General features: G+C 35.8%; 2 protein-coding genes across 2 annotated transcripts; one reads left to right on the top strand and one right to left on the bottom strand.

Annotated features, from left to right (window-relative positions):
* Positions 1–119708: 119708 nt before the first annotated feature.
* LOC131073076 (aspartic proteinase nepenthesin-2) lies at positions 119709–121343 on the bottom strand. Its single transcript, XM_058009435.2, has one exon. The coding sequence runs from the start codon at positions 121299–121301 to the stop codon at positions 120012–120014; it is 1290 nt and encodes a 429-aa protein (XP_057865418.2). The 5' UTR covers positions 121302–121343; the 3' UTR covers positions 119709–120011.
* A 137166-nt stretch (positions 121344–258509) lies between these two features.
* LOC131073065 (aspartic proteinase nepenthesin-1-like) lies at positions 258510–259908 on the top strand. The gene has a single exon (XM_058009427.2). The coding sequence runs from the start codon at positions 258521–258523 to the stop codon at positions 259814–259816; it is 1296 nt and encodes a 431-aa protein (XP_057865410.1). The 5' UTR covers positions 258510–258520; the 3' UTR covers positions 259817–259908.
* Positions 259909–288358: the final 28450 nt, after the last annotated feature.

The following is a 288358-nucleotide window of genomic DNA, read 5'->3' as shown; positions in this document are numbered from 1 at the left end:
GGAAGAATTTGAGAGGTGTTTCAAAGAGAAATATGGTGATAAAATGAATGTGAGCTTCATGCTAAATAAGTTCAATAACATTAAGAAGTCATTAAATGAGGATGTTGTTGATTTTAATAACACGTTTCAAAAGGCCATGCATAAGTTGTTTCAGGTTTTAAGGTTGGATGATAATGTTTGTCTGACAACATATATGAATGCATTTGATACAAAAATGGCATAAATCCTTAGAGATAAAGATCATAAAACTCTTAGAGATTATTTTATGATAACTATTAATGTTGAAGGGAATAGAAGAGCTTCAGGTAGGCTTGGAAGGAGAGAGGATCCTATATTTTCTAAGAGTGCCAAAGACAATGTTGAAAAGTCTTTAGGGTCAAAACCTAAAGAGGAAGACAAATGGGATAAGGTACTTAATACCTTGAAGGATATAAAATTAATTATGGCAAAGAGTGATAAGGGTCCTATACCATAAAAGCCACAGTTTAATAAATTTAATAGACCACCAAGATTGCAGGATTATCCTTACATCACAAATTGGAAGGATGGAAAACCTTTTTAGTAGCAAAAGGGCAAATAGGAACAACAAACTCCTGACCCATTGCAGAAACACATAATGAATATGGTTGAGGATACACCTTGGTGTGTTTCTTGTCAATCACCCCATTCACTTGAATATTGTGCTATAGCATAATTTATTTCTACTAGGGATGAGCTACATGAAGAAAAGGAAGAACCTTTTGAAGGTGACAATGTTGATTGTCTCATGATTACTTCTTATCTTGGAGAAGCATAATATTCTTCTCACATTGAAACTGAGGACTTGGATATAGATCATCAAAGGAAAATAAATGAATCATATCATCAACAAGTTTTTTCTGATGAAGAGTTATGTATTGATGATCGAATGTGTAATGTTGAACAAGGTGAGAGTTCTATATCCTTGAGAAGACTCTCAAATGAAGAAATTCCCAAAATAATAGCTGCTATGATAGCTTAGGTTAAAAGTAAATATTAATTGAGAAACAAAACTATTGGTGAAGACTAGGGAAAGCCTTCTAGTTTATTTGTCAAATAATTAAAAAATAAAGGCAAGGAGGTCAAGGAGGATAAGTTAGGGAAGGATGCAATCAAAATTAAGGAGGTCGAGAGAAAGGAGTGGGATAAGAAAGTTGAGGTTGTAAAACCTAATGAGAAAACTGTTTCACCTAAGGTGAAGACAAAAATGGTTGAAAATTTACTCCACCTGTTGAAGAAGATGTGAAGAACACACAAAATATTGGAGGCAACAAACCAAAGAAACATGAAGAACAATTAGGTATGTCTCTTGAAATTCCAAATTACACACCTGCTGATATGCTTCAGTTGCTTTCTTAGATTATAGTTAAAGTTCCTTTACAAGAAATGTTAAGAATTGAAGAGTATGGAGAGAAATCCATGGTCTGGGTCAAGGGCGTTTCTCATTCTATTGAGATTGAACATTAGAATGTTTGTCATAATGTAAAGGAATTAATGAATAAAAATGAGACAAAGGATAAAGAGTTAGAGGGAATAGTTTCTCAGATTCTCCAAATTTATCTTGAAGATATAGTAGGTGAGAGCCCTGATAATGTGGATCCTTTCTTTCCAAGTGTTATTATAAATGGAGGAGTTCTAAAGAATTGTATGATCAATTCTAGGGCTTCAAACAATGTCATGCTAGGAAGGATAATGCAATCCATGGGATTAAAAGTAGATACTCCTAAGGGGAGATGTTGTTCTATGGATTCAAGAGAAGTGCCTTTGATAGGTACTATAAAGGCACTACCTTATAATCTTGTTGCCTTCTCTTAGAAGTAGTTAACCATGAGTGTCCTAGTTGTGGATATCCCACTACATTATGGGATGTTTTTGTCAAGAAAGTGGAGTGCCTCTATGGGTGGAAGTTTGTAGTGTGACTTATCTATTGCTACCTTTGGTATTGATGGTAGAAATGTAAAGGTTAAAAGATAATCCAAGGTACCATATATAATGGTGCATATAAAAAATTTGATGAGGACATGACTTGTTTTGTAGACACAAAAATCAATGCATTCAGAGTTGAGGATTCTCCACAAAGGAAAAAATAACAACCTACACTATTGGATGAGGAGGTAGAAAAATCATCAAGTGATGATAATTTATGGACTAGATGTATTTTGATGAAGCTAGTGTTGGTATTTTGGTATGGTTTTGTCATTGATGTCAATGTTAGGATTCCCACAGATACTGAGAGGGGGGGTGAATCAGTATCTAACTAGTGATAATAATTTCTTAAGTTAAAACATGTAGAACATAAAATAGCAGTATACCGGTATGCAAGATTTATGCAATAAATAGAATCAGAAACATCCACATGAAAAGAAAACCATAACACAAGATGTTTAACGAGGAAACCCAGTGTGGGAAAAACCTCAGTGGGATTTATGACCCACAATATTCACTCACTAGCCAATAAGAGAATATTACTTACAATAGGGGCTTGCACATGCAAGAAGGCCAACTGCCTAGAGCTCACTGCTCAAAGAGAAGTCACACTGACTTACAATGAGGATTATACTAATCCAATGACTTGTACTTATTTACAATAGCATCTCCAATGCTAGATTCAGTACCAGTTCTAACTTTGTTCTTTACATATACCCTTGACCTATAATTCGCACATTAGCTCTGCCTAATAATTTTCTTTATGCTCGCTACATTACCTCTCTAAATGTCTACAATGATCTCCTTTATATACAAGAGTCATTTTACAATTTGCCAAGTCGGCTTACAATAATAAACAAAATATTACATATCAAAAGTCCTGTTGGCCTATATGTCGGTATACATCTTTTCTTCTTTGTCGGTGTCGGTGTCGGTGTAGCGTGATCTTGTTGATGCCGGTGCACTATCTTGCCTATGTAATGCTTTGCTGGTATGATGTCTTGCCGGTGCCATAGGATTGCAAGGTTGCCATCAATGACAAAACCTTCAATCACATATAATGTCTCATTGGAGTGTCCATATGCCAACAGTCAACACCTACTAAAACAGTAGAACTTTGGAGATCTAGTAGCATTCACCGGCAAGCAAGTAACTATTGCATAATTACCAATATCTAGTACACCGAAAAGATATAAAGATCACTGACACTTGGTAATGTTGAAGACATCGTGTGGAAACTTTGTCCTAGAGTTTTGTTCATTGGTATATTTATAATTGCATATTTGTTGTTACTGGTAAATAGGTCTAGGGTTACACCAGCAAGTTTATCTTTTCCAGATCAGCATGATACACTATGGAGATGATTAATTATTGTTGTAAATGAATTAAGCCAACATATTCAATTGGTTATTGCATCAGATATTATATTGTTTGTAAAATGTTTTATTGTAATATCTTGTAGAGCCGACCTACTAAAATTGGTCTTAGGTTATGGTATACATGTAAGATCTTATTTGTAAGATCAGACAGGGAATGTGAAAAAGGATTTTGTGAAGGTATATGCAAGAATAAGTAGAGCTATACACGTAGACATCGTTTGAAGGTGAAGCTAGGTTTTTGTGAAAGCATATCAGCATTACATCGATACTGAATCTAGCATATGAAGATGCTTTTTTTTAGCAGTACATTATTATTGGATTGAACCATCCAATTGTAGTCAGTGTGACTCCCATTTGTGTTTGAGCAGTGAGCTCTAGGCGGTTGGCCTTTCTGCATGTGTAGACCCCATTTATGTACACTTACTATCTGCAGTAGTATCCTCTGATTGTGGGTAAGGTTTCCCACCGTGGTTTTTCCCCTTACATGGTTTCTATGTACAAACATTGGTGTTATGTTTTGTGGATGACTTTGTGTTTATGTTTCATGCACTAATCTTTACCGGTACAACAATTAACTATTAAAACTATCTATAGGCATATTAATCTGTTTTACCGGTATTAAGCATTAAGTTGGTTAAGTTGTTTTTGGTTTGAATTTTTTTGACAACTGATTCAACCCCCCCTCTCAGTTGTCTTTGGGACCTAACAATTGGTATCAGAGCTTAGTCCTCTTTTGCAAAAGTTTAACAACTTGAGGACATCTAATGTCTACTAACTATTTCAGGAAGGACAATTCTAAACTTGATGGAACCAACTATGGCATATGGAAGATCGGAATGGAGACACATCTAAATTGCATTGGAAAGGACATCTGGGATGTTACAAAGAATGGTTATACTATTGTTGTACAAGGTCATCCTAGTCCAGCTAACTTGACAAAAGATGAAGAAAATGATTGCAAAGCAAGAGAAGCACTTTTGAGCACATTATCAGATTAACAAATCATGGGACTATCAGATAGGTCTACTACTAAAGCTATTTGGGATCATTTGGAAACACTAAAAGAATGAGATTCCATAGTCAAAAAATTAAAACTTGAAAGCTTCCGGGTCAGGTATGAACATCTGAAAAATGGAAGAAGATGAAAGGATTTCTGCTTTTATGGAAAGAGTAAATGAAATTGTTTTAGGTATTAAATGTTATGGAGGAACCTTAAGTGAGGATGAAATTGTTTCAAAAGTTATAAGAGGATTTCCACTGGCATAAAAAATGAAAGTCACTGCTATAAATGAGTTAAGAACAATGCCTAATACTTTAGTTACTAGGGATACATTGATTGGGAAACTTTCAGCTTTTGAAATTGAAGAATTTGGTCCTGTTGCTACTATAAAGATAGATTTGGCCTTTAAAGCATCAACATCATCTACTCCATCATTTGACAAATCTGATTGGAAAGCCTTTTATGCAAGAGAACTTGAAGAAAGCAGGAAAGAAAATGAAGATCTTGAAGAAATTGAAGCACTATTTGCAAGGAAAATGCCTAAAAGTCCAGTTGGAATTAAGTATGAAGGTAAAGCACCCTTTAAATGTTTTAACTGCAATAAGATTGGTCATATGGCTTCGAGATGCCCTAATAGACATGCTAGACTAAGAGAAGAAGCTAGAAGAACATACAATCCTAACCCTGAATATCAGAGATACATATTTAAGAAGAATAAAGACAAATCTTGTTACATTGCTGATGAAGGTGTGACTGATGATTCTGATGAGGATCCAATAGACAATGGATGGATTTTTGTTGCTATAACAGAAGATCAACTGGCACCTACTACTCAACCAGTAGTACACGCCCTGGTAGCTAAAGTTGAAGTAAAGGATGAATGGATCATTGACTCAAGATGCTCACATCATATGATAGGAGACAAAGGTAAATTCTTGAACTTTCAAGAATACAATGGAGGCTTAGTGAGATTTGGAGATGCAAAAGCTTGTTCAATCAAAGGTAAGGGTACAATATCTCTTGATGGTAAGCATAACATTGATAATGCTTACTATGTTGAAGGATTAAAGCATAATCTTTTGAGTGTTGGTCGATTAGTTGAGAAAGGATTTCAGTTACAATTCAAAAATGGAAAATGCAAAATCATGAATATAACTGGTTTGGAAATTGCAATCAGTAATCAGACTAGAGGTAATATCTTTCATTTGAATAATTGTAAAAAGACATGCTTGATTGCACATATAAATGAAATTTGGTTATGGCATAAGAGACTTTGTCATGTAAACTTTGATTGCATGGTAAAGATCAGTACTACTAAGGTAGATAGAGATTTACCTAAAATTGCCAAACCTCAGAATACAGTATGTAAGGATTGCCAATTTGGAAAACAAGTTAGAGCTAGTTTCAAAAGTATTCCAGAAAAATCAAATAATGCTCTTGATTTGATTCGCACTAATTTATGTGGTCCAGCTAGAACTAAAAGCTTACAAGGTGATAGATATTTCATGCTAATCTTTGATGACTATTCTAGAATGTGTTGGGTTACTTTTCTTAGAGAAAAATCAGAAGCACTTGGAAAGTTCAAACTGTTCAAAGCAATGGTAGAAAATGAAACCGGTAAGAAAATCAAATGTTTAAGATTAGATCAAGGAGGAGAATTTACATCTAAGGAATTTAATACATTCTATGAAGTTAATGGAATCAGAAGATAGCTATCAGCACTTCGGACACCATAGGAGAATAGAGTTGTTGAAAGGAAAAATAGAACTATCTTGGATGTAGCAAGAAGTATGTTATCAAAAGAAAACCTACCACATGTATATTGGAGAGAAGCAGTCAGTACAATGGTCTATACATTCAACAAAGTTCACATCAAAGGTGAAACCGGTAAGACCCCTCATGAACTATGGTTTGGTAATACTCCTACTCTTAAGTATTTCAGAATTTTTGGAAGTAAATGTTATATCAGAAGAGATGAGTATATTGAAAAATTTGATCCTAGAAGTGATGAAGGAATATTTCTTGGTTATTCATCTAAGACCAAGGCATATAGATGTTTTAACAAAAGATTGCAAAAAATTGTTGAAAGTACAAATGTAAAAATTGATGAACAATTTAGAGGAACTTCAAGATATATAGACTCTGAACTGGCAACATAAATTTTGATAAATGAACCTACTCTAAATCCACCGGTACAGAATGAAGATCCAGTTACCCCAATATCATCTGAGGATTCCATAGTAATTCAGGAACAACAACAAACAAAGACACCCCGGTATGTAAGATTGAATCATTCTGAAGATCAAATAATTGGAAATAAGTTTAAAGGAGTTATGACAAGAGGACGAATGGAAAATGAAGAGGTATGTCTTATTTCTCAAATTGAACCATCATCTGTTAATGAGGCATGTGAAGATAAATTTTGGATTAAAGCTATGGAAGAAGAATTAGAACAAATTAAGAAAAATAACACTTGGACATTAGTTCCCCGGCCTAAAGATAAAAATATAATTGGAACCAAATGGGTATTCAGAAACAAACTTAATGAAGATGGTAAGGTTGTCAGAAATAAAGCAAGACTAGTGTGTAAAGGATATTCTCAAAAAGAAGGAGTTGATTACAATGAAACCTTTGCACCGGTAGCTAGAATTGAGGTAGTCAAATTATTTTTGGCTTTTACAACACACAAGAACTACAAAGTTTATCAAATGGATATTAAATGTGCATTTTTGAATGGAGATCTTGAAGAAGAAGTCTATATTGAACAACCCAGTGGATTTTCTTTGACAGATGACAATGATATGGTTTGCAGGTTAAGAAAAGCTATGTATGGACTAAAGCAAGCTCCAAGAGTTTGGTATGCAAGATTGGATAATTATCTTTTAAAGATTGGTTTTATTAAAGGGAATGCAGACAATGATTTATATTACAAAATAACTAATGATGACATCTTGATTATATAATTATTTGTTGATGATATAATCTTTGGAGGAGAAGATGGATTATGTAAAGGATTTTCTATTAAAATGCAACAAGAATTTGAAATGTCTATGATTGGAGAAATAAAATTCTTTTTAGGATTGCAGATTTCATAGACTGATAAAGGTATATTCTTGAGTCAATCCAAGTACTTAAAAGAGTTACTAAAGAAATTTGGGATGGAGAACTCTAAACCGGTAAGCACACCTATGACAACAAATGCCAAATTATCACAAAGGGATGAGTCTACACCTATTAATCTGACTAGATACAAATCTATGATAGGAGGTTTATTGTATTTGACACAAACCAGACCTGATATTATGAATGCAATATGTATTGTTTCAAGATTTCAAAGTAATCTTAGAGAAAATCATAAATCAGCAATAAAAAGGATTTTTCGGTACTTACAAGGTACTATAAATCTGGGATTATGGTACCCTAGAGATGAAAACTTTGAACTATGTGCATACACAGATGCAAATTGGGCAGGAGATGTGGATGATAGAAAAAGAACCACCAGCAAAGCATTCTTTCTTGGAAAAAGATTAGTTTCTTGGTTGAGTAAGAAGCAAAGTTGTACATCTTTATCAACAACAAAATCAGAATATGTTGTAGCAGCAACTAACTGTACATAGGTACTATGGCTTAAGCAAATGTTGAAAGACATAAAGGTAAAATGCAAGGAACCTATTACTATCTATTGTGATAACAATGTAGCAATTGATATATTTAAAAATCTGGTAATACATTCTAAAACCAAACATGTTTCTATCAAACTGAATTTTCTAAGGGAAAATGTTGAAGCAAAGGAGATAAAAATGGTTTATGTGAATACTAAAGAGCAAATTGTAGATATTTTCACTAAACCTCTACCTAAGGAGACTTTTGAATATCTCAGAGATCAGCTCAGAGTCATACCACCATCGGTAGAGACTTAGATAGTTGATAATTGTCATCAACCGGCAGAATTAACAGACAAATCTTTTATTTCGGTCATTGATGGGAAGCTACTTCTCAGGGGGAGTAGTTGGTATATTGATTTAATTGGTATTTTGTATATGAACTTGGTTTTGTTGGAACTTTGGCATTTGATGTCAAAGGGGGAGAGATTGGTATGGAAAAACTTTGAAAACATAAGGAAAACACATGTTGCTCCCAGGGGGAGAGATTGTTGTTTAGGAGAAATTATTACTCTCTGTATGTATTTTGATTTCTGGTTATGATCTTTTTTGGAGATTCTTGGTTTTTGGTATTTGGCATTTCTATTTTGGCACTTTGATGGTTTTTCCATCTTGTGTTGCCATCAATGCTAAAGGGGGAGATTGTTGGTATTTTGGTATGGTTTTGTCATTGATGTCAACACCTACTAAAACACTAGTACTTTGGAGATCCAGTAGCATTCACCGACAAGCAAGTAACTATTGCATAATTACCAATATTTGGTACACTGGCAAGATATAAAGATCACCAGCACTTGGAATAATATGGAAAACACTTGGTAATATCGAAGACATCATGTGGACACTTTATCTTGGAGTTTTGTTCATTGGTATATTCATAATTGCATATTTGTTGTTACCAGCAAATAGGTCTAGGGTTACACCGGCAAGTTTATCTTTTCCAAATCAGCACGACACGCCATGGAGATGATTAATTATTGTTGTAAATGAATTATGCCGACATGTTCAATTGGTTATTGCATTAGATATTATATTGTTTGTAAAATGTTTTATTGCAATATCTTGTAGAGCCAACCTACTAAAATTAGTCTTAGGTTATGGTATAAATGTAAGATCTTATTTGTAAGATCAAAAGGGGAATGCAAAAAAGGACTTTGTGAAGGTATATGCAAGAATAAGCAGACCTATACATGCAGACATCATTTGAAGGTGAAGCTAGGTTTTTATGAAAGCATATCAGCATTACACTAGTACTGAATCCAGCATATGAAGATGCTATTTTTGGGTAGTACATTCTTATTGGATTTAACCATCCAATTGTAGTCAGTGTGACTCCCATTTGTGTTTGAGCAATGAGCTCTAGGCAGTTGGCTTTTCTGCATGTGCAGACCCCATTTATGTAGACTTACTATCTACAGTAGTATCATCTGATTGTGGGTAAGGTTTCCCACCATGGTTTTTCCCCTTATAGGGTTTCCACGTGCAAACATTGGTGTTATGTGTTGTGGATTACTTTTTGTTTATGTTTCATGCACTAATCTTTACCGATATAGCAATTAAGTGTTAAAATTGTCTACTGGCATATTAATCTGGTTTACCAGTATTAAGCATTAAGTTGGTTAAGTTGTTTTTGGTTTGAATTTATTTGACAACTGATTCACCCCCCCCCTCTCAATTATCTCTGGGACCTAACAACTAGTTCTAAGGAGGGATCAGGTGCAAGTGTATTATTCATATCACCCCATGGGGAAACTTTTAGATTTTATTTTACTCTAGCCTTTGCATGCACAAATAATGTGGCAGTGTATGAAGCATTGCTACTAGGGTTGAGATTGGCTGAAAAACATGGGATAAAGAGTCTCAAAGTCATTGGAGATTCTAAATTAGTCATATCCCAAATCAGATCTAAGTATGATCAAAAAATAAAAGGTTGAAGAAGTATAGAAATGTTGTATGGGATCAAACTGAGAATTTTGATGCATTTGGTATTGAATGGAAGGAAAGAAGCCATAACAAAATGGTAGATTTGTTGGCAAATATATCTCAAAAGCTAGAGGATATCACTTTTGTTGGAATCTCGAAAGTTGAGGTTCAAACGAGGCCTTCAATCCCTAACAACATTGAAAGATGGTAGGTTTTCAGTGATGATGATGATATTTTAAGGTTTTTACATTGTGTAGATGAATGTGAGAATCATGAGATTGATTCCAGTGGCTTTGTACAAATAGTGGATGATAAAGAAAAAATCTTTGGGAAGGAGGTGATTCAATTGAAGACAAACAAAATTCCCAAAGGTCTCGCTGTCCTAGAAAGGGTGTTTGATAGTCAGGACAAGGCCAAGGTTGTTACTACTACCCCACACCCTGAGGATTTAGAAGTTAACCTTGGGACAGAAGGAGCCCCAAGGAAGGTGTATACTAAAAAAAAGATGTCACCTAGGGTTAGGAAAATGCTGATTGATTTGTTGGGAAAATATAAACATGTTTTTGCTTGGTCATATAATGACTTAAAGGCTTATAGGGAAGATTTATTTCAACATGAAATTCCTTTAAAGGAAAATGCTAAGCCTTTCAGATAGAAGCAAAGGCATATTAATCCAACCTTAGAACCTAAAATGCAGAAGATCTTGTCAAGTTAAGAGATTTTGAGATTATAAAACCTATCAGACATTCATCATGGGTGTCTAACTTAGTACCTGCAAGGAAAAAAATGGAGATATTAGATTGTGTGTTGATTTTAGGAATCTGAATATATCCTCATTAAAACACAATTATCCATTGCCCAATATGGAAGAAATGCTACAAAGGGTAATAGGATGTGAGCTCTTGTCTATGATGGATGGATTTTTAGGCTACAACCAAGTAATGGTCAAAGAATCAAAATAGTACAAAACAACATTCACTACATCTTAGGGAACCTATATTTATGTAAGAATGCATTTTGGTTTAACAAATGCAGGAGCAACATTTCAAAGAGCCATGGATGCCACATTTTTTGACATTATAAATGTGTTCTTAGTGGCATATCAGGATTGTTTAACAACTTATTCCAAGAAGGAAAGTGATCACTATGGTCACCTTCAAAAAATCTTTGATAGGGCTGTTGAATATGGGATATCTTTAAACCCAAAGAAATGTGATTTTAGGGTGACTGTAGGTAAGTTGTTTGGTCACATTGTTTCAAAAGATGGTATAAGGATTGACCTAGAGAGGGTAGTAGCAATTGACAAGGTCCCTCGGCCCAAAACAATGAAAGGTATCCAATCATTCTTCGGGCAGATTAATTTTCTAAGAAGGTTTGTCACAAATTTTGCTGAAATTAGTAGACCTATATCCAAGATGTTGAAGAAAGGTGCAAAGATAGAATGGGATGAGGAGCTAGTCAAGGAATTCAAGGAGATCAAGAAGGCTATTAAGAATGAACCTATTCTGAAGACACCTGATTATGGAAAACCTATGCAAATCTTCTTGTTTGCATCTTTTCATATTGTTGTTGTTGTTTTGCTGCAAAAGAACTTAGAGGGTTTTGAACAACCTATAGCATTCTTTAGTAAATCCTTACAAGCTGTAGATCTGAAGTATGATTTAAATGAGAAGCAGGACTATGCACTAGTGAAGATGGGTAAATATTTTAGGAGTTATCTGATGGGAGCAACAGTGGTTGCATATGTGCCTAGTGCTACAATCAAAGACATTTTCACACAACAAGAAGTGTCTGGAAGAAGATGCTGATGGATCAATGAGATCCAAAAGTTTAATATTGATATCCAAATCACTAAGTTAGTGAGAGGACAAGGATTGACAAAATTAATGGCCTAGAGTAATTTGGATGCCAATCAAATAAATATTATGGGAGAAGAACACAAATCTTATATATGTGACATGGATGGTTGTAAATGGTATGATGACATCATATACTATTTGCAGAGGATGAAATGTCCTAGAGACATGAGCAATAATAAAAGGAGGAGATTAAAATTACATGCTATTAAATATGCCATAGTTAATGGGAAACTTTGGTGGAGGAACAATGATGGTGTCATGATAAAATGTGTTGACCAGGATCAAGCTCACAAGTTATTATCTGAATTACATAGTGGACTTTGTGGAGGGCATTATATGGCTAAGATAAGTGCACATGAGATATTAAGGGTTGGGTTTTGTTGTCCAACAATTTTCAAGGATGCACATCAATTAGTCAAAAAATGTGATCCATGCCAAAAATTTTTAGGAAAATTCAAAATTTTCAGGGAATCTGCCATTAAGATCTGTAAATGTGCTGGCCCTATTCTAGCAATGGGGTATAGAGTTTATTGGAGAGATAGCATGTAAATCTAGTAGTGGTCATTCTTGGAATTTGGTGGCCACTAATTATTTCACTAAGTGGGTTGAAGCCTTACCAACTAGAAAAGCAACAAGTAGGTGGTAATTGATTTTCCCACGGATAATATATTGACTAGATTAGGATGTCCGAAGAGGATAGTCTCTGATAATGTCATGAGTTTTAGGTCAGAGGAATATGAAAACTTCTACAACAAATATGGCAGCCAAATCTCATATTCATCACCTTACCACCCACAAGGAAATGGGAAAGTTGAATCAAGCAATAAGAGCTTGATGAAGATTATCAAAAGAATCCTAGAGAAAAACAAGAAGGCCTGGGATTCAAAGCTAAGATTAGCTATTTGGGCAGACAAGGTAACAATTAAGAAATAAATTGGATGTGAACCTTTTGATTTGGTATATGCTATGCATGCAAGGTTAGCCCAAAACAACCTGATGAAAATATATAAGTTTGTCCAAACTTATGACAATGATATAGATGATGATATGCAGTTGAGGATTGAGGCTTTAATGGAACTAGATGAAACTAGAAGAGAAGCTAGTACCAGGAATACAAAATTATAGATGCAGGTTAAAAACTTGTATGACAAAAGAGAAATTGCAAGAACTTTTCAAATTAATGATTTGGTTCTGATGTGGAATGCCAAATTAGAAGACAAGGGAAAACATGGCAAGTTTGATGCCATTTGGCTAGGCCCATATCTGATCCAAAGCAAGTGGAGAGAACATTTGTATATTCTCCAAGATATAAATGGTGACAGTCTTGAATTGTCTATTCATGGACAATTCTTGAAGCTCTACTTTTCTTAAAGTAGTTATTATCCATGAGCATTAGTTAAGTTTTTTACATATTAGTGTAGTTTTTTTTTTGTTGAAGTTGCCCTGTCCAAGTAGCTTCTTTTTGGTCTACTCTGAAAATGGTCTACTTCACCAAAGATTTTGGAATTATTGTTTAATTCCTGTGAAATGAATGTCCCCAACTAGAGCCACTGATAGGACCTAAATTTATGTTTTGCAAAATATAATTTTAGGTCATTGGGTAAATTTTGGTTTTTCTGGATTTATCTTGCCTTCTATCAAAGTTTCAAGGTTTAGGGCTTTAGGGGTTGTGATTATTGATTAAGTCTTGCTATAGAAAAGCCTTGAGCCTATTATGTTCTGTCATTACCTTTTCCACTTAAGCCAAGGGTCGGTTACCATTGGCGGGGCCATTTTATTTCCTAAGTGGTAAGTTGTGTTCAACCAGTCCATCTAATGATTTTTCCTAAGTCGCATGAAATTTTTCCTTGTGGTTGGTCCCATTTTAATATTTGTGCCTGCGCCCATCAAATTTTCCTAAGTAATATTTTCAATTCTTCGGCCGATTGATAAAGGTATTATAGATCTAATGGTTTGCACTTCCCCATGGTCAAAGGTTCAAGGAAGATAAAGACCGTGACATCATGAGATGATGCCACATGTCCTCGATGGAGAAGGGTGAGCTAATGGTTGACCTTTCAAAATTTTAATATTATCATTTCCCAGCAAGTAAAACCCAAGTTACTAAGGATGTATGTTTCTGCATGTGCTTATATTGAACGGTGATGTTTTAATTCATGTCCAAGAAGTGCTCGGGAGTTAGAGGCCATAGTTAAATGATCGGTGCAGTTGGAAAGTAAACATAAAGAATATCCAATGGTTTTTTGTAACCTCATGATTGAGAGATGCAAGGAGATTATGGACTGCAGTATCACGAGATGATGCCACATGTCCAAGGCGGGCCAAAGAAAGCCAATGATGGGGTCACTAAAAGTGGTGAAATAGGTGATGATTTGGATATGCCACATCTTGCTAAGGGTGGACCCGCTTGCCACATGGGAGGGCCAATGTCAGTTTGACTGGTTTGGTTCATGAGATTTGCTAGTGTGAAAGATGATCAACAGTTGGGTTTTAAACTTTTCAAATGCAAGTTAGAGGAATTATTTCTCTTGCTAGAGTAATAATGGTGGATGAGACAATGAAGTTTCATTCCAGGCAGTAATAAAAGAACTCTTAAAGGTATTTTTGATTCATACATAAATTTGTAGTGATTCAGAAGACATTCCTATGGCTGAAGAAGTTTGAGACTATTTCTTGCAATACAGAATCGCTATCCCTCTAGTGTAATCAAAATAGTAACTTCGTGTGGGCTTTTCCATATATTTTGAAGCAATTAATGTTGTAAATTGTGCATAAAATTGTAGGAAAAGAGTTTCAATTGTTATAGGTTTAGAAGCTAAAGAGAGAAAGGTGAAATTTTCTTGAATTACTATTGTAATTTAAATTTTGTGTTAGCCCTAGTCTTTTCCTTCTCAATTTGAGGTTGTAGTAGAAAATCCTAGTTCAAAAGATGGCTCCATTATGGAAACATTTACGATAGACTGAATACCTGAAGAGGAATCTCTATGATGATTTCTTGGACCAATTTAAGCCCTTGACAAATGATAGATAGCAGGGGTAGAAATTTGTTAGAGGAAAAACCCTAGGAGAAGGGTTAATTGATAAAGCATATCACTTGGCGAATGCTAGGATACCAATGACCGGGCTAGAGATGTTCAAATTATGTTATGGATAGAGAAACTTACACTCCCTACTCTCAAGTCCTTGAGAGTATGATTCGGGTAAATAAGTGGTGTCGAGTGTGTTCATGGATGTCAACCTTCTCAAGGTTGTTGCAAATAGATTTGACCCTATCTCGAGGGTTATAAGGGGAAATGAAGGAGAAACTTCACTAACAATTAGAAGAGAAGAGAAGAGAGAAACTTCTGAACCATCTGCTAACCTAGTGCAAGTAGACCTGAATGAGTTAAAAGAAGAGTATTATAAAATGAAGGATTTAATTAGAAGTAATTTTCTTCCAATGTATTTGGCTAGAGTAGGAAATACAACTTATTACATTGGCCCTAGTTCAGAAGAGCCATTCCCTATTGGTTGTTTTTCTCCCTATTTTTAGGCTACCTTTTTCTCTCCATGTTAGATATTGGGTTTCAATCCAATTATAGTTATGCCACATGATTTCATGTATATGGCCATGCAAATTCAATGTGTAGATTATACAATGGTTTTTGACTTCGCCCCATACCTTGAAGATAAGATTCATGAGGGGTTACTAGACATTAAAAATGAAGTGGCTAGTGCTAAATTCTACTAGTATTCCTTGCTCAAGCACATGTTCCTATATAGGAACAAAGATAACTTTGAAGGTACCATGAACCTCAAAAGGACAATTGACAATAAGGAGATTCGAGTGCAGCTTTGGAGCATGGATATATCTTGGGACAAACAAGAGGCTAGTTTTGTAAGATTTTACAATAACTTTGCTTCTAAGTTGAGGCAAAGGTTGACACTAAATTCACAAAGGATCCCCAAGGAGCTACATGATTTTGTACAGCCTAAAGAGAGATTTCTACTTGTGAGGATTGAGCAGAATTGGGGGGATTTCATCCCTTATCTTGTAAGAATTGTTATTAGAATCAATGGTTTCTCTAGTCAGCCACATGCATTGCTTTTTAATGTTCCTTTGAAAATAGGTTTTGCTAATGTAATGTGGCAAATAGGGTACATTCATGATAAGGAATTAAAGGGAGAATTTAAAGGAACAACCTTCCTTGATTATACTATCATCCCATATTTTTTGATTATAAAAGGAGGATATGAGCATTTTGACAAATTATTTGCACCATATCATTTAGGGGTGAGCATAGATAGACATAGTGACCTGAAGGGGTTTTACAATATCTTCAAGAGAAAAATAAAAGGAGGTCTATTGCCTCATGAGAATAAATTTCCTATAGATATAAATAGAAATGAATTTTATTCCATGTCTGAGGAGTAGAGGAAAGGGAAGTGGTTAGTTTTCAGGAAGTTATGGGCTACAATTCAGAAGATGGATCCAAGATATGATCCAACAAAGGATGTTACTCCATTTTGTGCTAAACTTGATTTTTTTATGAACAATTTTGATGAATTGAAGATTATATTGAAGGAGAAGAAGGACAAACTTGAAGAATTTTATTACCTTAAAGAGTAGATGGCATGGTAGAAAAGATATTTGTTCATGAATCTTCTCAAAAGAGAGAAAGAGAAGAAACAAGTGATGAAGAGGAGTGCAGCAGGGATAGTGGAAGGTTAGTAAGGAGAAAAGGTAAAAGGATAATGAAGACAAAGCCTTCCTCGAGGATGCAAATCAAGCCTTTTAAAAGAGTCAAGATGATTGATTTGAAGACTCAGATAGAAGTCCTTTGCCATAACCAGTGCCCTTTTCACCCATAAGGCAAGATGAAGAACAAATGGAGGAACATATGTTTGTAGCAACAAGTGCAGAAAGGTAAATTGGTATTCCTCTTTTTCCCTCTAATTTGGACTTGGACCTCACTCCTTTAGATGTTCAAGGTAAAGCTTTCAGGGATGCAAGAAAAGAAGCATCCAGTAAGTTTCTTGAAGATGATACTTTTGTGAGAGGTCCATTTTTTTTGCAACTAGTATGGAAGATGAAGATCAAAGAATACAAAAGGAGAAGTATTGAGAAAAAGACCCAAAGGCCAGTAAGGCTTGATCAAGAAAATCAAGAAGAGGTCAAGAATGAAATGATGGAAGAGTTCAAGAGAGTCACTATAGATGAGGGCAAGATGATGATAAGTCAGACTAGAGTTTTGATTTTACTAGAATGGGACATAGCAGATGAAGTGGCTTTTGATGCAATTAGGAAATCAAAAGGACAACAATCCAATTCAGAGGAGGAAGCAAGATTTGCATTACAAGGATAAGATTTTGTAGATGATTATGTAACCTTTACAATATGGGTACTAGAGGAAGGACCTAGAAAGCCTAACATTAATGAATTAAATCCTTGCTTAAGGGGAGGCCTTATTTTAAAGAGAGCATCTTATACATGAAGTGTACAAGCTACAAAATTGAATGTTGATGTTGCTAAATTGGCACATGAGACTTCAAAAAGAGAAGCCTTGGAAAATGTAGAGTTAATGAGAAAGTTTGATATACTTTTCAATGATTATAATGTAGCTCAACAAAGGTGTGTGGAGTTGCAAATGAGAGTGCAACTCCTTGAGCAGGGACATATAAAGGTTTCCTCTTTTGCACTTGCAGGGACATTTGCAACACCAACATCTAGGTCATCACCTATTATCCAAGAAGAAGAAGTAGTTCACCCTGAGATAAATCTTTGCAGCCCCAGTATATCATTAGTCCCATATGATGATGATGAACCTGAAGCCACTAGATCAACTAAACCAACTCAATCTCATATTTTGGAGAAGATTGTTAGATTAGAAAATAAGCTTAAATAATCAAAAGATCGATCAGTCGAGAAGAAAAAATAAATATTTAGCTCAGTGCTAACTCATTTAAATGAAAAAGTTTATAGTAGCCTCAATAGCATCCATGCCTTGTATTCTTGAATTTCTATTGTAATTTAAATTTTATGTTAGCCCTAGTCTTCTTGTTCTCAATTTGTAGCTTTCGTAGAAAACCCTAGTTCAAAAGATGGCTCCCTCATGAAAACATTCAGGACAGACTGAAAAACTGAAGAGGAATCTTAATGATGATTTCTTGGACCAATTGAAGCCATCGAAAAATGATAGATACCAAGGGAAGAAATATGTTAATGTAAAAACCCTAGGAGAAGGGTTAACTGATAAAGAATACTGCTTGTCGGATGCTAGGATACCAATGACTGGGTTATAGATGTTCAAATTATGGTATGGATAGAGAAACTCATTCCCCACTCTCAAGTCCCTAGCAATATGATTTGGGTAAATTAGTGGTGCTGGGTGTGTTCATGGATGTTGAACTTCTCAAGGTTGTTGCAAACAGATATGACCCTGTCTCGAGGGTTATAAGGGGAAATGAAGGAGAAACTCTGCTGAGAATCAGAAGAGAAGAGTCTAGGAGATTTTTGACCTATACGAACCATCTGCTAACCTAGTCCAAGTAGACCTGAATGAGTTAAAAGAAGAGTATTATAAAATGAAGGATTTCATTAGAAGTAATTTTCTTCCAATGCATTTGGCTAGAGAAGGAAATACAACTTATTACATTGGCCCTAGTTCAGAGGAGCCATTCCCTATTGGTGCTTTTGCTCCATATTTTCAGGCTACCTTTTTCTCTCTGTGTCAGATATTGGGTTTCAATCCAATTATACTTATACCACCTGATTTCTTGTATATGGCCATGCAAATTCAACATCCAGATTATATAGTGGTTTTTGACTTCGCCCCATACCTTGAAGATAACATTCATGAGGGGTTATAGGATATTAAAAATGAAGTGGCTAGTGCTAAATTCTACTGGTATTCCTTGCTCATGCACATATTCCTGTATAGGAATGCAGATTAATTTGAAGGTACCATGAACCTCAAAAGGAAAATTGACAATAAGGAGATTCCGGTGTAGCTTTGGAGCACGGATATGTCTTGGGATAGACAAGAGGCTAGTTTTGTAATATTTGACAATAACTTTGCTTCTAAGTTGAGGAAAAGGTTGATAGTAAACCCACCACAGATCCCCAAGGAGCTACATGATTGTGTATGGCCTAAAGATAGATTTATAATTTTGAGGATTGAGCACAATTGGGGGCGTTTGATCCCTTATTCTATAAGCACTATTATTAGAATCTATGGTTTCTTTGGTTAGCCACATGCATTGCCTTTTACTGTTCCTTTGAGAATGGGTTTTGCTAAGGTAATGCGGTAGATAGGGTGCATTCATGATACGTAATTAAAGGGAAAATGTAAAGGAACAAACTTCCCTGATTATACTATCATCGCATATTTTTTGATTTTGAAAGGAGGATATGAGCATTTTGACAAATTCTTTGCACCATATCATTTAGGGGTGAGAATAGCTAGACATAGTGACATGGAGGGGTTTTACAATATTTAAAAGACAAGAATAAAAGGAGGTCTATCACCTCATGAGCATAAATTTCCCGAGGATATAATTAGAAATGAATTTGATTCCATGACTTTGGAGTGGAGGAAAGAGAAGTGGATGATTTTTAGGAAGTTATGGGCTGTAATTCAGAAAATGGATCCAAGCTATTATCCAACAAAGGATTTTACTCCATTTTGTGCTAAAGTCAATTTTGTTATGAAATTTTTTGATGAATTGAAGCTAATATTGAAGGAGAAGAAGGTCAAACTTGAAGAAATTCATGGCTAACAAGTTGAAACAAGGGATGTACATCATCCAACACCCATCACTATGGAGGGGTCAATTTTGATACATCAAAAGGGGATGCAACATTCAAGCTCATGACCTCCTTTACCTCAAATAGTAGATGGCATGTTAGAAAAGAGAATTGTTCATGAATTTTCTCAAAAGAGAGCAAGAGAAGAAACAAGTGATGAATAGGAGAGCAACAATGACAGTGGAAGGCAATGACAATATGATGAAAGAATAAGGATCTGGTCAACTACTGAGAGGGGGCAGTGAGTCAATAGATAGAAAAATTGATAATAAACTCTCACCAATCTCAAAATCAACCTCTCAAAGTAAACTTAGAACTGACAAGTAAAACCACTTAACTATAAATGCAATATTTCTATCACAATAAATTGGTTGATTGTTGCATTAGATTAATAGTAAACAACTTGAAACTCATAAACATCCAAATACTTTTACTGACATAAGTAAAACATCATTTAATATTGCTGCCAGTTATCATGACTTATCAAAGTGGATTAAGTAGTTAAGAAATTCAACCATAGAAAACATAACCACAAAAACATTCACCACTTGACACAATATTTTGACATGGAAACCCAAATGGGAAAAACCAAGGTGAGATGAGACTCACAAGATAACTATCTAAACTCTTCTGAAGTTCACCCTGTTAGAAGCCAAGCCTATTAAAACTTTACAAAAAGTCATGCTAAGAATAAATCATGTTAGGGGCCACCTGGTTAAGGGATTGACTATAATGCCTTGTTGAAAGCAATACCCTATGAGGAGTAACCTTGGTAGATGATCTGAAATCCAAGCTAATGGACCACCTGGTTAGAGGATTTAAATAACACCAAGCTTGTTAGAGCTTACCTGGTTAGGGGATTTCAAAAACTATTGTAATTGTCAGAGAACAACAAGAGTTTGCTGATCTATTTGAATAACACTACACTTGCTTGTTCAGATTGTGTTTTTTTTGCTCCTATTCACCTTTACACAAATTGTAGATATATCATCTGGTTCAGCAACCACACACTCAACTGAAACTTTGCTAACTCTGAAACAAAATAACTCATCGACCTTATAAACAAATCAATTAGGTTGGTAATACAACAAAAACCTAATTCTCTCACAGAGATTACAAACAAGTCGGTTCAAGTATGACCATTAGATTACATAACAATCTCTGCACATCATTCAAGAAATCCTCGACCACTCCTTGATCACCACTTCATCAAACTCAGTAACTCATCACATGCTTTGCATTACATACAATATACTTGCTCATTCCCTAGACAAAAACCATTATCTCAATGCTCCAAAAACACTTTGAAACTCTCTTTAGAAAATAAGCATACATGTCATAATCTTTACTGCTAGGGATTCAAGTAGATCCGAAGCAAATATGAACTAACAATTATATGCAGATTTAAATACAAAAGATAAAGAAATAAAACAGGACACAGATAACACAGAGATTTAATGTGGTTCACCCAGAATGGGTTACGTCCACCATACATAGCCGTCCAATCTTTCTTATTATCTAGCAAAAATAGTACATCAACCTTACAATGCCTTAAGCATCCCAGCTTCTTATAAAATGCACTTTTAGGGCAACAAAAAAAGTCATCCTTTTTAGGGTTTTATTACAATGTCAGTTTTCATCAACGAAGAAATGGCGAAAAAAAAAATTTCTCTAGGGCTGCCGCCCCCGAACCCCTGCCTAGGGCCCAGCTCGGTCCTGGACCCCGGTGAGGATATGTGCTAAGTGTATAGTGCTTTATTGATCAATCGCCACATTTCAACAATCTCCCACTTGGAGACTGATCAGGCTCCACACCGAACAATCTCCCACTTGGAGACTGATACTACATGACACCATTGTACATGCAACATCCGCTGGATAAAACACTAGGACTCGACTGGTATAAATTCCATAATTATCAATCAAGAAGACCAATAGAAATTGATGAAGAAATCAGCTTCTCTTGTGGAACTACCTTTGTGAACATATCGGCAGGATTCTCACTTGTGTGAATCTTCTCAAGCTGTAACTGACCCTCCTCCAAAACAGTCTGGATGAAGTGGTACTTGAGCTGAATGTGCTTTGTCCTTGAATGAAAAGTAGAGTTCTTCATAATATGAATGACACTCTGGCTATCAGTATATAATGGGCGATCCTCCTATGTCTGACCCAATTCCTCGAGAAAACATTGTAAGCAAATCATCTCCTTGCTGGCTTCTGTAGCAGCAACATACTCAGCGTCAGTGGTTGAAAGTGCAACAACCTTTTGGAGCCTAGAAACCCAACTGACTGCAATTCCCCCTATAGTAAAAACATACCTTGTAGTACTCCTCCATGAATCAATATCACTCGCCAGATCAGAGTCAACAAATCCACTTAGAGAAGCATTAGATCCTTTGAAACTTAATGCCTTTGTAGTAGTTCCTTTCAAATACCGAAGAATCCATTTCACAACATTCCAATGCTCCATACTCGGATTACTCGTAAACCTACTCACAACTCCCACTGCATGTGCAATATCTGGCCTTATGCATACCATTGCATACATCAGACTACCAACAGCTGATGAATACGAGATGTTAGACATTTTATTAACCTCTTTCCTGTGCCTTTGGGCACATCTCCTTAGTCAATTTGAAATGACTAGCCAAAGGTGTACTAACTGCTTTTGCATCTTGCATGTTAAATCTTTTCAACACCTTCTTTATATACTCACTTTGGGACAAATTCAAGGTTCTATTTTTCCTATCTCGTGTAATCCTCATACCGAGAATTTGCTTAGCTGCACCCAAATCCTTCATAGCAAATGACCTGGCTAATTTCTATTTAAGATCATTTATATGTTGCATGTTAGACCCAATAACAAGCATGTCATCAATGAAAAATGGCAATAGGATAATATAGCTATCATTATCAAATCTCTTAAAATATACACAATTATTAGAATGACATCTATGATAACCGTGTTCAGCCATGAAACTATCAAATTTTAAATACCATTGTCGGGGTGCTTACTTTAGGCCATACAAACTTTTCTTCAACCTGCACACCAAGTTCTCCTTACCTTTGACCTCATATTCCTGTGGTTGCAACATGTAAATTTCCACCATCCAAAGGGGTTGAAGTTCCTCTATTTATCAAATAGACAGCAGTATGTACAGCATCTGCCCAAAAATGTAAGGGCAATCCAGCATGCAATCTCATGCTCCTCGCACATTCCATGATAGTCCTATTCATTCTCTCTGACACACCATTTCTCTGTGGAGTTCCTGGAACTATCTTCTACTTTTGAATCCCATTTAAGGAACAGTAATCTTCAAATGCTTTGCTACAATACTCACTTCCATTATCCGATCTGAGACACTTCAACTTTTTTCCTGTCTCATTCTCAACCAAAGCTTTCCATTTCTTAAAAGTTTCAAAAACATCTAATTTTTGTTTTAGGAAATATACCCATGTTTTTTCTAGTTGAGTCATCAATAAAAATAACATAATAACAAGAGCCACCAAGAGATGATACCTGAGTCGGTCCCCATACATCTGAATGTACAAGCTCTAACTTCTCACTCTTCTTCTCTTTCCCAACCTTGAGAAATCTGACTCTTTTCTATTTACCATAAACACAGTTTTCATGGAACTCTAAATCAATCTTCTTTAGTCTTGGCAATAGATTTTTGGAGTGAAGGATTTTCATCCCTTTCTCACTCATGTGCCCAAGCCTATGGTCCCACATTATCGAATCTTTTCTTGCAACATTTATTGTTGTTGTCCCTGTAGCAACTTTATCTGTAGCAGCTAAGGTAGAGTAAATGTTACTAGTACATAGATATAATGTGCCTACCTTCGCACCTTTAGCTACTACTAATGATCCTTTAGTGACCTTCCACATACTATCTGAGAAGGTAACTATGCAACCTTCACTACCTAGTTGCCCTGCAGAAATTAAATTTCTTCTTAAATTAGGAACATGTCTTACCTCCTGCAGAAACTAGTCATTACCATTCTGCAACTTCATCTTTATCTTTCCTTTTCCAACAATTTGACAGATCTCATCATCACCCAAATATACCTATCCAAAATCACCTTGAATATAATCTAGAAAATATTTTCTATGGGGTGTAGCATGAAATGAAGCCCCAGAATCTATTACCCAAGAATCATTAACATTATCCAAACATAAGATTAAAGCATCTTGTAAAGTATTACTTGCAATATTAGCTTCCTTACTGTCATTTTCTTTTTTGTCTCCTTCTTTGTTTTTCCGAGACAAACAGTCTTTCTTTAGATGACCAAGCTTTACGTAGTACCAGCAATCTTTCTTTCCTCTAGATTAAGAGCGTCCTTTCTTTGACTTCCCTCGTGACTTCTCATTCCTAGGGCCTTTTCCTCTTTCCTTTGATCTTCCTCTATTCTCCACATTCAAAACACTACCCGATGATGTTGGAGTCTCACCTATGCTTTTCCTTTGCATTTCCTTGCTTAGGATAACACCAACAATATCATCAAATACCAAAGTATTTTTACCAGAGACAGAGTTACTTATAGCCATAACCAAGCTATTCCAGCTTTCTGGCAAAGAACATAAAATCAAGAGAGCCCTAACCTCTTCTGCAAAGGTAATTTTTACTGAAGACAATTGACTGGTAATTGTATTAAATTCATTTAAGTGCCCCGCTATAGATCCTCCCTCACTCATTTTCAAATTAAACAAACACTTCATAAGAAATACCTTATTCAAAGCCAAGGGTTTCTCATACAACTTAGCTAATGTTGCCATCAAATCTACAGTCATTTTTTCTTCTGTTATATTGAATGATACAGATGATGCAAGGCACAATCAAATGGATCCCAGTGCCTTTCTATCTAAAATGTCCCACTCTTCATCTGATATTGTGGTCATTTTCTTTGCCTTTCCTTCCAATGGCCACCACAAATCCTTTTGATACAGGTAATCCTCCATCTGCATTTTCCATAACTCATAATTCTGGTCGTTAAACTTTTTGACCTTGAATTTGGAATCCTTCATTGCTCCCACTCAAATCTAAAAGTCCTACCAATTTACAGAAAACCTCGCACTGATACTAATTGTTAGGGATTCAAGCAGATCTGAAGCAAATATGAACTAACAATTATATGCAAATTTAAATACAAAAGATAAACAAATAAAACAAGACACAAATAACATAGAGATTTAACGTGCTTCACCCAGAATGGGTTACGTCCACCATACACAGCTATCCAATATTTCTTATTATCCAACAAAAATAGTAAATCAACCTTACAATACCTTAAGCATCCCAGCCACTTATAATGTGCATTTTTAGGGCAACAAACAAAGTCAGCCTTTTTAGGGTTTTATTATAGTGTCAGTTTTCATCAAAAAAATTTCTCAGTGGCTGCCGCCCCTGAACCCCTGCCCGGGGCCCAACCTAGCCCTGGACCTTGGCGAGGATATGTGCTGAGTGTACAGTACTTTGTTGATCAGTCATCACATTTCAACAATCTCCCACTTGGAGACTGATCAGGCTCCACACTGAACATTTACTGCTCATCATTAGATCATAAACCAATACAACCAATTGACCAAACTTAATCGGTTAGGGTGTGTTCAAATCAATAGGTAGGGTTTACCAGTTCAACTCTCCAATACTTAGCAATACCAATTTACTCTACAAAATTACCTATTGGTTATAGTTCCCTTCACTAGCTCTTCCTATCGGTTACAAAAAAACACTATAATAATATCATTACTAGTTAATTCACATCAATGACAACAAAATGTTTCATTAATGCAATCTTCATGCAAATGCCAACAATCTCCCCCTTTGGCATTGATGGAAATACAATTATCAATACCATTGATTGTTGTGATTGTGAATAGGAATCTTGGTTTACATTTTACCATGTACTCTCCTTGTCATCAGTTTGTCTTCAGCTACAAGCTGGCTATAAATCTTCTCTCTGTCAATCATACAATATCATAACAATATCATTACTAGTTAATTGACATCAATGACAATATAACATTTCATTAATGCAATCTTCATGCAAATGCCAACAATCTCCCCCTTTGGAATTGATGGCAATACAATTATTAATACCATTGATTGTGAATGGGAATCCTGGTTTACATTTTACCATATACTCTCCTTGTCATCAACTTGTCTTTAGTTTATCATCAGCTAAGAGATGTATGTAGATCTTCTCTCTATTAATCATATAATTCTTCTCCCACATAATCACATAGTTTTTCTCCCCCTTTAACAACAATGCCAAATTGAAAGTAAAACATGCAATGTCACACTTCACTGTTCACCATCAACAACCTACAACTTGATGCTCCCCCTATGGAATAACTCCACTCTACATCAATCCTACTATTAAATTTTGCAAGTAGCTCCAAGACTGATGTACTCTACATCATGCTCAATTCACCTCATGAAGGGGTACAACCCCTAGTTGACTTCTAAGATACTCAAAAGTAGTCTTCGGTAGAGGTTTAGTAAAGATATTTGCAAGCTGCTCCTTGGTGGAAACATGCTCCAAGATCACATCTATACTCTGCACTTTTTCCCTCAAGAAATGATACTTCAATTTAATATGCTTGGTTTGTGTATGTAAAACAAGGTTCTTGTAAATATTAATGGCATTGGTATTGTCACATAAGATCTTTACAGGTTCTGTAAACTTCATCTTGAAACCTTTCAAAATGTGCCTCATCCAAATAGCCTAGGTACAATTCATATAATCTACAACATACTCACCTTTAGTAGTAGACTATGATATACAACTCTACTTCTTGCTACTCCATGAAACAAGTCTTCCTCCAAGAAAGAATGCTCCACCAGTTGTTCTTTTCCTATCATCGACATTACCTGCCCAATCTGCATCTATGTACACCTTCAAGTCAAAGTTACCTTCATATGGATACCATAATCCATTGTCAATAGTGCCTTTCAAATATCTGAATATCCTCCTGGTTGCTATCAAATGTGTTTCCTTTGTGTTCTTCTGAAATCTAGCAACTAGACCAACTGCATGAGCTATATCCGGTCTCCTGTGAACAACATAGTGCAATTTTCCAATCATCGACCTATACTCCTTTTCATCAATAGATGTGGCCTCATCTTCCTTAGACAACTTACAACTTGTAACCATTGGTGTCTCAATTGGTTTATAGGCACTCATACCAAATGTCTCTAATATGTCTTTCACATACTTAGATTGTGTGATGAAAATACCACTCTTCATTTTTTGTATTTGCGAACATATAAATTTTTTTATTTCTCCAACTGGAGACATTTAAAACTCACTTTTCATTTCATTTACAAAGTCATTTCTCATGTCATCATTACCTCTAAATATGATATCATCTACAAACACTCCACTAACCAATATCTTATCTCCTTCATATTTGAGATATATGTTGCTATCTTCATCAGGTGTGAATGAAGCCTTTCATACTATGCTCTCAGTGCTTGCTTTAATTCATATAGTGCTTTGTGCAACTTACATACAATGTCTCTTTCATTAGTCAAACCATAACCATCTGACTACTCAATGTATACTTTATCTTCTAGTATTCAATTTAAAAATATTGACTTTACATCCATCTGATATATTTTGAATCCCTTATGTGCTGCAAATGCAAGTAAAGTTCTAACACCTTCCAGTCTAGACACTGGTGCAAAAGTCTTGCCATAATATTCTCCTTCTTCTTGTACATAATCTTTGCAAACCAATCTAGCTTTGTTGCGAACTACTACACCATCTTCATTCAGCTTGTTTGTGAATACCCACTTAGTACCTATCACATTTTTATTTACCAGTCAAGGTACTAAGTTCCATGTATTTTTCTTCTCAATTTGTTCAAGCTCTTCCTCCATAGATTTGACCCAATGATCACCTCCAAATTTTTCCTTAGCAGTTCTAGCCTCAAAAGTGGAGATCATGCAATAATTTTCTCTAATTCTTCTTTTGGTTAGCACTCCAACATCCTTATCTCCAATAATCTGGTCAGGATTGTGATTGAGTTTCACATACCTCAAAATAACATGATCATTATCTTTAGGTTCTTCTTCTTCATTATCATCATACTCTTTTGAATCTACTTTCTTTGGTTGAACTAGTACAACAATATTCTCTTTACCAGTTTCAGATTTCATAGGTTCTGGTTCCAAAAACAAATGGAAAGGATCTTCATCCTTTTTCTCCACACTAGTTTCACCTGAAACTTTAGGATACTCATCCACTCGAACATCAACACTCTCAATGATTCTCTGTGTCCATTTGTTATAACATTTGTAGGCCTTACTCTTGGTTGAATAACCAAGAAATATACCTTCATCACTTTTAGCCTCAAACTTGCTAACATAGTCACCTCTCTTAATAAAACATTTTTTGCCAAATATCTTGAAATAACTAGCATTAGGAGATCTACCATACTAGTATTCATAGTGAGTCTTATCCTTACCTCTTTTTACCAAAATCTGGTTCATCGTCTAGATAGTTGTGCTGACAACTTCTCTCTAGAAATTTTTCACTACACCTCCTTGTATCAACATCATTCTAGAAGCTTCAACGACTGACCAGTTGTTCCTCTCTGCAATACAATTCTTTTGTGATGTCCTTGGTGCAGAAAGATGTCATTTCTTACTATTTTCTTCACAATATCTAGTGAATTCCTAAGTAAATTCACTGCCTTGATCAATCTTCAGACACTTTATCTTCTTACCACTCTCCTTTTCAGATAAGGCCCTAAATGGCTTGAACTTACTAAATGCTTTTGTTTTATCATTCAATAATGTAACCCACATCATTATTGAGCAATCGTTAGTGAAGATCATAAAGTATCTATCACCTTGAATACTTTTAGTCCTTATTGGTCCATAGAGGTCTGTATGAACCAAATCTAGCATATGTTCCGCTAAAAAAAATTTTCTCTTGAAAGTTGAGGATGTCATCTTTCCCAATTGACATTCCTTACATAGAGCATTAACCGATTTGTCCAATTGAGGAAAACCTCTCATTGTCTTGGTTACTTACTTTGATAATGTTATCAAAATTTATATGACAGAATCTTCTATGCCAAAGCCAACTATCATCTACTTTAGCAATTAAATAGTGGTTGACTTTAGGATTCAGGTGAAACAGGTTACCTTTAGTCTACTTGCCAGTTGCAATCAGTTCACCTTTGCTCCCATAGATTTTGCACATACCATCCTTAAATTCCAATGCATATCCTCTATCATTGAGTTGAGCAACACTCAAAAGATTGTGCTTTAGACCTTCAACCCAGTAGACATCATCTACACTTCTCTTTCCATTAAGAGAAATAGTTCCCTTACCTTTAACCATACAGGGTGAGTCATTACCAAATATTACAACTCCACCATCAAATTCCTTCAAAGAAATAAATTTTCTTCAGTCACTGGTCATGTGATGTGAACAACCACTATCAATGATCCAATCATCAGATTTATCCATGTAAGAAACTAAAGTCTTCTGATCAGATGTTTCCTCTTTAATGGCTACAAACACAATTTCTTCATTAGCATCACCATTAGATTCCTCATCAGTGATACCACCATCAACTGCAATAAGACAATATCTTTTTCCTTTTCCCTTGTACTTCTTAAACTTCTCTCACTTGTGCTCATTATCACCATTAGGATAGTTAGCTGCAATGTGTCCAATCTTGTTGCATGAAAAACATTTCAAAGGTAATTTACCTCTATATTTACCAGTTCCTCTGGGCAACCACTTGGCCAACAATGCTTAAAACTCAACCAAACTATTTTCATCATCAAATTCTCTATTGGATCTAGATTCATAACTATGACTGACATCTCTAGTTTTTCTCATGGATGGGTTAGAAATTGAAGCTCTAAATGCAGACTAAGATTTCTGAACACTACCATCATAAAAATTTAATTCAAAAGCAGTAAGTTTACCAATGATGGAGTCAAGGGTTACCTTAGTTTTGTCAATAGATTTTAGCTCTTGAATGGCTGCAACTTGGATAGCGTAGACCCGTATCTGGGTTCTCAACACCTTACTAACTATTGTGGCATCTTCCACTTTAACACCAACACTCTTGATCTCACCAACTATCTCTTTTATCCTCTGACCATATTGTTGGATATCCTCCCCTTCAGCCATCTGCATGTCATCAAAATTTCCTCTTAGCCTCTCTTCCTTGGCAATCTTCACATGTTAATCACCCCTATAAATCTCTTCAAGTTTATTCCATACCTCATATGAAGTCTGTTGCCATTTGTGCAGAATATGTTGACATGATGATACTATGTTGTCATTGATGTCAATATGCTGAAAGAGAACCGGTAATATGATAATGTTGTGAACTGACATATGTGAAAAAGTGAACCGGTATGCTTTTCCAAGTGAACCAGTATGATGTTGTGAACGGGAACTGCTATTTCAGAATGAGAACTAACATAAGGAATGTTTTGTATCTAGGGTTCATATGGCATAACTACCGGCTAGTAGTCTCAGCTTCAGGGTTTCTGGTTGAAGTGTTTCGAGCCTATGTGTTTCAACCGATGGCATTGTGTGATGAGTTAGCATTGTAGTAGAGATTAGATCATCTTGCCATGTCAGCCTTGTGCACATGAAGGATCTTCCATGAAGGAGATTGATCCTATCTACCTCGGGAATGTGTGAAGTCTCTGCAAATGGTGGAAAACACATGATGAGCTATCACCTCCAAGGAGCGGTGAAGAAAAAATGATGGAGAATGTCTTGAGATTTCTTCAAGACCATTGTATTCAAATGAATAGTGTTCAATGGTCGGGATTGAACCGACTAAATTTCTCAACCTAAGTGTTTAGGGTTTAGGGTTTATGCTACTGACCTATCTATTTCCTATAAGGTCAATATGATGTCTCATGTTGATGTTGTCAGCAAATGTTATGTGTGTATCTATGTGTAGAGATATGTGATTCTTCCCAGACCAGTTGAGAGGATTGATACCTGCATAGTGTGTGTGCAGAAGGAAGGAACTAAAGTAGATCTACTTTGGCATTGAGTGCTATTGCCAGATCATTGTCATACCTGTGGATCTCTAATCACTTCAATAGTTGGAAAATCCCTTAATAGGGTAGCTTTAACCAGCTTGTTGTAAACCCTTTAATAGGGTGACTCAAATCCATTGAGTTCATAAAATCCTTTAACAAGGTAAACTCTAATAGGGTTTAACCCTTAATCGAGCATTCTAGCCATCCCTTAACCAGGTGATCCCTAACAGGATCGGTTCCTAATAGAACTTGTTGTAATAGTCTTTAACCAGACTAGGCTCCTAACAGAGCGGACTTCTAAAGAGTTCAAAATAGCTTGTGGGTATTCATCCCCACCATGGTTTTTCCCAGTTGGGTTTCCACGTGAAAAATATGTGTGTCATGTGTGATGTCCTTTTCATGGGATGCTTTATTGTTTTTTGTCAAGCGGTGAATCATGTTGATCTAGCTAGTTATTGTATCTTTGATGATAGATTATATGTTTATGCATAAGGACAAAGTGGAAATGAGGGAGTAGGTTGTATGAAGAGTTAAGAAGATTGACCAGTTCATGTCTTTCATAGTTGCATTGTGTTTAACGGGTAGTAATCTAGTTTGGACTGATGTTAGAGATTGCCAGTAGTTTTTAGTCTGCAATCAAACTGGTTCAAGAAAATTTTTTGTGCCTATACTGATTCACCCCCCTCTCAGTACTAGTTTGGTACTCACTTTTCATCATTGAGTTATCAATTGGTATCAAAGCCTCCTCTAGGTCCTCTATGTTGCAAGCTTAACCGCTTGAGGGAAAGATCCTATTGTAATGATGAAGAGGGAAGGTCCAAAGTTCAATAGAGATAACTTTAAAATATGGAAGGACATAATGAACATATACATCAGAATCATTGGTGCTCAACATTGGAGCTATGTTGAGAATGTCTATGTTATCCCTACCGGTACAATCACCGATGACCAAAAGAGAGAGATTCAGGAGAATGGGCAAGTCATGGATGCCCTAATCAGTAGCTTATCTGACATTGAGTTTATTGATGTCTAGGATAAAGACAATCCCAAAGAAGTATGGGATACTCTTGAGAATATCTATGGCAATGATGAGCATGTAAAACAAGCTAAGGAAGAAAGCCTTAGAGGGAAGTTTGAAGACATGCGGATGGTTGAAGGTGAGACCATTCAACAATATGGAATATGAATCAAACTATTGTTGGAGATATCAAGAGTGCAGGTGGTAAAATGGAAGATTCCACTATTGTTAGCAAAGTTTTGAGATCCTTATTACCAGTCTATGCAATAAGGGCTGCCGCTATTTAGGAGTTGAGATCAATAGACAAGACTAAGGTATCTCTAGAATCCATCATTGCAAAGTTGACAACCTATGAGCTAAATAGTTTTGATGACAGTGTTCAAAAGAATGAATCAACTTTTAGAGCATCTGCTACACCATATAGAAAAGGAAAAGAAGCAAGCACCAGTGGTGAACCAGGATAGAGCTGAGAAATGGATGATGAGGAGATTCTGATGGAATTTGAAGCTCTTCTTGCCAAGAGACTTCCTAAGGGAACTGGCAAATACAAAGGTAAGCTTCCTTTGAAATGCTTCTCTTGTAACTGGATAGGACACATTGCTATAAATTGTCCTAATGGTGATAGCAAGGACAAACCAGAAAGGTTCAAGAATTTCAAAGGAGGAAACTAGAGAAACTATTTTGTAGTAGTTGATGAAGGTGTCACAAATGTGGAATTAGAAGATGAAGAAAATGAAGATATTGTGTTTGTTGCAGTCAAAGAGGATGTGTCAGACAAAAAGGCTCTTGTCTCCTACTTTGATAATTCCAATTAGTAGATTATCAACAGTGGTTGTTCTCACCATATGACTGGTGACTGGAGCAAGTTTATATCTCTAGAAGAGTATGATGGTGGGGTGGTTCATTTTGGTAATGATGCACCATGTATGGTCAAAGCCAGAGGGTCCATCTCTCTAAATGGAAAGAACAATGTTGACAATGTGTATTAGGTGGATGGTCTCAGACACAATCTATTGAGTGTCTCCTAGCTGAATGACAGTGGACTCACTCTAGAATTAAAAAATGAAGTCTACAAAATCAAAGGAAAGAATGGTGAACCGATGGCCATCGGTATGCAGACCAAAGGTAACTTATTTCAGCTAAATGCAAATATAAGTACATGTCTTATGGCTAAGTTTGATGATAGATGGATATGGCATAGGAGACTCTACCATGTAAACTTTGATAACATAGTAAAGGCCAATAAGATCAATGTAGTTAGAGGACTTCTGATGCTGAGAAAAATGGAAAATCCTTTGTGCAGAGAATGTCAATTGGGGAAAATGTCTTCCTCAACCTTCCAAAGTAAATCTTTCACTACTAACAACTTACTTGATCTTTTGCATACTAATTTCTATGGTCCTATGAAAATGAGGAGTGTGCAAGGGGATAGGTATTTTATGATTCTTACAGATGATTTCTCAAGAATGATGTGGGTCACATTCTTGAAGGACAAGTTTGAAGCCTTTGGAAAGTTCAAAGCTTTCAGAGTACTGGTAGAAAAGGAAAGTGGTAGAAGAATCAAATGCCTTAGAAATGACCAAGGAGGGGAATTCACTTCCGGTGAATTCAACAAATATTGTGAAGAGAATGGCATCATGAGGCAACTATCTGCCCCCCGGACTCCACAACAGAATGGACTAGTAGAGAGAAACAACCGGACTGTGGTTGAAGTAGCTAGAACTATGTTGATCCAAGGAAAGGTTGCTCACACCTTTTGGAGAGAAGCAGTGAGCACTACAGTCTACACAATGAACTAGGTACTCATCAAGAAAGGAAAGGATAAGACTCCTTATGAGTACTAGACCAGTAAGACACCGATGGTAAGCTACTTTAGAGTGTTTGGTAGTAAATGTTATATCAAGAGGAGTGAACATCAGAACAAGTTTGATGCTAAATATGATGAGGGAATATTCCTAGGGTATTCCACTAAGAGCAAAGCTCTCAAATATTTCAACAATAGGACTCAGAGAATTGTTGAAAGCATCAATGTTAGGGTTGATGAAAACTCTGAGAAATCAGAGGAAACTGACAGAGAGCATGTAGGAGATGAACTAGTAGTAACCTTCTGGGAATCAATTTCTAATCAGACCAGTACCAGTAATTGTGCTCCTACACCAGTAGATGTTGATGCTGATGAAGATGAGGATGATGAAGAAAAGCAAGAGGAAGATGTTAAGAACATACCTAGGTATGTCAAACTCAATCATGATCCAAAGCAAATCATAGGAGACAAAGATGCAGGAATTATTACAAGAAGAAAGGTCAGAGAAAGCTCATGTATGATCTCTGAAAGAGGCACATAAAGATGAAGACTAGATCAAGGCAATGGAGGAGGAACTTGACCAGACAGAAAAGAATGGTACATGGTCTTTGGTACCCAGATTGGAGCATAAAAATGTCATTGGAACCAAATGGGTTTTCAGAAATAAGCTAAATGAGGATGGCACAGTGGTAAGGAACAAAGCTAGACTAGTATGTAAAGGATATGCCCAAGAAGAAGGAGAAGACTATGGTGAAACCTTTTCTCTAGTAGCAAGATTGGAAGGAGTTCGTATGCTTCTTGCATATGCAACTTTTAAAGGATTCAAGGTATACCAAATGGATGTAAAATCTGCATTTTTAAATGAAATACTTGAAGAGGAAGTGTATATAGAGCAACCAGATGGGTTTGCCCTATCAGAAGATAGTGACATGGTGTGTAGGCTACATAAAGCCTCATATGGATTGAAGCAGGCACCAAGAGCATGGTATGAATGCTTGCATTCTCATCTTGTGAAGATGGGATTTGAAAGATCAAGTGAAGATAGCAATATCTACTTGAAATCAGAAGGAGATCAAATTCTGATCTGTGAAGTATTTGTTGATGACATAATCTTTGGTGGAGATGAAAAGATGAGTCATGACTTTGCAGATGAGATGAAAAAGGAGTTTGAAATGTCACTCATAGGGGAAATTAAGTTCTTCATTGGATTGCAGATTTAGTAAATGAAAAATGGAATCTTTATTACTCAGTCCAAGTATGTTAAAGAGGTTTCAAAGACCTTTGGCATGGAAGATAGTAAACTGGTTGGTACACCAAAGGTGACTGGTTGTAAACTATCAAAAGAGGATGACTCAGCATTGGTAAATGAGAAGGAGTACTGATCAATGATTGGTAAGTTGCATTATGTAGTGCATAGTAGGTCAGACATTGCACATGAAGTGGGTATTACCGCTTGGTTTTAGCAAAGACCAAGAGAATCCCACTTGGTAGCAGTCAAGTGGATTCTTAGATATCTGAAGGGAACTATTGACTATGGGTTATGGTATCCATACAATAATGATTTCAACTTGAAAGTGTTCATAGATGCTGATTGGGCTGGTAATGTAGATGACTAGAAGTGCACAACCGGTGGTGCATTCTTTCTTGATGGAAGACTGGTCTCATGGATGAGTAAAAAATAGAGTTGTATCTCTCAGTCTACAACAAAAGCAGAGTATGTTGCAGCTTTTATAAAAATCACCCAGACTATTTGGATGAAGAATGTATTGAATGGCTTCAAAGTTCCTATATCTAAATCGGTAAGTATATTCTATGACAATAAAAGTGTAATTAACATATCCAAGAATCTAGTTTTACATGTTTTCGGTAAGGAGCAGTTAGCAGACATATTCACCAAGCCTCTACCAAAGGCTACTTTTACCTATCTAAGAGGTGAGTTAGGGGTGCTGCCCCTTCAAGAGGTAATCCAAAGGTTTGTGCTCCACATCAGTCAAATCTTACTTTTCTATATCTTTTTAGGATTGATGTGTTGAAGGATGCTACTCCAAAGGGGGAGCAACATAGTGGAATAGGGAAGCTTGTGCCTCCACTTTGGCATTGTTGTCAAAGGGGGAGAAGATGTGAAGTGGAAAAGATATCTGTAGTATTAAGGAGAAGATGTGATGTAGAAAGAGATATCTTTGTATATTGCCATCAATGCCAAAGGTGATATTGTTGGCATATGTGCAGAATATGTTGACATGATGATACTGTGTTGTCTTTGATGTCAACATGCTGAAAGAGAATCGGTAATATGCTGATGTTATGAATCGACATATGTGAAAAAGTGAACTGGTATGATGTTGTGAACCGGTATGATGTTGTGAACAGAAACTGGTATGTCAAAATGACAATCGGCATAAGGAATGTTTTGTATCTTGGGTTCATATGGCATAACTACCGGCCGGTAGTCTTAGCTTTAGGGTTTCGAGCCTGTGTTTAAACCGATGGCATTGTGTGATGACTTATCATTGTAATAGAGATCAGATCATGTTGCCACGTCAGTCTCATGCACGTGAAGGATCTTGCATGAAGGAGATTGAACCTATCTACCATAGGAATGTGCGAAATCTCTGCAAACAGTGGAGAACGCGTGATGGGTTATCACCTCCAAGGAGTGGCAAAGAACAAACAATGGAGAATGTCTTGAGATTTGTTCAAGACCATTGTATTCAAATGAATAGTATTCAATGGTCAAGATTGAACTAACTAAATTTCTCAACCTAAGTGTTTAGGGTTTAGGGTTTATGCTACCGACCTATCTGTTTCCTTTAAGGTCAATGTGATGTTTCATGCTAAGGTTGTTGGCAAATGTTATGTGTGTATCTATGTGTAAAGATACGTGATTCTTGCCAGACCAGTTGAGAGGATTGGTACCTACATAGTGTGTGTGTAGAAGGAAGGAACTAAAGTGGATCTACTTTGGCATTGAGTGTTATTACCAGATCATTGTAATACATGTTGATCTCTAATCACTTCAACAGTTGGAAAATCCCTTAACAGGGTAGCTTTAACCAGCTTGCTATAAATCCTTTAATAGGCTGACTCAAAGCCATTGAGTCCATAAAATCCTTTAACAAGGTAACCTCTAACAGGGTTTAACCCTTAACCGGGTATTCTAGCCATCCCTTAACCGGGTGATCCCTAATAGGATCGGTTCCTAACAGAACCTGTTGTAACAATCTTTAACTAGACTAGGCTCCTAACAGAGCAGACTTCTAAAGAGTTCAAAATAACTTGTGGGTATTCATCCCCACCATGGTTTTTCCTAGTTGGGTTTCCATGTGAAAAATATGTGTGTCATGTGTGATGTCCTTTTCATGTGATGCTTTGTTATTTTTTGTCAAGTAGTGAATCATGTTGATCTAGCTAGTTATTGTATCTCTGATGATAGATTATTTGTTTATGAATAAGGACAAAGTGGAAATGAGGGAGTAGGTTGTATGAAGAGTTAAGAAGATTGACCAATTCGTGTCTTTCACAGTTACACTATGTTTAACTAGTAGTAATCAGGTTTGGATCGGTGTTAGGGATTGCCAATAGTTTTTAGTCTGCAATCAAATCGGTTCAAGAAAAGTTTTTGTGCCTATACTAATTCAAACCTGTCTCAGTACTAATTTGGTACTCACTTTTCATCATTGAGTTATCAAAGTGTCTAGACCATGGATGTCAACATATTCTACATGAGATAAAGAAATAATAATAGTCTCGAGTGCTTGATTATTTTCTTGTTTCTCTTTCTTCTGATCATTAGTCATAATCCCACTAGGTGCAACATATTGAGTACCAACATGTTCCCAGTATTGATTTACAAGACTCTTGATATAAATTTTTATTTTGTCACTCCATATTCTATAGTTCTCTATATTAAACTTCAAACCTTCCTTCTTTATCATGTTCTACAAGATATTTACCTCAAGTTGTTAGGCTTAGACCTTAGAGGACCTGAGGTGCTCTAATACCAATTGATGGTATGATGAAAGAATAAGGATCCGGTCAACTACGAAGAGGGCTAGTGAATGAGTAGATATAAAAATTGATAATAAACTCTCACCAATCTCAAAATCAACCTCTCAAAGTAAACTTAGAACTAAAAAGTTAAACCACTAAACTATAAATGCAATATCACTGTCAGAATAAACCGGTTGACTGTTACAACAAATTTATAGTAAACAACTTGAAACTCATAAATATCCAAATACTTTTACTGACATAAGTAAAACTTCATTTCGTATTGCTTCTAGTTATCATGACTTATCAAAGTGGATTAAGTAGTTAAGCAAATCAACCATAGAAAACATAACCACAAAAACATTCACCACTTGACACAATATTTTGATGTGGAAACCAAAATTGGAAAAACCACGGTGAGGTGAGACTCACAAGATAACTATCTAAACTCTTCTAAAGTTCGTGTTGTTAGGAGCCAAGCCTATTAAAGCTTTACAAAAAGTCTCGTTAAGAACAGATCCTGCTATAGATCACCTAGATAAGGAATTGACTATAATACCTTGTTCGAAGAAATACCCTATGAGGAGAAACCTCGGTAGAGGATTTGAAATCCAAGCTAGTGGACCACCTGGTTAGAGTATTTAAATAGCACCAAGCTTGTTAGAGCTTACCTGGCTAGGGGATTTCAAAAACTGTTGTAATTGTTAGAGAACAATAGGAGTTTTCTGATATGTTTGAATAGCACTACACTTGCTTGTTCAGATCCTTTTTTTTTGCTCCTATCTGCCTTTACACAAACTATAGATACATCATCCGGTTTGGCAACTGCACACTCAACTGAAACATTGTAAACTCTGAAACAAAACAACTCATCGACCTTATAAACAAATCAATTAGGTTGGTAACACAATAAAAACCTAATTCTCTCATAGAGATTACAAATAAGATGGTTCAAGTATGGCCATTGGATTACATAACAATCTTTGCACATCATTTAAGAAATCCTCCATCACTCCTTGATCACTGCTTCATCAAACTCAGTAACTCATCATGCACTTTGCATTACATGCAATATACTTGCTCATTCCCTAGACAAAAACCATTATCTCAACAAGCGAAAAACAATTTGAAACTCTCTTCATACAATAAGCATATGTGTCATAATCATTCTCGCTCATCATCATATCATAAACCAATACAACCAATTCACCAAATTTAATCGGTTAGGGTTTATCAAATCAATAGGTAGGGTTTCCTAGTTCAACTCTCCAATACTTAACAATACCGGTTCACTGAGTAAACTTACCTATCGGTTAAAGTTCTCTTCAATAGCTCTTCCTATAGGTTACAAAACAACATTATAATAATATCATTACTGGTTAATTGACATCAATGAAAACATAAAATTTCATTAATGAAATCTTCATGCAAATGCCAACAGGTTAGTAAAGAGAAAATGTAAAGGGATAATGCAGACAAAGCCTTCCCCGAAGATGCAAATCAAGCCTTTTAAAGGAGTCAAGATAATTGACCTTGAAGAATCAGATAGAAGTCCTTTGCCATCACCCATGCCCTTTTCACCCATAAGGAAAGTTGAAGAAAAAATGGAGGAAGATATCTTTGTAGCAACAAGTGTAGAAATGCAAATTGGTATTCCTCTTTTGCCCCCTAATTCGGAGTTGGACCTCACTGCTTTAGATATTCAAGTTAAATCTTTCAGGGATGCAAGAAGAGAAGCATGTGATAAGTTTCTTGAAGATGATGCTTTTGTGAGAAGACCAACCTTTTTGCAATTAGTATGGAAGATGAAGATTGAAGAATACAAAAGGATAAGTACTGAGAAAAAGGCCCAAAGGCCAGATTGGTCCGATCAAGAAAATTAGGAAGAGGTCAAGAATGAAATGATGGAAGATTTTAAGAGAATCATTGTAGATGAGGGCAGGGTGATTATAAGTTAGGTTGGAGTTGTGATTTTATGAGAATGGGACATTGTAGATGCAGTGGCTTTTGATGCAATTAAGAAATCAAAAGGCCAACAATTCAGTTCAGAGGAGGAAGCAAGGTTGGCATTAAAAGGATAAGATTTTATAGATGATTATGCAACCTTGGAAATATGGGCACTAGAGGAAGGACCCAAAAAGCCTGAGGTTAATGAATAAAATCCTAGCTTAAGGGGAGGCCTTATTGTAAAGAGAGCATCTGACACATCAAGTGTAGAGGCTACAAAATTGAATGTTGATGTTGCTAAATTGGCACATGAGACTTCAAAACGAGAACCCTTGGAAAATGTGGAGTTAATGAGAAAGTTTGATAAGCTTTTCAATTGTTATAATGTAGCTCAACAAAGGTGTGTGGAGTTGCAAATGAGATTGCAACTTCTTGAGTAGGGACAGATAAAGGTTTCATCTTCTACACTTACAGGGACATATGCACCATCAACATTTAGGTCATCACCTATTATCCAAGAAGAAGAAGCAGTTCAACCTCACATTAATGTTTGCATCCCCAGTATATCATTAGTCCCATATGATGATGATGAGCCTGAAACTACTAGATCAACTGAACCAACTCAATCTTAGCTTTTGGAGAAAATTGTTGAATTAGAAAATAAGTTGAAAGAATGAGAAGATCAATCAACCGAGAAACAAAAAGAAATAGTTAGCTCAGTGCTAACACATTTAAATGAAAAATTTGATAGTATACTCAATAGTATTCATGCCTTGTATTCTTTATTATTTAATGCTATTCAAAAATTTGATGATGATAAAGAAGTGGCAATCCCTTTTTTCACAAAATGGTTGAAAAGGGGAAATAAGCTTAGAATAATGTCTATGGCTTCTAAGTATCATGCTGAGAGACCACATGCACTCCAACCAACATATTTGTTTGTAAACTCAATGCAAGAAGCCCAAATTTTTCCAGAAAAAATAGAAAAAAAGGTAAGGGAACTGATGAAAAATTTCATTGAGTTGAATGAAACTCTTTTGCCAGATATTGAGGATGAAGATGGGGTAATCAAGCCTCTGCAATTTTGGAAGGAGGAGGCAGAAAGAGTCATCAGTACCCAGGTAATGCTAATATGTGAAGGGATAAACATGGATATGATGGAGGATAGCATGGACAAAATAATTACCGTGAGGTCATTTTTTGAATCTTTTGAAAGAGAGGAAAATCAAGTAGCTATTAAATACACTCCATATAGGGCTAAAGCTGATAAAGTCATGAGTTTTGAATGGCCATCTGATGAAGAGAATAATGGATGGCATAGGATGTATCTGAATGATGAATAAATGTTGCAAATAGTTTGATATAACTATTTTTTGTCTTCTAGTGGCAGATATATTTTGAAATGGTATAACAACAATGGCAGTAAAATTCATCATGAGTTTTACAAAAGCAACTGCAGATTTTGATCCTATATGAATGAAATCAAGGATGGAATATTTTTTTAACAAAATGCAGTTGTATGTGATCATTTTGAGATGACAGGTGTCTCCTCTAGCCTGAAGTTTGTTAGCTCCCTTGTTTTTTATAAAAGGGAATTTAGGGCTATGAGACACGGTTCCGATTTTGGTCCCTTGAGTGTTCTGCATTTTTGGTTCCAATAGCAAAGTCTAGGTGAAACGAGTAAATTGTAAAGTCATTCACTAATACATTTGGACTAGATTTTTGACTGAGGTTTCCAACGGAGAAGGTATATTGTGGCAAAATTTGAATTTTTTTGAAAAAATGCCTACATTCATTGTAATTCCAACGGAAATTACCCATTTGGTTTCGATGAAGAAGGCATTAGCAATGAGAATTTTCTTTTTTTCAAAAAAGTGCTCGAGTTTGTCGTAATTCTGATGACAATGGCCATTACAAAATGAAAAAAGAGGCAAGGAATTGATTTGTGAATTGCAATCCTACGTAGGCATCCATGGTGACCCCAACCCCCAAGAACATCAAACCCGTGTCGAAGGCAATCCCATGTAGGAGGTAGATTCAAATTGCCCTAGTTTTTAATTTCATGTTGCAAAAAATATACATGTGGTGGTTAATTGTCCTAGTTTAATCTCATAAAACCATAGAACTATGATTGAGGAGTGAGCATTCAATTTTGTATCAGCAATCCCTTCCTCCCGTATACGTGCATGTTGATTGCTCGCATGAGATCACATCTCTTTGCGGCATCGTATCAAAAAATTCATGAACCTTGTCCATGTTTCCACATTTTGCATTCATGTCAACCAGGGCATTTGCAAGTACAACACCTAACAAAATTCCTCTATCCATTATGCTTTGATGGATGTCCATACCCTATTCCAAAGCTCCCATTTTTGCACAGGCATGGAGGATGCTAGCAAAGGTTGTGGAATTTGGCTTTATGCCTTCCAACTTAATTTGCTTGAAAGTGTCTAAAGCCTTTTCGACAAATCCATTTTGTGCATATCCAACAATTGTTGTAGTCCACGAGACAACATTTCTTTCAGGCATTCTATCAAATAGTTCATGTGCCTTGTCTATGCTTCCACATTTTGCATACATGTCTACCAAGGCAGTTACAACTACAACATCTGACAAAATTTCTCTATCCTTTATGCTTCGATGAATGTCCATACCCTATTCCAAATCTCCCATTTTGGCACAGGCAGGGAGGATAGTAGCAATGGTCGTGGAATTTGGCTTTACACCTTCTGATTGCATTTGCTTGAAAGTTTCTAAAGCCTTCTCAATAAATCCATTTTGTGTAGTTGCAACTACATCTGACAAAATTCCTCTATCTTTTATGCTTTGATGGATGTCCATACCTTGTTCCAAAGCTCCCATTTTGGCACAAGCAAGGAGTAGGCTGGCAAACATAACTAAAGAAATGCAATGATTAGCTCCAAAGACATCAAACCACTACTAACAAAACCGATAGTCTAAAATATGATAGGGAATAGTATGAGTTGTCCTAAAATAAAATATTTTATTTTCAATTTCAACTAAAACATAATTACTCATCCATTTAATGTTATTAATAAGTGTTTAATTTATGAAAGAGATAAATGGTTGGCCACAAGTACGAGTTACTAAATGCACACAAATAAGTGAATTTTATATTCAAAACTATCTACAATGAATTCAATTCTTGTCCATTAGTCATTTATGTTTGCAATAAGCATCTTTCTTTGTTTTTCTTAATCTTTATTCATAGTTATGTGCATATTTCACATTCTATAATTAGGATATCAATTGCTATGGCTGAACACTAGCATGATGTTTGTGTTGTCGTATAGATGCATGGAAACATAATTATGGGATTGTTATATTATAGAGATCATAAATCTAGATATCGCATATTAGTTCTATCTCTTCTTGGATTGAGTCTAAAGTTGACATACAGTCATAAAGCCATTATTAGCAGATCTATCCATTTCTAGTAAAGACAATTTAGAAAGTCATTTTGATATTGAGAGTTTCTTATCTGTTTACCTATTGATCATTATTAAGCCATAATATTTGGGTCTATTTATCTCTCTTGCAAAACCTCTGTAAGTGTCTTAGATTGTCCCTACTACTCACTCTTGAATTCAGAAAAATGGAGTTCTAAAGATTTGTTGCATGAGATGGTGTTGAATGTATCAACAAGGCTAGCATGGAAGGCATGTTCAAGCTTCCACTGTACAACTTACAACAAATGATTTGTTGATAGAAGAAATTCTTGAAATAGGGATACAATCAAAAGACAAGTAAGTACATACAAACCTCCTTAGTTGAAAGTAAAATCTGTGTGTAAAAAGAGTACATTGAATCCCAATCCATAAACACAATAGAGATATCAATGCAGACTTAATTGGATGTAGCATGTCACACAAAAGTTGTTAGAGTATGCTAAGCTAGTACATAATGTTTTGTAAAGCCACATTAGTATTTTACCCAGATCATTATCTACCAAAACAAACTATAGTAATCCTTTTGAGGATTAATTTCATGGTGCTAGATCTTCATTTAGTTCGACTTCTTGTTGGAGAAAAGAACAGTTATTTCTTGAGGTAGATGAATATCCCATCAACAAAGGACAAGACCCTTTCTAGAATATAACAAATTCTACTCCAACAAAAGATCATGGGGGTTTCACTAGAGATATTGAATAAGAGATAGACTTCTACTGCTGCATTAAAAGCATTGGCATGTTCTTCATTTATTGATGTAAACTCTCTATGACACCACCACAACCAACAAAGGTGTAAAAAGTTGTTTGCAATCCATGGATTTTTAGAATTGTCCTTTGAGAAAACATAATTAAAGTATGGAAGCAAGATCTGCCAGCTCTTGAGGGAAAGACCATGTCAGACAATAATTTCTATTTTCTTGCTTGTGAAGAAAGACCATGTCAGACAATATCAATGAACAACAAAACAAGGAGATAATTGATAGATTGTGGTCTAACTTGAAAAGAAAAGGTGATGGAAAATGTTATTGTCCGTGCAAAATTTGTAAGGGGTTAAAGACTAGAAGACTTCTAATCAAAACAGTGAAGAAACATTGTAGGCTGCATGGTCACATTGAAGGTGGACATGATTATCATCTATTGGTAAGTTTTTCATTATATCATTTTGACAATTTATATACATAATAAATCATGTGATGATGAGATCATGATCACGGATTATTTATGTATATCATTTTTATATAGGCCGAGCACCCCGAAGCACATGGTATGGATCAACACAACCCTAAGAATATGGTTTTTGAAGTGGATGAACATGGAGGTATGAATATCGAAGCTAAAGATAATGATCCCATGGAAGATGATGATCATGAGCCAAAAAACACAATTGAAGTTGATGGTACAAATACATTGATCCATGACTCATTTAGTACTCATGTAGCTGATCATGATGATGAAGATGACCTTGATGTTGTTCATGGTGTCCCTCTACTTGAGAAGGCATCTGAGGCCTTTTATGAAGGCTCGCAAACAACTCTTCTCTCCGTTGTATTGTTGTTGGTGAAATTGAAGGTTATGAATTGTTTATCTAACATAACAATGTCACGTATATTAAGGCATATCATATATGTCATAATAAACTATGAATCATGTTGTACCATTAATATTCTTTATTATAATAAATTATATTTAGTTGCTATAGATTGATAGGTGAGTTTTTGTTACCACCATCAAATATTCTACCTCGCTCATACCAAGAATTATCTACTATTATGAAAGATATTGGAATGGAGTATCAAGCAATAGATGCTTGTCCTAATGATCATATTATATATCACAAACAACATGAATTTTGAACTAAATGCCCTGAATGTCATATCGGTAGATATCGAATAGATCAAATAACAAAAAGGGTTCCTCGCAAGGTTCTTCGCTATATTCCCATTATTCCACATATGCAATGATTATTCAAGTGCATTAGCTTGGCACAATTTATGGATTACCATGCATGTAATAGAAGTCGAGATGAGATTATTCGAATGCCTACGGATGGTTCAACATTTATGGACATAGAAGAAAAGTGGCCACACTTTAAAGAAGAACCTCGTAATCTCAGGCTTTCATTGGCAGCAGACGGTGTCAATCCATTTGGAGAGATGAGATCTGTTTACTCAGTGTGGCCTATTTTTGTTATCAATAATAACATTCCTCCATGGATGTCAATAAAGAGGGAGCACATAATGTTGGCAATGATTGTTCCAGGTATTTTATCATTTAAATATAGTCGTCTAAATTTAATTATAAATATTGTAGTAAAATGGTCATAATAATTATGTAATATTTTTGTTCATTCGATTAGGTAAGTACCAAGTTAAAGATATGAATGTATATATCAAGCCTCTTATCGATGAGTTCCTAGAGTTATGGAATGGTGTCACTATGTATGACGTCTCTATACCAATAGGACAAAGACAATTTCAATTCCATGCGATGCTTCTATGGACAATACACGATGCCCCGGGCCTAACACATTTTTGTGGTATGTTATAGTGTTTAAGTTGTGCATGAACATTATAATTCAAAAAATTATCATATTTAATCCAATTATACATTATCTTGTAAGTCTTCAAACAAAGGGAAAATTTGCATGTCCTGTTTGTGCTCCAAAGATTAAATCTTGTCATTCAAAAAGTTTAGGAAAGCAGGTGTTTGATGAGTATAGGCACTTTCTCCACAAAAATCATGTATCGAAATACTGAAAAACATCTTTTCAATGGGAAAGAAGAGAATATATCAAAGCCACGAAGAATGACACCTCACCTGTGGAAGTTGGAATATAATAAAATTAATCATCAAGGTAATGCTATTCCATCTATTGGTTTGTCATAAAATATCTTTTCTATTTTGTTTTGTTTAATGATGATGTGATTGATGATCATGAAGGTCGTGAAGGCATAAATGACCACCTTCCTAAGGGAATAAAAATTTATCCCCGACAATTTAGTAGGTTTCCCTACTACGAGTAGTTACAAATTATTCATTTGTTTGATAGTATGCATATTGGAAAGAATATAACACAGACATTATGGAAAATATTGGATGGAAGGCGTGACAAAGAAAAAATTGTCAAAATATGTAGTGACATTCAGGATTCCAATCATGCAATGATAAATGTCATTCAATCAAATAGCCATGGAGACCATATTAATATAAGTGAGCTTCCTTGGTTATTAACAAACCGAAAAAGCAATGCTATAAAAGAAGTCATATGAAAAATTCGATTTCCCACACGGTTTGCTGCGAACATAAAAAATATCATATCAAAGAAAAGTGAATTTGGGCCAAGGATGAAAATGCATGATTGGCATACCTTCATAAGGTAATTCATGTTCTTGTGTTTTTAGTATGTATTTAAGTACTACATGTACGTGTACTTTTCATTATGTTACAAAAAAATGAAAAGATAATTTAATAATTATTGCAGTACATTCAACCTCTATCTCTCCCAAACAACTTTGACAATAATATCAAGCAAGTCATATATGATCTTGGAAAATACATGAGGTAAGTAGTGATATTTGTTTAGTTCATTGTATAGATATTATATTTGTGATTTTTTTTACTTCTTATGTAATATATTTTTTTGCGTCTTGAATACCTTGTAGGTGGTTGTCATGTAAAAAAATCCATAAAGATGATATAAAATATTGGAAGAGAAAAATTCCTCATTTAATGTGTGAAATGCAAAAGTGTCTACCTCAAGCTTTTTTCAATGCATAAGAACACTACCTCATACACCAAGTCGAGGAGATTGAATTGTGTGGACCTATACACACTAGGTCAATGTGGATGGTTGAGAGGCACTTGAAAATTTTGAAGGCTTTGGTTTGACAAAGAGCATATCCTGAGGGTTCTATGGTGGAGGGATATATGGTATACCAGACTATGGTGTACATTTCTAAATATCTTCCTAAGTTTGCAGAAAAGATCCACGTGGAATGCATTTGGGATCCCAACACCATTAAAAAATTTGAAGGGGAGTACTTGATGGGGAAAGGTAGATTGAGGAAAGTGAGAGGTAATTATAAGATGTTATTGTGGTTAATTAATTCTTAATCTTCAAAATAAATCAATTCTAAGACGTCTATTTATTTTTTGTACAGTTGGTCGAGAGTGGGATGCACTACATTTATATATTGCAAACAATCTTGATTGGATGATGGTATGGATTGAACGTTGTCAACATTCTGGATGCATGTTAACATGGGAAGGTGTGGCTTCATTGGTTAAAGAAGCACATCGTAATGGAGATTCCAATGTTATGCAAAGGGAAATTGATTTAGCATATGGTTTAAGAGATAAATAGGTACGTATAAATTTATTAATCACCCATATGTTTATCAACTCACAATGCAATAAATTTTACATGTTTGACATATCATAGGTCAAACACCACAACGCTATGTGCTACAATGGTCATAAATTTCGCATAAAAAAGTTGGATGGCACAAAGAAAACTTGTGATTTTGGCATCACTGCAATATTTGAGGTGACAAATATTTCATCGAGAAATGACATTCATCCTCAATAGTCTCAAAATTGATACTATGGCATTTTGGATGATATACTTGAGTGTGATTTTAATTCCTTCAAATTTGTTTTGTTCGTCGTCAAATGGTACAGGCTACGATTGAATAAAAATAATCTTGATAGAACTGTTATTGAACATGATAATGGTTTTATAATGCTAAATACAAGGTCACTTGAACCAGTTGGGGATGAGCCCTATGTTCTTCCAAGCCAATCTAAGCAATTATTTTACTCAGAGGTTCCACATAAACCTGATTGGTCATTTGCTGTGAGACATAATCCAAGAGGAAGGCCGATAAAGTATAATGTGATGGAAGAAGAAGATACTGAAGAAGTAGAAGATGAAGTGGATGATTATCATAATCAACAGTTTCACAATGATGATGATGAAGAACAAGAAGAAGAAGAAGATGGTGATGATGATGATGATTGTCGTGCCCAAACTTTAGGGCACAAAAACGGAACAACAAAAATTTTTTTGACGTCATGAACTCGCTATAAATCCTAATACATAATGACTGTATTTAAAGTTTTGTCTTATCTAGGATGTAATTAACTTACTTACTAAGGTTAAGTTAAATAACCAACTCGAGCAAGTGACTTGATTGGTGAAGATTAATTTGCATTGCCGATTAGTTAGCTAGCTCAATTACCTAAGACAAGTTGTCGCTAATTAAACCAAGGGATAATTGGCTATCTTAACGTATTAAATCATCCCAGGTCATATAATGATATTGCTAATGATTATTTGATGCTTATATAAAATTTATTATACGCATCGACCCGATGAGGGTTTCAATTTACTACAATGTCATTTGCCCACTAAAACCGACAATAAGCTAAGGCCAATTCTGATTTTCCCTAAACCCCTTGATTTTGTCAATTAATTTTCAATCCGACCAAAAATCGATCTCAAGGGCTTAAGGTTCCTAAAATAAATTTTCCTAACATCCATTGATATGGGGGGGTAAGTCCATTGATTAATTAAATATATTGCTGGGTTAAACGTATAGTTTATCCAACTATAGTAATCCTTTATTATTAACCCCCTTGAATTAATTAAAATTAAATTTCTAAAAAATGAGGACATATAATAATTCAAATATTAAATTAACCCCTATTATCAAAAGTCTAAAATCCCATAATAATCCAATTATTGAATTGACCCCAAATATATATGTATATTAAAAATCAAGGTTTAAAATCCCAACTTAAACTCCTCATCTATATATATAGATTCTTAAATACTAACCCTCATTATAATTTAAAAAAAAAACCAATTTAAATGCCCCCAAATCTAAATCTCCTATATGTATATAAATATATATGTATATATAAATATACATATATATATATATCAATATATTCATTTATATATATATACATATATATATATATGCATATATATATATATATATATATATATATATATATATATATATATATATATATTCTAATAATGCTAACCCTAACCCGAAATGGGGTTAGGGTTGCATTTTTACATATTACACTTGTCTTATGTTATTTTTACCCCTTTTTTTTTTTTCATATTATACCCTAACCCGAAATGGGTTAGGGTTTTATATTAACCCTTTTTCTTTGTTTTGTTTTCTTTCTTTTTTTTTTGTTTTGGAATGTGACTGCAGGTACGGAGGTGGAGGGTTTCATGCGGGGAGAAGCGGTGGAGGAGGAAGGGTTTCGGGCGCCGCTGTGCATACGCACAGTGGCGGCAGCGCCGCCCACTGTGTGTATACACAGTGGCGGACGGCATAGCCGCCGCCCACTGTGTATACACACAGTGGCGGGCGCCGTTCACTGTGCGTAGCACAGTGGCGGCTGCGACCGCCCACTGTGTTACACACAGTGCGGTGCCCTTCGGCGCCGCCCACTGTGTGTAACACAGTGGCTCGGCCGTGGCCGTCCACTGTGTTACGCACAGTGACCCGCGTGTCTCCTCTCTCTTTTTTAAAAAAAAAAAAAAAACATTATTAAAATGCATAGTTCGTGGGGGTGAATAATATGTGCTGTGTTTTTTTTTGAAATATCAAATGTATATTATATATATATATATATATATACATATATATATATATATAATATGCACCATATCATTTATGAATATGAAGATACTTTCTTCTACAGGCATTCATAGAGCATATTTTTTTGATGCAGAATATATATATATATATAAGATTAAAGGGTTTATTCTGCATTATATTTTATATGATTTGAACAGAGATGCACCGGATTCAAAATACATGTTTTTTTTTTGTGTTTTTTTGTTTTTTTTTAATTTCGTTGTTACAGGGGTATACATATACAGGAAATCTTATATATATATATTTTCTATATATATAGGCATATATTTTCAATATATATACTTATATACATATAGAAATATATATATGACTAAATGTTGAAGTTAATAGGGTTAAAATCCCTTATATCGTTTTGAGATTTTAAACATCTACATTCTGTTTCTTATTTTTTTTGTTTTCTAACAGCATTTAGATTAGATCTATTTTCTTCTTCTTCCTTTTATTTAAAATTTTCTACAGAAATAAAACAAATTCTGTTTACCCCCTTTTTTTTTTCAGTCATAAAATAACAGAAATCTAAATTGTGCAAATTAATAGTGAGAAATAAAAACAATACTAGTTCACTCTTTTTTTTTTTTAAAACAGTCATAAAATTAACAGAATTTAAGCTATGCAAGTAAATAATAACCCTACTGCATTTCTTTTTCTTTTCCTTACTAATGCAGTAAATAAACATGTTACAGACCAGATTTAAATGTAGACTACAACAAACACAATAGACATAAAAATATAATAAAAAGAATTACATTTACATTGTTTTTCCAGAATGATAGTTACAATAGCCCAAATAAGAAAATGGGTAGGAAATCTAAACAGTCATCTTTCTCTAATTTTTTTTACACAGAAAATAAAAATTACATTTATTTAAATAGAACAGAATCATTTTAAGCCCTATATTTACATATGCACTTTCCCTTCTTTTTTCTTTTTGCTACAAATCATAAGGTTACATTTCTTTCTTCTTTTCTGCATTTAAATAAAAATCAAAAATTTGAAATAGAAGTCTGCAACACAAAATCTGCAACTCCTAGTCTTTTTTCCCCAAGCCACCTGCAAGTAAAGTTTTAGGACTGTGACCATGGGATGCTCACCTCCCAGCCTAGGCTTACCAGAAGCCACCCCCGAGCTAGGAGAATCAAGACCTAGACGGGTTACAATCAGGCAATACAACACAACAATAGGGCAAACACACAACACATACACTTTCCCATCCCAAGCTACACTATCACCACCATTTGTGGAGATCAATCTATGGGTGGAAGTGGACCAAGTACCATTGGGGAGACTGCAGCCAAAAATATAACACAAGCCACCTCATGGCAACTCAAAATACTCAACAGAATTCATCCCAACCACCTTATGCCCCCCCAAAGGCTCAAAGCCATTTCTCTCCCCTTATGACCCCCAAATGCATACACAAGGCTATGCAGCAAGGGTCACAAAGGACACCCTTGAGATCACTCTCCTTAAGGAGAGCCTCTCACCCAAGGCTGTCATGCTTCTTCCACCCCAAGATCATCCTACTCTCCCAAGAGTAGAAGATCTTGGACACTCCCAAAACAAAAACACAAAAACAGAAAAACATAGAAATGAAACTACACATTATTTTCTTCAACAACAATTTACATACACACTTTCTTTACAAGCATTTCTTTCCTTCAACAAAACAACATAACTAACATAGACAACAAAACCAAGAGGAGATAACAACCAACCTTATTCTACCAATAGGTATGCTAAACTTAGTTGGAGATGAGCTGCCCAATCCACACAACTTTCTGCAATCCTTGGCCACCAAAATTCCTCTAAATTTCTAAAACTGGTTTTTTTTTCTTTCCAAATTTTTCCAAAAATCTCCAAAAGTGGAGAGTGGGTGATTAGCTCACTAATCTTCCATTCTTAGCCTAAGAAGGCCTCTCTCACTCCTTCCAACCTCTTGGATAGAGTGAGTGATCTCCCATTGGGTTGGTCTTCCCTAGGTCTTACACACTCCCTAACCTAGGTGCCTAGAGAAGGGAAATGGAATGGGGAAGAGGGATTACTATCTCCAAGAAGGTTCTCCTTCCAAGGATGGCACTCCTATAGATGGAATTCGTCCATCTTGGGAAAACCACTTTTTTGGGTGGTTAAACAAGTCCTAAGGGAAAGACACATGGCCAATTTTGGCCTTCACCCATAGGTACCCCATGAGGCCTAATAGAAAAGCTCTAAAATTGACTCTAGGAGTTGATTTGACCTTCAGAAAGTCCACCTGAAGTTAACCTACGGGTCAACTCTGAGTTGACCTTCCTTGTGGCTCTCTAACCTAGATTTCTTGGTTCCTTCAAGGATAATTTAGGGGATATATCTATTAACAAAAATAAAAATTTCAAAAAGGTGACATGACAAATTGCCAACACAACATACTACATAGGTGTCAAGTGACACTACAACATAATTCCACATCACAATAAACACATGGCAATTGTCCCTTAAACAAATTAAATAATCCAATAAATACAAATTACACTCATGCAACATTTTACATTTACGAATAAAATACAGTACATACGGGGTGTTGTCTCTCCAAATAGACAACCCCTGGTTTTACTAACGCACATTGGCCTAGGCTTGATTCTCCCTAATATTTCCATGGTCACATGGATATTTTCCTGCACATCTCAATTTAAACATTAGTACTTCCCAAATAGCCTCATATAATATATAAAATCACAAAATCAGAATACAATACATTCATTCTACAAAGACTTGACATTATGAAATATAATTTGTCACAATTCAAAGCAATTTCCTCATAATCCTCAAAATTTGATCCATCTACAATATATGCAAACATTTTCCAAACATTATATCAAATCCTGAAATTCAGATAATAACCTGCATCATCACAATATTACCCTAATCTAGAATCATATAATATTCTATAATCCACAAGGCATAGAAATGAAGCATCCTCATATATCAATGTTACCAAAATCGCGGAATCATGAAAAGTTCTATATCCATAGTGTGTCAAAACTAGCATCCAAAATAGTTCCAAAATGAAAATAACTGCAAGGATAGGATGGGTCGGTGTAGGGCCTCACACCCTCCCCCTCTAGGCATGAACATCCTCCTGGAGTTCATCAAAAAGATGAGGGTACTGTGATCTCATACGTGTTGCATCCTCCCATGAAGCTGTAACCTCATCATAGCAATCCCACTGGACCCTAACCTGGTCCAGCTCTCGACCTCAAAGGGCCAACGTCCGGCGAGCCAAAATGCGAATGGGCTCCAAGGCTAACTGCCCGTCCGACTCCACCTGCAAGGCATCCCAATCTAAAATATGAGACTCATCATAAATATATTTTCTCAAAACTGACACATGAAACACATCGTGGATGCGTGACAGGCTAGGTGGCAAAGCTAGGCGATAAGCAACTGGTCCTATCCTCTCAAGGATCTCAAAGGGTCCGACAAAGCGAGGTGCAAGCTTAGAACCCTTTCCATAGCGGATTGGACTCTTATGCGGTCACACTCTCAGGAAAACTCTGTCCCCAACCATGTAACTCCGGTCTATCCTCTTTGCATCTGCATATTTCTTCTGCCTATCCTGTGCCTCTCTAAGGCGCTGTCTAATCAAAGTTACCTGTTGCTCCATATCACGGACCAACTCAGGGCCTATGGCCACTCTGTCCTCAATACGATCCCAACTCAAAGGTGTCCTGCATGGTCTGCCGTACAAAGCCTGAAAGGGTGGCATCCCCAAAGAAGTGTGATGCCCATTATTATAGGCAAATTCTACTAAATGCAGGTACTCCTCCCATCGGGTCTGATGATCCATGACGTACATGCGGAGCATATCCTCTAACACCTGGTTAACCCGCTCTGTCTGGCCATCTGTCTCTGGATGATAGGCTGTGCTAAAGTTGAGCTTGGTGCCCAACGCTGCCTGTAATGCCTTCCAAAAGGAAGATGTAAAGAGAGAATCCCTATCAGAGATAATCTTGCATGGGACACCATGAAGCCTAACAATGTCTCGTAAGAACACCTGTGCCACTGCTGGAGCTGTGAAGGTAGTCCGAACTGGTGAGAAGTGGGCTACTTTGGTCAATTTGTCAACTGTCACCAAGATAGCATCATGGCGACGCGATGACATAGGAAGACCAATAATGAAGTCCATGGATATAGTATCCCACTTCCACTCTGGTATAGCATGGGACTGGAGTAACCCACCTGGATGGCGGTGCTCTGCCTTGACTCTCTGACACTCAAGGCATCGGGCTACTAACTCTGCGATAAGCTGCCGCATTCCTGGCCAATGATATAACTGTCTCAAGTCAGCATGCATCTTCTTAACCCCGGGATGTGCTGCATAAGGAGCTCTATGAGCCTCCATGATAATGAAATCTCGCAAACCCCCAGGAGAGGGTACATAAATGTGCCCTCTATGGCGTAATAAACCATCGGACTCCAAAGAGTAGTCCACAAAATTCCCTTCCAGGGTCTCCTGATTACGGATCCTCTGACAAACCTCTAGATACCAATCATCCTCTGGCAATCGTTGCAAAATACGGTCTCTCAAATCAGTGCTCATGGATATGGTGTAAACCTCATGTCGTCTCCTACTTAGGGCATCTGCGACCACATTCTCCTTTCCTTTGATGTAATGAACTTCAAAATCATACTCACAAAGGAACTCCATCCATCTCCTCTGACGTGCATTAAGGTTAGGCTGGGTGAAGATATACTGCAAACTCTGATGGTCTGAATGAAGCTCGAAGTGATGACCTAAAAGGAAGTGTCTCCACCTCACAAGTGCATGTACAACTGCTGCAAGCTCTAGGTCGTGCGTAGGGTAGTTAAGCTCATTAGTCTTAAGTTTCCTAGACTCGTATGCTATAACCCTACCCTCCTGCATAAGAACTTCTCCCAATCCATCTAAGGAAGCATCCGTGCATACCATGAAGTCGGCCGTGGGGTCTGGCACAATAAGAATAGGTTCACTAGTAAGGGCCCTTTTTAGATCCTGAAAAGCCCTCTCACACTTCTCTGTCCACTCAAATTTCTTCCCTTTTCGCTGGAGGGATGTGATGGGGTGTGCAACTCTGGAAAATCCCTCCACAAAACGTCTATAGTATCCTGCTAAACCCATGAAGCTCCTGACCTCTGTCACACTGGTAGGTGCCGGCCAATCCATGATGGCTCTAATCTTTGATGGGTCAACTGAGATCCCATCACCGGATATAACATGCCCTAGGTACTTGACCTCTGATCTAAAGAAAGCACACTTCGACAAACTGCCGAACAACTGGTTGTCCCTCAAACACTGTAAAACCTGTCTCAAATGCTCCTCATGCTCCTGCTCATTTTGGGAATAGATCAATATGTCATCGAGGAACACTATCACAAATCGATCAAGGAAGGTGCAGAATACCCCATTCATGAGACTCATGAATACAGCTGGAGCATTCGTAAGACCGAATGGGACCACAGTGAACTCATAGTGGCCATATCTGGTGCGAAACGCAGTCTTGTGGATATCACTTTCCACAATTCTCAACTGGTGATATCCTGACTTCAAGTCTATTTTGGAAAACACTTTGGCACCCTGAAGCTGATCAAACAAATCATCGATTCTCGGTAAGGGATAGCGGTTCTTGATGGTTACTTTATTCAGTTGCCTGTAATCCATGCATAACCGAAGGGATCCATCTTTCTTCTTCACGAAGATGATTGGTGCGCCCCAAGGAGAGACGCTAGGACGGATGTGACCCTTCTCTAAGAGTTCCTCTAGCTGCATCTTGAGCTCATTAAGCTCATGAGTGGTCATCCTATAAGGTGCTCTCGAAACTGGCTCGGCTCCTGGTACCAAATCTATGTGGAAGTCAATCTCCCTGCTGGGCGGCATACCAGGTAGCTCATCAGGAAACACATCTGCAAATGCCTCAAGGATGGGGTGATCATCTATGGACGGCTCCTTCTCATTTTCTTCCTCTCGGTCACTGATTGTGATGGCAAACAACTGGCATCCCTTCCGCATGCTCCGCTTAAGCTACATTGCGGATATCATACGAAGAGACACGGGTCTCTGAATCCCAGTGATTACTATGGGAGCACCATGATCATCCTCACACTCGACCCTTTTCAAGCGACAATCCATCTTGGCTCTGTGGGCGTAAAGCCAATCCATGCCAAGTACGATGCCATAAGATCCGAGTGGTGTAACTCTAAGGTCTACTAAGGTGGTGGTATTACCAATCTGGAGCGGACATCCCCTAACCTCTGAATCCACTGACACTCTAGCCCCTGAAGCTAACTCCACTTCCTAGCTGACACTTTGCCTTACTGCCACTAGCCCGCAACACTCCACAACCAATGGAGATATAAAGGAGTCAGTCGCTCCTGAGTCAAATAATATAGAAATACTACTACCTCTGACCTTACCTGCAGCCTCGATGACTATGGCTTGGTGCTCTGCCTGGCGGTTGTCAACCGCTGCGAAGACTCTATGGGCCTTGCCCATGTCCCCAACTGTAGGCTCTGATGTTGCCATCCTCTGATTCCCTGTCATCTGTCCCTGTGGACACTCTCTCGCCATGTGCCCCATGGCTCCACACGTGAAGCAAGCACCGCGTGCCTGAAACTGTGCACCCTGAGGTCTAGTAAAAGGATGCCCACCTGTCCGGCTAGAACCACTGTACCCACCCCTGGAGGACTGTTGAGCCCGTGCCGAGGGTGTGTATGTACCCTGTACTCTCTAGTCACGCCTAGGACCCTGTGACTGCCACTGTTTGGGCCTGGAGCCCTGCTGTCCCTGAGGTGGTCTATGTCTCTGACTCTGCTATGACTGCTGTGGAGGAGGGGGTTTATGGGACCCCGAAACATTTCTGTGGTTGCCTTTCCAATGGGGTTTCTAAAACCCGAAAGGCTGGGGAGCTGGGTTTCGGTTCTGGAACCAATCCCTCGTCTCCTGTGGCCTGATCTGAATCTCCTCGGCTATAAGGGCCTTCTCTACGGCAACCCGAAGGCTCCCTGGAGCGGCCATCCTCACTGGTCCTGCTATCCCAGCATTAAGCCCCCTAACAAATCGGTTGACGAGTAGCTTCTCGTCCTTCAGGTAATCTACATAAGGTAGGAGCTCAATAAACTTACTCTCGTACTGGGTCACTGTGAGACCCTTCTGCTGGAGGTCATGGAACTCATCGAGCCTACGCTGCCGGAAGTCCTCTGACAAGTACCTCTCTCTGAACCTCTCTGTGAAGATTTCCCATGTGATGGTATCTGCAGTGAGTCCGCACTTGAATTCCTCTTGCTTCCACCATGTGGAGGCTGTCGATCTCAGAAGGTGGACTGCAACGCGTGCCTTCAGATTGCTTTCATAAGATCGCAATGCGAAGCACCGATCTAGGCTTAAAAGCCATGCCTCAGCCTCTACTCCGTCAGTAGTGCCTCCAAAAGATGGCGGCTGGAGGTGTAAAACCTCTCTAATCAGGTCTCCTGGTTCCTGACGTGCTCTCTCAAAGTACATAGGTGCTGCTACTGGAGGGGGTTCGGGCAGGTGAACGGACTCCGGTTCATGCTCTGCCTCACCCTCTACGGAATTAGGAGGTGGACTCCTACTCCGTTCCCTATCCACTGATCTATGACTCCCTGAGTTCAGATTATCTGCATGACGATCCACTGCTGGAAGCCTATCCTGCACGATCCCGATCAAGTTCTGAAGAGCTAGCAAGATGTCTCGGTTAGGGTCAACCGGTGGTTCGGGAGGTGCTTCCGGGTTCCCTTCTGGAACCGGTTCCTCCCTAGCAACATCCTCGCGTGCCATACGTGTACGCCTAGGACCCCTTCCGCGCTTGCGAGCTTGTCGCGTAGTCGGAGGCATCCTATGAGGAAACAAGAAATAAAATAAATAAACAATTAATTAAATAATTTAATTTTCATATATTTATATTTTTTTTTTATTTTTTTTATTTTTTTTTTTTTTCCGTTTAAGAAAATATTTAATTAATTTAGATAATTAAAGCGAAACGTAATGGAGAAAGGTTCCTAGTGTTGGAAACCTTGCTCTGATACCAAAATGTCGTGCCCAAACTTTAGGGCACAAAAACGGAACAACAAAAATTTTTTTGACGTCATGAACTCGCTATAAATCCTAATACATAACGACTGTATTTAAAGTTTTGTCTTATCTAGGATGTAATTAACTTACTTACTAAGGTTAAGTTAAATAACCAACTCGAGCGAGTGACTTGATTGGTGAAGATTAATTTGCATTGCCGATTAGTTAGCTAGCTCAATTACCTAAGACAAGTTGTCGCTAATTAAACCAAGGGATAATTGGCTATCTTAACGTATTAAATCATCCCAGGTCATATAATGATATTGCTAATGATTATTTGATGCTTATATAAAATTTATTATACGCATCCACCCGATGAGGGTTTCAATTTACTACAATGTCATTTGCCCACTAAAACCGACAATAAGCTAAGGCCAATTCTGATTTTCCCTAAACCCCTTGATTTTGTCAATTAATTTTCAATCCAACCAAAAATCGATCTCAAGGGCTTAAGGTTCCTAAAATAAATTTTCCTAACGTCCATTGATATGGGGGGGTAAGTCCATTGATTAATTAAATATATTGTTGGGTTAAACGTATAGTTTATCCAACTATAGTAATCCTTTATTATTAACCCCCTTGAATTAATTAAAATTAAATTTCTAAAGAATGAGGACATATAATAATTCAAATATTAAATTAACCCCTATTATCAAAAGTCTAAAATCCCATAATAATCCAATTATTGAATTGACCCCAAATATATATGTATATTAAAAATCAAGGTTTAAAATCCCAACTTAAACTCCTCATCTATATATATAGATTCTTAAATACTAACCCTCATTATAATTTTAAAAAAAAACCAATTTAAATGCCCCCAAATCTAAATCTCCTATATGTATATAAATATATATGTATATATAAATATACATATATATATATATCAATATATTCATTTATATATATATATATATATATATATATATATATATATATATATTCTAATAATGCTAACCCTAACCCGAAATGGGGTTAGGGTTGCATTTTTACATATTACACTTGTCTTATGTTATTTTTACCCCTTTTTTTTTTTTCATATTATACCCTAACCCGAAATGGGTTAGGGTTTTATATTAACCCTTTTTCTTTGTTTTGTTTTCTTTCTCTTTTTTTTTGTTTTGGAATGTGACTGCAGGTACGGAGGCGGAGGGTTTCATGCGGGGAGAAGCGGTGGAGGAGGAAGGGTTTCGGGCGCCGCTGTGCATACGCACAGTGGCGGCAGCGCCGCCCACTGTGTGTACACACAGTGGCGGATGGCATAGCCGCCGCCCACTGTGTATACACACAGTGGCGGGCGCCGTTCACTGTGCGTAGCACAGTGGTGGCTGCGACCGCCCACTGTGTTACACACAGTGCGGTGCCCTTCGGCGCCGCCCACTGTGTGTAACATAGTAGCTCGGCCGTGGCCGTCCACTGTGTTACGCACAGTGACCCGCGTGTCTCCTCTCTCTTTTTTTTTTTTTAAAAAAAAAACATTATTAAAATGCATAGTTCGTGGGGGTGAATAATATGTGCTGTGTTTTTTTTTGAAATATCAAATGTATATTATATATATATATATATATATACATATATATATATATATAATATGCACCATATCATTTATGAATATGAAGATACTTTCTTCTACAGGCATTCACAGAGCATATTTTTTTGATGCAGAATATATATATATATATATATATATATATATATATATATATATATAAGATTAAAGGGTTTATTCTGCATTATATTTTATATGATTTGAACAGAGATGCACCGGATTCAAAATACATGTTTTTTTTTGTGTTTTTTTGTTTTTTTTTAATTTCGTTGTTACAGGGGTATACATATACAGGAAATCTTATATATATATATTTTCTATATATATAGGCATATATTTTCAATATATATACTTATATACATATAGAAATATATATATGACTAAATGTTGAAGTTAATAGGGTTAAAAACCCTTATATCGTTTTGAGATTTTAAACATCTACATTCTGTTTCTTATTTTTTTTGTTTTCTAACAGCATTTAGATTAGATCTATTTTCTTCTTCTTCCTTTTATTTAAAATTTTCTACAGAAATAAAACAAATTCTGTTTACCCCCTTTTTTTTTTCAGTCATAAAATAACAGAAATCTAAATTGTGCAAATTAATAGTGAGAAATAAAAACAATACTAGTTCACTCTTTTTTTTTTTTAAAACAGTCATAAAATTAACAGAATTTAAGCTATGCAAGTAAATAATAACCCTACTGCATTTCTTTTTCTTTTCCTTACTAATGCAGTAAATAAACATGTTACAAACTAGATTTAAATGTAGACTACAGCAAACACAATAGACATAAAAATATAATAAAAAGAATTACATTTACATCGTTTTTCCAGAATGATAGTTACAATAGCCCAAATAAGAAAATGGGTAGGAAATCTAAACAGTCATCTTTCTCTAATTTTTTTTACATAGAAAATAAAAATTACATTTATTTAAATAAAACAGAATCATTTTAAGCCCTATATTTACATATGCACTTTCCCTTCTTTTTTCTTTTTGCTACAAATCATAAGGTTACATTTCTTTCTTCTTTTCTGCATTTAAATAAAAATCAGAAATCTGAAATAGAAGTCTGCAACACAAAATCTGCAACTCCTAGTCTTTTTTCCCCAAGCCACCTGCAAGTAAAGTTTTAGGACTGTGACCATGGGATGCTCACCTCCCAGCCTAGGCTTACCAGAAGCCACCCCCGAGCTAGGAGAATCAAGACCTAGACGGGTTACAATCAGGCAATACAACACAACAATAGGGCAAACACACAACACATACACTTTCCCATCCCAAGCTACACTATCACCACCATTTGTGGAGATCAATCTATGGGTGGAAGTGGACCAAGTACCATTGGGGAGACTGCAGCCAAAAATATAACACAAGCCACCTCATGGCAACTCAAAATACTCAACAGAATTCATCCCAACCACCTTATGCCCCCCCAAAGGCTCAAAGCCATTTCTCTCCCCTTATGACCCCCAAATGCATACACAAGGCTATGCAGCAAAGGTCACAAAGGACACCCTTGAGATCACTCTCCTTAAGGAGAGCCTCTCACCCAAGGCTGTCATGCTTCTTCCACCCCAAGATCATCCTACTCTCCCAAGAGTAGAAGATCTTGGACACTCCCAAAACAAAAACACAAAACAGAAAAACATAGAAATGAAACTACACATTATTTTCTTCAACAACAATTTACATACACACTTTCTTTACAAGCATTTCTTTCCTTCAACAAAACAACATAACTAACATAGACAACAAAACCAAGAGGAGATAACAACCAACCTTATTCTGCCAATAGGTATGCTAAACTTAGTTGGAGATGAGCTGCCCAATCCACACAACTTTCTGCAATCCTTGGCCACCAAAATTCCTCTAAATTTCTAAAACTGGTTTTTTTTTCTTTCCAAATTTTTCCAAAAATCTCCAAAAGTGGAGAGTGGGTGATTAGCTCACTAAGCTTCCATTCTTAGCCTAAGAAGGCCTCTCTCACTCCTTCCAACCTCTTGGATAGAGTGAGTGATCTCCCATTGGGTTGGTCTTCCCTAGGTCTTACACACTCCCTAACCTAGGTGCCTAGAGAAGGGAAATGGAATGGGGAAGAGGGATTACTATCTCCAAGAAGGTTCTCCTTCCAAGGATGGCACTCCTATAGATGGAATTCGTCCATCTTGGGAAAACCACTTTTTTGGGTGGTTAAACAAGTCCTAAGGGAAAGACACATGGCCAATTTTGGCCTTCACCCATAGGTACCCCATGAGGCCTAATAGAAAAGCTCTAAAATTGACTCTAGGAGTTGATTTGACCTTCAGAAAGTCCACCTGAAGTTAACCTACGGGTCAACTCTGAGTTGACCTTCCTTGTGGCTCTCTAACCTAGATTTCTTGGTTCCTTCAAGGATAATTTAGGGGATATATCTATTAACAAAAATAAAAATTTCAAAAAGGTGACATGACAAATTGCCAACACAACATACTACATAGGTGTCAAGTGACACTACAACATAATTCCACATCACAATAAACACATGGCAATTGTCCCTTAAACAAATTAAATAATCCAATAAATACAAATTACACTCATGCAACATTTTACATTTACGAATAAAATACAGTACATACGGGGTGTTGTCTCTCCAAATAGACAACCCCTGGTTTTACTAACGCACATTGGCCTAGGCTTGATTCTCCCTAATATTTCCATGGTCACATGGATATTTTCCTGCACATCTCAATTTAAACATTAGTACTTCCCAAATAGCCTCATATAATATATAAAATCACAAAATCAGAATACAATACATTCATTCTACAAAGACTTGACATTATGAAATATAATTTGTCACAATTCAAAGCAATTTCCTCATAATCCTCAAAATTTGATCCATCTACAATATATGCAAACATTTTCCAAACATTATATCAAATCCTGAAATTCAGATAATAACCTGCATCATCACAATATTACCCTAATCTAGAATCATATAATATTCTATAATCCACAAGGCATAGAAATGAAGCATCCTCATATATCAATGTTACCAAAATCGCGGAATCATGAAAAGTTCTATATCCATAGTGTGTCAAAACTAGCATCCAAAATAGTTCCAAAATGAAAATAACTGCAAGGATAGGATGGGTCGGGGTAGGGCCTCACAATGATGATGATGATGATGATGATGATGATGATGATGATGACGGTGATGGTGATGATGATGATGATGATGATGGCGAAGAAGTTGATGATGATGATGATGACGACGACGACGATAATGATGATGACGATGAGGATGATGATGATGATGATGATGATGATGTTGATGATGATGATGACGACGACGACGATGATGATGATGATGATGATGATGATGATGATGATGATGATGATGATGGTGATGGTGATGATGATGATAATGATGGCGAAGACATTGATGATGATGATGATGACGATGACAACGACGATGATGACGATGAAAACGACGACGACGACGACGACGATGATGATGATGATGATGATGATGATGATGATGATGATGATGATGATGATGATGATGATGATGATGATGATGATGATGGCAATGATGACCTTGATGTTCATGATGATGAAGAATGAAATGTATGAGGAATGCGATTAGTATATTATCTATTTAATATTGACTTCTTGATAGAATTTTTTTTACATAATTAATTCATTCTATTTTGAATTCTAATGCCATTACATAATTAATTCATGATGCACCTTTTAATATGGAGATGAAGATAGGGAGTTTGACTATTTATGTGATAATTTTTAAACTGTGTTTATTTATGGAAATTGGATTGTTTATTAGCTATGTGACTATTTATGTGACCATTTAGTTGAGGATCCTGCATAGTCTACATAAATTAAAGGTAAGGAATTAAAAAATTTACAATGATTTTGATGACAACATCTTTTTAATATTTAATACTCTTTTTGTCTACAAAGTTCATGTTGTTCATGTTGTATATGATGTAATTTCGCTAATGTTTTTTATATTTTTTCTTTGTCATAGGCCAACATGGATCCATCACATATCGCAGACAGAGATGTACCTTGCGACACTTCTACTGAGCAGGTAAACCTCATTATAATTGTACAAATTAGGTAGAAGCAAACTGTTACATTATTATGTTCTTTTTTTTAGTGATTTATACTAATTTTATAATTGTTAATGATATTCTTGACACAGATGGATGCTCGGGGAAAGGGAAAGGGAGTTGCAATACCTGAGCACCTTTCTATGGATGTGGAATCATTAGGGTTAAGCAAGGATGACCCTGAAGATCCCACAGACCTTGTGAAATTCTTTAAAATGCCTCTTATAAAAATTAGAAAAGAGATTGTTGCTTTGGCAGCCGTGCATCCTACCACTGATGAGATACGACAGAGGGTGGAATTATTGTATAAGACAACATAAAACTTGCAAGTAGTAATGAAATCTTTAATTATAACAAAATTTCAATAATGGTTTATATTTTATTCTCTTTTTATGTCATTAACTAAAATATGTACATATTGTTTTTACAACAATTTATCCACCCTCATGAAAGTCATTCCTACGATCAGGGTGTTGCAGGATCAAGTGATGATGATTTTCTTGTATTATCACTTGCTTGGCTTATCACTCTGAGTACCCAAAACACATCATAATTGATACTGTCGATTTTCAAAATAAAGGTTCATCCTTGTTTACAATTCTTGCACTTTTCATATATTTAATGTTTGATATATTTAATGTATTATTCTTTAGGTGTTGTCAATGTTACTGTGCAAATGTCGATGCCGCCTCATTAGAGGTCACCCTCACCAATATTGCCAACTACAATGTCGGCAACACGTAGCATGCAGACATCCTCTAGTGCATGTCATATTAGCCCGCCCACTGTTGGTAGATCCCTCTTTTGCTCTATCTTTTGTCATGTGTTTATTTCCCTTCAAGCGTTCTTTCTTGAATTCTAATGCCATTTCATAGTGGATTCATTTTTTGCAGGAGGATATGCACATGAGGATGTGCCACAGGTGACTACTACTGATAACATAGCATCATTTCCTAGATCTTCTCGTATTGCTAGTATGGGAACATTACAGGCCACATTCATGGTGAGCGACGAAGAAATGCTTCCCTTAAAGATACAAAAGGTTTCGAGTACTTTAAAATTATTATTATATATACTCTAATTGTAATTTACTTTATGATCACTCGTTTTGGACTAATGATCCCATGAATTTTTTATAGGCAATGATATTTTCTATAAACATCTTAGTGACATTGCATTGTAGATATTTGGGCCCACCATACGTAAAATGTGGTACATCATATGTGAACTAACCCTTATCCACTTTTGATTTCATATCATTGCTAGAATAGTTTTCCTTTGATCCATTTCTTGAAGTGTAATAAATGTAGCTTCAATTCATTTCTGAATCTAACAGGTTTGTTTTTACTTTAAAAGGTGGAATGACCAAGAAAAAAGGTTAAAAGATGAATTGACAAACCAAATGGTTGAGTGGTTTGGAAATGACACCTTTGACAAAACCAAGCTCCTTGAAAAAGCTGGCACATATCTAAAGTATGTGAGGGACCAATACAGGACCCATTTGGAGAGGAACCTAAAGTACGAGCATCCCCCCTTGATTCCAAAGAGGGAGTGGAAGGACCTGATTTTGGATGCCAAGGAGAGAATTGAAAGGAAAAAAGGAAATACACTAGTAGATGCTAGAAGAAGGTATGAGATACTATTAAGAATGTAATTATGTACTAATTAATTACTCTTTATATTTATATAATCTAACATATTTCAAACTTTTTATAGATTGAGTGACATGTCAAAGGCAACCAAGGCAAGGCAAGAAAAGCACGGGCAACACAAACTACGCTCTAGTGGTTACATGAAACTTGTTGCACGAATTGTAAGTATCTCATGTAAACTCCCATATTGTCTCAAAATATTAATAAATTGCAAACAATTTTTTTTATCAAACAATGCAAGCAAAATTCACGGTACCAAGCAAAAATGCAGGGCTCTGAATTCAATAGAGAACCAATAGAAGATGAGAAGAGAATTGCCTACCAGCAAGGCTATTCAGTCGTGGTTGATCGGCTATGATAATTGAGTAGGCATACACAACATTCGAGTGCATCCGTGACACAAGTAAATATGATAAATGGAAGTTGTTTCAAATTGAATACTTTATCAATAATCTAATTGATGTTGAGTTCCAACATAAAGTGACTATATTTGTTTTAAATAGGCAAGCAATGATAACAATGTGCATGTCATTGGAATGCAACCTGCTAATTGTGAAACACCACTTGCACATGAAGTTTTGGATGTGCATCCCAGTAGTGAAGGTATTCATTTTCTATTCAAATTTATTTCTTTAGCTATTAATACAATTAAACATCTTAATTTGTAATTAGAGTAGTAATTAATTTTACCTTTCTTGTTAATATTTTAGAGCATGTAGTCGGTGATGAGTAAGTGGAGCATGATCTGGGTACACAACCTCAAGAACATGATGTTCCCCACCTAGGTAAAGAGGACCATTGTTATTGCTTTAAACAAATATAATTGCAATTGGTGTTCAACATGTTGAGGTTGAGGCTACACAAAATGATGTGGCCCCATCAGGTAAAGAGCACAACAATTATGTTCTCTAAATTAATGAAATACTTGTAATAATAATAATTTTTTTTTTTGAATTTAACACATTTCTTTGTTATTGCTGAGGACCCCCCTTCACTTCAGTGTCCTCATCCTCAGTATAGGACTAGGCATACATTGAGATCATGAGAAGTTGGCGGAACATTTGCAGAGGAGGGAAATGATGAAGACACCGATGTTCCACTTAGTATTTTCATAGCTTCAAAGAAAAAACAAAGAAAGAAATCATTGTAATCTAACTTATTTGATAATGACTGATTTTTATGTGTTAGTGAATGTAATTATGTACTAATTAATGGTTATGGATGATATGTGTTAATTAATATTGATGAATGTTGCGTGTTAATTAATGTTAATCAATGTTGTGTGATATTAATGAATGAATGCTATATTTTATTAATGGTAGAAAGAATTAATGAATGAATGTTATAAGATGTTAACAAGGAATTTAGAGTGATGTTAGGGGGGGGGAGGGGCCAAATGAGTTTCCACCTTCACGTGGTTGGCCCTGTTAAGTAGAGAATATTAAACTATTCTCATAACCAAGCAAAGCTCAACAAGGTAACACACTTTTCAATATTTCATTATGTTGCACAGTTAATCTTATTGAATAATGTATATTGAATCATAATTGCAGGGTCCAACAAAGCCAACATGAACAACAACACCATGAGTTGTTGGGTATAATGAACTCCCATATTGTCTTGTCTGTACACGAATAATATGAGTTGCTTCTAGTGTTGATATCCAAGGTGGGACTGCAAAAGTTATGAATATGCCTCATCCTTGTAAGTTCTTTTATTACAACTCCTAATGCTTCAGACTAAAATTTTTGTTCTTGTTATTTTTCACTAGTTGTCATAAGCTCTGACTTTGATGCTTGTGCCTTAATAGAACTAGATGTTTCTTGTATGCATACTTGGTCAAGGACTGCATTAATACTCATGTTTCAATGTTGACCTACAAGACATGTAAAAGGACAACTACAATTGATACCAGTGCCTTATCTAGGCCACAGAGTCATCTAAGTTTAAACAGTACTCCCACAATCAAATATCTCCACACATCCCATCACCTTGGCTTCTATAAAACCCCACATATGCCTGACATACATAAGAATTTACCCTTATCAAACTAGACTGCATTCATCAAATTCAAAATCTCCCACAAGGAATTTACTGATAGAAATGCTTCATGCATATTTAATTTCCCTCCTAGAAAGAAAAGCTAAGAAATGCCTCTATTTGAGATTGCCTTACAATCCATACTCAAATGAATAACCCTAGGTTAATCATATCGAAAAAAGTAAATATTTGCAAGTAGACCAGAAGACAACACAAAATTTAGGCTCTAAAGTTGATAGTCTATATATTGATATTAATTTTGAGAAAATATTACAAAACTCAGAGTATTCTCCATAAGACTAGAAAAAAGCTCAAATAAATTTCTGCAGTGTTTTCTTACAATTACTTGCGATCATTTTTTTAGGAGTCCTAGTATCCATTTATAATAGTATGGATGCATACAAGCTTTGGACCCTTCAAAAGAAAGTTTGTTACAAACAACCAGTCATTTTCAAGAAGCAGTTATAAGTCCTTTTCAGCATCTGTGGCTTCCTCTAGTTGTTGTTCTATTGCAACCTCCTATAACTACTCTCGAGCATCTTCTTTCTATCCCATATACTTATCTTTCCACTCCTAATACACATCATCACTAGGCCAAGTAAAACTAGCAATCTTCTGTTTCATATCTTCTAGCTGCTTCCAAGTCACTCATACATGCCCAATCTCTATTTCTATGAAACCATAATGAGATTTCACTTTTTCAATTTCCTCAATTTTTTGGACAAATAAGGATGCGTCATTAGTACTAATAATCTAATTGATCCTTAGGGACAAATTATGGTCTACCTCCTTTAACCAAGTCTTCTCTTCCTTTAGCTAGACAGGACCAATGAAACCTCCTGGAAACATTTCAAATTTATGATTTGAATATTCTTTCCTATAAAGCTGGGCTTTTCTTTTTATACCTTCTCCTTCCACTGAAAGAATATTCATCTTTTATAAACTCACATGTGGACCTTAGATTGTCATTCTCTTCTGCATCTGCATGGGAAGAACACATGAGCTCTAACTCTTTACCTCTAGGCACCCACTTATTCAAGATTGGTTCCAAAGTGACTTCTTCTTCTCTGAATTTGATCAAAATCTCTAGAATCCTCTTCATATTTATGTATACATTGGAGGTTTTGACTAAGTCAGCAAAATTCAAGATGGTGGCTTTCACCTTCTCCTCATATTTGTTTGCATACAATGTCTGAGCTTGTTTCAATTTTTCCAACTCATGTTGGACATTTTCAAGTAATTGGGAACTAGAAGGCATAGGAGAAGGGGGATATTCAATGATGGGACTAGTAGGAGGGGGAGAGGAGGCTATCATGAGTGTACAAGATTCATTGGGATGATATTGACATACTAGTTGACTCTGGAGTCTAGCAATTATGTTGTCTCTATTGGCTATTCCTTCTTTAGCATCATTGTAAGCTTTTAAAATAGTCTCTAACTTCAATTGGAGATTAGCCTTTTCTTGTATCTCTTTCTCTACCACCACAACACTGAATTTTGCAGTCTCTAGGACTATGCTTGCAACTTTCACTACCCCTATGTCTTGGACTCTTTTAACTATCATACCTCCTAAGAGGCTAGAACCTGATGCATCCTTCCTTCTTTTGTTTTCATCCTTCTTTAAAGACCACATGAAAAGAGCATCATTATCCTTGTTGAATGTCACTCCTTCCATAGGCTTTGTTTCTTTCCTCACTGCATCAAGCACTAAGGCATCAGCTATATCCCATTCAGGGAGAATCAACACACCAACCTTTTCTACCATTTCTCTTCCTTTCTCAGGGGTGATTTCTTTGAACTCCTCCATCATTTCTTGCTTAACCTCTTCTTCTACCTGAGTTGTATTTTTAAGAGGTTGTTCACTTTTCCTCTGTTCACATCTAGTCTTGAATTGATCAATATTTTGCTTCCATAGAAACTGTATAAAAGCTCCTGATGTGACAAAATTACTGTCAGCTAGGAATTCTTCACTAGCTTGCTTAACAGTAAGGTCCATTTCTTGGCCCTTTAACTCACCATCCATCAAATCCATTTCATTATTAGGTGGCTCTTCGGGCATCCCCTCTTGGGTCTCCTCATGGGTATAGGCAATCTCACCAAGACTCCTTAACTACAATAATTGTTCAGCCACAGCTTGTTCATCTCCAATATGGATAGGAGACTGAGATGGAGAATATTGAGGCTCATCAGTTTCAATTTCCTTTCCCACTCTTTGCTTCTTAGGGGAATCTTGGATGTCAATGACATCTTCAATTTTCCTCTTCCCTTTTGAAGTGGAAGGCTCACTTGTCACTGGCATTATCATAGTATACTTCGACCTTTTGTGCATTACATAGTCACCAGGTGGGATATCTTTGGCAAAGGCAGGCTTAGCCAATACCATCTTAGCCTTATCAGGCTCATTTTGCATTATGGCCTCCCTCTTTTCTTTTAAGGTTTGCATGAGATCTTCAAAATAAAGAATTGGGAATTTTATTTTCTCCTCAAATGGATTGAAGCTAGAAAGGGGGTCATAGCCAGTGTCAAATTGATGGATAAAATAAAGGACTTTCTTATATGCTACCCACTTCTCCTTCCTTAGTTCTTGCTCATCTAAGTTGAATTAATTTCTAATCAAATCTTCTGGGAACTGAAATTGATGTGGCCTACCTCTGCACACTGCTCTTTTTCTGAACATGCCATTGAAAAAATCCTTGGGGTCTGCACATCTTGACACTGTAGTAGACAACCTATATGGCTTAAAGAATTCTTCAAAAAATCTCCATCCACCCTTAGTGATCACAAAATGGTGAGCCATGGTAATAGTTGGGAAAATAGTCCCTTTACCTCTATTGGTTAGCTCTGCTTCTTGTACTCCCCCAACTTGTCTCAGGACTTCTGCAATCCCTATCTTCAATGGGACCTGATAGGGTAGCAAAAAGGTGGTGCCTCTAAATCCAAACACTCTAAAAACAGTAAACACAGGGTACAAATATATGTGTCCCCAATTGTGAACAATCTTGATATCCTCTACAAACTCCTTTGGTCTGAGAAACTCCAAAAGAGCCTTAGGAATTCTAGGGTTTTCTTTGCATAGAAGAATCCTAATTTTAGATGCAAAGCACCTATCAAACTTTAAATAACTTGCATCTTATCTATCCCAAGATAGAACAGTACTCCACAATTGCACTGGCATGTCTTCTTTATCCTTGACCTTAATCAGGTCCATCTCCTTTCCAAAATAATCAGCCCCTTTGAACATAAACATATGCATTAACATGGAGTACCATCCAAATGGCCTATCCACCTTACCATTTTTGATTCCTAGTAGCCCTTTATGAATTACATCAGCAAGGTATGAGGCATAATCAAATGTTATTGCTAGGGAGGGGTTTAGAATTTGTGCAATCATTAGCATATAATGAGTTGGCATATTCTTTTCAGCATCCTCTCCAAAAATCTAGCATAATGCCCAATACATACCCTTACCTCTCAGAGTGAATAGGTTGAGAGAGAATGGTTGCATTGTGCTAGGGCCTACAACTGTTAACCCCCCTATCTTTACAAAGAATTCTTTCAATGGGCCACTTCTAAGATGATCCCTTTGTGTGTTGTAAACCTGGGCTAATGACTCAAAGTCAATAGGTTCTAACAAATTGGAGGAGTCACTAAGTTTAAACACCTTCCTGAATTCATCTTCATTTATCTCAATCAAGACTGATCCCTTTATGTTCCTGATGCATCTTGCCATAGAGTCATAATTCTGTGCAATCAGGGCTAATAGATCTACATCCATAAAAACACTTGGGACCACAAGCTTTCCTACATCCTACTCCCATATGCCATTCAAAGGAGTTGGGGAATTCCTCTACCCAAAACCAACTTTGAAGAGTCCTAAGCCTGACAATCCTATTTCAGGGTCCCTCAACCAATTACCCTTATCATAAAGGCCATCTCAAATTTTTAGATGAGGGTTCTTAGGTACTAGCTCTTTGGCCTTAGCCCCAGCATTGGTGGAAATGGTTAATTGCTCTAAAAAATCATCACAAATATTTTGGTACTAGTAGTTCACCTTCCCTATCAATTCTCTTCTGGGTGCCATTCTAGTCAAACAATTATACCACTAGCAACTAGCACAGACCTCTAATGAAGTAATTCACATAGCAATATTTTAGAACAAACCAAAAGTTATCAAGAAAAGAATAAGAAACTTGATTATTCGCCTGAAAAAAATCGCTCTGCAACAATTTGCCTTGCAACAAACTTTGATAAAACAATACTTAGCAATCAAGTTGATGCGGACTCAAAAAGGATAAGTTGGCATTTAAGTTTTAGAAATTAACTTTGCATGCTTCAGCTTTCTTTTCAGAATTGAATTTGCCAAATCGAATTCAAAATTGGCTCCAATGGGTCATAATTCCTCTAAGTCTTTCCTCTATTTCACTCTTTTGCTATTTCGCAGGACATAAAACCCATGCTCTTTTCTTTCGCAAAACAACGCCGGTCGTTGGATCATGAGAACTTGCATCACCTTTATCTCCGTTTGATCTCTTTGCTTTAGTGCTTAGCCCTACCTCCTTTTCACCACTTCACAGACTTTAATAGTCATTCACTTTTCCTTCGCGAGGCCGCACCAAGCGTTAGATAAAACTCAAATCACCTGGCCTTTAACTCCAACTAGGACCATCAATCCTTTTAATTAACCGTGCCTCATCTTGATGGCTAACAGTTTTCGCCATTTCACTGAGGTTAAGCTATAGGCATCTTAGGGCCACAAAATAATGAGAAACGTTGGAACAATCTTTAGATGAATGCCTTTTAAGTGGTCTCTTCACTTGGGATTTACTTACCCCACTTGTTCTTTGGTTAATAAATGCCACATGGCAGTCGGCCATTAGCCCTAGAAACTCCTTTTGTTTCCACCCTTAATCTGCCACGTGTTTCCTTTTACTATTCCCACATAACTGCTAGTTACACCTTAGGTAGGCTGTCAACCACTTTTAGAGCCACATGGCATTTGACACATCACTATCAAGCTCTACAAAAAGGTAGCTGTTATGCCACGTCACACCTCCATGTGAATTCCACCTATCTTTCATGACTTCACGAACATTATACTTCATTTGGCTTGTGGTAGCGAATCAATGCGAGCCATTGATCTTTTTCCAACCTGATCATTTTTTAACCAAAGAAGACCACTTATCTCTGAGACCCGCCAAACCCTTTCGCCACTTCGCGAAGGTTAAAACACATTCAGCTTGATCTCATGAAACCACGCTGTCCGTCCGATCAAATGAAACTTTATCGATGTTTAGCTTTGGTCCAAACCTATATGTCAGGTCCACCTTCGCCTTTCGCTACATCGTGGAAACTAAGTTTTGAGCACTTTTTGGTCATGAATCAATGTGGGCCGTCAGATCAATAGAAACTCGCATGATACTTATAAGGCCCAATGGACATTAGAAAAAGAAGATTAAAAGCGAACAAGAATAAAATATTTAAAGGGATAGCCTAGGTAAATGACAAGGGGAGAACACTTTTATGATAAATGGACCCATCACTTAAGTGAATAAAAAAACACCAAATTAGAAACCAAAAGGGCTTTTCTCTGGTATTGAAGCAACTTAAAACCTAAACCCTAAACCCCTTAGGATTTAAAACAAATTGAAAGAACATAGGCATACCAGACACAAAATTTTCAAAAAACCTAGCCATTTATGGACTGAGAACATCCATTTTTAAAACAGTGATAACATGACCATCCCTTTCGGTGAGTCTTTTTGCACCAATAGTGTTATATCCTCGAAGACCTTTTCTTGTCAATGAGAACCATCTCCACTTTCCTTGATATCTTTTATCGATGGAGTTACTGTCTTCGATGAGTCCTTTCTGAAGTTCATCAATGTTTGCTTTCTTCAATGCCCTTTTTATATCCATGAGACATCTCTGGGGCTCATCAATACTATTTGAATCTTAGATACTTTGATAGAATGCTTTTAGACTTGTTCGATAACTTATGGGTTATTACAGTATCAATGAAAATGATGATTTCTTCCAAAGAGAGATGGCTTCTATCGATGAAACCATGTGTATCAGAGACATGCCTTTTAGTCTCCTTGAAACTCATTCTCATTGAAATCTTTTTGTTGTCCATCGGGTTGCATGTCGAAGAAACTATTATCACTATATGAGAAATGGGTTTTCTTTTCCCATAATTGGCTAAGTTTTTGAAATTTTGAGTCAGACACACTATCAACTGCTTCAAGTCTATGTTAGGTCTTAAGGGTTTAGGGTTTCAATTTTAAAATTGCTCAATGTTTGATCAAAAAGCCTCTGGTTTCTATTCTTGCATTACTTTATCCACTTAAATAATGGGTCTTGGGGTCATGTGAAGTGTCCCCCCCTTTGTCATTTGCCTAGGCGGTCATTCAATAATTGTTAAAAATCTATGCCTTATGATTTTTTCTTTCTAATGTTGTCAGGCCCAGTAAGTGTCATGCAGCTCTTAGATGGATATATGGCTTTCACCATTTTGTTAGGCGAAGTTGTGAGTTCTTTAAGACTTGTGAAATAGCGAAAGGAAAAAGCATGTTCAAATGGTGCGCATTTGGTTTAGTTTAACGAGACTCCATCTCGCTCAAGATCTAATGGCTGGCATTGATTCGCAGTCAAAACTAGCAAGTGAAATACCTTTCATGAAATGGCGAAAAGGCTTGGTAGGACCTGAAAGTGCAGACTTTTCAAATGGTTAAAAGGTGATCATGTTCAAGAGAGATCGACGGTTCACGTTGTTTCGTGGCTGATAGATGCTCATGTGTTATGCCCTACGAAGCAATGAAAGGTTTTTGGCCTGGGCAAAAGAGGTTTATAAAGAGCATAATAGATGCATAGGTTCTCAAAGATCTGATGGCTAGTGTAGCTTCACAGAGGGGAGATGCTTGAAAGATAGCTTTCACAAAACAACAAAATGACATGGCATTCTAGGCAAGCAATCTAGTTGGTTGAGATGGCGAGTAGGATGATGGCAGGTGGCAGAAAGTCAAAGTAGTCAGCAAGTCAGATCTAAGGATTAAAAGGTGGGTCCAAGAGGATGAATCATGTCGCGGGGTGTGAAGTGACTTGGTAGATCCACATGGCAAGGATGGAGTGGAATCTGGTGTTTTCTCTCAGTGAATAAAAGGTTGACATGTCAGTTTGGGAATGAATAGACACCAGGTGGATAAAGTTGAGTCAGAGGGCCCACATCTACCAAATCTTAGTAGGTTGTTAAGAATCAAGCAAGTCAGTTCTAATCTAGCAATCCGCGTGAGCTCACAAAGGTAAAGTTCTCATGCTTTAAAACTCACAAAATAGCGAAACATTTTGGGGCCCAAAGAATAGGTAAAGCATGAAGGTAAAAGCGGATCAACTTGTATTTGATCCAAGGGCTCGCGTTGTTTCATGGCTGCGAATTAACCGAGGGATATGCTTCATGAAATGGTGAAAGAGAAAAGAAGGTTCTTCCCAGCTTAATGCTAGATGGTGATGTGTCTATTGACAGGTGGTTTAAAAGGGATTAAGGGCCTGCCAAAGTGTAACTAGTGGTTATAAGGGAAATATGACACATGGCTGACTCTAAACTAAACTCGAAGAGTTTTCCAAGGCTAATGGCTGAGTGCCACATGGTATTTGGTAACCAGTGAAAGAGTGGGGTAAGTGAAGAAAGCATAGAGGTCTTTCTTAATGGATGGTCATCTCAGGATTGATCCAATGCTTTGCGTTGTTTCGTGACCCAAATTTGAAAGTTGGTTAAGCTATGCGAAATAGCAAAAAATCATTAACCATCAGAATGAGGTGCAGTTAGTGGAAAAGTTGATGGTCCTAGTAAGGGTTAAAGGCTAGGTGGTTAGTCCCATCTAACACCTGGCATAGCTTCATGAAAAAAAAGTGCTCACGAGATAAGGCTTACGAAGTGGCAAAAAGAGGTAGGGCCCGATGTAAAGGCAAAGGCATTAAGTTAGTGTAAAGACCAATCAAGTTTCATTCAATCTGATGGCTGGCATGATTTCATTAAGCAAAATTGCTAAGATGTTATGCTCTGCGAAATGGAGAAAGAGTGAAAAGGAAAATGCACAGGCATGTTGTGACCCGTCGGAGTGAAAGTTTTGAATTCTTCTATGAATTCAATTATGAAGGAATGGTCAAAGCATGTGGTATCAATGTCGCAGTTAAGAGCCCGACTACCGTATATGATCTCATATAAATTGAATGAAGGTATCATTCTGAAGAATAGTTGCAGAGGAGCGGTTGCAAAGCTAATTTCTTCAGTTGCAAAGCAAGTTTCTTTGAGCAAAAAATAGGTTCTCTTATACTCTTGTTTGGCAATCACTTAATAGTGTGTTTAAATTAAGATCTTGATTTGTCACCAAATATTTGGGCGTAATAGTTAAATTGTTTGCATAATTTTAAAGATGGCACCTAAGAGGGAATTCTTAGGAAAGGTTAATTACCAGGAGAGGGCTATCTGTGATGACTTCCTTGAATAGTTGACATTATCAACTAATGTGGCTGCAAAGGTAAAAGAACTTGTGCCAAGAGCTCCTCGCCTAAAAATAGGAGAGGGATTATATGATAAGGGTAACTGGCTAAGAGACCCTCGAATTGGGTTGTCTGGGTTGGGATTTTTTAAAGTTGGATTTGGCATGAGAAACTCCTCAGCCTCACAGAATAGTATCTGGGAGTTGGATCTAGGAGAATTGGTAGTCCCTAGAGTATTCATGGATGTAGATCTCCTAACCCAGATTGCACACAACTATGACCCAATTACAAGAAGTGTCAAGGATATCAGTGGGAAAACCATCATTGAAATAAATAATGAGGAATTCAGAAGTGATTTTGGGCTTAGTGAATTCACCAATTTTCTAGAGCCTATTAATTTTAAATCACTAGCTCAGGTATATAGTGTGCAGAGGAACCACCTTAGAAATGGGCCTCTCAAAGAATTCTTTGTGAAGATAGGTGGGTTGATAGTTATAGGACCCAATAATAAAGAGCCCTTCTCATTAAATTTGTTCACCCTTAGGGCCAAGGGATTATATTGGTCACTCTGCCAAATTCTAGGAGAAGATGCTGAGGCAAATATGCCCACCCATTACATATTTATGGTTGCTCAGATTTTGAATCCTTCTCTTGCAGTAACCTTTGATTATGCTTCCTTTATCACTGATGCTATCCATGAAGGATTAATAGGAATAAAGAATGGGAAGGTAGATAGGCCTTTTGGATGGTATTCCCTCCTTATGCATTTATTTTTACTCAAGGGTGGTGATTATTTTGCAAGTGGAATGGATCTTGTAAAAGAGAAGAATGGAGAAAAGATGTCAGTGCAGTTATGGAGTACAGTGCTGTCATGGGACAGAGAAGATGCAAGCTTATTAAAGTTTGATAAGTGTTTTGCATCTAAGATTAGGACTCTCCTTTGTTCAGAGAATCCAAGAGTCCCCAAGTTTCTTTTGGAATTCATTAGGCCAAAAGAGTTTGCAGAGAATATAAAAGTTGTCCACAATTGGGGTGATATTTACTTATACCCTGTCTCCACAGTTTTCAAAGTATATGGTTTCATAGGCACTCCATTTTTTTTACCCTATCAGGTCCCTCTTAAAGTGGGAATTGCAGAGATCCTCAAGCAGATTGGTGGTGTGCAGGAGGTAGAGTTAACAGGCATAGGTAAAGGGACCATTTTCCCTACAGTTACCATAGCACACCAATTTGTGATAATTAAAGGAGGTTGGAAGTATTTTGAAAATTTCCTCCAACCGTATCATTTGTCAACTGCAGTATCGAGGTGTGCTGACCTTGAAGATTTCTTCAATGACATGTTTAGAAAAAGGGCAATATGCAAAGGTAAACCCCACCAATTCTAGTTTCTTGAAGACCTCATTAGGAATGAGTTTGATCTAGATGAGCAAGAGCTAAGGAAGGACAAGTGGGTGGCTTATAAAAAAGCCTTAGACTTTGTACACCAATTTGATACCAGCTATGACCCATTGTCTAGCTTCCACCCTTTTGAGGAGAAGATAAAGTTCTCGATTCTTTGTTTTGAGGATGTGATGCAGACTTTGAAAGAAAAGAGGGAGGTTGTAATTAAAAACAACCCTAAGAAAGAAAGACTAGTTCAAACTAGGTTTGCATCCACTAGAGCAATCCCTCCTGGTGACTACATGTTGCATAAGAAGTCCAATTACAGTGTGTTGATGCCTACAATAGAGGAGCCCTCTACTTCAAAGGGGAAGAGGAAGATACAGGATGTCATTGACATTCAAGATAGCCCAAAGAAATAAAGTGTGGGAAAAGAAATACAATCTGATGAACCTTTATACTCTCCATCTCAATCCCCTATTCATATAGGAGATGAACAACCAGTAGCTGAGCAAATGTTACAGTTAGGCAGCCTTGGAGAGATAGCATATACATATGATGAAGTGGAAGAAGGAATGCCAGAAGAGCCCCCTACTATTGAAATGAACATCACTGCTAATGAGTTCAAAGGCCAGGAATGGGACCCTGAGATCAAACAAGCCAGTGAAGATTTCTTGGTTGATGATAACTTTGTCACATTAGGAGCATTCATGCAATTTGTGTGGAAGCAAAACATTGACAAATATAATGCCAGGTGTGAAAAGAGAAAAGGTGAGCAGTCCCACAAAGATCGAGCTGTGGTTGAGGAGGAAATAAAGAAAGAAATGATTGATGAGTTTAAGACCATCACTCCTGAGAAAGGAAGAGACATGGTGGCATAGGTTGGGGTACTCATTCTCCTCGAGTGGGACATAACAGATGCCTTGGTATTAGAGGTAGTAAGAAAAGAGACCAAACCTATGGAGGGAGTCACTTTAAGCAAAGACAATGTTGTACTGGTCATGTGGTCTCTTAAAAGAGATGAGAATAAGAGAAATAAGGACACCTCAGGGTTGAGTTACCTTGGTGGAATGATAGTAAAAAGAGTTCAGAGTAATAGGGTAGTGGAAGCTACTAGTACTATGCTAGAGACTACAAAGTTTAGTGTTGCAGTAGCAGAAAGGGAGGCTAAGGAAAAGGCAAATCTCCAGGTTAAGCTGGAGACAGTTTTAAAATCCTATAATAGTGCTAAGGAAGAGGTAAGGGGTAAAGATAGCATCATTGCCAAGCTACAAAGCTAGTTGGTAGGATAGTACCATCAAGGTGAGTCTTCAACACTGATGATTTCCTCTTCTCCTACAAGACCTCCACCTACTAGCCCCATCATTGAGCTTTCACCATCTCTAGCACCTTCTAGCTCTCAATTGGTTGAGATTACTCCTCAAGTGTTGGAGGATTTAAAATAGGCTCAAGCCTTGTATGAAAAGAAATATGAAGAAAGAGTAAGGGCTACAATTTCAAGTTTTGTTGATATCATGGGGGCCTCATTATTGTATAACAACATGAGCAAGATTCTAGATATGTGGAATGAACTTAATGGAGATAAGGCCATTCTAATGCCTATTTTTGACAAGTGGAAGCCTAGAGAGCAGAATTTGGAGCTTATTTGTGTATCCTATGATGAAGCATGGGCTGATCCTATTATCAAATCCACTTGTGACACCACAAAGGATCTAGTAAAATTAGCAGAAGGAATAGATAATGCAGACAGGAAGATCAACTTGTACAAAAAAGAGTACACTGATCAAGTTTTTGAATTGCTTCTAGGGGGTTTTGCCAACCCAAATCAATTGAAGGACAAACAAGTATGGCTTAAGGAATTAGAAGCCAAATTTTCAGTTATAATAAAAGGAATTATTAACTTAGAAGATGCTTCCTTCTTTGTTGTAACAATTGAGGAGATAGAGAGAATCAAATCTCATTATGGTTTCCTCAATTCAGAGGTTAACAAAATCAGGAATTCTTGGAAAAGGTTAGCCAAGGTAAAAGCAAAAGTGATTAACTTCACGTGGCTAGTTGATGATGTATACAATGAGTGGACAAGAAAATATACCATACTAGATGTAGAGCAATTAGAAGAGGTTGCAACTGGACAACAAGTAGAAGAAGCTATGGAGGTTGAAAAGGACTTGTAACTGCATTTGTAAAAGATTTTGTAACTTCTTCTTGAAATTTAATGATTGTAACAAAATCTCCTAGGAAATTCTTAAGCTTTGTATGCATCCATATTGTTATAAATGGATACCAAGACTAGTAGAGAAATGATCGCAAAAGAATTGTAAGAAATGTTGCAGAAATTTATCTGAGCTTTTCCAAGTTTTAATGGATAATATTCGAAGGTTTCTTGTAATACTTTTTTGAAGAAAATATCAATATACAGACCATTGGTTTTGAGTTAAAACTTTGTGTTGTCTTCAAAATGTGTTTGCAAGTGCTTACAGTTTCATTCTAAATAATCTAGGGTTATTTCGTTTGAATAGGGGTTGTAAGCAACTTTTAGTAGATATGTTTCTTAGCTTTTCTCTTCAGGAGGGGAATTAAATATGCAGGGATCACTTCTACCAGTAAATCCTTGTGAGATATTTTGAATCTTGATGAGCATAGTTTAATTTGGTATGAATAAATTCTTATGTGTGTCAGGCATATGTAGGCATCTACTAAAGTCAAACTAATGGGATATGTAGAGATATTTGATTGTGGGAGTATTGTTTGAACTTAGATGACTCTATGACCTCGGATAAGGCACTGGTATAGATCAAGGTTGTCTATTACATATTTAGTAGGTCAATACTGAACATGAGTACAATTTTCATTCCTTTGTTTTAGTTAGTTTTAAGGTGATTAGATCCACTGGTTTTTGGACTGGTTTGCTATGGATTTATCTTTTAAAAGTGTGAATTTAGTTCACAAAGATATACCTGCTTGGACTTTGAATAGGTCCGAAGTGTAGAAGGTTAATCAAACCTTGTCATATGTTGTCCTGGAAGTTTCCTTCTCTTTAATATCTCTTCTGCACACAAAGTTATCATATCACTATAAGGATGTTGAAGTGAATCAGATTTTGAGAACAACAGAGACTTTGGACTTCAATGACTTCTTTTGTCCTCCCATCAAAACTCATATCCTTATCGATATTATTCATCAATGTAGTTTTCTTTTGTTTTATCGATATCACTTTTTCGATGAGAATGCTTCTTTCGGTGAATCTTCTTTATCTTGCATCGATGATATTGTTTCTTTGAAAGCCTTTTCTCATTAGTGGGGGCCACCTCTACTTTCTTCAATACCTTTTGTTGGTGGGACCATCCCTTTCGGTGAGTCTTTTTGCACCGATAGTGTTATATCCTCAAAGACCTTTTCTTGTCAATGAGAACGATCTCCACTTTCCTTGATATCTTTTATCGATGGAGTTACTGTCTTCGATGAGTCCTTTCTAAAGTTCATCGGTGTTTGCTTTCTTCTATGCCCCTTTTATATTGATGAGACATCACTGGGTCTCATCGATACTATTTGAATCTTAGATACTTCGATAGAATGCTTTTAGCAAAGAAAGAAGTCCTTATTTGTAGGTCCCACCAAACCTTCTCACTACTATGCGATAGGTAACTTTTGGGCATGTTGAGTTCACATATCCACACAGGCCATCTGATTGACTGAGAGTTGTGTGACAATTACAAGGCTTGACGGTCATTAGAAAAGGCAATTTAAAGGTGAATTAAAATTAAAACATTTAAAAGGACTACCTAGGTAAAAAACAATGGGGGGAACACTTTGCATGACAAAAGGACCCATTACTTAAGTGAATAAAGTAACATGGAAATAGAATTATAAGGGTTTTTTCTCAAACATTTTGAAAGTGATTAAACCTAAACCCTAAACCCTCTTTAGGACCCAAAGCAATAGAAGTCACAAGGCCATACTAGACCCAAGAATTTCATAGACTTAGCCAATTATGGAAAAGAATACCCATTTTTTAAACAGTGATAACAGTAACCTCTAAACCTTTAGCTCTTCCCTCAAAAATGAAAGTTGCCATTTGAATTCCTTTCTCATATTGATTAGCTTAATAATATTTGTTCAATGTTGTTTATCGTTAAAAGATTACCTTCCTTTTAGATAAATTAGTTAGATTCTTATTATGTTGAAGAACATTTAGTTAGTTTTCTCCTTCAACTAAAGTAGTTATGTTTTATTTTGAAATGCTCAATTTTTTATCTTAATATAGATCACAATTCATTTTCTTTAAGTATAGAATTAATGGAATATTACATATGGTATCAGAGCAACCAAGTTTGACATTGAACCTCAGGCTTTCCACCTATAAACAAAACTATATACATATGTAGGCGCACCATGGTTGAGATAATATGCATGCGCACTATATACAAAACTATGTTCACAAGTAAATCTTTTATTCAAATCTACAATATGAAAAACAAAGTTTTATTGGAAGAACACAAGTAACCTTATCTCCTTTAGATAATATCACAAGAAACTACCTATAGAAAGATGCAGTAAACCACAACATATACACAAAGGAAAGATGACTGATTATATTATGTATGTTCACAAAATGGTACAATAGTAAGCCTGAGGCTATATTCTACTTCTTCTCTAATGATCCTTATTGTTACAAAAATTCCCTCATTTATATGAGGGTATACATTGTCACCAAGCATCATGGCTTTTCAGCACATAACTATTAATTAGCACTTTTGTTAACAAACAGGAAGATAAACAAGTTCAAAATTCCTATGTGTTCAATGTACTTATCATCTTTATACATTAGAGCATCATTGTTTAGTGTCCTCATGTTGCTTTTTGTCTGGAAATGATTGGATAGAATATTGTTAACACAAAGTGACAAATCTTTGTCCTGATCCAACTCTGCTGCTGCTCGATTCTTCTCATCACTGAACTCTTGTTTCCACTATTCCAATGATACTAACTCACCATTACTGTAAAAAAAGGGCACCCTAGGGGTATTCCCATCGTCCAACCTCTAATGCTCTTTCCTTAATTGATTTGCCAATTCATCATGGGACTTCAAGTGAGCCTTGGCTTCAATTTTCTCACCTGGATTCATCAGACTATTGTCATTCATCAATCCTTCCAACCAAGACCTGAGCCTTTCATGCCATTTCACAGCTTTGACTATTCTAGTATATGTCTTCCAATAGATTTCTGCAACCTGCATCATACTTTTGAATCTATGGTCAACGACCTCGAGAACTAACCTTGAGAACTAACTTATCCATCTTTTGTTGTTCCTTTTTTAGTTACCGAGATGTCTTTTCGGCCCTGTTCCTCCAATACATAGCATTTGTCAAGGCATCCATGGCATCTCTATCAACACCATATGTCATCCCTATTTGACTGGTACCTGTATCAATCTGAAGCAATCTTGCTTGCAGCCTCTATTTTTCTTCATCAGTTTTCTCATATAGGCTTTTGTATGTACAATTTTCTTAGACCAAAAACTCTATATGATCTTGGTTTAGTTTAGAGACATCCAAATTTAGTTTGGTAGTTGTTCTAGGGCCAGTCTTTCCAACCTACTACACCATCAAATATCCAAAAGCTTCTTCTTTTATCAACCAATATAGGTCTTTTATCTTTGGGATAGATAGACCACTGTAGAAGAGCCTTCTAACATGGATCATATCTTGATCCTCTAAAGAGTTTATCAATCTCTTTTGGCATCATTTTCCTACTTGGGTCTTGTTTCTTGAGGAATCCATCAAACAACAAGGCAGAGTTCATGTCCCATCCAGAGTATAATAGCACACCAGCTTCCTTAAGCAACTATCTTCCCTTCTTAGGTGTCATTTCTCTCATCACAAGATCCATCTCCTCTTGTAACTTTTGAAGTTTTTTCTCTTCTTCACTATTTCTCATGTTATTCCTAATTTGAGATCCTTTATGTTGATAGAGAAATGTGGTGAACTCCTTGGAAGCAATGAAGTCACTATCAACAATGAAATCCTCATGCTCTAGGAATCTGATGTCAGCCACTTCTTGGACATTCAGTTGTCCTATTGCCAAGTCTATCGGTGTATCCTCTACATAACCAAGGGGGTAATCCTCTGCATAACTAGGGGGGTAATCCTCTCGAGGAGTGAATGGAATGATGCTAGATGGGGAAGAAGGAGACATATGAGCCAAAGGCTCTGTATTCCTAATAGTATCAATGTAATCCCTAGAAATAGGAGGCGGGACTCCCTCAAGTATTTCCAATTCATGCTCCACAAGTTTGTTGGCCAACTCCAAGGGGTCTTCAATCTTTTGTAGCATGTTCTCATCCATTTTCCTTCTATAAACCTTCCATTTATAAGCTTGTATTTCTTTCTCAAACTTTATTTGCTTCACTCTGGCCTCTTCTCTGCCAATGTTCTTAATGAGGTCATTCGGTAGGTAAGATTTATGCTCTCCAACCTTCAGCTTTTGTGATGACCGAGCTATCCTTATGTATCCTTCAGGATCAAAATTGGGCCTTGGATCCCCCATAGCCATGCCATAATAATCCAATTTTGTTTGCAGTAGGCCATAACTCTTTGAACCTTTCATATTAAAATCTGAAAATACTAACAACCCATGTACAATTGATTGTTTTCCATGGCTTGTCAGATGTTTTGTACTCACTATTGACAGTTACCTCACAATTTCTAGACAAGCCACTCTATTAGGGATTGTAAGTGGTAGTAAGTATGGTCTCCCTTCGAACCCATATACCCTGACTTGTGTGCAGTCTGGAAAACAATACCGATCTCCCCAATTGTGTTCAATTGAGGGATCTTCAGTGAAATCTTTTGGTCTTAGGAATCTTTGAACCTCTGGTGCAAGGGTATGATCACATGGGAATCCCAACAGTGTATATAATGGCTTGACAAAGAACTCCTCCAAATGCAAATATTGATTATTCACATACCTCTTGTCCCATGAAGAAACCCATAGTTGCACTAGTTTTCTCATTCCAGCATTGTCATATGTCCTGACACATAACTCTTCTGGCCATAACCCTTCATCTTGGCCCACATACAATAGCATATGCATAAGTAAGTAATAATTCTTGAAATGAACATTGATGACATCCCCCTTTAACTTTTCTAACCCATGATTCAAAACCTCAACCAAATAAGCAGAAAAATCAAAGAAGTGGGGGTCCTTAGACTGCAAATCAGCACAAATGACAATGGCTGCAATATCCATCAAAGGATGGGATTTTATCCCTAGAACTTGGGCAACACAGTAATAGGTATACTTGAAATATGGATGGAAAGAGTTGACATCATAGGAAGCTTTGTCATCCTGACCTAGTGGCACTAAGGACCCTGCATTCCTAGGTCTATGTATAGGGAGTCTCCACATTTTGTAAATATGCTCTAGGTTAAAATATTCACTTGTTAACTTCTTTAGGTCAATCAATTCTTCGAATCCCCAATCCAACTTGAACATGGTGTCAATAACCTCCTTTGTGATTGCAAGAATTGGCTCACCCATGTAGTTATATAATGTCCTGGTTTTAGGGTCATAATTGTTTGCCAATGCCTTCATGAGCTCTACATTTACGAATACATTAGCCACAACTAACCTTCCTAAGTTCAATCACCATAAATTGTTGATAGGTTGATGGGAAACTCTTCTATTGTACCCATATATGAATAATTCATACCCACTCAACTCTATCCATATATCTCCAAGATCCTGAAACTGGTCCTCTAGGCCTTCCTCATCAACTCTAATCTTCTTGGACCTCAAACTAGATGATGGGCACTGGTCAATCAGGTCTTGGGCCAAAGAACGCCCTTCCCTTTTCTGTCTTTTAGGTTTTTCTTCTATAGTGATAGGTTCTTTTCCCTTTCTAGTCTTATTAGTTTTAGATGATGATTCCATTTGAATTTTGAAAAAGAGGTATGTGTGCAAACAACTTACTTGGAATTACTGAGCTTTATCTGTGAATTTTCCCAATTCCTACTTTCAGTTCGTCGCCTATGAATTCCTTAATTCTATGCCCTTTGATGGTTGATCCACTACTTATGGCGTATTTAATCAGTTAGTAATGGCGCTTTGGACAATGGTCACTCGGGCACACATTTGAATTTAATGGCGATGTGACCTTCCCTAGGATTTGTTTATGCTTTTCATAGAAATCAATAATCATTTTGATGAGGATATGTCTTCCAATCATTTGTTTCTTTAGTCCATCAATCTCTTTTTTTCTATCGACAATACTTTTGTTTTGAATATTACTTCGATCAAGTATTTTTTCCCTTCATCGAAATACTGTATTTGGTCAGTATGGTTGTCTCCTCATCAAAACATATCTGATATCCATCGGGTCTTATGTCAAAGAAACCTTGGGCTTTAGTGTCCTCCTTTATTTTTCCATTGAAATACTTCTTTCATCAATATCACTATTCCCCATCAATGAATGAGTTTATTATCTCACCCAAACTTTTCTTTATTTTCCCTTATCGTTCTTCACTGATAAAGTTACATCGGAAAAACCTAGCATATCAAGAACATGCCTTTTAACCTCCTTGAAACCTATATCCTCATCGATATCTTTTATCAATGTAGCTTCCTTTTGTCTAATCGATATTATTCTTTCGATGAAAATGCTCCTTTCGGTGGGTCCTTTTTATGTTTCACCAATAGTATTATTTCCCCGAGAACTTTTCCCGTCGATGAAGACCCTCTTTGCTTTCTTCAATATATTTTGTTGATAAAGTTTAACCTCCTTGAAACCTATATCCTAATCGATATCTTTTATCAATGTAGCTTCTTTTTTTCTGATCAATATTATTCTTTCAATGAAAACGCTCCTTTCGGTGGGTCCTTTTTATGTTGCACCGATAGTATTATTTCCTTGAGAACTTTTCCTATCGATGAAGACCCTCTCTGCTTTCTTTGATATCTTTTGTCGATGAAGTTATTATCTTCAGTGAGTCCTTTCGGCATTTCCTTCCTTTGATGGCTCTTTTATATCAATGATAATTATTTAAATTTTTTTATAAAAGTGATCATCATCGGAATTACGACGAATACCAAGCTTTCAACTGATGACTTCTTTGACCATCGGCAGACATTAACCAATCCGATGCTGAGTTTTTGATGGTGGATTTTGTCGACACTCCAATGAAAATTCATCAAAAATCCAACAAACGATCGTTGGAAATCAGTTCTGAATGTACTAGTGATTTGTAGAGAAAAATAGAAAGAGTCTTGTGTCTGTTTTTGTGCAGGTTCTTGAAAGAGTTATGTTTAAATTTTATTTTGACATAGATAGCTGAATTATTCAATAGAAATATAATTCAAATCCATTTCTCTCCAGTGTATTATTCTACCATATTTTGAATGACTAACATTTAAGGATTTTATCATTCATTGCACTATTGTGGTGTATGCATTTTCTGTTCATGCTTTGGTCTAAGGGGCCAATTAAATGCTTGAGTAGAATTGCAAAGTGGTAGGGATATTGCAAGGATTTTGATAAGTAGTTTTGGGTTGGGGTTACAAATTTGGCGTATTGCAAGATAATGCTATCTTAAGATCTATATGCTGTTAGATAAATTCTATCAGAATTCATTTTATGTAGTATGAATTCATGTACCCAATGGAGTAAGGCACTTATTGTAGCTTGCAACTTTCTTAGTGTTAATTTTTTGTTTGAAATCACCAGTAATTTTCTATAATTTGTTGAATATCAGAATATTTTCATTTTTATGTATGTTGCTAAGTGCACATAATCATCTCATGCTCCAAATTGGTTGAGGATCACTAAGGAATTTGCCATTCCTAAGCATTCTCCCTTTTTGTCGAGCCTTTACATGAGATTATCTGATTTGTTTCATGTGTAATTTGTGAGTGTGGTGTAGAGATCACAATTTGGCATAGGGATCACCCTCTTGGGTTTCACAGAGCCCAGAGTGTAGAAGGATCTTGTATCCTTGTCAAAGTTGGTCAAAGTCTAAAGAATATTGATAGTTGGAAGTGGCTTTCCATAGGTATTTTGAGAAATCTACTTGGTTCTTGCCTTGTATTACAATGTAAACCCATTCATTTTTGGGAACCAACAATAATATTGCATTGACAAGACTCACTCTAATGTACCTCTTTGTTTCTCATACCTAGTTGTTCATATCGAGGTGACTCATCTCGATGTCACCCTCTGAAACTCTATCAGCATGACATCCATCATCAAAGAGACTTGTCACATCTCACTCCATTTTCACAACTCACCCCGAGGATCATTTATTGGCCAGACTCTTCCCGATTTCCTTCTAATGTTTTTAGTTCCTTCATTGTGCTCGTTGGGTAGGCCCATCCCAATGTCGTCACTCATGTTCCCTATCAGTTTGACTTTCACTTACAGACTGATTTCAAGATTTCACTTCGACACTATGACACCTACTGATGCAAGAACTCATTGGCCAAACTCTTATAGATCAAATGCTCCAAAGCAGACTTCTCCATCATTGCATAGATCAACCAGACATCTTAACGTCTTGCCAATACACGGTCAAATAGGATTATAATTTCACGTCTGTGACTTGTACACACTAATGGTGATGGGTCCAACATATTGTGAGGCACCTGTAGGACATGAAACCAACTTGTGCCTCTGCATTTCCTCTTTGTGCCTATCAGTTCAGCTGCAGCTTGCAATATCTACTTCTCTGCATCTTCTTGACATCCCTGCAACACTTATTTGCATCAATGACAATAATGCCAACAATCTCCTTCTTTGGCATTGATGTCAACATATACAGGCTTCATTTTCTCCCCTTTTGACAATAATGGCAAAGGGATCAGCACACAAAGACCACCATACAACCTATACACATCTTCTCAACCTATACAAATCCTATCAATTATGATTTTGTGTGGATGCCACTAGATGAACCATTATTATAATATAAAAACTAGTACCAACACTGCTTAGACAAATTTCATCTCCCTCTAAGTCCAGGCATGGGGCTCAAGGGCCAAGGAAAGTAAACCAATGTGCTCCCCCTGAACCAAAAATCTTTGCAAATGCCAAAGTGATGAAAGAGGGTGGAGAAAAACCCAACTTGTATCTTAGATACTCAAATGTATCCTTGGAAGAGGCTTTGTGAAGATGTCTACAACCTTCTCACTTGTGGGAACATATTCAACCTTTACTTATTTCTCTGCAACCTTTTCCTTGAGAAAATAATATTTGATTGGAATATGCTTCATCCTAGAGTGCATGACAGGGTTCTTTGAAATGTTGATGGGACTTGAGTTATCACACATAATGGAAATAGGGTCTGAAAATGATACCTAAATATCCTTCAAGATCTGTTTCATCCATAGAACTTGTGAGCAACATGTGGCAGCTACTATATACTCTACTTAAATTGTGGATAGAGAGATAGAATCCTATTTCTTGCTATGAAATGAAACCAATCTGTCACCAAGGAAGAAAGCTCCACCACTAGTGCTCTTCTTGTCATCTATGCAACCTCCCAGATCAACACCAATATAGGCTTGCAAAGTGAAACCTCCTTTCTTTGGATACCACAAGCCATAACTAAGCGTTCCTTGTAGATACTTGAATATTCTTCTCACTGCATTAACATGAGATTTCTTTGGGGCTGATTGAAATATTAGGCCTTGATGTTTTAAGATACAATAGGCTTCTAATCATGGATCTATACAAGGTATGATCTGGACTAGGTGACTCATCATCTTTGCTTAACTTGCATCCTATCACCATGGTGGGGGTACCAATCGGTTTGTTGTCCTCCATTTAAATTTTTTTCAACATGTCATTTGCATACTTGGTTTGTGATATAAATATGCCCTTATCTAACTAAGAAATCTCACCAAGCAGAGACATCTCAAATTTAGACTACATCTGATCAGTAAACTCCTTACATAGAGTGTGCCTATTGCCTCCAAATATGATATCATCTACATATACCACAACTATGATCATGTGCTCACTGTCCACCTTAATGTACAAATTACTATCACCATTCCCTTTTTTAAAACCTTAATGATGGAGATATTTATCCAGTCTTGAGTACCATGCTCTAGGTGCTTGTTTTAGCCCATATAGTGCATTCTTCAATCTACAGACAAAATTATCATCTTTATGAAGTTGAAATCCTTTGGGTTGCTCAATGTAGACCTCTTCTTCAGGATTGCTATTCTAAAATACAGACTTAACATCCATTTGATAAACCTTATATCCTTTATAGGCTACAAATGCTAAGAACATCATTATAGCTTCAAGCCTTGCAAGTGGTACAAGGGTTTTTTAAAAATATATGCCCTCTACTTGAGCATATCCCTTGCATACAAGCATTTCCTTGTTCCTTATAACCTTACCATCTTCATTTACCTTGTTCCTATAGACCCATTTGGTCCTAATGACATTTTTATTTGTAGGTCTAGGAACCAATTCCCATGTTTTGTTCTTTTCAATGTATTACAACTCTTCTTCCATAGCCTTCATCCACTTCTCACTCTTCTGATCTCATCATATGTTCTAGGTTCCATCTCAGTCATAAGGAAGAAATTTACTTGCTTAGTGTTACTTTCTCTCCTTCTAGTTTGCAAACCATCATTCTTGTTTCCTATGATCTTCTCTTTAGGATGTTTCTTTTGCACATACCTATTTGGGGTCTTGTTGGGTGCATCTTCTTGTTCACTTTCATATTGCTCTTCAACTTCAATATGTGTCTTCAATATGATTTATTGAGTTTTTCTTTCCTTTGTACATATCTTCATCAACTCTCACATGTACACTCTCAATTACCTTCTTTAGTCTTTTGTTGAAACATTTGTTGGCCTTTCTATGTGTGGAATATCACAAGAAGATACCTTCATCACTTCTTGAATCAAAACTTCCTAGTCCATCTTCATGTCTTTTATTGAAGCACTTGCTACCAAACACCTTGAAATACTTGACCGATGGTTTCCTATCATACCATAGCTCCTAAGGTGTTATTTTGTTGTTCACTCTTAGTTTAGCTCTATTTGATGTGTATACAATAGTAGGGACTACCTCCTTCTAGTATACATTAGGTAGATTAGCTTCATTTAATATTGTCCTTGTCATCTCCTTGATTGTCCTATTTTTCCTTTCCACAACACCATTTTGTTTTGGTGTCCTGGGGGCTTAGTATTGCCTTCTAATTCCATGTATCTCATAGTAATCTTCAAACTCATTTGATGTGAACTCACCTCCACTGTCTGATCTTAAACATGTGAGGTCCTACCCCGACCCATCCTAGCATTTCAATGTTTTCATGTTGGAACTATTATGGATGCTTTATTTTTATGCATTATGGATATAGAACTTTATGTGATCCTAGGAATTGGATCACATTGGTATATTGATGCTTCATTTCTATGCATTATGGGTATAGAATTTTATATGATTCTAGAATAGGATAACATTGAGATGATGTATGTCATTATTTGATTTGCAGGACTTTATTATGATGCTAGAAATATGTTTGCATATCTTATGAATGGATTAAATTATGAGGATTATGATGAATTGCTTGTGTTAATTGCTTTGATATGTGGCAAATTGTATTGTATACTATCAATTCTATGCAGAGTGATTGAATTGTATTCTTGATTACATGTTTAATATTATATGAGGCTAGTGGAAGTACTAATGTTTAAATTGAGATGCACAGGAAATTATCCATGTGACCATGGAAATATTATGGAGAATCAAGCCTAGTCCTATGTACGTTCATAAAACCAGGGGTTGTCTATTTGAAGAGACAACACCCCATATGTATTGTATTTTATTTGTAAATGTAATTGTTTACATGTGGGTAAATTGTATTCATTAAATTTGTTTAAATCATTCAAGGGACAATTGCCATTTGTATAATTGTGATGTGGAATTATTTTTGTAGTGTCACTTGACACATATGTTGTATGTTGTGTTGGCAATTGTCATGTCACTTTTTGGAGAGATTTATTTTTTGTTTAATTGTTATACCTCCTAATTATCCTTGAAGGTACCAAGAAATCTAGGATAGTGAGCCATAAGGAAGGTCAACTCAGAGTTGACCCGTAGGTTAACTTTAGGTGGACTTTCTAAGGGTTAAATCAACTCCTAGAGTCAGTTTTAGAGCATTTTTATTAGGCCTCATGGGGTACCTATGGGTGAAGGCCAAATTTGGCCATGTGTCCTTCCCCTAGGGCTTGTTTAACCACCCAAAAAAGTGGTTTTCCCAAGATGGACGAATTCCATCTATAGGAGTGCCATCCTTGGTTAGAGAATCTACTTGGTATGTGTCAGTCCTCTTCCCCATTTTATTCCTCTTCTTGAGGTGCCTTGGTTAGGGAGTGTGTAAGACTTAGGGAAGACCAACCAATGGGAGTCCTCACTCTATCCAAGAGGTTGGAAGGAGTGAGAGAAGCCTTCTTAGGCTAGAGATTGAGGCTTAGTGAGCTAATCACCCACTCTCCATTTTTGGAGATCTTGAAAATTTTGAAAAAAAACCAGTTTGGAATAGGGATTTTGGCTAAGTGTTGCAGAAAAGTTTTGGGGATTGGGCTGCTCTTCTCCAAGCTTTCCCTAGAATACCCTTGACAGATTCAAGGTAGGTGCATTATCTTTCTTATATGTTGAAAATCTATTTGTAGAATGCTTGAATGAAAATATTGCAATTTTTCTTTGTATTGTAATTGTGAAAGTCTTTATGTGGTTTCTTCCTATACTTTTGTTATGCATTTTATTGTGCTTTGAGAGTATCCAAGGCCATATTACCCTTGGGAGGGCAAAATGGTCTTGGAGGTGGAAGGAGTTTGACAGCCTTAGAGTGAGAGGCTCTCATCATGAGAGTGATCTCAAGGGTTTGTCCATCTGACCCTTGCTGCATAGTTCTGTTTATGCATTAGGGGGTCATAAGGGGAGGAAATATGGCATGTATGCCTTCGGGGGTCATAAGGATATGGGGTTAAGATGAGTCTTGTTGTGTTCTTGGATGCCATGAGTTGGCTGTGAGTTATTATCTAACAGATCTCCTCAAAGGTACTTGGTCCACTTCCACCCTAGTAAAACATCACATTATGTGATGAAGTTTCAACTTGGGAATGAAAATATGTTTGTTGTGCTTTTCCCCTTGCTAGTTTGTGTTTGCTTGAGTGTAACCCATCTAGGAATTGGTTCTCCAAGCTTGGGGGTGGCTTCTATTAAGCCTAGGCTAGGAGGTGAGCACCCCATGGTCACAACCTTATGTTTTGTATGCAGGTTGCTTGGAAAGAGGAAAGAAAGCTAGGAGTTGCAGATTTTACTTAGTTGCAGAAAGAAAGAAATTAAAATCTAATTATTGTAATTATTTTGAAGGATAGAAGTGTGTTATTTAGTTAAGTCCTCATCTATTAGGGATGAGAGACTACTTGGGTATTTTTCCCCATTTGTAAAAGTTGACAACTTGAGTTCACACATTCTTATCAGAAAAGCATTTTATTTAAATTATGTAATATATTATGCTATTGTTAATTTTATTTAAATCTACCTTAAACTGAAAATCTATAATTTATTTATCTCTGCAAATTTTATGGAAAAAAAAAGAGAAGGGAAATGCAGAAAATGATGTGTTAATGTTATAAGTATTTTCTGTGCTATGTATATGCTGCTGCAAATGTATTTACTACTGACATTTTCTTAAATAAATAAAAAAGAAAGGGGAAAATAGAAAGCTAAAGTAGATAGTTTTAGTTTCTTCCTACAAATGACCTTATGACATGGAAAGTAAATTTTAAATGCATTTACCCCAGTATGCAGTTAGATATATGTCTTTCCTTGCATCTATAAACAAAAAAAAGAATATTAGAAAAAAGAAAAATATATGCAGATTTAGTCTTAGGCAATGAGGGTACAGGTTAACCTATTTAAATAAATCATTTCCAAAAAAAGAAAATATACAACTATATCTATCTAAGGGCTACCTGTACATTTCTAACATTCCTACATGATTATGTATAAATTTATTCCTTAAAAAAAAAAAAGATCCTAACCTTAAGAATTTGGATATGCATATATATATATATATATATTTATTCACATTTTAAACATTGTAAATAGGAAAGAAAAATAATAATAAAAAAATTAGGTGCATAGGGCTGAACCACTATGTGTTAACACAGTGGATGGCTCACAGGCCGAGCCACTGTGTTTACACGCAATGGACGATGTGGGAGGTGTTGCGACTATGTGTAGACATAGTGGACAGCCCGCGGCCACCACTGTGCTTACACACAATGGATGACACCAACTGCCACTATGTGTACACACAGTGGATGACATCGGCCACCACTATGGGTGCACATAGTGGACGACGCCGCTTGCCACTATGTGTACACATAGTGGTGTCTAAGGGGAGCCCCACACTATGAAACCCGACCTCCTCTCGGCCTCCGCCCTTCCATTCGACTGCTGCCTTGCCCTAGTTTGACCCTGCACAACACACAAGACACACACACAAAAAAATAAAATAAAATAATAAACCCTAACCCAATTTCGGGTTAGGGTAAAAGCAATAAAGAAGGAAAGAAAATAATCTTAGTTATTAACAATGCAACCCTAATCCAATTTTGGGTTAGGGATTATTAAATTGATTTAAATAAAATATAGGAGAAGATAATTACTCAATCCTAATAAGGGTTTGAGATTTAAAATATTAATTAAAATAAGAAGACCCATTTAATTTTAGCTATATGTGTTATTAATTTAAAACTCCTTATTCGATTTGGGAGAAAATTAATATTAATATAGTTTATTTTATAGAATTTAAAATGGAGATTAATGTTATATGGTTACATTAATCACATAATTGAGTTAATTTATTTAACTAGGGAAACTATATAGTTAGTTTATATATTCAATTAAATATGAACGTCAAGTGGAAATTAATTTGGGGAAAATTTGTAAATGAGAATTATTAATTAATTTAAATGAATTTTTAACCTATGAGGCCAATGTTGACCAGATTATTTAAATCATCAAATTTGAAGGTTTAGGGGAAATTAAAATTGACTATAGTATAAAATTAGATTTATTTGGCAAATGACCTTATTGAATTTGAGCCCTTACTGGTTAGATTTAAATAATGAAATTTGTGTGCGCTCGATTAATTAAATTTTTAATTTAAGATATCCTCATCATCATTCAATTGGCCTGCCATAATTTAAATTCATTTGAGATATCTAGATATCCCTTGACTTTAATTAGTGGTAAATTTATTAGGCTGATTAAATTACCTAGTAAGATTGCGAGGGCCCTCTTAGGGAATAATTAGCCCTCATTTTAATGTTGCCCTTTTGATGTGAGTTAGCTAACCCAATGTTGGTAAACATTTCCACTTACAACTTAGTTAAGACAAAACTCTATTGATTTCATTTTAATGTAGGCTATGTTATGAGTTTATGTTGTTTAAAAAAAAAAAATTGTTGTTCTATTTTTTGCCCAAAAGTTTGGGCACGACAAAACACTTCATCTTGTATCCACTTTCCTTCTCAACCATTTTCTTGAAAAATTTAAATCTCTCAAAGTCTTTAGATTTGTCTTACAAGAAAGTGACCCATGTCATTCTTGAAAAATCATCTATAAGCAGCTTTTGATCATCTATAAGAAACATGAAGTATCTTTCTCCATTTAGGGCTCTTGTTATTATAGACCCACACAAATCAATATGCACAAGCTCAAGAGGTCTTGTAGTTGAGTATTCTTTTGTCTTAAAACTGACCTTTGTTTTCTTACCTCTTTGACCCTCATCACCAAAGGTTCTTGTTGGCTTTACAATTTGTGGTATGTATCTCACACACCCTCTTTTTCTAAACTTAATAGGGTTATCAAAATTTATGTGACCCAATCTTCTATGCCAAAAATAGCTTTCATCCACTTGTCCCATCATGCATTGAGACTCCAAACACTCCTTAAGGTTGTATGCATTGCCATCTTTCCTTTTCCCTTCAACAACAAGTTGTCCTTTACTTTCCTTTCTTATCTCACATCCCTTGGAGTCAAAAGTGAATTTGTATCCCTTTTCACACATTTCAATTACACTTAGAGGAATATGCTTTAGACATTCCACATAGTACACATCATGAGCTTTTAACTTGACATCTATGTTGAGAGTACCTTTTCCTTTTATCTTGATGGAAGAATTGTCTCCAAATTTGACCGAGCCACCAATCTAATCTTCTAATTTAATGAATTTCTTTTTCTCACCAGTCATGTGATTGGAGGAGCCACTGTCTACTACCTATAAGTTCTTCCTTTCTACATGTAGAGTAGTTTGAACAATCAAACTCAACTCAGCCTCGTCCTTTTATTTCTCTACCCACACTTGTTTTGATTCTATCTTGCTATCTATTCTTGATTTTTGATCTAAATTGACTCTTGGTTCAAAGGTTGAAACAACCTTCTTTTGCTTAACAGTCCTTAGCTTACAATATTTTGCAATATGGCCAAAGTTTTGAAAATGGTAGCATTTAACATTTACATTGAATGATGAATTTGAGAAACTATTATAGGATCTAGAGACACCTTTTTTCTACATTCATAACTCTTATGACTAGACCCATTATAATGGTAACAAATAGAATTCATATCCCTAAGAGCAACTTATGAATTTATACTTTTAAAACTTGGTGGAGACCTATTCATAAACTTACAATCGACAATTCTATGACCATAAGTATTACATCTGTAATAGTAGTCATGGAACTGAGGTGCACACCAATCATTGTTGAAGTTGTTTCTAGTTGGTGTCCTTGAGGCAGCATAACTCAGTCTTCTTGAGTTATTCCTTGCATCCTTGACTCTTGTGAAACCTCCATCATCAATCTTAATTTTTCCTTTGGAGTCAGTATATTGATTCCTTGACTGACTTCTTATAGCAGCAACATATGTTTTCCTTTCATTGAACTTGCTGACTATGAAATTTTTCTTGACTTCACTTTCACTTGAAGATGTGAAGTGTATCTCCTTTCTTGATGAATCTTTATTGTTGGAACAATTTCTAGCATCAAATCCAACTCCTCTTGAGTCCTTGGAGTGCTTTTTCTTGCTCAATATTTTGTCCAAGGCTTCATTGCTTCCCTCATACTTAATTCTCACTTTGGGTTCATCATTGCACTTTTCAAGTTCCTTTCTTAGATTTACAAGATCTTCCAATTTCTGATACTGCTTTTTCTTATTCTCTAAATCTGATTTTGTCACTTCATACATCCTTTTAGCTTCTTCCAATTGAGTTCTCAAATCAGAAATGGTTGACTTTGAATCCTCAAGAGATTTGTTCAATTGCTCCTATTCTTTAGGAGTGACATACTTCAATTTCTTGAAATATTTTCTTACTTTTCTTAGTTCTTCTAGAGAACTTATAAGTTCACCTTTTAGGTCTACTTCATCTTCAACATCTTCAACATCTTCCTCTTCATCACTAACATCTTTCTCATCATCTAGCACTTCTTGTGCCATAAAGAGATTAATATCTCTTTCTTCTTTACTATAATCCTCATCATTGAAACTCTCTTCATCCGTGACATCATCTTCAAAGGTGTAGAGACAAATTTTCTTCCCAAAGATCCTTCTCCTTGGATTGTAGGTTTTCTTCATTTTATCCTTACCAAAAGATTTTTTTTTTTCTTCTCATCTTCATCTTTCTCACCATAGGGATACTTAGAAGAAAAATGTATTATTTCACCATAGTTGAAGAACTTGAAGGACAACTTTCCTTTGTACTTTCTTGATCCCTTTTTGAGTTTTCTCACAAAGTTAGCTACAACAACATCAGAGTCTTCTTCATCTTATTCATTAACAACTTCTTCCTTACCCTTTTTGGTTGTTTTGAAGGAAGCCTCTCTTTTTGAGGTATCACTACTTATTGTTTTCATTTCATAAGCTGATAGAAAGCCAAATAACTCATCCATATAGAAGGATTTTAAATCCTTAGCTTCTTCTATAGCAGAGACCTTTGTGTCATATCTTGAGGTTAGTGATCTTAAAACCTTTTTGACGATGTTTTCATCTGAGATATCCTCTCGAAGTCCTCTTATAACACTCACAGTCTCATCCACCCTTTGTAGATTGTCAGCTATCATCTCCTCTTCTTTCATTTTTAAATTTTCAAATTGAGCTCTCATATTTTTCAGTTTGGCTTCTTTCACTTTAGTATCTCCTTCATATATTCTTTAGATCTTATCCCATGTTGCTTTAGCTAAAGTGCAGTGCATGAATTTAGTGAAATTTGTATTAGACAAACCACTTAAGATTGCATTCCTAGCTTTTGCATTGTTTTCATACTCTCTTTTAGAATCAAGATTAGTAGGGGGGACTTGAGGAACTGTATATCCATTTTTTAGTAACATCCAGACATCAAACCCCAAGGAGGACAAGTGGGTTTCCATTCTTCTACTCTAGAAGGAATAGTTGGTGTCATCAAACATTGGTGCTTTGGAAGAGGACTCATTTATAGCCATAGTGTCCACAAGGAAGTTTCTACCCAAGCTAGAGAAATATTTTCACTAAGGTAACGTAGGGCTCTAATACCAAATTGAAGAACACAAATGGATACTAAGACGTGGGGGGTGAATCAGTGTATTTTAAAAATTTAAGTTCCATGTGTAGATATTAAGAATGTAATTCAAATATGAACACACACACACAAGAGCACATCACATAACACACGATGTATAAGGAAAACCCAATGTGGGAAAAAAGCTTGGTGATAATAGCTACTGGAGTCTACAGCTCCAATCTAGCCTCAAAGGTAAAACTGGTCACAATATGTTTTAGGGAACCAACCCAAGGAGCACAAACCCCTGATATTATTAGTACCAACCCCTATTATTATGATCACCTACTCAAAGGAGCACCTACCCCTTCTTTGAGCACCCACTCAGAGACTTACAAAAAGTATCAAGTTCTTACAAACAATGATGGAACCTTGTTACAAATTAGTTTTGTAACACATGCAAATTTTGCCTCTTGGATGTTTACCTTCTGTCATTCTTGTATTTGTCTAGTTCTTACTCTTCTCTCCATCTCTGCTTCTCCTTGCTCAATCTTCTCTTAACTCTATCTTTTGCTATCTGTCTCGGCTCTCTACGTTCATAATTTTGATCTTTTTGTCTTCTTCTCAATGTGTTCTTTTCTACTATACTCTACAACTTCCTTCTGTCTCTTGGTAGCTACACACTCTTCTACTTCAACACCCTATATCTCTTTCTCTTTTCTCCAACTACCTCTGTCCAAAATGTATTAGTTGTCCTACATACTCATCTCTACACCAAGGAATGTTTTTCCCTCCAACACACTATCTTGGATCAAACAACTACATTAATTGATCTTGTTCTATTTTCTAAATGTCCTTTGTATAGAGTTGCTATCTTTAGTAAGCTCAATCTATCTTGTGGATTAGATTTTCTCTCTGTTGATCACCTTGAACCCATCAACCAACTATAACAGCATTTCCATTAATGATATTTTGTTCCTCTATCCACCGTTGCATATCAAATTGCATTTTGTCCACCAAAAAGTCACATCTCTTCATTTTCTTCATCCAAATCACTTGGTCAATGATCAGTCAGCATCGGTCAACCTGCCACATACACAATCTTCCTTACCGACATGCAAACATGTCCACTAAGTCAACAACATCCATTCTGCCACCTAATTTGTTTAAGTCTCTCCAATGTGGATCAGATGGATCAGGTTACCTTCAACCTCCTCATCAATGTGAGTCTCTTCGATGGGGTAACCACAACTCAGATTTCTTTCTTCATCCCTGTCAGTAGGAGTCTTATTGATGATCAACCTATTGAACCCATTGGCATGAGAAAAGATATCAAGCAGATATCCAAAGAGTCACATCGTAGAACAAGGTCTCTCCGATCCCTTTTGCAAAATCATATCGACACGAGTCATGCCAATCCCTTTAGTCATTCTACAAAACCATATTAACAAAAGACTTGTCAATCACCTCTATCTTTTGGATTTTGCATCCCTCATTGTCATCACTAAGAGTCAGACCAATGTTAAGAATCAATCAGAGACACATATTGACATTAGTCTCTCCAATGAACATACCCCATTATTGTTATCGAGTTGACAAATGTGGTCGGGTTGTATCTCACTGATTTGATCATGTCCAACTAATAAAGACAATCCTTTGTTTAACCTTATTGGGCAAACAACTTGTTCTCTTGCTGATGAACTTCACTCTCTCCTTTGTTGGAATGACTAACACTGTTGACCAATATCTTATATTTCAACATGATGGCACAAGGTTATGCCAGTCAACTTGGCATCTTATCACATCGGGGTGACTCAATCTGATGCATTTCTCCACTTGACCTAGCCTCTTGTTGTTTGCATCGACAACAATTACACCGATCACTCCGAAGACTAAAGCCACCTCCATGTTGTATTGCATCGACAAGACTCACTTTGATGCACCTCTCTATTTCTCATACCTAGTTGTTCATATCGGGGTGACTTATCTCGATGTCACCCTTTGAAACTCTGTCGACATGACTTCCATTGTTGGATAGACCTATTGCATCTCACTCTACTTTCACAACTCACCCTGATGATCATTCATCAGTCAGACTCTTCTTGATGTCATTCCAGGGACTTTAGTTCCTTCATTGTGCTCATTGGGTAGACCCATCCCAATATCATCACTCATGTTTCCTGTTAGTGTGACTTTCACTTATAGAATCACTTCAAGATTTCACTTTAACACTATGATAGCTACTGATGCACAATCTCATCAATGAAACTCTTACTAATAAAATTCTCCAAAGTGGATTTCTCCAACACTGCACAGATGGCCAAACATCTTAAGGTCTTGACAATACACTATCAAATAGGATTATAGCATTTTTCACCTCTGTAACTTGTACACACTAATGGTGATGGGTCAAACATATTGTGAGGGACATGTAGGACATGAAACCAACTTCTCTACATCTCTACAATTCCTCTTTGTTCTTATGAGTTCCTCTGTAGCCTACAAAACCTGCTTCTCTACATCTTCTTGACATTCCTGAAACACTTGTTGACATCAATGACAATAATACAAACAAATATTTTATCTAGTAAGAACTTGATACCTATTATCCTATGTAACACATGTATAAAATCTTGTTGAAAGTCATTGTGAATATGCTCAAACTTGTGCTTGATAAAATGATCTATGTCAATCAAAAGGCTTTGTTAAAGGGAGACACATCATGGATGTGGTTATCATTTCTCATGAAATTGTTCACTCAATGGATCATAGCAAAATACCCAGTATGGCTTTCAAATTAGACATTTGTAAAGCCTATGATAGAGTTTCTTGAAAATTCCTCTTTGAAGTGCTAAAAAAGTTTGGATTTAAGGATAAATTCCTATAGATGATAGTACAATGTTCTACAACTCCCATGTTCTTTGTTAAGATTAATGGATACCTTATTGGCTATTTCTCCTATGAAAGAGGCCTCCATCAAGGAGACCCTCTTTCCCCACACTTATTCATTATTGTTGCTTAAGCCCTGGGAAGAAATATTGAAAGATTTAAATGGAAGGGAAGATTAAAATGTGTTAAAGCTACCTCTAGTCTAGATCCAATATCACACCAATAGTTTGTGGATGATACTATCATCTTTGATGCAGCCTATATTTTGAAGGCTAGATGCTCAAAGGAGATTCTAGACAATTATGAAATGATCTTAGGTCAACATATAAATTATGAGGAGTGAATCAAAAGATGAGTTCAAAATAAAATAATTTTTTTCACAATGGTCAAGGAGAATTTGAATCTACAGAGGGTCAGAAAGTGGAAAAATGGAGGATGCGAAGGAGTTCACATGGAGGGTATCATAGGAGATGTGGAGGAGGATGAAAAATATGATGGAGGGGGGGAAATGAAGTGTGGGATGGTGGAACTCTATGAGTTCCAACATGTAACAAGGATGGTGGATCTGACAATTTTTCCATCTTGCATGTGATAAAGGGTCCCAGGGAATCTATTAAGAAGCAAGATATGTCCTCTTCTTCTGAATGCAATAAGAAATGGTTGGCACTTTTTGGTTTGTGTCTCAAGGGTAAGTTGACTTCTCCTATTTCCCACTATGCAAATCTAGAGTCTAGTTTCTTTTCCATCTCTATCCTATACTATATTGTGGAAAAGACCACATCAAATTTGTCTTCTATTTTGGTTGGCAAATTTGTATGCCCACACCCTAATATTGAGATAGTTTAGACATGAGTTGCCCATAAATGGAAAGAAAAAGGTCAGGTTAAGGTGGTTGCTATGTAAAATGGTTTTTCTCCTTTTCCTTTGTCTGTGATGAGGATTTAAGATCTATTTTATCTGAAGGTCCTTGCATGTTGGGTAAATCCTCTTTAGCTTTGAAGAAATGGGAACCAAGATTTAACCCTAAGGATTGGGAATGCAATGAATCTCCCATTTGGGATCACCCTATTGGCCTACCCTTGGAATATTGGGAGCAAGAGATCTTCTATGGTTTGGCTGCTTGTTTTGGTGAGCTCTTGACTGTGGACCCTATGACTGCAGCCAAAAGAAAACTATTTTATGTGCATATTTATGTTAATATTAAGCATTATGTTGATCTTCCCCTTGAAATCTCTCTCAACTCAAAGTTGGTAAAATGGGTTTCAAAAGTGGAATATGAATCCATGCCCTTCACTTGCTTCCACTGTGAAAAACTTGGGCATTGGGCCAAGGATTGACCGAAGAGACCCCCTTTGAAAAAAGTCTAAAAAAAGAAATATTCCCAATTGTCTACATCTGGGGAGGCCCAATAGACCTTTTCTTCTAAGGGGGAGATGCCTTCAGGCCAAGAAAACCTTTTAAGGAAATTGTCTTTGAATGATGATATCAATATGCCTCCTTCAGAAGAGATGACTTTGCCAAAGGAACATGACACTTGTCATATGGACTCCTTTGCCCAAGCGGATTCCCGTCTTCTTGATGCATAGGTTTTGGGTTTGTCCCTCGATCAAGATATTCCATATTTGCACCTATCTTGGAGGATTACAAACCTCAACTGATTGTGGATATGAGTAGTGCCCTGGATTCCCTAAATCATTAGATTATTGTTGGGCTATTGAAAAAGGAATCATTTGATCAATGGGTTGAGGATTCAAATCCTTTTATTGAAGTCAAATCTCATAACTATTGATGTAGTTCCCCTACTCTTTTGGGTGGTGGTCATACCTCGAGCTCAACTAGAGTTAAAACTAGGAATAGACAGAGAGTGGATTGTGGATTTGAATGAAGAGGGCTGGGAAGGTTACCAAATATGTTCAATAGGGATAAATAGAGAAAAGAAAAGATCATAGATGGAGCCCAAAGAACTCTTTGAGAAATGGGGATTGGATCCCCCTCCCCTATTAAATGAAGATCATCTCCTAGAATATTAGGGGGCTTAATCACTCCCAAAAGCATGATATCCTTTGTAATCTAGTGAGGGGTCATAAAACTAAGATTTGTCTCATTTAGGAAACTAAAATGCCTTTTGGCGGTCTGGACAAACTGAAGTTAGTTGATTTTAAGGACTGTGGTGTTCATTGTTCTAGTGTTGATGACACATTTGGTGGTATTGCCTCCTTCTATAATCCTAGACTGAAACAAGGTATGATTATCTTTTCCATCTCTAACCATGTTACCACCAAATTTACTAATTTTAAAGATGGTTCTTCCTTGATAATTTCCAACATTTATGCTTTGAATAGTAAAAATACTAGGAAAGCCCTTTGGACTTCTCTGATTAATGCTAGATAGTCCTTCCCTAAAAAGTTATGGATTTTGATGGGGGACTTTAATAATCCATTCTCAAATGATGAGAAAATGGGAGGGGCTCCGATCTCTAAAGATAGTAAGAAATATTTGTCTAATATGATCAACTCTTTGGGTTTAATGGATCTTGATCTTAATGGAGCAAAATTTACCTAGTCAAATAGACGCAATGGCTCCGATCTTATTCAAGTTAGGTTGGATGGGGGACTCATTTCCCTAGACTAGCTGATGGAATTTTCCTGTTATCTCTTTTCTCTTTCAAGGATTGGCTCTGATCACTGTCCAATTATTCTAAGTATCAACCCCCTCTTTAGAAGGAAAGCTTTTACCTTCAAGATTGAGAATATGAGGACCCTAAATGCTGATCTATATGATAACATCACTGAGTGGTGGGGTATTGATATCTAAGGAATGATTATGTATAGAATGGTCAAGAAATTGTCTAATGTGAAATCCAATGTTCAAAAATGGAATAAATCTTCTTTTTGAAATATCTTCTAGAGGAAAGACTCTCTTAAAAGGAAACTTGATGATATTCAATAGTAGATCCAAACACTTGGTTATGATCCTCGTATCATGGATAAAGATGTTGAAGTCCTCTCTAAACTTCATGATATCATATTTAAAGAAGAGGAATATTGGAAACAGAGCTATCTGGCTCAAAAGCAGGGATATGAATACCAAGTTTTTCCATATCACAACTTTGAAACATAGAGCATCCAATAGAATCAAGTGGATTTACTCCAATAATCAATAGGTTGATAAATAGGAGGAGATGAGTCAAGAGGCTATCCATTTTTTCTCCTCACTTATGGTTCAGGACAAACAATTGGATGTGTATGCTCAAGAGGATTTACTTCGTGAGATCCCTAACAACATGTCCCAAGAGATGAACAAGGTGCTTACCAAAATTCCTCCTTTTGAGGAAGTTAAAGAGGCAGTTTTCTCCTTTGAAGGAAACAAGGTCCCTAGTCCCAATGGCTTCCCCATGTTCTTTTTTCAAGTGTTTTGGCAGATTGTGGGAAAAGATATTATGGATGCTACTAGAGAGTTTTTTGGTTCACTCTCTTTTAAAGGAGCTCAACAACATTTTTATTGTATTGATCCCAAAAACTCGGATGGCAATTGCTTTTAAGATTTCAAACCTATCAACTTATGTAGCTGCTTCTACAAAATCTTCACTAAAATTCTTGTTTTTAGGCTGAAGAAAGTTCTTCCTCTTTTGATTTCAAAGCATCTGAATGGTTTTGTTCCAAGGAAACAAATTTTGGATTCTATCATTACGGTTTATGAGAACATTCACTCACTCTTGGTCAATAAGAGAACTAGTTTTATGCTAAAGTTGGATTTTCTTAAAGCATATGATAGGGTTAACTGGGATTTTCTAATCAAAATTATTCGAGCTTTTGGGTTTTGCAATCAATTCATTCAATTGGTGAATCAATGCATCTCTACTCTAAAGTCCTCTATTTTAATCAATGGATCTCCTTCAGGTTTCTTCTCAACCTCTAGAGGTATTATACAAGGTGATCCCCTCTCTCTGTTTCTTTTCATATTGATGGGTGAAGCTCTTAGCAAAATTATTCAAACAAAGGATAGCTTTGGGAAACTCAAAGGGCTCTACCCTTCTTCTCAATCCCAAGTTTGTTCCCATCGGCAATTTGTGGATGATACTTTGCTAATGGGAGAAACTTCTATTGTGGAAGCTAAGCTTTTGAAGTCTATTCTTAATATTTAAGAAAGAGGATATGGGTAGAGGATTAGCTTGCCAAAGAGTTCTATTTACTTCCTCAATACGCCTGCTTATAGATGGAGCAAGATAGATGATATTTTGGGTTGTAAATTAGCCTCTTTACCGGATACCTACTTGGGATTACCATTTTGTTGAGGACTTTCTCCTAATTCCTTCTAGTCCAGTTTGATTGAATGCTTCCAGAATAAGCTAGCTAGTTGGAAAGGTGCCCTTTTGAGCCAAGCTAGTAAGCTCTAGTTAATTAAAGCCTCCTTGCAAAATCTTCTAGTCTATGCTATGAGTTTGTTTAAGGTTCCTTCAAAATTTGTTGACTGCATGGAAAAAATATAAAAGAATTTTCTATGGACAGGTACTGAATCTAAAAACCACCCTCATCTTGTGGCCTGGGATCAAGTGTGTCTCCCAAAGAGACTTGGAGACCTTGCCATTTGTCACATTTGTGACTTCAACAAAACCCTCATAGTCAAACAATTGTGGAGATTCTTGAAGGATTCTAATGAATGGATCTTTATTTGTCATAACAAATACCATGTTAATTGTATATTTTCCCAAAGTATTTTAGAAGATTACAATCTACCTATTGCAGCTTCCGATCTTTGGACTAATTTCCATTTTTCCACAGATATTATTCTTAAAGGATCAAGATGAGTCCTTGGAAATGGGAGGAAAATTCATTATTGGGATGATTGGTGGGCTGGTGATGGGCCTTTGATAGAATTTCACTGGGTTTCTCAGCTTAAAGAGAGATGTGTGGGGTGGTTTGACTACTAGGTTGCTAATTATATTAGAGAGGGTAACTCAATCAATCTTACTAGTGTGGATCCCATCTTGAAACCCCTTCAATTATGACTGACTAATATTCACATTCCCTCTTTTCATGTTGAAGACTCTTTGGTGTTGAGTGGTTCTTCCTTGGGAGTTTTTTCCATCTCACATGCTTTCTACCTATTGGTGAGATCCTTTGATATGGGCCCTTTTTGGGCTAGTATTTGGAATAATTTGTTGATTCCTAAAATTAACATCTTCTTCTGGCTCTTTATGTAGAATAAGATTTTCTCCATTGACAACTTGTGCAAAAGGGGCATGGCTATACCTAATAGATGTTTTTTGTGCAAAATAGATGCTGAAGATGCTTCTCATTTTCTGCTTCATTGTTCCTTCTCTAGAGATTTTTGTGCTCATTTTTTTGATCTCCGCAGAATTGTGTGGTGCCTTCCTAGAAGCCTCTTGAACTATTGGCTCCAGTGGAGTTTCCCTCTAGACAATCCTTTTCTCAGAGTGCTATGGTGCCTTATGTTACCCCTTTTGGCTTGGGGGATTTGGAAAGAAAGAAACAATCAAATCTTCAAGGACAAAGAGTCCTCTGCTCTTTCTGTTGCTCAGAGAATCCAGAATGCCATTAAAGAGAGCTTTATTCTTCTTTCCCTTCTCGTAAGCTTGACCCCCTATTCCTACTTTGACTTAGGATTGGGATATTATCAATAGATGGCATATCCATTGGTATATTTCTAAACCTTCTGTCAAGTTAAAGAAGATGAGAAATAATGTTGTTTGGGCTCCTCCTCCAAGTCGGTGGATCAAAATCAATGTTGATGGGGTAGCTATAGTTAATCCTGGGTCGGCTGGCTATGGGGGAGTTGCTCATGACCATAATGGTAGGCTTGTTTTGGTGGTGAAACTCCCACTGGGCACATAGACAAACCACTACATCGAGGATAAAGCTTCTTACATTGGGTTACACATGGCTATCAGAGAAGGGTTCAAAAAAGTCTGGCTCAAGAGTGATTCTCTAAATTTCATTAGGTGTGCGAGTAAACAAACCGAGCCTAGTTGGACCATCAAGAATTTAATTTAGGAGTTCCATATCATGTTACAAAATTAGATGATTTCAAAATCTCCCACGTCTATTGGGAAGGTAACATGCTAGTAGACCACCTGGCGAACATTGGTGTGGATTATGTGGATATTGGGTGGGGGATGGGAAAGGAAACTTTCTGATGCAGAGGGAACAAAGACTTCATCCCTATCTGCATATTCAAATATCAATATCCATTTGAACTCATTATTTAGAGGCAAAATAACAACTTCTTTCAATCATCTCTTCATTAATATCAACTTAATGCAATAACCCACATTCATGGTTCACACTTCAATCTTTAAAGTTCCCTTCCATAGACCTGTATTCTGTCATCCATAACTTTTGACCCAGATATTATTTCAAAGATCCCTTTGGTGAAAATGTAGATAACTATACTTTTTAAAACATATCCAAAACTTAGGAGAATCCAATGGTTATATTAAAAGTTATGGCCTCTGTACCGAGACCCAATACTGCTGTTCCCAAACAAAGCATGTGCATGCCCAGTCCGCCTAAGGCATCAAATATATTTCACAAAACATAAAAAAATGACACCAAACCAATTTCATATGAAATATTTATGAATATAGATTCAGAATATGTAATCCATTAAATTTTCCAATTCTTAAATCATGAGATAATGTCAAACCATTGCCTGCAACTCCATTGAAGACCTTTTAAAACCAGTTTTCACCAAAATATTCATAACTTCCACAAATATAAATAAAAATGACTCAGACCAAATGGAAATGAAAGATAATTCACATATATATCCAATGAATCTATTTAGAGGTCATAATAATTTCATATGAATCCGTACCATATTCTGCAACATGACTGTTCTCAGGAAACCTCAAATCTGCAAACAACAACTTTCACCAAAACTTCCATAATTTCTTCATTTAGAAACATAATCACTCCAAAACAAATGGAAAAGAAATTTATTTCACATATCTAACCATTAATTATATATTTACAAAGGTTTCCAGGTCATACATGGTCGTGCAAGACCTGGAACCAACATAAAAACTGGAAAGCCAATCAAAATAGCAATAGTAGAATACACCAAAATGTATCAAAATGTTCTCATTTCTTTCCTTTCTTTTCTTTTATGATTAGGAATGACCATAAAATGAATTTTTATAGACTCTTGGTCAGTTTTGACCTTACAACTACCTCTCATAACCAACTTTTAACCCCTTTTCAACTTTTGTTGCATTTTTGCAACTTTGCTTGACAACATTTTATTGTCAAGTTGACAACTTTTACACTTTTGAATAAATGACTTCATGGCTTTACGAAACACATCACATGACTCTTAAAATGAAAACTAAATGACAATTTTACAATTTTGTTTGCCCTTAGGCATTACATTTGATTTTGTTACATTGAATATTATATCCAAACATATGGATTAAAATATCTCTCAGGATCTCCTCCAATGTCTTGATGTCTAGGTGCTTCTGCACCATACTACCGACCTTGAAAACTTTCCAAGTCCCTTGGAAACATAGGCATAATAACCTGCAAGAAAATAAAATTTATGCTTTGGATTAAAATCATCACCTTCATCTTTGTCTTTGCCTCTTCATCTTATCACCATTCTCATGCCTTTACTGCAATCACCATCTCCAAAAGGACACAGGACAGTCCTTGTATCTACCTCCTCAATAACTCCTATTAGTGGAGTATGTAATGGCTACCATCCAAGTGCTTTTACCAACCATAAGTCCACCTCTCCATGCTGCATCACCTCACCAACAAACAACTCACCTTTGCCTCACCTAGGAGTCCTCTCCTTGCCTCTCTCCCTAGTCTCTTGGCAACCAATGGACCATCCGTTTGGTCCTTGACAGACCTTCCTTGTCTGCCCACACACAACACCAACTTCCTCTTGCAACTAGATGGACAAGCACCTGCAACCAAACACATTAGCAACACAAAATTTCAACTCTCCTTGGGCTAGGTCCTAGTGTGGATTGCCTCCTTCGGCGCTCTACCCACACACTCATGCTCTTCTAGCTCTGATACCAATTTGATGCAGAGGGAACAAAGACTTCATCCCTATCTGCATATTCAAATATCAATATCCATTTGAACTCATTCTTTAGAGGAAAAATAACAACTTCTTTCAATCATCTCTTCATTAATATCAAGTTAATGCAATAACCCATATTCATGGTTCACACTTCAATCTTTAAAGTTCTCAGTCATAGACCTGTATTCTGTCATTCATAACTTTTGACCCAGATATTATTTCAAAGATCCCTTTGGTGAAAATTTAGATAACTATACTTATTAAAACATATCCACAAATTAGGAGAATCCAATGGTTAGATTAAAAGTTATGGCCTCTGTACCGAGACCCAATACTGTTGTTCCCAAACAAAGCATGTGCATGCCCAGTCCGCCTAGGGCATCAAATATCTTTCACAAAACATAAAAAAATGACACAAAAACAATTTAATATGAAATATTTATGAATATAGATTCAAAATATGTAATCCATTAAATTTTCTAATTCTTAAATCATGAGACAATGTCAAACCATTGCCTGCAACTCCATTGAAGACCTTTTAAAACTAGTTTTCACCAAAATATTCATAACTTCCACAAATCTAAATAAAAATGACTCAGACCAAATTTAAATGAAAGATAATTCACATATCTATCCAATGAATCTATTTAGAGGTCATAATAATTTCATATGAATCCGTACCATATTCTGCAACATGACTGTTCTCAGGAAACCTCAAATCTGCAAACAACAACTTTCACCAAAACTTCCATAATTTATTCATTTAGAAACATAATCACTCCAAAACAAATGGAAAATAAATGTATTTCACATATCTAACCATTAATTATACATTTACAAAGGTTTCCAGATCATACATGGTCGTGCAAGACCTGGAACCAACATAAAAACTGGAAAGCCAATCAAAATAGCAATAGTAGAATACACCAAAATGTATCAAAATGTTCTCATTTCTTTCCTTTCTTTTCTTTTATGATTTGTAACGACCATAAAATGAATTTTTATAGACTCTTGGTCAGTTTTGACCTTACAACTACCTCTCATAACCAACTTTTAACCCCTTTTCAACTTTTGTTGCATTTTTGCAACTTTGCTTGACAACATTTTATTGTCAAGTTGACAACTTTTACACTTTTGAATAAATGACCTCATGGCTTTACAAAACACATCACATGAATCTTAAAATGAAAACTAAATGACAATTTTACAATTTTGTTTGCCCTTAGGCATTACATTTGATTTTGTTACATTGAATATCATATCCAAACATATGGATTAAAATATCTCTCAGGATCTCCTCCAATGTCTTGATGTCTAGGTGCTTCTGCACCACTTTCCTGATACAATAGTGCAAACTGACAAGAAAGGATGTCGATTGCATTGGCCATTCCTATTGCATTAATGATGATACTATCAAATGAATTATGATCTTTCATGGGATTTGTGTTCCAAATCCAAAATCGGGGTTTCTAGAGCATTTTTTTGTATCTGGTTTTTCATTGCCTAGTTTGGGTTTGGTTTCCATTGTTGCAGAAGCAATTTGCTGATGGGAGGCAACAAAAACAAAATGGATCCTACTTCCTACAAGAAATAGGAAAATAACAAAGAGCTATGGATGGAGGTCTTGTGTCGTATCTTGAGAGGCTTCATGGTAATGACCCGAAAGTGAAATAGGATTTTGTGAATGGGTGGGAGAAAAGCATCCTCATGCCATTTGCAGAAGAGTTTAGAATTGATGAAATATTCATCATAGAGATATTTGGTTTCCAGATGGAAGCAAAGAAGTTTTATAGAGAGAGGAAGGCGGTGGAAGAAGCCATTGCAACTTTCTTTGACAAAGAAAGTTAGAGAAAATGTGTGCGAAAGATGAAGGATGGTGGCTATAATAGGAAGGACCTACAATAACATTGGGCGGAGATGGCCAAAGTGATTATGAGCCTATACATTACTCTTGATGGATGATATGCCAATATTTTCATTTACCACTTTATGATATTAAACTATTTTAGGCACAACAAAAGAATTTATCTACCTCTCTATTTGTTATCTTCTCTTGAAAATAGCCTTGCAAATCATACCAAAAATAGTGATAACTCTATTTTGCATGAGGCTCTAATCATGCTCATCATGGAATATGCTAAGGATCATGGGGATAAACCCTCCTAATAGTTAAATCCCCCAGATCTCTGACCAATACTAATGTACATTATGTGTTTGATACAAAGATGGACAAAGAAGAGTTCGGTAGGGCTATGGACTAATAAGACCTCAATGTCTCAGATGATTCACAATACCACCCTTCTCAGAAGGAAGGCCCCCCAAAAAATATTACACCTAGCACAAGAAGTAGCAGAAGAAACAAACATCCTAGATGGGCTGCCAGATGGGCTACCAATAAGTATAAAACCCTCAACCCCAATTTATAGGGTTCTGGTCCACCAAACACAAAAAAGTCTAAAATTGGAAAAACTGGGGAAACCAAGGGAAAGGAAAAGGAAATAAAGCTAGAAATCCCCATTAACTTTGAACAAGGGAAATGAGAGGATAACCAAATAGACCCATATTTTGGTATTCTCCTTAACAACTCTATCATAAGCCAAGAGAACTATTTTCTTTTGGTCAGTAAGGAGATTAATTTGTTGAAGGATGGAATTAATGGCATCATTGATACATTTACTGAGACATCCACACTAATAAAAATGGATAAAATTCTCTGAATGGAATAGAAACTCACAAAAGATGTGAAGACCATGAACATAAATCATGAATCAAGGATTGGTTAGTTGGAGATTAGCTTGGAAGAAATTAAGGGAAATCTGAAGAATCTGGTGGATATTAGCAAGGAAGCCATGAATAACAGTGCTCAAGGTCTTAAAAAGTTAAATACAATTATGATGGATCAAAGAGCTCAGTCCAACACCACTATTCCATTCTCAGACACCAAACAAAAGAAGAAAATCCATGAGCCTAACTTACAGACTACGTGACTTCAGACCACTACAAGCCCCTATATGAGGACTAGAAGTAGGAAATGGGAGAAGAATACCTCCACGTTCTTCATGGATGAGCTCAAGGAAATCAACATGAGTATGATTAAGAAGAATTCAAAGATTATGCAATCTCTGGTCTAGCACATTTTAGGTTTTTTTCCTTGCTATGTTCTTTTTTTTTGTTGTGTGATCTTGGCCCTTATTTCTGTGGTTGTTTTGTCACTGATTCTAGACTAGTTAGCAACTTCTTATTTTTTGTATTTCTCTTTGACTTTGGGTTCAGGTCCCTGTAAAACCTGTTTATCTTAATAAAAAACATATAAATTATGAGAAGAGTAAGTTATTCTTTATGAATGTTAGCAATGACCTTCAGGTTAAAATCACTAAAATTTTGGCCTGTCGGGCTATGGGTTGATCAAATTCTTATTTAGGGTTACCCCTCATATCTAAGTGCCCCACTACTCTCTTCTAGTATGGTTTAATTGAAAGGTTTCAAAATAATTTAGCTCGATGGAAAGGGAAATTGTTTAGCCCGGTTGATAAAATTTAGTTGGTCAAATCATGCCTTCAAAATATCCCAGTTTACTCTCTCCCTTTTCAAGATGCCTGGGTGTCTTACAAATAAGATAGAAAATATCCTAAAATGCATCTTATGGATTGGGACTAAATAAACAACTAGACTATCCCTTGTTGCTTGGGAGAAAGTTTGCATCTCTATCAATGAAGGGTACTAGGTAAAACAAAAATCAAATCTTTTAATAGAGCCTTCATCTCTAAAATTGGTTGGCGACTGATAGAAGAGGCAAAAGATTGGACAAATATCATCATTTCTAAATACCTTAATAATGATAGAAGTATATGCTTCCTCAATAAGAGAAAATCACCCTCGGGCTCATGCATCTCGAACAATGTGTCTAAAATAAATGTATTCTCCAAAAAGGTAGAAAAAGGTTGGTAGGAAATGGAAAGAACACTAGGTTCTGGGATGATGTCTAGCTCAAAGATTCTTCTCTATAAAAAATGTCTCAATTTAGCTAAATCAATCAAACTCTCATCAAAAGTTGTGGAAATCTTGTTCATGATTATATTTCATGGTAGGGGAATAAGGCTAGCTGGAAAATCTTGGTCGATAAGGTGTTGGGAAATAGGGATATCCTTGCTCATCTCTTAAATCAGTTGATGAAAGAGGCTCAATCCTTAGACACCTAATTAGGTGATTTCTCCTTTCTCTCTCCTCATGTGGATGATGAAGAATTTGGTTGTTCAACCCCTCTGGTGCCTTCTCAGTCAAGTCAGACTATAATAACATTGTTGAAGATCCTAAGGACAACTTAGATGCTAGAAAAAAGTTTGGATTAAGGGCCTCTTACCTAAGATTAATTATTTCTGGTGGGCCACTACTCATGGAAGAATTTTGACAATTGAAAATCCAAATAGAAGAGGTTTCTCATTAGTTAATAGATATGTTTTATGCTATAAAGATCTTGAAAGCATTAATCATCTGTTCCTAACTCATAATGATTGGAGCTTCTTTAATTATATAAAGAGCTCAATTGGGTAAAAAAATATCCTTGCCAAGGAATTGGTTAAACCCTTCTTGTGTGACTGGATCAATTATTTGAGCACTTAATGGCTCTTTGGCTGCTTTCCCCCATATCCTTTTTAAATACATGCCAACATTTTTCAAATTCAATTTTTTATCTTGATGACTTATGAAAGAGTGGTGAGCATTCTGACCGGATGGTTGATCTGGGAACTATGCTAGATGTCTATTAAGTAGAGTGGTGACGAGTATGTCATTAATTATATTTTCAAAGCTAGAAGTATAGAGCCTTCTCCTTTTCCCCCTAAACTAGATATTAAAGATGGTGAAATTATTTGATGGAATGATAGTGTGCTAGTTTCTCAAAGTTGCTTAGATTTCCCATAATGTGATTTTCCCTCTCACATGTGTGGACAATGAAATAAATCAATCTAAAGATAGCCTTTTTAATGAATATTTTTTAACAAAGAAGGTAGGTTCTAAAAGTTGCAGTTTTTTTTCAATTGCTTTTAGACTTTTTGTTTTAGCACTGTGGAGAAATCTATCGATATGAGGGGCCTTTGAAGAGAATGAAGCCAAAAAGCTAAAGTAGCTTCAAAATAATAAAGAGGTATGGGATCTCTTTCATAGAGTGACCATGAAATCCTTCTTTGTAGTCCTAAAAGGCTACAATAGAGCTTTGTTGGCAAGATTTTGCAACTCTTGGCAGAATGGAAAGGTTTCTATTGGTCATATATCCTTTTATGTTTTTTTGGAGCTCATTGCAAAGGTGACTGGGTTGTTGAACAAGGGAGAAAAAGTGGAAAGGCAAATCTACAGATATTACAAACCCTACATGAAGAAATCTTTGAGAAAGGAGAAAGACTGGTGGTGGTGCAAAATGGGTATAGTCATTATGTCCTTCCTAAGCCCTATCCTATTTTTAGCTACTTTGTTATGAAATATTTCACTTTAGAAGGTCGCTATACTGCTGAACATGGTTACCATTTTCCCATTTTTAATCACTTTAGGCATGGAGATAGGATTAATTTACCCTATTATCTTTTAAATTCATTTGATTCTAGCATTGCAAATGGAACAAATCCTCTGTTGCATCAAGGGTTCATCTATATCATATATGAATATGCCTTTGACCACTCCCATAACCGTAGTTGTTTACTTACCTTGCCTAGTCATTTTGAACATAAGTAAGAAACTCATGGTTCCTCTATCAAAATTTAGCTAATTGAGACCAATCCCTTGCGTTTTCCTGATAGCACTCCTATGACCAAATCTAGAGGTAAGAAGCCTGGGCCGATTAGGAACTGGAGACCCTTGAGGTGGCTCTGCTCAAAACTAACCCTGACAAAAGGAAATTGGAAACCCCTAAACAAATCCCTATTAAGGCTAGAAAGCTCAACAAGGACTCTACCAAAAAAACCATTACCATCGACCTTGAATTATAGGACTCTGAGAAGGAAGAGGAGAGATCCAATGAGAGGAAGAAGGAGAGGAACTCTAGAGGGAGAAGGTCTTCTCAACTCTTGGCTAAGAAAAAAAGGTACATATTGAACCTAAAGTGACTACTCATGAATTGGCTGAAGAATTCAACCCAGAAGATGATGATGAATCCTCAAATGAAAATATAGAGGATGAGGAATTTATCATGCTGAAGATGGAGAACAAGAGGATCACTATGAGGAAATGGAATTTGAGAGTGAATCCTCAGAGGACAGGAAGGATTGTGATCCAGTTTTCCTGCCTCATAACTATTTGGATGATGTTGATATGGTGCACTACTCTTAGGAGTTGCCTTTAGATGTGGATAAGCACAATGACAAAAACTTGGAAAAACAGATTATGGAGTTTCAAGTGAGGGTGATGAACCTTGAAGAAAAAATAGAAGACTATAGCTAGCAATACAACCAAATGGGTGACTCCTTATGCTCCCTATGTGCCATCATCGACAATATTATGAGGAAGGTAGCTATGGGGTTTGTTTCCAAGCAGAGTAGGATGAAAAAAAAGGTTAGGAAGGTACTAAAGGAGGGTAAACTAGATGAGGAGAACAAAAATGAGGAGACTACAACTGTGGAGATCTAGAATGAACATTTGTAGAGGCTGAAGCATAATTGGAACCTTATTAAGAATGATTAAGCAATTTAGACTCTGTTTTTGGCTTTTGATTATATCTAGTGTAGTTAGTAGTTGGTATTATATGCATCATTTAAGGAATAGGCCTACGTGTCGTAAGCTTTGGACTCTTATTACTTTTTTTTACTCTATTAAGTTTTTAGACTCTTTATCTCTTCTTACTATTAGTTATTTGTTAGGTAGATGGTGGTTAGTTTAGAATAATATGTTTTGTTACACGGACATGATGAGTTTTGACTATTTCTTAGAGAGGCTGGATGTTGTTATTGTGCTAACTATGTGATGCCAGCTTCTGTGATTCTACTAACTTAATAAAAAACAATGAAACATAATGGGCCACTACAAAGGGGCTAGCATAGAAGTTTGACAAATGGACCACCTTAAAGGAAGACGCAAATTTCATAAAACCCAATGTAGTCTCTTAACATGATATGAAGAATCTAGATATAACATTGCTAACCTCTAGGACAAGAAAAACAAAATGATGAAAAATGGAAGATAATTTCTCTTTTAGTAAGAAGATGGTCAATAAATTTGTGGTCTAGATGTAGGTTCTATAGAAGGAGTTGATGAGGAAACATGCTAGGTATAAGAGTAATGATTTGAATAAGGCTTTTGCTAGTTCCTTGGCCTAGACTTCCAGAAAAGGAAATGTCATTGTTTCTTTCGATGCTACTCCATCCATGGAGACATTTTCTAATAGGGCATCCTTTATGGATCATCTGGATATTATCAATCAAGAGTAGTAGACCATTGAGGGAATTAGTTTGTTAGGAAATCAATAATTAGTTTTTGCGTGTCTTTTTGGTCATCTCCTAGTCCTTTGCTTGTTTTTGGTCTGATCATTGGTCTTTTTGTTATTTCAGGTCCTTAGTTTTTGGTAGTTTCACTACTCATGAGACTTGTATTCTTCACATGATGGCTATTTTGTAAAGGGTTCAGGTCCTATCTCAATTTACTTTATTAGAACAATGAAACATAATACTATTTTTTTCCATTGAACCTATATCCATTAGACCAAACACATTCAAGTGAATGATTTTTAATAATGTCTTTACTCCATATTTTTTATTAGGAAATGGAGATCTATTTTATTTACACAACTCTTAATGATCTTAAAATTTAAAATTTAATAACAAAGTAGTTAAAAGACTTCAAATAATATTTTATTAACAATCGTCATACGAGCCTTCCATAACAAATATTGGTACAATAATATACATGCATTTTTAGTATTGCCTGCAACATTGTAGAGTTAGAATGAGAGGACTAATCCAACCTAAGTATAATCCACAAATGAAATTCTCTGTCTACAACCAACTTTGCCTAAAACATCCTATAACTAAAGTTACAAAATATCACATGCACTTAATGTTGTTACATAAATTAATTTTATTGCAAAATGTAGAGTATGAAAAGCATTACAAAGAGTTTTGGACCCTCCAAAAATTGAGACACAATTGTACCTTTTCGTTATCAACAATGTATTTGGTATGATTATCACCAAATAAAAACTATCAACAAACATAATTTGTTTCCTTAAACAAAACAATGTTTATAAGTCTCCATAAAAAAGATTAAAGAATAAAATATTTATGAATTTGAGATGAAATTATATATGAGGTGAAAGTACTTGCATGTGTCAAAGCTAAAATTTCTCCCTAGACAAATTAATGTTCGTTCATTAATTTCTTGTGTATTTAAATTCATTGATTCCATTTAATATATTCTAAAGATTGTAAGGGTTTGGCTTATTTCTATTAGAAAATCACATAGTTAAATACATTAAATTTCTTGTCTTAAATTATCTATTTTTAAACTAAATTTTCCCATCAATAAAAAGATGTTAGAAATTTATTCAAGACAATGGACTCAATTAATCCCAAATCTAAATATTTAAACAACTTGAAAATATCATAACATGAAAAATATATAGATTTAAACTTAAATCAAAGACTAAATATTTATAAATTTTCTTGATAAAATAAAATTATAATAAGATAAAAAGTAGCTAAATTTTTTCCTTGAACAAAATATGTTCATAAATTTGAGGAAATCAAGTTCAGCTAAAATTATTCTAAGATAAAAAATATCTTATATGCATTAGAACCATTAAAGGATTTCTATGTAAACCTATTCTAAGAAATAAAATTGGCTTTGCATCTATTACTTAATCCTCGAGCAAGAGAACGTTTTGGAATAGTTTGAACTAAAATAATTTAAAAATATATACTCTTAAATTGAGTTACAAGAGGCAAAGGTATGTAAGTTATTGACCACAGGAAATAGACATATATTACTGAGTAGGATGCAATTTTGTATCTAGAATTAAACATTAATAAGAGTCAGTTAAAATTATTTTTCAGAACAAAAATATCTAAAAGCTACATTAATTAATGACTAAAAGCTTCATGTGGATGGGGGCTCATTTTTGGTCCATGCTGGGAGTGGACGGGTCATTTTGGATGTCCCTCTGGTGTTTGTTTGGAGCTTTTGCCTACCACCTCCTCTTTTTGTGTTCTCATGGCGTGGAGGGGAGGTTTGGGATTCGGGTGGTGTGTCCTAGGTCTGGTTCCTTTCTGGGCTTGGGGTGTGCAAAGGGATGTGTTGGAGGGGTTCTTTTCTCTGTCAGGGCCTGGTGATCTATTTTGTGGTGATTTGTTTGGGTAATCTTGTCCTGTCTTTTGATAGGTTCCTCCCTTTCGAGGCCTTTGTCCAGTTTGGGTCGTGGCTTTCTGAGGGAATGATGGAGAATTATTTTCTACTTGGCTTTGTGATGTTCGGGGGTTTGTTTGCCTTCTCATTTTCTTTCTCCATTTTTTCTCTTATGGGTCATGTGCTGAGGTTTCTATTGAGGTGAATCCTACTCCTATTGAGGTGGAGTTGTGTCTCGCTTTTCGTCCTGAGAGTAGATGCAGGGAGTTTTTTTCGGATGGCTCCCTTCCTTCGATGATTGATCTGGTCTCCTTTCTCATGGTTATGGGATCCATGCTAAAACCTAGAGATCTAGATTTGGGGAGCCTGCTAAAACCCCATGGGGTGGATTTCTTTGATATTGAGTTATTTATGAGAACCCCTATTTTCTTGTTTCAGCATAAGGTTAAGGGAGCCTTTTCAAAACCTTTATTTTTCATGTTTTTGGGAACTGATCTTTTTTGGGCATGCTTGGTCTATCCTAGTTCCCCTTTTGATGAGGGTGTTTTTTATCCCTTTCTTGCATGGTTCCATGGCTCGATTTATTATTCTTTTATATCTGCATCTCGGGGTTTCTCCGGTTAGTCCTTTGGAGGTGGATCTGTCTTCTTTGGAGGTAGAGATGGAGATGGCTGGAGGAGACCTATCTCCTATTGAGGTGGAGTTGGATGCTGCTGGTTATGCCTAGAAGCCTGTTTATATTGTTGTAGGTATTGGGTGTTGTGTTAAGACCCCTTTAGGTTGTGGGAGCCTCTTAAAACCCTCTCTCAAGGTTAAGGGAGCCTCGACAAACCCTTGGTTTGTTGCTTTGGATAGGCTCTATGATGGCAATTTTCAAGGGCCAAGTCTGGCTAGCTTGTGTTTTTGGTTAGGATCAGGTTTTGCTATTGGTGAGCTGAAAATTCTTATACAGGTTAAGGGAGCCTGGGAAAACCCGTATGTTTGCCTAGGGGTGCCTGTTAAACCCTTGTTTGCTATTTCTCATATCTATAAGGTGGTATAGATCTGTTGTTGTTGCCAGCCTGGTTTGTATTGTCTCTCTTTTGTATTTGGCTGACGTTTGCATTTTGGCTGCTCTGCCTGTAGCCTATGGTGCCACAAGAGTTGTAATGTTTAATCCCTTTTGGATGTCTGTGACTTTGCTGCTAGCTAGCTCTATTGTATATGTCTGTGGCGTCCCTTTGTTGGTTCCAGATCCGTGAAAAATCGAAGAGCTTTAGACCCCTTCAAAACTTGTTATACAAAATTTCTAATCCCCTCAAAACCAGTTTATCCTAATAAAAAACGATATTAAATTTTTATTTTGTTATTTTTTATTTTATTTTGTTAATTTTTTTTATATTATTTTAAATCACATTCAATGATGTATTTTGACAATAATAATACTCAAGAAATAGTATCAAAACATAACATAACAGTGAACAACTTCAGATTATATTAAAATTATCTTCAAGGGAGAACGGCTTATAGTTCTCAGCCATATTTAACACTCATCAAAAAATTATCCATTCCTCCCACGCTGATCAAGAAGCCTGTCGATTGCAGTAACAGCTATTTTCCCTGCTACCAAACCCTCAAAATCCTCATTTTTGCTTTCATTTCCAATAGGGATAAACCGTAACGGAGAACTTGAACAGATTTTATATGCTCTGCTATTAAATAAAACGCTTGCGTGTAGCACTTGAAACATCCTAAGAACAGATCAATGAGCAATAATAGTGCGGAAACGACAAATTATAGTGATCCATCCGCAAGAACAAACAATTAGCTTGTTTCTTAAAAGGATTCAACATCCAAAATAACATCAATAGAACATATCAATCAGCTTGTTTCCTGATAAGATTCAACAAACTGTTAAATCACTCTGATGCAGCTCTGTTTTATTAACAATAGAACATGTATTAGATGGGTTGGCCTTCTGAAAAAAACAGAAAAACCATTGTATTAGTTAGGTTAGAGTGCTGGATGTAAAATGGAACGTATCACGCTATCAGATCATTCAAACGATAAAAGCACAGAGACTGTTGTGCTTTCTTCTATATAGATTAGGCAGTGAAGGAAACAAACATATTATATAAAGCAGTGCAGGCAACATAAACAGGCGATGATATCGATATTATATTAGGCACCGCAGGAAACATACAAAGGCGATGATGTCAGGTTGCATATTATACTATGCAGCCCTGAAAACATAAATAGGAGACTGGATCATGTTTTATATTCGAAATTGAAAAAAAAGACCATGACAGAAACACAAGAAGAGGAAGTGGCAGTGCCAGACAAAGCAGAAGAGGGTGATGATTATTTAAAGAGAATCACATTTAGTGGGCTTAAAGGAGAGTGTGTTCTGAGCATTGTCGTAAAGGATGTAGAAGTTCTGCTGTTGTATATTTCCAAAGATGGAAATTCCGCTCGAGGCACCCATGGCGAGGCATAAGAGATCCCCAGATTGAGGAATGAAAACGTTTTCTGGTGGAAGATCATAATTCACGCCTCCCTTGAAGTTGAAAGTGAGGGAAGGCAGGGCGACATTATCTGATGTCTGGTAACACAGATCCCCCGAAGAGCTTTCTACAGGAGCGACATCAACCGCGGACTGAATTGCTTCTCTGAGAGGATTGTAGGCAGCCTCGATTAAATAGGTAATGGTAGTTCCCGAGTCAATGATCATGCCTCCGTTACCGTTCGATTGCAGATCGAAAGTTCCAGAAGGAATATTTAGAGGCTTGCCATTGAGGGTGATTCCTGTGACAGGAATATACCAGAAAGAAGGATTCACACTGTTCTTAATGAGTGGGATCGTGTTGGCTCCGCTCAAGGAATCGCCGTCACCGAATATGAGAGGGCTGGTTTGTGAAGGAGAGTCGGTGATGGGCAAGAGACAGTAAGAGAATTTGTTGTCTACCTTGGAGCCCAGCTGAGAGATGAGTGAGAGAGGACCTCTTCCCAGTCCCACAAGACCGCCGCCCTGAGAGAATCCTCGTCCTTTGTTGTCATGGCCGCATCCAAAAGCAATTCCTTCAACCATGCTGCCGCTGCCGTCCCCAATGGAGAATGACTCGTAAGCCAGGTCACCTCTAGTCTCACCAGTGCCATAGGTATAATCGAAAGTACAATCTGGATTGCATCCAGTTTTAAAACTCTCTAAAGCATCGCAAAAAGAGTTAGTGCAGGGAACTCTGGAATACGTGGACGATTTGGATGGGTCGAAGATTGGCGTAGGCTGATCGTAGCAGTTCTTGCAAGGCATGCACTGAGTCCAAATCAGATCACTCCCGGTGTCGACAATCGCTTCGAAACTCACCGAGGGCGTTCCCACTGCAACGCTCATCAGAAATTCTCCGTTTCCCACGCGAATGGGCGTTTCAGCGTCTAACTGCCCAGTTATCTGCTGCTTTACAAACGCCTCTATCATATTCATTCGTCTCTTACTTCGTTCCACCGCCCCACGCAATCGCTCGGTAGAATTGAGGCCTTCCTCTGATCTACGCGTCAAATTCACCCTCAAATTGAACTGTCCGATCGAAAAAGATGCTGTCATGGAAATACTAAAACATATGAAAGCCACGAAGCCCAACAGTTTGGAGAAGTCCATTTTTATCTTTCACTAATGCTGCGTCTCCGAGAGAAAGAGCAAAGTGAGTTGATATAAGCTGTTGCATGTGTTTTTAATAATGAAGAAGTCGACAAAGTGGAAAGTTTGACAGGTCTAAGTTGTTCAACTTAAACATCACTTGCGTTTGTAATCTGCTGTGTTTAACAGTAAGAACACTATAAAATCGCATATTAGTTGAGACCACCACGAATATCTCGCATATTTGAACTGACATTTGAACGACTTAGTCATATGAGGCCACAAAAAATTTCAAGTCTATATCCGGTGTCGTGGGCCATAAGTCAACTTTAGCTCTAGATAAGGATCTGGATCTTCTGTCTGTGAAAAGAAAACGATGGTAATAGTGACGTTTGGCAAGGAGAAAAATGATGCCATCAGGAAAATATCCGGTTCAGATATGCCACCAGTTCAGGGATCCTCAGATATTAAAGAAAAATGTGTATATTCTAGAGTGAAATCTAATTTGTAGTTATTTTGTATTCTCAACTTTTTCAAGAAACCTTATATGGTGCAAAAGGCTATTTCATAGCTATGGATACTAGCACATACATTATAAATTTAATCTATATGAAATATTTGGAGATATATTAAGACATTTAATTTTATATTATTCAATTTCAATATATAAATTATTAAATTGAAAAAATTAAATGTTTCAATATATGTCAACATATTTTATATAGATTAAATTTAAGATATATGTGCTAGTAATTGTTGCGTCACAACATGCAAGACATTAATATAATTATATTATTTACAAATATTAGGGTAAGGAGGAGGGTTTTGATTAGTTAAAATCGGGAGAGGCCCAAATCATTACATAACCACTACACAAATGAAAAATTGAGGAAAGCCATGGGACTCATGAGTGAGAACCCTACACCCAAATGTGAGCTGCGAGAATAGAACAAAAAATAGTGAGCACCTAACTAGACACAATGAAAAAATAAGGGATAGATGCAACTAAAGACAATTACAACAAAATATATAGACCCACCACCACCGAAGGCATGAACTGATGGCCTACCTAGTGCAAGGCTTCTCAATTTTTCAGTCCCAACTCATAGAACTCACCTTATTGGAGAAGGAGAGTCATTTATTGGATCGCTTTCTATATGAAATAGCAAGTTACTCTGGTGTCACTTTCACCGTGGACATCGATGCCTTCGACCCTATAGTAGGCATAGAGTGCAAATGCCTCTTCTTCCAAGCCCACTTCTTCTTGATCTCCTCTTCGATATCTTATAGGGTTACTAGATTCATTTCAAAAATTTCGTTACTCTGCACAATCACATCCTCCATTTTTTTTTGAGGGACACCTTGTTGTTGTGAGTCACCTCCATAGCCTTCATTTTTTCCCTTCTTGTTGTCTTTCTGGTCAATCTTCTCATATAGGCCCTTCAATTCTTCCTCTATACCTTCTCATTTGTCTAACTTCTTCGCCAAATCATTAGCCACTTCCTAGAATATATAGTATTTGTCCTCTATAGCAAGTAGCAAGAAGCTCTCAAATCATCTTTAGCAAGGGCTTCCAATCTATTAATTTTCTTCCTTGCCACATTAAGCTAACCCAAAAGAAAATGGATGATAGCCTACTACTTATTGTAGCCATCACAATTTCATTAACTTTATCTGCATAGACAAGGAAGTCCCATTTAATTGGTAAATTTGTTGGAGAGGATTGGGGGGAAATTTAAAGGAAGGGGTTTATGGAGTACACTCTTTGTTAATAGGATTATTTGGGGTGCATTCCAACCTAGCACACCAAGAGGAGGTAGAATCCTAAGAGGCATTCTCATCATCATTTGACTATTCATCAATACTAACTATAGTAGTAGGGGCCAAGAGTATTTTAGATTTAGCCAATCTACTAGGGTTGACCAGGGTAGGGGTCACCTTAGGTTGAGGAGTGGGGCAAGGATGCTTTCAATCTAATAATTCTCAAAGGTTAGTGCACAAAGAAGGGCTAGAAGGATTAAATGTTAGGTCGCTCTAGGGGTAAAGTCTAGATGAAAACTGTAAAGCTGAAGGAGAAGCCCTTGGTGTACATGGGTAGGACATCTTTGGATTTGGCCACAAAAACAAACAAAAAAACCACTACGAGAAATTTATTTTCAACCCATACTTAAAATTATTCATGGGTAAATGTTGTGAGTTCAAGCGCTTGAACCACCCATCCAAGGTGATGAATTTCATAAGGAGCAATGTTGTTTCTTTCCAAATAAGCAATCATTGTGACAACAGAAACGGGAACATAGGGTCACGCATGAAAAGGAACGGGAACAGTGGAAGCAGGAATGGAAACCAGAAAGCAAATGTGAAAATGGAAAAAGTACCTCAGCGCTTACAGTATCGATTGAGCTGGAGAAAGTAAAGAATGAAAACGCGTAATAGATGACAACTTTACACTGATATTTAACGATTTAGACATGAGTCCACAAAAATTTTCAAGGCTAAATATCCGCTTTCGTGGGGCATAAGTCTTTCTTTGGTCTGGATCTGGAATTTTTGTTTGTGAAAAGAAAAGGATAGTAATAGGGCGATTTGAGGAGACGAAAAAAAAGGATGTGATCATTAGAAGTTTCCATTGTATGCATGGCATTTTTAAGATAAAATAGAAATATAATCTACAGATTTTTGGGTTATCAACTCTCTTTAGCGAAAGCGAAGTTAACGTTGGGAAGGAAGAATAGAAGCTTCGTTCTTGTGCAAAAGAATATTTACGGTCCACCTAATAACCTTTTTGCGAAACATTAGCATATGCTTTTTACATGTTTCCTCACAAAGTGGCCTTTGAGTTGGAAGAGCATATGCACGTACCTGTGAAGACCAATCTTTGTGGTATCAGGTGTGCAGGAAAAGAACATTCATTTGCAGGAGAGGAAGGTAGTGTAGTGAGCACGGAATGAGAAGAAATAACGTGTATTGCCACAACGCAGTGTTGTCACCATAGACTAAGTACTATAGACTCTGCATTTTTTATCCCCTTCTTTGAGTAGATCGTGTGAGAGATGGTAGCGCTTTGTTGGTTTCTCCATGTTTAGAGTGTAGACTCAATGCTACGATTTAAGGGCTCATGTGTGGTGACAGATCAAGGAGAAAGGTGCATATTTTCTTGAAGTTTTCTTGTTCTCAATGATCCATATCGGTATGTTCGTTACTGAAATTTTCTTGTTTTCAATGATCCATGTTTATTAGAATATCTTAGTTTTTTCTGGCAATTTCTACCAGATTGGGAAACTTTTATTTTTCTACCGAGTTAGAAAGCTTCTATATTTCTACTAGTTTAGAAAATTTCGTAATGTTTAGGAAATTTCTACTTCAGTTTATAGTTAGTTTTAGTGAGTTCCTTCTTTTAGTCATGTAAATCTATTTGTCATATAGTATTTTCTATAATTTTTAGAAGTCATTATTATTCTGGAATTTTCTATACATCTCTATAAAAGAGGCAGATATAAAACAATTTTATGCAAGTAATACAATTAAAAATTTTGTGCAAAATTTTGTAATCATTTTGTGTTTTATTTTTGCCTCTGCCCACTCACAAGTGGTATCGGAGTAGGTAGATCATGAGAGAAAAAAAAAGGTTGATGATTGTCTTTATAAAGTGCTGATGAGAGAAGATCAAAGAGATTAAAAGTATGGGATCTAACATCAATTATGTACAACCCTAAATTTTGTTTTTCATGGGTAAGAATTATGATAATTGGGCAATAAAAATGATGACTTTATTTCAGTCTCAAGGGTTATTAGATATAATTTTTAAAGAATTTTCAGAACCAAATGATGAGTCTAAATCAATTAGAAAAGAGAACTTCAGAAAAATAGAGAAAGAGATGGAAAAGCTTTCCAATTTATACAAATAGGTATGGATGAATTGATTTTTGAAAGAATTAAAAATGCATTTTTAGTGAAAAATGCTTGGGAGATATTAGAAACTACATATCAGGTTACATCTATGGTTAAAATGGCTAAGTTGCAAGCACTTAAAAGAAACTTTGAAAATCTTCAAATGAAAGATTCAAATTCAGTAGATCAATTTTCAGCTCATGTCATGAATGTTGTTAATCAAATTAGGCTAAATGGTGATGAGTTATTAGATTAGAGGGATGTAGAAAATATTCTTAGAAGCTTACCAAGCAAGTTTGATATTGTTGTGGTAACCATTGAGGAGACTAAAGATCTATTAAGATTATCTATAGATGAATTATTTGGATCTTTGTTACTTCATGAATACAGGATAAACAAAAACAACAATACTTCATTGGAGAATGCATTCAAGACACATATGACATTTGGCAAAGGCAAAGGAAGAGGAAATTCAAGATTTAGAGGAAGAGAAAGAGGAAGAACCAAAGAGAAGGCCCAAGTAGTCCAAATCCAGGAGAAAGGAGAAACCAAGGTTTCAATTCTAGAGGATGCAATAATAATCAGCCATCACAAAGGCATGACAAACCTAATGTTCAATGTTATTATTGCAAGAAGTATAAACACTTTGAAAATGAATGCCGAAATAAACAAGCAGATTTGGGAAAGAAAAATGCAAATGTTCCTGAGAGTAGTTCAGGGTCTTTATTCATTACATGCCATGTAGCTCAAGAAAGTTCAAGAAATATTTGGTTTCTAGATAGTGGGTGTAGTAATCACATGTCTGGAAATAAAGATTTGTTTGAGAATTTGGATACTTCAATCAAATCAGAAATCAAATTGGGTAATGATAATATTGTTGAAGTCATGGGTAAAGGTGCAATTAATGTGATGACAAAACTTGGTAAAAAAACTATTTCTAATGTTTATTTTGTACCTGGTTTGAAACATAATCTCATAAGTGTGGAACAACTTATTCAAAAAGGTTATAGAGTTTCTTTTGAGAATAATGTTTGCACTATTTTTGATATTTTTCCTAATAATATGGTGATTGCAAAGGTTGAAATGACAAATAACAGAATGTTCCCACTTCACATAAAAACTGAAATGGAGCAGATTGGAGCAAGTTTGAAAGCATCAAGTCAAGATCAATCATGGGTATGGCATTTGGGGTATGTACATCTAAATTTCAAAGGATTGTGTTTGTTGCAAAAGAAGAATATGGTAAAAGGCTTACCCCCCATTGAAGCACCAATAAGTTCATGTGAAAGTTGTATTTTGGCTAAGCAACATAGGGAAATTTTTCCAAAAGGAATGTCATATAGAGAATGGGCACCTTTAGAAATTGTGCATGCAAATTTATGTGGTCCAATGTAAACACCATCATTAGGGGGGAGCATTTATTTTTTAACATTTATTGATGATTATAGCATAAAAATATGAGTTTACTTTCTCAAATATAAATCTGAGACAATTGGCAAGATCAAGGAATTCAAATCATTGGTTGAGAAACAAAGTGTATTATCCATCAAGGTATTGAGATTGAATAGAGGAGGAGAATACAAGTCACAAGAGTTTTTGGATTATTGTGGCTATCATGGAATAAAGAAGCAGTTCACTACAAGTTATACACCTGAACAGAATAGTGTTGTGGAAAGGAAGAACCGAACAATAATGGAGATGGCACGAACCATGTTGAAAGGATGGAATGTACCAAATGAGTATTGGGCTGAATCAATTGCTTGTGTAGTTTATATTTTGAACAAAAGTCCAACAAAGATTGTGAGGGACATGATTCCACAACAAGCATGGAGTGGTAAGCATCCTAGTGTTTCTCTTTTTAAAGTATTGGTTCTATTGCATATGCACATCTGCCTAAAGAAACAAGAAGTAAGTTAAATGATAAGAGTGAAAAATGAATTTTTATTGGCTATGATGAACAATCAAAGGCATATAAGTTGTTTAATCCTATAACCAAGAAAGTCATTGTAAGTAGAAATGTTGTATTCAAAGAAGAAGAATCTTGGGATGGAAAAATAGACAAGACAATTGTAGGTGCAACACCAATACCATATGATGAACAAGAAGAAAAAGACCAAAGAGAACAATCAAATGAACAAGGAAGTAGCCCACCAAGAAGACACCATAAGGAGAAAACTCACAAAGGGAAGTTGAGCAAGGAGTATCATCTAGTCATTCCTCTCCTAATTCACAAGTGATGACTCAAATTCTACACTTAGACTAAAAGGCAAGAAAATTAGAAGTTTGCAAGAAATTTATGATCAATGTGATAGGATAGATTTGCAATCAAACTTTGCTTTATTTTCTCAAGATCCCATATATTTTGAATATGCAATTAACCAAGAACATTGTATTGATGCAATGAATGTTGAAATGGAATCAATTGAGAAAAATGATACATGGGAATTAGTTGATTATCCTAGGGATAAAGAATGCCTAGGTGTGAATGGGTTTATAAAACTAAGTATAAGGAAAATAGAGAAGTTGACAAATATAAGGCAAGATTAGTAGCTAAGGGATATGCACAAGAATATGGGGTTGATTACAATGAAACATTTGCACTTGTAGTAAGATTTGATATTGTTAGAATGGTACTAGCTATTGCTGCTCAAAAAAATTGGAAGGTTTATCAAATGGATGTCAAATCAACCTTCTTGAATGGATGTTTGGAAGAAGAAGTATATGTGCAGCAGCCACCAGGTTATGAGATAAAAGGATTTGAAGAAAAAATTTATAAGTTGAAGAAGGCAGTTTATGGATTGAAACAAGCACCAAGAGAATGGTACAACAAGATTGATATGGTGAAGAATGATTCAACATAAGCTCTAGTGAGCCTACTTTATACACCAAACTCGATGAGAAAGGTCAAATTTAAATTGTTTGTCTATATGTTGATGATTTGATTTTTACTGGAAATATTTCTATAGATAGGTTTAAATCTACAATGGATAAAGAATTTGACAAGAGATGTTTTGAAAATGTTTAGAATGATAAATTGCAGTCCAACTTCTACACCTGTGGCAATAGGTACAAAACTAAGTAGAGAAGATAATGAGATAGATTTTGATTCAACTATATTCAGAAAATTGGTTGGTTATTTGATATATCTCATTGCAACTAGGCCATATATAATGTATGCAGTTAGTTTAATTTCTAGATTCATGGATTCACAAAAGAACTCATATTGGCAAGCAAGAAAAAGGTTATTGAGATACATTACAGGAACTATGAATCATGGCATATTGTATTCCACTTCAGATAATTTTCTATTGGTTGGATATATAGATCATGATTTTGCAGGCAGTATTGATAACAAAAAGAGCACATATGGATATGCATTTCATCTTGGAATAGGTCTTGTAGCATGGGCATCAAAGAAGCAACCTATAGTAACAATTTCATCAGTAGAAGTAGAATATGTCGTAGGAACATCAACAACATGTCAAGTAGTATGGATGCGAAGAATCTTGAAGGATCTAATGCATGAACAAAATGAGTCTACTACAATCTATTGTGACAACAATTCCACCATTGCACTTTCAAAGAATCATTTTTCGCAAAAGGACAAAGCACATTGACACTCTGTATCATTTTATTCGTGAGTTAGTGAACAATGGAGAGATCATCCTACAACATTGCAAATCAAAGGAGTAACTTGTAGATATATTCACTGAGGCATTAGCACAAGAACAATATGATTATTTGAGAAAAATTTTGCGCATTGTAAATATTGATGTAATTAGCGGTAGAAATTAGGGGGAAGTTATAGAATATTCTAGTTTTTTCTGGTATTTTCTACCAATTTGGGGAACTTTTATTTTTTTGTTGGGTTAGATTTTTTTATATTTCTACTGGTTTAGGAAATTTTTAAAATTTATTTTAGTGTTGCAATGTTTAGGAAATTTCTACCTCAGTTTGTAGCTAGTTTTTAGTGAGTTCCTTCTTTTAGTCATGTAAATCTATTTGTCATATAGTATTTTCTATAATTTTTGTAAGTCACTATTATTCTAAATTTTTCTATACACCTCTATAAAAGATATAGATGTAAAAAAATTTTATGCAAGTAATACAATTAAAAATTTTGCAGAAATTTATAATCATTTGTGTTTTATTTTTGCCTCTGCTCACTCACAATGTTGGTATGTTAGTTGTTTGAAGTCATTATTTTTTTCTGTGTTGTGGGGTTAAGAAGAAAGTCTTGTGTGAAGAATTTTGGCTTGCTTAAAAAGGTTTATATTAATCTGTTAAAATGGAAATTCTATTAGACAAGTATTCTAGATTTAACTTTCACATTTGGAGAATGACAATTGAAAGGAGAAACCACCTATAGATGCAACCAAGCTATTAGACTAGAATAACAAAGATGATAAAGTAAAGGTTATTATTGGTCTTTCTTTTTTTGACACTGAATTGTATCATATAGATTTAGATAAATTATCAAATGAAATCTGGGATAATTTTGAATAATTTATTTGGAGCCAAAGTAGTCAATGCAAAATTCTCTCTAAAACTTTAGTTGTTTAGGTTCAAGATGGAAAATGGGATAACTATGTCAAACCATATAAGTAATTTGACATCACTCATCAGATATCTTGAAAATGATGATGATGATGCTAAGGCCATATTGTTAAACAAATCACCTTCAAAATATGACAATGTTGTTTTCATGCTTAGTCAAACATCTTCACAAACTCTAGAAGGTATGATTTTGGCTCTTCTAGTAGAAGATAAGAGAACAAAACAAGAATCAAAAGATGATCCTCAAGAGAAAGCACTATATTCAAGAAGCAAATACAAAAGATTAGATTCTCAGAAAAAAGTACTTTATTCAAGAAGTCATAGAAGATAATAAAGAATAAATGGTTCTTATTTTTAGAAAAAGGGTCACACAACTTGTGATTGTAGAGCTCGAGCTAGTGATGTGCTTATGGGAAAAGTAAAATAATAATCTAATGAAGGCAATGTTTCTTTCATTAAGGATGAAGAATTCGTAGATGATAAATGCAATATTAAAGACTCTTCTCTTGATGTCAATAGTGCATTTAGTGTTAGTGGTGCATTAGTCATATAAAATTTCAAATTTTGAAGAATTGCAGCATCGAAGGATAGAGGAATTTCCATCATCTCGAGTTAGCTTCACACTTTGAGATGGTGTTTTTCATGAGAAGCAAATTTGGTATTTTTGGTTTATGATTTTCATTTTTTATGCTAACAGACTTGAAGAATATATGTGTTGTGAAGATTATATTTTGTAGACAAGTTTGATATTTTGTGTTGAGCTCAATATGGATTGTTCTTGAGTGAGATTTAGAGTATATGATTGAGAATTATACCCTTTTATAGTCATTAGACAATGATAGAGATTTGTTGTATCTCTTAGGGATCATTGTTGAATAATTAAAGACTCTATGATTGGAGAGTTTGAGACTAGTATCTTAAGAACACAACTTGAAGCTACACCTTTTTTGACAGTCAAGAGACAACTTGATGGAGCCTCGCTTGGTTTAAGATTTGTTTCTTCAAGAGAAGATATTTTATAAATATGTATTTGTATAATAAAATCAACAAGTTTTGTTGTGTAACCCTTAAGGTGGGTCCCTAGAGCATGTCTTAGGATCAATGTAACAATAGGAGCAACGTTAGCATATATTACATAACCATTTTGATATGCATGGTTAATGTAGTTATTATAATTGATGCGGTTAAGCTCCAATTAACCTTTGTATTAATTCCTCCTTATTTCATCAAATATGATATCATGTTTTTTCCATTCTACGTTCTCACTCACAAGTAGTGAGGCCACCAAGACCAAAAGACCCAAAAAAGGATAAACCTTCTTTGAAAGGATGTTTTTACCTAGAGTACCTAACCGACAGGACCACGGGGCCACACCAAAATCACATAATCAAAATAAAGGGTATTAGAATAGCACCCCAAACTAGCTTCCATACAAAAAAACCCTTGGAGTGAGAACAAACCACTCAAGGAAATGGCCAGCAACCAATAGATTTTGAAAGGCTTTTTGCAACCTTTTTCATGAAGGTCCTTCTTGAATAGAGACAAGCATAGACAAGGATGGAGACAACACAAATTGGTTTTAAAAGGCACCTAGAAACCTTGTAACAATTAACCACCTAGCCATTCTAGACAAGCATTTAACATAAGAGAACAAACTTAAACAATAAAGTCTAGAGAGATTTGAAAGGTATCCCTAAACTTTTTACTAGCAAAAAGTCCTACAAACAAATCTTTATAGACCACCTCAATAGGTCCACAAGAAGTAGGATTCATAGTTACCATGGAACACCCACACCAAAAGAGGTGTTGCAATCCTCTAAATCATGCTCAACACAACCACCAAACTCCAAAAGTCCACCTCTAGAGGACCATGAGTAGGGGAAGTTATAAAAAACACTAGGTTGTCCAAACATCAAGAGTGAGAAAGAATGGAAGGCTCCCAAAAAGAAACAAAAACCTCCATCCAAAATTATTAATTTTATTTACTATTCATATAAATTTTACATCTTATGTTTATTTATGACTAATCATTATTTACTTTTATTTTGAGAGTAGTAGTTCAAATAATTATGTTCAATTTGAATGATCGTTATATTTTTTATTTAATATTTAGTTGTTGAAAGATGGTAGGTAGTAAAATTATAAGAGTTTGATAGAGTCTTTTTATTATAAAATTATGCAAATAACTACTAGATTTGTTGTAGCAATAAATCTAGTCATCAATTATTAAATTATATGCGTGTAGATTTATACATTTCTATAGAAATGGAAATGAGAATATTATTAATATAATGTGTTTGATTAAAGATAAAATAGGTTTTGAGGGGACCCAATACCCCTTACAACAAGTTTTGGAGGGACTTGAAACCCTCAAATTTTTTCTTGAACCGGAAGCCACAAAGGATTGCTACTAAAAGGTATAAAAAATCCTACCAACAGCGCAAACATAGCCTACAAAAGAAGAAACATTGAAGAAGCAGCTGAAAGAAGGTGGCCAAAGCCTAGAAGACTCAATCCAAAACCATAAAGTCCAAGGGTTTTAACAAGGCTCCCTTAACAATCACCAAATACCAAGGGCTTTTCTAGGCACCTATAACTTGAGCATTGGGTTTTAACATGGTTCCCAAAATGAAAACAACCAGATTCTTCAAGAGGAGCATAATGGAGCAATCTAGAACTAGCAGGTTTTGAAAGGCTCCCTAAACCTTCATATTGGGTTTTATCTTAGCTCCCAAAACCAAAAAGTTGAAATCAGTAAAAACAATCCTCTTGAAAGTTAACATCCACCTAGCACAACTCATCTCCACCTCAATAGGAAAATGACCCATCTCAATAGGAACAGGAAAGAGATAGACCATCAATAGAGAAAGCCAAGCATCGTTCAACCAACCAAGAGCAAAAGAAAGATATCAACATCACACCATTTTTTTGGAATATTGGGTTTTAAATAGGCTCCCAAAGCCTCAAAGACAAGGGCATCAAGAGCCCCTACAAGACTCCAACCAGCTTCATCTAACAAACCACTCTCCACCTCTATGAAGAAGTTGTTCACCTCAATAGAATTGGCCCAACATGAGGGAAGGAGATCCAAACCCTCACCAGGCCTTAAGACAAAACTTTCAGACAAGAAAAAGAAAAATAAGGTGAGAGCCAAAGCAATTGACGAACCCCAAAATAAGAAAAGGAAGACACAGAAGCCCAAGATCCACATAACAAGGTGAACCTTACACACCACTACCTATCCTTCGATAAGAGATCCACCCCAAGTAGCAAACATCATGGAAAGAATAAAACCCATGAGATCAAGAGGAATAAAAACAACAAGGATATCCTCAAAATCAACAAGATCACTGCAGGCGATACAAATAGTGCCTGACCCCCTCAAAGCCCAACACTCCAACCACAAGATCACAGTCGATGCAAAGATCAAAGAAGATGAAAGGGGGGGGAATCACTTGCAACAACTATTTAAGAGGAAACATCTTCCTCTCCATTACAAACATAAAAAACTTTGGGGGGGCTTGCTCTAAGATTCACACCTCTCGCTCCAAGTAGAGCTTCAATGCAAACACTATTGAGATAGAGAAAAGATGACTCTAGAGCCCTTCCCCCAAACAAGATCCAAATGCAACAACCCACCAGTGCACAAAAGAATGAGGGCCATCTGGACAAAGGACTAACAAGATCCCACAAAACCACAAGCACCCTACTCATAAGAATCCACCTGAACACAAACTGAAGGAAAGAGTTGGACCACACATCCTACCAATAATATGTTGCAACTGTCTGCAACCAAAAGATACCTTGCATCTATCTGCACAAGAAGGCCCATAAAAGGAAAAGGATGCCAAAGGGAGCCAAACAGAGGTGGGGAAGAGCTTTTGAATATAATGTTATGAAAATGTCAAAATCTAATATTTTTATGATTGATTATTAATGTATGTGGTGCAGCCATGGTCTGATGGGTCCTCAAAGAGAACTAACCATATCATGCAACAAGAGTAGCACGATGGAAGAAACAACAACACATAGATAAAATTAAAAATCAAATATCTGCATCATCATATTATCATCATAGAACATCCAGTAATCATCTGGTTACATGCAGACTAACATGCCCTATTATAAACTATATGCCAGATTACGATCCATCTAGACCTCCAAGAGGCATCCAGATTACAATTCCAAAAACTAGATCCTCCTCTTCTTTGCACTGCCTCCTAAAGATCACATATAACAATATATATACCCTCAGGAACACATCCAGGTCGGCCACAATAGATTACATTTACCAAGAAAGGAAAATGAAATGTGCAAATAGCTTGGCCCTAAGAATGAAAGAAAAATCCTCCGGAAAAGAACAAACAAGAAGTGCAGATTGAATAGAAGGTTAGCCAAGGACAAAGGAACATTTGGAAAGGCACCAAAAAGATCTACAAGGCAAGAAATTGCTTCGCACGAGAAGATATCACCAACTAGCTGTTAAACTCAAAACTGCACTAGGAACCAAGAACAGCCAAACTGGAAGGAACAACTCTCCGGAAAAGAATCCAAATGGACTGAAAATATAGAATGATGATCAAGGATAGGCCTAGAAACTGAAAATCTGATCCACAACAAAAAAAATAAACAACCACCAGAATGCATTGAAAGAACACAGAGACTGCAACACTGAACTGAACACAAACAAAACTCTAAAAAAATATTTTTGGTTAATGCAAGTTTGCTCATGGACCGGGGATTCTCTTGCATCAGACACCCCAAGTAGTAATCTATGTTCCATGAGAGGCAACTCATGAACATCGAAAATATTTCAGAATATATACTCCATGCTCATTTCTTATCCAAACATCTTCTTTATCTACAAACCTCTTCCATACATCCTCTAAAACCTCAACCAAATACTCCAACTCTTGTTTTTCTTTATTTCTCTTTGCTTGATGCAAAATTGTACACTGTCTTCGACCAATGCTCTCTTTCTTCTACAACTCAAAATTATTTCTGCCACAAGATTTCATCTAGTCTGCCACCATAACCTTACTGCCATCTGGTTCCTTCTTACTATCAAAATTATCTAGCTTATCCTTCTGCAAATTCATGCCATCATTTGGTGTACCCTTTGCAACCTGCTTCTCAACACTGCAACTTCTCTCAAGACTCAAATTCCTTACTTCCTTCTCTTTCTCCCTCAAAGAAGTCAATGTGAACTTTTTTCCATCCTTCTCAATAGTGATTAGGTTTCTTCTACAATCATAAATGGCTCCTTAATCATACTTCCAAGGTCTTCCCAACAAAACATGACAAGCACTCATAGACAAAACATCATATTAGACCTCATCCCTAAAAGGTTAAATATTAAAATTCACCAAACACTGCTCTTTTACTTGTAACTTTAGATCATCTTGCAACCAACTTACCTTGTAAGGACAAGGGTGCTTACGACTCTTCAATCCAAGCTTCTCTACAATCTCCTTTGAAACCAAATTGTCAGTACTTGCATTATCAACGATAACCTTGCAACACTTACCACTTGATTTACACACAATCTAGAAAATATCCTTCCTCTGAATAGGTCTGGTATTTTCACTACTCTTCTCCACCAACACTCTTCTGAATATAAGGGATTTTCCCTACTCCGGTTCCAACACATTGTCACTAGTAAATCTAACTTCTTGATCCTCATTTTCCACACAATTTTTTTCCATCCCTTGCTTCCAATCAAAAGATCTATGTTCAATTTCTCCAAACTTAAAATATTTGCCCAAAAATTCTCTACTTCTATGGCCACTCCGTTTTCTCTGTGTTTTTTGATCTATTTCTTTACTCCACTTAGCTTTTGATTCTTCTTCAACATTCTGTTTCTCTGTACTACCACTCGTTGGCCACTTATATCTCTCCTTTCCTCTAGGGTTATTTTGTTGTCTTGTTTTCACTTTCTCCTCAGCCTTCAAAGCATATTGGTAAGCCTCCTCAAATTTGGAAATCTTGAACATACTCATCTCATCCTTAATGTTGAATACAAGTCCACTTATGTACCTAGCCACCTTCTATCTATCCATATCTGTGTGTCTAGATCTAATCATTATCTTGTAGAATTCCTAAGTATACTCTTTCACACTCATGTTTCTCTACATCAAGTTCTATAACTTCTTGAATAGATCCAACTCATAGTCTCCCAAGATGAATTTAGCCTTCAATCTCGCTACTATCTGCCTCCATCAGGTGATTTTAATCTCACCATTCTCCACTCTATCTCTCTGCAACTCTTTCCACCATAAGGAAGCATACCCTTTCAACTTAGTTTATGCCAATCAGATTCTCTACAGGTCCTCAATATCCTTAAACTCGAAGTAGTCCTCCAACTCTTTGATCCAATCAATCAGATCTTGTGGATTCAGAGTCCCAAAAAATATTGAAACCTCCACTTTATGAAATTTTCTCACTTGTGCCACCACCCTTAGAAATATTTCTTCTCTTTCATCTACTGGTCCTTCAGCTTCCTTGATCTCCAATTGCTCTCCAACCTCTTCATACTCATCTTTAGATTCCTTCTTGGCAGCATCTCCTTCTTTTCTCCAGTGCAATTGCCTCAGCTCAACTATCTAACTACTGGTTTCATTTGCCTCACACTTGGTGATTTATCAAACACACTCGTAGCTTGCCTCAACTCAGCAATCTGTTCACCCAAAAGAGTGGCTCAAGGTATGCAACCAGGTTTGATACCACTTGGTGCAGCCATGGTCCGATGGGTCCTCAAAGAGAACTAACTAGATCATGTAGCAAGAGTAACACAATAGAAGAAACAACAACACATGGATAAAATGCAAAATCAGATATTCACATCATCATATTATCATGATAGAACATTTGATAATCCTCTAGTTACATGCACACTAACATGCCCTATTATAGACTATATGTTAGATTACAATCCATATGGACCTCCAAGAGGCATCTGGATTATGATTCCAGAAACTAGATCCTCCTCTTCTTCACATTCCCTCCTAAAGATCACATATAATAATATATATACCCTCTGAAACACATTTGGGTCGGCCACAATAGATTACATTTACCAAGAAAGGAAAATGAAACATGCAAATAGGTCGACCCAAAGAATGAAAGGAAAATCCTCCAGAAAAGAACAACCAAAAAAGAGTGGATCAAATAGAAGGCTGACCAAGCACAAAGAAACATCAAGCAAGGCACCAAATAGATCTGCAAGCCAATAAATTGCTCCACATGAGAAGAAATCACCAACTAGATGTCAAACTCAAAAACTGCTCCGAGAACCAAGAATAGCCAAACTGGAAGCAACAACTCTCTGGAAAAGAATCCAAATGGACTAAAAATCTGGAATGATGATCAAGAACAAGCTTGGAAATCAAAAAATATGATCCACAAGGAAAAATAAACAACCCTCTGAATGCATTGAAAGAACACAAAAACTACAATGCTCAACTGAACAAGAACAAAACTGAAAGGAATAATTTTTGGCTGATGCAAGATTTCTCATAGACCTGGGATGCTCTTGCACCAATATGAACTTCATGAAAATCATAATTAGTTTGCGAAAACCAAATATCTAGAAGGCCCTCCTTATAGTAGTGTTGATAAGGTCACGTATTATATGGCATTCCATGATCTCATTAATTTTTTTGTTATTTCTTATTTAATCCAATATGCTAGAGATCATGTACTCTAATTCATTAATGATGGTAAATAACAAAAAAAAATTCCAAGCATCAAGCTCAATGCAACCATGAAAATATTTTTTATAACACCCTTATTTTTAATTGATTTACAAAAGCGTGTAGTGCCAATTAAAAATATTTTAAATTTACTCATTTGAAATATCAAATATTAAATTTTAAATAATAATTAATAAAATTATTAAAAAAGAAATAAGTAAAATAGGGAAAGTTATAGAGGGAGAGATAAAGATATATCGAGAGGGAGAGGTATAGTTGTAGAGAGTGACATAGAGGAATATATATAAGGAGACATAAAGTTATACAAGCAGAGGGAAATACAAAGAGAGTGATAGAGGCAGAGAGAGAGAGAGAGAGAGAGAGAGAGAGAGAGAGAGAGAGAGAGAGAGAGAGAGAGAGAGAGAGAGAGAGAGAGAGAGAGAGAGAGGAGGGGATAGAGAGAGAGGATTAGAGACAAAGAGTGAGATATACAGAGGAAATAAGATAAATAGAAAGAGATGGAGAGATGAAGAGAGAGGAATGAATATAGATGTAGCGATAAATATAAACGGATAGAGGAAGAGAAGGGAAAAGAGAGATAGGTAATTGAAAAGAGAGAAATAGAATGAGGGAGAGAGAGGTAAAGGGAGAGGTATAGAGATATAGAGATATAGATTGAAATAGATTGAGAGATATATAGATAGGTATATAAGAGATAGAGGAAGTGAAGGGGAGAATTGGAAATAGATATAGAGGAAAAAATAGTGATAAAGAGGGTGAGTGGATAAAATGTGAGAAGGATATTATGAGATTGAAAGAGGGAAAGTAAAAGAGATGGATAGATAGAGAGGTACAAAATAGATAGGGAAATGTGGAGAGGGGGAGAGAGAATAGGAAAATATAGCGGGAGAGATAGATAGAGCACGTGAGAGATAAATATATAGTTAATGAGGGAGAAGAGTTAAAGAGATATATAGTGATAGAGGGAGATATAGAAATGGAGAGGTAGGGAGAGAGATGGAGAAAGATAGATTGGTAGAGTGATGATGACATTTAAAGTCAGAGACAAAGGTAGATAAAGAGATAAAGAGAGGGAGGAAGGTAGACAGAAAGATAGAGACTATGAAGAGGGATAAACAAAGACAGAAAAAGAGGGATAGAAGTAAAAAATTCTGAGAGAGATAGATATATAGAAAGTGATGCAAAAAAAGATATAGAGGGAGGGAGTGGAAGAGAGAGAGAGAGACATAAAGAGATAAGTATAGAGAAATAAACATAGGGAAAGAGTGGAAGAGAGATGATAGAGAGATAGAGATAGAGGTAAATAGAGGAGGACAAATATGCATAGAAAAAGAGAATGTTAGAGGGAGGGAGATAGAGTGAGGAAAAAATATTTAAAAATACATTATTTCTAATGGGCTTGATATCTAATTGTAGATCTAAATAAAATAACTTCGGTACCATGAACTCTAAGAGACACTCCTAATAAGGACATGAATATCACAATGAACATAACTTTCCTAATGTCTATTGGACTATGAAGGGATTGTACTAAAATTTATTAAGAGTCATGAGTTTTTTGAGAAAAATTTAGAGATGGGGAAGAGAGGATAAAAATAGATAGTGGGATAGATAGAGAGAGACTAAGAGAAAGATAAAAAATAGAGTTAGAGAGGGAGGGATGGATACGTAGATATATAGATATAGAATTGGAGAAGTAGGGATAGAGATTGACAGAGATAGAGTGGTAGAGAGATGATGAGACTGAGAGGGGGAGACAAAAGTAGGAAAATAGGTAAAGAGAGTGAGGGACGTAGATAGAGAGATAGAGAGAGAGACTAAGAGGGATAAACAGAGAGATAGTGAGAGAGGGATAGAATTTAAAATTTAAAGGGAAAGATTGGAGATAAATAGAAAGGAATACAAAAAATGATAGAGGGAGGGAGTGGAAGAGAGAGAGCCATTAAGAGATAAGCATAGAGAAAGATGCATAGCAAAAGAGTGGAAGAGAGATGGAGACATAGAGAAATAAAGATAAAAGGAATATAGAGGGTGAGATATGGGAGAAAAAGAGAGAGAAAGATATAGTGTGGGAGATAGAGTTTGGAAACAATAGAGATATAGGTTACTGCTAATAGATTTCATATCTACCTATAGATCTAAATAAAATATCTAAGTGCAACAAGCTCTTAGAAACGCTCCTAATAAGGACAAGAAAATCAGAGTGAAGATAAGTTTCCTAATGTGTATTGGGCCATGAATAGATTGTCCTGAAAAATTCATTAGGAGTCATGGATTCTTTGAGAGATTATCTCTCCCTCTATCCTCTCACCCTCCCTCTCTATGTCTCTATCTCTCTATCTCTCTCTCTCCATATTTTTCTCCTCTCCTCTATCTCTCAAAATTTGGTTTGATTGATACCCTTAGTCCTTATCTCTCAACAAAAGAAAATTCAATATAGAACTTAGATAACAAAACTGCTATGTAAATTTGATACAAAACCTTGAACAACAACATATAAAAAAAGACAAAAAAAAAACGACTCATTAGTTTTACCATCTCTTTATAAAACTTTGATAACTAAATAATTATCGATTTAATATAAAAGCCCCCTCCAACAAAATGCAGACTACGTAGAGTCATCTGTTCTTGCTATCTTTTACAGAGATGTTGGTAAACAGGAGAGGAGGAGGTGATAAAAATGGCTAGACTCGATAATGTGAGGAGGTGCGATGTAAATTTACAGTATTTGCGTGCTTCGGTGGAAAAGAATAGCGACTGAGTCAGCTTTTATATCTCGTGAATCACGGCCCTTCCACGACAACACATCAACTTAAGTCAAATTCCGTGATTCACGGCGATATTTTAAAAGGAACTTCTACACAACACGACGAACGCTTCTGTACCGACTTCGTAAGAGTATAAACGTATTGCGAGCTTTCTCCACACGCATAGAAAATAATATGAAAACAATAATTTATGTCACTTCTAAGAAAGAACTTCTTCACAACACAACGAACGCTTTTATAGTGACTTTGTAACATTACAAAAAAGTATTGTTAGCTTTCTCCATAGGCATAGAAAATAATAGGAAAACAATAATGTATGTCAATTTTGTATGTCACTTCTAAGATAAAGTTGAACAGGCTAGTCGAACTAGACAACAACCCTCTTCCTATCAGTGTCTCTAAAGAAAAAGGTATCCATGCTTTTCGTAATTTATAAGATATGTGTAACTTCACGTAAAATTTGACACTATTTATAATACGAATTCCATCTTAGTACTTGTGACAATTTGTTGGTGTTAAACATCCAATGGTTGGTTCACTTTGAAGATTCTTACCAAAATTTATTTTAATATAATATTTTACATCACTCAAATCTTTGGTAAAACACATCACGAGGGAGAGAGGAAGATATTTGTCGAGGTATGTGTATATGTATGTATAAACACATAGTGAGGTAGAGGTTCAAAGATTGATAGACATAGATAGAGAGATGAAGAAATAGAGGTAGGGTGAGATAGGGTAGATTGAGGAATATAGATAGAGAGAGTGAAATGTAGAGCAAGAAAGAGAGGGGCAGCAGATAGATTTTAGAAAATAGCGAGATATGAGATGAATGGTAGGAGAGGTAGAAATATAGAGAGGGAGAGGGAGATATAGAAAGATAGAGAGGGGGAGACATACAAGTAGAGATACAGATTTAAGAGGGGCTAGAGTGAGAGGGAGAGACAATCTCTAAAAGGAACCATAACTCTTAATGAATTTTAGGACAATCTATTTGTGGTTCCATTGATCCCTAATAAGGCTCTCACCTTAAATAAGGGCAATCGGGAAGTTTCACATGTGTGGGACCTAATGCAACCTATGAAACAACCTCTGAGATTTTAAAAGATGGATCTTCAAATTTTAGAGGGGATGGAAAGGGGGAAGGATAAATAACATTCAAATTGATAGACCTTGAGGAAATAAAATAAAACTTAAATGTATGCAAATCTTAACCGACATTTTAAATGCTCTCTGAGTGGCATGCTATAGTGGTTACCTATTTTGCATATTACACACAATACTTTACAGACCCTTTGGTGTTCAGAAGAGAATGAAATGTGCAAACTAACTCTGACGTAGGGCATAACTTTTAAATCTTCCCATGAGACATACTCACAAAGGCTAGACAAAATTGATAACCTAGCTATCTTGGAATGATCCCTTTCCACATATCATTCATAACTGACACAAAGTATTATTCATAATAACACCAAAGGAAAGAAAGGCATAGCCTATCTTTTAAAAATAATGCTAAGTCTCCAATGCAGATCATTATTCATCTAGGAAAATGAAAAGGGGAATTATTTTTTTCGCCCTCAAAACTAATACATTAATGGAAGCTTGGAATTCATTCCTCAGAAGTCTAGAAAAAGGATCACATGATAGCATCAAAATGTTAGAGATTGAGAGACCTCTTTTTACAAATTACACTCCATATTTTACAACCATTTACCAGAAAGATATCATTGCTTGGTGACAAAACCCTACAAAGATGTGGCCATAGTGGTGCCACTAACTACCTCTGTGCTAGAGAGCTTTGAATAATTGATTCTTCCTTGTTTGTCAACATAGAAAACATCTTTTCTTTTGGTCATGATTGAGGAGATAAATGTTTGTCATTATCCCTATTTTTTTTTCAACATGACAAAAGTTTATTGATTCATGCATGTGCATCTTCTTTAGTTTGTTGTCATCATTCAATCTGCATGGTTGTCGTAACGTAATGACCAAGAATCATTGCTCACCTACAGTGGAGATGTTATCGACACATGTGTTTACCTATCGGGGAATTTGGTAGTCCTTTTGGATCCCTCGGTGAAGCCTCTTTGTGGTGGAGACACATAGAGAGCCTACAGGACTTCTTTAAAAGGGCTCCATGAGATGATTTTAATTCCCCCTAGTTGTGACATGTGGTAGAAAGAAGCGGAATAGGTCTTCATGTCGGAGAGGGACACACCATATTTCATAATCGATGAAAGGATATTGCCACTATCTTCACATTTTAGAAGTCATAAAACTAACTACTATAGAAAACTTTATAGTTATAATGACTCATAGGGGACCTTCACTTGATTAGGTGATCCCATAATCTTTGGTTTTGTAAGCCAAACATTTTCATTAGTTGAGTTTCCTGGTAGTCCATATCAGATATCTTTGATTAGATTTTGGCAATGGACTTTGAAAAGGAAAACTTTGAGGGAGTTTGGTTTGCTTTCTTATTTTGACCTCTTGCCAATAATTGAACTTCCTAAGGCCAAGAAATGGTTAAACATAATAAAACTATTTAACATGCAAATATGAGGGAAAATACAAACCTTTCATCAAATGAACCTGGATGGTAGCTCAAAACATTCATAGCCAAATCCAGTATGTTAAATTTAAAAAAAAAAATATGGTTAGAAAGCTCAGAAGATGTGTAAAAATATGGTGACAATTCTAAAAATACCCAGTTGATGAAGTATAAACCTGATGATAGCAAGTCGAGAAACCAAGTTCATAAAACAAAACACGTCAAAAAGGAGGGAAATGGAGAAAAATACAACTTCCAACCCATAGCTTTGTCATCCAAGCCTATTCACAATCCTAAATATACTAAAGTGCGTACAGGATATTTTGAATAGAAAGTGCATATGGGATTTTAAGAAGATAAACCCTATACAGGTTATGTCCACATAAAGATAGCCTAACACAAAACAATAAATATGTATGTTTAAAATGTGTATATATATATATATATATATATATATATATATGTATGTATGTATGTATATGTATATAATATGTGTATGCACGTATGTATACATATATGTATATAAAAAATATACATATATATTGTATTTTGATATCTTATTACATTGTATTACTAACCCGCTCTCTCTCTCAGGACCCCACATAACACCTAATGACATCATGTAAGGTCCCTTAGCACACATATGACCTCTTAAGACCACATGATGTCCTAAACGGTCATATGATGTTCTAACACATGTGCGGCACCATTAGGACCCCACATGACCCCTAATGATGCCATATGACCCCTTCATACCATGTATGATATCCTAAGGGGTCAAATTGTGTCTTAAGGGGTGATATGGTGTTGTAACACATGCATGGCTCATTTAGGACCCCATGCGAACCCTAATGACATCATGTGACATCTCTGCCTCTCCTCCCATCTCCCTCCCTCCCTCCCTTTTTTACCCCTCTCTCTCTCTCTCTCTCTCTCTCTCTCTCTCTCTCTCTCTCTCTCTCTTCTCTCTCTCTCTCTCTCATATCCCTCTCTCCCCCCTTCTTCTTCCCTCCCTTTCCCATCCTCTCCATCTCCCTCTCCCTCATTCTCTCTCTCACTATCTCTCTCCCTGCCTCCCTCTCCATTCTTTCTCTTTCCCTCCCCCCTCTATCTCCCTTCCTTTCCCATCCTCTCTCTCTCTCTCTCTCTCTCTCTCTCTCTCTCTCTCTCTCTCTCTCTCTCTCCCTTAGCACCCCACATAACACCTATTGACATCATGTGACCCCTTAACACACCACATGAACCTTTAGGAGCATATGATATCCTAACACCTGTCATATAGTGTCCAAATGGGTCATATGGTGTTGTAATACATGTGTGGTACAACTAGGACCCCACATGACCCCTAACGACACCATAAGACCCCTTAGCACACTACATGACCCCTTAGGACCATATAATGTCCTAAGGTGTCATATGGTGTCTAAAGGAGTCATATACTATCCTAAGAGGTCATATGGGGTCCTAAGGGAGCAATGCAAACCATTATTATGATATATGACCCCTGAGGACCCCTTAGGACCCTATATGACCGCTAATGACACTATATGACCCCTTAGAACACCATACAACTCCAAGTAGGACCATACAATTTCCTAAGGTGTCAAGATGAACCATAATTACAATATATAAAGCAATACCAATACTGCTTACAAAAATAACAAACCAGGATGCTCCCCCTCTCTCCCTTTCTCCATACCCCATCCCTCTCTCACTCTTCTTCTCTCCCTCTCCACTCTTTCTATATCCCTTCCCCCTCTATCTCCCTTCCTTTCCCATCCCCTCTCTCTCTCCCCACCTCTCTCTCTCCCTCAGGACCCCACATAACACCAAATGACATCATGTGACCCCTTAGCACACCACATGACCCTTTACGAGCATATGATGGCCTAAGGAGTCATATGTTGTCCAAATGGGTTATATGGTATTGTAATACATGTGTGGCACCACTAGGACTCAACATGACCCCTAACAACACCATAAAACCCCTTAGCACACCGCATGACCCCTTAGGACCATACGATGTCCTAAGGCATCGTATGTTGTCCTAAGGAGTTATATGGTGTCCTAAGAGGTCATATGGTGTCCTAAGGGGGAAATATGAACCATTATTATGATATATGACCCCTTAAGACCCCACATGACCCCTAATGACACCATATGACCCCTTAGCACATCATACAACTCCAAGTAGGACTATATGACAAAAATAACAAACCAATATGCTCCCCCTCTCTCCCTTCCTCCATACCCCATCCCTCTCTCTCTTCTTCTCTCCCTCCCCACTCTTTCTCTCCCTCCCCACTATATCTCCCTTCATTTCCCATCCTCTCTCTCAGTCTCTTTCTCCTTTAGGAGCATATGATGTCCTAAGGGGTCATATGGTGTCCCATCCATACTCCACTCCAATCCTTCACCCATGGCAAGATGAACCATTATTACAATATAAAAAGAAGTACCAATACTGCTTATAAAAATAACAAATCAACATGCTTACCCTCTCTCCCTTCCTCCATACCCCATCCTCTCTCTCTCTCTCTCTCTCTCTCTCTCTCTCTCTCTCTCTCTCTCTCTCTCTCCCTCCCTTAGGACCCAACATAACACCTAATGACATCATGTGACCCCTTAGCACACCACATGACCCTTTAGGAGCATATGATGTTATAAAGGGTCATATGGTGTCCTAAGGTGGTAAGATGAACCATTATTACAATATAAAAAGAAATACCACTATTGCTTACAAAAATAACAAATCAAAATGCTCCCCCTCTCTCCCTTCCTCCATACCCCATCCCTCTCCCTCTCACTTCTTATCTCCCTCCCCACTCTTTCTCTCTCCCTACCCCTCTATCTCCCTTCCATTCCCATCCTCACTCTCTCTCTCTCTCTTCTTATCTCCCTCCCCTCTCTTTCTCTCTCCCTCCCCCCTCTTCCTATCACATCCCCCCTGCTCTCTCTCTCTCTCTCTATCTCTCCATTTCTTAAATTATTGAAATTTTTTTATTTAACATGCATAATTTTGTTAGGAACCGGGAAGGAGAACTAAGAGGGGGGGGGGTTGTGAATCAGTTGTCAATAAATTGCAACCCAAAACAAATTATTCCAACTTAAAACTGAGGGTCGGTAAAACAGATTAACAGTTATAGTATTACCAGTAGAACTTAATACATGAAATAGAAAGAGAAACAACATCCACAACACATGACACAAAGATTTTGACATGGAAACCCTATAAGAGGAAAAACCATGGTGGGAAACCTTACCCACAATCAAATGATACTACTACAGATAGTAAGTGAATACAATAATGGGGTCTTGACATGTAGAAAGCCCAACCGCCTAGAGCTCATTGCTCATGTGTAGGGGAAAAAGAGAGACTAGGCTATCATGCACTAATCCTACCTTTTGACACACATTATGGAATACAAAAGAGCCTAGAGGTATCACACAATTGGCTACTTCTTTTTGTGGAAGAGAGAGCCATGGGCTACCTATTAGGATTTCTATTCCTTTGTTGTAATTGAAAGATAAAATGATGCAAGTTCAATCCCTAACCTTAAAGTGCAAGTATTAACTAATAGCAAGTTTTGCAGAATTGGGATTAAACAATGGAAATCTGTAAACACAAGGACAAGACAAGAATGCAAATATGTACCTAGTGTTAAAATCTGAGTGAAAATGTTCGGGACGGGGGTGCGGGCGCCACTATCCTGATTCTGCTCCTGAAACTGCTCCGAAAACTACTATTTTACAACTTGGAAAACTGTCGGAATTGCTGCAACTTGCTATCTGACAGAGGGACTAGGGCGCCCAGCGCCCCTGTCCCAGGGACCAGGGTGCCCAATGCCCCTGTCCTAGCAGGACTAGGGCACCCCACGCCCCTGTCCTGGTCTTTTACTCTGAAATTTGGTGTGTTGCTCGGTTTCCGTCTGCTTCCGTCGGATCTACAACTTGCGGCATCCTTCGAATTCAGAAATCTGGACTTATATCTAAAAAGGTGTGTTGGGCGGCTATATAGGGTTTTGCCTTAGTCAAACCCCCGCTTCGGTGATTTCCACCTCCATGAATAGCCAAGTTGTATTGTAATAGTATTGTGTGTGTAGACCTTGTGTGTGTGCAAGATCTTAAAATGCAAGTAAGCAAACTAGAGCAACCTAGAAAATAAACCCTAATTGCTTGTAAATGATAATGTAAATGCTCCAAATCAAGATGCAAAGTGATCTAAAGCATGAATGCAATTGATATAATGTGGCTTATGCAAAGACATGAAAACAACATGAAATCATACCCAACCCCAAGGGAGGGGTACAAGACAATCTTCAGTCAGTAATCCCCTATTGCTCTTCAATGTCTTCAAAGCCGTAAATGGATGAATGAAATTGATGGATGCTTGATGGATGGATGTTGAATGTTGTTGAGGTCTTCAAAGATTTTCTCTTTTGCTGCATAGAAGGTCCTTGAAACCAAAAATTTGGATCCTTTCCAATGAAGAAAGAGAGCTCTTATATATGAAACCCTAGGTCTTAATTTCAACTTTTGGCTGACCTAGAGATTGAATCTCCCGCCAATTTCTTGGGGTTAAGCTTTATTTTATGATTGGATCGTGCTCCTAAAATTTCAAGAAAAATGTCCAGGACCATGTGCACTCCGGGCGCCATGGTCCTGACAACTTTTCACCAATTTTTTAGGGCCATCGGATATGATGATTTTAGAGAGAATCCCGAAGTTACAGGTGATTTTGAGATGTGTTGACTCCCGAAATCAAGCCCCCAAGTTCGAAATAGGACCTAATTAGGGTTTTAGATTAAATGATGTATTGGAGGAATAAAATGAAAGGGGCACACTTTAATGAAAAGGGCCCAACTTTATGATTTGGAAGATGATAAGATAGAACCTTAGACCTAATTAATTTGATTAATTAAGTGCTAAAGGGGAAATGCAATGCAAAATACAAAATGCACCAAGGCGGGTGCTAAACTAGGTGTGAAATTGTACCACTGTGGCAAGTGCGTACAATTTATGACGCTACATTTAGCCCCCACTTTAGTGGTCATATGAACACTACGTGCATATGCAAGCTAAAGTATAGAAAAGTAAACATTATTTGAAAAAAGGATATATCCATAAGTCTGTCGAACGAAGCCCCCAGCAGTATCTGCAGTACACAGTTAGGAACCGCATCCTACAAAACACACGTTAGATCACAAAATCACCTAATGCTTACTAAGGAAGGTGATGAAAATTCAAGGGTAGCTATATGCCCCCCCTTGTTTTGGCTTGCTAATTTTAGTGAGTTGAAACAGGGTATCATGTTTACCACTTCGAATTGTTAAAGAATATTGGTGACAAATGCTCACAAGAAGATTTGATATGAGATCAAAAACTAATGGAGAATCATTTGGTAAGAAAAGAGGACTAAATCTCGATTCCAACACAACAAAGAGTGTGAGGATTTGAGAGTTCTCTAACACAAGATGAAGGATGTAAATGGAAACAAAATGCAAAGAGAAGAAAAGAAAGGAAAAAAGCATGAATACACACATTGGTGATCCATGAAAAGAATAGTGAGAGAGAAAACATGGACTTCTCGCCCCTAGATCTTGTCTAGGTGATCCATGGGAAAAGGACATGGAAAACTAGCCCCTAGAGTCAGTCTAGGTGATCCATGTAAGGGAGGAGAGTGAGAGAGTCTAGCCTTATGCCGCTAGTTCCACTCAACCTTGTGCATGTGTGTGTAAGGAAGGTTAGAAGCACCTCATAGGAGTCTATGCCCAAGTATGCTACAACCTGTATATGTATAGTACAAAAGCGTGTCATCTCACTCTAAGAGTCTGTGCTCTGGTTCCGAGAATAATCACCTTGCATAAAAGAAAAATGGAGACATCTCACTCTAAGAGTCTGTGCTCTGGTTCCGAGAATGACCCATTGCTCAAAAAGTGTAATGTTTATGTCATAAGAAAAGTGGAACAAGGATACCTACCTTCATCACAAAAGAAGATACCCCAAAAATGCAACAATGTCATAGATCCAAGCCAGAGAGTTTTGCACTCTTTAAGCAAGGATAAGATAGTTGAAAAGGGATGTCTTGTAGTATGTGTAAAGGAGATCCTTAGAGGAGAAGAGATCTTTGTACAAAAGACACCTATCCCCGAGAGGAATTGTCTTAGACAAATATAACATCTTCTAGAATAAGACAAAGAAGAGAATAAGAATGCAATACTTCCTTCTTTTGCGAGGTGAAAGTGATTCTTAATGAAGGATGACGCTCTTTTTAACCCAATTGGGAGAGTGAATTCATTATAGATGTATTTTACCAAGTGCAAAAAGAGGTTGTAGTCAAGGACTTACACCTCTTGTAAGAGAGAATCCTTGAACAAACAACAACAAATGCATACAAGGAATAACATCAAGTAATAAAGTTCACACCATGCCCGAAATAGGAAAAAGTGGATCCTTAGATAAAAATAAGGAAAGATCATTGCCTCCCAAGGATAAGGACAATGAGAAGGACTTACACAATCTTCTAGGGAGAGATTTAGACATAAGCAAAATGTACTACATACTCACATGAGTTCATGCAAGCAAGCCATTAGTGTATGTAAAATGCTCCTCACAAGAAGTGGGTAGGATAAGAAAGAGAATGCACATCTTCTCCCATATCTAGGAAAAGAGGATTCCAAAGAAAAGATGACCAATATTTCCACACTATTACCCCAAAGGGAAATTTTAATCATAAAAAGAAGAGATGTATGAAATCACTCTTGTCCCCATAGGATCAAGAGATAACAGAAAAATTAGGCTATTATGTTGCTTCAAAAAATATGATTGCACTTGAAACTATACCATCATGAGTGACAATGAGCCCCCAGTAAATGAGCTACCAATGTCACATAATGATGAGCAACATAATAGCCATTAATGTTATTTAAAGACTTGATAGATTGAATGAGGTATTTGAATATGACATGCTAAATGCTCAACTATAAGTGAGATCAAAAACATGTATAACATGATAAAAATTGAAGAAGAAAAGTCACAAGAAATCTTAGAAGAGGGATGAGTGTAATTTATTAGAGCCTTATCCCTGGAGGAAAGGACTTTATGATGAATAGGAGATAAAGATTCATAAGTGGATTTAGAAATTTGAAGGGATTCATAAAGAGATTTGTTCATCGCAAAGATTTCCTTATGAGGGGAATGAGAGTTGATAGAAGTAGAAGATGATTTAGTTGAAGTGAGATTATCATCACTACTAAATATAGCATTCACATTGAGAGATGGTCTTTTAGATGCTTTGGTGGGCTTAGAAGGATTATATCCAAGTCCAAATGAATATTCATCCATGTTATGTTCTAAAGGAACTTTAATTCCTTGTTCATTTGTGCCACAACCATTTCCACTATAGCCACTCTTAGCCAAAATGTGAAAACCACGACCATAAAGGGATGCTAAATCAGTGAGGGATGAAGATGCCCTATAGGTCTTAGTGCTATTTGTATTAGAGGAAGATGTTGAAGAGTTTTTTGAATCGGAGGTAGCCACAAAGTTGTTACTAAATTGCTTAGACAAAGTGGGCTTCTCTTTAGTTTCTTCCTTAGATTTTCCCTTCTCAATCTTAGGCACTCTATATTCTCCTACAAAAGTAGGGTTAAAGTCTAAAGATCCCCAATCGTCTTCTACGAGAACCTTCTCAGGATCAAAAGCCTTTTCATGTGTAGATTCAAGTTGAGAAGAATCTTCTTCAAGAACTTCAGACTCATCCAAAGAATTTTGATTATCAGAGGGTGATGATTCATCCATAGGTATCTTGTTTAAAGAGTCATCACTAGAAGAGGAAGGTTTAGAAGAACTCCCTTTGGAAGTAGATGTTTGCAAACAAGCTTGAAAATTAGTATCACCTATCAAGGTATATGTCTTATTGTTATAAATAAATTTAACTTGTCTATGCAATGTAGAGGGGACAGCTTACATATTGTGAATCCAAGGTCTCTCTAATAACAAGTTGTATGTTAGATTTCCCGACATAACATGGATAGGAGTAGGCAAAGTAACAGGTCCCACTGTGATGGGTAAGGTGATAGTACCTAACGAAGACTTAGCCACATTATCAAAGCCTCGAATGGGATGAGAGTCAGGCTCAATAAGGGACATATCCACATTCATCTTATGCAATAGATTAATGCTACACACATTAAGGCCAAACCCATTATCTACCAGTGTTCGTCTTATAGCAATGTCATTTATGATAACCATAATCATCAAGGGATCATATTGATGTTGAATTTCACTAGTAGGCAATTCATCTTGAGTAAACACAATTTGAGCTTTAGGATTCATCACAGTTAACCAAAGACACTATATTACTAGATGTATTAGGTGGAGGAACATTCAAATCTTTCAAGGCATCTTGTAACATTCCGTGATGAGCGGAAGAAGTTTGAATCAAATCCCAAAGGGATATCTTAGCAGGGGTAGCTTTAAGTTGTTCTATGAGATCATATTCCTTAACAATAACTTGTGAAATACGTGGAGCTTGTGGAAGAATTGGTTGAGGATTAGGAAGAGAAACTGGAGTAACAGGAGGAGGATTAGGTTGCCTATTGTTTCTTGTGTTATAGGTATGAGCAACCGCATTATAACTCTCTCTAGTCAGTTGCTTAGCATACTCATAAGGGCTCTTTGAAGAATAACCTCCTTGCATAGTAATAATAGGTCTCTTAGGAGTGCAAAAAGAATCATTAGCATAACCACCTTGAACCACTAAGATAGGCTTATTTAAAGGTTGAGAATTTTGAGAAGGACAAGCACCTTGGACAGTGAAGAGAGGTTTGTTAGGTGTTTCATTCACATGTATCAAATTGATTGAGGATGGTTTAGAGGAATGAACAAAAGTGTTGGAAGAATTATTGATAGTCTTCTCTTGCACTAAAATCTTATCACGGATTAAATCAATTTTAGGAGAGAGACAAGGAGTAAGCATTGATGTTCTAGTAGGAAGAGTAATACTAGGAAAGGTCATATCATCCTTTATCATCAAAGGATCTACATGGGGAATAAACTCTCTAGGAGAAGGATCAACATTACTCTCTAATGTCTCACTTTTGAGAGGGAGATCTTTGAAAGAGATGTTAACCATCTTGCTTTGAACTAGGGTTTCCTTATGAGTAGAACCAAGTTGAGGAGAGGGAGATGCTTTATTTTTAGAGGGAGAATAATTGAGATTCAAGGAAGGTGAGAAACTATCAAGGGAGTTTTCAATCTTGATTTCATCCCCTTTGGCTAGGGTTCTCTCATGGGATAGAGAATAATCTACACCTTCTTCTAATGGTTCATCCCAAATAGTGAAGTTGTTGAAAGGAATGTTTGAAGAATTGTTAATTTCGGGAGATGAGATAACATTGTTTGTTAATTCCTCATCCTTAGGAGGGAGAGCATCAATAGATGTGTTAAACTCATCCTCTTTCCTCAAAATATGTTCAATATGATCTTTAGGGGAGAGAGAATTAAGGAAATTGCTTATTATTTCATCTTCTTTCTCTAAGGGATGCTTATGGGTAAGACAAACTTTAGGAGAAGGGTAAGCATTTATCATTAATTCATCATCTCTAGTGGGAATTTTGTTGGAAAAGGAAATGCCATCACTAGGAAATGTAGGGATAATGTCATCTTCTTGCACAAAAGGATCCTCATGAAGGGAGTGTTTTTTAGGAGACACAAAGTCATCAAGGGCATCATCCAACAAAGCATGATCATATCTATTAAAAGGTTTATCTTTTGATTCAAAAGGAGACATCTCTTCATAGAGGGGATCATTGAAAACAACCATTTTATTATATTTAGTGGAAGCGTTGATAGGAATGTACCCTTGAGAGGAATCATTCGACTTATCTTTCTCATCACAACGAAATGGCATAGTAACAATGTTTATGAGTTTTTGGTAAAATGAAGGTTTGGTATCTTTAGGGTTCAAAAAATCATATAAAGCTTCATCTAATTCATCTTGGCTATGCAAATAAAAATATGACATTTTGAAATAAAGATTGCATAAAACTTAAACAGACAACGCAAAGAAACAAAGAAACACACTCTTTCTTTTTCCTCTTTTTTTTTTTTCTCTCTTTTTTTTTTTTTTTATTGTAAATGCAACTTAAATGAAACACACTAAATATAGATCTAGATCCAACAAATGCAATGCAAGAGAAAGCAATAAAAGATTTCATGTCAGGTTCACCAAAATGTGTAGGGGAAAAAGCGAGACTAGGCTATCATGCACTAATCCTACCTTTTGACACACATTATGGAATACGAAAGAGCCTAGAGGTATCACACAATTGGCTACTTATTTTTGTGGAAGAGAGAGCCATGGGCTACCTATTAGGATTTCTATTCCTTTGTTGTAATTAAAAGATAAAATGATGCAAGTTCAATCCCTAACCCTAAAGTGCAAGTATGACCTAATAGCAAGATTTGCAGAATTGAGATTAAAAAATGGAAAGTTGTAAACACAAGGACAAGACAAGAATGCAAATGCATACCCAGTGTTAAAATCTAAGTGAAAATGTTCAAGACGGGGGCGCAGGCGCCACTGTCCTAATTCTGCTCTTGAAACTGCTCTGGAAACTGCTGTTTTACAACTTGGAAAACTGTCAGAATTGCTACAACTTACTGTCTGACAGAGGGACCAGGGTGCCCAGCACCCCTATCCCAAGGACCAAGGCACCTAGCACCCCTATCCTAGTAGGACCAGGGCACCCCACGCCCCTGTCCTGGTCTTTTACTCTGAAATTTGGTGTGTTGCTCAGTTTCCATCTACTTCCGTCGGATCTGCAACTTGCAGCATCCTTCGAATTCGAAAATCTGCACTTATATCTGAAAAGGTGTGTTGGGCGGCTATACAGGGTTTTGCCTTAGTCAAACCCCTACTTCAGTGATTTCCACCTCCACGAATAGCCAAGTTGTATTGTAATAGTATTGTGTGTGCAGACCTTGTGTGTGTGCAAGATCCTAAAATGCAAGTAAGCAAACTAGAGCAACCTAGAAAGTAAACCCTAATTGCTTGTAAATGATAATGTAAATGCTCCAAATCAAGATGCAAAGTGATCTAAAGCATGAATACAAATGATATAATGAGGCTTATGCAAAGACATGAAAACAACATGAAATCATACCCAACCCCAAGGGAGGGGTACAAGCCAATCTTCAGTCGGTAATCCAAAATTTCAGGAAAAATGTCCGGGACCATGTGCACTCCGGGCGCCATGGTCCCGACAACTTTTCACCAATTTTTCAGGGCCGTCAGATATGATGATTTTAGAGAGAATCCCGAAGTTACAGGTGATTTCGAGATGTTTTGGCCCCCGAAATCAAGCCCCCAGGTTCGAAATAGGACCTAATTAGGGTTTTAGATTAAATGATGTATTGGAGGAATAAAATGAAAGGGGCACACTTTAATGAAAAGGGCCCAACTTTATGATGTGGAAGATGATAAGACAAAACCTTAGACCTAATTAATTTGATTAATTAAGTGCTAAAGGGGAAATGGAATGCAAAATACAAAATGCGCCAAGGCGGGTGCTAAACTAGGTGTGAAATTGTACCATCGTGGAAAGTGCGTACAATTTACGACGCTACATTTAGCGGTCATATGAAAATTACGTGCATATGCAAGCTAAAGTATAGAAAAGTAAACATTATTTGAAAAAAGGATATATCCATAAGTCTGTCGAACGAAGCCCCCAGCGGTATCTGCAGTACACAGTTAGGAACTGCACCCTACAAAACACACGTTAGATCACAAAATCACCTAATGCTTACTAAGGAAGGTGATGAAAATTTGAGGGTAGCTATATGCCCCCCTGTTTTGGCTTGCTAATTCGGTATGCATTTGCATTCTTGTCTTGTCCTTGTGTTTAAAGTTTTCCATTGTTTAATCTCAATTGTGCAAATCTTGCTATTAGTTCATACTTGCACTTTAGGGTTAGGGATTGAACTTGCATCATTTTATCTTTCAATTACAACAAAGGAATAGAAATCCTAATAGGTAGCTCGTGGCTCTCTCTTCCACAAAAAGAAGTAGCCAATTGTGTGATACCTCTAGGATCCTTCATATTCCATAATGTGTGTCAAAAGGTAGGATTAGGGGTTTAGATTAAATGATGTATTGGAGGAATAAAATGAAAGGGGCACACTTTAATGAAAAGGGCCCAACTTTATGATGTGGAAGATGATAAGATAGAACCTTAGACCTAATTAATTTGATTAATTAAGTGCTAAAGGGGAAATGCAATGCAAAATACAAAATGCACCAAGGCGGGTGCTAAACTAGGTGTGAAATTGTACCACTGTGGCAAGTGCGTACAATTTACGACACTACAGCTCAATCACAAAATTAGGAGTCACATTGACTACACAGTTGGATGGTTAAATCCAATAACAATGTATTGCTTCAATTTAGCATATTCAATGCCAGATTCAATACCAATTTAAGCTCTGTGCATGAGGAGAAAACACCTTCATGACCTTTAACAACCTTCCTTCAACCTTCGGATGATATCTGTGTGATTCACACAAGGGTCTGCTTATTTTTGTTCTTCACAATAATCTTCAATATATGCACACTCTTCTAAATAAGATCTTACAATTATTTATACAAAATGTAAGACCTAATCATTAGGTCATCTCCCAAAACATAATACATTTAAATCAATTACAAAATAAGTCTTGGTGTAATACAATATGTCAGCCTCAATACATTTACACATTATCTAATCAATAAACCATTTCTAAAATGTGTCATGCACATCTGGAACATGATTTCTTATGCTGGTTCATAACCTGGACCTATCTGCCAGTTAAGGCAAATATGTGAACCTGGTCAATCCAATATGAAAAACACCAAATGAAAACATCCAATCCATGTCTTCGACATAACCAAATGATCTCCAGATGATAACAAGTCATCATCAACTTCCTAAGCTACTAGTGAAACATATACCGGTAACTATGCATAAGCCAATATCCATACCGGGACCACAATGTGTCGATTCATTAACAAACCAATATAACCAGAGTGCCAAATCAGCAATCTAGACCACCAGAATGATAAGTGTTGACATCAATGACAAAACCAATGCAACACATGGCGAAGTCATCCATAATACCAACAATCTCCCCCTTTGGCATTGATGGCAACACTAGATGGAAAAACATCTAAGTGCCAAAATAGAATGCCAACAATCTCCCCTAAACAGATCAACACAAAGTTCTATACCAAAAACAAAAACAGTATAACCAAAACCAAAATACATCTTCAAAGTACAATGTTTTTCCATAGACATCTCTCCCCCTTTGACGTCAAATGCCAAAGTAGTTAAAAATCAAAATCAGAACATAACATATAGCTAACTAATCCCCCCTAAGCAGTAGCTCTGCTTCATCAAGACCAGAAAAAAAAAATTATATTAGTCCAAGCTAGTTTGATGTCAATTTGCATCATTTAAGTCTTTGTCGATGGGGTGATTACCCCAAGCTTCTCTCTGATATATTGAAATGTTTCCTTAGGCAAAGGCTTTGTAAAAATATCTGTAATTTTCTCTTTAGTGTTCACATAAACCAATCTCACTTCATTTTCTTCAACATTTTCTTTCAGAAAATTATACTTAATAGAAACATGCTCTGTTTTAGAATGAAATACTAGATTCTTTGATATATCTATTGCTGTTGAGTTATCATAGTAAATAATTACCAGTTCTTTGCATTTTACCTTGATATCCTTCAACATTTGCTTGATCCATAATGCCAGAGTCCAATTAGTTGCTGCTGCAACATATTTTGCTTATGTCATAGATAATGATGTGTATGTCTACTTCTTGCTGATCCATGAAATTAATCTTCTGCCAAGAAAGAATGCTCCACCAGTGGTACTCTTTCTATCATCCACATCTCCTGCCCAATTTGCATCTGTATATGCACATAACTCAAAATTGTCATCCTTAGGATACCATAAACCAAGATTTGATGTGCCTTGCAGGTACCAGAAAATCCTTTTTACTGCAGTTTCATGATTTTCTTTAGGATTGCTTTGAAATCTTGAAACAATACATATGACATTCATTATATTAGGTCTAGTTTGTGTCAAATATAGTAACCCTCTAATCATAGATTTGTACCTTGTCAGATTTATCGGAGTTGAATCATTCTTTGATGTCAATTTATCTTTTGTAGTAATAGGAGTGCTTACCGGTTTGGAGTTTTCCATTCCAAATTTCTTCAAAATCTCCTTCAAGTATTTTGTTTGACAAATGAATATACCTTTATCTGTTTGAGAAATCTGCAAACCTAGAAATTTTTTTATCTCTCCAATCATAGACATTTCAAATTCTTCTTGTATCTTATTAGCAAATTCTTTGCATAGCTCTTCTTTTCCTCCAAAAATGATATCATCCACAAATACTTCAATAACCTAAATGTCATCATTGTTAATTTTGTAATACAAATTACTATCAGTATTACCTTTTGAGTATCGTAGCTTTAAAAGATATTTATCATGTCTAGCATACCAAGCTCTAGGAGCTTGCTTCAATCCATATAGAGCTTTTCTTAATCTGCAAACCATATCCTTATCATCTGTTAATGAAAATCCATCACGCTGCTCAATGTAAACTTCTTTTTCAAGATCTTCATTCAAAAAATACATATTTTACATCCATCTGATAAACCTTATAGTTCTTGTGAGTTGCAAATGCAAGAAACAGTCTTGTTGCTTCAATTTTGGCTACCGGTGCAAAGGTTTCATTATAATCAATTCCTTCTTTCTGAGAATAACCTTTACAAACTAATCTTGCTTTGTTTCTGATTACTTCACCGTCTTCATTAAGTTTATTTCTAAAAACCCATTTAGTTCCAATTACATTCTTGTCTTTAGGTCAAGGAACTAATGTCCAAGTATTATTCTTTTCAATCTATTCTAATTCTTCTTCCATTGTTTTTATCCAATGTTTATCTTGACATGATTCAGCAACTGATGTTGGTTCCACTTGAGAAATTAAACATACCTCTTCATTTGCCAATCTTCCTCTTGTCATAACACCTTCATTTTCATTTCCAATTATCTGATTTTTTGAATGATTCAATCTTACATACCTGGGTTTATTCTGATTTCAATTCACAGGTTGTTGTTCTTCAGTCACAGTTGAGTTTTCTGATGATGCCGGTGTGACTAGTTCTTCATTCTGTTATGCTACAGTCTGTGCCAGTTCATTTATAATCATTTCTACTACTGGTTCAGAACCTATAGATCTTGATTCTCTTCTAAAATGTTCGTCTATCTTCACATTAATTCTTTCAATGATTTTCTGCAATCTTTTATTATAACATCTATATGCCTTGCTTCTAGTTGAATAACCAAGAAATATTCCTTCATCACTTCTAGGATCAAATTTTCCAATAGACTCATCTCTCCTAATATAGCATTTGCTTCCAAACATTCTGAAATATTTAAGAGTAGGAATATAACCGAACCATAGTTCATAAGGGGTCTTACTGGTTTAACCTTTGATGTGAACTCTGTTGAAAGTATAAACCATTGTATTTATTGCTTCTCTCCAGTAAATATGAGGTAGATTTGCTTCCATCATCATGGTTCTTGGTATATCCAGTATAGTTGTGTTATTCTTTTCCACAACTCCATTCTTCTGAGGTGTCTAAGGGTGCTAATAGTTGTCTTTTGATTCCATCCTCTTCATAGTATGCATTGAATTCCCTAGATGTAAATCCTCCTTCTTGATCAGATCTCAAACATTTGATTTTCTTATCAGTTTCATTCTCTACCATTGCCTTGTATATCTTGAATCTTTCAAAAGCTTCTAATTTCTCCCAGAGAAAAGTAACCCAACACATTCTAGAATAATCATCAATTATTAGCATAAAGTATCTATCACCTTGAGGACTTCTTGTTCTTTCTGGACCACATAAATCAGTATGAATTAAATCAAGAATATTATTGGATTTCTTAGAAATGCTCTTAAATGTTGTTCTAACTTGCTTTCCCATTTGACATTCCTTACATACTAGATTATGAGGTTTCACAATCTTAGGTAAATCCCTTACTGCCTTGGTTGAACTGATCTTTACAATGCAATCAAAATTCACATGACAGAGTCTTTTATGCCATAACCAACTTTCATCAATTTGAGCAATCAAACATGTCTTATCGCTGGTATTCAAGTGAAAGATATTACCTTTAGTCTAATTACTGGTTGCAATCTCCAATCCAGTTTGGTTTATGATTTTGCATTTTCCATCTCTAAATTGTAATTGAAATCTTTTTTCCACTAATTGACCAACACTCAAAAGATTATGCTTTAAACCTTCAACATAATAAACATTGTCAGTATTGTGCTTACCATCCAAAGATATAGTACCTCTTCCTTTGATTAAACAAGCTTTGTCATCTCCAAATCTTACTTGACCTTCATGATATTCCTGTAATGATAAGGATTTTCTTTTATGACCAGTCATATGATGCGAGAATCCACTATCAAGGATTCATTCATCCTTTTCTTCAATTTTTATTGCTAATGCCTGCTCTACCGGTTTGACAATAGGTGTCAGTTGATCTTCTTTTATTGCAACAAATGCCTATCCACTATCTATTGGATCTTCATCAAAATCATCTATAACACCTTCATCTACATAGTAACATGACTTATCTATGTTTTTCCTAAATTTGTATCTCTAATATTTGGGGTTAGGCTTATATGTTCTCTTTGCCTCATCTCTTAGTCTTGAATGTCTATCAGGACACCTAGACACCATATGACCAACTTTATTGCAATTAAAATATTTGAAAGGTGCTTTACCTTCATACTTACTTCCTGCTGGACCTTTAGGAATCTTCCTTGCAAATAGTGCTTCAAGTTCTTCAAGTTCTTCATTTTCTCTTTTGATATCTTCAAGTTCTTTTGCATAAAGTGCTTTCCAATCAGATTTGTCAGATGATGATGATGATGATGTTGATGCTTTGAATGCTATATCAATCTTGACTGTAGCAACAGGACCAAATTCTTCAAGCTCAAATGCTGAAAGTTTTCCAACCAGAGTATCTCTAGATACTGATGTATTAGGCATTGTTCTCAACTCATTAATAGCTATCACTTTAATTTTGTAAGCCAATGGAAAAGCTCTTAAAACTTTAGAAATAATTTCATGTTCACTTAAAGATCCTCCACAACATTGTATTCCTAAAACAATTTCATTAACTCTTTCCATAAATTTAGAAATTCTTTCATCCTCTTCCATTTTTTAATTTTCATACTTGACTCAGTAACATTCCAGTTTTGCAATTTTGACAGTGGAATATCCTTCATTCAGTGTTTCCATTTTATCCCAAATAGATTTTGTTGTAGACCTATTTAATAATCCCATGATTTTCTGATCTAATAATGCGCTTAGAATTGCTTCTCTTGCTTCGCAATCATTGTCCAAGTCTTTAGCCAAGGTCGGTGGATTAGGGTTATTCTGATTAGGAACAACATAGCCATTCTTTGTAACATCCCATATATCTCTTCCAATGTAGTTCAGATGTGTCTCTATTCTAATCTTCCATATAACATAGTTAGTTCCATCAAGTTTGGGACTGTCCTTCCTAAAGATATTTGCTGTCATAGGATCTCCTCAAGCTATTAGGCCTCTACAAAAAGAGGACTAGGATTTGATACCAATTGTTAGGAATTGGGAAGGACAACTGAGAGAGGGGGTGAATCAGTTGTCAATAAATTGCAACCCAAAACAAATTACTCAAACTTAAAACTCAGTGTCGGTAAAATAGATTAATAGTTATTGTATTACCGGTACAACTTAATGCATGAAACAGAAAGAGAAACAACATCCACAACACATGACACAAAGATTTTGACGTGGAAACTCTGTAAGGGGAAAAACCACAATTGTAAACCTTACCCACAATCATATGACACTACTGCAGATAGTAAGTGAATACAATAATGGGGTCTACACATGTAGATAGGCCAACCACTTAGAGCTCATTGCTGAATCACAAAATTAGGAGTCACACTAACTACACAGTTGGATGGTTAAATCCAATAACAACGTACTACTTCAATTTAGCATCTTCAATGCCGAATTCAGTACCGGTTTAAGATCTGCGCATGAGGACCAAATACCTCCACGACCTTTAACAACCTTCCTTCAACCTTCAGATGATATCTGTGTGATTCTCACAAGCGTCTTCTTATTTTTGTTCTTCACAATAATCTTCAATATACGCACACTCTTCTAAATAATATCTTATAATTATTTATACAAAACCTAAGACCTAATCATTAGGCCGGCTCCCAAAAGATATTACATTTAAATCAATTACAAAATAAGTCTTGGTGCAATACAATATGTCAGCCTCAATACATTTACACATTATCCAATCAATAAACAATTTCCAAAATGTGTCGTGCAGATCTGGAACACGGTTTCTTATGCTGGTTCATAACCTGGACCTATCTGTCGATTAAGGCAAATATGTGAACCCAATTAGTCCAACATGCAAAACACCAAATGCAAACATCAAATCCATTTCTTTGACATAACCAAATGATCTCTAGATGATAACAAGTCATCTTCAGCTTCGTGAGCTGCCGGTGAAACATATACCGATAACTATGCATAAGCCAAGATCCATACTGGGACCACAATGTGTCGGTTCATCAACAAACCAATATAACCAGAGTGCTAAATCAACAATGTAGACTTCCAGAAAGATAAGTATTGACATCAATGACAAAACCAATGTAACACATGACGAAGTCATCCATAATACCAACAAAATCTAGGTGTATTTAAAGGCATCTAGAATGAAACATAATACTAAAATTTTCTCATTGAACTTATATCCATTGGATGGAACACATTCAAATGAATTTATTCTATACTTTCTATTAAGAAATGGATATCTTCTATATATAACTAACACATAATTTTCCAAAAATTCAAAATAAATAACAATACAATAAACAACATCAGATGATGTTTTACTAGTAATGATCATAACATCTTTTTTCATTCCAAATATTGGTACAATAATATAAATGCATTTTCAGTATTGCCTCTATATTGATAGAGTTACAAAGATTAGAGTAATTCAATAGAAGTCTATTCCCTATATGAGATTCCCTTTCTACAACCAAATTTGCCTCAAACATCATCGAAGTACAATAATGAAATATAAGTGGGAACCATTTGATATTGTTACATAAACTAATCGTATCACAAGTTGTCAAAGTATGAAAAACATTATGAAGGGTTTTAACCCTCTAAATTTTGAAACACAAATGGTAGCTTTCCTTTATTAACTATATATTTGTTACTATTGTTACCAAGGAAAACTTCATATATAACATAAATTGATTCCTTAAAAGAAAACAATTGAAGAACAAATAACTATGAATTGGAGTTGAAATTATTTTTGATGTTAAAGTACTTGCAAGTAAAAAAATGAAATGTATTCTTAGACCAAAAGAATGTTAGTTTATAAATTGGTTGTGTATTTAAATTAATTACTCGAATTTAATATAATTTAAAGATTGTAAGAATTTACATTAAATATATTAAGAAAAAAACATAGATAAATGCATTATATTTCTTGTATTAAATTATCTATATTTTAACTAAATTACCCATCAACAAAAAAATGTTGAAAAGTAATTCAATACAATTAACTAATTTAACCCCAAATCTAAATATTTAAATGACTTACAAAAATATCCTAACATAAAAATATAAATATCTAAATTGAAATATTCTTTATAAAAAATATATACAAATTTGCCTCAAACTAAAATCTTACTAAGATAAAAATGAATAAAATTATTTTTTTTAATAATATTCTTATAAATTTCTCTTAGATTTAGGAAAGTTAGGTTAAGAACAAAACTATCTTAAATACATGCACTATTATTTACCACTTTAAAATCATTAAAACATTTCTAACCAAGCCTACTTTAGAAAAATGAAATAATCTAGATTAAAATAATCCAAAACTATCCCAAGTGAGAACTTCAATTAGAAGAGCCAAAAATAATTGAAGTTATTGACCAAAAAAATAAATAAATATTTGTAAGATGTAAATTTGTATCTAGTATACCTGCTTTTAATTAGAACTTGAATTACAAGGGCCAAAACAATTTCAAATTATTGATAACAGAAAATAAAAAAATATTTGTAACTAGGATGTAAATGTGTATCCACAATTAAACTTTTATAAGGCTCAGTCAAATTTATTTTTCATAATACAAAATTTCTAAAAGGCCTTACAGCCTCAAATTCATTAATGATATTAGGTTTCCCATTAATTTAATGGTGAAGGGCCTCCTTACATAGCAGAATTAAAAATCGACATAATTTTATAGATTTCCAAGTTATCAACTCTCTTTACAGAATACAAACTTTGTTCTTTTGCAAACAGATATTTTAGTTATTTTTACAAATATATATATGATAGAGATGGACACTTCAAGTGGTAATGTTTTTATGAAATAGTAGCATATACACTTTCAAGGAAATTCGTATGATAACATTAATGTGGATAAAATCTATGTCCTTTTTTAGAAGTTTGGATTTCTTGATGTATTTAACAAAACTACTACTTTTCTAGGTATAGTTATTGTTATCTCATGATTCTTTCTATTGTTATTTTAAAACCTTTCTAGAGGCATAATTAGTCTAAGTATTCTAGAACTCACGTGTATTGTGGGCAAGGAAGAAGTAGAAAGTGTAAGAAAAATACAAACTTCATTCATATTCAAAAGAATACAAACCGACATAATTTTATAGATTTATGAGTTATCAACTCTCTTTACAGAATACAAACTTCATTCTTCTACAAACAAATATTTTATAGTTATTTTTACAAATATATATGATAGAGATGGACACTTTGGAGGAGGGTTATATTTCTTTTTAGGTGGTAATCTTTTTATGAAATATTAGCATATGCTTTTTACACTTTCAAGGAAATTCCTATGATAACATTAATGTGGATAAAATCTATGTCTTTTTTTAGAAGTTTGAATTTCTTGATGTTTTTAAAAAACTACTACTTTTCTGGGTATAGTTATTGTTATTTCACGACTCTTTCTACTATTATCTTAAGACCTTTCTAGACTCATAATTAGTCTAAGTATTCTAGAACTCATGTGTATTGTGGGCAAGGAAGAAGTAGAAAGTGTAAGGAAAATACAAACTTCATTCGTGTTCAAAAGAATATTTAATAGTTATTTTTTCAAATATATATGATAGAGATGGACACTTTGGAGGAGGGTTATATTTCTTTTCAGGTATTAATCTTTTTATGAAATATTAGCATATACTTTTTACAATTTGAAGGAAATTTCTATGACAAAATTAATCTGGATAAAATCTATGTTCTTTCTTAGAAGTTTTGATTCCTTGATGTATTTAAGAAAACTACTAATTTGTTTAGTATAGTTATTGTTATCTCACAACTCTTCCTATTGTTATCTCAAGACCCTTCCATAGGCATACTTAGTGTATGTATTCAAGAACTCATGTGTATTTTGGGCAATAAGTAGAAAGTGTAAGGAGAATAAAAACTTCATTGTTGTGCAAAAGAATATTTTATAGTTATTTTTACAAATATATATGATAGAGATGGACATTTTAGAGGAGGCCTATATTTCTTTTCAGGTATTAATCTTTTTATGAGATATTAGCATATTCTTTCTACACTTCGAAGGAAATTTCTATGACAACACTAAGTTGGATAAAATCTATGTTCTTTCTTAGAAGTTTTGATTTCTTGGCGTATTTAAGAAAACTACTAGTTCTTTTGGTATAGTTGTTGTTATCTCATGACCCTTCCAAAGGCATAGTTAGTCTATGCATTCTAGAATTCATGTGAAATGGCATCTAACTTCTCTTCTTAAATGCATCAATTTACATGTTTAAGATATTGAATACTTTGAGGCTTTGGATTATGAAAACTCACTTCTCTTCGTAAACACATCACTTTGCATGTTTAAGATTTTGAATGCTTTGAGGCTTTGGATTATGAATGTATTTATTCTTTTATTTAAAGATTTTTATGAATATGGTCTTCTCACTCAAGGATATATGAAATTGAAAAAATATTCAGGTTGAGATAAAGAAAGTTGAAGAGACAAAAGATTCAATGAATTTCATTATGTTTAAGAATAAACAAACATTGAGAAGTAAGAATATTTTATAAATACTAAAAATATTGTTGATTTATTCTCATATTTTGAAGAGGAAGAAATTTTTAAATAAGTTTAATCTCATTAGAATAAACGAATAATCAATGGGGAAATGCTGGAGGATTACAACTTCAAAGGTGATCTAGAACAACTATTAGATGAGTAATATAATTGAAAATAGTAGAACCTCAGATTGTAGAGGTAATCAAATTATATTTCTTATTTGGTCCATTCCATGTAAAAGGACTAAGGCAGATCTAAGATGCACTAAGAATCTCTACAAGGTTCTAGCTGAAAGTGGGAAATTTTGGGAAAATTAAGTTATAACAAATATGCAATTAAAAGGAAGCTATATTTTGTGATCAATAAGATGAAATCATCAAACATGTATGTTATTTTAGAAAATACCACAATGTTAGATGTTGTAGTGAGAAGTCAACCCTTATTAGAAGTCATCTTAATGGACACTAAGAAGTCAAAGGTGGATGGATGAAGGTTATTTCTTGAAACATAGTGGGACTAAAGTCTTGATAAAATAATTTATTTAAAGATACTTGGATACACATAATTAGAGATTTTTTTACAAGAAATTATGATAGTGAATTTTGATAATTTTAAATCATTCATCAAATATTTTAGATGACAAAGGGTCATCTTAGTTATAGAGATAAAGTGTTAGCTAGTGTTCTAGCTATAATCTAGAACTATATAGAGATTTCCATATTTGAAAACTACTCACATTTTTAGATAAATAGACAAATTGGTTGTGTCATCCAAGAAAATTTAATCTATCATCTCTCTCTTTCCCTCACCTATCTACACATATAGGTGTTTAGATTCCTTCTCATCCATTTTTTCCTAAAATAGACCTTTCATGGTACAACACCTTTGTTCATCAACTTTCCCATTTCATATAGCTCATATTTTATGTGCTACAATTGATATTTACTTGTCCTTCAATTTTACTTTTACCTCATGCATTGGTGAAGTAACCACCTTGTTGATTATTATTGATAACTTGTTGAGAGTCTCATATAGGTATGAGAAGTTAACTTGCATCTATGAAACTCCATCATCATCATATGAGAAAGTCCATGAAAATGAGGGAAAAAGGGATGTCAATTGTGAATTTATTTTATTCTTCTCAAATCAACTAAACTCGAAGTCGAATGAGTAGAATTTTAAGGTGTAGACTTGAAACTTTAAGACCTAAAAAGAACCATGATTGTAGTACTCTAAATCTAGTTTCTAAGCCACTAATTTTTTTTCAATATGTCTAAGATTAAGGGTACGAATTACTGAGAGAACATGGAAATGTTCCTATTTCTATGAGTAAAATATAAATTGGCATTTGGTGTGTGATCTTGACATTTTCTTCCATTTGGTATTTTTTAAACATATTTTATAAAAGAAATAGCTAAGTGAAAGTAACACAAGTTGTGAATGGTTTTTAATAATTTTTCAAATTTGATGCATCCTAAAAATTACATCATTGAGAATGCATGTCATATAATTTATTAAAATATTATTGAAAATATACAAATATTTTAAAATGTATACAATAATGTCTAGAATTCCCTTTCTTTTCAAATTTAAATAAGTGGTTGCACATTTCTAGGTGAGTAGGTAGATATTATTTTATTTCCTATGCATAAATAGAAAATTACCTCAAGTGGTTGTACATACCCTCAAACCTTATTGTTTCCCTGTCTCTTGCTCATTCATTTATAAGTAGAGTTTATTGTACATTATTTCTCATCTAATCAACATTTCATTTACTAGTTATTATTTCTCTCTCTACTTTGGAAGTTGGTTGTAGTTGTGATCTTGTATTGGGAGATTGCAAAATCCAACATAGTATCAAAGCCATTGGTTTTCTCTTCATTCCCTTTGAGGTGTTCACCAACAGTTGAGATCGTAGGTTTATTTAGTTACGACATAATTTTTATAGAGCGATTTCCCTGTAATTAATTAATTATCCTATTATTTGTCAAGATTCTCTATGACTTTCTATATAATTATATTTATATAAAAAATGATCCATAAAAATAAATAATATTTTTTTTAAAAAGAAAGATTTTCAACTAGAAATTAATACTTTTTTCCAAAAAAAGAACATTTATAAGGATTTCATATGATTTCTTCAAGGGATTTTTTGAATATATCATCATGTCAATATATTAATCATTATTTATTATATGGTGTAAAAAATATATTAAAATTATTACAAATATTGTAGTCTGGCATAAAAAATGATGTAGATGTCAAGCATTAATGGCTTAAGCCTCCCCCTTAAGGGTTAAGGTATAAATACCAATAATTTATCTATATTCATCAAAATTTTCTTTTAAAGCTTCCATAGTAAAAATATTAACAATCAGAGTTTCCATCCTCCCAAGCCAGAATCACAACTACAACAACATAGATAGATAGATAGAGAGAGAGAGAGAGAGAGAGAGAGAGAGAGAGAGAGAGAGAGAGATTACTAGGAAATGATAAATGATGTTGTTGAGATGTTGAGATAATTTACAATGTATACAATAGGCTTCTTGTATAGGCAAGAGATGATGAGGTAGGTACAACTATCATTGACAAAAAATTAAATGCATGATCCATTATGAAAAGAATATTAAATAATTAGTTATGACTCATCTCTATATAGAATGCCACCTATCATAAATAACATGATCCTATGAAAAATATTAAATAACATTTTGCATAAAGTAATTTTATGATAACTACCTTATGCCAATTAACTCTAAGTGAGCTTAACATGTAAAATAAAATTAATCACATCTAATTGTCATGTGTGTTGAAGATATTAAATGATAAATACCTTGGTTGAGCTTAAGCATGAATAAATAATATTTACTCCAACACCCCCCTTAAGTGTAACTTGGAGAGAAAAGCTATGACACAAATGATGAATTACTAATATGTGAATGCAAGATATGGGTCTCGACAACTAGGCCATGTTAGTTACCCATGTACAAGTAATCATTCAACTCGATTACAAATAGAGAAAAGGAAAAAATACCAAGGGATAAAACTCCTCTCCAAATAATAGATAATGCAAATCATGTATAGGTGAGGAATGAAGTGATGTATGGGTGTGTCGATACTTGTATAGTACGCCCAGTGGGTGGGATGGAGTTGCAAGTGCCAATCATAGCCAACTTCATTGACTGTCTTAATGAGGATTTTGATGAGGTTTTTATTCGAAGCCTTAGCTTGATTGTTACCTTGCGGGTAGTATGGACCAGAAAAGCAGTGTTGAATGCCAAACTTGTGACAAAGCTCTTTGACATCCTGATTCTTGAATGGTCTACCATTATAAGGGGGTGATCACCTTAAGAGGAGCATCAACCAATTCATCTTCTATAAATTTTCCTTTGATTTATTTTTGATCTTTTTACCCAATGTCAAATTCACTCAATAACATGACAAATTTTGCAGTTCTTCCAGTGAGGGCAGCTTTGGACAATAGGTACTTGAGGGGGTCAAATTTGGTGATCAACTTAGTCTTATTGTTGAGTATGTAGTATCTTAACTTTTGTGTGTTTAATACCAATGTAAGGCAAGCTATTTTATGGGGGTATAATTGATCTCATACCCTACAAGTGTATGACTTATGTAGTAGATTGAATGCTCTTTTCCTTTCTCATCTGTTTACGCTAGTAATGCCCCCAGTGCCAATGCAGTTGTTGATATGTATAAAATAAGTGGTTGTCCCTAGATAGGAGGCATCAAGACTAGAGGAGAAGCCATGTATCCTTTTTCACAAGATGTGCAAATGGGTGACACTTATTTGCTAGTTGTGCAATGAATCTTCAGATGGATAGGAACTTCCCTTGTAGGCGCAGTTGTCTAAGTGTCCCTGGGATAGACTTTCACTTTTGCATGGTCCATTTTTATGCCTTTGCAAGATACTATAAACCTAAGGAGATTTCCTGAGCTGACTCCAAAGACAAACTTCTTGTGATTTAGGCACAATTTATATTTTTCCAATCTCTCAAAAATCTTCTTTGGGATTGGGATGTGCTCATCTCTTATTTTTTACTCGTCGAGAAGATCATCTACATAGTATTCCATTATCTTGTGCAAGAGATCATGAAAAATAGTTGTCATTGCATGTTGATAGGTTGCTCCTATGTTCTTGAGGCCAAAATGCATGACTTGATAACAAAATATGCCCCAAAGTGTTGTGAACGTTGTCTTGCATTGATCTTCTTCTACGATGTGAATTTGGTTGTAGCTAGAAAATCCATCCATGAGGGAAATAATTTCATGCCCTGCTATCAATCCGATAATCATGTCAATGTTGGGAACGGGAAAGTCATCTTTAGGGAATTCTTCATTCAAATCTCTGAATTCTGTGCAAATTTTGATGCCCCCGATAGGCTTGCTGATAGGTACAATGTTGGAGACCCATTTAGGATAATCAATGGGTTTGATGAAGCCAACATCCAACATTTTTTGTTGTTCTTCTTTAACTAGGAGGGTAATTTGAGGATGCATATTGCATAGTTTTTTGTTGATGGGTTTGGTATACGGACAAACTGCGAGATTATGTACCACCAAGTCAGGATCAAGGCCTCGCATGTTAGCATATGACCAGGTGAAATTGATTTGTGTTTATTTCAAAAATCTTATTAAATTTTGTTTCTCTTGATCAGTGAGTGACTTGGCGATGAGTACATTCTTTGGTGTTTCTTCTTTGCCCATATTAATTGTGTCAGTTTCCTCAATGAGTAGTGAGGACTTTTCCTATTGTGGGGAAACCATGGAAGGGAGGTCAATTCCCTCATATTCAAACACCTGATCCAGGTTTTCACTTGAAGATGCATCCTTTATTTTTATTTTTTCCATGTTTGAAGATGACTTAGAGAAGTTTTCACTAGGGAATTTTTTTTTTCTTTTCATTTTTGTGACTGGGGGAGTTGACCTGACTACCAAAGTAAGCTTCTAGATGAAGTTGAATCTCATTGACAAATTTTGTGGTTCTCAAAGTCTTTCATGTTAAGTAATACCATGAGAGAATCATCATCGACAAAGATGTCCAAAATAGGTGGTCCTTGTTGGTCCTCGTCAATGAGTTTGGGATGGACAAGTTTAATCTCATATGAATTAGGAGGGGTGACGAGGGTGATAGTGTTTACATGGGAGTCATGAAATATTTCATCAAGGTAATCGAAAGGTATTTTATGGAATTCCTCTTCATCGTAATCTTTAACATCAGTAGAAGGGTCTGGTTGGACACTAGTGATAGTGACATTAGGTCTAGGAGAGAAACCCAAGCCTCTATTGTACTTATAAGAGATTGGAGAGACAAGTTCTTTTATTCCTTTTTCTTCTGGTCTAGGACCATGTCCTTTGTAGCCCATCTTATCTACCATGGCAGATGCTTTCGGATACATCTTCTTTGTGATGCTTGGTGGTTCTTCATCTTCCTCTCAATACAACCAAGAGCTAACATCAATTTCCAAACTTTCCTCATCAAGTGGGGCCCACTATTGGAAGGTAGTTTCTTTGCATTTGATAGTGGGTTTATCTTGTTTCTTAATTTCCTTTGGCTTACCATATGATTAGGAGAAGGTGGGAGTTGACCGACATAGAGATAATTTTATAGGGTATACTCTCCACAACCATTATCAATAATTTTAACCTAGACCTTAGATTCAGATGAGGTGGATGTAACATTGGATGGATCAGATGGGGGAAGTGGAGTAAGACTATTGAGTGTGCAATGGTAGGGTTACTTCCATTCAAGAAGTTTTCAATACCCAAAGGGTTTTGGGTCCGCATGGATGGTGACTTCTCTACCATTAAATATAAATTTAAAGTATTGATGGTAGGTGGAGGGAACTACTTGAATAGAATGGATCCACAGATGACCAAGGAGGATGTTAGAAGGAAGCTCAAGGTCCAAAACTTGACAAGTAGTTTCCACAATAGCTAGGCACACTTGAAGAGGCAATGTAATGGTACCTTTGGAAAATTTATGTACATCATCATATGCTTTAATTGTGATTCTTCCCAATGGGTCAACCAAGTCCTCAAAGATTCCTAGTTGTTTGATTAACTTATATGTACAAAGATTCAAACTAGATCCACCGTCTATAAGGACTCACTTAAATTTGTGCTTCTATATAAGGGATTCAATATGAAGGGTTTTGTTGTGGGATGGATCAATGATGGGTGTGTCCTTGGATGTGAAAACGAGATGGTGTTGAGCAGCAAGGTTTCCTAGTAGGGCTTGAAATTGGGTTGTGTTGATGTTATCAGGGATGAGGGATTCTAGAAGAGCTTTCTCAAGGATCTCTTTATGAACAGGGGATGTTTTAAGAACTCAAGTATGGAGATTTGTTCAGGATTTTCCCTAAGATGATCAAGGAGATCATATTGGTGGGTGGATGACATGGGAGGTTGTGGATGAGAGGAGTTCCCTGGATGGTTACTCTCCCTCTGTGGGTGGGCAATTGCAATCATTTGAGGGTGCAGCTCCTTGAATGACTATTTTGTCTTGAGAGGTTTGAGTGGATGAATCTAGGGGAGGACCACCTTGGATGGTAAGCCTAGGTCTATAAAGGGGTAGGAGGAGGGTCATCTCCTTGGATTGTGATGGTATTTACATGGGTATCAGCAGGTTTTGTGCAACCTACCAGGGAATCAAAGATAGAGAGGTAATTAGTGTAGTCATAACTGACATTATTGGATGATCAAGCCTTGTCCTTACCATTTTTGGGAAACGGGTTCTAATACATCTTAATCTTATCATTGCAGTTACCAAGTTTTGTAGTGTCAACCTCAATATCACCCTTATCAATAAGGTCTTGAATATAGTTCTAAGTTTCATACACTTACATGTGTCATGACCATTGATGCGATGGTAGTCACATTATTTGTTCTCATTATACCATTGGGGCTTAGGTTGATTAGGATCAAAAGGGTGTGTCATCAGGAAGAAAGTAATGCCATCCTTGATAAGCTTCTAAAAAATGACTCCAATGGGTTCACATAGTGGGGTGTACTCACGTTGATTGATGGAACAAGGGGGACGACCTTGGATGGATGTAGTATTGTGGGGTTTTGATTGATTGGATGAGTTGGATTGATTGTGAGTGTTGAAGAAATTGTTGGTGTTGGGTTTAGATGGTGCAGCAACCGTTTGAACACATTTGGAATCATTGACTCTATGGTTGACAACATTTTTGTTTTTGGACAAGAATTTGTGCTTTCCATTATAAGAGGATGAATTTTGAGTTGATTTTTGATAAGGTTTAGAGTTCCATCCTCTAGGAGTACATGCTCTAAAGCTATACCCTTCTTGGAAATTTCCACAAAGGAGTTGAAGAACTGACAAGTCAATGGTTTGGACAATTCTGGTATCAAGTTGCGTTGAAATAATTCAATTTGATTTGGGTCTGGTATTTTCAAAGGGAATATTTTAATGAGATATTGCCATCTTTGAAGGAAATTGGTGAAGGTTTCTCCAGGCCTCTGCTTTGTGTTGCATAGGTCTATCATAGAAGCAACATTCTCAATATTATAGGCATAATGATGCATAATTTTTTTGACCAAGTTGTGGAATGATGTGATAGAACCCTGAGGCAGAGTGGAGAACCAAGCGAGGGCTTGATCTATAAGATTTTTTGGGAAAAGCATCCTAAGATAGATGTCACTATAGGAGACCTCTTCGCATAAGACATAGAATTCATAAACATGATATCTAGGATCACCCTCTCCTTTGTACTTTTTGAACTTGGGAATCTCAAAACCAAGTAGGTATGGGGTGATAGAGATGGATGGGTTATAAGGACATGGGAATATTTCTTGGAAAGAATAAGGTCTTTTATTTCTCCCTTCCTTCATATTTTTGATGAGGTCTTTCATGTCTTGAATCTCTTTTAGGATATCAGGTTGTTGATTTTCGACATTAGGAAGGTCATGATTTGTTGGGATTTGATAGGATGAGGAGGAGATGCCACCACCACCAATGTATTGATATGAAGAATAATGAGGTTGTGAAGTGTTCGGATCTTGTGATCCTTGAACCATGGTAACAGTAGGTAAGCTCATTTTGATGTAATTATCCATGTTGTGATGGGGGACTGATGAACCTGGTGGATTGGAAATGTGAGGAAAGGGGAGTTGAGGGAATGTGGTCGTAGGAATAGAAGTTGTAGGTGCAGATGTTGTGGGTTGAAGATGGAGAAGAGGATTGAGAATGGAATTGTTCACAATGTCACCTCATGTTGGCCTCTCAAGGATGGTTCTATCAAAGTAAGGGGGCAAGCATGCCCCTTGGGTGATGAGCTCGGCTACAAGCCTATTTGCATCATGTTTCATGAATCTTTCCATCATGTCTTGCCAATAAGAGTTGTTTATGAATGTTTGGACATGTGGAGAGAGGTCGGGTTGATCAACAAGTTTTTCTTCTTGATGTGGTGTATCTTGATTGTAGAGGATACTAGTATCAAGCATTCCAAAGTCTTCAACTACCATTTTCAACTTTTGAGCGCTAGTCAAGACCATGGATAGGTGACCTTGGAAGTGAAGGTTGATGTGAGATTTTAGGGGAAAGAAGGTTATGAGTGGACTTAGCAAATTTTGATGTTGATTTTATTTGGACTATAATTGATTTGGATACGATCCATTGACTAGGTTGAGGTTGGCACCTTAAAAGATGTGGGATCAATGTGAACCACAAACGAGGTGACAACTACACTAAGTATAATTTAGACATTATAATTGGGATCAATTGATTAGGCCTTCCCTTACATGGGATAGACTTGTGTTCCCAAGAAAAATAGGGCAAGATTATTAGGGTTTTGATCAACCCAAGTGATTAGGAAAGGGTACGTGGGGGAGATTCTTCCCCAAGAACCAAGCCAAACGATGATTGATTTAAGATAAGGTCTATATTTAACTGCACAATGATGTGAACCTTTGGATGAGGTTGATTTTATTGACTGATTGATTGGGATTATAATGATTGATTGATTAAGGATAAGGACTGATTAGATTTGATTGTTCTAAGTCCTTATAAGATGATTAAATGGTGAGTGTGGAAGGAAAGGAAATTGATTATGGAAAAGAAGTGTTGTTATAGGGAAAGGTATCCCTAGGATGACTCAATAGGTGATTGGTTGGGAAGGAAAATAAGACAAGTTATTACGACTGCCCCTATTAATAGATTGTGAAAGGCCTGACCTCTATTGGAAATCACCTTCCATTAGAGTCTCCTCATCAAACTCATTGTTGTGACCACAAAGGTAATCACAAAAGAAATGTAAGAAGGTTATATGTTTCAACAAGAGTTTGCAATTAATATATAGGAAATTGTTACACTTGAGGGTTTTCTTCGAACTAGGCTTCTTCTTCTTGACTTGACAGTGGATTGACCTTTTGGGATGTTTGGTTGATGTGGGCATGAAGGGATTTGGTGTATTGGAAAATGATTTGGACATGTAAATTTGTTTTGGAAAGTTATTAAATGTTTGGGAAAATGTTTGGAAAATGTTTGGAGGTTGGTGATTATCAACTACTCTTGGCAACAATACATCAAGCAAAGTATACACATTGACCAAGTGTAATGCTTCAACAATTGAGTGTGAAAGTGATGGGGGCCTAGATTAGCCAAATAGATTTTATAGGTTTTGCATAAATGAAAACATGCTTTTCAAACATACAACCTAAGGCTAGAAAGTGGAAACCACTTGATAGGCCTCTCGCATAAGTGATACCTCACTCAGGCTGATAGATAGAGACTATGGTAGAAATAGCTCCCCCTTATAGTGCACTCACTTCTCAAGCATACTAGATTCTCTTACCCCAAATATATAAGGATCCATGATATGGGGACTTCCTTTCTCATCCTAAGCGGGTACATGAGAGGTAACTTCAGGGTAGGATTTGTATCCCCTACACTATCAAATGTAGGATTTTGGCTACTAAAAATGGTTCTTAGTGTAATTTTTGAGGGATCACCAATCCAATGATAGATTCTTTAAGAAACCCACTTAAGGCTCTAACTGATCTTATCTATGCAGGGAGGGCCCTCGCATACTTCAAATTCACTCAGCACCTCAACCATCTGACCAACTTATTTATATAGTGACTCGGAAAAACCACTTGAGATCATGCTGGGAGAGTTGATATCCCTGATGTGTCCCAATTTGGAGTACCCTTGTGGGGTGATGAAATTCCCAATTAGGAATACCCCTCTCTACAAAATAAAAAAAGTGGGTGTTGTTGATTTCTCTTTCTCTTACACCCAAGATCCTGGAAGGCGAGAGGAGAGGATACTCAAGCACAATGGTGGGTCCACCTAAACATGTGTGCAATCACACAAGATATGAAAGACACTTGTTAATTTTAATCCCACATGTAAAGGATTTGTACACTAAGATACAAAAGAAAAGGTAAACTAAGCTAGTGAGCAAAATTCATCTTTGACAAGAGGTGCTATAGAAAATAGTTAGTAGTCTCAGATTTTGGTCTTGGACTAGCAGAGAAACCTACAAAAACTAAGATTGAAATCAGTAACATGAAATGACTAAGGTTACAACACCAACATTGAACCATGGGCGTAAATGCCAAAGTGCCTGCACAAACACTGAAATAGCTTGCAAACAACCTACCAAAATAGAAACAGGATAATAACTGAACTTAAAAATTTTAAAATTTGAATTCGAAACTAGCTAAAGCACATATGTTGATCCTATGTGTAGACATTAAGCATTTGCACAAACATCAAAGTAAGAAAATTAAATGCTAAACAATTAATTGGAATTTAAAATTTTTAAATTTGAAATTCAAAAATTAAGCGATGTTTTCTGCCTCAACACAGACGTTGAATTAGTGCATAGATGGTTGACTGTCTATGCAAACGTTGATGCACCAAAAGGACCTGAAAACCTCAGTAAACTATGTAGAAAATTAACTAAATTGTGAAAATAGAAAGCAAATCCCAATCTAAGATTGTTTTTGTTCTTTTTAAAATAATTTTTAACTATTTTGGTTATTTTTTAAATTACAAAAATTAAAAGAGAGCTCTAAAAATGAGTGTCTAAAGACATTGGGTGGAGGCGTCAAAGCAGAGAAGAGACATTGAAAGAGTCCTGCACAAAATGGTGATCAGAAAAATTTAAATTTAAAATGCATGCATTGAACCACGATGGATACGTTGTAACACCCAGGTACAGGTGTTGATTTTCAGACGCAGACATGGAACTGAGACTTGGGAGCTAAAAATCACAAAAAAATAAATTTTTATTAGTATTTAGGGATGTGGATCCCACTAGGATTGCCAAAATGAAGAGTGTTAAAAGTGACAAGGTTAGCACAATGGTTATAAATCAAATACAACATCAAAACATATAAAACTCAAACCATTATACCTTCTTTATTTCACCTTCTCCTTCAAATTGATCAAATGATTAAGTGGAATGTGCCCAATTGCTCCACTTAATTGGATGTACTCTTTTGATGGATTGTGGTTGATCTCCAATGCACAATACTAGTGTGGGTATGGATGGATGAATGGATACAAATGGATATAGGATAACTATGGATTTGATTTCTATCTGGCTATAATATGGATGTTCAAGGGATGGATTCAAAAGCTAAAGTGGTAGCACATGATTACTTGAATATGAGATGTGAAATGAAGGGGAGGAGACCCCAATTTATAGATTTGAAGGGGGATGAATGGACAATTGAGATTGAAAGTACATCAAGAGTGGAGATTGAAATAAGGTGGGGACATGGTGTGGAGACCAAGAGACCAAGGCATTTATTTTCTCCACACTGTAGAATGTACATGGGGAAGACCAAATAAAATTAAAAATTCCTTGGGAGAGGACAAGGGAATTAAAAATTCCCAAATAATGAGATGCATGGGGAAAGGAAATAAAATTTCCTTGGGAAGATAAGAGTTCATGGGAGAATGATATATTTTTAAATCCTTGAAAAGACCAAAGTTGTTGCATTTAAGGTTGGGGGTTGAGAGGGGACAAGCCATTTATGGCAATTGATTGACTTTGTGGCTAATCATGAGGATTGGTCACTAGAAAATTATTAGAGAGTGTGATTAGGAAAATAAATATGGAATTAAAAGACAAGTGGGAAAGTTAGGAGGATTTGACAAGAGGAGAGAGAATGACTAGAGGAATTTAAAATTAGGAAATAATGTTAAGTGGGCTTCTAGAAGAATTAATTAGACTAAGTGAGGATTAGAGGAAAGTGATGTGTAGGAATTACATGATTTAGTTAATTAATTTGAATTAATTAACTAAATAGAATTTGGAAGAATTAATTAATTTGAGGACTTTAGAAGAATAGAGAATAATCAATTTATTTAATAATTCAATTATTAGACTATAGTGACATGATTAATTAAATTTAATTTAATTTAATTATGAGAAGAATGAAGGATAACACAATTAAGCTGATTAACTATGTAGAAAGAATAAATTAATTAAATTTTTTAATTTAATTAATTGTAGACATCTACAATTTCCTTTGTGAGGTCCAACCCACCATCAATCAACCTCCTCCACAAAATATCCTCTCTACTCTTCCTAGTATCTTTTGTGGATATCAAACTACCACAAACTGACCACATCAACCATGTTTCACCTGCACAACCTTGCACAACTTCCACATACAAGTATGCAACATTTGTATTCCACCTTATCATTTGATTCTCCTCCTTTTGAGTGACTTCAACACAAAAATCCATCTCAACTTCTTTATTAGAAAAATTTATAAAAGTTTACCTCCTCATAAAGCTTCTCAAATTTGACTTCAACAAAGTCATCAACTATTGCAATTATGTCCTCTACCTTTTTAATGTCATTCACATGAAGGAAATCAATAAGATTTGATTCAACCACACCTTTTGTGGCAACCTTTGTCCCACCTAGAATCAATTTATCACTTTCTCTGTCAACTGCTTTAATACAAATCAACAAGTCATTATTTTCAACTTCTTCTTGGTTAGCTTTAGCAAAACCAAAATGTTCATCTTTTACCGCCATATCTTCCTTCTTCTCAAGTTCACCTTCCAATAAAATATTGATTCTCTAATCTCCACTTTCAAGATGACATCCTCAAATTCATTAATCTTCTCATCAAATAAGGGGCCCTCGAAGTGCATCATCTTAGCTTCCACATCTTGAGTATCTTCTTGGCTTGTCACAAAAAGTACTATATCTTATATACCTTTAACTTCTTTAGGAACTTCTTCAATCACACCTTTATCTTCAAACCTATGAATAAGTATGATGTCATTATCGCTCTCCACTGCACTGCTTAGATCTGCAACACTTGATGTTGTCCCCTCTTAAGATAACTCTCAATCCCTTCTCTAGTTTCTTCTAAGTTTAACTCTGAAATTCTATTCTTATTTTTTATTAGCTCAGTCAATATGGACACTCTATTCGTGAGATACTTCATCCCATTTTGCACCATCTCTTTCATATCTACAATCTTATTTTTTTCATCGATCTTCTCATCCTCATTTCCAACATAATTAATCTCTCTTAATCAAAACTCAAGTCCCTTTCATTGTTTCTTCTATCTCATCATTCATACATGCTTTTTTCTTATCTCTATTATTTGTTTCTAGTGTCCACAAAAATTGGTCCTTTCTTATCAGTCCAAAATATGGACTCTCTCATATCTATTCCCTTCATTGTGTAACAATAAATGCTTAATTTATTTATCAATCTTCTCTTTTCTACTCAAATCTTCAAACCCTCAGTCTCACAAATGTAAACTGCTTCACATTTGGATATCTATTTACACCTATAAAAGAGTCAACTCCTCAAACCCTCTAAAAAATTATTCTTGCAAGTTACATGTGTATGATAGGAATTTGGAAATCATCAAAAGCAATATAAACATTAGACTAGCTCAATCACAAAAACTAAATTGCAATGATAACAATCCTAAAAACATTCAATAGAGATATGAAAAGAAGACATTCAAATCAAATGCAAACCATTACAAATGTGAATGTCTCCTCCATACTTCTCCATTGTCCTTCTTTCTCCTTCAAATTGCTTTGTTTGTGGATCTCACCTACAAATGCAAAGACATAGCATGAAAGCAAGATGAAATAGTAGCGTAAGGATACTAGAAGCGTGATTGATTGATCTGAAAATATGATTAGTTCGATAATGTGATTAATTGATCCTTTGATTGAAGAAATTCATCCAATTTATAGACAAATTGGAGAGATGACAAGATTAGCATGAAGAGATTTGAAAGGAAATTTCAAATCAAGGATGACAAATATGACAAATTATGACAAAATTGACACTTTCTATGCAAGATTGATTGATTGACAAATTATGACAAATTTACATGCAAGATTTATTGATTGACAAATTATGACAAATTATGACAAGATTGAAATGTCATTCCCTTGAAATGTCATTCCCATGAAATTAGGGGAAATATTAGAAAAATAGGAGAAATAGGAAATTAGGTTTAGAAATGATGAATTGGAAATTAGGAAATTAGAAATTGATGAAAATTAGGTAAATTAATTATTAATTTTTCATTCATTAATTAATTCACAAAAGGAGGAGGAATTAATTAGCTAATTAAATAAATATTTAATTGTGACAAGAAGACTTAGGATAAATAAATAAATTATTTAACCTAGAGGGAAAATGACAAACAAGATTAAATGAATAAATCATAAAATCCTAGAAGATGAATTAGAAATGCAAGGACGACAATTAGGTCTTGAAAAAAGATAATTGATGTAGGGTTGATTTTGATCATGATTCTGACCTCACAAAGGACCAGTGTTGATAAATGATTGAGGTTGGTTGACAAATTGACCAAGATTGATAAAGAGACCAAATTGATAGGCGCCAATTGATGAGGAACAATGACTAATTGATCCAAATTGACACGATTGAAAAGGACAACAATTGATGACAAATCGATCGCAAAATTGACGAGATTGTCAAGGACGAGGATCGATGACGAATCGATCGTAAAATGACAAGATTGAAAAGAACAACGATCGATGACAAATCGATCACAAAATGCCAAGATTGACAAGAGGAAAAAACCCTAATTCTATCATCAAATAGGATTGACGATGTCCAAAATGAAATCAAATTGACGATGTCCAAAATATGACAAATGAGCACGCACATTGATGTGATAGGATAAGATTGACCAAAAACCATTACTGAAGATTGTTATTGACAAGACCAAATTTGAAAGTGAGACAAATGAAGAATGCAAAAGAAGGACTTGATGCTCGCAAATGATAAAGACCAAGTGCACAACATAGAAGAAATGTTAATGTGATGCAAAAAACCCTAAAATAAGGCAATGCGCAAATGTTAAAGTATGACTCCGCAAGCGTGGACCATTTTTAGACATCTACGAGACAATGTGATTTTAAGTGTTGTTTCAAAAAACAATAATGAAAATGCCCTACACAATAATGATGACATATGCATGCCCCCTCGAGGAATTGGCCGGAAACATCTAGAAAAGAGGCCAATTGATCGATAAGATTGATAGAAAATGATAGAATCAAACGGATCAAGAATTGAAGGTCAGATGCACAAATTAAAAGAAATAAAAGATGCAAAAGACCATGACCAACATAAGATGGAGAGCATGCACGTCCATCTAGGCACTGGTAAAGATCTATAAATGAGACAAAGAGAAGGAAAAGAGCTCATTTGCACTAGCCAAGGTGGAGGATTTGTTGCTCTGAAAAAGGACCCTTGCATAGAGATGGTGAACATTCCAATGGTAGATCACCTCAGGGAACATGTACACACCTATAAATGACCGGATGATGTGGGAGCAGCTGTATGTATCTAAAAAACCCATATTGTCAATTTCATGAATTCTGCTTGCTTGCGGGACATTCCGGGGCCCACGGGGAATGGAAAAAGGGACTTTTGCACCTATGTGGGCACATTCTATGCTTTTGTGAGGATGTTCTATGCCTGTGTAGGGTACACAGACGTAGCTTGATGCTGCACAAGTGCAGAACAGGGTACACAGGTGCAATTATGCACTTAGGACCCTAATTTGACCAAAAATAGCACGCGGATGATCCCAAAAAGGGGGATAAGGGTAGGATAGGTCAAAATAGATAAGAAACACCCTAATTTGTGCATGAAACAAGGAAATGCAGCCCTTAGGAGAAAACCCTAAAACTAACAAATTTGTGCCCCAATTGTGATGCAGAGTCAACAGCATCCATTGATTACACAGGAGAACCGACTCGATTGCTTCATGTTGTGACATAGACTCAGAAGCACATATAGAGATACATTAGTAGGACCTGGATTATACTATATTACATTCATGCCTAAGATTAGGGAAAACACAGGACTGCTCACTGCATTGGCAGAGCAATGGCATTCAAAGACTTCCTCATTCCATCTACTGACGGGAGAGGCAACGGTGACACTATAGGATGTGTGGCATATCCTCCACATTCTGATTCATGGGGAGATGATAGAATATGACCTAGTGATAGGGAGAGATGCTTTGTGTAGATTATTTGAGTGTGACGCAGACGATCTGGATATCGTAGAGAGGGAGATCCATTGGGAGACCATGGCAACAGAGTATGATCAGTGATATGTGGTGATAGCCATGGTTATAGAATGCCTATTAGCAGGGGATAGACGAGGACATGGATTCCCTATTGGATGGGGAAGAGTGCTAGAGTAGATGGCGACCGAGGGGACTGTATATGCATGGGGACCATGTGTGCTTGCCATGTTGTATTTTCAGTTGCATCAGATAGCATATCAGGGGTTCAGACTTTGAGCTATGGGGTCACACTGTTATAGGTATGGGCATTTGAGCACATAGCCATATATTGACCAATTGCAGAGAGATAGGTAGTACCACACCGACCATATGTGTACTGTTATGGGAGTACATTGAGACAGGGTCCATTCGGATACATATTGTATTGGTGACATGAGCTAGATAGATTGAGAGAGTTCACATGGAGGCCATATCAGGATTGCCTTGGATGGTCAGATGATAGTCAGGAGCTACCATATTATAGACAAGAGAGATACCTGATTGGGCGATTAGTGAACTACCAGAGAGTGATTGAGATGTACCTACCAGAGAGAGTTAGATGATAGTTTGGAGAGAGATAGGATGTACCTAGAGGGACTGCACACTTTGCTTGATCGCACAGAGAGATGAGTCAGTGGGGAAGGATAATTCAGCCACACATAGCATATGACGACTTCACACAGCTATAGTAGAGATAGTGGGATTGGAGATCAGATGTGGTGGACACTCGGACAACAAAGGAGTATGAGTGATGGTTTGCACGATGATGACCTATGCCATTGACAGATCCCGATATTCTAGTACTTAGGAGACAGGAGGACTTCCCACTTGCTGGAGAGGAGGAGGGACATGATGAGGACATAGATGAGGATGAGGGAGATGATGAGGATGAGGGGGATGACAAGGATAGAGATGAGGATAGAGGGGATGATGAGGATGGAGGGGATGATGAGGATGAGCCAGATCCAGCCGATCAGGAGGCATTGTAGGATATACCCATAGAGCCGGAAACAGCTAGCATAGAGGAGATGGAGATATGTAGGGCCACCATAGCGAGTCAGCATAATCACATTGCCACATTAGAGAGACAGAATGCTATCTTGAGGACAGAGTAGGATCAGTTTAGAGCAGAGATAGCCAAACTTATAGCGACTTGAGATACAACAATAGCACAGGCACAACAAGCAAAGCAAAGAGTTACCGAGTATATTGGGTCAATTAGGGATGCCAGTGCATGTGAGATGGCATAGATGTTGGTAGAGACCGGAGAGGAGATACACCATTGGAGGACACTATATGAGAGTGTAGTTCCAATAGAGCAGAGAGCAGCATTATATTGGGCACGATCGAGGACAGAGAGCAAGCCAGGCTCTTGGAGGTCAGTGAGTAGCATGGGGGTGAGTGGACCTAGGAGACCACCACAGCTAGGACCTGGGGTAGGAGGGACATCATCCTTGAGACATGGCAAGGATGAGGAGGATAGAGAGAGCACCCAGTAACAGAGGCACGTGCTCCTTACGACAGAGACATATGTAGTTTGACATTATGTATTCATCCTGTGGGCCATACTTGGGACAGACAGTCCAATTGTGTACTTTGATATTATTTTGATATATGATATGATAGGCAACTATATGATGGGATGCAATGTGTTATGGCTTATGCACTATTTATGTACCATTGTGGAACATGTATGAATATATTTTTATGTGTTTTTGATGCATTTATAAAATGAAATGGATAAAATGTTGTGTATAATGCAAATGTACAAATCAATGAATGCAGGATGCAGCTTATGTGTGTTGGAGATTAGAGAACTAGACTGAACTGACTACTGAAATTGACAGAAGAAATGTTAGTAAGAAGAATTTATACATAGGACAATTAGAGATGAAGAAAAACTTGCTTTCGCCAATGCACAGAAGTAGGTGAGAACCTTTATTTAATGTAGCAAAGTGGATGCAGAGCATCATGGCATTGAAGGCCAAAGCTAAAACGCAACCCCTTTTGCAAAAGGCAGACACATCGCACACAAGGAATAAGTGAAGCATCCTAGGGTGCATACATCAAGGGTTGAGGTATGTGCGGCATTCACAAAGTGAACGTAATTATTACAGACACCCAATGATATAGTTGCCCCAGTTTGTGACAAACATTCCACAAATAGAAAACAAGGAAAGGGACCATGAACCATCCCAGTCACTCTAAATCACACAGTGACATCATCGAGCAACATAGGAACATGATCAAAGCCAAAGATAAATCAATAAAAAGATAAGACTCACAAATTTGACCAAATCAAACAAACAATCTGATTGTCATTGTCAAAAGTGAAAAACAAGAATGAGCTTATTGTCTGGTTCCAGGGAATGCGGTACCCTATCTAAGATAGGACATAGTCTAGTTTTGAGTATACCACACCCTATATAAGACCCATGATAATAGTGACAAGGACAAATGATATTGATGTTGATTGATATGACAATTTTGATCAGTTTGCATGTTTGGTTTGATTGAAAAGTTCATCTGTTAATGCATGATTTCATTAAAGCGCAATGTGTGATTGAGTGCCATTGGATGTATGCTCAACAATCTGCCTATGCACAAAGGGGATTTGTTTTTGGATTTTGATGTTTTAAGATTTTTTTATTCATTTTTCAAGACTTTATTTGACTTTTTAGAGATTTTTTCAAGACATTATTTGATTTTTAGGGATTTTTTCAGGACATTATATGATTTTTTTTTTGGATTATTTCAGGACATTATGTGATTTTTTAAATTATTTCAGGACATTTTTCAATTTTATTTTTTTTTGATTATTTCAGGACATTTTTTCAATTTTTTTTTTGATTATTTCAAGACATTTTTCAATTTGAAAGCACCAGTAATTGATCATGACAAGGGGCGCACACCCAATGACTAGTTGAAAGACATAATAGTGACCAGGACCAAAACATATGCACAAAGACTGGAAACCTGAGTATGCAAGGCAAGGATGTTGACCAATCATAGGCCTGGAATAGAACATTGGGTCAGGACAAGGATAAGCATGATAAACTTGCCGAGAGAAAGTATAGCTAGGGGCATGATAGATGATGGAGCAATAATCTTTTACACATGGCGCCTGTTTGTCAAGTTTTCACCATGGCACTTGCCCAAGGCACCTGTTTTCCAAGTTTTCACTAGAGGGCGAACTATTTTTCTTTACTTTTGTTTGTTTTTTTCTTTTTTTTCACTTTTTTTTCTTTGATTTTTTTTATTTTTTTATTTTTTTGAGCTTTTTTATTTTTTTGGATTTTTTCAAGATCATATTTAAAGAATTGCTGACAGAAAACTATGCCCAGTACTTGCGAAGGTGCATGCTATTTACAGGATCTGACAAAGGTTCACCTTCTGGAGTTGCAAGCTGATATGCCCCCGAGCCATACGCTGCAGTAACTATGAAAGGCCCAACCCAATTAGGCTCAAACTTTCCTTTGATGATGTCATTAGATTGTGTATTCTTGGGGTATGCCTTTAAGACCAAATCTCCCACTTCGAAGTGTCACCCTTTGACCTTCTTATTATAAGAGCGACGGAGACAGTTTTGATATGCTTGCAAATGTGTCAAGGTTGTCTGACATTTCTCATCTAACATCTCAAGCTGATGCAACTGAGAGACTCTATGTGTCTCATCATCAATCAAATTTTGTAAGGAAACACACAAAGAGGGAATTTCCACTTCCAAGGGTAAAATGGCTTCTACACCATACACCAAGCAATAAAGTGTTGTGCCAGTGGGTGTGCAGATAGAAGTGTGATAAGCCCATAGTGCTGGATTCAACTGTACATACCAATCACAACCAACATCATTGACAACCTTTTTTAGGATCTTAATAATGGTTTTATTTGATGCTTCGACTTGACCATTACCTTGTGGATAGTAGGGATTGGAGAAACAGTGTTGGATGTGAAAATTTTCACAGAGTTCCTTGACATCTTTGTTCTTGAATGGACGGCCATTATCTCTGATAATTGCAAGGGGAACCCCATATCTACATATGATATAATTCAATAAGAATTTTGAAATTTGAACACCAGTGATATAGGTCATAGGGATAGCCTCGATCCATTTTGTAAAGTATTCTGTGGCTGTGATGATGAATTTGTGTCCATTTGTAGATGTCGGATGAATTTTTCCAATAAGATCCAATCCCCATTGAGAAAAGGGCCACAGAGATATGACATAATGAAGCTCTTGGGCTAGCGCATGAATGTAATTTCCATGGATTTGGCATTTGTAGCATTTCTTGACAAAATCATGAACATCCTTTTCCATAGTGGGCCAATAATACCCAGCACGAGTCAACTTTTTAGCTAGACTCAGACCATTGAAATGGCCCCCACATATACCATCATGAACCTTGTGTAAAGCCATTTGCACCTCAGCAGAATCCAAACACCTGAGGAGGGTGTGGTCAAAAGAATGACGGTAAAGGGTGTCTGTGATGATGACATATTTGGCTGTCATTTACCACAGAGAATTAGGACCAACAAGAACACACATCACATCTGCTGTCAGAATTTCAAAAGAAGGGATATGCAACTGTTCGACCAAAAATTCACATCTGTCCATATTATGGGGCATATTTAACATGGAAGCAATAGTTGCCATAGCATCTGCTGATTTGTTTTGAATTCTTGGAACTTGACTGAAATGGATAGCCGTAAATTTTGTCTTGAAGAAATCCACCATATGCTTGTAGGGAATAAGTTTTTCATCTTTTGTTTCATAGTCATCATTCACTTGATAGATGACTAACTGGGAATCTCCATAGACTTGCAAATGTGTGATGTTCTAGTGGATCGCTACTCGGAGTCCTATGACCAGAGCTTCATATTCTGCAATGTTATTGGTGCAATGGAAAGTTATTCTGAAGGATTTTGGAATACCATCACCTTGAGGGGTGACAAACATTATACCTGCTCTGGACCTAAATTTGGTATGGGATCCATCAAAATATAACTTCCATTCATTAGAAGATGTGAGAGAAAATACTGATTAATCTAGAAAATCCATCAACATTGGGTGAACTCACAATAATGGTTCCCACTTTTTTGCCACTTTTGACACTGAGATGTACATTTTTAAAATAATCTTCAACTTCCGAGAACTATAACTTTTAAACTATTAAAAATTTGAAGATGATGTAAATTAGTGATTTCTAGCATTTTGTTTGTAGATTCTATATACATTTTTTTCAAATTTTTTTGAAATATTTTAAAAAAAAATTTCCATCTCCCTCGAAAAGTAGTTTTTTACAACAAACTACATTTTTTAAGAGTGATGTGCCTCCCGAAATGCATAACTTTTTTTCTATAAATGATAAAAACTCAATTCTTTCGAATTTTGGTTTGTAACATCAATATCCAGGGCTTGCATTTGGTTTTATAGTGATATGTTCAATATTTTTCATTTTATAAAGTTTTGAAGTCCGACTAGTCATAATTCAAACATAGGTTTACGTTTGAACACATAACTTGTTCTATATAAATCAAAATTCAAATTTTTTTTTTTTGTTAGAAAGAAGACATCAATACCAAGGGCATAGATATTTTTCAGAATTTTTTTGAATTAGTTTCTTATTTTTCCCAATGCATTGAACAGAGAAGTTCATGTTTGGTGAAAAACCAATTTTTAATAAAATTAAAAAATCAAGAACATAATAAATTCAAAATATAACAAAATTATATTCGTTGGAAAGGTTTCTTCAAGTTCTACCATCTAATATTTTTGGGCTATCAGGATTATTTCATTCGTGCATTGAACCAGAGCTCCGAAGTCATTAATTCTTCAGAACTCTGAAATTTTTTGGGAGAAACTTCTAATTTTGGGGGTTCGATCGAACACGTGTTCGATCGGATTTGGTTCACTCGAACCAAAAGGGGTTTGAGCGAACCCCCATTCGCTCGAACCGACGAGCTAGATTTTGGCACGCACATTTTTGTAACTGCCATGTTCGAGCGAACCCAACAATTTTTAACTGTCGGCTTTCGTTCAAACTCGGGCCGACGCATTTTATTTTATTTTTCATTTGTGGAATCTTATAAATGTCCATAATTTTTTTTTTCTTTTTATCACTCAAATGATTAAAATAATTCGCATTTTTGGATGAGAGAAGATATTTGAAAATTATTTTGAAGGCAATAATTTGAAGGTTTTTTGTAAAAGCATGGGGAACAAGAAGAGAAGGCAAAATAAGACTTCAAGGAATTATTCTCTCGAAACAAAAGAAAGATATCGAGAACAAAGAAGACAAAGATATCATGATGCAAGTATGTATTTTTAATTTTATTTTTATTTAATTTAATATGTATTACGTATCAATTAATTAGAATTCAATATTTTTTATCTAATATTTTTAATAGGATTAAAAATAATTTTGTTTTAATTGGAAAACATAATTAATTTGAGATACTACATGTGTATTTGCAAATTTCAAATTCCATCAACTTGCTTGTTGTGTAATTGCATTTTTCTCCTATATATTTAAGTTCATTTATAATAGATAAGACCTATTAAGTCATAAAATTAATAAGACCTATTATGTCATAATTTTTAGGTTCTAAATTATATATATTGAATATTTAATCTACATGTACAAGTAATTTCATGTGATAGGTCCTTTAATATCACATAATATATTTGTCTTAAGGGTAGTTAAGTATATTAATTTTGTGAAATATTTTTTCAAATGTGGTCATATTGATTTTAATAATAAGGTCTATTAGGACTATTACATTGATTATAGTTGTTAAATGTGACATAAATTTATAACCTATTAAACATGTTGAATAATTTAGGTGAACTATTTATATTCAACTTCACGTACATGCAAAAACATTTTAGATTAGGAGGTCTACTATGCAATAATAGGTCTTAAATATACACACATGTGACAAATTATAGTCCACTTACATTATGGTCCATAACAAATTAATATGAGGTCACCTAAGTTATCGTATGCATGCATCAAAATATTTGTACTTTTAATTTTCAAAATTGGAATTTCTAATTTATCAAAATTTTATTTTATGTGTTAAATTAATGCTCAAAATTAGAGATTGAACTTTAATCCTAAGGTCTGAGAACAAATTGAACTTTAAACCTAAACAGGTAATTTAATTAGAGTTATAACAATAAGGTCCTAAACGTATTTAAATTTAATAAACCAAATTGAATGGGCTAATTTTAACATGTAAAGCTTTAAGCCAAATTCACCCCTATTCTTAATCCTAATTGAATAATCTCTGATTAATTCGAGAACCTTACACAAACTCTTAAATTATGTGCAGAACGGGCAAACGAACCTGTTGAAGAACACAATATAGTTGATGAACATAGGGAGGAGATTGTCCAAGTTGAACCAATGGAGACCTTTGAAGGAGAGGGGTCAGGCTCCTTACCTCCTACCACCGATATGGATGAGCATATTGTGGATCTAGCTAAACAGGTAAAGAGAAATATTTCTTATAAAAATTTAGATCATTTACTTGAAATGGATGTGGATGAGTTGAAACGTCTCAGTGAAGAACCTAGACATACTAAAAGGAGGTCAATGAATAAAAGTGGAAAAGAAATAATGTCGCATTTCAACAATCTTGATACTACACTAGAAAAAGCTCAATTGTTATCAATTGTACTTACTCATAAAGACTTAATAGATCAAATGAAATTGTTGGGTATAGATACAACAAATCAAAAGAGGAAATCTTCTCAGCTACAAAAATCTATTGTTGATAATGTTAAGAAAGGTTTGGTGAACATTGGTAAAAAATCTCGAAAACTAGATAAGACCATTTCAAGAAGAGTGATGTTGACATCTTTAGTAAATGAAAGATTGCCTCAAAAAAGACAGATCTCTTCACTGTCATCTGAGTTTGGTTTTAGTAGAAGGACAATATCTAAATATGTTAAAAGGAGAAAGATTTTGGATGATACTACCTCAGAAGGGAATTGGGCAATTATGTGTAGAGCTCCTCGTTCTGATAGAATTGAAGATGTTGTTAGGAACTTTGTGACAAGTTTTTGGAATGATAATACTCACCCTTCATCAAATAGTAGAGATTTTATCAAGCAAAGGATTAGTCCTGATCATTATGATCTCCATGTAAAACATTGGATAGACACAACAAAATATGAATTGTATGTATTGTTTACTAAAACAAACCCTCATATAAAGATTGGACAAACCATGTTTGAACGGTTAAGGCCATATTATGTGAAGTTAAACAAAGTTTTCAAAACTTGTTGTTGTCGTTATCACATCGAATTTGACTTGTACTATCAGGTGTTTCGAAAGATTAGAGAAGATAATGATGGTTATGAAAATGCTGCTCCTAAACGAACAAGTCAATTCATAGCATCCATCTTATGTGATAAATCAGATGATAATGCAACCAGTCAAATAAATTGCATAAGAGGAATTTGTGGAACATGCAGGGACTTGGCTAAATTGCCTTTGAGAGATGAGGATACTGACATGAGGAAGATAGTAAATTGCAAGAGTTACAAGTACAAAAAAATTGAAACAAAATTTGGAAAGGAATCTACAAGACTAGATTATGTAGAAGAGGAAATACCTATTGGAACATTTATGGAAAATTTTCGTAAGTTGATAAAACCATACATATGCCATGGTTTTTTTGCCAAGTGGCAAGCAGAACAATTTAAAAGATTAAGAGACACTTTCCCACTTGGAACTATTTTATCTATAGTTGACTTCGCAGAGAATTACTCTTTTGTGCATCAAAAAGAGATTCAATCAGAGTATTACTTTTCAAAGCAAATCACTATTTTCGTGCATGTGTGTTATCGACATGCACAAATGAATTTGGATGGTGTTGATAGTACATTTGAAAATCATGTCATTAAGAAAGAGTACCACTTCTATATCAGTGATGATAAGGAGCATGACACACTTTTTGTACAACATTGCTTTAAGAAGTTTTTTGAATATTTGAAAGATAGAGGCATAACAATAGTTAAACATTTTGTTTGGTCTGATGGATGTGCGGCACAATTCAAATCTTCGAGGCCATTTTATGCACTATGTAGATATCATCAAAATGACAAAATACCACATGTTTGGAGTTTTTTTTGTAGTGGTCATGGAAAGGGTGAACATGATGGTGTAGGAGCTTGTATCAAACGTGCTCTAAGAAAGCATCAAATAAAGTACACAGGAGAACGTATAGAAAATGCACATGATGTTGTTGAATGGTGTAAGAAACACTTTGAGCAACCTAATTATCCTGGGGAATCATCATCCAGAACATATAAGCCCATTCCATATAGAGTTTTTTGGGAGATAACCGGTACGTGTTCTCTTTTAGTATTTTATTTAATTTTTTTTAATTTAACAACTTGATCTACATGTACATTCTTGTACACATGTACATTTTACAGATGTGGATAGAAAATCAATGCATGGATGCAAGAGTGTGGAGAGGACAAGATCTTTGCATTGTGTCATGAGTACAGATAATCACCCATGGACATTATACACTAGAGATTATTCATGTTTTTGTTCTGAATGCATTTTCGAAAACTATGTTGATTGCAAGAACCAAGAGCTTGGATATGTTAGTGAATGGAAAATGGTGCCACTAGATGTTTCTGACACATACGAGGATTCAAATGAGGATGAAAACTTTGAAGACATTCCTTTGATTTCTGGTGATTACGATCATATTTCAGGATTGATTAAAAAAGGTATGTATACATGACGTACACATGTAAACATTTCCTTAAAAATGACATATAACTTAGAATTTATTTAACTTGTGTCAAATTGCAGGAGATATTTTTGCAGTCATAGCAGAAGATGGAAATATAGAAGGTGTTAGTTATTATTTATTGCGTTGCACAGAAGAGAGAAAGAAGTTATCAAAATTTGAGATGAGTGATGGAATGTCATTTCCCACAGGTTTGAGTTCTGATTTGAATATGTACATACATACAAATCGCTGGTGTGAAATTTTTTAATTTCTCACATTTCTTATATACATGTACATGCAGGATCAGTTGTAGTGCAAGGGACATATTTCAAACAAGTTAAAATTGTTCAACATGGGATTCATTTCACTGAATACCAAATTGATAACAAGGTATATCAGTATAGTCACTTGGTCATTGTTGTTGGCCTAATTCTTCAAACAGTTCCATGTCGAGGGTGGTCTCAAAAGTGGAGACTAGATAGTGAAGATCATGACAAAATATTAAGTGTTATTGAAGAGAGTTGTGAACCACTTGATGTGGTATGAACTATATATACATTTAGTAATCCACATGAATTGAATTTTAATGTACAAGTTCAAGATAAATTCTAGATCTCAAGTAACTTGTTTTGAAACTATTTAGGATAAATATTTTTTAAGTTTATTTATACATTATATCAAATTAGGATGTATTTAAATGTGCACGTTTAATTGTATGTAATTGTATTTGTATTTAATTAAAAAATGCATATTTAAATTAGAATGTAATATGTACATTTGTAAAATTGATATATTTAATATGGAATTAGGACATGTACATGTTGTGAACTATTTAACTACAATATACATACCTAGAAGCTCACATACCTACAAATATACATACCTATGTAATATACATGTACTGGATGTGAACTATTCAATACATGACCTATTAAGTTTAGTTTGTTCATTTCATACATACTCTTTTGTTTGAAAATCAAACATGTATAATTGAATACATACTCTTTTGTTTGAAAATCAAACATGTATTTAAATCTAATCTAATCAAACATGTATAAATCTAATATAATCAAACATGTATAATAGATGATCAAACACAAACCAGGTATAAAGAATAATCTAGAGTCTAAACAAGTCGTTGTACATGCATGAAATATACAATCTAATCAAACATGTATAATAGATGATCAAACACAAACCAGGTATAAAGTATAATCTAGAGTCTAAACAAGTCGTTGTACATGCATGAAATATACAATCTAATCAAACATGTATTTAAATCTAATTTAATCAAACATCATGTACATAAATCTAGAATATAATCAAACATGTATAAATATAATATAATCAAACATGTATAAAACTTATAACATGTATAATCTATAGTCTAAACTCCATGTATAAAGTATAATCTAGAGTCAAACACAAACTAGGTATAAAGTATAATCTAGAGTCTAAACTCCATGTATAAAGTATAAAGTATAATCCAGAGTCAAACATAAACCAGGTATAAAATATAATATAGAGTCTAAACTCCATGTACGTGCATGAATATATATAATATGAAAGTATATAAAAAGATAAATGTAAATGAGCTATAAAGTCTGGAGCAAATCAACAAGGATCATCATGTTGGCTACGAACTGAGCGACCATCTGAGGGGGAGTCCTGCAAAAGTAGAATTTATTTAAATATTAAATATAATATATATATCTCTCTAGATGTGCATGTACATCAAATATATATATACCAAAAACCATAACTAACCTGTACACTAACAGCATCTAAAGAATCTCTCCTATGCACATGCTCAAAGCTCAAGGAAGGAGTGACATGAGCTAACTGTCAATTTAAGGATTAGTCCACAATCAATTTAAATTATCTACAAATTAAAACTTAGAACTCTAGATTATTTATTAAACATGAGATCTATATATATAGATTTATCAGGTACAAATTTGCAATGTATGTATACATATCTTCTAAAATTTTAAACGCACATGTACATGTACATACCCGTGTATCACCTGGAGTAGGCTGTATAGTCTGATCCTATCCCGTGATCATATCAACAACATCACTCGTGCCAGCATATCTCTCTCTAGCTGTACGTATCACTGAGGAGTGCAAGGGGCTAACTAGATGAGTGGGCATCGTGGATGAAGTGTCTGACTGTAGTAGCATGTCCATAAATTGAGTATGGCTCAAATCTCTCAGCTAATCCTCAAATGAGTCCAAACCCTCATTTGTGATATGTACCTGATCAGCTCGTATCTCCTCAAATGAATCCAACCGGCCCTCATTTGTGATATGGAGCTGATCAGCTCGTAGCTCCTCCTCTGCAGCAACAGAGTGATCTGTAGGTGGGTCAGTGCCTGGAGCATGCGTAGAGTGATGAGAATGTTGTGACTGCCTTGGGGTATACGTCGATACCACTGTAGCCTAACCATCTCTGAGAATGTCCTCTCTAACATCACCCAATGGTATCCCAAGTCGAGATGAAATAAAACTATAAGCATGTAGTAGGTCCTCGACTAAATACTGCGACATCTGTACATTTCTACTACCTCCGACTATAGCTGCTACCTCATTTGGGGAGGGGATGCCAGCAGAAATATACCGATCATCTGAATCTGAAGCCCCCCCATGAATAGAAGATGCATGATCTATGGATGATCGCGAACGTGGTCGACTCATCATATATCTACCCACCCTGTCAGAAGATATGGTGGCTGCTGCTGATGCAATCTGTCCAATCCTATCAATTGCTTCTCTCTGAGAAGCAATCACAACGTGATCTGCTATGGGTGCCATGGTTGGGACTACTGCAGGAAATCTCCAGCCAACAAGGTCCCTGTGTCTAGGCGGAGCTCTATCACGCCTACGATATGCATCTCTATCAGCAATCCTACCCCTCCCCTGTCCATAATATCCTGGAATATCAAGGTAGTTTGGTTTCATCTGACAATGAACCTCAGCAAATACCTGCTGTGCAAAGTATAATGGAATCTGGTCATTATTAGGATAACGACCATGGGCTGCTAAGAATCGTGGGTAAATCAGTGATGCAACCTATGGGTTGATACATCTGGTAACCTGATATCCCCTCACCTTACTCTTCTCCTGATATTGTGGGAAGCATCTCTCCTTGATGGTCTCCTTCGAGACCACCCCCACCACATCAGCAAAAGAATGAGGACCCCTCACCTCACTCCTCAACTGTCTATATATATCCTCTATAACCTCAGGTGAGAATGAGGTATGAGATACTAAGTGGTCCCTCAATGTCTGCAAACTGTCAAAAATGGATGTGTACGTACTCTTGTACACACCATTAGTACGAGGGTCATCTAGTATGGCCCTCAACCTATGCAACTCTCGATCACTGTAATGAAAAATAGTAGCAATGTCGGGCAAGGGGGGATCCTGCTGTGGAGGACCCTGCTGTGGTGGCTCCTGATGTGGAGCCTGTGCAGGTGGATTCTGATCAGGAGCCTGCAAAGGTGGATCCTGATCAGGAGCCTGCAAAGGTGGATCCTGATCAGGAGCCTGCAAAGGTATATCCTGGGATGCCATCTATCTAGGTACATGTCATAAAGTTAAAATAAATACGTAAGCAGAGAGAGAGAGATCATTTTCATGAGAGAGAGAGAGAGAGAGATTATATACATATAAATCTTCATGAGAGAGAGAGAGAGAGATCATTTTCATTTTCAAAAAATACATGTAAAAATTTCAAATATTTTAGTGAGAGAGAGAGAGAACATATATTTCAGATCTAGAGATAACATATATTTCAGAGAGATAGAGAGATCTAATGTACATGTACATATTTAAATCTTTGACATACATAAAAAATTCAAGAATAGAGAGATCTAATACGTCATATGTATGTTAGGACACTATATTATCCTATGGGGAATGTCATATGTATAGTAGGATGTTATAAGGGGTCCTATGTGACCTACTAAGGGGTCACGCATGTGTTAATGCATGCGTGACCCCTTAGGACCACATACGACCCCTTAAGACGCTATGTGATGGGTTTTGGGATATGTCGTTCACACTAGGATTGATTTTATAAAGGGTCATATGCGATTCTAATGGGTCACGCATGTGTTAAGACACTATTTGATGGACTAAGGGGTATGTCATTCACACTACAATTTTATAAGGGGTCATATGCGATTCTAAGGGGTCACGCATGTGTTATAACACATGTGTGACCCCTTAGAACCACGTATGACCCCTTAGGACACTAGATGTGATCCTAAAGGGAATGTCATACATGTACACTATTATGTTATATGTGATCCTCTATGACCTCCTAAGGGAATGTATAGTGTCATATGTGGTCTTAAGGGGTCATGTTGTGCATGTAATAGGATGTGAAAATGGGTCACATTGTAGAGGAAATTTATTTTGTCTAATTTGTTTAAATTTGTTATCTAAATTTTCTAATGTTTATTTAAATTAATTTTTCTAACGTTTTTTTTTTTTTGCTAATGTTTTTCTAAGTTCTGATTTACTACAGGTTAGTTTTCTATGTTTATCATAACAATTTTTAAAATGTTGAAAAAAATATACATCTATACAATTATGTAATTTTAAAAACAAATTTACACATTTCAATCAAAACATTAAATTATCAAACATTTTTCTAAAATAATGAAAAACAATAAATTATCAAACATTTTTCTAAAATAATGAAAAACAATAAATTATCAAACATTTTTCTAAAATGTTGAAAACCAATAACTATATATAATTATTTAATTAAAAAATTAAATTAACAAATAAATTATTTACAAATTTTATAAAAAAAGACATTATTAAACCAAACAAAGGGTTATTTTGTGCACCTGATATAACAAAGGTCGAAAACTAAAATAGGAAAGATGCTAACTGCTACAGACAAGGCTCGATGATGTGATGTTGATGACTGGTTCGATCCAACCCCCACCAGACAGAAAAAGTCAAATTTAATAATGACCTTTTAACTGTCATTTTCGATATTTATAAAATTTAAAAAAAAACCCTAATCGCAAAGGGTTCAAGCGAATGGGGGGTTCGAGCGAACCCATTAAATATTGATATTTTAATGGGTTCGCTCGAACCCAAAACCCACCCGCTGTTCAATCGAACCCAACTGAACAGTTTGGTTCGCTCGGACTCCCAGGGGTAGTCCGAGCGAACATTTGTATTTCGCTCGAACACTGGCAAATCTAAAATTCCCACTTTCGCCAAATTCCTTCGTTGGCAAAAGTGGGAACCAGCTTTGTGAATTCACCCCATTGGATGATCATCATGAATAGGTGCCTCTGCAAGTTGATCTGCTATGATTTGTCCTTTTATTGCCTTTCGCTCAATGTACTTAATATCAAACTCACTGAGGATCCTAACCCACTTTGCTAGGCGACCTGTCAAAGCTGCCCTACCAAGCAAGTATTTCAAGGGATCAATTTTTGTAACTAGCAATGTTTGATGATTTAACATATAGTGTCGAAGCTTCTGTGTTGCAAAGACCACTGCTAAACATGCTCATTCAATAGTTGAATAATTCAGCTCATAGCCCACTAGTGTCCGACTGATATAATAAATAGCCCATTCTTTTCCTTTCTCATCCCATTGGGCTAAGAGAACACCCAGTGTCATTTCAGTTGTAGAAATATACAATATGAATGGCTTCCCTTCTATAGGAGGCATTAGAATAGGTGGTGACAACAGATAATCCTTGAGAGTTTGAAATGCTGATTGACATTGTTCAGTCCATTTAAAAGTGACACCTTTATGCAATAAATTCTAGAAGGGATGACATTTGTCTGCCAATTGAGCTATAAACTGGCGGATTGACTGTAGCTTTCCTTGCTAACTTCTTAGTTGATAGAGATTGGAAGGAGGAGGCATATCCATTATTGCTTTAACCTTTTCAGGGTCTATTTCAATGCCTCTGTGAGAAAGAATGTATCCTAATAATTTGCCAGCTGTGACACCAAAGACACATTTCTTTGGGTTGAGTCTAAGCTTGTAGGTTTCCATTCGATCAAAGATTGGGCCAAGGATGGCTAGATGACTATCTCTTGTGACAGATTTGCATAATAGGTCATCAACATAGTCTTCCATCAAAGTATGCATAAAATCATGGAAAATTGTCATCATAGCTCTTTGATATGTTGTGCTAGCATTTTTAAGACCAAAAGGCATCACATTCCAGCAGTAGGTACCCCAAGCACATGTGAATGTAGTCTTATGTTGATCTTTAGGAGCAATGTGAATTTGATTATATCCGGAAAACCCATCCATCAATGATAGCATCTCATATCCGACAGTCATGCCAACTACGATGTCGATATTTGGCAGTGGAAAGTCATCTTTAGGGCATGCTTTATTAAGATCCCTAAAATCCGTATAGATTCTGATGCCCCCAGTTACTTTGCTAACTAGTACCAAATTTGAAATCTAGTCTGCATAATCAATGGGTCTGATAAAGTGCACATCTAATAATTTTTTAGTTCTACCTTGACCTAGAGAGCCACCTGGGGATGCATCTTTCTGAGTTTCTATTTGACGGGCTTGGCATCTGATTTTAATGGTAAGTGGTGAAGGACTAATTCTGGATCAAGGCTAGGCATATTTGCATAGGACCACACAAAACTGATCTTCTTCTCAAGAAAGAAATTGACAAAATCTATCTTTTCCTATTTTGATAGAGAAGCAGTGAAATGAATGACCTTAGGGTTGTCAGGTGTACCCAAATTTATCTCTTTGGTCATTTCCACAGGCAATGTTGATTTATCCTGACTTGACAAGGGTATGTAACAATCTTCCACCTTTGGGTGCCTCAAAGAGGTTTTCACCCGCAAGTACGTCTTTTATTTTTACTTTTTCATGACCAGAGAGTGCCTTACGGTTTTCACTCAAAGACCTATTCTTTTGATTTTTTACTTTTTCATTTTCATTTTTATGACTAGAAGATGGAGTTGACGCCCCAAAATATGTTGTGAAATCTAGATCAATAGTAAATCCTGCTTTATGATCACCTTGTGGTATGCCTTCTTGGAGTCCAAGAAATTTGGCAATTGCTTTGTCATTTTGAAAACAATCTAATGTGAGTGGTTCTTGTTGGTCATGTTGGATAAGCTAAGGATAGACAAGGGGCATGTCATCATCAGTTTTAAGGAGACAGAGGGCTAAGATGGTAAAGATGTAAATGTCTGTGGTATCACTGTCTGAACTGCTTGTATTTGAGTCGGAGCTTGGGTCCCAGAATGACTCTATCCAAGCATTACGACATGTTTTGGGAGGGGGAGTTATTTCATGTTTGTCTTCCATGGGCAAATCATCGAGATCAAGGAAAATATCTTCGAGGGCATAGGAGCTAGAAGAAAAGGAACTCCATTCCCATTCATTGGAATCAGTTTCAAGTTGGATATTCTCAGGTGTTGTTTCATCATCAGAGTCATGCCCCTTTCTACATGTGGTCACTTTGGTAGATGAGGGTCCAATTCACAATGGTACAAAACCTAACCCTATAGTTGGAGGTCGCATCTTGGGTATAATAGGTTCTAGTCTTCCTTTCATGTCAGGGCCCAAGCCACTACAACCATCATATCCCTTTTTCTGTAGCATAGTAAACCATTTGCCGTACCACTCCACTAGCAACCTGACAGGTGGTGTCTTAGTGGGATCCTTATAAAGCCAATCTATGACATCATCATCCAAAATTTCCTTGTCAAGTTCACCCCATCTTGTAAATGTAGTGGGGGCTGATATTGAATGACTATCTTAGGTTCCTTTTGCAACAAATGTGGTTTGCCATGTGATTTTGGAGATATTGGCAAATTCCCAATGAGGAATGTTTGAGCCATTGAATACTCTCCGCATCCTTGGTCCTGTATCTTCAATTTTCCTTTGACAGCCTCTAACAATTCATTAGGATCCACATAACTATGTGAGTGGGCCTCCCTATTGACTAGGACTTGTTGATTCGAGGAATCCTTTAGATTAGCACAAAATTGAAATGGATTACAATCTCTTGGAATTATTATCTCAGTTCCATTGTAAGTATATTTTAAACACTGATGATAAGTAGATGGAACTGCTTTCATTGTGTGAATCCACGGATGGCCAAGAATCATATTGTAAGGGAGATCAAGGTCTAGGACCTACAGGAAAGTGTTTTTTGTCACTGGACCGACTCTGATAGGCAATGAAATTACCCCTTTAGATGGACACTCAACATCATCACATGCTTTGATTGTTATTCTTCTGGAAGAATCAATGTCATTTTCTGTATAACCAAGACCAATGACCACTCTCAAGGTACAGATGTTAAGACCTGCTCCGCCATCTATCAAGACTCATCGGATTTTGCAATTATGGACAAAGATTTTAGGATGTAAAGGATTATTATGAGGGAGATTATCAGGTGAAATATCATTATCAGAAAAGGCGACATGTCGGGAGACAGCTAAATGTCCAATTCGGGCTTGAAACTGGTCGACATCAATGTCTGTCGGGATAGTGGACTCAATTAAAGCTTTATCTAGGACTGTGCGATGCATAGGGGACATTTTCAACAACTCAAGAATTGATATTTGTGTAGGTGTCTTCCCCAGATGATCTAGGAGATTATATTGACTTGTAGGAGTTGATTTGGGAGGAACTGTAGGAGCTCCTTTTAGGACTATTTTGGATCGACGAGTGGTGACTGTGCAAGAAGGATCTTGTCCCTTTATTCTTATGGTGGAAACATACTCATTCGATGCTTGAAAATAATTGATGACATTGTTATAACCATTATTTGCATAATTAAGATTCGTTGTTTGGGTAGAGTTTGAAGAAGATGCTTTACCCTTGTCATGATCAAGCAAAGGAGTTTTGAAAATTGTATGATCAGTGTTAGAGGTCGCGTTGGGTGGGTCTACCTCAATTACTCCTTGATCTACAAGTCTTGAATCATATGTTTCAATTGAAAACATGATGCAGTTTTATGTCCTTTTGACCGATGGTATACACAATATGCATTATCATTCCACCAATGTAGCTTTACCAACCGTTCTGCCTTGATATTTGGTAACTTGATAAACTTTTCTTTTATTAATTGTTTCATTACTGACTCAATAGGCTCTCCCAATGGCATAAACTATCGAGGAGGCCCATCCCTTGATCGGAAAGGTTTTCATTGTTGGTTTTATTGCTGACCTTGTTGTTGATTATATTGTTGAGTATATTGTCGGTATTGCAGCTGTTGAGTAACATTGCTTGCTGGTGTTGGAACATAGCCGACATATTAGGAGCACTCAATTTATTTATTGTGAACGTGGGTTGATTTTCATTCACTGCTCTTGCGTCAACAACTCCATCATTAGTGACATTCTTGTTTTTGTACCAAAATCTATTTCTGTCCCCTGAGTTGTTTGTGTTGTCACTGTCTTTGTTGAGCTTAATGATTCCCTTAGCTACAAGAGCAGTTTCAATGTTCATCCCTTTCTTAATGAGTTTCTCAATGGTACTAGGACTTTTCAATTTGAGTTCATACATCATTTCTGGGACCAAATTTTGAATAAATAAGTTCACTTGTTGTTCTTCAGGTATATCTAGGGAAGAACGACTATACAAGCTTCGCCATCTTTGCAAGAAAGTCACTAATGGTTCACCTTGCTTTTGCTTTGTGTTGCATAAATCTGACATAGTCACTTCACTGTCAATGTTGAATGCGAAGTAAGATATAAACTTTTGAGCCATTTCTGACCAAGTCTTTATATTCCTTGGCAAATGCGAATACCAATCCATGGCTTGTCCTATGAGACTTCATGTGAACAAGTGCATTAAATATATTTCCTCATAACTTACTTCAGTACATGCTGCAAAAAATGCTTGAATATGGTCTTTTGGATTGCCATTCCCTTTATATTTCTCAAAATTAGGTGCCTCAAAATGCTTAGGGAAAGGAGGAATGTACAAGCTCTTGTCAAATGGATTAGGACATAAATCTTGATCTATGTAAAATTTCTTTGTCCCTTTGGTTTCCAATGCATCAACTTGTCTTTGCAACTTCTCAAGCTGTTGCGCAATTGTGTCAGATTTTGGAGGTTCATCATTGATGCTGGTGGGTACTCTTTGTCGATACATCGTATTTCCCATTGACTGTTGATGCTTAGAAATTGTTGTCTTTGGTGTCTTTGGCATATAATGTTCTTGGTACAGCTCTTGTTGTGGTGGTTGTGCCATGCCTTGATATTGACCTTGTTGTTGTGCTTCTTATGGTGGAATCATTGTTTGTAGCCTAGGTTGATATTGCAATTGAGGGTGTTTTTGATATTGCACAGACATCAATTGCGGTTGTAAAGTATGATAACTTGTTTTTCCTAGCACATATGGAGGCACATGTTGTTGTTGATGCTAACGAATCACAATTTTCTAACTTTGTGCCAATTGTTGTTGTCTCGATGTAAATCCCATCATTTGCAAAAAAAATTGTTTGGGAGGTTTTTGTTGTTTCTCCTTAAGATGGGGTATGGCACTCACATTTGCTTGCTGTGTTGTTTGTCCAATCCACTATGGTGGTTGTAAGTTTGAATTAACTTGTAATGGTGCAGAAGACACCGCAACATGTTGTTGAATGTGATATTGTTGTTGTTGTGCATTGCTTGTTTGCGCATTCGATTGTGCTTTTTGTGTATTACTCAATTGTTGTAACACTTGTTGTTGGTGTAAACCACTATTTGTGGCTCTTTGTGTTGCCATTATCAAAGGATCTGTCACAATATTTTGCATAACAGGTACTTGAGTATTTGGAAAATATATTGAACTTAATGGGACATAGGAACTTTGTTGCATTGTGGAATTGTTTTGGACATTGGTAAGATCAGGCATTCCAGTCGTAAAGCTTTCTTGCATCTTAGATTTTGATCCACTTGTAATTATTCGAGGAATCATTTCTTGTTAAGGGATAGTTGTAAATATTTGTGTGGCCTTCATTTGATCTTGTGTTAAAGGTGTTGTATTAAATAACGAATTGTTTATTCTTTCAAATGGTGACTTTTGTGGAATAGTCACTGTCAACGTTTTTGAAGCACGTTTACTCATCAAGGTGTGTTGAGTTTCTTGTTGCACATTTTCTTCATTTGGATGTGGAGAGAAACTTAACAGCTCACCACCTTGTTGTTTTTGCACATTGATTTGCTCACTTGAGGAGGTCACATTACTCATCATGTCAAGATATTTTTGTGGGAACATCTTAAAGACCTTGTTCAAGAATTTATCCATCTTTTTTGTCAACTTAGGATCTTTAAAGAACATATCAACATCATCGGAAGCATCAGAATCTAATGAAGAATCTAGTAAAACATTTGGATTTATTTCTTGTTGAACGCCTTGATCTGAACCAAATCCTTGTGAAAGAGTTTGTTCCTCATGTAATGTTTGAATTTCATGTTGCAGGTTCGGTTGATTCAAGTCGAAAGGTGCATTTTCTCTTGGTGTTGGTGGAACACTCCCATATCCTTGTTTCATGGGTACAAACACTGGTTCATATAATGGAGGTGGTCCAAGTCGAACCATTCCATATGGTGGTAATGATGTGTTTGACGAACCTTCAATGTGTAATGATTGACTAGATTGAAACTATGAGTTTGATACGTTGTCCATGGGTTGATATACTGGTTCACCCATCTTCTTAGACTTTGACCTTGTTTCAACAAGCATGTCACTATGCAAATACAATATTTTTTTGGAATTTTTCTAGGATGATGTATGATATGCAACTAAATGCAAACTAAATAGATGAAAATTTTTATTGTTTTTCAAAATTTTGACAAACTTTTTGGAATGGAAATCTAAAAAAGAGACCCTTAGGAAATTGAAATGATGTCTAGACCTCAAAGGACAAAAGGACCAAGTGACAAAAGGACAAAATGACAATGTCTCCCCTATATGCTTGGATACTAAGCTAGGTTTGACCAAATGACATTGATGACAAAAAGACAAAAGTTTGATAAGGTCTAGACTTCCTAACAATGACTTAGGGTTTATTCAAAGATTTGGATTACTCAAGTATGACAAAACCTAGTTTTTGAGACTACGTGCAAGAAAGGAATGATTATGACAATGACCTAGGATATGATATGAAAATGATCTATGGATATGACAATGCAATGATAAGGATATGGGAAGACCAATGACTTGGAATATGCTAAATGCAACCTATGCAACCTAAATGGAAATTTGCCTTGGATGTGACAATGAAATGCAAACTTAGGGAAAATGATCTTGGACCTAAGTGCAAAATGAGGACGCTTGCAATGAAAAGGACTAAAATGAAATGAGATGACAATATGCCTTAGGACCTAAATGGGACTATGCAAAACCTAGCCTAAAGTGACATGAATGTTGAGACAAAGTTTTTTATTTCAATGTGTTTGAAAGCCATGTTTTGAAAATGTTTTGAATTTTGTTGGATGAATGTTCTCTTTTTACAACCTTGTTTGGACAATGTTTTGACTTGTTTGACAAAATATGTTCTGTGACAATTGTATAATTCAACTTTTGACAATGACAAAAGACAAGATGTTTGGACATAGACCCAAGACAATCATGCTCATTCACAACAAATCCTATGGCTGGCAAGGGCAATATCTATTGAATCCTCTACTCGATATACAACACTTAGCTAGATAGCTAGAAGCTTGGTAGCACTGGCTCCCCCTTACAGTGCACTCACTTCTCAAGTATACCAAGCTTCGAGTTCAAGGGGCATCACTTCCCAAGAACTTGTTATCTCTAACTAAGGAGTACATGAGAGGTGTCTTCGGCATGCGCGTATAACAATGCCTGAGCCAACAGATAGAAGGATTTTGGCCTCTAAAAACAAGAGAGTCTAGTAAGGGCATCCGTTCGGTTGGGTATTGATCTGGTGAATAAATCATCACAATACCATTCCAGAACCGTTGTCTACAACTTTCGTTGCATCCACAGTTATTTAGAGTGGTTCAGAAGAGCTTGGCTTCGGCCCATCACCACTTAGGGTCATTCCCTCTCACCAATGCCTGTGCGAAGTGCCAGGCTAATCGGGAGGTAGGCCCAATTCTAAGGGTTAAAACATGCAATCAAACTAAAAGCAAACAAAGCATGCATGGTGTTCATTAACCTTTAAGAAACTAAATGTGAAACTACTCTAAAAATCGCATGCATGATGTTTTAATAAAAGTCTTTGACCACGTCCTGCATTAGATTTGTTAGTAGTTTCATTCTTTTGTCTTTGTCACACGTAATGCCAAGGTGATGCATAGAGAATCAGTATGAAAGAAAAGCAGAATATAAGAACAGAATGAAAACAAACTAATTTGCAAGTAAAAACATAGATTTTCACCTCTTTTTCTGGCCTTACACAAGTGCAGAATGTCTTAACACAGGCACGAAAAGCCTTGACATAGGCACAGAATGCCTTGACATAGGCGCAGGTCTCCTTAACACAAGCGCAGATCCCTCCTACACAGGTGCAAAAGTGCCCAGAAAGCTCTGGGTCGCCCTGTTTCTTGAATTTTTCAACTACAAATCAGCTCAAAAGGCACTCAAACATGGTTAAATGGTTAGTTCACATCGGGTTCACCAATTAATGTATGATAGGAATTTGGAAATCATCAAAAGAAATATAAACATTAGACTAGCTCAATCACAAAAACTAAATTGCAATGATAACAATCCTAAAAACCTTCAATAGAGATATGAAAACAAGACATTCAAATCAAATGCAAACCATTACAAACACGAATGTGTCCTCCATACTTCTCCATTGTCCTTCTTTCTCCTTCAAATTTCTTTGTTTGTGGATCTCACCTACAAATGCAAAGGCATAGCATGAAAGCAAGATGAAATGGCAACGTAAGGATACTAGAAGAGTGATTGATTGATCTGAAAATATGATTAGTTCGATAATGTGATTAATTGATCCTTTATTGAAGAAATTCATCCAATTTATAGACAAATTAGAGAGATGACAAGATTAGCATGAAGAGATTTGAAAGGAAATTTCAAATCAAGGATGACAAATATGACAAATTATGAAAAAATTGACACTTTCTATGCAAGATTGATTGATTGACAAATTATGACAAATTGACATGCAAGATTGATTGATTGACAAATTATGACAATATTGAAATGTCATTCCCATGAAATTAGGGGAAATATTAGAAAAATAGGAGAAATAGGAAATTAGGTTTAGAAATGATGAATTGGAAATTAGGAAATTAGAAATTGATGAAAATTAGGTAAATTAATTAATAATTTTTCATTCATTACTTAATTCACAAAAAGAGGAGGAATTAATTAGCCAATTAAATAAATATTTAATTGTGACAAGAAGACTTAGGATAAATAAATAAATTATTTAACCTAGAGGGAAAATGACAAACAAGATTAAATGAATAAATCATAAAATCCTAGAAGATGAATTAGAAATGCAAGGACGACAATTAGGTCTTGACAAAAGATAATTGATGTAGGGTTGATTTGATCATGATTCTGACTGACAAAGGACCAATGTTGATAAATGATTGAGATTGGTTGACAAATTGACCAAGATTGATAAAGCGACCAAATTGATAGGCACCAATTGACAAGGAACAATGACTAATTGATCCAAATTGACACAATTGAATAGGACAATGATTGATGACAAATCGATCACAAAATTGACGAGATTGTCAAGGACAAGGATCGATGACGAATTGATCACAAAATGACAAGATTGAAAAGAACAATGACCTATGATAAATCGATCACAAAATGCCAAGATTGACAAGAGGACAAAACCCTAATTCTATCATCGATTAGGATTGACGATGTCCAAAATGAAATCAAATTGACAATGTCCAAAATATGACAAATGAGCACGCACATTGATGTGACAGGATAAGATCTACCAAAATCATAACTGAAGATTGTTATCGACAAGACCAAATTTGAAAGTGAGACAAATGAAGAATGTAGAAGAAAGACTCGATGCTCGCAAATGATAAAGACCAAGTGTGCAACATAGAAGAAATGTTAATGCGACGCAAAAAACCCTAAATGCGCAAATGTTAAAGTATGAGTCCCCAAGTGTTGACCATTTTTAGAGGTCTACAACATGTACACATGCAACAAATTTGTCACACAATTCAACCCTTAGTTCTTGGTGCAAACTGCCTCCCTCCAGTGAATCTATTTGCATGCTCAGAATCTTTTAGATTTGATACCATTGATGCAGTACGGCAAGAACTCAGTCTTGCCTAATGCATGAAAAATAAATAACAAAGTTAATGTAGTGATTCTCTGCATTAATTGAATTGCAACAAAGAAAAACTTACTATTCATATCAGAACTTCAAACAAAAGCAAAAATTACATCAATGGCCTTGAATGGCCTTTCAATCCTAACACACATTCTCACATTCCCCTACATTCTCTATGAAATCCAAAATCTCTCCACTCTCTTCTCTCTCTTTAACTACAATCCCAAACTATCCCAATGTTCCTGAATGTTGCTAAGCTCTATTGGCCACACTACTTGTTACCCAGCCCAACACCCTATGCCCTTATTCACATCAATACCTTGCCTCTACAAATTTTCCTCCCCCCTCCCACTATGAAGCTCCTCTATTGAATGGACAGAAGCCCATGACTCCCCTCGTACTCTCCAAATGAAGCCTCTATATTTTATAAACTGCCTTCATCTTCACCACTTATCATAGAAAACCTCCTCCAAATTTCAGTTTTAAAAGAAATTCAAGACTACCTTAATGAGGCATTGAGATTCTTTTCTAAATTAGTTTCCATGCACACTTCCATGTAGGCTCCCTCTCTCTCCTTTTGTTACTTCCTTTCCCTCCATATATTAATGCATATACTAATTTTATCATCTGCAGTCAATCCAAAAATATAATCGATGTTGACTACCCCCACGTGCACCAAGTTTATATTTGTTAGTTCCTGCCCCCTTCAAGGAACTATTGTTGAGGACATTCATTATCCTACCAATCACATTGCGTGTATACAATTTTTGGTTCCTGACGTTCCCTATTTTGCAATGTTTTAATTGTTTGATGTGAACAACTTTTAGTTCAAATGTATTAATGAATGAATTTTATCCCATCTCATTGACTTAAATTTTGACAGCGATATAGTCTCCTTCACATGGAATGAGGCAGTCTTTACCTAGTGCCTACAGGGCTAGAGTATTTGGCATTCTATAGATGGCGAAAATGGAGATGATACCCTTTCTCCATGGTGATATACAATTTGTTTTGGCTATATACCATATCTATCAAGGCTCTAGGCATAGACATGCTACCATAATATTTATCTCAATCAAAGTTGTGTCCTTAAGCTATTTGCTAGCGACCTACAATAGAAATGAAGGCAAGAAATTTTAGATTACACCAAAAGGATTTTTTGTAGCATTAAGACGAGAAGAAATTGACGGCTGGATGGGTTAGATTGTGAGCATTTGTCCGTGGTTGATGGCCCCCAGTGGAATGGTAGTCTATGTGCCACAACAAAGGACTCATATACCCTTGTTTTCTTTGATATTGTATTGAAGCACCAGACTACAAACATCACAGCTGACAGAATAGGAGACTAGAACAAAAAAACAACAACACACTATGGGGTGATTGACTTTTGATAGGCTACAGAAACCAAAAGCTGAAACCACAAATCTCTAATTCATTGGTTACAAACTTGTCTATATCTGATTAGTACCTGCCTGGTTATTATTGTATTCAAGATCCTACAATTTTCATTTATTTTATATAACTCGCCAAATAAATCAATGATTTATGTTAAATTTATCAATCAACGTGAAATATTTGTTGCTATAATGTCAAAACAAATATTCATTGGTTAAAGTATTTCCCCGCTTATTCTAGCCATCACGAAGGAGGAATTTAGTCTATGTGATTGCAGCTTAAGCTGTAGGTTTTACGGAATTGAATGTTGCTGGACCGTTTTGGCAGTACAATGGATGAACTTGATCCTCGGTAAATTTCTCTTTATTTCCTTTCTTGTGAAATTGTAAATTTTTTTCTATTGCATACTTGATTAAATTATACTGCAAAATTTTCACTATCTTGACAAAATATTGTCAATTTATTAATATATTAGCTTAAAGTGTATGAAATTCTAGAGTATTAATTATAGATTTTGCATTGATACTACATTTGTTCATAATGCAACACAATGTTGTATAGATTCATATGGAGTATTAGTTACGAATTTTAAATTTATACTACATTTGTTCATAATGCAACACAATGTTGTACAAAATTCAATGAAAAGTTTATGATTCTTGTATAGGCGCATTTAAATTTGTAAATTATTTCTTTCCTTTTAGCATATCCAATTTATATATTTTATTGGATTGAATTGATTCAATTTATCTAAATTTGTGCATTGACTGAAATTTTAATTATTTAAACTAATTTGAATCAATTTTTCCCTATTTTCAAAATTTCTTACAAGAGTTGGGATACCCAAGTGATCCATAGAAGGTAGGATCCTCTAGTGTCTTGTTTTCTCAAATTTTAAAGAAAATATTTTCATATGTTTTAATGGACTCCCATTGGAGTACTAGAGTCAAAAATGGTTTAAGGCATTGTTTACATACTCAAATGTGGTAGACCAAAAATTTTCCAACTCAAAAGACTTGGTAACTTAAAAAAGTACTTAGAGCCAAAGATTGCAGACTTGGCAAGTACTCATTGAGTCACAAAGAATTTTCTACTTTTTCATCACCATGAGTACTCTCAATATTTACTTGTGAAGTTCTTTTCCAATTCATGAAAGAAAACTCACGAATATTTTTAGCGAGTATCATAGTTCTGAGACTTGGACTTCACTTAAAATAGGGTCTTAGTAATTCCTTAATTTACAAATCACACCAAATCATTAAAAAAAAATCTTAAAAAAGTTTATCAATTTATTTATACCTAGCAGTCAATTTTGATTTTTGTTTCTTACAAAAATTCGAGTTCTTACGTTTTCCCTTATTTCTTAACGTACCCATTGTCAATTCAAGAAATGGTATAAAATTAAGGTTTATTGGCAAAAATTAGAGAAGCTACTATTTAGTCTATGTGATAGTTGCAAAATTATGAATTGGACGTAGAGAATTCTATGCTTTAAGTTACCAAATCTTGTTGAGCTTACCATTGATCATGGTAGTAAATAGGAACTTCCTACATGTATTTATAATATGACTTCCCTGTGCTCTTAGATTGATTAGAATTGCTGCTTAATATGGTAGCTTTTTCAAGGAACCTGCTCTCTTCAATAAATGCAATGATCAATTATTATATTCCAAGAAGAATCTCTACCAATGTGGAATTAGTTTTGTGTTGCTTGCACTCTACTATAAAGAATGCAAAAAAGCTTGTTTGGAACTATGCCTGCAATTGTCTAGTGGATTTGTGTGGTAAGTGCAACTTTTTCCCTTAACTTTTTACTATACTCATGTTTGTGGGATTGTGACCATATGTTTATGCATTTTGTGTGAAAGCTATTGTGCGCATGTGTTGCATCATTCACTTTGACAGTTAATAGTTGATTTTTGGATAATGTTAACCTAACTTCTGAATTTGTGATTTCTAATTGAGGACTCTCTACTTCTTTATGATTCTGTTATTTATCTTTACAATTTTTCATTTTCTTTGCATTCTAGAGCTCAATTTATAAAGGAGAATCAAACTCCATGATGTCTAGGGCTGAGAAAAAGACTTATTTTTCACACTCACTCCCCTAGTGTGGAAAATTGCTAGAGTTGAGAAAAAGAAGATAAACAAGAAGATAAACAAAGCTACAACTATGTTATGTTGTTAGGAAATAAAACAGGTTTCTCTGTTTTACTAGGTTCAAACTATTCCAGGTTATTATGGCAAGAGGCATTTTTTGTGTTCTTCACTTCATAACCACCTGACAAAAGCTGCCTAGAAAACAAAATGATTAATTTAGATTTAATTCTAAGACTGCTTATTGGCCATCTGTTTTCTGTTAACCAACATGCCCATTGCCAAACATGTGAAATTTTATAGTGCATGCCTTCATTTTATAAATCTCTGGGGTTACATCCATTTTTTTTTTTTAAATCATTTAATTTCTCACCAATTTCCTCCAATGGTCAAGTAAAGTTAGATGTAGTCTTCTCGCAGTCTTTTTGTAACTTTTAGCTACCAATTTATTTTTCAGATCTAAGGTGAATTTTTGGATATTGGACACAAAAAAAAGCCACTACAAAAAGAAAATAACACACTATTTTAGAAAAGAAAATATCAGTTCAATTATATAGTAGTGAATTTGAAAGAGAATTGGCATGTGAAACTTCACAGATGTGCTTGTTGGCATCTATGATGATATAAAGACAACAAAAACATTATAATATAAACAAAAAATGATATTTACAATAAAATGCAAAGCATAATAGTTTGGATAATAGAAGCCTGCTAACAATTAAATGAACAATATAGAAAGATGACCTTTTTGAAAGGTTTTTTTCCTTAATTTGACATGACAATCATAGTGCTTAGTTTGTTACTTTGACATGGAAATCATAGTGCTTAGTTTCTTACTTTGACATGGCAATCATAGTGCTTAGATGTTGACTAATTATACTTGTACTTTTTAAAAAATTATTTATCTTTTGCGAGTGCTTATCTAAAAAATTAGATACTAGTCCTTAAAAAAATGGAATTTAGCAAAAAAAAATTGTTTATTCATTCTAATTGCTAATGATGATGTCATAATTAACAAACTATCATTTTTTATGTTCCAATTTATTTAGTTCCTATATTATGATATTCTAATTTATTATCTATACTATTAGATAGAATTATATTCTATTGATGTTGATTTAAGGATATTTTTAAACAGTAGCATCCCTAAAATAATTGGCTACGTGCGTCATGTTGGGACCTATAAAATCTTGAGGGTTTAGGGATTTTTCTTTTTCATGAAAACATTTAGAAAATTAAACCTTTGTAGCACATTATTGTAATTCATATTGAACTTGAACCCTTGAACCTTTTTGGTTCAAGGTTCAAGGTTCAATCGTTTCTCTTGCATGAGTCGTGACTTTGTAATGTTTTTTAATAAGCAAGTGAGAATGTGTTATGTCTGTTTTGAACCATCTGCAATTGGTTCAATGTCCAAGGTTCAAAATGTCCCTTTCTTTCACTAGAAGTCTTTTCTCATTACCTTTTTCCACTTAAGCGGAAGGGTCTATGCGTCATCGAGAGGGGCCCCCTTCTAAGTCTAGGCCTGGGCAGGTTTTGATAAGTTTTAATTTTTCTAGGTCCTATGTTTTTTCCTATGTTTCTCGTAGTTTTGTGAACTTTTTCCTTATCAGCAAGACCTACCTCGATCAGCAGGACTCATCCCGATGAGGTCGCAGGTGGTGTGTGTGGAGTTGTCGAGTATCAGGTTGAGTGGTTTCATGCTATCCAGACTATGTGATGACATGGTGCAAGCGAATGAGGTAATACAATGGTGGTATCGGCCATCGAAAATTAAGTTCTCAAGTTATCCTAATGACCCAATGGATAGTGCAAAGAAGTGTGGAGCATGGAAAGATGGCATCAACCATCGTGTTTGCATGTTTGGAGAGATCCTGATGACCTGATGGAATAGCCCAAGTAGCCCATTTATCCCACATTGGCTGCAGGGAGGAGCATTTTAGTATTTATGTGCAAGGCTACATATATCCTAAGTGTCAAAGCTTATGGGATTTTGGCAAGTGGTAGCTCAGAAGTAGTGGCCTCCTTGCACAGATCTCAAAGCACCCAAAATTTTACCAAGGTGACTCATTGTTAATGGCCATCACTATACCACCATCTCAAAGATCCATGACCATCACTATACCACCATGCGAAGGTGATTCATTGTTAATGGCCGCGACTTGGTGACTGATGAGGTGGCAGACAAGTGGTGGACATGTGGTGACACCGCGGCATAGGGTGTAGCCACTTAGAGTGGCTAAGGATCAAGAAGATCAAGAAAGATCAATAGTGATCAAGATGGGTCCAAGGTCTGTCGCTATGCCGCAACATAAAAATGCTTGCTAGATATCACCTGTGACTTGGCAACAAACCATTAGTGGTGAACCATGGCCAATAGTTAATGAAAGTGGTTAAGGCAAGTGGTTCATTCTGGCGGTTAGTGGAGGTCATGCTAAGGTGTTAGAGGGGAGAGCCCAGAATGATTACCCTTGCGATAGGTGACGCCTAGTTGTGAACTTCGGACCAATCAAAAGGTGCCACGAGGTAGACAAGTGGCATATCATCAAGATGTATATCAAGCAGACCATGACTTCGATGGATCATTGAATGGACTTGCTGAAGGAATCAATTTCATCGACATGAAAGGTGTCGATGAAACTAAGGTTTCAATAAAAATATGAAAATGGCTAGCTGAAGAATAGGTTTAGCCAAAAGAGTGGTGGGTATGGTATTGTTGAGGTGGTGGATGGGGTCATTCTCAGGTGGATCTTGGGAGTAAACCATGAGGTGCCACATGGTGCCACACAGCTGATGAGGTGAAAGGTCCAGTGGTGTATCATGTGGCAGAGAAGGTGGTAGCTCATCAAGATGAATGTTGGGTAGACCCTGGCTATGATGAACCTCTAAATGGTTTCACGGAAAGCTCGGTTCCATCAACAAGGAAAAATCAAAGAAATATCAACTAATCCCACCAATAAAATAATGGCATCGATGAAACTATGGTTTCGATGAGCTAAGAAAATGACTAACCGAAGAGGATGTTTGGCCGAAAGAGTGATACCCACCTGAAGAGAGAGTAGCTTAGGTGAATTACTCGATGGGCATGTCAAGAGGGATCTAATGGTTGGATGAATGATCTGATGGTGGTCTCCATGTCGTGATGGAAAGATGCTTGATGGCCAAGAGCCACGACTTGCCAACTAAGTGGTGGGACCCATAGGAAGAAGAGTTTGGAGGAAGTAAAGAACAAGGAAGTTCAAGGAAGATCAAGGATTGGTGGAGCCCAAAGGGACTCACAAGTAAACCAGGAGGTGACATGTGGCCGTGATCTGCAAGGGTTAAGTTTTGCCTAGATATGGATTTGTCAAATATTAGTGGATGGCTCTCGATCCAAGGAATTTGATTTGGCAGTCAAGTGCAACCCATGAGAAGTATTTTTGGGACAGTGACCTTAGGATCTTAGGGTTTATTCTTTAGTCAGAAAGATTGGATTTTCTATAGGGGAAGTGCGGTAGCGGTTAAAGTTTTTAAAAGCTAGAGACAATGTGGTGGGGCCTATTTCTAAGCGGATTACTCAGGGAAGTTAAAAGGCATTTTTACTTTCCCATGATTGGATGGTTATTGCTATACTGCAATAGAAATACATCCAACCTTTAAAGGCCACGACTTGGTGACTAAAGGAAAAGTGCTCAAAGAGAAGGCCTCCTGATCTGTTGATGCCAAAGAATTTTAAATATTCAAAAGAAATATCAGCAAAGCTATGCAAGTTGCATCTGACATTGCTTTAAGATGAAAATGGGTAGGTGAGAGGTATCCATGAGATCTGTAGGGAGATATGCGAATAACATAATGGTGTGCCACTGTGTGTTTTCTTAGATAAGAACTCATCAATGCTCTGGCACAAGATGATCCACTGGCATTATGAAGTTGATGGTGGTTGTATCTAATTTTGGGTAATAGGAATTTACCCTTTCGGCCATTTTCCAAGTGAATGCCTAGTGAATTAATGAAGCACGCATCCTAGAAGGAATGTTAGATTTCTCCCTGAACTGCAATGGCACAAAAATATAACTTTTGCAATAAATGATTGTTAGGGTAAGATTTTTCTTCTAGGTGGTCTGAAGCTTGTTGCATCTTGATTTCTATAAAAGGATACCAAGGCTACCTAGAAAAGGGACACAAATTTTTGTAGCTAAACTCTGGAAAAATTAATACAGGCCTTTGTCTTAGCAATTTCGGAGTCAAATATGAAGTACTTGTAACCTTTTGACAGATGAATGAAATATATTGTCCAGAGAATTAAAATCTAGATTTACATTGTCTCTATGTCACTGTACTAGTGTTTATTTCATTTAAGTAATCAAGGATTGCTTATTTTGAATGATTTGTTAGGCATCTAATGAAGTTGTTCTGAGTCTTTTTATTAAGGAGAAAATATTAAATACTTTGAACAAAGTCATTGATATCAGTACTCTTGGTGTGGATTGGATGATGAAGTCTGATACAAATTAGGATGCTATGTATGTCAGGCATATTCAAAGTTGATAGATCAAGAACTTGTGATTTGTGTACTAGTTTCTCTTGTCAGGTTGCAGTCTGTTGTAGATGATTGTTGCCCGGATAAGGTACTGGTTTATCTTCTAGTTTTTGTTGCATTTTTTGATTGTCTTTAAAAAATTCAAATCAGTTTTCCATTTAGGTTATTTGTACTGGTTAGTAAGGAAAGTTTGCAAGAATTTACACTGGTTTTCTACAAACCATTTACTATTTTTGTGAGAAAATAGTCTTTCAAAGGGTTCACTTGCCCAAATTTTTATAAGCTTAAAGTGTAGAAGGTTTCCTATTTTTGGAACCTCATATTGTTGTCTTTATTTCAAACTTTTGTTCTCTTCCATTGCAGCACAGAGGCGGTAATTTCTACTTTTAAAGAGAAGAAATAGAAGTTTTCAAAATGGAGAACAACAAGTCAATAGATGAAATACAATTTAATATAGTATATGCAGAACCTTTTTAATCATTCTACGAAGACTTAAATAATATTGATCTCTCAAAATTGTGGTTGTGGAACTGTCTCAACTTTTAATTAGAGCATAAAATAGATACAAATACAAACTTAGGTTGTTTGGTTTCTGATTACAACTATTTGAAGAATTTTGAATTTCCTTTTCAATAGCTTCAATTCATTCATTACAGACATTTGAAGTTGTATAGATGTTTCAAGCTTCTTGTAGTTGGTTTTTAGAAATCTACATTCTTCAAACTACCAAGACTTTATTCATCAGTGTTTACCTCTCCCTCTGATTTCTGATATGTTTGTATACTCTATTCCTTTCACTGACCGTTCTATTGCATATATTTCTTTATGTTGCTCATCTATTTGTGAGGGATATTAGATTTTGTACGTCAATTTTAATTCATAAACGTAGTTAAATTTTGATGTTCTAGTGCTTCTATCTTAGCTAGAAGAAAGACATGAATAGGTGCCCATGTTTCACTTGTTATTTTCTATTTTCTGGTTTCCAAATATGTGTTCGTACTACTTGTGGAACACAATGGCCAACGATATCATTGTTCAATTAGAATATCTTTGTTATGTGATCAAAATGGTTGCTTGGAAGTGAAACATGCAGCACTTGTTCTTGTCTCATTGCTCTTCGTCCCAAACTTTGAAACATTGAAACTTTCTCCCTTCCATTATATGTTTGCATAAAATCTTTACATAACCATGTATTTATTCATATATGTAGATACATACACTTCCCTCCATCCATTTCAATGTATGTATATACCTAAATATTCACATAAATAACTCTAATGTCTTATGGATACATAATTTTATAATTATAAACTTAAATGCATTGTTGCCTTTGATCGTAATTTAACTTCACACTATGTAAGTATATACCTAAATTATATTGTACTATGGAATAGGTATCTTTTTCTTTTGTCAACAACACTGATTTGTAATCTAACATTGCTAATGCAATTGTTCTAAACACAACATACTCTAAACTCAAATATTAATTGCTTCTCTTGAAAGAGTCCCTTTCTCAACATAACAAACACTCTGCCAGGAATGATTCTTTCCTATTTTTATAGTTTCATCTATTTTAGACCTTTTTTTCAATAATATAGTAATTATTTTTGTAATGCTATTGAAGACAACAAAATGATAACATAATACTCTTTTCTAACAAGGACTGTAATATGCGTCCTCACATTACTTGTTGAGTAACCATAAGAATTCCACAATATATGGGAATTGATAAAGTTGATCTACTATCAAATGCTTGATATATATGTTTTCTTCTTTTGGGCTCAACTTCTTTTATGACAAATTGATCATTCCTTGAATGATGTTTTTCCTTTCTCTCTTTAATGTGTCTGGTTTCATTCTTATGTTGTGTGTTCAGCATATTTGATTTACAAGTTTTCTGGAACACAAAGCACACTAAGCATTGATAGCATCTAATTACACAAGACATAAAGGGTAAGATACTTTTGCACTTCTATTGTGCATCGTACAATTCGAATGATGCCCTCAAATCTAGTTAATTTTCTAGACTATTTCAGGCTTTGTGGTTGGTTTAAAATTCTCTTTAGTTTAGTTAATGTCCTTAGATTACTTTAAAACAAACAACTTCAAGTTTGCATACACACAAATGTATATGCCAAATTGCTTTATTTCACAACAAAGATATAAATAAACTTTATGCAATATATTTTTTTGTTCAACAAACAACTTTATTCTTGCCTTTCTAAATCATGCTTGTCCTCCTCCTGCAATGCAAACTTTACTTTTACATCTTTATGTATGCCTCATCTTAGCTAGATGCACTTTTCATTTTTCATGAGAATAATTAGGAAATCATTTTGCATGCTTGAGGATCAAGGGGCAAGTCCTTTGTTGAGACCTTAGAGTTTAGATAGTGGGGTAATTGGCATGAATTTTATGATTAGGATAATATTGTTGAACTTTTATTGTTAATCATTTGGTCATTTCTCCATAATTTTCAGCATGGACCATAAATTGAAATCAACAAAACCATTAAAGAATATTATAAATACGGAGAACTATAAACCTTCTAATGTGGACTTGTCAAAACAATCAATTGACATGGTATTGGAAAATAATAACATTTTTAGGGTGAAATCATTTGTATACAATGTAGGCAATTGTCTTTTTGACTCTTTCCAGTTCTTGTTACACATGTGATATACTTCTACAGAGCTACGCATTGGAACTATTGACCATTTTATAAATTGCCTAGAAATCAATGATCGTGATGCTTTATATTCATACGGCTTTGAGCTAGACCCCCAAGGATTGTCTGAAATGCATGGAGTATGTGACATTGACACTTATCTACGATGCATTCATCTCCCAACAATTCCACTGCTAGGTTGTAATGAGAATGGCCTTTGGGGAGATGCATTTTGTTTTAGATGGCTAGCCAAGTGGCTAAAAATTGAAATATGTGTTTGGTCTTCAACAAGAAAATCAAAGTACTTGCACTTGAATAAGAACTTACAAATAAATGCATATTCTAACCTATTCCATGACCAAAACCCTACTCGTTGACATTTTGAACCGCTAATTAACAAGAAAATGACTCTACACATGATGCAGATTAGATTACTAGACAATTCAAAGATGACTCCTGCATCGACTACTAGTTTTTTAAAAGGCAAGTTTGTAAATGTAGTGCCTAGCCTGTGCAAAGATGCATTATCAATCTTAGATTATGGCAACAACTTGTTCAATAAAACAGCCACTCTAAAAAACAATGAATATGATGGCCCATCTCTTCGACAATACATGGCTCAATTGTTTTGCAATGCACTACTCTACAAAGACAATGCAACAATAGGTTGCATAGAAACATGTATCCATTGTGACCTCACGATTAGTTATGGTGTGTCAAGTTGGCAAGCATATATCGGAAAAATTGGAGATCCATATGAGTAAAGCAATCTTGAAGGTGCAGATTTATGTTTTGAGAGGCTATCCTCCATCTTGCAAGTAAGAGTTAAAGTATGGTCAAGAGTGACCAACATGTGCATACAAGAATATTGCAAATCTTTAACACCTACCAAAGTATACAATATCATGAGTTACAAAGTCAATGAAATGCATACACACTATAACCCATCTGGAGTGGACAATATAATGGCAACTCAAACTAATGTTGAACAACCACCTACAATGACATTGGTTCAAGCAAGAGAAACAACTAATTTGCATAGGCTCAAACAATTTATTTGGAACAATGAATATACATGAGTCAATACATCTACACAATCAAAAAATACTTTAAAAAAAGTTGTGCATGCATTAGTGTCTATCGAACTGTAAAAACAATATACAAAGTTGCTCACCAAAATCTCACATAACTCACTTTGCAAAGTGAAACAACAAATACATAAAGCAACTGCATATCAGGAGATTTGAAACTCAACAAGAAGCTCACAAACAAAACTAGAATGTTACATTTAAAAGATACAAGACACACCAAAACATGTATCTGCAATATGTGTGTGACTCCATTTTAAGAAGAACATGAGAAATTTAACACCAAAAATGATACAAGCATACCAACACCTACTACGAAACAAAAAATGCATTTCTAGTCAAAACATATGCAAGTTTTGTAAACATCAACTAGACCAAATGGTTAAACCATCATATGCAACTCTAGAACATATCAACACAAATAAGCTACTAGTACACACATCTACACTTTCATAACTTGAAGAAAGGTTAGTGTCACTCCAAATTGCATTTGCACAAATTTGGCAAATAGGACACAAAAGATCCGAAATTGAATTAACTCAAACAATTTTCAACAGATATTAATATTGTGCAAACAACATTGCCATGATCATCTGATGAAACATGGACATTTGTTGTTGCATTGAAGAGACGTTTGCAATACAAAAATGCATATCAAAAAGGCAAAGTGTGTTCAAACACTGTTATGAATTCTTTGAATGAATTGTGCAAAACAACATTATACAAAATGCAAACTGTGAAACTAAACAAAAAATGGCACAACCATTTGTACCCTTCACAAGAAGAGGCACCTAGTAGCCACTCTTCATGAAATGACAATGATAATTAAATTGACAATGCCATAGAGGTTGAAATAGACACCATGATACATGGGTTATGTTGGTATTATTGATGTGTTGCATTAGTTTTGTCATTAATGTCAATACTTATCCTTCTAGAGATATACATTATTGATTTGGCTCTATGGTTATATTGGTTTACTATTGAACCGACACATTATGTTCACTAGCAAGGTCAGTGACTTATGCATAGTCACTGGTATATGCTCACTGACACAAATGATGACCTGTTATCATCTGGAGATCACTTGATTATGTCAAAGACATGGTTTGGATACTTGTTTTTGGTGTTTTGGTTATTGTTCTAATTGGGTTGACATATTTGTTTTTATTGGTAGATAGGTCTAGGTTATGGACCGGTATATGTTATCTATTCCAGATCAGCATGACATGTTATGGAGATTATTTATTGATTGGATATTGTTGTAAATGTATTGAGCCGACATGTTCTATCGCATCAAAACTTATTTGTAATTGATTTAATTGTAATATTCTTAGTGAGCCGACCTACACATTTGGTGTTAGGTTTTGTATAAATATAAGATCTCATTTGTGAGATGAAGTATGGTATGGTCATGGCATGGTATTGTAACATGGTATGTGTGAATATTGAAGATCATATGAGCAGGTCATAGAGAGAATCAAGAAGAAATTATTTGAAGGTTAAAGGAAGGTTTAAAGGTGTTTAACAGAACTTAAACCGGTACTGAATCTAGCGTTGCAGATGTACTTTGAAGTAGTACATTATTCTAGGATTTAACCATCCCACTGTAGTCAATGCGACTCCCATTACTGAGCAGTGTACTCTAAGCGGTTGGCCTTTCTGCATGTGCAAACCCCATTTGTATACACATACTATCTACAGTAGTATCATCTAATTGTGGGTAAGGTTTCCCACTATGGGTTTTCCCCTTACACGGTTTCCACATCAAAAATATATGCATTATGTGTTATGGATGTTGTTTCTCTTTCTATTTCATGCATTAAGTTTCACTTGTATTGATATAAACTGATAATCTATTAACCAGCTTTAAGTTTGGTTTACCGATATTAAGTATTAAGTTGGATTAAGTTATAATTGGGTTGAAATTAATTGACAACTGATTCACCCCCCTTCTCTTAGTTTTCCTTTCGGTTCCTAACAATTTGTATCAGAGCTAAGTCCTCTTTTTGTAGAAGTCTAATAGCTTGAGGAGACCTATGGCATCGAACATATTTAGGAAGGACAATCCTAAACTTGATGTAACTAACTATGGTATATGGAAGATCACAATGGAGACACATCTGAATTGCATTGGAAGAGATATATGGGAAGTTACAAAGAATGGCTATGTTGGTCTTACTTTGAATCAACCTAATCCACCGACATTGGGTAAGGACTTGGAGAATGATTGCAAAGCAAGAGAAGAACTTCTAAGTGCATTATCAGATCAGAAACTTATAGGATTATCAAATCGATCTACTGCTAAATCTATTTGGGATAAATTGGAAACATTGAATGAAGGAGATACCATTGTCAAAATTGCAAAACTGGAATGTTACTAGGTCAGGTATGAAAATTTGAAAAAAGGAAGAACATAAAATAATTTCTTCTTTTATGGAAAGAGTTAATGAAATTATTTTAGGAATACAATGTTGTGGAGGATCCTTAAGTGAAGATGGAATTGTTTCTAAAGTTTTAAGAGATTTTCTAGTGGCTTACAAAATGAGAGTAACTACTATTAATGAGTTGAGAACAATCCCTAATACATCAATATCTAGAGATACCTTGGTTGGAAAAATTTCAACATTTGAGCTTGGGGTATTTGGTCTTGTCGCTACAGTTAAGACTGATTTAGCCTTCAGAGCATCATCTTCTGCAACATCATCATCATCATCTAAAAAATATGATTGGAAAGCACTTTATGCAAAAGAAATTTAAGATATTAGGAGGGAAAATGAATAACTAGAAGAACTTGAAGCACTATTTGCAAGGAAGATGCCTAAAGGTCTACTTGGAAGTAAGTATGAAGGTAAAGCACTGTTTAAATGTTTTAATTGAAATAGAGTTGGTCAAATAGCATCTAGATGTCTTGATAGACATGCAATATTGAGAGAGGAAGCCAAAAAAGCATATAAGCCTAACCCTGAATATCAGAGTTACAGACAAGAAGAACAAATATAAATCATGTTATTGTGCTCATGAAGGAGTTACACATGATTCTGATGAAGAACTGATAGACAATGGATGGACATTTATTGCAATAAAAGAAGATCAATCGACACCTACTACCCCATTGGTAGAGTAGGCCTTGGCAGCTAAAATTGAAGAAAAAGATGAATGGATCATTGATAGTGGATGTTCACATCATATGACTGGTGATAAAAGTAAATTCCTATCTTTTGAGGAACATAATGGAGGTCTAGTAAGATTTGGCAATGATAAAGCTTGTTTAATCAAAGGAAAAGGCACTATATCTTTGGATGGTAAGTACAATACTGATAATGTTTAATATGATGAAGGTTTGAAGTATAATCTTTTGATTGTTGGTCAATTAGTTGAAAAGGGATTTCAGTTACAATTCAAGAATGGAAAATGCAAAATCAAAAATAGAACTAGATTGGAGATTGCAATCGGTAATCAGACTAAAGGTAATATCTTTCATTTGAATAACAGTGATAAGACATGTTTGATTGCACACATTGATGAAAGTTGGTTATGGCATAAGAGATTTACTAAGATTGTGAAACCTCATAATCTGGTATGTAAGGAATGTCAAATGGGAAAGCAAGTTAGAACAACTTTTAAGAGTATTTATAAGAAATTCAATAATGTTCTTGATTTAATTCATACTAACTTGTGTGGTCCGGCAAGAACAAGAAGTCTACAGGGAGATAGATATTTTATGCTAATTATTGATGATTATTATATAATGTGTTGGGTTCCTTTTCTCAGGGAGAAATCGAAGGCTTTTAGAAAATTCAAGTTATACAAGGCAATGGTAGAGAATGAAATTGGTAAGAAAATCAAATGTTTTAGATCTGATCAAGGAGGAGAATTTACATCTAAGGAATTTAATACATTCTATGAAGTGAATGGAATCAAAAGACAACTATCAACACCCCATACACCACAACAGAATGGAATTGTGGAAAGGAAAAACAAAACTATTCTGGAAGCAGCTAGAAGCATGATATTGGATGAAAATCTACCTCATGTGTACTGGAGAAAAGCAGTAAATACATCAGTTTACACTTTCAACAGATTTCACATCAAAGGTGAAACCGGTAAGACCCCTTATGAACTATGGTTTGGCAATACTCCTACTCTTAAGTACTTCATAATATTTGGAAGAAAATGCTATATTAGGAGAGACGAGTATGTTGGTAAATTTGATCCTAGAAGTGATGAAGGAATATTTCTTGTTTATTCAGCTAAGAGCAAGGCATATAGATGTTTTAATAAAATATTGCAGAAGATCATTGAAAGTTCTAATGTGAAGATAGATGAACACTTTAGAGGAAATTCAAGGTCTGCAAATTCTAAATCGACAGTTGAGATGAGCATAAATGAACCAATATAGATTGCACCAATACAGAATGTGGATCTAGTCACATTGACATTATGAGAGAATTCCATAGTGACTGAAGAACAACAGCATGTGAATAAACCCAAGTATGTAAGACTGAATCACTTAGAAAATCAAATAATTGGAAATAAGTATCAAGGTGTTATGACAAGAGGAAGACTGGCAAATGAAGAGGTGTGCTTAATTTCTCAAATTGAACCAACATCTGTTATTGAAGCATGTCAATATGAACATTAGATAAAAGAAATAGAAGATGAATTAGAACAAATTGAAAAGAACAATACATGGACATTAGTTCCCCGACCTAAAAACAAAAATGTAATTGGAACTAAATGGGCATTTAGAAATAAACTTAATTAAGATTGTAAGGTAATTAGGAAAAAAGGAAGATTAGTTTGTAAAGGATATTCATAGAAAGGGGGAATTGATTATAATGAAATCTTTGCACCGATAGCTAGAATTGAGGCAGTTAAATTATTTCTTGCATTTGCAGCTCATACGAACTATAAAGTATACTAGATGGATGTAAAATGTGCATTTCTGAATGGTGATCTTGAAGAGGAAGTTTACATTGAATAGCTTGATGGATTTTCATTGATAAATGATAAAGATATGGTTTGCATATTAAGGAAAACTTTGTATGGATTGAAGCAAGCTCCTAGAGCTTGGTATGCTAGATTGGACAAATATCTTTTGAAACTTGGTTACAAAAAGGTAATGCTGACAACAACTTATATTAGAAAGTGACAAATGATGACATCTTGGTTATTGAAGTTTTTGTTGATGATATCATTTTTGAAGGAGAAGATGGATTATGTAAGGACTTTGCTAACAGGATGCATGAAGAATTTGAAATGTCTATGATTGGGGAGATAAAATTCTTTTTAGGATTATAGATTTCACAAACTGATAAAGGTATATTCATATGTCAAACAAGATACTTGAAGGAACTACTAAAGAAATTTGGTATGGAAAACTCTAAACCGGTAAGTACTCCTATGACTACAACTGATAAATTGACATTCAAGGATGATTCAATTCCTGTTAATCTAACAAGATACAAATCTATGATTGGAGGTTTATTTTTTTTGACACAAACCAAACCTAATATAATGAATGCAATATGTAAATTGTTTTAAGGTTTCAGAGTAATCTTAAAGAAAATCATGAATCAATAGTAAAAAGGATTTTTCGGTATCTACAAGGCACAACAAATCTTGGTTTATGGTATCCTAAAGATGAAAATTTTGATTTACGTGCATACATCGATGGAAATTGGGCAGGAGATGTAGATGACAGAAAGAGTACCATTGGCGGTGCATTATTTTTTGGTAGCAGATTGATTTCATGGATAAGAAAGAAGTAGAGTTGTACATCATTATCAACATCAGAATCAGAATATGTTGCAACATCAACTAATTGTACTCAGATATTATGGATTAATAAAATGTTGAAGGACATGAAGGTAAAATGCGAAGAACCGATAATCATTTATTGTGATAGTTTAGTGCAGAAATTGATATATCAAAGAATGTGGTATTTCACTCTAAGACTAAGCATATTTCTATCAAGTATAATTTTCTGAAAGAGAATGTTCAAGAAAAAGAAGTAAGATTGGTTTATGTGAATACTAAAGAGCAGATTGCAGATATCTTTACAAAGCCTTTGCCTAAGGAAACCCTTGAATATCTCAGAGAGTAGCTTAGGGTAATACCCTCAATGATAGAGACTTAGATGATTGAATATTGGCATCAAACCAACAGAAACTAACAAAGAAATTATTTTGTGGCTTTGATGGAGGAGAGCTACTTCTCAAGTGGAGTAGTTGGTTGTATGTTCTAGTATTTCTTCTTAACTACTTTGGCATATGATGTCAAAGGGGGAGAGATATCTATGTAAAAACATTATTCATTGGGGGAGAGATATATACCCTTTGTATTTTGGTTTTGATTTCTGGTATTGATCTATTCTGGAGATTCTTGGTTTTTGGTTTTTTGGCATTTTACTTTGGCACTTAGATGTTTTTCCATCTAGATTTGCCATCAATGCCAAAGGGGGAGATTGTTGGTATTATGAATGTGTTGCATTAGTTTTGTTATTGATGTCAAAAGTTATCCTTCTAGAGATCTACATTATTGATTTGGCACTATGGTTATATTGGTTTACTATTGAATCGACACATTTTGTTAACTAACAAGGTTAGTGACTTATGCACGGTCACCGATATATGCTCACTGGTAGGTTTTATGGTTCACTGACATAGATGATGACTTGTTATCATCTGGAGATCACTTGATTATGTCAAAGACATGGTTTGGATACTTGGTTTTGGTGTTTTGGTTATTGGTCTAATTGGGTTGAAGTATTTGTTGTTATCGATAGATAGGTCTAGGTTATGGACCGATATACGTTATCTATTCCAGATCAGCATGACACATTATAAAGATGATTTATTGATTGGAAATTGTTGTAAATGTATTGAGCCGACATGTTGTATCGCATCAAGACTTATTTGTAATTGATTTAATTGTAATATTCTTAGTGAGTTGACCTACACATTTGGTCTTAGGTTTTGTATAAATGTAAGATCTCATTTGTGAGATGAAGTATGGTATGGTATTGTAACATGGTATTTGCAAATATTGAAGATCATATGAGAAGAGCATAGAGTGAATCAAGTAGACATCATTTGAAGGTTAAAGGAAGGTTTAAAGGTGTTTATCAAAACTTAAAATGGTATTGAATCCAACATTGCAAATGCACTTTGAAGTAGTACATTATTCTACAATTTAACCATCCTACTGTAGTTAGTGCGACTCCCATTATTGAGCAGTGTACTCTAGGCGGTTGGCCTTTCTGCATGTGTAGATCCCATTTGTATACACATACTATCTACAGTAGTAACATCTGATTGTGAGTAAGGTTTCCCACCATGGTTTTTCCCCTTACAGAGTTTCCACGTCAAAAATATTTGTGTTATGTGTTGTGGATTTTGTTTCTCTTTCTGTTTCATGCATTAAGTTCACCGGTATTGATATAAACTGCTAATCTGTTAACCGGTATTAAGTTGGATTAAGTTATAATTGGGTTGAAATTCATTGACAACTGATTCAGCCCCCCCCCCTCTTATTTATCCTTGTGATTTCTAGTAGGTTCACTGATTCACGAACTCTACATTCTCTTCAAGATAAAATGATCTAAATAGCACCTACAGAAGGGAAACAACCTTTGGGAATATTCCAAGACAAGTATGCAGAATAGATGAACTTTCCAATGTTATTTTTTGGTGAGCCACGTGATGAACAAATTAAAAAAAAAAATCATATCAAAGAATTACTCAATGGGAATTGCAAAATTCAAATCGAGCATTTGCATATCACACCACTAATTTTTTTTTCAAAGCTATCAAAATACTAATTGCTCAAGTGTTTTCTTGTATTTGGATAAGAATCCACAAAGGAAGGTTAGAAGAAATAACTTTTATAGCATGAGATGTCAAGTACAAACCAAACCTCGAGAAAATTATGCAATCCGATATTGGATATACAGATCTCGAGAAGATCAGAAATTCAATAGACTATTTGCAACATCTCAAGAAGAATGTTTTTGCAATGATACAACAATTAGGACCACAAACCTTTTTCTTTGACATTCACTAGTTTAGAGCAAAATTGGGTGCCATTAACACAAACATTGGGAGAACTCTACTTGACACATCACACAACCACAAGACAAATGGAACTTGATTCATTGTTTGACATTGACATTTTGTCTTTGATAAGAAAAGATCCCATCACTTGTACTCACTATTACAAATGTAGAATTAATGCAATGAAACAATTCTTTTGTTCAGATGAATTTTTTTTTGGAAATGTATTAGACTACTTCTCAATTACAAAATTCCAAAGTCAAGGAAATGAACACAACCACTTCATGTTATGGGTTAAAGAAACGCTAATCTATGGAAAAGACAACAATTCTACTATTCAACGCTTTGTTGATAAATATATAAATTGCAACATAGACACTTTAGATGACCACATAGCTAGATTGCATATGCACCATCACACAAAGCAATGTGGGAAGTCAAGAACGAGAAAGTGCCAATTTGGTTTCCCATAGCCTCCAATGAAGGAAACAACAATACTTGAACCATTCATTGACAAAGACCGTGATGATATGCACACTACTACTAACCTTAGATCAATTTTAGAGATGTCAAGCTATGATCCATGTGTCTCCTTTGTAGATTTATTAGTCAACATAAACATGTTTGAACATGAATACATCAGAGCCATATGTTCTATAGTGATCAGGCCAACATTATTTCTCAAAAGAAAGCCAACTCATATATGGAATAATTCATTTGCACCTTGCACTCCACATCTAGGGCAAGCAAACATGGATGCACCGTTTGTCCTCAATGCATATGCTGCAACAATGTATTGTAGCTCTTACATGACAAAATCCAATAATTCAGTGACAACTGCATTCAACAAAGTACAAAGAGACCACAATCAACATAACATTGACACCACAAAGATGGTAACAAAACTAGGAAATTCCTTGCTCAACCTGCAACAAATGTTTGCTCAACAAGTTGTACACATTATCCTCTCTCTTCCCCTTAACTATAGTTCATGTACTTGTAAATTCATCAATACTTTCACCCCTCACAACAACACTTTTATTCTAAAAACTCATGAGCTTCTGGACAATGAACCAGACTAGCCACAAAATATTGCTTGCAAAAGCTATGTTGATCATTACATTGCACGTCCAGAAGCGTTAGCCAATATTTGTCTTGTAGAATTTGTTGTAGAATATGCAATGACAAGAGGAAAATTACAAAAGTGAGGTCGATCTCAAATTATCAGATTTATCAAGTATGACAAGCATGTTGACAAGGAAAACTACTATAGAGAGAAACTTCTACTATACATTCATTTTTCCACCAACGAAAACACATTGAAGCAAGGCTTCCAAACTTGGCAAGATTCTTTTGTCAACAATGAAAAAATGATACACATTAATGAAGCAAAGTACACATACAATGTAATCGAATCATGGGGTGATATGGCCAATGCTATAAATGATGCAAAGCTTGAAGACGAATACTATATAAATGTAAATGACCTCTGAAAGACAAATAAGGATGACATGAAGAGTATAACTTGGAACCATACATAGCCACACTAAGATATAATGTCTACGTCAAAAAAGTGTCAAGACTATTTGAAATAGTTGGACATCCCCACCTAAATGACAACATAGAATATTATGCTACTCGTAGAATCTTGAACAAAGAACAACAAGCTATAGTAAAAGACATATTAATGAAGAAATAACAAAATCCAGATGACCAATTGTACTTGTTCTTAATAGGAGGTGTTGGCATAGGGAAAACCTTCACGACAAAGGAAATGTATCAAGACTTCTATGTATATATAATAATGCAATAGATAGTCACCCAGATAAAGTAAAGGGCTTGTTACTTGCATACACATGAAAAGCAACATATAATATAGGAGGCACAACATTGCACTCTACATTGTTCATACCGTTTAACAAATCAACTTCTAATACTCTAACCTTAGAAAGACTAGATGCATTGACAAAGGAATACCAATAGTTGCATCTTGTTCTCATTGATGAGATGTCTATAGTTGGAGCTAGAATGTTGCATTGCATTGACAAAAGATTTCATGAAATAATGCAAATCCCAACTAAACACTTCAGTGGCTTATACATTATATTCTGTGGTGACTTGTACCAAGCAAAACCTATACACGATTGTCTAGTGTTTCAAGCACCAATAATAGACACTGACCTATTGCCATATGATTTTTGGCAACAACATGTCAAATGTTACAATTTGAAAACTACAATGAGGCAAATAGATCAATTGTTTGTCATTGTCCTCAACAAAATACGCACAGGATCCTAAAGCAATGAATACATAGCATATTTGAATATCAAATGTTTACACTCCCCACCTATAGACCCAACATTTCCATTTATTTTTTTACAAAAGAAAAGATGTTGAAGCACATAACCAAAAGATATTATCTACTCTCCTAGAAAACTACTCGTAATTAATGCAATTGATGAACACAACAACACTATTCCTATAGAACAATTGTACAAACATAGTGCAAATCAGGCAAATCAAATTATGTCGAAAGAAGACATATTGGTTGAGATATATGGTGGTAACTATGATATACAAGATGGTCTTGTCAATGGCTCTAATGGATGATTTAAATCATATACACAAACCAACAATGTCAATGTCATTTGGGTCGAATTCAATGATCAACACATTGGAAGATCTCAAAATGCAAAACTACCACAACCAAATCAATCATATGCTAACAATGGATGGGTACCAATTCTTCAAGTTGCAAAACCACTCCCTAGACACAATGCTACACAAAATACTACTATTCGAAAACAATTCCCACTTCAGCTAGCATGTGCTCGAACAATACACAAAGCACAGAGACTCACCATGCATGGTCTTGCATTTGAACCTTTCAGTGTCCACCAACATGGTTTGTCTTATGCAGCTCTGAGTCAAACATCAACTATTGAAACACTATTCTTGTTGAGCCCTCTAACACCATGAAACATCAAGATAAAACCAACAGTCATAAATAAGATGGAATGACTCACCACAACTGCTAATTGGACTCTTCAAAATGACGTGCACTATCAAAAAAGTATAGCCCAAATTGTCATTTTTGCATTAAACACTCGACATTTCCAAATGCATAGAGAAGACATCCTACGTGACACATAACTAATGTAATCAAACATTATTTGCCTCCAAGAAACATACTTGTATACACCAACAATAGACAATACACTTCTAGGCTACAATTCTTTTGCAGTGTTCCATGTTCATGGCATAATAACTTGTATTAGCAAAAACATACGTGTGGTTAGCACAACACCTTTAATACTAGACAATGTTGAAGCACTATTCCTCTAATGCATTCTTAATCAACACACATTGTCCATTTGTAATATTTATGCCAAACCAAGAACATCAGTTGCCAACATCATTGCAATTATCAATGAAGCAATGGCAATTTCTCCTAGTGGCACCATTGTCTATATTGCAGGTAACTTCAACATTGACATATCAATACAATAAAAAACATTACACCTGTTTAAAAGACACGTGCAAATACAAACTTTCACTTTTTACATGAACGGAAAGATACTTTGCAAAGAAGCAACATTTATCACATTTGGACAAACAATAATGCACACATAGCTAGGATAAAGAGGTTGGAAGCATATTGGATTGACCATGATATTGTTCTCACACACATAGAAAATATTTTCTAGCCATGGCATATGCTATGCAGTGAGAAAACATTAATAGGAGATACCCCTTAAACAATATGTAACTATCTACCTCTAGCATTCCTTGTGCTAATACTATTGCAAAACATGCTTTATTCTTACATGCATAGCATAAGTTCCCCTCACAAAATCTAATGTCACCACTCTTTTGTAGGTCACTTAACACATGGATCCTAGCCACACAACATCATCTAGATCAATGTCTTCCAAGCAACATCATTTGCCCAAAAAATAGTACAGTCTTTAGACAATTTCAACAAATTTCTTGCCTGCATAAAATTAGCACAAACATTTCCACAAAACAAGAATTTTTTTTATCTCTCTAGGACTCACTATTTTTCTTCTACAGATCTTCCATACATGTCCATTACACTCAGCCAGATCCTCATAGATTACAAGAGCACCTTGGAAAATGGTGATAACTTTAAATAATATTGCAACAATTGCTTGATTAATATTTTTGTATTTTCTACAAATGCCATAACAATAGATGGTTCTAAATATTCTATTTTTTAAATACATGCATAGCAAAGAGACTTTGAAACAGCCAACCCCTACTGCACAAATACCAACAATGAAGTGGTAAAACATGCCTACTATACTAAATAAATGCAAACTTATGTGTCAATAAAATTAGCATCACAATTTACAACATTATTTTCTTTTATATCTAACAATAAAACTAGCATCAAAACTTATAGCATTTGTTTGCTTTGTTGTGTTATAGCCATGTCGATCATCTCAAAGGAAAAGACAACCCTTCCTACAACCTCACTACACAAGCAAGTCATACCAAACAAAGGTACCCCTCTCAACCCCTTCATTCCCAACCAGATTATTTGCTTTCACAAATTCCATTACTTCTCTCTTTCTACTTCGCATTAAACCTTTAATTTCTTATTTTTTATAGTTGAGGCCTATATGTTGATTATATATACAACATAACATAATATGTCAATTAGTTATTCTCATGTAAATTAAAAAATTAATTCATACCTAATTGGCTTTGCACTCTGATTGCCATCCTATGCTATGCTTTCTTCCCTTTGTAGGAGCTCCACCAAGGTCAAATACAATAAGAAAGATAGCACTCCTCCACATGAGCACATATGAAAATGGTAACACATGTCCACTCCGCTAATGAGTCACATCTCTAGCATATTGCATTGATTTTCTAATGTCATCAAACCCTAATGACATTGAAGCTAAATATGCCTCTTTACTCTCCACTTTGTCAATGAATCATCTTATTCTCAACAACATTCGATAAATGTGCTACCATTGCATTGATCTTGGCTTGTTGACTTTGCAGATGCCTCACCAACGTGGAAACTAGTGCACCACATGCCACCTCTCCACAACATCACACAATAAAACGGTAAAGCTAGTGTTGCTTCGTAGATACATTGATCCTTATAGCATGTCTTCATTCCCTCTGTAAGTTGCACTTGTATACATTGATCCTTATAGCATGTCACCATCCACTCTGTAAGTTGCATTTGTTTCTTTTCTTTCCTATAGGCAAATTAGCAACATTAAACAACAAAACGTCACCACTATCAAAATACAAATGCAAAAAAGTGAACATAAACAAAGGTATCAAAACCATGCATCTCATTTATACTAACACTATTTTGCTTTCAGTTTATTTGCTCCTTCAATTTCACATCCACTCTATTTCTTGTCCATCACTAGAATACATTTTTGCTTGGTCATTAGTCAACTCACTATTCATTTCCCTTTTGTGAGAGGAGACATTTCTGACACAACCAACCATTTACGAAAAGCACACTAATATTTTGTCTTGCCTTCCTATTTTACCTACAGTTAATAGATGGATTCCATCAAGCAACAAAATCCCAATCCACATTCCACCAAACAACAAAATCCCAATCCATGGCCACATACAAGAAAAAGGTAACCCATGTCAATCCTACTAACAAAGGAAGTTCTACCTTTTGAAATTTACATTTAAATTGGAGTCCGACTTGAATTATCTAACTTTGATTCCTTGATACCTTTTGAAGCCCCTCAAGTCACTAAAACACTTTTTGCACTTCTTTTGCAGATACACTAGACATATGGAATGCAATCAACAAGAGAGTGGTGTTGAAGCCCTGCACATAAGCAAATGGTAAAAATGCCCAACATAGTAAGAAGACATACACTTACACAATGTTTCCTAAAGTCCTTTACCAATGTTTTGTTCTCCTATCTTGTAGCCAACTCCAAAATCTCATTCAATAGATAACGCCATCTTCCAAACATACTCCACAAACTAGCCTTTCAAGCCATGGGCATCCCTCTCAAATTCTGCCATCTATTTCAATTTTTCTTTTGAATTAGAGAGACATATTAAGGAATTGGTCTTAAGTGTTGTGATTGTTGCAATTTGTCTTTTTTTTTGTTCTACTATCATGCTTTCTTGAGGTAGTTTTTTTTTTTATTGACATCTCTCCATGTCCAACATACCATTTTTTTCATTTATTCCCTGGAATTCAATTTGGTTACTCAACATGTACTCCATTTTTTTGTTCTATACTTCATTTCTTATTTCCTTTATGTCTTTATGAGACTTACATTTTGTTCTAATATGTTCTCATCTTTCTGATATGTATCTATTCAATATCTTTATATTCGACTTTATTAAAATTGTTTTTTTTCCTCCATCCATGTTTTTAATTAGTTTGTCATTAAACTCAATTTTAAATCAGAATTTGAAACTATGTTTTTTTCTTCCATCTGAAAATTTAATATTTCTTACATCCATAACTAAGCCCTTTTTGTTTCAAAAAATGGAACTTGGTCTATAATCCTTTCAAAGAAGGATTTTGATATGGTGTCCACTTTCTAGTTCTTGCATTGTTTTTAACCTTTCCTTGAAACACTAATTCAAATTTTTTGGTTTCATATGTTATTTGCTTTTTATTTTGGCAAGGAAACTCTCAGTTACTCCTCAAATCTAACTGTGTTAGTTTTGTTGGCGTCAACATTAGTCCTTAATGTTTACTGCCACAAACATTGTTTTTTTGCAAAGGATTTGGTTGATTTAGTTGTTTCTACATTTTCATGGTCTTAATCCACCAGTCCTGTAAATTGTGCAATATGGTTTACTATTGCTCTTTCATTGATTCTCTATTGTCCCTTCCTTGTGTGGCCTCTCTTTAGAACCACCAAAACCTAGCACAATACTGGACTTGTGTAGACAATGAGTTGGTTCTATATTTGAAGGTGGCATTCTTTCCATATATGGACCTGCCAAGTACACCAACACACAAAACAAAACAAACATATTGCATGTGGACCTAATAGATTGTAAAGACAAGATGACAATCACAATGAATATTAGCAACACATTGGTGGAGATTTTTTTGCCATGCTTGAGCATTGGATCAGACATCCACATTTCCAACTTTACAATTAAAAATAAATCACATCATAGTATGAAAGAGGCAATGCAGATTGTTGCATTGCTCCGACTGCAAGAAGTACCTTAGAAACTATCCCATGTGTTTGTACCGAATACAAACTAGCACCTAATTTTACAATCTCACAACTAAGTGAATTTGACTACAACTATTTCATTGGTTCATTCAGAGCAATTGGTACTAGTTACCATTTGACCAAAACACACCTTGAAGTACATATAAAGGATGGTGATCTACAGGAAGATATGGCCACTGTACATCTTGAAAACTTTGAATTGCACCTTCTTTTTTGTTTCTCCTGTCCTCTCCTGTCCTTCCCACTAAAATTTTTATTTTGCAGGTTCTCATCTCCACCACCTACACAGAATTGTGTGCAACTTTACAACAACTCTTCCCAACAACAGATATGCCTTTTATACTATTCAAAAACATTGTGGGTAATGGTCCCCAAGGAACCCGGTAATTCCGCCAATCACAGTCTACTTTCATTGAAGAGCTTAATGACCAATGCACAAAGGCACATTTGGAGACGCTTGCCAAATGTAATATCCAGGTGATCACATGTACCTTTAAAACTATGCCTTTACCTTTCTACTACATAGTATTTTCAATTCTTTGCTTACTGTACATAGCGCAATTGCAGGTGGGCGAACTCACAATAATGGTTCCCACTTTTTTTCCAATTTTGACACTGAGATGTACATTTTTAAAATAATCTTCAACTTTCGAGAACTATAAATTTTAAATTATTAAAAATTTTAAGATGATGTAAATTAGTGATTTCTAGCATTTTGTTTTTAGATTCTATATACATTTTTTTCAAATTTTTTCAAAAATTTTCCATCTCCCTCGAAAAGTAGCTTTTTACAACAAACTACATTTTTTAAGAGTGATGTGCCTCCCGAAATGCATAACTTTTTTTTTATAAATGATAAAAACTCAATTCTTTAGAATTTTTGTTTGTAACATCAATATCCAGGGCTTGCAATTGGTTTTGTAGTGATATGTTCAATATTTTTCATTTTATAAAGTTTTGAAGTCCGACTAGTCATAATTCAGACATAGGTTTATGTTTGAACACATAACTTGTTCTATATAAATCGAAATTCAATTTTTTTTTTATGTTAGAAAGAAGACATCAATACCAGGGGCATAGATATTTTTCAGAATTTTTTTGAATTAGTTTCTTATTTTTCCCAATGCGTTGAATAGAGAAGTTCATGTTTGGTGAAAAACCAATTTTCCATAAAATTAAAAAAACAAGAACATAATAAATTCAAAATATAACAAAATTATACTCGTTGGAAAGCTTGCTCTGAGTACCACCATCTAATATTTTTGGGTTATCAAGATTATTTCATTCACACTTTGAACTAGAGCTCCAAAGTCATTAATTCTTTAGAACTCTGAAATTTTTTGGGAGAAACCTCTAATTGGAGGGTTCGAATGAACAGTACTTCGAGCAAATTGGGTTCACTCAAACCATAAGGAGTTCGAACGAACCCACATTTTCTTGAACCAATGGGCTTGATTTTGGCCCGTACTTTTTTGTAACAATCATGTTCAAATGAATCTGACCATTTTTAATTGTCGGGTTTCGTTCGAACTCTGGCCGACGCATTTTTCATTTTTTTTTTCATTTCTGAAGTTGTATAAATGTCCATAATTTTTTTCATTTTTTATCACACAAATGATTAAAATAATTTACATTTTTGGATGAGAGAAGACATTTGAAAATTATTTTAAGGGCAATAATTTGAAGGTTTTTTGTAAAAGCATGGGGAACAAGAAGAGAAGGCAAAATAAGACTTTAAGGAATTATTTTCTTGAAATGGAAGAAAGATATTGAGAACAAAGAAGACAAAGATATCATGATGCAAGTATGTATTTTTAATTTTATTTCGATTTAATTTAATATGTATTACGTAACAATTAATTAGTTCAATATTTTTTATCTAATATTTTTAATGAAAATTAATTTTAAAAATCTTAATTAAATTAAATGGAAATAATAGGGTTAAAAATAATCTTGTTTTAATTGGAAAGCATAATTAATTTGAGATAATAAATGTGTATTTGCAAATTTCAAATTCCATCAACTTGCTTGTTGTGTAATTGCATTTTTCTCCTATATAATTAAGTCCATTTATAATAGATAAGACCTATTAAGTCATAAAATTAGTAAGACCTATTATTTCATAATTTCTAGGTTCTAAATTACATATATTGAATATTTAATCTACATGTACAAGTAATTTCATGTGATAGGTGGCCCTTTAATATCACATAATATATCTGTCTTAAGGGGAGTTAAGTATATTAATTGTGAAATTTTTTTTCATACATGGTCATATTGATTTTAATAATAAGGCCTATTAGGACTATTACATTTATTATAGGTCTTAAATGTGACATAAATTTATAAGGTCTATTAAACATATTGAATAATTTAGGTGAACTATTTATATGACTTCACGAGCATGCAAAAACATTTCACATTAGGAGGTCTATTACGCAATAATAGGTCTTAAATATACATAGATGTGACAAATTATAGTCCACCTATATTATGGTCCATAACAAATTAATATGAGGTCATCTTTATCATATGCATGCATCAAAATATTTGTACTTTTAATTTTCAAAATTGGAATTTCTAATTTATCAAAATTTTATTTTATGTGTTAAATTAGTGCTCAAAATTAGAGATTGAACTTTAATCCTAACCTGAGAACAAATTGAACTTTAAACCTAAATAGGTAATTTAATTAGAGTTATAACAATAAGGTCCTAAAAGTAATTAAATTTAATAAACCAAATTGAACGGGCTAATTTTAACATGTAAAACTTTAAGTCAAATTCACCCATATTCTTAAACCTAATTGAATAATCTCTGATTAATTCAAGAACCTTACACAAACTCTTAAATTATGCGGAGAACAGCCTCGAGAAGAAGGGAGTTCTGAAGCAAGATTCGAGGCAAATGAACCTGTTGAAGAACACATATAGTTGATGAACATAGGGAAGAGATTGTCCAAGTTGAACCAATGGAGACCTTTGAAGGAGAGGGGACGGGCTCCTTACCTCCTACCACTGATATGGATGAGCATATTGTGGATCTAGCTAAACAGGTGAAGAGAAATATTTCTTATAAAAATTTAGATCATTTACTTGAAATGGATGTGGATGAGTTGAAACGTCTCAGTGAAGAACCTAGACATACTAAAAGGAGGTCAATGAATAAAAGTGGAAAATAAATAATGTCTCATTTCAACAATATTGATACTACACTAGAAAAAGCTCAATTGTTATCAATTGTACTTACTCATAAAGACTTAATAGATCCAATGAAATTGTTGGGTATAGATACAACAAGTCAAAAGAGGAAAACTTCTCAGCTACAAAAATCTATTGTTGATAATGTTAAGAAAGGTTTGGTGAACATTGGTAAAAAAATTTGAAAACTAGATAAGACCATTTCAAGAAGAGTGATGTTGACATCTTTAGTAAATGAAAGATTGCCTCAAAAAAGACAAATCTCTTCACTGTCATCTAAGTTTGGTTTTAGTAGAGGACAATATCTAAATATGTTAAAAGGAGAAAGATTTTGGATGATACTACCTCAAAAGGGAATTGGGCAATTATGTGTAGAGCTCCTCGTTTTGATAGAATTGAAGATGTTGTTAGGAACTTTGTGACAAGTTTTTGGAATGATAATACTCATCCTTCATCAAATAGTAGAGATGTTATCAAGCAAAGGATTGGTCCTGATCATTATGATCTCCATGTAAAACATTGGATAGACACAACAAAACATGAATTGTATGTATTGTTTACTAAAAGAAACTCTCATATAAAGATTGGACAAACCATGTTTGAACGGTTAAGGCCATATTATGTGAAGTTAAACAAAGTTTTTGAAACTTGTTGTTGTCATTATCACATCGAATTTGACTTGTACTATTAGGTGTTTTGAAAGATTAGAGAAGATAGTGATGGTTTTGAAAATGCTCCTCCTAAACGAACAAGTCAATTCATAGCATCCATCTTATGTGATAAATCAGATGATAATGCAACTAGTCAAATAAATTGCATAAGAGAAATTTTTGGAACATGTGGGGACTTAGCTAAATTGCCTTTGAGAGATGAATATACTGACACAAGGAAGATGGTAAATTGTAAGAGTTACAAGTACAAGAAATTTGAAACAAAATTTGGAAAGGAATCTACAAGGCTAGATTATGTAGAAGACGAAATACCTATTGAAACATTTATGGAAAACTTTTGTAAGTTGATAAAACCATACACATGCCATGGTTTTTTTGCCAAGTGGCAAGTAGAACAATTTAAAAGATTAAGAGACACTTTCCCACTTGGAACTATTCTATCTATAGTTGACTTCATACAGAATTACTCTTTTGCACATCAAAAAGAGATTCAATCAGAGTATTACTTTTCACAGCAAATCACTATTTTGGTGCATGTGTGTTATCGACATGCACAGATGAATTTGGATGGTGTTGATAGTACATTTGAAAGTTGTGTCATTAAGAAAGAGTACCACTTCTATATCAGTGATGATAAGGAGCATGACACACTTTTTGTACAACATTGCTTTAAGAAGTTTTTTGAATATTTGAAAGATAGAGGCATAACAATAGTTAAACATTTTGTTTGGTCTAATGGATGTGCAGCACAATTCAAATCTTCGAGGCCATTTTATGCACTATGTATATATCATCAAAATGACAAAATACCACATGTTTGGAGTTTATTTGAGAGTGCTCATGGAAAGGGTGAACATGATGGTGCAGGAGCTTGTATCAAACATGCTCTAAGAAAGCATCAAATAAAGTACACAAGAGAACATATAGAAGATCCACATGATGTTGTTGAATGGTGTAAGAAACACTTTGAGCAACCTAATTATCCTAGGGATTCATCATCGAGAACATACAGACCCATTCCATATAGAGTGTTTTGGGAGATAACCGGTATGTGTTCTCTTTTAGTGTTTTATTTAATTTTATTTAATTTTTAAAAAAATGTTCCTAGTTCAAATGTTTCAATTTAACAACTTGATCTACATGTACATTCTTGTACACATGTACATTTTGTAGATGTGGATAGAAAATCAATACATGGATGCAAGAGTGTGGAGAGGACAAGATATTTGCATTGTGTCATGAGTACAGATAATCGCCCATGGACATTATACACTAGGGATTATTCGTGTTTTTGTTCTGAATGCATTTTCAAAAACTATGTTGATTGCAAGAACCAAGAGCTTGGATATGTTAGTGAATGGAAAATGTTGCCACTAGATGTTTCTGACACATACGAGGATTCAAATGAAGATGAAAACATTGAAGACATTCCTTTGATTTTTGGTGATTACGATCATATTTCAGGATTGATTAAAAAAGGTACATACATGACGTACACATGTAAATATTTCCTTAAAAATGACATTTAACTTAGAATTTATTTAACTTGTGTCAAATTGCAGGAGATGGAAATATAGAAGGTGTTAGTTATTATTTATTGCGTTGCACAAAAGAGATAAACAAGTTATCAAAATCTGAGATGAGTGATGGAATGTCATTTCCCACAGGTTTGAGTTCTGATTTAAATATGTACATGTACAAATCGCTTACATGGAAATTTTTAATTTCTCATGTTATACATGTACATGCAGGATCAGTTGTAGTGTAAGGGACATATTTCAAACAAGTTAAAATTGTTCAACATGGGATTCATTTCACGGAATACCAAATTGACAACAAGGTATATCAGTATAGTCACTTGGTCATTGTTGTTGGCCTAATTCTTCAAACAGTTCCACATCGAGGGCAGTCTCAAAAGTGGAGACTAGATAGTGAAGATCATGACAAAATATTAAGTGTTATTGAAGAGCGTTCTGAACCACTTGATGTGGTATGAACTATATATATATTTAGTAATCCAAAGTACACATGTGGTTCAGCCCACATGAATTGAATTAATACTCAAGATAAATTCTAGATCTCTTAACTTTTTTTGAAACTAAAGGATAAATATTTTTTAAGTTTAAATACATTATATCAAATTAGGATGTATTCAAAGTTAATTCAAGTACATGTACATGTTTAAATGCATGTTTAATTTGTATGTATAATGTATTGTATCTAGTTCTAAATGCATCTAATTTCTAAGGACCACTAGTTAAAATAATTTAATTAAAAAATGCATATTTAAATTAGAATGCAATATGTACATTTGTAAAATTGATATAATATGGAATTAAGACAAATTTGTAATTAGGACATGTACATGTTGTCAACTATTTAATGACAGTATACATACCTAGAAGCTCACATACCATGTGAACTATTCAATACATGACCTATTAAGTTTAGTTTGTTCATTTCATACATACTCTTTTGTTTGAACACGTTCTTTTAAATTTTGATGCATATCTACTTGAAGAGGGGAAAATATCTTAGAAGGTTAAATGATCAAAACATAACAAAATAAACCTGCAAAATGCTAAAATAGCATGAAAAGACCATTTTACCTTGCTATTTTACCTTCTCCTTTAGATTGAGCTTGATGAAGTGAAGGCGCCCCTTGATAATGCTCCACTTGATGTGCTCCTTTGATTGCTAGATGTGGATGGCTCTCCAATGATGTGCACAACATGAAATGCATTTAAGGAGGATGATAAGGATGAAAATGATGAAGCTGCCAAGATGATTTCTTGGGCTCAAAAGTGCAACATAAGCTTACTGGATTTCAAGATGTTTAAATGAAGGGATGGAGCCCTTTTATTTATAGGAAGAGGAGAGAAAAATGGATGCTAGGATGGATTCGAGATGAAGGGATAAGATTTACTTGTGTGCTCACACAAGCTCCAAGAGAGGGTGTGGAGACCAAGAAATGTGCCTTAAAGGCATTTCATATCTCCACACTCCACAAGGTGCATTGGAGGAATTCAAAAATTCTCCCAAAAAGGATATTATGGGGATTGGAGGAATAAAAAAGAATTAAAAATTCCTTGGGAGAGGGGACGCTTGGAGGAATGTGATATTTCAAAAATCTTACACTCACCTAGGAAAAAATTATTTAAAAGCAAGGAGTTGACTTTGTGGCTAATCATGACGATTATCCATTAATTGATTCATTAGGAGGGGGATCGAAGGAAATGTTAGGTGGGATTAGGATTAGACTAGGAGAGAGAATGAGTGGAGGGAATAAAAAATTAGAAGAATAATGTTAAGTGAGTTTAGGGAGTTTCTAGAAGAATTTATTAGGCTAATTATGAATTAAGAAGATGATTTGTAGGAATCATGTATGTTAACTAATTAATTGAAATTAAATAGCTAAGAGGAAGATTTGTGAGGATTTGATTTTTTAGAAGAATAAAGAAAGGGATTGATTTATTAAATAAATCAATCACATGCTATAGTGATAATATTAATTATATTTAATTAATATTAAGGAGAATTTGAATTAACATAATTAATTAATTAATTATGTGAGGCATTAAAAATAATTAAAATAATTATTTTTAAGTGTCTACATTTTTCCCCTCTTTGAAGCAAGGTGTGATGATGCATTGATTGAAAGAATAATCTTGTTTTGATGTTGATATTGGTTTGATAAGATGCCTTTGCTCTTGATTGATAGGTTATGGTATGGTGATGCCCCCTCAGGAAATCAATTGAGGTAATTGATTTTTGGAGTTTTGTGAGATTGATTTCCTGATAGATTTGATTCGATTCGATTGATAAGATCTAGATTCAGTCTAGTTTCGGGAAGGATTCATCTTGTATAAGAAAAACATGATCAAAGCGTCTGGTTTCAGGAAGGATTCATCCTATATAAGACAAACATGATCAAAGCATCTGGTTTCAGGAAGGATTCATCTTGTATAAGACATGATCGATCAGAACGTCTGGTTTCAGGAAGGATTCATCTTGTATAAGACATGATTGATCACAACATCTAGTTTCAGGAAGGATTCATCCTGTATAAGACAAACATGATCAAAGTGTCTGGTTTCAGGAAGGATTCATCTTGTATAAGACATGACCAATCACAACGTCTGGTTTTAGGAAGGATTCATTCTGTATAAGACATGATCGATCAAAATGTCTGGTTTCAGGAAGGATTCATCCTGTATAAGACATGATTGGAGTGTCTGGTTTCAAGAAGGATACATCCTGTATAAGACATGATTGATCACAACGTTTGGTTTCAGGAAGGATTCATCCTGCATAAGACATGATCGATCACAACATCTAGTTTCAGGAAGGATTCATCCTGTATAAGACATGATCAGAGCGTCTGGTTTCAGGAAGGATACATCCTATATAAGACATGAATCAGAATCCGAATTGATTATGTGAGGAAGAATAGAGGAAGAAAAATTAGGGTGGAAGGGATTAATGAGGAAGATATATGAAGTATTCGTGAGGCATTTGGAAAGAAGAATAAGAGATGCGAGACGACGTCCAGGAAAATGGGGGCAATTGAGAACTCCATGGGATTATTGAGTTTAGGATTTGATGGAATGATGGTGAGATTTTGTGCACAACAAATGTGGAGAGCCAACCTAGGTTGATGTTGCCCTGAGTGACTTGCACCACTAATTACAGAAATTAGGATGCCATGAGAAACCCAAGGCATGGACTAACTCTGTAGACAAATGGGAATTTCTTGCATATAACAATGCAAGTGTTAAGATACACTAATACAAAATTGTGGGTTCATGCAAGGAAACCCTCAAACACACTGATACCTCTTATACACGAGAAGGTAAGTGTTGGTAAACACTAGTACCAGGTTGCCAGTTTATACAAGCAGAATCCAAAACATTCCATACTATCAAATATGCCCCAGTATGCGCTTATCATAATGTACCTAGATATGAAAGAACCCAGGCAGTTGTAAATAGTGGCAGTCGTAGGGCAAAGATGCAAGTCTATATGAAAAGATCAAACAAAATCTAACAAGTCTCTTCCTTGCAACCAAATGATACCTCTTGCCAAGAGTAGAACTAGGATGGACTTGGGATTGTTGCTCAAGACTTCTTGAAGCTTACATAGAGGCATAAAAGCTTAGTTTCAATGGGGCATTCCCTATTCATGACTCAGGTGAAGACTCATCATCATACACATGTTTTATTAGGAGGTGGAAAAGAAGGAATGTTGCACATGGTTGGGCTGGATGGCAGATGATTTGTAGTATCGACATGATAAATAGTGGATTTGGTTATTTACCTTGGCTCCTGCACAGAGGTTTTCACCAAGGTACTTGTCCATAGCGCCACCAAGTGGTTTTCACTAATGGATGAATTGTTTTTCTTTCTTTTTCTGATTTTTTAATAAAAAAAAAATTTGTGTCATAAGGCACCTGTTTGCCAAGTTTTCACCAAAGTGAAGATTTTTTTAGGATCTTTTTCTGATTTTTTTTTTTTTTTTAATTTTTTTTGTATTTTTTTAATTTTTTTTTAATTTTTTTTTACCATTTAAGACTTTTTGAGGACTAAGCATAAAATCTTTTGAGGTGCATGATATTCATTGGATCATCCAAAGGATCACCTTCAAGAGTAGCCAACTGATAAGCTCCTAATCCATATTTCGCTATGATTACATATAGTCCAAGCCAATTAGGCTCGAACTTGCCTTTCTTTTTTCTTTCTTGTAGATTTTTTTGATTATGCATGAGGACAAGATCACCAACTTGGAATTCTCAGGTTCTGACCTTTTTATGATAACTCATGCGTAGACAGTTTTGATATACCCAAAGATGATTCAAGGCCTTGAGGCACCTTTCATCTAACAATTCTAGCTCTTGTAAGTGGGCAATTCTGTATTCTTTCTCTGGTAGGATGTTTTGTAGTGATACCCTTAGAGAGGGGATCTCGATCTCAAAAGGAAGGATGGCTTTGGAACCAAATACTAGGGAATAAGGAGTGGCGCCTATGGGGGTGCAGATGGAGGTGCGGTAGGCCCACAATGCAGGATGGATTTGGAGGTGCCAATCATGGCCCACTTCATTGACTATCTTTTTGAGGATTTTTATTAGGGTTTTATTCGAAGTCTCAGGTTGGCCATTGCCTTGGGGGTAATATGGAGTGGAGAAGCAGTGTTGGATGTTGAATTTTTGGCAGAGTTCTTTGACATCCTGGTTTTTAAATTGTTTACCATTATCTGTGATGATAACTTTTGGGATGTCATACCGATAGATTAGGTAGTTTAGGATGAATTTGGATATTTGCTTGCCAGTGGTGAGAGTAAGAGGGATAGCCTCTACCCACTTGGTGAAGTATTCAGTGGTGGTGATAATGAATTTATGTCCGTTGGAAGATGAAGGGTGGATTTTCCCAATGAGATTGAGCCCCCACTACGAGAAGGGTCATGGTGTAATGAATGGCTACAATTCTTGTGACAGTGTATGAATCTTGTCATCATGCTACTGGCAAGGGATGCATTTCTTCACATAGTTGTATGCATCTTCTTCCATTTTAGGCCAATATTATCCTGTTCTCAAAAGTTTTTTAGCCAATGTGAGTCCACTTGAGTGTGCCCCACAAATACCCTCATGTACTTCATGTAATGCCCATTTTGCTTCTTGTTTATCTAAACACCTTAGGAGGGAACCATCAAAATGCCTTTTGAAAAAGGTGTCTGCAAGGATGGTGTAACGGGCACATCGGCAGATGAAGGTTTGTTGTTGGGTTTTGGTGAGGTGTGGGGGAATGGTGTTGTCTTTGAGGAAAGTGAAGGTTTCTTGGTACCAAGGGGACTCAAGACCAATGAGAACACACACCATTTTAGACTTTAGTAGGTCATATGCCGGTATAAACAATTGCTCAACCAAGAACTCGCACTTCTGACTATGTGCTAGCATTTGAAGGAGGGAGCCAATGGTGGCCATTGCATCTGCAACCCTATTGTTTGTTCATGGGATTTGATCAAACTTGATTGTCATAAAATGTTTCTTAAGATCTTCAACCATGGTATGGTAGGCAAGGATTTAATCATCTTTTGTCTGGTATTCATCATTGACTTGTTTTATGAAGAGCTAGGAATCACCATAAACTTGCAATTCCTTTATTTTCCAATGGATAGCCAAGCGTAAACCTGTGATGAGGGCCTCATATTCTGCTATGTTGTTGGTACATGCAAAGGCTATCTTGTATGATTTTGGGATGCCATCTCCTTGAGGTGTGACCAATAATATTCCTACCCCCGATCCATTTTGAGTGTAGGAGCCATCAAAATACAATTGCCATGTGGAGGATGTAGTAACAGTCATAATAAACTCATCTAGTAATTCTTTGAGAAGAGGATGGTCACCTGGAAGTGGAGCTTCAGCCAACTAATCTGCAATGACCTGTCCCTTGATTGCTTTTCTATCCACATATTCAATGCCAAACTCAATTAAGAGCATGACCCATTTAGTCGTTCTGCCAGTGAGAGCGGCTTTGGACAAGAGATATTTAAGTGGATCCATTTTAGCAATTAGTTTTGTTTTGTTGTTTAGCATATAATGTCAGAGTTTTTGTACGCTAAACACCAATGTCAAGCATGCTCTTTCAATGGGGGTATAGTTGAGTTCATACCCTACCAGTGTACGACTGATGTAGTAAACAGTATGTTCTTTCCCTTGATCATTTGTTTGTGCCAATAATGCCCCCAACGCCACTGTAGTAGCGCATATATACAAAATAAGGGGTTTTCCAGGAGCAGGAGGCATCAATAGCAGAGGTGATGCTAGATATTCTTTTAGTTTCTAAAAGGCCTTTTGGCATAAGCAGTACCATTTGAATTTTGTATCCTTGCACAGGAGGTGTGCAAATGGATGGCACTTATCTGCTAGTTGTGAAATGAAATGCCTGATAGATTGGACTTTTCCCTAGAGACTGCACAGTTGTCTGAGAGTTTTTGGTGGAGGCATTTCCATGATAGCTTTTACTTTTGCAAGATCGACCTCGATGCCTCTGCAGGAAATAATGAATCCTAATAGTTTTCCCGATGTGACTCCAAACACACACTTTTTTGGATTCAGTCATAGTTTGTATTTTTCTAATCTTTCAAAGATCTGCTTTAGAATGGGAATGTGTTCTTGTCTTGTCTTAGATTTGCCTAGCAGATCATCCACATAGTTCTCCATAATTTTGTGTAAGAGGTCATGAAAAATTGTTGTCATTGCACGTTGATATGTAGCTCTAGCATCTTTGAGACCAAAAGCATGACTTGATAACAGAAAGTCCCCCATGGTGTTGTGAATGTAGTCTTATGTTGATCCTCATCTGCAATCCTAATTTTGTTGTATCCAGAGAATCTATCCATAAGAGACAGCATCTCATGTCCTGTTGTGAGGTCCACAATCATATCTATGTTTTGGAGCAGGAAATCATCTTTAGGACAAGCTATATTTAGATCTCGGAAATCTGTGCAGATGCGGATGCCCCTAGCAAGTTTGCTGATAGGTACAATGTTGGAGACCCATTCAGCATAATCTATTGGTTTGATAAATTCTGCATCTAACATCTTTCGGAGTTCCACCTTGACCAAGAGTGCAACATGTGGGTGCATTTTGTACAATTTTTGTTTTACAGGTTTTGCATTTGGGTGGATGGCGAGATTGTGAACCACCAAGGCAGGATCCAACCCTGGCATATCAGAATAGGACCATGCAAAATTGATTTTTACCTCTGTAAGGAAGTTTATAAAGTCTTGTTTCTCTATTTCTGTGAGGGATTTGGCAATGAGCACATTTTTCAGAATGACTTCGGTGCCCATGTTGATGTTGTCTGTTTCTTCTATCAGCAAATTTGATGTGTCCTATGGAAGATAATCAATGGTAGGGAGGTCAAATCCCTCATCTTTAAGTGCCTTTTCCAGGTTTTCACTTTCGGATACGCCCTTTGTTTTTATTTTTTGCTCATCCAAAGGTGCCTCAAGGAGGTTTTCACCTAGGGAATCATGTCTTTTCCTTTTATTATCTTTTTTGTGGCTAAGGGAATTGACCTAACTACCAAAGTATCCCTTTTCATGTAGTTTAATACCCTCGATTCTGTTATAGTCTTCCAGGTTTGGCACTGTCAGGAGAGCAATGAGAGCATTATCATCGATGCAGATATCTAGAGTGGGTTTGTCTCGTTGGCCCTAGTCAATGAGTTCAGGATGGACAAGATGTAGCTCATGTGAAGTGGGAAGGGTTACGGGGGTGATGGTATTGATGTAAGCATCCAAGAAGATATTTTTCTCATATTCATAAGGCATTCATGGAATTCTTCTTCATCAGCGCTTTCGATATCCGAAGAAGGACTAGAAGGGGCACCAACAATAGTAATCTTAGGCACCGGGGTGTACCCCAAGCCTCTATTGTATCTGTAGGAGATAGGATTTATGGGTGCTTTTCTTCCTTTCTCCTCTGGTCCCAGACTATGTCCTTTGTAACCCATTTTTTTAACTATGGCAGGTGCTTTTGGGTACATTTTTTTGGATATTCTTGCTGGATCTTCATCCTCTTCTTTGTACAGCCATGAAGAGATATCTGCTTCAAGGATCTCATTATCAAGTGGGCCCCATTGTTGGAAGGTGGTGTTTTGGCATTGCATGACTGGTTTCAGGTCCTTTTTGAGATCTTTTGGTTTGCCAAATGACTTAGGAGAGAGAGGGAGGTTTCCTATCAATAAGAGGTCCTCCAATTTGTATTCTCCATAGCCATTGTCCAAGATCTTGATTTGATTATTTGGTTGGGATGATGTGGAGGCAACATTTGATGTGTCAGATGGAGGCATTAGTGAGGGTCTATTTAGTGGGCAATGATACAGATGCTTCCCCTCTAATAGTTTTCTATATTGAAAAGGTTGGGGATCACCTTTGATAGTGATCACTCTTCCATTATAGAGGAATTTGATGCATTGGTGATAGGTGGAGGGTACAGCATGCAAGGAATGAATCCATGGCCTCCCGAGGAGAATGTTGTAGGGGAGATCAAGATCTAGTACTTGGCAAGGGGTTTCAATTGTAATGGGGCCCACTTGAAGAGGTAAGGTGATCATGCCCTTTGAAATTCTTTCTGCATCATCATATGCCTTTATTGTGATCCTTCCTGATGTGTCTATCAGATCCTTAGAAAGTCTCAATTGTTTTATTAATTTGTATGTGCACAAATTAAGCCCAGATCCACCATCTATCAGGATACATTTGACCTTGTGCTTGTGGATGAGAGCTTCGATGTGCAAAGGTTTGTTATGGTCTTCATATGTGGGGGCATCTTTGGAGTTAAATACAATGTGTTGCTGGGCAGCAAGGTTTCCAATGAGGGCTTGGAATTGGGTGGCATTGATGTTATCACGAACTTGTGATTGGGGAAGGGCATGTTCCAAAAAAATTTTATGGACCGGGGAAGTCTTGAGAAGTTCCAAAATGGAGATCTACGCAAGTATCTTCCCAAGTTGATGAAGGAGGTCATATCGGTGGGTGGAAGACATGGGTGGGGGGTTTGGTGGGGGAGGGACTCCTTGGATGGTGACTTTACCTCAATGTGTAGTTGCATTGCAGTCATTCTAGAAATGGGAGGTGGAAGGCATGGCACCTTGAATGACTATCCTAGCAGGATTTGGTCTGCTTTGGGAAGAAGGAGGATTGACTCCATAGATGGTTATGACATTGACATGATTGTCTACAGGTTCAATGCAGCCTACTTAAAAATCAAAGCCAGTTATGTGATTAGTGTAGTCATAACCCATTGCGTTAGATGATGAGCATTTTCCTTTATCATGATTTGGGAAGGGCTCCTAGTTCATTTTGAGTTTGTTATTGTTATTACCAGGTTTTGCATTTGCTACTTCAATCTCACCTCTATCAATGAGATCTTGTATGTAGATCTTCAGTTTCATACACTTGCGTGTATCATGTCCCTTGATATGATGCTATTCACAATACTCATTTTCATTATACCATCTTGGTTTAGGTTGATTGGGGTCAAACGGGCGAGTGATTGGAAAAACCACTGCACCTGCTTGGACAAGTTTTTGAAACACCATTTCAATAGGCTCAGCCCAAGGAGTGAAATCTCTTGGAGTCCTGTTATTCGATTGGGGTGGTCTTCCCTAGATTGAGACATTGTTCTGAGGTTTTTGGGATTGATTTTGATTATTTTGATTGTTGAATTGATGATTTTTGGTGGTGGATTTTGGGGGAGCAGCCACGGTTTGGACCCGCTTTGCATCAGTTACACCATCATTGACCATGTTTTTATTCTTGGACCAAAATTTTGGCTTGTCATTATGATAAGAGGAAGAACTTTGTGTCGACTTCTGGTAATGTTTCAAGGTTCCTTCTTCCAACAAGACATGTTCGAGGGCGAGGCCCTTATCGGTCAATTTTTGGAAGGATTTGATGCATTGGGATATTAAGGGTCTTGAAAGTTCAGGCACCAAGTTCTTTTGGAATAGTTTAATTTGATGTTGTTTTGGCATGTCCCACTAGAATTTCTTGATAAGATGTCACCATCTTTGTAGGAAATTGGCGAAGGTTTCTCTGGGCTTTTGTTTTGTATTACATAGGTCCATCATAGAAACATCATTACCCATGTTGTATGCATAGTGGGCCACAAATTTTTTTGCCAAGTTTGGAAAAGAGACAATGGAACCTCGTGGTAAAGATGAGAACCATGCCAGGGCATCTCCTATGAGACTCTTGGAAAAGAGTCTGCGAAGATAAAGGTCACTATAGGAGACTTCCTGGCATAAGATGTGGAATTCTCTAACATGATCACAGGGGTCTCCTTTGCCTTCATACTTGGTGAATTTAGGAATCTCAAATCCTGGGGGATATGGTGCAACTGATATAGATGGATCATAAGGAAAAGGGCAAAACTCTTCAAATGAGTAAGTTTTCCTTTTATTAGTCCTTTGTTTCATGTCCTTGATGATATTTTTCATGTCTTAAATTTCCTTAATGAGGTCTTGTTGTGGGCTTTGATAATGATGAATTATATTTGCCCCAAGAATTGGATGAGCCAAAGAAGGTGCACCACCACCAATATATTGATATGATGAGGAGGTGGGAATGTGGGATGTGATGACCGATGTCACTGGGGTTTGTGTGATAGTTGGTTGTGGTCCGTAAATGGTTGTGATAGGATTGAATACGGCCCGGATAAAATTTGTGACATTGTTGGGAGGAAGGGAGGTTTGTGGAATAGCAATATGTGATTGAATAGAAGGAGGTGGTATAGAAGTTTGTTGGAGAATAGATGAGATCGGATTTGATAGTGGTATAGATGATAAGGAGGAAGAAGGTGGGATGGAGACCATGGTGGGAGGTACTGCGGGTGGCATTGATTGAGCTTGGATGATTGATGGGGCTGCAATTAATTGAGTTTGAATAGTAGCTGCAACACTTTGTGTGGGAGTGAGGTCTCCTTGTGGTTGTTGGGCAAGAGCAGATCTATTAAACTCAAGTGGAAGTTGAGCTCCATTTTCAAGAAGAGCTTTGAGAAGTGCAATAGGATTGTGTTTAATAAACTTGTCCATCATCTCTTGGTTGTAAGAATCTGCTAGGAAAGTTTGCACTTCCAGAAAAAGTTCATCTTGGCTAACCATGCTGGGATTTTGGCTTTGATCTTGATTGCTAGGTTGTCCACTTTGTGTATGATCTTGCGTGGGATATTCATATAGGACACCAATGTCAAGCATGCCATATTGTTGTTCAGCCATCTTTTTCTTTTGGGATCGAGTTGCGACCATACACGATATTTGTGATGAAAGGACTTAAGAAATTTGTGATGAAAGGACTTAGAAAATTTTAGGATGATTGATGGAGGAGGTATGATTTTAGAAGAAACTTGATGACTAGTTTGTCTTTGGTATGAACATGAAGGATCGATTTGAATGGCAAGTTGTATGAAGGGATACGGCCACCCTGATTTGGACGATAGTTGGTGTTTCAAAGGACAAACTTGAATGTTGATGGAGAGAACGGACTCTTAGCTTCTCTCTTAGGCTTATGAAATATGGGATGGATAGAGCTTTGACACAATTTTGGACTTGGTGTGGGTAATGACTTCGACAATTGTTTGTGTCTTGACAAGTGTTTTTGCAAAGTGTTTAGGGATAGTGATGTGTTTTTAGTCTTCTCTTGGCAAGTATGTATCAAACAAAGAAAACACAATGATCAAATGCATATTATCTCAAAGACACTCATGCTCATATACAACATTCTTAAGGATGGCAAGGACAATAGTCATTGGATCCCAATTGGTTTCCCAGCTACGCTTACCCAGAGCGAACACTTAGATGCTTGACCCCACTGGCTCCCCTCCATGACACTCACTTCTCAGGGTAGCCAAGCATCAATTCCCATGAAAACTTCTCATGGCGAACTTTGTGTCTCTACTAAGGGCCGTAAAAATATGGGCAGCTTCAGAGGTCCAACCTCCTGCACCAATGACTAGAAGGTTTTTGGCCACTATGAACAAGGTGTTTAGTAAGTCTTCCCGTTAGGAGCTACCCTTCAAAGTTGCACAAGCACAATTGAGGCCTATAGCCCAACGAAGCACCAAGAACTTAGTAGTCATGCAAGCATGATTGAGATCTCTAGGATCCTACTAAGCACCCAATGTGAGAGTGAACTCTCATATAGCCCCAACCATTAACCCTTTCATAGTCAATGGCCTATTTATTATAGTGAGTTGGGAACCCTAGGTCTGGGTGTACTCACTTGGGTCGTTCCCCTCTTACCTTCTCAAAGAGCAAGTTGGGAGGGCAAGCCTGCTAGAGGTAAACACACAATCACATAAGAAAAGGTTGGAGGGTTTGGATTGATCGTCTAGTAAGACGAGAGCATAGTTTCCTACCTTTACGCTTTTCTTAAAGATACATAAGACAATGGTTCATTCCATTTTAATTAATATCTACGTGCCTAGTTTAAATAAATGCACAAGATTTGGTTGAATCAGCTAGGCAACCTGCAAAACAACTTGATTAGTAGTTTTGAAAAATGGAGTCTTCAACAACCGTCCTGCAAAAACAATTTGATTAGTAGTTTGAAAAATGGAGTCTTCAACAAGCGTCCTACAAAATAATTTGATTAGTAATTTGAAAAATGGAGTCTTCAACAAGTGTCCTGCAAAAGACAACAAAACGACAAAATATTAATTTTTTTGATTTTTTGGGAATAAGTAGAAAAACATACATAAAAAATTTTTTACTAATGACAAATGTGGATTTGAAGAAAACTTTGATGGGTAAATGGGGTTTGACTAGGTTTTTTGCCACTTTCCAAGTGACAAGCAAGTAAGAAATGGGGATTTTGGAGGAGAGATGAAAGAATGAGAAAATTTGTCATAGAGGGACAAAGAAGCAAAAGTTGGAGATGGATAATATGGGAAAAATTTGGAGGTGATCGGATAAAACGGGAAGAAGTTATCGCAAACCCTAAAAATAGAGAAATATGGGATTTAGGCTTTAAAAAGTGGATTTTTGGGATAAGGCCCCCAAGGAAGAAAATGTGGGAAATGGCAATGCAGAGAATCTGGTGAAGTTTGGAGGAAAATGGAGTCAAGATAAAGAAGATATGGTGAAAAAACATAAAAAAACCCTAGATTTAGTAGAGTAAACAGAAACCCTAGATTTAACAGAGCAAACAGAAACCCTAGATTTAATAGAGCAGACAGTCTCACTTAAACAGAATTAAAAAAAATGGCAAAGGTCTGGATTTTTGATTGTCTAGATAGACAAGAGCATACTCTCCTACTTTCACACTTTCTTGTGGTCAGACAGATTATGATTAAACAGAATAGATAACACGAAATGAAAAGAAAATGTAGACTACTGTTAGTGCCTAACAAATTTTAGACATATTAACAGAGCAGACAGTCACACTAAATAGATAGAAAAGTGCCAAATATCTAGATTTCTGATTGTCTAGATAGATAAGAGCATACTCTCCTATTTTCACACTTTCTTGCAGTCAGAGCATACAGTTGCGCTAAACAGAATAGAAAAGTGCCAAAGGTCTGGATTTCTGATTATCTATATAGACAAGAGCATACTCTCCTACTTTCACATAGATTATAAATAAACAGAACAGATAACAGAGTTGTCGTGCTCAAACAGAAACAGAAATAGAAACAGAAAATAAACAGAAACAAAAAAGTAAAAGAATAAGGAGGAGCTGTCATGCAGAAATGCAGAGCCGCTATTCTGGAACGTGCGAAAAAGAATTTTTTTTTTTTTGCAGTCGTGCTATTCTGGAACCTGCGTCTCATAACTCACAAAAACTTTTTTAAAAGAGTAGTTCTTAGGGATGTGGGTCCCACCGAGCATGCCAAAATAAAGAAGGGAAAATAGATTAGAAGGCTAAATGATCAAAACATAACAAAATAAACCTGCAAAATGCTAAAATATAACCTACTAAGGGGTCACGCATGTGTTATAACACATGCGTGACCCCTCAAGACCACATATGACCCCTTAGGACACATAGGCAATGTGATATGTATAGTAGGAATGTCATATGTATAGTAGGATGTTATAAGGGGTCCTATGTGACCTACTAAGGGGTCACGCATGTGTTAATGCATGTGTGACCCCTTAGGACTACATACGACCCCTTAAGACACTATGTGATGGACTAAGGGGTATGTCGTTCACACTAGGATTTTATAAAGGGTCATATGCAGTTCTAATGGGTCATGCATGTGTTAAGACACTATTCGATTGACTAAGGGGTATGTCATTCACACTACAATTTTATAAGGGCTCATATGTGGTTCTAAGGGGTCATGCATGTGTTATAACACGTGTGACCCCTTAGGACCACGTATGACCCCTTAGGACACTATGTGATCCTAAAGGGTATGTCATATGTACACTAGTATGTTATATGTGATCCTCTATGAGCTCCTAAGGGAACGTATAGTGTCATCAAGGCATATGTGGTCTTAAGGGGTCATGTTGTGCGTGTAATAGGATGTGAAAATGGGTCACATTGTAGAGGATTTATTTTGTCTAATTTGTTTAAATTTGTTATCTAAATTTTCTAATGTTTATTTAAATTAAAATTTATTAATTTTTCTAACTTTTAATTTATTATATCTACATTTGCGACATTTTTCTAATTTTCTTTTTTTGCTAATGTTTTTCTAAGTTTTGATTTACTACCTTAGTTTTATATGTTTTTCATAACAATTTTTTAAAATGTTGAAAAAAATATACATATATACAGTTATGTAATTTTAAAAACAAGTTGACACATTTTAGTCAAAACATTAAATTATCAAACATTTTTCTAAAATAATGAAAAATAATAAATTATGAAACATTTTTCTAAAATAATGAAAAACAATAAATTGTCAAACATTTTTCTAAAATATTGAAAAACAATAACTATATACAATTATTTAATTAAAAAAATAAATTAATAAACAAATTATTTATTAATTTAATAAAAAAAGACATTATTAAACCAAACAAAGGGTTATTTTGTGCACCTGATATAATAAAGGTCAAAAACTGAAATATGAAAGATGGTAGCTACTGCAAACAAAGCTCGGTGATGTGATGCTTATGACTGGTTTGATCCAACCCCCACCAGATAGAAAAAGACAACTTTGATAATGACCCTTTGACTGTCACTTTCGCTATTTATAAAGGTTTTAAAAAACCCTAACTGAAAAAGGGTTCGAGCAAAGGGGGGGTTTGCTCGAACCCAAAATTCACTCGCGGTTCGAGCAAACCCAGGTCCGCAATGTGGTTCACTCGAACTCCTAGGGGTAGTTCGAGCGAAGACCCCTATTTCGCTCGAACACCTAGAAAATTGAACTTCCCACTTTCGCCAAATTCCTTCACTGCCAAAAGTAGGAACTAGCTTTGTGAATTCACCCAGGTTGTCAGTGTCCTAAAAGAAAAGAATTCCTATTTCCCACCCTATGAAATATATTGATCAGCATGCCACCACTCCCTATCATTCAACGCTGCAATTGACATGGACCTTGTCATTGCACGTATTGCAATGTAGACACACAAGCCTCTTGCCACCATAACATAATTTGCAAATTGAATACACAAGAAGGGAACATCGACTACTCCTTGCAAGGAGAGATACTTCACCAAACTTACCCAAATATCAGAGATACAACATACAAACAATACCAACAGGACATCTCGCCAATGGTGTTTATGTTGTGCAGGCTCCACGTCTATGGCACTTTCCCATTAGCTGCGAACAACACTATTATTGATATTGTAAAGCAATATGAATTTTGATGTAATTGGGTTTTAACACTTGTATGCAAGTATGGGTTTTGTAATCCACACTTTGACATGAATTTTGTTGTTAAATTTAGTTATATATATTTCTTCATGGATCATTGGTACATGCTACTAAAACCAGAATCTTAAAATCTCATAATAGTTCTATATAATAGATATATCACTTTGTTGCAGCCATACTAGGTCCATGTTAATTGATATTGTAAACTTGAAAAATGCTTTAGCCTTTAAAATTAGTGAATCTTATTACTTTTTTGGGTGGGAATGGCCCTACAAGCTATGATACTATGTAACTATCACAAATTCTACTACAGTGTTAATATAATGTGAATATAATGTTGCCTATGCTGTGAATATAATGTTTTATGTGTGGAAAATTCATATAATAATGTCTATGATCAGATTTGAGTATACCGACTATTTTTGAAGCCATCTTTGTATACATGATTTCTGCATCATTTGTAAAAGACCGAACATGTATTTCTCAGTTGAACTTCTTCTACAATAAACCAATCCAAACCCACCTTCGCAACAATGAGGAACTAAGCTACCCTGCAACCCTTGTTTAAATTATCTCTCATTAATTCCACCTTCCATGTCCGCATTTTATTCCAAACAATTGTTACTCTTCCTTCAATTATACACTTCTTGTTCAACGTACCTCTATATTTGGTCATTAATTTGAAATATCTCTTTATTTTCCAGATGTCCCATTTGGTGGTTGTCCATAACTTTTTTTGATGCTCCCATTCTATGACAATAGGAAGGATGCTCCTGCATCAAATCTAGGAATAGGACCAATAGTATCGCAATGAACCCAGATAGGAGAATAATTCAAGCCAAACTAGATTTGGAAGGTGAGCTAGCAATGCCCAAGAATATTCCAAGAGGATGAAATCACAAACCTATCTAGGTGCACCTAAAAAAGATTATTACTAGAGTGTAGATTGGACTACGTATAATTCATGTCTTCCAAATCCATATCACACAAGCTCCCTTTGACCAAAAATTTAGGAAGGTCCTGCATACTATTTAAAAAATTAGGAACATCACCTAATTTCTCTAAAGGGAATAGGGGGAATTGAAGCCCCCCATTACTATCCAATTAGAGAATTGGAAGAAAACCCACTCAGAGAGGAAGGAATCCCAAGATCTCTACTCAAAACTACATTGTTTAGAGCATAAATATTCATGAGAGTCAATTTCTGATTACTTATCTTACTTGAGAAATCCACAGTTTTGAATCCTTTCTCTTGACTCCTTAAAATTCCAACTAGATTATGGGGTTTGCACAAAATGACAAGACCTCTAGAAGTGCCCTTCAGACTCATAGCAAAGGCATCTGAGAAAGGCCAAATGAAATTGCAAACCTTGAGGAAGGCCTACAAACACATTTTAATTTCTTGTTGAAGCAGGATATTCATGTTCAAATCTTTCACCAAGTTATTCACTGAGATCAATTTATTGGAAACCTTAAGTCCCCTTATGTTCCGTTTGAGGACCTTCATTTAGAACTATTGCAAGAGAATAATTTATCCAAAGTACTTTGGAAACCTTTGGGCACATCTTGAGTTGCATTTGACTACCTCACACCCTTAACAAACTTCCTGCCAACCTTCACATCCCTTCCCACTTTATTCATCATTCTTTCACTTGTCAAAGGAGGACTTTTGAAGCTAGCCACACCGGACAAGGACAAACTTCCCCGAACAAGTGTTTAAGGAGAACCCAAAGAAGAGTTATGCAATGCACAACCCAACTCTGAAGGTGACAGCCCCTAAATAGGGGAGAAAGCAATTGGGGACATGTTACATGAATAATCCCCAAGAGAATCAGTTTCCTAAGAGAAACTTGGTTGGACAAAGGGAACCAAATCTAGCATCAAGGAAGATTAAGGAGACACCAGAAAAATTTGGAGGGAAGCCCAAAACCTTAGCACCACAATCTATGTTGGGAAGTGGAAGAATCACTTCAAACAAGGCTTCATAGGGGAGAAACCCAACTTGGAGGGAGGAGGGAGTGACCCCACAACCAGAGTTAGAGGTACAAAAATTTCACCATCTAATTCGATCAAAGGCATCCCACAAGTTGTCTTGTCTGGAGGAGAAGCCAACTTAGAGGACTTCAAGACTGGTCCAGAAACCCCTGAAGTTGAAGAAGAAATCAACTACCCCTTACCCTTCTCCTTAAGGAAAGATTTAGATCTTTGAGCAAGGCATTTGTTAGTTTGATGACCAACCTACAAACAAAGCTAACATAACAATTATAGAATTCTCATATTCCAACATTTGGACCAAGCACGAAGACAAGACTTTAGGTTGATCAAGATAGAGAGTGTCGAACTAAGAGTAATACCCACACAAAAGCATGCATAAACCAACGGCAATATTTTCTTAGGGATAGAGTCAAGGGAGATAAACTAACCGAATGAGTTGGCAAGCCCAAAAGTGATCTCTTCATACCAGAATTCCAAGGGTAGGCCTGAGAGACAAACCCAAGACAAAATACCACCAGATAGGTAGGATTTAGGCTTAAAACCAAGATGCCATTTACAGAGGAGAAGTTGCTACTTTCTAGAACACTAAGGGCTAGAAGAAAGGATTAGAGAGCAATCCTCCTTAAGAGAGAAAGAGAAACAAAATGTACCTTTAGGCAGCGTCAAAACCAAAAAATTTCCCTAAATCGTCCATCTGGCAGCAACCCACTTACAAACCGAAGAAATCTCTAAACACCTCCCCATGAACTTCCAAACCAATGTGTTCTCCAATTTGGGCAGGGATGTATTCAGGGAAGAATCTTTAATATTCACTCATGTACCATTCTTGGATCGCTCAAAAGACACTTTGTTCATGGTCATAAATTGACCACTGCAAAATAGATCCTTCCAACACCTATAAGAAAGGTTACTTGATAATACCACTTCTATATTAATGAAAATTGCTTTTACTTTATTATGACATAAAACATAATTTTAAAGATGACAATAAATAAATAAAAAAGAATTATATATTGATCCTTCACCTCTATTATTTTAATAAAAAATTAAAAGATAACTTTTTAATAAGAAATTATTATTTCAATACATTAACAAGTTTTACAAAAAAATAAAGTAAATGTTGCTTCATTATCTTTCACATGCCAAGGTTAAAGAACCGTGTGATGTGAAAGAAAATGAAAATTTCTTTTACTTTATTACTTTATTTTGACCTAAAATGGAATTTGCGAGATGACAAGAAACGAATAAAGAAGAATTATGCCCCACTAAGGGGCATATTTTGGCCCATTAATATTCCTCACGTCATATGTCTAATCGTTTGAAAAAATATTTAAACTATGATGCGAGAGATTCGACTTGTCTTAACTTTTACGCGGTTTTCCAGTGTAATTATTGTTGAACCCTGCAAATATGTGAGAGATATTCCACCAATCTTAAAATTTACGCACGTTTATAGTTTACTTACTGTTAAACACAGCAAATTACAGATGCAAGCAATCTTTAAGTTAACTACTTAGACTTGTTTAATTTCCATTTGGCAGATTTGTTGGGTGTTGGAAACACATGTAAATGCCTATATCAACTCACTTTGCTCTTTCTCACTGAGACGAACCATTAGTGAACTTGAGAAAAATGGAGTATTCTAAGCTGTTGGGAGTAGTGGCCTTCATATGCTTTAGTATTCCCATGATCGCATCTTCTTCGGACGTACATTTCAAATTGAGGGTGAATTTAACGCGCAGATCAGAGGGAGACTTCAATTTTACCGAGCGATTGAGTGGGGCGGTGGATCGAAGTAAGATACGAATGAATATGATAGAGGCATTTGTAAATCAGCGGATAGCTGGGCAGTTAGACGCTGAAACACCCATTCACGTGGGAAATGGGGAATTTCTGATGAACGTTGCAGTGGGAACACCCTCGGTGAGTTTTGAAGCCATTGTTGACACGGGGAGTGATCTAATTTGGACTCAGTGCAGGCCTTGCCGGAATTGCTACACTCAATCTACGCCGATCTTCGATCCCTCCAAATCGTCCACGTATTCCACAGTTCCCTGCACTAACTCTCTTTGCAATGCTTTGAAAAGATCTAAAACTGGATGCAATCCAGATTGTATGTTTAATTATAGGTATGGCGATGGTTCTGAGACCAGCGGTGACCTGGCTTACGAGTCATTCTCCATTGGCAGCGGCAGCGACAGCATGGTTGCAGGCATTACTTTTGGATGCGGCCATGACAACCAAGGATTCTCTCATGATGGCGGCCTTGTGGGCCTTGGAAGAGGTCCTCTCTCACTCATCTCACAGTTGGGCTCCAAGGTAGATAACAAATTCTCTTACTGTCTATTGTCCATCACGGACTCCCCTTCACAAACTAGCCCTCTCATTTTTGGTGAGGGTGCTTCCTTGAGCGGAGCCAACACGATACCACTGATTAAGAACATTGTCGTTCCTTCTTTCTGGTATATTCCTGTTACAGGGGTCACCCTCAATGGTGAACCCGTAAATATTCCTTCTGGAACTTTTGATCTGCAACCGAGCGGTGCCGGAGGAATGATCATCGACTCGGGAACGACCCTTACCTATCTAGTCGAGGCTGCCTACTCTCCTGTCAAGGAAGCAATTAAGGCCGCCATTGATCTTACTCCTACAGACGGATCTTCCGTGGGTCTGGATCTGTGTTACCAGACATCAGGTCAGGTCACCTTGCCTTCGCTCACTTTCAACTTCAAAGGCGGCGTGAATTACGAGCTTCCACCAGAGAACTTTTTCATTCAGATATCCAACAATCTGTTGTGCCTCGCCATGAAGGGGACATCAGGGAAGGTTTCCATCTTCGGAAATATACAACAGCAGAACTTCCAAATCCTTTACGACAATGCTCAGAACACACTCTCCTTTAAGCCCACTGAATGTGATTCTCTTTGAATAATCATCACTCTCTTCTGCTTTATTTTCGTATGCTTCTGCCACTTCCTTTTCGTGTTCATTGACATTTTCTTTCAACTTAAAATAATATGTGATCTCATCTCCATGTATGTTTCTGCATTGCCTAATATATATGAGATATAATTTGGATTCATTCTCTTATGTGTTTTCTATAGAATCTACATGTATGTTTCTGCACTGCACTGTCCAATACAATATGTAATATTTGATTCATTTTCTTATGAATGTTTCTTACAGTTTGTTGTAATTTGGTTACTTATATTTGTTTTATACTATTTCAGGTGACCTCTTCTATTATGTTAATTATTTATACTGTCTAATATACTTTTGATACATTTTCTTTCAACTTAAAATAATATGTGATCTCATCTCCATGTATGCTTTTCCATTGCCTAATTTGGATTCATTCTCTTATGTGTTTTCTACAGTCTGATATAATTTGGTATCTCATCTCCATGTATGTTTCTTCACTGCACTGCCTAATATAATATGTAATATGTTATTCATTTTCTTATATTTCCTACACTCTTCCAGGTGACCCCTTCTATTATGTTAATTATTTATACTGTCTAATATACTATGTGATCTAGTCGTTTCCTCATTATATAATCTAATCTAATATAATATATATGATCTCTGTCATGTATATGTCTGCACTACAAATATAATATGTGATTTCATCTTTTATATATATTTTTGTACTATTTAGTTAAATATATTTGTTTTATGCACTTTTCTAAGTGACCTTTTCTATTATGTTTATTTTTTATACTACCTAATACACTATGTGACCTAATCTTCTATGTATGGTTCTTCATTACATAATATAATATAATATGTGATCTTTGTCATGTATATATATTTTCTGCACTATCAACTATATTTCAAATGTATGTTTTCTACATTGTGTAATATAATATGTGATTTTATCTTGTGTGTATATTTTCTGCATTATTTAATAACATCTATAATCTTATATTTTTTATACATTTCTTGCAATTTGTGATCTCATCATTAACATCTATTTCCTACACTACAAAAATATAATATATGATTTCATCTTCTACTTATGTTTCTTGTTTGTTACACTATTTAATATGTGATCTCATCTCCTATGCATGTTTCCTTTAGAATCTAATATACAAAAACACACTATAACATTCTATGAAATTATTCTTGTATAATTTGCATGGAGAATAAGTCTCTGTTTAATAAGCATCCTCAATAAGGTAGCATAGGTAGTTGTGATTTGTCATTAACTAATAACATTTATTTTTTCACTAAATATCATTATTATCACATTGTTTTAATTTTTACAAACAAAATATCCATATTTAAAATAAACAATAAAATCTCTAAACAAATGACAAAGTATACAACCCTCCTACTAAAAGTCATTAAAGATTAACAATTTGTGAACTTTTTAAATAAGAGATTATCATTTCAATACATTAACAAATTTTAATATCATACTATATAAAAATAATAATTAAAAGTAGCTAATCATTTAGTTCCATCCTTCTCATGTCTAAGGGGCCATGTAATGTGAGAGAAATACAATTGCTTTCGTTTACATTAGTGAACATGCCTTTTACTTTTTTATTGCATAAAATAAAATTTCAAATATGATATGTTCTTTGGAAAAAGATTTCTTTGTGATTTGGTGCCACTTGATTTATTTTAAATAAAAATATGATATATTTCTAGCAACAAATTGTATTTCTTTGTTTTACTAGTAGGACACTATGATTAAGCAAAGACAAAAAATTTAAAAACTTAATTTTAAGAAATATATGTTTGTGTGGCAATTCGCATGTTGAGTCACACCTCAAAAAAATAGTTGTAGATATAGAGGAGCCCAATTCACATTTCTGAAAATGATAGAGGTCCTTCAATATGTGATACAACCACTACATGCTCATAAAGTGATCCCAATCAACTATTAGTCACACTCCCCATATTCTACCCTAAATAATGCATTTATAATGGATTGTTATGATATTTTATGTGAAAAGAAAAACATATTTATTTCACTCGTTAATAAATACATTTATGTTTTTGTTAATAACATCTATGAATTGATCTTCCCAAACATTTCATTATTTTTGGATTTACATATAAAATAGTTATTGATAATATATAGTATAAATATGTAATAAAATTAAATCTTATAATCATAAATAGTTAATAATTGAATTTGTTTAACTATTGACCCCTTTCCTTTATTATTATATTATATTAATTTTTCTTAAAATAACTTTTTGATAAGAAATTATTATTTCAATACATTAACAATCAATAAAAGGCCCTCTTGAGGCATTCCTCTACATTAGTGAAAATAGCTTTTACTTTATTAAAATGGAATTTCAGAGATGACAAGAAGAAAAAAAGAAGCGTTATGCCACACGAAGGCGAATATTCGTGGTGTCATATCAAAATCTTTAACTTTGACGCGTTCAGTTGAAGAGTGCCAATATGCGAGACATTCGGCTTGTCCTAACTTTTACGCCTTGAATTGTTTAGTGCTCTGTTGAATTAAGGGTGAATTTAACGCGAAGATCTGAGGGAGATTTCAGTTTTATCGAGAGATTGAGTGGGGTGGTGGATTAAAGTAGGATAAGAATGACTATGATAGAGACATTTCTATTAAACACCGAAACGCCTTTTCACGTGGGAAAGGGGGAATTTCTAACGAACCTTGCAGTGGGAACATTCTCCATGAGTTTCGAAGCGATTATGGAGGCGGGAAGTGATCTGATTTGGACTCAGTGCATGCCTTGCCTTGCCAGAATTGCTTCACTCAGCTTACGCCAATTTTCGATCCCCTTAAATCGTCTAAGCTGTTGCAAATTATGCCCTCCACATGTTCAAACTTATAAATTTTTTATATTGAAATTAGTTTAGGAAATTGTAATTGAAATTAGTTTAGGAAATTGTAATAAGTAATTTTTCTTTTCGTTTCTAGGGTAAATTTAGCACTCATTTTCATAGATTTTCATTAGATTTTGTTATTTTTTTGGGAAAAAATTCAGGCAACTCAAAAATATTAAATTTTTTGAAATATTAAAAAATAAAATTTGTATGTATTAAGATATATCTTTCTTAAATAAATAATTATAATTCCATGATTTCAATGATCTCTTTGATGATAAGAATTAAGGAAAACATTCTATTTTAATTTTTCCTCAAAAAATCGCTTGTTGGAGCCAAGTTGAGGGTGGTTGGGTGATTCTAGTTTCTGAATGCACAGAGACAATTCAAAAGGGATGTGTCTCCCAGATGGTATCAAAGAAAATTAGGCAGAGCAAGTCTGAATAGTAAGTAAGGAAATGCATTATAGAATATTCGTGGTGTCATATCAAAATCTTTTAACTTTGACGCGTTCAGTTGAACAGTGCCAATATGCGAGAGATTCGGCTTGTCCTAACTTTTACGCCTTGAAATGTTTAGTGCTCTGTTGAATTAAGGGTGAATTTAACGCGCACATCTGAGGGAGATTTCAGTTTTATCGAGAGATTGAGTGGGGTGGTGGATTAAAGTAAGATAAGAATGACTATGATAGAGACATTTCTAAAGCAGCAGATAGCAGGCAATTAAACACCGAAACGCCTATTCACGTGGGAAAGGGGGAATTTCTAACGAACCTTGCGCGGTGGGAACACTCTCCGTGAGTTTCGAAGCGATTATGGAAGCGGGAAGTGATCTGATTTGGACTCAGTGCATGCCTTGCCAGAATTGCTTCACTCAGCTTACCCCAATATTCGATCCCCCTAAATCGTCTAAGCTGTTGCAAATTATGCCCTCCACATGTTCAAACTTACAAAATTTTTATATTGAAATTAGTTTAGGAAATTGTAATAAGTAATTTTTCTTTTTGTTTCTACGGTAAATTTAACACTCATTTTCATTAGATTTTGTTATTGTTTGGGAAAAAAATCAGGTCATTCAAAAATATTTAAATTTTTTGAGCTATTTTATATTTTTTTATAAATATTATAAAATATTTTTTGTATGTATTAAGATATATATTTCTTAAATAAATAATTATAATTCCATGATTTCAATGATCTCTTTGATGACAACAATTAAGGAAAACATTCTATTTTAATTTTTCCCCGAAAAATCGCTTGTTGGAGTTGAGTTGAGGGATGGTTGGGTGATTGTAGTTTTTGAATGCATAGAGACAATTCAGAAGGGATGTGTTTCCCAAATGGTATCAAAGAAAATTAGGCAGAGCAAGTCTGAATAGTAAGTAAGGGCAGCATAATAGACTATTTTTTGGTAGTCAAAGGTTGGGTGGGTGACCAAAGCCCTTGGGGTTTCAACAAGGATTAGAGACAATTTAGGAGGGTAGCGAAACCTAGTTGGTTTACAAGGAAGTTAGACAAACTTGGCTCCAAAAGAAATAGAGGGAAGCTAAACATATTATTTTTGGGTGGCCAAATCCCCCTATCTTTTCCAAAATATTTATGTTATTTGTCATGTTGGGTCCTCTAGGCAACTTGGGCATCTTGATAGAGCAGGGGCCAAAAGCAATAGAAGACAACAAGATAAATTGTTATCTGGTGGCAATATCCCATTATATTTTCCTAATACCATCCCTATCTTCCCTCTCTCACCCTTTGGGAGACCAATGAACCATAAATTACCAAAAAAGACATGGTCTAATGAATACTAAAGTATTGACAAGGCTAGAAAGGAGATTATCAAGATTAGGAATGATAAATCCAAATATGGGTTTCAACAATTTGATAGGTTTTCATAGGAAAAGAAGGGCAAAAACCCCTTGATATCAAAATTCATTTGGTTAGAGGAACTTCCCTTCATGCAATGTTCCTAAAAAAGGCAAAGTAGATATGATTTTTTCATGAAAGAATTGGTTGCATCCTTAAATGAAGAACTCATGATCTAAAAAGACTACTATCATTAAATAGAGGGAAGAACCCTTTTTTAAAGATACATGGGTTAAAACTAGGAGCAGGGTTTTGGGACCAAAAACATTTATCTGGCTCCATCTAATAAAATGATATGGCTGTAGAAGATTCAAGCTCCAACACAAGGGAGAGTTCAGATAGCCATAATTCTTTAGATAAGTTGTAATAATGATGAAATGATATTATATTCAAAACAAAACAAGAACTCTTATTTTAATGCATGCTTATTATTGTGTACTAATCTCTACCATTCACTCATGATCCACATACATAAAACAATAATAACTAACTATCATAACAATAAGGAGATTTTATGTCAGGCATGTAGCTTGAAATGCTTTAGTGTGTATATAGGAAAATTGTGGAGTGTTAGACAACCGACTTGAAGTGTTTGTCATATTACCTTAAAGAAATATTGTGTCATTGGTTGCATAAAGCCCAACTTGCCTGAAGACATCCATGCGTTTATTTTGGCTTCACAACAAGGGTAGTGGTAGTTACACTGATTGACAATTTTATCAATCCTTCAATTGGTATTAGAGCTTGGTTTGCAAATTTTCCCTATGTGCGGATAATATTTCAATGGCAAATAGTAGAAACATACCCTTGCAACTTTCGTAGTTCACCATAGAGAACTATGAATATTCGAGCATAAGGATGAAGACTCTACTAAAGTCTAAAGATCTTTGGGAAATAGTAGAAAATGGATACACAAAGCCTACAAATCAGAATGCTTATAATGCTTTGAATCAAAATCAGCAAAATCAGTTGAAAGAAGATAGGAAGAAGGACAATCATGTTCTCTTCAACATCCAATCTACACTGGATATTTCAATTTTTCCCTGTATTGCAAGTATGAAAAGGTCAAAAGGGGCATTGGAGGATTTACAAAACTGCATACCAAGGATCCAATCAAGTAAGATTGATAAGGCTTCAAACTTTTCGTAGGGATTTTAAAAATCTCAAGATGAAAGAAGATAAGTCTATTCAAGAATACATTACAAGGACCCAAGATATTGTTAATAAACTCAAATCTCAAGGAGAAACTATCATAGAACAAAAAATTGTGGAGAAAATTTTAAGATCTCTTCCTCCAAAATTTGATCCACTTGTGATAGCCATAGAAGAAAGTAAAGATATAACTACCTTCCAAGTTGCAAAATTGGTAGGTTCACTAGAGTCATATGAAGATAATGTGAAATGTTCTATGGAGAGTCTTGTGCAAGCTTTCCAATCTACTGTGAGAATCAAAGAAAAGTATTAGAACCCTCATTCTTACTCCAGTAAATCTCAAGGAGACTCTTCTTCAAATAGAGGATGCAGTAGAGGTAGCCACAGAGGAAGAGGAAGAGGTTATGTGGATCGTAGAAATATCCAATTTCAGTATTGTGACTAATATGGACACTATGAATTTGAATGAAAAAAGAAGATCTGATTTGAAAAAATTAAGAGCCAACTATGGTGAAGAGTCATTTGAAGAAGCCAAGCACTCCACATTCTTTGCATGCAACTTTGTCAAGGAACCTCAAATGCATGTGTGGTTTCTAGATAGTGGCTGCTCCAATCATATGATAGGTAAATCTGATATTTTTGTCAAGTTAGATGACTTAGTTAGAAGTCAAGTTAAATTTTTGGTGATGATCAAGAGGTTGGTGTTATAGGAAGAAGTGCCCTATCATTGACAACTAAGAAAGATGATACTATACTTTAATCCATGATACTTTGCATGTGCCAAAGTTAGAACATAATCTCTTAAGTATTGGGTAGCTTCTAGAAAAAAATTATAAGGTTGTGTTTGAAGATAAGTGCTACAAAATATTTGATAAATCTACTAACCATCATCTTGTAGCAAAGGCTTATATGACAAAGAATAAGATTTTACCTCTCACATTGGGTTTTACAAGGATGCATGCTCTCAAAGCAACCACAGATGATTCATGGTTATGGCACCAATGATATGAACACCTAAATTTCCAAGGACTAAGTTGGTTTTAGAAGAAGAATACGGTGAGAGGACTCCCTACAATTTAGGAAAAAGATGAAGTGTGCTTAGGGTGTGTAGTTGGCAAGCAGCATTGAGATAGTTTCCTGGTGAACAAATCATGGAGGGAGAAAACTCCACTAGATCTTGTGCATAATGATACTTGTGGTGACATGCAAGAGGAATCTTTGGGTAAGAATCTCTATTTTTTGACATTTATTAATGATTTCTCACGCCACACTTGGGTTTATTTTCTCAAGAATAAATTATAGGATTTTGCATGCTTTAAGGACTTTAAGGCTTTGGCAGAGAAACAAAGTGGGCATTCTTTGAAAATACTCAGAACAGATAGAGAGGAGAATTTAATTCTAAAGAATTTTTTGACTTTTGTAGCACTAATGGGATCAAAAGACAACTTGCACTAGCCTATATCCCCCCCAAAAATGGAGTTGCTAAAAGGAAGAATCAAACCATAATGGAGATGGCACAAAGTGTTGGGATGTGAAGCCCAATAGTCACGACCATTCGTCTTCTAAAGACCCTTCATTTGAAGGCTCTATAAGATTATAAATATAAGGACTCCCTGCATTTCTGGTGGACGTAGCAACTTAGTGGTGAACCACGTTAAACTTGTGTTTTGTGTTTATGTTATTAGCTTTCTCCTATTTTGTATTAATTTCTTTGCTTGTTTATAAGTAACAATTGGTATCGGAGCTACAGTGAAATGTTGAGCAGAGATAAGATCCGATTGGGTAGTTGATCCTGGATATGGGAGCCCTTACTTTGTGTTTGATCTTGGAGCTGGGTGCTTTTATGTTATTGACAAATAGGCTAAAGATTCAGATGATGAAGCCGATTCACATGATGAAGTCGAATCAATCATCGAAAAATTTCTTAGCAGTTTAGACTCGGTAGAGAGTGATGTTCAAGTGGAGGTTGAAACCAAACAACATTGGTGGGATGGTTGGCAAAAGGAGGAGACTTCATCTGAATAAGAAGAGGGTTTGTTGTATTCGTTGTTTGAAGAGGAAGAGACTAGTTTGTTTGCCTTCGAAGATGAGGAAGATGCCTCCTGAGGTGAGGAGGATGCAGTCTTGGAACTGGCAAATGAAGATGACCCTGAAGAAGGTGAGGCCTACAACTTGAAAGTTTACCTATACAAACAAATTGAGAAACTACGGGAGGAAAATTTTATTCTCGTAGAGCGAATATGCCGTATGGAAGATGAAATGGTAGAATTGAAAGAGAAATTTACCAAAGAGTGGGAGTTTTCTGTAGAAAAAAGAAATGACAAGTTGAAAACTGATTTGGCTGTCCTCAATTCAATTTTTTACCACATTAGACAAAGGTCTTGTGGACGTGCCAGTAGAAATGAATCCATCGCGGATAGATTTAAGTTTTGATGAGGCTGCAATGCCAAATGCTTCTGTGGATGATGAATGTGTTGGTGAGAAGGAATCACAGATGATTGTGGATATGGAGGAGAATCAATCTTTTGACGTTTGTGTTTCTGGTTCTCTAAACATTTCTCGTGGTGTGAGCTCTAGTGCCAGTGGATGGGAGAAAATGCGTGAAGAGAGGAAAAGCCTGAGTAATATCCAAGAAGAATGTTTTGGTGATAAGCCAGATCGAGAAGATGAAGCGACCCATATTGCCCAGGAATCGCTCAATTTATCATCTACTAATTGAATGGATTGGCAAATGAATAAAAATGAGAGTGAGGATGGGTACGGTCTTGAGATTCCTACGTTGTTTTTGGGTGGACTAAGGCATTTTGTAGGGCTCGGTCGACATCATGAAGAGAAATGAGACTAGCCAAATAGCAAAGGGTAAAGCAATGGAGACAATGTCAGATGGTGATTTGGAAGAGGCTATAAACAATTTTACAGCAGCCATTATGTGCAATCCTACATTGGCAATCCTCTATGCTAACAAAGTGCATGGGATGGTTGGCGCTATACACATCAGTGGTATTTGGAATGGCATTTGGGGCTCTGGCCATGCTTGCTCTGATATGGATCTGGTAATGGTGGATCCATGGTGTGTTGGATACCATGGTGAAGAAGCTGCTCCAAGTCGAAGTCTAGCTAGATCACGTATATTCTGCAAACCTGAAAGTGATTGCCCAATGGAGAATGGATACGCTCAACTAGTGAAGGGCATAGATGTGTTAGTTGATATGGAAAAACTGATAGTGATTCAGGGAGGTGTGCAAAACGGTCCCTCACTCATGCCAGGCGATAGTCACACTGCATATGATTGTATTCATGATATGGATTACCTGTTGATGGAAGAAAATGCAGAAATCATTACTCCTCTATATATGGAATTAAGTGCAGTCCCGTTTGCATGCAGAGACCTAGAATTGGTCTTTAGACTACAGTTACAGGAGATGCGGGACCCAGAATGGAGACAAAGAGTCATAGCAGATGAAGAGGCGATAAAAGCCTTGCAAATTGTGAAAATTGTAGAGAAGGGGAGCATAGTAAAAGGTGAATGTATTGTGCATCCGTATAAGGACTCTTCTGTGGATGAAAGAGGAGTTTATTTTGAGCCTGATGGTTTGATGGGCAAGTTTGTGCCTAAGTTTGTAGTAGGAGAAGATATTTTCGATTTTGGTTTAAATTAAAAAATTCTTATTCGCAGTGTTTGTGAGCAAAATTTGGCGAAATTAAAGTCTTTGATGCACTTGATTGCGAGGTGAAGAAATGGAAATGCAGGGAATGTTGAGAGCATGGTTGTGCCGGTTCAGCTTCAAGTGGGAGATTGTTGGGATGTGAAACCCAACAGTCATGACCATTCTTCCTCTAGAGACTCTTCATTTGAAGGCTCTATATGATTATAAATACAGTCCATGCTTGATAGTATTGTATTGCATTATCGATTAATAGAAGGACTCCCTGCGTTTCTGGTGGACGTAGCCACTTAGTGGTGAACCACGTTAAACTTGAGTTTTGTGTTTATGTTATTATCTTTTTGTTGTTTTGTATCAATTTCTTTGCTCGTTTATGACTGCATAACTAACACAAAGCATGTTGCAGTCCAAAAATCTTCCTAATTGCTATTGGGGAGTAGCAATATCCACCACCATGTATATTTTGAATAGAAGCCCTACAAAGTTGGTTAAGAATATGAATCCAAAGGAAGCTTGGAGTGGTCACAAGCCTTTAGTGGCTAACACTCATGTATTTGGTTGTCAAGCCTATGTTCATGTTCCAGATCAAACATGGAAGAAGTTGGATGTAGAATCTTAGCTTTGTATATCTGTGGTGTATTCTGATGCTACAAAAGGGTACAAATTCTACAATCCTGACACAAAGAAATGGATCATCAGCCAAGATGTCGTTTTTTATAAAGGGGGAGTATGGGAATAGAAAAAAGGTCTCGAACAAACTACACCACTTATCATGGGTATTGAAGATGATCACGCTCCTCCTCTCCCCACAAGTTCACGCTCCTCCTCTCCCCACAAGTTCAAGTGGAAGTTCCAGCTCGAGTGATAGCTCAAGCGTGAGCAGGCTCCAAGTTCTAGTGCACCGAGTTCTCCAGATAGTTCATCATCAGTTGATAGCTCAAGTTCAAAATCCAGTCCAAGTCCTTTCCGAAAGGTATGAAGTTTGAATGAAATACAAAATAATTTGTTTTCTTGTTGTATGTACAGTTCAAGAAGATTGAATTTTTTATTTCAGAATTTCTTGAATTTCTGAGTTTTATAATCAGCATAGTGGCAGTGGTAGTTACACCGATTGATAATTTTATCAATCCTTCATTGCCAACGTTCACCTAACCTATGTCCTCGCTGCCTGTGCCAGATGGTGGATCTTTGGATTGCAACGATTTGGAACGCCTTAGCACCCAGCGTTGTAAGTTACTGGAAACTAAGGTTGCTTATGGAATTCTCTAAATTCAATCATGTTCCTCTCAATTTCATAATACTAAAATGATCAAGAAACTCAAGAAGATAAGCCTTTCCAGTGGACGCAATATTCTGAATAGATTCATCTGTGAGATTTTCAACACCCAATTCTTCACACCACGCCAGCGCTTTAACCAACTTAGCAACTACATCATCCACATTAAACTTGCAGTCCTTTAAAAAAAAATTAAAAAAAATTAGAGAATCTTTTCCTCATCATCCCTTCTGTTTTTCCTAGTAGGAAAATTTCCATGTTCTTTTTTGTAGTCATTCTTTCACTTCCACTATGAGCTTGTGCTGCTCAAATAAAATAGACTTGTCACTGGCACCATTAAATCGGCAGTAATGGGTATACGCAAAGGTGTAAGATGGCGTAAGAGCAGTGACATTGGTGTCCCTGAACACAGAACAAGGTGTGGCTTCATATCCCCCCCGTTTAGGAGGCGAACATGATGATTAACATAATGATTACCTAGAAAGAAACAAAATGTAGTTGCACATAACTGCCTTAACCACCTCTTGCGTTAGTGTGAAAACTTATAAAAGAACATCTCAAACATCTCTATTATTGATGTGTGCTTGCACATCCTTCAAACCCTAAGCAACCCTCAGACAAACAAGTACCAAAATTTCTTGTACCGTTCTCGGAATGGCTTTCGCCATAGACCGCTGTCTTATTTCGAGAACATCTTCCAAAGTGATGTCATCGTTGTGTTTATTATTTATTTTTTTGGTCCTTTTCCTTTCCTTTTCGGGTTCCTTCAAGGCCTTTATGATATATATATTGGTTAACAGATCTGCGCCTTTCTTTAAATTATATTTTGAATTGCAATGACTCATGCACACACCTTTATGAAACGAAAACAAATAAACTAACAGTTGGGTGAACTGATTATAGGCTCATCCTCTGCATTACAGGGCAGCGCCTCGTGAGATTTACAATGAGTTTTTATGTAGAAAACTTTGAAATGAATACACTTTTAACGAGGAGGCGTGAAAGGCTTTGGCATTCATTCATCAACACAAAAGAATGCTTACAAAACGGAACTGAAAGAATATCTTCAAGATCTATTTCAATGTAGAGCTCACAGACTCCTACTTCCATACATGTTCATTTCATAAACTCAAAACAAAGCAAACACATAGCAGTATGAACACTGGTCGATTCTCTCTCATGTCTCATAGGACAAGGGGGACCAGTACCACTTAATCCACAATGAATTTACTTGCAAATAATGAAATCAATGAATTCAGGAACACAAAGAGAACTGGTAAATGAAAGATATATTTCATGCATCAACATGTATCCCAATAGAGATCGCTAATCCATCAAACACACAAATTTAAAAGATTGCATCCACAATATCATTTTCATTCAAATACCAGAGATATCAGTTATGAGAAATTCAAGGAAATCAAATCTGTTCCTCCAAATCATAGTTTTTCAGACCTTTACATAAACTCATAGACAAACATAAATAGCCTCCAGGGTAATAGTTCATTACATCATAACTAAAACTTAACTTTAACCATAGGTTAAAGAAATCATTTGCTTAAAAACAAAAGAAATCAAAACAAAAGCCATAGATCAGTTGATAGCCCATCCCTTAATTGATTAGCACTCCATCGTGGCGGAGAAAACCACTCATTTATCATGTTTTGTTGTGGAACTGTGCATGCCACGCCACTCCAAATGTGCTGCTGAGAAGTTCAATGTGACTTGAAAATAGGGGAGTCCGATATGCAAAATACATTGCTTCCAGACCTCCTTATCCATGTTTCCTGGAACACCTTTGCCTTATGCACCTCCAAATGATCAAAACAAACCATTGGCATTGATTCTATTCTAGCCACCTTCGAGAAATCATTTGTAGTCAAGGATTTTGTTTCCCTGATGAACTGTATCCTTTCCTAGAAGATTTTCACCTTATCTGTAGCAACTTCAATCGTCTTAGCATCTTGTTTCATAAGTTGGATGTCAATGCACTTAAGATCTATTTACATTGTGTCAATTAGATCTGTCAACCCTTTCAACAATCTTGTAGATTCCTCATGGCCCTATTTGATGATTGAATTTATCCACTCTACATTCTTCTTCAACACATATAGTACATTGTCATCCAAACACTCCATAGGTTTCTCAGCCAAGAGATTCATCACACCAAATTTTTGTACATCGTTCATTTGCACAAGTACTACCACCCACTTAGTCCTTTCCTTCTCTCAGGAAACAACTTCTAATTCCAATTCCTTGCTTATAGTCACAAAATCTTTTTATACTTTTACCAGACTGACAATATAATCTGAACCTTGTTGTATAATGAGATCAACCCATTCATTGAACATCTTCGCCACCATTCGGTTCCTCTAAACCTGATCTAACATCTTTTGGTTCACTGGAGATTTGGGGTCAAAGGATACTACCACTTGTGACAAGGGTTGAGGACTTGGATGGTGTATGGCATTAATGTATTCAGCCATTTGAGTGATGACCTACTTCATCTCTTTTTTATCCTTTTCGTCCTTCCATGATTTGGAAACCATCCTCTTCATGGAGGATTCCAAGTGTTTGACATCAACTGCTCATGGAGCAACCCCCAAATCAATTTTCTCCAGAGTGATGTCATCTTTAGTGGCTTTGTCCAAGTTTCTACCTAGAATAGGTTTAGCTATCTCAGGTGTCTAACGACCTGTTGCCTCATCTACCTCAAGCATTGTCTGTGTTTTAAGTTTCTTTGGCTTGGACACTTTTTTGAGACACTTGCTAACTATATCTTCCATAGGAATTATGATTGGGACCACACTACGTTTCTTCCCAATGGAAGCCTCTAACCATCATGGAGTTCTTGAAGGTTCTTTTAATGGAGAGGTTGTCCGAGTACTCGGAGAATCGACAATAGTAAGGGTACTTATTGGATTCAGCTCTCCCTTTGGTTCTTTACCTATGTCCACATCTTGTACCAGGGGTTCATTCAATTCCTGTTGATCCATTATTATTTCAACTTCCTCACTTGGATTGAGGTCTACAACGATTTGGCTCAATCCTAGCTCTTTACTCTTCTTCTTGCTTCTTGCCCGAGTCACTCGGACTGGTGAGGAACTCAACAGGGACCTTTTTGATCTTCTGGGTTAAATTTCTTCAACAATTGGCTTTGTATCACCTACAACATCAACAATCTTGTTAGCAGTGGAAATAGGAAGTTGAGTTGCTGTATGCGAACCAACTCTTAGTTCATGGGAATACATGATTGATCCTTTTCTAAATTTTTGATACCTTAACTATTTCTCAATTATCCTTATAACATTGAAAGTCCTGGCTTGAATGTTTTCATCTTCCTTTTTATCCCAGTCAATCTCAGGGATTGTCTGCCCTTGAACCTTCTTATTGAATTCAGGGTCTAGAACATCCTCCCCTATTTCCTCTTGTACTCCAAACACATTGATGAGTAGTCTCATGGTAATTACTTGTTGTAGAGTAAATCTTGACCATAGTCCCCTCCTTACTTCATACTCATCACTACAATTTTCCCAATAATCTTCCAAGTAGGGTTCATGACAGAAGTGATCATCTACATGTAGGTTTTCCACAGCATAGCCCCTGCTATCAATCTTTCGTCTAGCAACATAGGGATGCAAATTCATCTTCTTAAATTCCAACTCTAAATTCAAAGCATCAGATGTGGACTTACAACTGTAGTATCCAAGTTCAATGGGAATGACAACTCCAGATTCACCTTTTGTGCCTAACCTTTTATCAATATGAGCTAGTTTCCTGCTCACTTCAATGAGTACATAGCTATCAAAAATGTAGCTAGGTAGCTTGAATGGTTCAACTTCAAAACCACGTACCTGAAGATAGGTAAACTTAGGAAATTGAATGAAGAAGTTTCCATATATACTTATCAATTCCATAGCTTCAACTGACAACCTTTTATTTACGTCACCCTATAGTTCAAAAGAAAGTCTTCTTGCAAAGACACCATTCCATTTGGCAATATGTTCCACAAATTTCTAATGCTATAATAGAGGATAGTAATCATAGACTTTCATACCATCTATGCATGGTTCATTGAGCAAGTCATGCCAATCTCTGGTACAAGCTAATATGTGGAATAGATAAGAAGACATATAAAAGCTAGACATGCCCACAAAATTACTTGAACCCTCATGGAGTCTCTCTGCAATTAAGTGAGCCCAGTAAAGATATCTGTCACTTGATAGAAGCACCTGAATATAAAAATACATCTAGTCCTCCTAATAAAAGGAGTGTGAATTCCCTTTTAGCATATTCAAGAGTATAACAATGTCTTGCACTTTTGTGATGAAGTGCTCCCTGGTAAGGAGCTTCGATAGCCGTGACCCACGTTTTTGAACTTTGAGGAGATAGTTTCTTGCAATTACACTTCTACATGCACTTTTCTTCGCAGAGAAGAATGTGTATGAGGTCCCAATTGACCAGTCCTCATATGACTCCTTATGCGGGATTCCCATCACTGCCATTACTATTTGCCTATTAATATCAACTAACAGCTCACCACTACTGGTTCTTATACATTTGTTTTCAGCATCATACCTATTCATACAGGCTACTACCAAATCTAGGCATGGGGCAACAAGGGGAAATGCGGTGGCTTCAACAAGACCGCATCTTACAATTTTCTCCATCATTGAGCTAGCTTCAAGGTTTTTGGCTCTTTCTAAGAAATCCCCTAGGTCAACATGAGCTAAAGAAGTATCATCTAATTCTGGAAATATGCTCACCAAACATGATGTTCGACCAAGTTTCAGCAGTATCGATCTCATAATGCCTACTTATACTTTTATCAAGTAATTCTAAAGCAGGATGGAATTCTACTCCAACAAACCAAATATTTTGTTCTTACACTGACAAATCTTCTGAACTAAAGAAATACAGTATAGGGAAATTGTCTAAACTCACCTGTTACCAACATGAATCCATGAAACCCTCATAGGAAAGTAGAGTTGAATTTACCTTCAGCGTCTCCAGTTCGTTCAATTATAATAGCTACAACCTTTACAAATTTGTTTATGAATTTACATGTCTTTTTAAGCAAACGGGAAGAAAAATAAAAAAAAATCTACACATGCTTCGTAATGATTCATCCAAATGTTTGAAGTAATAGTAATATGACTGAAAACTTGACACTTTCTGAATTGCCCATCACCTCCACACAAATAGTTAATGTCCTCATAATTACCTTCCAAATTTAGAATTTTAAATTGTTAGATGCTGAGAATATTCCTTCTTACTGCGCTGCCTCCAGTGTTACCAAAATCCTTAGAATCATCTTAGAGTGAAATTTTTGAACCTTGAACCATCTCACGAGGAGTTCAATGGTTAAAGTTCATTCAGTGAGAACAACAATGAACTAGTAGCTCAAGACAATACTGGGAATGAGAAATAACAATAACTAACAATTGAAAGGACTTCAAACTTTGAACCGTTGAACTGAGAATACAAATGGTTCAAGGATCAAGTTCAATACCAACTTAAACACATTTACACTTGCTCACTAAATAAAATTACATAGCTACAACTCACACAAAAATACCTTTTGAACCTGGAACCAAAAAGGTTCACGGGTTCAAAGTTCAAAACACATAACAACAACATGCTTGCTTTAGTTAAGACAAAGGCCACTAAAGACATTACATAAAACACGCTTTGAACCTTGAACCTTTTGAACTGTTTACAGGTTCAATGACATAGGTTCAAAATGAAGAAATACAAAGACTGAAAAGAAAAGAGACACCATAAGAGAACCCACAGGCTTGAGATTTTTAATAAAAAATTTATGGGACACTAACATTGGCTCTGACTAGGGACTAGGACTGTAAGGGAACTAGACATGAACTCAAGGATCTCTGATTTTGCAAATAGGCTTTATTAAAAGACCAAAACAGACACAACAATAGAAAAGAAACTATAGACTAAATAGAAAAAAAACTTATGTGCAAAAACCATGAGGGAATCTCATTTACAATTGATATAGTTTCAAATCATGCCCATTATAGGCCAGGGGAAGAACAAAACCATCTTGATATGCAATTTTGAAAGAGTTAGGGCCGTTTACCTCCTGAATCACAAATAGTCCCTTCCATAGCAATTCAAACTTCGTGTGCGCCCCCTTTTGTTTCCTTCTTCTGTCCCAGAGCAGAACCTAATCACCTAGCATGAATTTTCGTGGTCTGGATCACTTGTCAAATATCTTCTTAAACCTCATCTGATGCTCTATTATCTGATCCACTAACTTGTCCCTTTCTTCATCAATCCTCATCAAATGCATAATCCTTTTTTCAAGAGAATCCTAAAAATAGGCATCCTCAATGACGGTCTGTAACTTGGTTGCCGCAAGTTCCAGAGGAAGTGCTACCTGAGCACCTACACCATAAACCAATTCAAATGGTGACATCCCAATAGCTCTTTTTGGTGATGTATGATCCACCCAAAGGGCTTCATATTATTTTCATGCCAATCTTTGAAATTTTCACTCACCAATTTCTTCATAATATTTATGAGATTTTTATTGCTGGACTCCGCCTAACTGTTCCCCTAAGGATAATAATCTAAAGAATGAGCGAGGGATATCCCATGATCATAGCAGAACAATGAAATCACAGCAGAAGAGAAATTAGTTGCATTATCAGCTACAATTTTTAGAGGGACCCCAAATTGAACCAGAATATTTTCTTTAAGAAAGTTACAAACAATCTCAGAAGTTGTCTTTCACACTGGAATAGCTTCAACCCATTTGGTAAAATAATTTGTGGTTGTTAGTATGTGTCTATGTCCCGCACTTGAGTTAGGCGACAATGGACTTATTAAATCTAAACCTCACTATTTGAATGGCTCATCCACAATCACTAGTTGAAGCGGTAATGTTGCGAGTTGTGGCTTATCTGTGAATAGTTTACATTTCTCACACTTGTCTACCCATGCATATGCGTCCTTGAACATACCCAGCCAATAATAACAATTTCTCAAAATTTTGTAAGCAGTTACTGTGGATGAAAAATGACCACCACAGGCTTAATCATGAAAGGTCTTCAATAGTGACTTTTGATGTGATTTATCTACACAACGCAAGAAAGTTCCATTCAAACCCGTTTTATACAATACATCATTAAAAATGACATATTTGGTACCCTTTAGTCTCAGGTTCCATTTTTCTCTTGGGGAAAGATTCATTGGGCAATCCCCATAGCTCAAATAGTACACAACATCTACAAACTAGGAATCTTGAAGTCCAACAAACAAGACTAAGGGCAATTCCTCAGTCACTTCACTCTTACTTTCAGCAATCAACTTGCACAGACCCTACCCCCTCACCAATTTTGTAGGTTTAATATCTAAATTGAACTCTTAAATCGTGGACACCCATGAAGCTCTATTATTCATTCTTATATCTTGTTGTATCAAAATGCTCTTGATTGTAGAGTGAGGCACATAAACAACCGCATGAGAACGAAGAATATAGTATCTGAACTGTTTTACAACTTTTACAACCGCATATGCTTGTTTTTCCATCAAGGAATATTTCAATTCGTGTTTCTTCAGGGGAATGCTCATGAAAGATATTAGGACTTCTTCATTATCCTCGTTCTTCTACAACAAAATCCCTAAAATAGTATGCTCTAAGGCATAGCAATAGATAATAAAATCTTTTTTAAAATATAGATTGACTAGAACAAGTGCATGACCAATAGCCTCCTTTATTGATTCAAATGCTTTCTTTCCCTCCTCATTCCATTTAAATGCTTTCTTTTCTGTCATCAATTTCACAATATACCTAGTGTTTTCTACAAAATCTGGAATGAATCTCCTTAGAAAATTTACTTGTCCAAAGAAGGATCTTACTGAATTTGTGTTTGATGGTAGACTTAGCTGCTAAATTGCCTTTACTCTTTCAGGATCCACTCTTACTCCTTCTTTAGAGACAATGTGGCCAAGTAATTTACCCTCTGTAACTCCAAGTACTGACTTTCTTGGATTTAGGGACACTCCATGTTCACAACACCTTTGTAACACTTGTCTCAAATCTCTTAGGTGATTCTTTATATTCTTTGAAAAGATAGTTAAATCATCAAGATATACAACAATTATCTTATTTTTTAACTGATCAAAGGATAGGTCCATAGCCCGCTGAAAAGTCGCCTGTACATTAATCAGAACAAATGGCATTTTGTTATAAGCAAAAGTACCTCAGGGAGTAATGAAGGTAGTCTTATGTTGATCACTTTCTAAAACACTGATCTGATTATAACCTGAAAGCCATCAAGAATGGACATCATTTCAGAACCTAAAACCATTTGCAAAATATGATCCATAGTAGATAATGGGTGGTTATCTTTTAGACTGGCTTGATTCAGGTTTCTAAAATCTATACAAATCATTATTTCTCCATTTTTCTTCTGAACAAGAACTATGCTGGCTATCCATGTAGAATGATGGATCGGGTATATAATCCTAGCCTTCAACATTTTATCTAATTTATGAAATATGGCTTCAGCTACTTTAGGATTGAAACTTATAAGCTTTTGTCAAAAAGGACTTACTCCAGGCTTCAGAGGAATGTGATGTTGAAATTTTCCATCCCAGAAGTTCTTTAGGTCATCATAACACCAAGTGAAAATATCTTTGAATTCCACCAGAAGACTAATGAACTTCTCTTTCTCCACAGGTGTGCAACATTTTCGTAGAGTTATATATTTGGGATCGTCTTTGGTGCCAATGTTATTTCTTTCATAGCCTCCAACATCTTTAACTACGGGAATCTGTTCACCTTTTCTTTTCTTGTAAGAATCATGATGATCAAAAAGGCTTTCTAAAGAAATTAACACTTTAGGAATCTTATTCCTTTTTAATTGCATAACTCCATCGCTTAACTCCTTGGCCTATTTAGGTGAAAGCTCTTTACATTCTGAATCTAACCCTTCAACTATGTAGTAGCAAATGTTTCAACACACTGCATGAAATTATTAATTTGTTTGTCATTTTCAAACACTTGCCAGAAATCTAAGTTATCAAGAACACTAGGCCGATATATTAATTCCACTCGATAAATATCATCAACAAACTCAGGATGAGGAATCAATAACGAAGCTGATACGACTAATGAATCTTCTTTAGAGTTTTGTTCTCTAGGAATAGCTTCAATAGAAAATGCATAAAAATCTTTGATTTCATCCCAAACTCTATTTCAGTAGTGTTTTAGTCATTCATTTTTTACATTGAACAATCCTCTGACCTGTTTCACAATCAACTCTACATCTCCTTTGACTCAAAGAAGTTTTATTCCCAGTTTCATGGCTTCAGCTAAACCTAGTAACAAGGCTTCATACTCGTCTGTATTTTTTGTGTTCTTGAATTCCAATTTAAAAGAAAAGGGAATATGAGTACCAGAAGGTGGAATTAACACTACCCCTACACCTGAACTTGATGTTGCACAACTTCCATCAAACTCCATTAACCACAAATTTTCTTCTCCCTTTGGTTGTGATACACTTCTCGCTACCTCATTATCAGATAAAATCATGTAATTTCTAAATTGACATTCATGATACATAATTTGTGCCCTTGTATCATCAGACGGGAAAATAGTGAACTTAGACATAGGTTTAGGTTGCAAAATGACTCATTGTTTCCCTATAGGAATTGTGGCTTGAGACCAATCCATTTTTATCTCACCTCCTAAGTCTCTATGGAATGTATGACTTAATAACATGCCATAACTTGCAAGAATGCCAGTTATTAACATAGTGAGCTTGATTCTTTTATTCGAGGGAGCAGCAAGAAAAACTTGAGCATCCTTAATTTGTCCTAATAAGGGTATTTGTTTAGAGTCCATTGAATAACATTTGCCAAAAGTTTTTGTCAAGGATAACCCCAGTGCTTTGGCTACTACAGAGTGCATTATATTATCTGATGCACCTGAATCTATATACTGATCTTTAATTTATGACCATTTATAAACAATGATATGTGAAAAGGCTCAATTTTTGACTCATTAACAGGTAAAGTATCATCAGTTTGAAGGGAAGTTATTTTGGGAGTCACTTCAGTAACATTAGGCTGAGTTGACACTTCTCTCTCGGATGACAATGTAGCATTTACTGACTTTTGTGCTCCATTAGCTTGCAATACATTATCTCCTTTCACAAACCTCACAAGTTTATCCAACTCTTTGGGATTTAATTTAAGATACTCGGTAGGTGTAATTTGAGTTTGGGAGGATTTTTAAAACTCTACAATGTCAAAAGAACTTTCCTTTTCAACAAACCTTACCAATGGGGACTTGAGGCTTTTGGTCATTGTTATGAAATTTGGAAAAAAATTCCTTATCTTTAAAATTCATAGCAGAGGATGAAGAAATGCCTTGAGGTTTTACATTTTGTTGATTTCTTGTGAGCACAACACATGAAGGATCTTGTAAAGTAACCAAAATGTCACCTCCTCTTTTTGAATCTGACTCGTACTCTAGGAAGTGGATTTCAGAGCCACCGGGCTGCTTTAAAGATTCCTCTTCACTCCATTCATTTGAAATCTCTTTAGAAGTCATCAGTTGTGCATAACACACTATTTCGGGATAGGAATTTCCATCATGTTCATCTGTAAGATGAAAAACACACATACTCCCCTTAGGTGGTGGTGCTTCAATCACCAATCTTTCTTGGGTAGGGGGTAATTGTAAAGATTTGTTTCCAATCCCTAAAGACTGATTTGTATTCCTTCTAGGTATGTCTTGATAAGGGGATGAGTAAGGTGTACTGGCTTTAGGTAACTGTCTTTTAAGAGTTGTTACATCATTCATCACTCTCAGGATTACAAGGTCTGAAGAAGTAGAAGGTTGAGCATTGGGTGTCTGTACTTCTCTCTTCCATTTCCCTGCAGTGATCAAATCATCCTCCAACTAAACCGCGAGTGTTTTGACATCACTTAGGGTTACAACTCTTTTCCTATGGATTAGGAAACCTATCTTTGAAGGCATGGAATTTATAAAAAAACATTTCAGATTTTCATATGAGGGTTTTTGATTGACTAGAATTTTATGTACAATCTTACCAAATTTTGCGACAAAGTCCCTCATGGACTCTGGGATCTCTTTCTTTAACTACGCCAATTGAGTTAAAAGAGAGTGTTCATCCTCTGCTACTTTGAATCTTACCTCAAACCTTGTTTTCAGCCATTGTCAATTTGTTATTGCACTATTTGACAAGTTATAGAACCAATCTACAGCTCCTCTAGTTAGTGATTGTACAAATAGCCTCATAGCAACAACCTCATGTTGAATAGCTATAATCCTAGAGGGAATATTGAACACATTCAAGTACTCATCAGCAATGGTCTTCCCATCACCACTAAATTTTGGCAAGTGATCACTCGCTACTTTGGGTAGGGGATTCAGATTTAAACCCAAGTTCAGTGGACCTACTACAACTCCCCAAGAATTATTTACTTGCATTGGGAGGATGATATTGAGAGGACTTGGATTAATTATCTTGGGTAAAGAAATACCATGCAAGGTCAGAGCCTGACAAAATAAGGATACAGGAAGTGAAGGAGACGGAGAAGGAGGCCTACTTCTTGCTCGTCTCTAAGGTGAAAAGGTGGGCTGAAAATTTAGGTTCTGCAACTCTTGAAAAATAGAATCAGTTATCCCCTCCCGCCTTTGGGACCTAGTATATCTTCTTGACTCCAGTCTATTTATAATGCAAACATTTGATGACATGCAAAAATATTCTTTAAAATTGGCAATTCAATTCTTAATACCTTGTAACTAGGCAACCAGCCTTGTAATTTGACTCCACAGTAGAGTCACCAAAAATCTGTTAGTTAACAAATTTGCCCCTTTCTTTAAATTATATTTTTAATTATAATATGACTCATGCACACCCCTTTATGAAAGGAAATGAAATAAACCAACAATTGGGTTAACCGATTATAGGCTCATCCTCTGCATTAGAGGGTAGCTCCTCGTGAGATTTACAATGAATTTTTATGTAGAAAACATTGAAATGAATACACTTTTAACCAAAAAATGTGAAAGGCTTTCGCATTCATTCATCAACACAAAAGAATGCTTACAAAACAAAACTGAAAGAATATCTTGAAGATCTATTTCAAATGTAGAACTCACAGACTCCTACTTATACACATGTTCATTTCATAAACTCAAAATAAAAAAAATGCATAGCAGTATGAACACTGGTTGATTCTCTCTCATGTCTCACAGAAGAAGGGGGACCAGTACCACTTAATCCATAATGAATTTACTTGCAAATAATGAAATCAATAAATTCAATAACACAAACAGAACTGGTAAATGAAAGATATATTTCACGAATCAATATATATCCCAACAAAGAATGCTAATCTGTCAAACAAATAGATTTAAAAGATTGCATCCAAAATATCATTTTCATTCAAATACCAAAGATATAAGTTCAGAAAAATTCAAGGAAATAAAATCTATTCCTCGAAATCACATTTTTTTGAACCTTTACATAAACTCACTTACTACCATAAATAGCCTCTAGACTAATAGTTCATTACATCATAGCTAAAACTTAACTTTAACCACAGGTTAAAGAAACTATTTTCTTAAAAACAAAAGAAATCAAAACAATAACCATAGATCAGCTGACAGCGCATCCCTTAGTTGATTAGGACTCCATCATGGTAGAGGAAGTCACTGATTTATCTTGTTTTGTTGTGGAACTACGCATGCCACGCCACTCCAAATGTGTTGCTGAGAAGTTCATGATGACTTGAAAATACGGGAGTCCAATATGTAAAATATGTTGCTTCCAGACCTCCTTATCCATGTTTACCTAAGACACCTTTTCCTTATGCACCTCTAGATGATCAGAAAAAACCGTTAGCATTGATTCTATTCTAGCCACCTTCGAGAAATCATCTGTAGTTAAGGGTTTTGTTTCCCTGATGAACTATATCATTTCCTAGAAGATTTTTGCCATATCTGTAGCAGCTTTGATTTTTTGAGCATCTTTTTTCATAAGTTGGATGTCAATGCACTTAAGATCTATTTGCATTGTGTTGATTAGATCTGTCAACCCTTTCAACAATCTTTTAGATTCCTCGTGGCCCTATTTGATGATTGAATTTATCCACTCTACATTTTTCTTCAACACATATAGTACATTGTCATCCAAACACTCCACATGTTTCTCAACCAAGAACTTCATCACACCAAATTTTTGTACATCATTCATTTGCACAAGTACTACCACCCACTTAGTCCTTTCCTTCTCCTAGGAAACAACTTCTAATTCCAATTCCTTTCTTATAGTTACATCATCTTCATATAATTTTACCAGACTGACAATATAATCTGAACCTTGTTGTATTATACGATCAAGCCATTCATTGAACATCTCCACCACCATTCGGTTCCTCTGAACCTAATCTAAGATATTTTGGTTTGCTGGAGATTTGGGGTCAAAGGATACTACCACTTGTGACAAGGGTTGAGGACGTGTATGGTGTATAGAATTAATGTATTCAACCATCTGAGTGATGGTCTACTTCATCTCTTTTTTATTCTTTTCATCCTTCAATGATTTATAAATATTCCTCTTCGTGGAGGATTCCAATTGTTTGACATCAACCACTCTTTAAACAACCCCCAAATCAATTTTCTCCATAGTGAAGTCATCTTTAGTGGCTTTGTCCGAGTCTCTACTTGGGATAGGTTTAGCTATCTTAGTTGTTCAATGACCTGATGCCTCATATACCTCAGACATTGTTTGTGTTTTAAGTTTCTTTGGCTTGGACACTTTTTTGAGACACTTGCTAACCATATCTTCCATAGGAATTGTGATTTGGACCACAGTGCGTTTCTTCCCAATGGAAGCCTCTAACCATTATGGAGTGCTTGAAGGTTATTTGGATGGAGGGGTTGTCTGAGTACTCGAAGAATCGACAATAGTTAGGGTACTTATTAGATTCATCTCACCCTCTAGTTCTTTACCTGTGTCCACATCTTGTACCGGGGGTTCATAAAATTCATGTTGATCCGTTATTATTTTAACTTCCTCACTTGGATCCAGGTCTACAACAATTTGGCTCAATGTTGGCTCTTTACTCTTTTTGTTTCTTCTTACCCGAGCCTCTTAGATTGGTGAGGAAGTCAGAAGGGACCTTTTTGATCTTCTGGGTTGAATTTCTTCAACAATTGGCTTTGTATCACTTGCAACATCAATAATCTTGTTAGCTATGCAAGTAGGAAGTGGAGTTGCTGCATGCAAACCAACTCTTAGTTCATGGGAAGACATGAGTGATCCTTTTCTAAATTTCTGGTCCCTTAACCATTTCTCAGTTCTCCTTAAAACATTGAGAATCCTGGCCTAAATGTTTTCGTCTTCCTTTCTATCCCAGTCAATCTCAAGGATTGGCTGCCCCTGAACCTTCTTATTGAATTCAGGGTCTAGAACATCCTCCCTTGTTTCCTCCTGTACTCCACACACATTAATGAGTAGTCTCATGGTAATTATTTGCTGTAGAGTAAATCTTTACCATAGTCTCCTCCTTATTTAATACTGATCACTACAATTTTCCCAGTAATGTTCCAACTGGGGTTCATGATAGAAGTGATCATCTACATTTAGGTTTTCCACAACATAGCCCCTGCTATCAAACTTTCATCTAGCAACATAGGGTTGTAAATTCATCTTCTTAAATTCCAACTCTAAATTCAAAGCATAAGACATGGTCTTACAACTATAGTATCCAAGTTCAATGGGAAAGACAACTCTAGATTCACCTTTTGCGCCTAACCTTTTATCAATATGAGCTAGTTGCCTACTCACTTCAATGAGTACATAGCTATCAAAGGCATACCTAGGTAACTTGAATGGTTCACCTTCAAAAGTACCTACCTGAATATAGGTAAACTTAGGAAATTGAATGAAGAAGATGCCATATATACTTATAAATTCCATAGCTTCAACTAACATCCTTTTATTTACATCACCCTGTATTTCAAAAGAAAGTCTTCTTGTAAAGACACCATTTCATCTGGCAATATGTTCTACATATTTTTGTTGTTGTAATAAAGGATAGTAATCATGTACTTTCATACCATCCACCCATGATTCATTGAGCAAGTCGTGCCAATCTTTGTTAGAGGCTAATATGTATAATAGATAAGAAGACATATAAAAGCTAGACATGCCCACAAAATTACTTAAATCTTAATGGAGACTGTCTGGAATTACTTGTACCTAGTCAAGATATTTGTCACCTGATAGAAGCACCTGAATATAAAAATACATCCAGTCCTCCCAAAAAAAGGAGTGTGAATTCCCTTTTAGCCTATTCAACAGTATAACAATGCCTCACACTTTTGTGATGAAGTGCTCCATGGTAAGGGGTTTCGGTAGCCATGATCCACCCTTCTGAACTTTGAGGAGCCAGTTTCTTGTAATTACGCTTCTATATGCACTTTTCTTCTCAGAGAAGAAAGCATATGACGTCCCAATTGACCAATCCTCATATGACTCCTTATGCAGGATTCCTATCGCCACCATTATTGTTTCCCTATTAATATCAACTAACACCTCACCACTACTAGTTCTTATACATTTGTTTTTAGCATCATACATATTCATATAGGCTCTTATCAAATCTAGGCATGGGGCAACAAGCGAAAATGTGGCATCTTCAAGGAGACCACTTCTTACAATTTTCTCCATCATTGAACTAGCTTCAAGGTTTTTGGCTCTTTCTAAGAAATCTCCTAGTTCGGCATGAGCTAAAGAAGTATCATCTAATTCTAGCAGTATGCTCACCAAAGATGATGTCCAACCAAGTTTCGGCAGTATTGGCCTCATAATGCCTACTTATACTTTTATCAAGCAATGCTAAAGCAGGATGGAATTCTACTCCAACAAACCAAATATTTTCTTCTTACACTGACAAATCTTCTGAAACTAAAGAAATGCATTATAGGGAAATTGTCTGAACTCACCTGTTATCACCAGGAATCTGTGAAACCCTCCCAGGAAAGTAGAGCTGAATTTACCTTTGGCGTCTCCAGTTCATTCAATTATAATAGCTACAGCCTTTACAAATTTACTAATGAGTTTACATGTCTTTTTAAGCAAACGGGAAGAAAAATAGAGAAAAATCTACACAAGCTTCATAATGATTCATTCAAACATGTGAAGTAACAATGATATGACTAAAAACCTAACACTTTCTTAATTTCCCATCACCTCCACACAAATAGTTAATGTCCTCATGATTACTTTCCAAATTTAGAATTTTAAATTGTTAGATGCTCAGAATATTCCTTCTTACTGTGCTACCTCCAGTGTTATCAAAATCCTTAGAATCGACTTAGAGTGAACTTTTTGAACCTTGAACCATCTTGCAAGGAGTTCAATTGTTCAAGTTCATTCAGTGAGAACAACAGTGAACTAGCGGCTCAAAACAATACTGAGAACAAACAATAATGATAACTAACAAGTGAAAGGACTTCGAACTTTGAACCGTTGAACCGAGAATACAAATGGTTCAAGGTTCAAGTTCAATACTAACTTAAACACATTTACATTTTCTCATTAAATAACATCACATAGTCGCGACTCACGCAAAAGGACCTTTTGAACCTTGAACCAAAAAGGTTCACGGGTTCAAAGTTCAAAATGCATAAAAACAACGTGCTTGCTTTAGTTAAGACAAAGGCCACTAAAGTCATTTACACTTGTTAAATGACATCGATTGAAAATGAAGAAATACAAAGACCGAAAAGAAAAGAGACACCATAAGTTTATTGGCATTCTACACTCACATGAGAATGGTTCATATTGTCATTGATGGCAACCAACCAGTAATAGGAATCTGCAGGTTCACTGACAGCACAAACATCATTCACCGACATTGGCAGGCACAACAAGTTCATTCACCAACATTTAGTTTACACTGGTAACGAAGCTTACCAGCATCTAGGCCGACATGAAACAAGTTTTGTTTATATGAATTGTATTGTAATGTAATTAATTATCTGTAAACCGACATGATGTATTATAAAGACTCTATATGTATGAGATCTTATAAGTCACTTTTGATATGGTATTATGTAGAAGACAGCGAAAAGATTTTGTAATAAGGCAGTTAGGTTATGTGAGTGAATATCATTCACCAAAAGGTTTTTGGTTAAGTTTTCTGACTGAGCTTAAACTGGTACTAAATCAAGCATTGCAGATGCTATTTTGAGCAGTATATTGTCTTGGCTTTAATTATCCATTTTGTAGTCAGTGAGACTCTTTCATTGAGCAGAGAGCTCTAGGCTATTGGCCTTCTTGCATGTGCAGGCCCCTATTGTAAGTAATATTTATTCATATTGGCCAGTGAGTAAATATTGTGGATCACAAATCCCACCGAGGTTTTTCCCTTACCAAGTTTCCTTGCCAAAATATCTTTTGTTATGTTGTGCATTTATGTTAATTTTGTTATTTCTATTTTCTGCATTATTACTTGTTTACCGGTACATTAATTTGGGTTGCAAAATTATAAATATGTTCAAATATTCCATTAACCGGTTAGACACTGATTCACCCTCCCCTCTCAGTGTCTTTGGGACTGTCATTGCATCTAACAATTGGTATCAGAGCCTGGTCCTCTATTTACAAAAGCCTAATGGGTT

This window comes from Cryptomeria japonica, chromosome 3 (genome assembly GCF_030272615.1).
Source record: "Cryptomeria japonica chromosome 3, Sugi_1.0, whole genome shotgun sequence".
In the NCBI taxonomy this organism is placed as follows: Eukaryota; Viridiplantae; Streptophyta; class Pinopsida; order Cupressales; family Cupressaceae; genus Cryptomeria; species Cryptomeria japonica.
This window is presented reverse-complemented; position numbering and strand designations above follow the sequence as displayed.

Coding starts and splice junctions, on each gene's coding strand:
- LOC131073076 (XM_058009435.2), bottom strand. CDS start 121,301: ATGGACTTCTCCAAACTGTTGGGCTTCGTGGCTTTCATATGTTTTAGT.
- LOC131073065 (XM_058009427.2), top strand. CDS start 258,521: ATGGAGTATTCTAAGCTGTTGGGAGTAGTGGCCTTCATATGCTTTAGT.